Source organism: Styela clava, chromosome 9, assembly GCF_964204865.1.
Source record: "Styela clava chromosome 9, kaStyClav1.hap1.2, whole genome shotgun sequence".
Lineage (NCBI taxonomy): Eukaryota > Metazoa > Chordata > Ascidiacea > Stolidobranchia > Styelidae > Styela > Styela clava.
The window spans coordinates 8,113,930-8,402,287 of NC_135258.1; the positions used below are offsets into that span (position 1 = coordinate 8,113,930).

The 288,358-nt window shown below is 34.4% G+C and overlaps 20 protein-coding genes, 2 long non-coding RNA genes and 2 pseudogenes across 26 annotated transcripts; 14 read left to right on the forward strand and 10 right to left on the reverse strand.

The window, feature by feature from the left end:
• The first annotated feature begins 438 nt into the window (after positions 1-438).
• LOC120338815 (uncharacterized) lies at positions 439-3,726 on the forward strand. The gene is made up of 3 exons (XM_039406774.2): positions 439-634; positions 1,308-1,466; positions 2,286-3,726. The coding sequence occupies exons 1-3, from the start codon at positions 535-537 to the stop codon at positions 2,942-2,944; spliced, it is 918 nt and encodes a 305-aa protein (XP_039262708.2). The 5' UTR covers positions 439-534; the 3' UTR covers positions 2,945-3,726.
• Positions 3,727-3,769: 43 nt separating this feature from the next.
• LOC120338816 (uncharacterized) lies at positions 3,770-7,288 on the forward strand. The gene is made up of 3 exons (XM_039406775.2): positions 3,770-3,906; positions 4,296-4,454; positions 4,996-7,288. The coding sequence occupies exons 1-3, from the start codon at positions 3,807-3,809 to the stop codon at positions 5,640-5,642; spliced, it is 906 nt and encodes a 301-aa protein (XP_039262709.2). The 5' UTR covers positions 3,770-3,806; the 3' UTR covers positions 5,643-7,288.
• Positions 7,289-10,368: 3,080 nt separating this feature from the next.
• On the reverse strand, positions 10,369-17,221 carry LOC120339032 (uncharacterized). 2 transcript variants are annotated; one of them, XM_039407074.2, is made up of 6 exons: positions 15,194-17,221; positions 13,599-13,718; positions 13,170-13,362; positions 12,790-12,978; positions 11,628-11,738; positions 10,369-11,130 (listed from the first exon to the last, which is right to left on the reverse strand). In XM_039407074.2, the coding sequence occupies exons 1-6, from the start codon at positions 15,337-15,339 to the stop codon at positions 10,906-10,908; spliced, it is 984 nt and encodes a 327-aa protein (XP_039263008.2). In that variant the 5' UTR covers positions 15,340-17,221; the 3' UTR covers positions 10,369-10,905. The 2 variants fall into 2 exon arrangements, with proteins under 2 accessions (XP_039263008.2, XP_039263009.2); XM_039407075.2 differs by lacking the exon at positions 15,194-17,221 and adding an exon at positions 14,349-14,832.
• A 979-nt stretch (positions 17,222-18,200) lies between these two features.
• On the reverse strand, positions 18,201-22,969 carry LOC120339034 (uncharacterized). The gene is made up of 6 exons (XM_039407077.2): positions 22,779-22,969; positions 22,006-22,125; positions 21,200-21,380; positions 20,612-20,800; positions 20,124-20,234; positions 18,201-19,709 (listed from the first exon to the last, which is right to left on the reverse strand). Exons 1-6 carry the CDS (start codon positions 22,925-22,927, stop codon positions 19,491-19,493), a joined length of 969 nt encoding a protein of 322 aa, XP_039263011.2. The 5' UTR covers positions 22,928-22,969; the 3' UTR covers positions 18,201-19,490.
• Positions 22,970-28,912: 5,943 nt separating this feature from the next.
• On the reverse strand, positions 28,913-32,555 carry LOC120339035 (uncharacterized). The gene is made up of 5 exons (XM_078116155.1): positions 32,352-32,555; positions 31,989-32,108; positions 31,040-31,196; positions 30,420-30,530; positions 28,913-29,200 (listed from the first exon to the last, which is right to left on the reverse strand). The coding sequence occupies exons 1-5, from the start codon at positions 32,498-32,500 to the stop codon at positions 28,913-28,915; spliced, it is 825 nt and encodes a 274-aa protein (XP_077972281.1). The 5' UTR covers positions 32,501-32,555.
• Positions 32,556-35,696: 3,141 nt separating this feature from the next.
• Positions 35,697-40,880, reverse strand: LOC120339033 (uncharacterized). Its single transcript, XM_039407076.2, has 6 exons — positions 40,656-40,880; positions 40,085-40,204; positions 38,350-38,530; positions 37,704-37,892; positions 37,137-37,247; positions 35,697-36,842 (listed from the first exon to the last, which is right to left on the reverse strand). Exons 1-6 carry the CDS (start codon positions 40,802-40,804, stop codon positions 36,624-36,626), a joined length of 969 nt encoding a protein of 322 aa, XP_039263010.2. The 5' UTR covers positions 40,805-40,880; the 3' UTR covers positions 35,697-36,623.
• Positions 40,881-42,626: 1,746 nt separating this feature from the next.
• On the reverse strand, positions 42,627-47,642 carry LOC120339257 (uncharacterized). Its single transcript, XR_013477843.1, has 4 exons — positions 47,513-47,642; positions 47,125-47,296; positions 45,862-45,923; positions 42,627-44,970 (listed from the first exon to the last, which is right to left on the reverse strand). It is a non-coding gene; the product is annotated as an uncharacterized LOC120339257 (long non-coding RNA).
• A 13,541-nt stretch (positions 47,643-61,183) lies between these two features.
• On the forward strand, positions 61,184-65,477 carry LOC144427266 (G-protein coupled receptor GRL101-like). The gene is made up of 8 exons (XM_078116156.1): positions 61,184-61,270; positions 61,827-61,962; positions 62,179-62,192; positions 62,875-63,056; positions 63,132-63,257; positions 63,702-63,803; positions 64,933-65,154; positions 65,324-65,477. The coding sequence occupies exons 1-8, from the start codon at positions 61,184-61,186 to the stop codon at positions 65,475-65,477; spliced, it is 1,023 nt and encodes a 340-aa protein (XP_077972282.1).
• Positions 65,478-72,129: 6,652 nt separating this feature from the next.
• On the forward strand, positions 72,130-73,014 carry LOC144427181 (uncharacterized). Its single transcript, XM_078115976.1, has 3 exons — positions 72,130-72,256; positions 72,609-72,671; positions 72,839-73,014. Exons 1-3 carry the CDS (start codon positions 72,175-72,177, stop codon positions 73,012-73,014), a joined length of 321 nt encoding a protein of 106 aa, XP_077972102.1. The 5' UTR covers positions 72,130-72,174.
• Positions 73,015-83,064: 10,050 nt separating this feature from the next.
• On the forward strand, positions 83,065-85,344 carry LOC120339869 (uncharacterized). Its single transcript, XM_039408095.2, has 4 exons — positions 83,065-83,316; positions 84,011-84,161; positions 84,541-84,656; positions 85,033-85,344. The coding sequence occupies exons 1-4, from the start codon at positions 83,065-83,067 to the stop codon at positions 85,288-85,290; spliced, it is 777 nt and encodes a 258-aa protein (XP_039264029.2). The 3' UTR covers positions 85,291-85,344.
• Positions 85,345-93,535: 8,191 nt separating this feature from the next.
• Positions 93,536-94,859, reverse strand: LOC120338669 (uncharacterized). Its single transcript, XR_005569131.2, has 3 exons — positions 94,709-94,859; positions 93,998-94,167; positions 93,536-93,635 (listed from the first exon to the last, which is right to left on the reverse strand). It is a non-coding gene; the product is annotated as an uncharacterized LOC120338669 (long non-coding RNA).
• A 7,743-nt stretch (positions 94,860-102,602) lies between these two features.
• On the reverse strand, positions 102,603-122,528 carry LOC120340238 (protein tyrosine phosphatase type IVA 1-like). 2 transcript variants are annotated; one of them, XM_039408539.2, is made up of 8 exons: positions 122,429-122,528; positions 121,860-121,963; positions 121,329-121,470; positions 119,444-119,564; positions 115,701-115,793; positions 109,165-109,295; positions 106,574-106,648; positions 102,603-106,095 (listed from the first exon to the last, which is right to left on the reverse strand). In XM_039408539.2, exons 4-8 carry the CDS (start codon positions 119,546-119,548, stop codon positions 105,984-105,986), a joined length of 516 nt encoding a protein of 171 aa, XP_039264473.1. In that variant the 5' UTR covers positions 119,549-119,564; positions 121,329-121,470; positions 121,860-121,963; positions 122,429-122,528; the 3' UTR covers positions 102,603-105,983. The 2 variants fall into 2 exon arrangements, with proteins under 2 accessions (XP_039264473.1, XP_039264476.1); XM_039408542.2 differs by lacking the exons at positions 121,329-121,470; positions 121,860-121,963; positions 122,429-122,528 and adding an exon at positions 119,941-120,085.
• A 2,036-nt stretch (positions 122,529-124,564) lies between these two features.
• Positions 124,565-138,608, reverse strand: LOC120338983 (DEP domain-containing protein 7-like). 2 transcript variants are annotated; one of them, XM_078116047.1, is made up of 13 exons: positions 138,466-138,608; positions 134,710-134,809; positions 134,298-134,411; positions 133,011-133,704; positions 132,461-132,714; positions 131,439-131,564; positions 131,067-131,130; positions 130,620-130,728; positions 129,108-129,204; positions 128,434-128,576; positions 127,699-127,924; positions 127,256-127,453; positions 124,565-126,610 (listed from the first exon to the last, which is right to left on the reverse strand). In XM_078116047.1, the coding sequence occupies exons 2-13, from the start codon at positions 134,762-134,764 to the stop codon at positions 126,333-126,335; spliced, it is 2,358 nt and encodes a 785-aa protein (XP_077972173.1). In that variant the 5' UTR covers positions 134,765-134,809; positions 138,466-138,608; the 3' UTR covers positions 124,565-126,332. The 2 variants fall into 2 exon arrangements, with proteins under 2 accessions (XP_077972173.1, XP_077972172.1); XM_078116046.1 differs by lacking the exon at positions 138,466-138,608 and adding an exon at positions 135,448-135,518.
• A 1,410-nt stretch (positions 138,609-140,018) lies between these two features.
• Positions 140,019-161,923, reverse strand: LOC120338677 (protein numb homolog). 2 transcript variants are annotated; one of them, XM_039406580.2, is made up of 9 exons: positions 161,634-161,923; positions 160,160-160,234; positions 156,639-156,677; positions 152,785-153,000; positions 149,799-149,994; positions 148,983-149,073; positions 144,463-144,584; positions 143,710-143,832; positions 140,019-143,314 (listed from the first exon to the last, which is right to left on the reverse strand). In XM_039406580.2, the coding sequence occupies exons 1-9, from the start codon at positions 161,760-161,762 to the stop codon at positions 142,884-142,886; spliced, it is 1,422 nt and encodes a 473-aa protein (XP_039262514.2). In that variant the 5' UTR covers positions 161,763-161,923; the 3' UTR covers positions 140,019-142,883. The 2 variants fall into 2 exon arrangements, with proteins under 2 accessions (XP_039262514.2, XP_039262515.2); XM_039406581.2 differs by lacking the exon at positions 156,639-156,677 and having other exon boundaries at positions 161,634-161,922.
• Positions 161,924-179,302: 17,379 nt separating this feature from the next.
• On the forward strand, positions 179,303-185,118 carry LOC120340009 (catechol O-methyltransferase-like). The gene is made up of 5 exons (XM_078116565.1): positions 179,303-179,375; positions 179,987-180,151; positions 180,347-180,540; positions 181,095-181,284; positions 184,216-185,118. The coding sequence occupies exons 1-5, from the start codon at positions 179,342-179,344 to the stop codon at positions 184,338-184,340; spliced, it is 708 nt and encodes a 235-aa protein (XP_077972691.1). The 5' UTR covers positions 179,303-179,341; the 3' UTR covers positions 184,341-185,118.
• A 6,323-nt stretch (positions 185,119-191,441) lies between these two features.
• LOC120338675 (low-density lipoprotein receptor-related protein 11-like) lies at positions 191,442-196,419 on the forward strand. The gene has a single exon (XM_039406579.2). It carries the CDS (start codon positions 191,500-191,502, stop codon positions 193,051-193,053), a length of 1,554 nt encoding a protein of 517 aa, XP_039262513.2. The 5' UTR covers positions 191,442-191,499; the 3' UTR covers positions 193,054-196,419.
• On the forward strand, positions 196,416-203,656 carry LOC120338674 (uncharacterized). Its single transcript, XM_039406578.2, has 7 exons — positions 196,416-197,774; positions 198,276-198,379; positions 199,441-199,635; positions 200,116-200,213; positions 200,664-201,093; positions 201,578-201,852; positions 203,082-203,656. Exons 1-7 carry the CDS (start codon positions 196,519-196,521, stop codon positions 203,214-203,216), a joined length of 2,493 nt encoding a protein of 830 aa, XP_039262512.2. The 5' UTR covers positions 196,416-196,518; the 3' UTR covers positions 203,217-203,656.
• An 831-nt stretch (positions 203,657-204,487) lies between these two features.
• LOC120339234 (protein regulator of cytokinesis 1-like) lies at positions 204,488-207,666 on the forward strand. Its single transcript, XM_039407320.2, has 6 exons — positions 204,488-204,566; positions 204,670-204,937; positions 205,453-205,662; positions 205,739-205,962; positions 206,662-207,251; positions 207,408-207,666. The coding sequence occupies exons 2-6, from the start codon at positions 204,755-204,757 to the stop codon at positions 207,551-207,553; spliced, it is 1,353 nt and encodes a 450-aa protein (XP_039263254.2). The 5' UTR covers positions 204,488-204,566; positions 204,670-204,754; the 3' UTR covers positions 207,554-207,666.
• A 1,678-nt stretch (positions 207,667-209,344) lies between these two features.
• On the forward strand, positions 209,345-212,428 carry LOC120338974 (CDP-diacylglycerol--inositol 3-phosphatidyltransferase pseudogene; annotated as a pseudogene).
• A 588-nt stretch (positions 212,429-213,016) lies between these two features.
• Positions 213,017-228,521, forward strand: LOC120338971 (cilia- and flagella-associated protein 61-like). The gene is made up of 22 exons (XM_078116417.1): positions 213,017-213,240; positions 213,577-213,729; positions 214,366-214,493; positions 215,290-215,471; positions 215,969-216,096; positions 216,561-216,695; positions 217,303-217,464; positions 218,354-218,500; positions 219,116-219,222; positions 219,853-220,045; positions 220,218-220,346; positions 220,854-221,000; positions 221,593-221,707; positions 221,888-222,039; positions 222,511-222,724; positions 223,172-223,275; positions 224,182-224,339; positions 224,949-225,159; positions 225,781-226,224; positions 226,721-226,919; positions 227,425-227,606; positions 228,190-228,521. Exons 1-22 carry the CDS (start codon positions 213,205-213,207, stop codon positions 228,421-228,423), a joined length of 3,660 nt encoding a protein of 1,219 aa, XP_077972543.1. The 5' UTR covers positions 213,017-213,204; the 3' UTR covers positions 228,424-228,521.
• A 1,539-nt stretch (positions 228,522-230,060) lies between these two features.
• On the reverse strand, positions 230,061-263,098 carry LOC120338972 (RNA-binding protein 5-like). The gene is made up of 21 exons (XM_039406996.2): positions 262,931-263,098; positions 258,187-258,256; positions 248,122-248,423; positions 247,671-247,803; positions 247,419-247,482; positions 246,768-246,850; positions 245,938-246,282; positions 245,626-245,668; positions 245,024-245,181; positions 244,303-244,476; positions 243,821-243,842; positions 243,245-243,294; positions 242,723-242,950; positions 241,586-241,747; positions 241,158-241,266; positions 240,807-240,910; positions 240,021-240,208; positions 239,499-239,579; positions 238,140-238,280; positions 233,361-233,490; positions 230,061-231,384 (listed from the first exon to the last, which is right to left on the reverse strand). Exons 1-21 carry the CDS (start codon positions 262,939-262,941, stop codon positions 231,256-231,258), a joined length of 2,727 nt encoding a protein of 908 aa, XP_039262930.2. The 5' UTR covers positions 262,942-263,098; the 3' UTR covers positions 230,061-231,255.
• LOC144427214 (E3 SUMO-protein ligase ZBED1-like) lies at positions 235,504-237,437 on the forward strand (annotated as a pseudogene).
• On the forward strand, positions 253,160-256,133 carry LOC120338973 (uncharacterized). The gene is made up of 3 exons (XM_039406997.2): positions 253,160-253,490; positions 253,830-253,976; positions 255,365-256,133. Exons 1-3 carry the CDS (start codon positions 253,340-253,342, stop codon positions 255,859-255,861), a joined length of 795 nt encoding a protein of 264 aa, XP_039262931.2. The 5' UTR covers positions 253,160-253,339; the 3' UTR covers positions 255,862-256,133.
• Positions 263,099-263,346: 248 nt separating the features above from the next.
• LOC120338970 (uncharacterized) lies at positions 263,347-273,358 on the forward strand. Its single transcript, XM_039406993.2, has 3 exons — positions 263,347-263,677; positions 268,336-271,366; positions 271,753-273,358. The coding sequence occupies exons 1-3, from the start codon at positions 263,558-263,560 to the stop codon at positions 272,958-272,960; spliced, it is 4,359 nt and encodes a 1,452-aa protein (XP_039262927.2). The 5' UTR covers positions 263,347-263,557; the 3' UTR covers positions 272,961-273,358.
• The last annotated feature ends 15,000 nt before the right edge of the window (positions 273,359-288,358 follow it).

Below are 288,358 nucleotides of genomic sequence, written 5' to 3' on the forward strand. Positions count from 1 at the left end.
TATGACGTCACATGACTGCGTCATAAAAATTAACTTAAATCCGGCTACGATCAAAAAGTTGAACTATGGCAAATTAATGACTCTCAATGGCATAGCAATATCATTAGAAAGTTTTTCACGTTTTTCTCAAAACAGCTAAAAATGACTTACGCAATTCGGTTATTAGCGTGACGATATATAATTTGTTTTTACATATACAATTAAATGCAATAGAAAACATGATTAAACGTGGGGGTCGGGGCGCCAATTTTATATTTTGCCCCGGGCGCAAAATATGCTGGCTACGCCTCTGCGTCAATACGATATGATAGTCGTTGGTTCAAACAATACGATTATTTTAGCCTGTAGGATTTTAGTGCCACCTAGTGGAAAAAACTTTGTTACATAACATCCATTTTTTCTGGGTTTTTTTTCAGCATTTTTGTTTTCTTCACTTTTGACGATCAGTTGATTACTATTTGGCGTACGTGTCGGATCTTGATCTTTGTCTATAACAAGACTGTTTATTCTGAGTTTTAAGTTTCTCGCGGCACCATGTCTTCCAACTTGGGCGTGCTGATATTCTTCACGATACTTTCAACCGTTGGATTTATTATAAGTTTGGTTGTACCTTCACTTTCTAACATTCCAAACAGTAAGTTGTTTATGCTGTCAGAGTGCGGCATTGTTTAAGTGTTATTTACCGTACGGGTACCGTATCACTGTCAGACTATGCAGAAATTTAGCATAATAATGTTATTAATCGAATTTGTATTGTGCCCAATTTTATCGTTATCTGTCTGACTGTATCAAAATATTGCAATGCCGGTACTGCTGTACTGGCTTAATATATCATAGGCTATTTAAGATACGGTAGGTACGGTACCGGTACCGGGTACTAGTACGGTACCGTACTGTATGCGAGATGTCTGAATGTAGAAACCCATACTACTGTCTGACTGTACTAAGTGTTTGAGTCGTCTGATGGAGTCCCTGTGCCCAGTAGGTAGTTTGTGCCGTATTGCTGTATTGAAATGGACTGATGGAGCTAGATTCTAATTTGGTAGCTCCTCTGCCATGGTTTTTCTATGAATAAGATTAGATTAAGGTAATCGGTTTCATATCACAGTGTCAATGGTATTCTGGAGGAGTTGAATGATGTATATAACAATATATTTTTCATGATTTTCATTTTTCACTTCACTTACAGACTGAGTGAAAAAGCATGTGTGATCTAATTCTATTATACTCACATTGGTGCATTATTTAGAATCTGTTTTTATACTATAATTTACATTATTTATCTTGGTTACTATTTCTGTATTTAGATGGCTTTTTCAACAATACGATTGGATCTGTTTCTGCCAAGTATCCAACCGATGTTACACCAGCAGACTACGCATTCTCTATCTGGGGTTTGATCTACCTATTCCAGATAGCTTGGCTCAGTTATGCTTACAGTTGCATGTGCAGATCTAACAAAAGTGGTAAGACTTAATATATATTTTGTTTATTTTGAGTTGTTCACCTAAAGTAATGGTTCCCAATCTCTTTGTGAAACTCCTCCCTTTGCATATTTTAGAACACCTTTTTTCTCCCTCCCTATGAATAAGTAGTTTATTATCTGTATATGAATGAATAAGCATTGTAGTGAATAACTAGTGATATTGAAAAACTAAAGAATATCGGTAATACTACAACGAATACAAGGCAAAATTTCTCTCCTGTTGGGAAACGTTGACCTGAAGCAATAACACGAGAGCACAAATTATCAGTAGAAAATTGGGAATAGACTGGCCTAATCTTCATATTTATTAAAACTGCTATAACTAAATATAACCATATTAAATATCCGGTTTCCATATATCCGATTCCTAAATTAAAAATAAAATTATTAATTGTTTGGTAACACTCATTTTTTCATTGAGCATTCTCTCATATCCGATTTTAAAATTAAAAGTGAAATTATTAATTTTTCAATTAGAATCATTTTTCCATCCGGCTTCGGTGTATAGGTTTTTAAAGCATAGGTCAGATTTGAAGTCAGAGTACAAATAAATTATAGGTTTGATCCATCTGCAAAGATTAAGAGTAGGCGAGTAGCAATTAAAAAATTTGCGTCTTATAAATTATAATCTACTAATATCATGTCTTACATAATCTATATAAGATTGATTTGACGATTTATATGTTTGTGATGCTTTTGGATCAAATTAGTAATACTTATATTTTATAAGCCTATCTTTATTTTATGTAACCTATCTGGTACTACAGTTGTTAATATTTGATTTTTTTTTATATTTTAGGAGTCGTATTGGCAAATCCAGTTGTTCTGCCAATCAAGTTCCATGTTGCTTGGCTCGGAACTTGCGTTTTTGTGGTATTGTGGACCTTCTATTTCTTGGCTGAACAAATTCTGATCTCTGCTGTGTGTCTCCTCATGACAACACTCTTCGGCTACGCTTGCTCTGCAATAAACGCGATTGCTACCACAGATAATGAGAAGCAACTTGAAACAGAATCGCCTGCAGATTTGATTTGCATTCGTGTGCTGATTCAAAATGGTCTTGACTTGTTTTTCTCCTGGACAACTGTTGCAACATTGATTGGCCTGGCTATGACTTTGACCTACGACCCTAATGTTCCGAAAAACTACTCTCAAGAAGACGCTGGCTCAATCTGCTTATACATACTTGGAAGTCTTGTCATTTTGTGGTCAGTACTGGAAAATACCAAGTTTTTCAGCTTGTTCAAATACGTCTATGCATGGTATTTTGTTCTCATTTGGGCTTTGAGTGCACTGATTGTCAAGAATCCAGATGTAAGCCAGAAGAACACCATTATTACCATCGTGATTTTGTGTGTTGCTGTTGTCTGCCTTGCTGCGAAGATTACAGTGTTTTGTCTCAGGCCAAGTGTTGCATACAAGAAAGTGGAGAAGTACCAGATGTTTGATACTAAATGAATTTTTGTTGACTGATACTTATTGACGTTGGGAACATGGACAGTGGACACGATTGAGTTTTTTTTCTTCCTTTTCATAATTTTTGTCATTGGTAATGCAAATTGATTCTCAAGTTTAAATATAGATACAAATCTTTATAGCCAGTGGACTGTTTTTCTTTGTTATTGAATGCAATTCAAACTCATATTTTTTGCCTTATTCCTATAAAAGATATACCTAGTATAGTAATCATAATGATGCAATGCAAGTTAAAGATCATTTTTGTTTTTCTTTATTCATGGTTTATTTAGTTATTGATCATTGTGGGATGTAAATTTAAGGGTCTTTGAAACAGATGGAATATTCAATGTAATGAATTGGTCTCTTGGAAGGCAATAACTCTATATTTTTATAACCTTAAAATGCTTATTACAGTTCTTAGTTTTTTGATAGTAAATATCAACCATAAAAGTAAATACGGTTTAAAATCATTCTTACAACATGCCTTGATTTGAGATGCATTGAATATTCCAGATTTAAAAATTGTTTTTCTGTATTATATTTAGTTTTAGTCACCCTTATATCAGCAATCCATCTTAATTGAGGAAAATTTCTCAGCGTTACATTTGGCACAATTACTCCAATTGTGATGTCAGTCTTGAGATTTAAGTTTACCATTTTTTGAATTTATTAGAATTGATTTTGTCATAACTGTGGTATTATACTTATCAATGCAACTACAGTATTTTTGTTTTTGATTGATTTTTCTGTAACTGTAACTATGTTTATTCATTCAATTTAGATTTCTAATATAGCCTAATCCTTAGGTGCTAAGTTTTGGTTCTGTTTGATTTTTGTTCCGGTGTTGAGTCGAGAAAATACAATGGCAGCAAATACTGTAGCTGTTGTGGGTTTTACTATTCTGTCTGTCCTGGCGTTCATTGTTTCTACTGGAATTTCAATCCTTACAACAATACCAAATAGTGAGTGCTAAATTTTTGAGTCTAACGCTTGTTTGTTGACATATTTTGGCCTATTTTTTAGTTATCAAAACTACATATGCAGTTAAACCTAATGAAATAATTGTAGTTCAGTTTTTGGAAAAGTAATATTGATGAAGAGGTATCACATCACCGTCCACCGATAGTAATCTAGATTAGACTCCTATATATAATCTACAATCTGATAATTTTCTTTTTGTTATAATTGTTAATTGTATGTAATTGTGGTATAATTATTGGCCCGCCTGTTTGTGCACATCTAGTCATTTACCCTTTTAGTTCAGCTTTGTCTAAAATATTGACAAAGATTTTTCAAATCATTTTTTATTGGTTTAGGCTGGCTCCAATTAAATTTTCCACAAATTTTTCAGATGGGGTTTTCAACAACAGCATGGAAAATCTGTCTCTCAAATATACAACTGACATAACCCCTGAAAAATATGCTTTCTCCATCTGGGGTTTGATCTTTCTCTTTCAGTTGGCCTGGATTGGTTATGCATTGAGTTGCATGTGCAGGAGAAATAAAGATGGTGAGTATTGTAGTTATACCATCATCTTGAGTTGAAATATTGGTCTCAATTTGAAGTATGTATTAAAGTTTATCGGATGATTCTTACGTTGATTACCCTGCGTGGGTTCGCACGTTCGAATCCTATGCGGGATGGTTATGTGAGAGAGGATTGCTGGACTTCTCATTGCTGTAGGATAGTTCACATATTCGCTGGTCAGTTATGGTTTCCTCCACCATGAAGTCCATGCTTCCGAAAACAGTCCGTGGTTCATCATAGGATTAAGACGGTTTATCCACTTTCCTCCCACCGGGATGAATATGAAAATTCGATCCATTGTATGTCTGTGATAGCAAAGATATGGTTTATCAAAGAAGAGCTTGTCTTTCCCTAAGGTTGACTATTTCCTTTGAAAGTGTAAATGTAGTTATTAAATTCCTATTGTTATTAGATTGAAAACTCTGAACTGATTATGTGGGTTCTTGTTTGAGCTGCATTGATAGCATTCAAAAGATCATTTCACTTTTAAAGTTTCTAATTTCTATTTCATAATTTTTTACAGGAATGGTGCTTACAAATCCATCGGTATTGCCAGTTTCATTTCACATCTGTTGGATAATATCAAGCGCTGCAATTAGTTTGTGGAATTTTTATTTCTTTGATGAACAAATGCTGTTTGCTGCTTTGTGTTTGGTCGTGACAACAGTTTTTGGATTCTCTGCTCTGGGTATCAATGTCTGTGCCACCGCTAGTAATGAAAGGCGCATCCCGAGAAGTGATCTGATTTGCATTCGTGTGCTTATCCAAAACGGCATTGACCTGTATTTCTCCTGGTGCACTTTTGCTACTCTTATAAGCATATCTGTTGCCTTGACCTATGACCCTAAAGTGCCACGTAATTACTCTCAAGAAGATTCTGGAACAATCTGTTTGTACGCTCTTGGAATAGTCATAATTGCCTGGTCAATCCTGGAGAATACAAAGCTGTATCGATATTGCAGATATGTTTACGCATGGTACTTCGTTCTCCTGTGGGCCTTAAGTGGAATCATCGTTCGAAATCATGATGTTAGTAAGAAGAATACCATAATCACCATCACTCTTCTTTGTCTCTCGGTTGTTGCTCTTATCGCCAAAATCACTGTTTACTGTTTGTCGGCTCCAACATCTTACAAAAGGGTGAAGAAATATCAACTTTTGGAAGAGTAGTATCACTAAATATGAACCGATTTGATCTCTGGAAGTTTATGGAAAAAGGAAATATACTTTGTTAATAATGCAGTATAGATTTGTATATCATAATTAAGCTATTTACGTTCAAAAAATAATCAGATGTAAAATTAGATCAATGTACTTTGTTAATTATGCAGTGAAGCTTTGTAAATCATAATTGTAGCTACTTAAATTGTAGATTTAAAATGTATTTAGAGTTCTAAAAAAAAATCAAATGTAACAATGAATTTTATGAAGTACCGTACCAGATATTCCAATATTGTACTTTTAAAACAAAGGGAATTAGAAATATAAATGTTTTTGCATAAATTCGACTTCAATCTTTGTTTGGTATAATGAGAAAATTGAAAATTAATTGGAAGAGATTTGTCTGTGTGTGATACCAACTGCTTATCTTTATCACTGATGCAGAATTGATTATAATCCTTATTTATATTACCAAAGATATCTGTTATGATGGATGCCATATTTATTCAGAATCTCAACATTCCAAATTTCAACATTGTTTTGTCAACTTTTTCTTGTACCGCAGTCTTGCATTTCTATTTATGTGGATTTTCGTTAATTTGATGTTTGTTATGATGGGTATGTCCACTCATACACAATGCAGAAAAAACATTTAGCTAAATAGAATACTAGAGGTCTTATTATTAAAGTTATGTAAAAAAAGTCTGCCATTCCTAGTATTTTTATTTCTGCTATACTATTTCATCCATTTTTTCAGCGGATTTCAATATGTAACAAATTTTATATAGTATGGTATGGCTAAAAATAAAATCTGTAGAAACAACAAATTTTTTATTGTTTGAACTCATGTTACTACATTGCATGTTGATAGTTTAGAGTTCTAATTTCAAAAATGACTATTTCTGGAATATATAGGTATCATAATTTTTTTATTTCATATTAGTTCTTCAATGTATTTCTCTACTAAACCGGATGTTAATAACAGGACACAAATTTTACTGCCATTTTTATGTACTTCTGAATACACACAAAGTATCGTAGTCATATAATTTTGAAGTCTGAATCTTCCAGTCTTATTCATTCTTTCTTTCATGGTCAATGGAGCATAGTTAGTACCCAGGATATTAATTCATGTGTATCGCCATACGCCCTTGTTGGTTTATGGTTGATCAATTTTTCAAAGAGTAAAAGTTGAATATAATGTTTTATTATCAAGAGCAAAAGATTCATTCTGGTACATACCGGTAGTAGTTATCATGTTTAGAAATGAAAGTTTTTTTTGCACATTCAGACTTCAATGCACACTGTTTTTCTTCTATTTATATTTTGTGAGTATTTCAAATGGTACTATTTTGGTAGTCATTAACACAACTTTATCAGCGCCCTTTCCCTTTTTGGGTTTCGATTGAAACAAGTGTGTATTAAATATGCGTCTTATTCTGCAATTTCAAAATGCACCCACTTTATCCATGGTTCGTTACCATTGGCCTCTTCAAAAACTTTCCATCAATTCAGCAATGTAGTATATTCTATTGCCCTGCTATGGTTGGCTTTCAAATTTCACCTTTTCTTCAGTTTTTGTTATTAGTTCAGTTCATTGTGTCTGTTCTTTCTTTTTGTGAAGTAGTATAGTATAATATATATGTTGCAGCAGATACAGCATTGTTTTGTTAAATAGGAAATAATTGGGATGAGGAAAAGACAATGATGTTGCAAAATTTATATCAGTTATCCGTAATTTATTTTATATGTTAATTTAAATTATATGTGGAAAAATATCATTCCAGGTTGGAGGGACATACGAGAAACCAAAAAAAAACATCATATACAGTTGCATGAAATATTACCACAGACATGGTATCACGCTAGGGTGTTTTGCAAGGTGATCTTTGCCTCGCAATCGCTACCAGCAAAATATTATTGTATGGTAAATGCAGCAAACTATATATTATTATAGAACTTGTTTGTCTGGTATAAATGGGCGCCATGCGAAAACAATGACTGATGCATCCTTCCGCCATGTGACTTCAAAACTATTGATTCCTTGGTTGTTTGAAGGATTATGCAATTGTTGACACATTTAGGATTCGTGGTATTTAGTCGCGTCATATACGCTATGGCAAGCTGGCCGTTTGTCGCTCGGTTTAAGCATGGAAATATTATCTATGCGGAACGATGATAGTTTTGCTTTGCTAAGTATATTTTGTGCAATAGCTAAATTCAAATTATGCAAGAAAAATATTTTCAAGGCAACATTACAGTTTAACTCACCAAAACAAACTGCGTTTTTCATAAACTAAAACATTTTCAATATTATGTAAGTTATTATTTCAGTTGGTTGAAATTGGAAATTGGCCGCGCAGTTTTAGAATTACATAATATTACGTAATTGGTATTAAGTTGCGTAACTTTTTTTTATAGTTTATATAATATCTATCCCGAGGCGCGTGTTCTGCCAGTTTGTAATTCCTATGTTACGTAATTTAATTGCCATAGGTCACACGCACACCGCTGTTTCAAAATTATGTCCGCAAAGCGTTCTAATCTTCCAAAACAATAACAGTTTATGTCAAGTACGTGATCAGGCCATAACATTTTGTCTAACGTACGCTAGAGATTGGCCAAGCATCCCCATTGTCAATTTCTTCAGTATAGCCCGTAGGAAGTCGCATACTCTCGAAAATTTCAGGCCGTAACTAAATTTTTCCCAAAATACAAAATACCTAGCATATGTTCCCGTGATTATAAAATATTAATTTCGCAATTAACTCGAATTTAGTGACAGCCGGGGGTCGTCAGTTGGTGAGCGCGTATAAAATTATCACTCAATGCATCTAATCAATTTAATATTGCCATATTGAAATGAAATACTGGAGTTGGGAAATAATATATATACACCTATTTTAAAGCAGTGTTTATATATATTTAGTATTTACAAACTTCAGACACTATACTTGAAGGGTTCTTAATTTATATGGATCTTGTATGCATATGTCGGATTTTGGGGTCGGGTTTGTTGTACCAAAATATTTTATGAAACAAAACAAATATGAAATAAAGTTGAGAGTGATGTCCGAGTCACACATCAGATGTTTTCAGAAAATGGAGCATATCGCCGGATGAGAACAGAACAGGCCTAAGTCACAATTTTGAGTTTTGAGAAAAACACAAAAAACAATTTTGAATTTTGTTGTTTTTGAATTTCTGGATATTCACACTTAGTAAAGACCTGAGCTTTGGTTGTTTTAATGTGGATGAGAATATTTTTGTAACAAATATTTTTTAGCACTTCCTTTCTGTTTTTTTTACCCCCATAAAGGACTTTGGCCCATTCTGTTTTCAACAACTTCTGAATTTTTTTGTATGGGATGCAAGGAAAAAAAAGGTGACTTAGGCCTAAGTTGCACTGAACTTATTCTTAGTGATGTAAGTTTCGGACATTTTATTTCGGATGTCCATGTCCATCATATTGGAACCTAGGCCTATTCTGTTCTTAACTTAACGAAATATACTCCAAACTATTCAAAAAAGTGAAATTTTAAAAAATGTGACTCAGGGCCATTCTGTTCTCACCCGGCGAGATATTCCTTCTTTCTTTAATTGTTTAATGAAAAATAATCGTTTTATTAAAATATAGTTGCCGATCATCGGAAATTATTGACATCACTTTCAAAACAGACAAATATTTACCTCTGATGGCGTAATATGCGATTTTGATCAAGAGTTTAGTTTCCAAACATTTGCTGAGTAAATATTTTTATCGTTCGGTCTACGCCACCGTGTTGTAGAATCGTTAGCGAGTTCAACCAAGTCTAGCGACATCGAATCGTAGCGTGATAGTGTATCAATTCACTAAAATAATCATATTATTAGGGCCACTGAAAGACGTCTATTTGCTCAACGCCGTGGAAAATTGTAGATTTTTCAACTAACTCTAGTTAGTAATTAAGCATTAAACGCGCATGTTGACTTATACAACGAGTTCTAATTTGAGCCAAAACCTACAGTAAAATACGAAACGAGAGCTATAAAACAGGCAATTAGATGACCTATCATTCTGGGTACAATGCGTTAATTATGGAACCATTGTTTTAAAATGACTTTTGATTGGGATCGAGAAATTTGTAGATCCGGTATCTACAACTAGGCGAAATGTAACTTGGATTTCGTCTATAACTGTGGGCCTTAATTTGGAACTGTAGATCTGTGGGCGGAAAAACTTTCTGTAAAAACCTATTCAGGAAGCCGTCTATTCCGTGTCATCCCCATTACTGGTGGACTGGTAGGAACATATCAATACTTCTCAACCTAACAAACAGTACAGAAAAAATCAATTACCATACAGCTCACTGAATGCAATCGGTTGCTACTGATAGCATCCGTACGTATTATCTGGTTGCAATGAAATTACTCTCGTCGATTCCGCCGGCTTTGGTTTTGGGACAGCCTCAGTGAAAATATGACTTGCATTCAAATGTAAAAAAGTAAAAGCGTTAACTTGCGTCTTTATTTCTGGTTGGCATGGGATTTTTAACTACCAGTTGATATGTTGTGCCAAAAATTGCCAAGACTGTGTATTTCAAAAAACACTATATATATATATATATATATGTCTATTTTATGGACAATATAAGCCTGCAAGAGGTAACATTTAATTTTAGGGCTTCCTCGACCTAAACGACTGTGCGTTAAATTGAAAAATCCTGGTCTGTTTCATACTAAAATAGAATTGTCATCCAATTTCCATTCCATTTATTCCAGGCAACAGAAGTGCCGACATTTTCCAAAGCAAATTAGGGTATCTTCTCCGATTTGAAAATCCCAGATCGGGTTATAAAATTACATTCCAATCCATCGTTCCCGAATGCGGCAATGAAAACACAAAGGTATTCATAAAGGGTAGCACAACACACCAAGCCTATTTGCTTTATAAAGGCTCATTTCTAGCAAAGCTTAGACTTAGACAATTGCACTCAAAATAATAAAAGACACAAAACTTCGCAATACCTCAGGATGTAACGCCTTGACCCAAGTTTGCATTATTGGTAAATTGTTAAAAAAAAACATAAAATTAGCGATCCCTCCTCATTTATTTATGATAAAAACTTCCGTACTCGCATCCGGGAAGCTGAAACATATTGTTAAAATTCCCCCTGCCTCTTATTATTCATAGATATTTCCATAAAATGAAATATGCAATGGCCATAGGTCTCCAATAGCCATGAATAAAAGGGATACCATTGTCATTTTGGGATACCATAGCTTTCGTCAGTTAGCGATACGTATTTTTGTAACGAGCTTCAGTATACTCTACGGTTGTAACGTTGCGATCATAGTCTGATGTGAAATTTTTTGAATAATTCCTACACTGTAATCCTGGAGCTTCGTACTCAATTTCATTCAGCTTGACTTCATAATTTGGATGAACGAAATAAGCTAACGATTGTCGATGCCTTTTGCGTTTCGATTCTTCAGTGGGTATCATGATCCGATGTTTCTGAAATTTATGTAAAAATATTTGTCGTCAATCATGGAGATGTAAGACACCAAATCAGAGAGATCTAGATCATATAATATAGGCGACAATAATCGCCTCAAAATTATAAGTTCGACCGGCCTTATTTATACAGACTTTCCGATTAATCAATCATCAAAGTCCATTCCTAATTATCTGTCTTTCCAACTAGTCAAAATGAATCGTATATGAATTTCAAAAAAAAAAAGATAATCACGACAGTTTTACTGGAGAAGGGAAGTTGTGGGTAACAAAAATTGGTAGGCGATAATTACAAAAGGTCAACATAGTAAAGCTATTGTAATTGTGGGCTTTTTTCAAAGCTGTTTGATTTGACTCGTGTTTTAGGATTTGAGCCAGATTTCCCCAAGAAATTACGCTAGATCAAAACTTTAAAGTTCCTTAAGAGAGTAGAGTTTCAATGCACCTTGGCTCAATATTAAAAACTCAATGATAATTATCTATAAAAATAACCAAACCGTTGACTTCAATCTTCCATTTGTCCAAAACTGCAGCAAATCGCCTATGTTTACAAGAACTGTTCCTGGAATTGGTTTTGCCTCAATGTATTCTCCGTCGTATGTTTCGACCTTGGAAAAATTCATATGTTGAAAATGTCTTTTCTCTAGAATTTTTTTGTCTTGAATTTGAAGAAAATGTTTAATTTTCGGTTGAATATTTTGTGGCATATTTTTTACAATATTTTTTTATTTTATTTTCTTTCACCCCAAGAAATAGCAGATATGTGTTGTACACGTATCGTACGAGGAGTAGGGTGGATAAGAAGATTAAGTCAACAAATATGCCAACGTTTGAAGGAACCATAGGCAAAATTACACTCTACCTCAAGCGTTTCAAATTACTTCGTACCGGTTTCGGGTTGGTTCATGGATTTGAAAACGGTGAAAATGGTGGATTTTAGAATACGATCCGATCCCGGGTCACTAGTTTTATCAAACGAAAAACACACCTATGATAAACTGTTTATCACATTGGCTAATTCAGTAATCAGAATATCCGCTTACAATTCTGAAACAACTTAGTCAAGAGTGAGAGTAAGTTTCTTAACACATATATGGCTTTAAACCCATAATCATAGCCCTAACGCAAGTAGAAAGAGTAACAAAATACATTGTTTAGTTTAAGAAGTTTCTAAGAAGTATATATTTATAACAAAATCTGATACAATACATTGTATTTTTGATACACTGCACTTGTGATGTACTACAAAGTTGTAATAAGAAAGAATAATTTTCATGCTTTCATGAATCTGGACCGATGCTATAGATCCGGACAATATCAACAATCCATATTTTTTGAGTCATAAAATAACACTTAATCTTAATATATAAAAACTGGAAATATAAAACATATGTAATGCAACTTCTTCACTATGGGTAAGAACTAGTTCATTTATTCAGTCTGTAATGGATCCTTAGCCAGTGTTATGGGAAAAACAAACTTCCGCTTTTGTGCAGTTTAAGTAGGTTATATTGTGTGCATAATTAAGTATTACAGTAATAATAAAAACACGGAAAAAAATACAAAAAAAATATCCCTCCCCAAGAACGACCATATTCCTCCCTGGAGAGAAATTCCTCTCGGGTTAAAACTATTTCACAACGAAAACTATTTTCCAACCTCTAGTCCTCCAATATCGTCTTGAAATAGCAATGTCATTGTTCCAAAATCCGAATGTTCTCCAAGACGAATCTGGTTTGATTTTACATCTGCATTCTCAGGAACTGATGGATAATATAATGATCTTAATGTTGTGTAGTTGCGTTCTTTTCCTATTCGTGAATGGCATTGGAGAAAGTATTCTTTGTCCTAAAAGGTAAATGCAGTGACTTTATACGGGTCGCAAAAAACATGTTAAAGATTTAACATACATTGAAATGGTTAAAACGATTGAAAGATTGAAACGGAAAGACGAATACTTCAGCTTCAAATCATCGACGGATTCATGGCTAGTTTAGTTTCTAAATCTAAAATTACCAACATTCGTAAATTTGACTTACTTTAATTTTCATTCCTGTTGCGAGAACCTCGAGTATTCGCATTGAAAGTTTCTTGCATTCCTCAAACAATTTCATCAAATTAGTGGAGAATCCTGGCACTTCGACATCTGGCCATGATATTTGTCCGGAATCGAGCGCCATTCCACCAACCTGATAAGATTCTTTGATATCCTTTGGTCGTTGCGGATTTGTTCTAGTTTTAAAATAAGTTTCAATAAATGGATTCTGTGTTTGCTACACTCTATTATTAACATTAATTTAATCATCGATAAAATGTCATTTATCGCACCAGCTCTCTGTGAGACTAGACAAATTCTAAAATTGGGGCGCGGCCCAAGTTTAATAACCACTGATATCGAATTGTGCGTACAGTGCTTGTAACAACATGTTCATGCAGTCATTGTAATTCACAATTCTATCTAAGCTTACCCTTCTTTCAAAAATTCATGATATCCGCTATAATTTTCATCGAATTTATATTTTCGTTTTGCATCAGAACTCATTAGAAAAAAATGATTTGATACTTTCATGACGTCATCTACCAATTCACTGAAACAAAAATGAGTGAATCAGAGATTCTCGTAAGATTACTTGCATCCATCAGTTTGATCATTCAAATCAAAATGGAATACTTCCTCTATCTGTAGTCTGATGGCTCTTTGAAATGTCTAAAAAATATCTATCCCTGGCAAGAGATGTTAGTTAGATAATCGGCAATACCTTACGGTACTCACAGAAGTAACAGTAGTTCAGTGAAGAAAATTCCCTATCTTTTTAATCTGATAATAGGACCTTAGGCGTCGCTGCTTGATAATCATCTTTGGTTTCCCGCGGCTTCCCTTTCCCAGTAGAATTGCATGATTATATTTTTCCTCGAATAGTGTATGACGTATGTGATTGAATTTTTACTTCGATAAAATAAACTTGACTTGACATTTTAAAAATTCAACAGCAGGATTTATAAAGAAAGATCCATATGTACAGCGATTTAATTCGCTAAAAATGACTCTCATCCCTAAACAGTAAGTACAATTAAAATCGTTTTATATTTGATGGTAATATTTTAAAAACTTTTTATTTCGAATGACTGTTATTTTGTCTTGAAAATATTGCAAAAATATAGGACATCGAAAAAAAAAATTAAAAATCGTCATCTTTGAAGTTCAGGTCTTTACTTACCTTTTGAAAATCAAAATCAACCAAAAAAACTATTCTGGGCTATTCACAACGTACCGTGTTTCCCGAAAATAAGACAGGATCTTAATTCAATTCGAAAAATAACACCAGGGATTATTTGGGGGGGGGGGGCTGGTCTTTTCTTATCATTTATCAAAATTACAAAGTGGAGGATTACAAGATTTTCAAATATACAAAATATGAAAACCAATATTCATTTACCTATAACACGTTTTTGAGGGGGTTACAGTAAGATCATTTTCAAAATTCAGGCTAGGTCCTATTTTGGGGAAAATACGGTAGCGACTAGAAAATCCTATCTCGCATATGATAGAGTGCGGGGGAGTTTATCTAAACGGAAACACAATACACGCACGGTACATGTATATAAAATAAAAATAAATTTTCAGTAAATGACCGGATGTTATATATATATACGACCGGCAGTGGTCATTAGAGTCTGTTACCACTCGATACAATAACATAAGAATTCGTCGAAATCGGTCAACGTGTCCTAAAACAGTCAATCAGCAAACCATAACTTTACAATACTATATACACTGCTCATATTCACCCGAAATTCTTATTAAAAATGATGAATTTAGGTTAAAGTTATTTTAACTATGATGACAATGATATCATGGTGTACCATATAAGTTACTGAAGAAAATTATACAGAAACTATAATTGTATTCACCGCACAAAATTATATAAAAATTGAAATATTAGAACCCAAATAGGTTGCAAGCAGACGTACATATATATACATATATACCAATAGTTCAGATATTGACAACTATATTAAACTGTAAAATGCTTCACCGAAGGACCAGAATAGTTTTTCTCACCTTGGTACGCCACACTGCACGAGATAAACAAATCCAACTTCGGAAAATGCTTTGTATATTTCGTTTCCAACTGATTCCATCATCTCCTTTGAAACAAGATCAACTTCTAAACCACATCCGCTGAAATCTACCAATGGTATTTCCATATCAAATTTTTACTGAGCGAAGCTTCAACTGTGTGTTTTTTGATTCGGCCTACATACGTACAAAACTCTAATACCTCCGTTGATGTTTAAAAATGATTCATACCCTTACTCGGAAAAATAAAAGAGAAATTATAGTTACTATGTATAACGTTTACTTAACCCACTTGCGATCATCATTCGGACAGAAAACAAAGAAACGAGTTACATGATTGTATCGGGTTTCCACGTTTGTAACGGTCATTACGTAATTACTAAATTTTTTCATATAGCATGGTATTTGCGGACATGCAGCAGCTGGCAAATCACAATATTGTGAAGTCATATGAAGGAGATCAATGATGTGTCGAAGTTATAGTGACCGCAATGAACTCAACACACACGCAAGACAAGACGCATCACCATCAAGTAAACCACCAACTTCAACTTCTTAATTAATAAAGCTCTAGACCTAACATGGGCCAAATCCGACCCGTCGGGTAATTTAATCTGGCCCGGCCGATGCTGCCACCACCAAACGAAAACCAAATTTTGATGTTTTAGCTAATTCAGGTATCTCACGGAATTTGTAAAAATATAAATAGGAGGTGGAGGTGTATATATTGTTCATAAAATGTAAACTTTTCACGTCACACAATTTTATGGGCCATGTGGCCCGCCAGTCTAGGCGAGCAAAATTGTTGGCCCCTGTTTCAAAAACCTTGCCAGCCCCTGCTCTTAACTGTCGGCGTAAATATACTTTTAATTATTGAATAACTCATTTTAAACTCAATTTATCAACTCATGATACAAAAAAATAAGAATACACTAGACTAGTGATTTTCAACAAGTGTTCCGTGAAAGCCCTTTATGTATTCTGCTCTAAATTGATGTTATTTTCTTAAAGGGACAAAGGAACCATAATTTAATGAGCAGGTGATTGGTGTTAGAAATATTCTAGATTTCGATGCATGTTTTCCCGGGAATAGGCTTTCTAATGGATGAACTAACTACAAGACCGGGGGCGGCCCGCCAAAGCATTTTAATAGTCATACCAACTATTTGACAAAAATATAAATCTTCTAACAAGAGTCAGCATAGAATACCAAAAAGTTATATATATCCATTCGGGATATGTAAATTTATCACACAAAACGGTAATTAATGCGGAGATGTAAGAAGAAAAACCTGATCGGATTGTACGGATATAAACGTATAGAGTTAAATTACTATATTTAGACTATACAGCCGAGGCTTTTGGAACATTTTCTTTTTAAAATGGGAAGCAGGATCAACGTGCACTTTGTCTTAAAATTAGCCAATGTAACAGATTCAAAATATATTAAGTTAAATTTCACAAAATATTGTTAACAAATGAGATTTTTGAAGCCAGCGGTTTCTTCAGAATAAGTGCATGCCTGAGCAGCCCATCAATGCGATCATTTACGCACGATGAAGCATATATCACAGTCTGACACTTGTGGCAAGATATTTTATTACAAATTATTTCTAAGTCGCTGTTAAAGTCTGTTCATATCAAGTTTCACAGTTGACGCGTTGATAGTCGGGCCAAGAGTCTTAAAATCAGTCAGAAACAGCACTGATCACAGTTTCTAAAATTTTCAGAGTGTTGGAATTAGACCTTATAAGAGTCTAATCAGTTTTTGCAAGTTCTACAGTTTCTGGAGTACGAGATCACAATTAAATATGCAGCGGAGAACCGTATTTCGACTGTGACAGTTATTCTGATGCCCGGTGAAAAGTCGATCTGTAAAAAATAATTACATTGGTTCCAAGGAGGTCCCAAGTTACCTAACAATACCTAATAATATACAAGATCAAATATTAAGTGTCTGAGTTTTTTTACCACGTGGAAAGCAAGTGAAAATGTTCTAGACATAATACTCACAAACCATTATTATTCCTCTGTGTTTCGAATTAGATAAACAACGTACGAGGTAAGGCTAAAAAGAAACGGGTCTGACGTCACAGATTGCGCAACACGATTAACCATCGGTAATCAACACTTTTGTAGTGTGGCGTAATATGTGTTCTTTGTTTAACAGCAGTTTTGACACAGAATCGCAATTATTTTTGCTTTTCAGGATCCATAAGTGAATGTGATAAATTTCTTGTTGAAAAAAAATGCTGTGCGAGGTCTGATTGAGTTTTTCGGCGATAGGGGGTTCAATTAAAGAATGACGACTGAGCAAAGAATTACCATTGAATATTGTGTCAAACTTGGAAAAACGGCGACTGAGACTGATGTTTATGGAGATTCTTTCATGTCCAGAACAAGAGTTTTTGAATGGCACAAGCGATTTGTGGAAGGCAGGGAGGATGTGGAGGATGATCCGAGGTCAGGGAGGCCTTGCACTTTCACTACTGATACCAACATCGAAAAGGTTTGGCAGTTGGTTCGCAGTGACTGTCGCTTAACAATTCGCGTCATTGCCAACGAAATTGGGATGCACAAAGAAACGGTCCGCACCATTTTGGTTGACACTTTGGGAATGCGAAAGGTGTGTGCCAAAATGATGCCAAAGGCTCTTAAGTTGACTGAGGAGCAGAAAACTCAACGATTGAATGCATGCCGAGTTGACATGCATTTTTCCAAGTTTGACACAAAATTTAACGTTAATTCTTTGCTCAGTCGTCATTCTTTAATTGAACCCCAAAAAACTCAATCAGACCTCGCACAGCATTTTTTTTCAACAAGAAATTTATCACATTCACTTATGGATCCTGAAAAGCAAAAATAATTGCGATTCTGTGTCAAAACTGCTGTTAAACAAAGAACACATATTACGCCACACTGCAAAAGTGTTGATTACCGATGGTTAATCGTGTTGCGCAATCTGTGACGTCAGTCCCGTTTCATTTTAGCCGCACCTCGTAATTACTATAATTTTTTCTGATTTAGTTTTTGACAAACGACAATATGTAGATTTGAGTTTGACAATAGTTTCACAACGCTTCTGCCATCACTGTATGAATTGAAGGGCAATATAGTGCAAATCTATACGAAGAAAAATAATTATAAATCGATTCAACTTGTAGCGTGCAGTCAAAATAATTAGTTACTTGCTGAAATTTAACTTGAAACACATCAAAATAACATAACAAAGATATACTCATCCGGATTCTTTCTCTTTATTCTGTTATTGCAAAAAATAAAAATGGCAATAGATGATGGCTAATGATTTAACAGTCAAATTGCACATTAAACAATATTCAGCAACGTAGCAGGCAATATATAAGTGTGATAAATAGTTTCTACCAGAGCTGGAGAGCTGGTTCAAAATCATGGTGGTTCCAGTTACAGAGCCGCAGGAAATTTTAACTGTAGCTTTATCTGAGGAGCTTCATTTTTTTATGTCGAAATAAGGCTCCAGCTCTGACTCCACAACCATCGAAGTGTTTAAGCTTGAACACAAAAATGAAACAGTCACAAACACCTTTTTCAAAAGTGAAACAACGATTTCATATTTGGAAATTAGACTGTAAATATAACTCGAAACTTCTTTATTAATATTAGAATTGAAAATGAAAATATTGGCTTGGCAAAATTTATTTTATTTTTATTCTCTTTAGGTGTCAGAAGATAATAAATATTAAAAAATATTCAGATGGTTAGGAACTATAGCCACTGAAATTTCTGGTCGCTTAAGCTCCCTTCCCAGCCTTGGTTTCTACATTACGAAACACTGATATAAAAATGCCATAGACAGAACAACAAATAAATCAAAAATCTCACCAAAGGGCAAAGAAGGCAAGAAAATAAAACTATACAATCATTCAAATGACGAGGACATACTCACAGACATTAAAATTCAACTCTCAAGAAATTTGTAAAATCTAATGACCTGGCTCTATTAAACAAGGACCTAGACCAATTTCTGAAAATACTGGACCCAAATAATTTTGAAGTTTTGTATGCAGACCTTAGATAAAAATAGTTGAGTAGCCCTGACCTAGACCCCAACTGGAAGCAGGTAAGTATTACTCTAATGATTTAAAAAATAGATCAACCCTAGTCACAAACAGAAAAGGCCTTAAGACTTCAAATTAGTTGGAGAATCTGCAATCTTCAAATTATTTAATATCTTGATTAGATGTAATAGAATTGTCTGAGAGCACTTTCATCACTTCAGTTTGCAAATGATAAAAGGTTCTCAATTGATGTAACTGCTTTGAAATCTATTATTAGTATGTCCAAATGCTGTAACAGGCTCTTCATATTCAGGTTCAATTCTTTCATGATGATCCAGACATGAAGCTCCATATTCAATTCCTGATAAAACAACTTCATGATCTGGATGAACAAAATATCCAAAAGATTTTCTCTGTACATTCCTGGCAGACTGGATATCTGGTACCATCACTCTGTGTTTCTGACATTTACAGAAAAGAAAAGGGGGAAAGAAGACAGCTTTTTAAAACAATTTTTGTCTCTGTTCAACTATTTCGGACCTATTCCTATACAGAGTCAAGTAAAATATCAGAAGTAATTGATCAAAAATCATAATTAAATATTCAAGAAAGATCCCAATTTAAACAAGTTGTAAACATAATTTTTAAAGTAATAATTACCAGGTCTATGGAATATCAATAATAAAAATATTCGCAGTTACGACACAAATACCAATTTCAGCAATATATTGAGCAAAATGCAGTTTTTGAATTACACGAATAGGAATAAATAACATATGATAATCGGAAAAGAAAATTAACATTTAAATACGGTAATTTTTGTTGAGATTTGAGAATGATTTTAAATCAAAAAAGCATCGGCCATCAGAACTCACGGTTGATTTGAGTCTTCCTTCTGTCCAAAATTGCAAAACATCCCCGATATTAACAAGAACTGTGTCTGGAATTGGAACCGCTTCTATAAACTTCCCGTCATAACCTTCAACCTATAATAAGACATGTTTCATACACTCATCACAGCTAGTCTGTATGGGTTGATCTGACATTTGCATCCGCCCACATTAATAATTACAACAAGGGTTGGGTTGGAACATGGACTGATATTTTAACTGCCAAAGATCAATTATAAGTATCTGGAAATTTAGGATCTCATTGAAACGATAATATTGCATTGTAAATCTTTTTCATGAATCCTGTTTCAGCTCGAAGTTTTATTGCAAATGAGCCATAGCTACTTTTTCAATTGTCTTGTTGGTCAATAGTCACTCGGGTACTACTGACAAATCCTATATTTCCATAAGTAGATATCTGACAATATATATTTTTCATACTATGATTGATCACCTATATTTATTATTCGAACCTGCAAGCCTCCCACATTATCTTGAAATAAGAGCGTAAATGATCCATAATCACAATGTTCACCGAGTCGTAATTGTCCAGGCTTCAGTGTAACATTATCAGGAATGGGAGGATAATGAAGAAATCTCAATGTTGTGAAATTATCTTTTCCATTCATCCTGGAATGACATTTCATCAGATAGTCAGAGTCCTAAAAACAATGACAGAATAAGTGAAAGTATGAATGAATGGAATGGGTACATTATAACAGCTAAGGCCAAAATAGCTGGAATCCTGAAGTAGGCGAAAAGTAATTTAATATCCCATAAAAGTATGTTTTTATAAAGTATACACAATCACACTGAAGACACAACTTGTCATCTATCCAGGAATTGATTCAACCAACCAAGATCAAATAATTCAAACGTTGGATGTCACAATGACAATTCTCTGGTCATGGGAACAAGATGAAAACTACAATTATGCCAAGGGTGACACTGATACCTAAATTATTTTGCTCATCATTTAAGACACTAGCTTTACTATTCACTGCCCCAACCTAAATGAATTGTAAGCTATATTAATAATGACTAAAAAAATAAGAGCATACTTTTATTTTCATTCCTTTGGTTAAAACTTTAATAATTCTCAGAGATAATTTTCGACATAGCTCGCAAAATTTCCTCATTTTGGAAGCAAACTTTGGGACGTGTTCGTCAGGCCATTTCCTATCAGTGGTATAATATACATTGAATGCTTCTTTGTAATCTCCTGGTCTCTTTGGGTTCAGGCTGTAAATCGAGTTTAGGGAAATATCTAATTATGAACAGAAATGTCAGATTCAAATAGATTAAAATAATATAACGCATGCGATGGGATTCATACAAATTAAACCATTGTCAATTTAAATTTTGATCGTCATTTGGTGTTTTTAGTTCCTACGTCAATTATGTCAAAACCTTTTTATGAATGTACTTTTATTTTGCTGATATTGGATTTTATCAAAGTCTAGAACTGACATGTGCACACTGTGGCACTAGGGCCAAATCGGGCCAGCCGGGTAAATCAATCTGGCCTGCCTGATGCTGCCATAACCAAACTAAAACTAAATTTTGATGTTTGAGCTAAACAATAACTCAAAGAATTTGTTAGGATTACGATTACATTTAGTTTGGGCACGAGGCTTATTGTTTTCCAGTTTATTTTTGTAACACTTTAAATATTGTTCATGAAATGTTTTTACGTCAAACTTACATGGCCCGCCAGTCTAGGTGGTCACAATTTTTGACCCCTGGTCCAAAAACCTTGACCACAACTGGTCTATAAGGCCGGTAGCACAGCAAAAAACAATATCCCATGCATTTGTGTCGATTTGGCAAATAGCCTTTTCGTCAAATTCTATAAGCTTCAACAAACCTCTCTACATTAAAATCAATATATCCAAAATTGCTTTCATCTCTTGCATATATTTTCTTAGTTGATGCATCCAGTTTATAGAATTCATCCATTGTAGAATCAACCTCATCAATTTGTTCCCTGCCAATTATAATTATATGATATTGAAAAATCTGCAATTTGGTAGTTCTGCAAGAAAATCAAAAATGGAATCGGAAATTTTCATGTGACGGCGTTTAAAACGGTCGCCGCAATTGTGCGTTCGTTAAAAATAGTTCGACATTTCTGTCGCGTAATATTCAATCCATGACTATTTCCTTCTATTTAAATTTAATTGTGTTCAACGTAACTCGCGGTTGCGACGACTTACGACGAAACAAGAACATGGCCAATCTGAAATACCGCGACAATCTGCGGACATAAGATGTGAGACTGCCCGATTGTATTCAATTTTGATATATATTTTTATAAACATATAAAGTATATTAGTGTATATATATGTCAAGTATATCTTCATCGCCTCGAAATCTCCGCCACTTGTTAAAAGAGCAGACTTTTCGGCTATGCAATGATTTTTCAGAAAATATTCAATCCATGACTGGGCATATTTAAATTTGGTTGTTTTATTAAATTGGTTGCGATCAATTAAATCTTCGATTGCGTAAATAAAATGCAAGCATTACTTCCCAGAATATACCACAGCAAACCGTGGACATAAAGTGTGGTAAAGTGCTCTCTTATATCTTGATTTGATTCGTATTTTTGTAAATTAGCAAACTGAAATGACATATTACCTTGTTATTCCAGTATTCTTCAAATACACAAATCCAATTTTTGCAAATGCCTGGTAAATTGCCTCGCCTGTTTTCGTGCAGTTTTCATCACTAATCTCTTCAACATCAAGTCCACAATTCCAAAAATCGACTATTGGAATTTCACCCATGTCAGCAAAGACCGATAAAATTGAATTGGCAGAATAAGGCAAAGTAACTACTAGCTAAAAATTGAATGAGCAAATAGCAAAAATGTTAGAATGTTCTGAAATTGAAATCGCTGTTAATGATGTCTGAACGTCTGAGAATTATTGTTTTGCATTTGTAGGCTATCTATCCATGGGCTATTACATATGTACATAAGTAGCCTAGCTTTACTCGCCTTCACTCGCCTCGCAGTTTGCTTGTTGAATTAACTTCGATATCAGTTACAGAAGGCTGAGATCACGTCAATATGCTATCTTTTTACTCACAATATTTCTCAAACCGTATAGGCGGCATGGAAAAATGGTGCAACATTTGGCCTCCGTGGGAATGATAGAATTATTAAATTCCCGTTTGTAACTCGTGCTTCCGCTACTTCTCTGTCAGTCTGTTCTTCCAGATAACTCTGAATTTTGTTTGTCCATTCGGTATCGTTAGATTTCAAACGAACGCGCTGCTCAGTCGTGTAAATATTTGGCTCTTTCATCAGAATTCAGCAATGCGAATTGATTCCCCATATATACTGCGGGTACGCTCTCTTATGTATTAAATTTTACATTTTGACATAGACTGGCTATTAAAAAAGTTGACTGATGGCGTTGCTGACAAGATAGATTTGCATTTGGTGGGCGATGAATATGCAATAAAGAGCAACTACCTGATCGTCGCAATAGCAGATTTACATGACTGCTTCCTCCATCACTTGAATTTCAGATTCAAAATCTTGATCGATCGAAGTCTTATAAAACGTTGTTTCCGCTGTAATATTCTTCGTGTCATTCTTGAAAGATTACAAGCACGTTTCAAAATGCTTTGTTTCTTTATTTTAACTTGCTCTCTACATATAGACATAGGTCTACGAATTTCAAACTCTCTCTATTGAAAAAATACCGCAACATTTGTCCTCCGTGGTAATGATAGAATTATTAAATTCCCGTTTGTAACTCGTGCTCCCGCTATTTCTCTGTCAGTCTGTTCTTAGTTAAGCTCGTCTTCCAGGTAACTTTGAATTTTGTTTGTCCGTTTGGTATCTTTACACTTCAAACGAACGTGCGAATTTGCGCTGCTCAGTCGTGTGGATGTTTAGCCCTTTCTCAGAATTTAGCGATGCAAATTGATTCCTTATATCTGTTGCGGGTATACGCTCTCTTATATATTATAAAAAAAATTCGTTTTGATATACACTGGCTATTAAAAAATTCACTGATGGTGTTTCTGACAAGGCAGGTTCGCATCTCACGATCGATGAAATTGTGAGAAAGAGCAACTACTTGGTAGTTGCAATGGCGGATTTATATGACTGCTTCCTCCATAACCCGAATTTCGTATTTGAATTCCTGATCAATCGAAGTCTCATAAAACGTTTGCTTCGAAGTAATATTCTTCGTGTCATTCTTGAAAGTTTACAAGCACATTTCAAAATGCTTTGTTTCTTTCCTTTATCTTGAAAATCTGTTAACATAAACATACGTTTAAAAAACTACATACGTTCTGAACCCCATTCTCATAGTTTCATGTTGCATATTGAATCACATCTACAACATATATCTTTTAAATATTTCGTATTCTTGTTATTCATTTTCTTATAGAAATATTCATTGATAGAATGTAGGCTTGCACGTAATTTAGGGATTTACGTAATTACGTAATTATTTTGAGTTACGGAAGGGAAGTTACGAATTACGTAAAGTCGTAATTATTGCATTGAAACGAGCTTTCTTCAAAGCAGTCAATTTCGTCGATTGCGAAAAATGAAAGCTCAACAAGTAGAAGTTAGAGTTCCGGTATTCGCAGCCGTTTTTCTCTCTTTTACCTTTCTTGCTACGTAGGTGAAGGAGGGCATGACGCGTTGCCATTCACTAACCTATTATCAACTTCTCTGGCATGGCCAATGTAAATTATTAACGTAGTTAAGGGGGAAGAACTGAGTAGGGCCGTTTGACGCCAACACACCTGGTTTTAACTTCTCCCGTAACTTAACCGTAGATAAGGGATAGAATTGCGTTGAGACCGATTGACGCCAACACACCTGGTTCAACTTCTCTCGCATCTTATCTAGCTTGGCCATGGCCAATGTACATAATAACCGTAGATAGGGGGAAGAATTGTGTTAAGACCGATGGACGCTAACACGCCCGGTTTCAACTTCTTCGGGTGAAATGACTAATGAACGCAGGAGATCAATCTTTCAAACATGGTCTATCAAACATTTGTATCCATTTTACTTTTATTTATTATTTACTTGTTCCAGTTTTCCGTTACTTATGGTATATATGTTCCGTTTCTATTTTATTCTATTTTATAGTCACGCGTTTAAATAGTGGGAATTCCCCACCAAGTGTGAATTAGCAATGCTTAACCATTCTTTATTGTTAATATCAACACTTGATATATGAACATGGAATATCATACTGTTTTTGGCTGTTTTATTTCAGACTTGGGGTATAAACAGGAAAATATCCATAACCTTTCAACACGACGATCTTGTGAAATTTAACGAAGAGCTTTCGCGACGAATTGGAACCAAATAAGCGAAAAGAGCGATTGATCACTCGCGCCAATACCTTGATAATTAATGTCGCGCTTATCAAATAGCAATATGACGACAAAAGAGAGATTGCGTAATGAACCAACGCAACTTCGTCTTCTCGGCATCGGTAAAGCGATTGAGACAGCAGAGAAACAGCGAAACGACGGATTCCTCGCGGACCGCAAAAAATTTAACTGCTATCATATAGAATCAAATATGAGCCAGTGTGTTTATTCTGTGCGAGATTCATTTTCTATTACAAAATCTTGATGTTCTGTTAACGGTTTTATCGTTATATATCAGTCCGGATGATGTTATATATCAGTCCGCATGATGTTTTTCACAATTCCTCTCAATATTTCGGCCATATATGATTAACTGTCTTACCAAATGCGCCAACTTATTTTGATTTATCGTCGACTTGAATACCACCGGCACTCGACCGAACTTGTGTCAATCTTGGCCGATAGGATCGCCGACTTGAGTTAGCAAATAAATGTCGTGAGTGTAAAATAAATGTCACAAAATGCATTGTTTTGCGATATAACTTTTGTATTTTCGGAGAAGGCATATCATATAAGTTCGATAATTAAATTATACTCAAATAAATAATATTTGATCTAAATTTATCGCAAATAATGTTATAAACATTCAGTCCGCCAGATGATTAAATGTAAAATGAAGCATGGTAATCGGAATATCGTCAATAAGTCGACATCAATAATTATTATTATAAAATGCTTAACAAGGCAGTAATGTCGGATAATGCAGAAGACGCTGCAAAAACAAGTCTTCGTCGCGAGGAAATCGCAAGTATAATCAAACGAGTGAATACGCTCGTCGTTGGTTAATAAATTAGAAACCCGTAATTTTTATTCAGTATTAAGGTGGTTTTAAAAAACTATCGTTTCCATAAATATCCGTATACCAGTGTCGGTAATGATAAAATAAAATTGATCGCATAAAAATGGGACGGTTAATTTGCGAAGGTGATAAAGGAAAACCAAAGCTAACACAAAAGATAAAAATCAGAATAAAATTTATTTGAATTCACTCCTTGATATTAGTCTTTAACATCTGTCGACGGCGTGTAGTACTGCCAAGAATATGAAAACCCAACTTCAATGTCCCATTCGGAAAAGAAGTGGATTCAATTGGTTGTTATGATAGGTTTAAATGCGTGGAAAAATATCGCAATTACGGGGTCATTACGTAATTGATTTTGCCATAATTACGGAATTGATTTTTGTCAATTACGTGCAAGCCTAATAGAATGTCTAATAGCAATAACGTTCAATATTGCTACCATTTAACAATAGAAAACAGAATAAAACTAAACAAATGGTATACCCTAACTATAAAGAACGCAAAACTGAGTAACGACTATGACTACAACCAACAAACTTGCGATAAACAAAACTCGGTGCTTCTGAGGTATGCGCACCAAGATGTCGCATAACCTGAACCCCAATCTGATACACAACCTGAGTTCAGGTTGTGCGCCATCTTGGTGTGCATACTTCAGGAGGTCCCAAAATTTTTTTCAGGCACATTTTGTCATGTTGATGAAAAATAGTCAGCATGACCAATTGGGAATCAAATTTTATGAAAAATACCAAAACCTGATGATCTCATTAGCCTGTTTGAAGTTTTGTAAAGAGACAGTTGGTTAAAACTGTCGTTTTACCACATCGATGACATACCAATATAATGAATCGTGTGTCGCGACTTGCGTTGTTAGAGTATTTTGTGTGTGTGTGTTGGGGGGACCAAAGCAGCAGAGTGTTTTGGGGAGTATGCGAGACTAACTGCTACTTTGTAGTTCATTCTTTTTTCGCATACAATAGCATTTGGGAAACAAAATTTTACGAACTTAAATTTATGACCACAGAAATCCGAAAAGCAATGGTACAACATGACAGCGCGGTTAAAAGCCGATCAAAATATATAATTCTCTTGGAGTGGAATTTCATTCTTCTGAACCCATAAAAAATTGCCGAGGCAATATAAAGGTGTTTCGATAATTCATATGCATGCGAATCACCGGTGTCCCTGCATGAATTTCATAAGATCGAGTACTAAAAATCTCAGGCATGATGATATATCAACCAATAATTATAAGTCTTGCTGAACGATACGAAAACTAGTTTCCCATCGATGCAGCTATGAATTACATGTCTATGACCCATTTATTTTCAATAAAATAAAAATAGAATTTTTGACCCATTCAATAAAAAATGTTCACCATCCCTGCAATATATTATAGTATTATTACTTATTTACGATATAGTATTTCACTTATTGCTGGTTTTATTATCATTTGTTATAAGTGGAGCGTTAGCATGTTTATGCATTATTTCGTTACCTAGCGGATCACCACGGCGTAATCGGCTCAAAGTTCCCATAAACCTGCAAAGCCGTGATAAGAGAGTTATCAAGTCCAAAAAATGTACCTATAAATATTCCTAAGCGGCACAAGTAACCTCATCTTCTCACGCTCAAATCTTTTGCAAAAATGACTATCAATATGAAAACGCAACTAGGGAATCCCCAACGTTGGAGACAAAAATAAAACAATGCACCTCAAACAAGTTAGAAATCACCACACACGATAGTTGCCTTGGCAACCATATAATTTTTTCTTCGCAATTATCTAATTCTAGAATGCTAGCCCCAACACTTTATATTGAACTTGTGCAGTCAACCAACCAACAAAGATATACCCATCTGAATTCTTTCTCTTCATTGCAGAAAAATAAAAATTGCAATAGGTAATGGCTTATGATTGCACAATACATAATATTCAGCAATAGCAGGCAATATTTGAAAAATGATTTCTACACTTTACAAAACACTGGTATAAAAATGTCATACAGAGAACAAAGAATAAAGTGAAAGTCTCAGAAAATAAAAAGGCAAGAAATAGAACTACATGTTCACTTAAAGGGTGAGGATATTTCTCTTAGACATTAGATCCCTACTAAATTTTTCGAATCTGAGGAATAAGGGGAAATTATTTTATTAAACAAGGGACTACAGACCACAAGTCGAAGCAGGCAAGTATCACAAAATGGCTCTCCAGAAGATTGTAAAATACATCAACTCCTGTCACAAACAGAAACGAAATGGACTTGTTTCTTTAAACTAGTTGGGAAATACAGATACAGACAAAACAACAGCACAACTCATGGAGATGATGATTCAATCTAAACTCCGTTGTAATCTAGCATGGCTTGAATCTTCAAACCCCATAATTGATCTACTACATGCGATAGAATTGCTCAAAAGCCCCAGATTAATTGCAATTGTCACTCGCCATGATTTTTCTCACAAAATCGTAAAGATCATCCGAAATGCTGGACATTTTAGATAGTAAGTATTGATATGAAGAAGCTGTTTTAGATTCAGCAGTTTAATTTATTTAGCAATCACAGGAGAATTCAGTTGCGTGCATTTTGTTTAGTTCTGCAAATGATAAAAGATTCTTAATTGATGTAACTGTTTTTAAACCTATTATTATATTAACATGTTCAAATGCTGTAACAGGTTCTTCATATTCAGGTTCAATTCTTTCATGATGATCCAGACATGAAGCTCCATATTCAATTCCCGATAAAACAACTTCATGATCTGGATGAACAAAATACGCAAGAGATTTTCTGTCGACATTCCTGGCTGATTGAATGTCCGGAATCATCACTCTGTGTTTCTAAAATTTACACAAAAAAAGGATGCAAAAAGGCCTCAATCTGCTATCAATACAAATTTATATTCAATCGACTTCCAATAAACTAAACAAATTCGAATCTTTTTCAATACATATAGAGATTAAGGCCTTAGAATAATTAATCAGAAATCCTAGCCATATGTTCAACAAAATCACTCCATTTAAATAAGGAGTTTATAATGTGTTAATGAATAAGTAATATAGTAATATTAAAATACTGAAGAATATTAGTAATACTACAGTGAATACAAGGAATAATTTTCTCCCCAAAGCGACATAACCAGTATTGGACAAGTTGCTCTAAAGCAGGGGCCGGCTTGAATCATAATTTTTTCCCACAAATCAGAAATCGCAATTTGAAATTTTAAGAAGCGCGCGAAGACTGTTCTTGATACGTTTTCGATGTTTATTCCGAATGGGAAACATTCTCTGAAAGGGACACTGAATGAGGCCAATATTAAAACATTTTATAAATGGGCATCACTAATCCGAGTTCCAGCTTGTATATAGTTATGCCCATTTTCGAAAACAATTATTTCCATGCATATGTACTTCCAAACATCGATGTGATTTTTTTCGCATGGTTTGTCAAATTTGGATCAAGTTCTCCTTCAAATAGATACTCTTTATAAAAACCAAGCAGTGATCTCTCGAATAGAATATAGATTTTATTTATTTATATCAGAAAATTACATTTGAATATTTTCTGCGCCATTGAACCCTTCGCACTTAGCATCAACTTTTTCTGCGTTCTGTTGCCATTTGTATAATTATAATTAAACTATAGGCCCATTAAACGAATAATTGTAAATTATAAACTTTTCAGGTTTGATATAATTTAGTCTACACGTGTCTCACAATAAATTCTGATACGTAAAGAATCGTCAAAACAGCCGTTTTGTTACTATAATTCGTTGAAGCGTCGTGGGTCAGATAAGTGTACTCCGTGGGGCTTAAGTTGCCGACCCCTGCTCTAAAGTATGGTAATACAAATTGCAATGAAAAATCAATAACAAAAAAGTATTTGCAGTGACAACAAACGTGACAATTACAGTTTTATCAAAATTCTGTTTTTCAATTATATAAACGAGAATATATTCTTTACATACTCATCGAAAAAAGCAACACTTAATAATTATGCTATATTTTATTAGGATATGTTTAATTTAAAGAAGAATCTGTGAATAGGAACATAACTCACAGTTGATTTGAGCCTTCCGTCTGTCCAGAATTGCAAAATATCTCCGATATTAACAAGAACTGTGTCCGGAATCAGTACAGCTTCCATAAACTTTCCATCATAACTTTCAACCTGCAATAACCCATATTATATAATGTTTTCAATCATTCAGCACAGGCTGTCCGAATAATGATTGGCTTGATTCTGCATTTGCACCTGCTTGAACCGTTCCTTACACCTTGAGGAAGATGTTAATCATAGACGACTATGTGGAGCTCAAGTTGCTGACTTTCAAACACGTCTGAATAACTATCAACTGATAGAAACCAAAAAAAATTACATATCACATTTGACGACAAAGTTTATAGAACAACAAAATGTAGTTAAGTGAATGAGACATGCTATTGTAGAAAAATCGTGTACCAGAAAAACAAATACTCAATTATTGTTGTTATTTAGCAAATTCCACTTCTCGATACAAATATGATGAAAAAATAAAATTTATGAATCTTGGAAAATATTTATATAGCAAGTATATGAAATTTTTAATAAAGATTGATGGATTTCTGGTAATATATTAGTATATAATGTAAAGTTATATCAACAATCAATATTTAGACCACTATATTTATTATTTGCACCTGTAAACCTCCTACGTTATCTTGAAATATTAGTGTGAATGATCCATAATCACAATGTTCACCGAGTCGTAATTGTCCAGGCTTCAGTGCAACATTATTAGGAATAGGAGGATAATGAAGAGATCTTAATGTCGTGAAATTAGCTTTTCCATTCATCCTGGAATGACATTTCATCAGATAGTCAGAGTCCTAAAAACCATGAAGCAATTATATCCACACTGCAGACAGGAAGACTTTCATTTACACAGGCATTGATTCAGCTGAAGCCATAATATCCATAACAAACCGTTCAAACGCTTAAATCCTTAATAACACGTATGATATTTGTTATCAGTGACTAGTCTCAATATTTTTTATCAACTCTTTAAAAATGTTAATTCAACAAAAATTTGCCAAGTGAACCCACAATGCTATTTCAACCTTACACTCATTTTAGTATTCATTGTCACAACCTAGATGGATTGGCAACTTGGCAATACAATTTCTCAAAGAAAGATTGAAAAACAACCAGCATACTTTTATTTTCATTCCTTTAGTTAAAACTTCAATAATTCTTCGAGATAATTTCCGACATAGCTCACAAAATTTCTTCATTTTATAAGAAAACATTGGTACGTGCTCATCAGGCCATTTCCCATTGTTGGTATAATTTACATTAAACGCTTCTTTATAATCCCCTGGTCTCTTTGGATTGGTTCTGCATATCCAAGTTCGAGAAAATAAATAATTATCAACACAGATTTTGAGTGGTATTTAATTTTGATATAAGTTTGGCAAAACGTCCCTTTATGTATTTTAAGGATGCATAAACAATTTGTATTTGTTGCTGCTTTTGCAATAGTTCAAAACTTAGAAGCGGATAGCACATATTTGTAACAAAAACAAAATCATATAACATTTATGCTGACTTATCTAATATCCTTTTTGTCAAATTTAAAGCTCCACCAACCTTTCCACATTGATACCAATATATCCAAAACTGTTTTCATCTCTTGCGTATATTTCTTTAGTTGGTGTATCGAGTTCATAGAATTTATCCATAGTAGAATCAATCTCATCAACATGTTCCCTGTCAAGTATAATCATATGATATGAAAACTCTGCAATTTGGTAGTTCTACAAGTAAATCCAAATATTTCATGAACTATAAATACCAATTAAAATAACTCACTTAAATCGTCCCAAACATTAATGTAAGAATGCTGGAAAGTAGGCTATGTAGGTTTATATCTCTCAATGAAACAATAGTATAAGTAAAGATCATATGGGTTGTATTGAGAATAAGAAAACAAATACGGAAATGTCATGTTACCTTGTTATTCCAGTATTCTTTAAATACACAAATCCAATATTCGCAAATGCCTGGTAAATTGCCTGGCCTGTTGTTGTGCAGTTTTCATCACTAATCTCTTCAACATTGAGTCCGCAATTCCAAAAATCAACTATTGGAATTTCATCCATAGCTGCACAGGTAAAAAAGATTTAGCAAAGCATGGCAACGAGGCTAGCTAAAATATGAATAAACAAATAGATGATGTTAGAATGTTGTTAGAAGTGGGTGAAATCAAAATCGCTCTATGTGTTGTCTGAACTCTAAACATCTGAGCATTTTTGTCCTGCATTAGTATTTATTACCTATATGTATCGTTACATACGATAGGTCATGTAGGTAGCCCAGTTTTACCCAGGTATGCTGTTTGCTTGTTGAATAAACTTTAATTCAGGTGCGGAAAGCTAAGATTACGTCAATATGCCACTTGCACTCACAAAAAGTTTTCTAACCTTTTAGCAGTATAGATTGAATGCCATATTTTTGGCAGTGTATCAATCAACGCTGCTCTATTATGTCTAGCGATATGAATCCTTAAATAATGCCAAATATAACTGTAAAGCAAAATTTTTGCAATTTAAAAAATATCTGTCTGGCGCAAAATAAAATTCTCGACAGACTTGTTCAGTTGAAATCAACCCACTACATTTTCAACTAAGCAGGTATGTCCTATGCTAAATAGAATGTATCGATGCGCAGGAGACCGACTTTTATTTGATAATAAAATGAAAATTGGGCAGTATTTTTACATCACATTTGTTTGGCGTCATTTATGCAGTTACAGAATTTATTCTCAGCTTACATTTGCGTTTGGCGCTGTTTACGACGTACCTTCATATACAGGTTCTACAAATGTCAAACGTTCTCTATTAATACAAATCTTTACTCAGTTGACTTTCAAGAAATCAGGATTCAACTAGTTTAAACCTATTCTAATAGGCTAGTCAGGTAAATTATTAACAGAAATCCTAGACAGTTGTTCAACAAAATCACACAATCTAAACATGTTAGGTAGTTTATAATGTGTACACTGTACTTGAATAAGTTTTATAATAGTAATAAAAAAAGTAGAGAATATTCGTAATACAATAGAGAGGGTATAAAGAAACATTTCTCCTCCAAAACGGCAATATTCCTCCCCGTTAGAACAAAGTTGCTCAAATGCAGTAATGCAGGGGTTCGCAATTACTTTTTGTCGCGACCAAAAAAAAAATATTTCTAATTTCTCGCGACCCAAGCATTTGGTAAGCACGTGATTAGTTATCGATTTTAGGACTCTTATTGACATTAGCAATTTTCTTGCTCAAAATTATATGAAACTTAGCACAACAAATTTCATTACCTGTCTCATCGAGCAACTCCACACAGATACTGCTTATCTCACATTGCTACGAAACAATACAATTGACAACATTGAGAACCGGCAGACACAGAGAATGATTGGGTTGAACCATGAATTTGCATCTGTCTCACCATTAATTACACCACAAGAAAGGTGGGTAATCATACATGACTATGAAGAGCCCAAACTTCCGACATTTAAATAAAACTAGCGGAACAAAAACTCAATTGCTGAACTCATTTAACATATCCCACTTTCAAACGACTACCAACTAAAAAAAAACAAGATAAATTTATATATCACGATTCACGACAAAGTTTATAGAGCAAGAACATGTAGTTAAGTGAATGAGACATGACATTGTAGAAAACTCACGTACCAGTAAAACAAGTCAATTAATGCAGTTATTTACCAAATTACAAATAAGTTCATATATATATCTTATTGGATTCAAATATCACAAAAGGAAATTTATATATTCTGGCAACTACATACATAGCAAGTATATGAAATTGTTTAATGAATCAAGAATGAAAGAAGTTGTTAAAAGTTCACTACGCTCAATTACCTACTTAATTTTTGCTGTTTTATGTGAAATTGCGTTTGAAGTATTGCCCGATTCAAAATCGCGTTTTGTGTGCTTGTTTTATTTTTTTGGTGGGTGGGCACGTGCTTGTACGCCTTTTAACTTTATTTTAAGTTATGCCCGCCTTGTGTTCATGCCCGCCATATCAACAATCAATATACTTCTTCCACCATTTGAACCACTATATCTAGTATTGGCACCTGTAGACCTCCCACCTTATCTTGCAATAGAAGTGTAAATAATCCAGAGTCACAATGTTCACCGAGTCGTATTTGCTCAGGCCTCAGTGCGACAGCATCAGGAATAGGAGGATAATGAAGAGATCTTAATGTCGTGAAATTATCTTTTTCTTTTCCATTCATGACATTTCATCAGATTGGTAGTTGCAATGACCGATTTACCTAACTACTTCCTCCAACACCTAAATTTCAGATTTAAAATTCTAAGTTTCATAAAACGTTCTCTCCGAAGTAACATTCTTTGTATCATTCTTGAAAGATTACAATATGTTTCAAAATGTTTTCTCATCGACGCAGACACTGATTACATGTCTGTGCCCCACCGACTTCTTGGCCTCAATAAAAATGCAATTTGATTCATCCAATAAAAAGATTCGGCATCCCTGAGATATACTATAGTATATATTATTATTTATCCACGGTATATTAGTTCACTTATTGTTGTACTAAACAAAGGCCGGTTTTATTATAAATTTTTATCATTGAGGTGTCGGCATGTCTGTGCATATAATTTCAGTGTTTTATTCTACAATAATGCAGCTATTTTCCCGCCACCAAATGACATATGAGAAACCTTCATCCTTTCATATCCTCTTAATTTCACATTTCTATTAACTCTCGTAAAATATTTGGTGGATAGGACCCAAAAAATGGGATGCCGAGTCGCGCAATTAAGACAAGTTTTCGAAAGTAATATTTGGGGACAAGAAACATTACACGGATCATGGGCCGGGTAGAGAATGGAAATATGTGTGGACTTGGACCGTTCACCAAGGCGTAACCGACTGGAGTTCACTTGAACCTGCAACGCCGTGATATGGAAGTTGGCATGTCCGAAATTATCTTTCTAACTGGCACAAGTAACCCCAACTTAACATCGCCGATCGTCACGCTCAAATAATTTGCGGAAATGACTACCAATATAAAAAAACTCAATTTGAGACTAGATTTTCTCCGTCCATATTTAGTTACACCGAAATCTCCAACGTTACAGATAAAAAGCAACAATGCACCTCAAACAAGAGGAAAAGCACCACGCCCGATAGTTGACCTTACAACCAAATAATTATACACAGTTATCTAATTCTAGAATGCTAGCGCCATCACTTTATGTTAAATTAAGTGCAGTACAAATGCACTCAACCAACCAACAAAGATATATATTCATCTGGATTATTTCTCTTTATTGCAGAAAAATAAAAATTTCAACAGGTAAATAATGACTTATGATTTTACTGTTGTGTGTATGATTTTATTCTAGAATGCTAGCCCCAATACTTTATATTGAACTTGTGCTGTGCTAATGCAGTCAACCAACCGACAAAGATATACTCATCTAGATTTTTTCTCTTTATTGCGGAAAATAAAAGTTGCAATAGGTGATGTCTTATGATTGATTGTCTTATGATTCAGCAGTAGCAGGCAATATTAGATGAACAATTTCTACACTCCAGAAAACACTGATTTAAAAAATGCCAAACACAGAACAAAGAAAAAATTGAAAATCTCGGCAAATGACAAAGAAGGCAAGAAATAGATTTACAAATTCACTCAAAAGCTTAAAAATACCTCAATTGGTCATTAAATTAGACTAAATTTGTCAGATCTGAAGAATAAGGTAAATTAAATTAAACAAGGACCAAATTAAACAAGGACCAACAGATCACAACTAGAAGCAAGTATCACATAATGGCTCTCCAGAAGATTGTAAAATGAGTCAACTTCTGTCACACACAAAACGGATGGACTTGTTACTTCAAACTAGTTGGAAAATACAGATACAGACAAAAACATAACACAACTCATGGATTCAATATAACTCCGATGTAATCTATGCATGTCTTGAATCTTTGAACCCCGTAATTGATTGACTACCTGTGATAAATTTGATCAAAAGCCCTAGATTAATTACAATTGTCACTTGCCATGACTTTTCTCACAAAATTGTAAAGATGATCCGAATTGGTAGACATGTTACATAGTAAATATTGAAATTAAGAAGCTATTTTAGAGGCAGCAGTTTGATTTATTCAGCAATCACAGGGGTTGCGCACATTTTGTTTAGTTCGGCAAGTGATAAAATATTCTCAATTGATGTAACTGTTTTGAAACCTACGATTAACATGTTCGAAAGCTGTAACAGGTTCTTTATATTCAGGTTCAATTCTTTCATGGTGATCCAGACATGAAGCTCCATATTCAATTCCTGATAAAACAACTTCGTGATCTGGATGAACAAAATACGCAAGAGATTTTCTGTCGACATTCCTGGCTGATTGAATGTCCGGAATCATCACCCTGTGTTTCTGAAATTTACACAAAAAAAAGGATGCAGGAAAGGTCTCAAGCAGCTATCAATACAAATCTGCACTTAATAATTATGCCATGCTTCAACTCCATGCTTCGAAAACAAGTAACTGGTTAACTAATCCCATACCCGGCACGGACTGGTAACCTGACGAGGGGCCGTGCGTGGTACGCCATATGATCAAGCCGTCTTATCGACTGGAATAAATATGTAAATTCTATCCTTTGCTAATTTTTATTAAGATATGTTTAATGGAACCAAAGAAGAATTGATGAATAAAAACATAACTCACGGTTGATTTGAGCCTTCCATCTGTCCAGAATTGCAAAATATCTCCGATATTAACGAGAACTGTGTCTGGGATTGGAACTGCTTCCATAAACTTCCCATCATATCCTTCAACCTGCAATAAGACCTATTAGTTAATGTTTCAAACATTAAGCACATGCAGACACAAAGAATGATTGGGTTGAACCATAAATTTGCACCTGTCTCACCATTAATTACACCATGAGCAAGTTGTATATCATACATGACTATGAAGAGTCCAAACTGACGACTTTCAAATAAAACTAGTAAAACAAAAACTCAGTTGCTGAACTTATTTAACAAATCCCATTTTCAAATGACTACCAACTAATAGGATTCGAAAGAAACTAATATATATGGACAAAGTAGGGCAAGAACAAAAGAAAATTGATATATCCTGGCAAATACTTATATAGAAATAATAGGAAATTGTTTAATACAGATTGATAGATTTCTGGTAATATAATATTATATAATTGTCATTATAATGATATATCATTAATCAAGATACTTCTTCCAACATGTAAACCACTATATTTATTATTGGCACCTGTAAACCTCCCACATTATCTTGAAATAAGAGTGTGAATGATCCATAATCACAATGTTCACCGAGTCGTATTTGCCCAGGTTTCAGTGTAACATCATCAGGGATAGGAGGATAATGAAGAGCTCTCAATGTTGTGAAATTATCCTTCCCATTCATCCTGGAATGACATTTCATCAGATAGTCAGAGTCCTAAAAATATGAAGCAATCACAACCACACTACAGACTTTTTTTTATCTATCTCTTATACAGGCATTCGATTCATTAGCACAGCTAAAGCAGCTAAAATAGCCTTAGCAAACCAGTTGAACGCTTAAATCCTGAATTACATTGGTATTAGCCACGACCGTGGTATCATTTGCCACTTAATCTACAAGGTGGTAAAAAAGTTACGCAAAATTAAGGTAAAATTTTTCGTAATGGCATAGTAAAAATCAAAACTTAAGATTGTAAAAACTTGCTATCATCATTTTTGTTATTTTACTGTCAACATTTAACATAAAATGTTATGTAACAAAAATTTGCGAATTAAAACATAATCCTGCTTCAACCTACAACACTCGTTTTAGTATTCATTATCACAACTTAACTGGATTAGCAGCCTGTAATACAAACTTTTATAGAAAGGTTAAAATACCACAAGCATACTTTTATTTTCATTCCTTTGGTTAAAACTTCAATTATTCTCAGAGATAATTTCCGACATAGCTCACAGAATGTCTCCATTTTAGAAGAAAAATTTGGTACATGTTCATCAGGCCATTTCCCATCGGTGTTATAAGATATATTGAAGGCTTCTTTGTAATCGCCAGGTCTCTTTGGGTTAATGCTGCATATTCAAGTTTAAGAAAATACCTAATTATCAACGATAGTATCACACTCAAATACCGCTAAATTAACATGATAAAACACATGCAATCGGATCCATAAAAATAAAACTATTGTCAATGAAGACAATTTAAACTTGTGATAGATTTAAATTTAAACGTCTCCCATTTATTTTAATGTTGCAGAAACAATTTGTATTTGTTGCTGCTATTGCATTTTATCAAACCATAGAAGCTGATAGCACATATTTATTACCCTACGTAAATTGAATTCAGAATACCGAATCCAATTTTATTTTTATCGATATTCAAATATGGGATTCTCCCACCATATTTATGGATTAAAATTTTAAAAAAAATGTTACCTCTGTACTTGATTGAAAATATCCTGATTTTATCCGTTACCAAACAGGACAATGAAATATAGGAATTTTAACAAATTACTTTTTGCTTTGAATTGTTCAAATTTTAAGTGATCCCTAAATACTTATATGTAAAAATAAATAGCGCAATATACACTTTAATACTAAATTGTGGAATACTAAAATAGTTATGAAAAAACATTGAAATATTATTAATGTGAGAGCGCCGAAAACACACAGTTCAGGCCGAGGTCACTGCAATTTATGCGGCCGAAACGGGTGCCGCGTTAATTAACGGTGTAAAATAAATATGATGACTATCAATTATAATCAAGTATGTCAGCGTGTTTATTTTCTGCGAGCAAGACTCGTAAAATAACATCTTGAGACAAATTCATTTCTATTATATTTTTAATTTATCGCCTATTGAAATACCGCCCGATACTCGACCAAAAGTGTGTCGAGCTTGAACGAAAAGAACGAATTCATCGGCGACTTGAATTCCGAAAAATATGTCCATTGGGAGTGCAAAATAAATGTAACAAAATGCATTGTTTTGCGATATAACTTTGTTTTTCGGAAACGGGGTTTCGTGAACAGTAAAATTTGATCTACATTAATCACAAATAATGTTTTATCATATAATGTCTGGTACACATCATTTTCGGAGAGAACTCGGGGCCGCGAAAAGTCATTTAGTTTAAAATAAAAAATGTTTCACGTATTACAAAAATTTAAGATTGTTGCAATCGGAAAATCGCCAGTAACTCGGCAGTGGGCACCAATAATAATTATTATTAAAGGGGGAACTAGATAGTAAGATTGAATAAGATTGAACCCAAAAATGGTGCAATAACGCCGTTTTTCGGTTTTCGCGTCTGAATATGCGCGTTGGAACTACGGTGTTTGATGTATGCCGCCTTTGCGGGATCTTCGCTGCCAGAAAAACACAAGTATAATCAAACGAGAGAGATATCGCAGCGAGAGAAAAAGCTCGTTACTGATAAATAAATTATAAATCCGAAAAACAAAAATTGACGCACGGCGCCGAAGAGGCGGAAACGGAATCCTGCTACCGCATCCTTTTGGATTCGCATCCTCCGGATTCAGTATTCTATATTGCCCATCTCTAATCATATACATTTATGCTGGTTTGGAGAATATCCTTTATGTCAATTTTGAAGCTCTACAAACCTTTCCACATTGATACCAATATATCCAAAATTGCTTTCATCTCTTGCATATATTTTCTTGGTGAATGTATCGAGTTTATAGAATTTATCCATAGTAGAATCAACCTCATCAACATGTTCCCTGTCAAGTATAATCATATTATATGAAAACTCTGCAATTTGGCAGTTCTACAAGTAAATCCAAATATTTCCTGAACTACAAATACCAATTTAAGTAACTCGCTTAAGGAATCACCCCAGACAAACTACTGATTGAACGTCATAATGTTGGTACATATGTATGTTTATTCCTCTCAATAGATGCAATAATAGGAGAGGGCACGTGCACATGGTTGTAAAACCCCGTTTGTATGTTAACCTCTGCAGTTCCTGCATAGCTACTAAAAGCATCGTATTACATTATTACTGCATCACGATTCCTGGTACAGTGGTATGACAAGACCGAGATTCAAATTTCCGAAAACTAGGCCAATATCGAAATCTTCAGATTTTGCTTTCATTCTTGTATTTAATAGCATCTGATAGGGTATGTTTAAGATTCATTTAAAGAAATTACAGAAATGTCATGTTACCTTGTTATTCCAGTATTCTTTAAATACACAAATCCAATTTTCGCAAATGCCTGGTAAATTGCTTCGCCTGTTTTTGTGCAGTTTACATCACTAATCTCTTCAACATTGAGTCCACAATCCCAAAAATCGACTATTGGAATTTCACCCATGGCAGCAAAGGTAGAGATTTTGAATTAGCAGAATAATGGAAACATATAACTACTAGCTTAAATCTGAATTAACAAATAGCTGATGTCAGAATGTTCTAAAGAGGGTGAAATTAAAATCGCAGTTTGTGATGCTTAAACATTTGAACCTTTATGTCCTATACTGATATATGTAAGCCTAGCTGTACTCGCTTCCATGCCAGTATGTCTGTATGTTATATGCTTGATGACCAAACTTGAATATCAGGTACAGAAAGATCAATATGCTTGCAAAACTCCTCAACCCTTATAGTCTATTATAGTCACAGATTGCATGTCATATTTTTGACAATGTATCTATCTACTCTACATACAGACTGATTAATGCTTGCTACTTCCGTTCAAACGAACGCACGAATATTCGCGTGTTCTGTGTGGCCTGTAATCATACGATACGGTCGGCCTACTTGGTCGCTGCAAAGCCGGATTTACACGGATTGGAAATCCTGTTCGATCGATCTACTCACAAACGATTCAGTTTTCGGACTCAAACCAGGTAATCATTAGTAACAACGTAAATGACATGACAAGCTTGCAACAACTCGAGCGCTTTATGAACGGTTCACGGAAATGAAGCCCCCCATTGTTCGTGGTCATCTCAAGACTCGTTTTTTCCTGGAAATATTCAACTTCTGGAAGTAATAGACTGTAACAACCACAACACATCTTCGTCTTATTTAGGCTTTCCGAGAAAGCTTTTCTGGGTTACAAGTCGCATAGAATATTATTCCACGAACTCTCAGTCTTCCGAACGCTGTTACATAAATTTATATCTTTCAAACGGCACATTCTTCTTCTCATATGGCTATCTACACTTCGTTTCACTCCCTGGAATTTAAACCATGTTTTCGGTCGCTTACCAAGCAATGCCACCGAGAAGAACTATGCAATTTAGGTATCAGTGGCTGTGGTTGTGCGCTTTGGGCAAATTACATTGTGTCGCGGTACAGTATCGGATGGCACGTACACACATGCAAAATATAAATACTGCATAAAGTGTAAGCAAACAGAAAGCAGACATATCAAATATACGATTTTATCCCCCCTTTTCAGCTGTTTTGCTGCATATGATGTGAAACACTGAATCAAAACAAACCAGAAGTCGAAACAAAATCGCTAATCTCAAAGCAGTTTAGCAATCTATAACGATCTTCCAGCTGTTGCCTCATCGTTCTGCTTTGCTGCACCGGAATTTTGCAGTACGAAGCGTCGCCTGAAATAAAGTTGGAGTGAACAACAAATGCAAAAATAATTAAATGCCTCGCTACGGAAAACGTGAAGCGCGATTTAGAAAACGGAACATTAGAACGTGGAGTGCAATTTAGCAAACATTGGTAGCAATTGCAAAACGATTTATTGTAATTTTAGGAAAATTATTAAAGTGAAGTTAGAGTCATGAAAAAATTTGTTTTGTCACCTTATTAAATTATAAGTAAACTAATTGGTTAGAGTTGAACGGCGCTACTCTACGATCCCGAACGTTTTCACAGAGATTTGAATTCAAGAACGTTCAAATTATTAAAGAAATGTAGTAAAGTGAAAATAAAAACTTTTTCATTCTAGTTACATTTTACTATGTTGATGACAGCCAGCATGAGCAAATTTAGATTGAATTCCACAATAAATCTGCCACTTCGTTCAACGCGAACAGATTAAATTGATTTAAAGACTACATTTGATATACTTTTGACGGAATATTCTCCATTTAACATCAGTATATTCATCTAGAAAAATGACCCATCGAATATTTGCTTATTTCAAATATTAGAAATAAAACATTCCCACCTACGATGATTTATAATTTACCGTTATAAAATACAGAGAGAATAATATACTATTAATCTACACAAGTAATGAAGAAGTTCTTAAATTCAACCAAATTAGGTAATAGTCAAACTAGAATATCGGTTAGAAACCGAAGACTTATCGATCGAAGGTTAGGGGATTCCCCAAAACAGTGGTCTTACTCCATAGTGACACCGTGTGTCCCGTCAATAATTAATTAATAACTCGCTAATTAAAAGACATAATCCATCCAAAATCAATAGGCTTCTGATCTGAGCTATGATGAATGCACATGCAAAATTTGGAGCAGATTCAACCTCGCTTTCGTGAGATATCGCGTGCATCTAACACACAGACAAACATACATACAGACAGACAAATACCTATCAACATACTCACCGATCTAAAGATCGATAAGTAATAAGAAACTATGTAGCAATTTTGATAGATTACTGTTACTTTCCTATTTGTTTACTAATGCAAATTTATATTTTTTGCAAATTTGTTACACTTCGGCCTTAGACGGCGAAGTTAGCTTGCATTGAAGTTGCAACGTAAGCGAAAATAAAAGCTTTTGTTGACATAACTATCGGTGTACTTTCGCGTGTATTTATGCCTAATTAAAATAAAATAAAAAACTTTTTAATTTAGTTGACTGCACATGAGCGACTTCTCGCTCCATTGGTGCGGACTTTCATTCCCCTGAAATGTTATGAATCTAATCAATGTTTCTGACAATACAGGTTTGCTTGTGGTGGGTGGTGAATATATATCATGAATCTCCGCCGATGCTTCAGGCCCGCGTTATTTCAGGGTTCCTAAAAGACCTGCCAGTTAATTTGGGAGCTGTGCGCCGCGTCGGTATCCTTGCGCAAACGATATGCTGTTGCTAATAATTGAAACATCTTCACTAAAATTCCTAAGGCGGGCCCAGTTCATGGACTATTGAAATGAAAGACGATTCCTTCGAAAGCGTATTTTCGTCCGCGGAAGGTAGCGTTCGAAATTTAATATTCGACCTAGATCACCAGAAAATGGAGAAAAATTAGGAGAAAATGTAAACATTTTTACTGATCGGCGCGTTTTTCGTTGCTGCTATGGAAACGAAACATCAATTTGTACTTTTGGTGCAACGCACACTACTAGGGTGACAGAGGATAACCCCACGTGAGAAATATCATCCAAATCGGCCTAACCGTTTAGACGTTACAGCTTCGACACACAGACAGAACGACTGAGAATAATGGCCATATAATTCCTCCACCACCTCTACCTGAATGTCAAATTCTGCTCAATCTATCTACTTGCAAACGGTACAAACCACGAGACCTCCATCTTTGTCGCAGAGGCTTTCCAAGCTTCTGGGTAACAAAATGCATGAATTCTTATTACACTAACTCTCAGCGCCGTGATTGCTGTTTCTAAATTTCTACCTCTTTTCAATGAAACGGCACATCCCTTTTGGATCTCTGCTCTAAGTTCTAGGACATGATTACACTCAGTAGTTCTGCGTGTCGAAGCTTTAGCGTCCAAACCACAAGGCCGGTTCGAATCATATTTCTCACGTGGGTTAGTTATCCTGCCACCCTAGAAGTGTGTGTTTTATCAAAAGTACGGATTGATTAATGTTTCGTTCTATGGCAGTAGCGAAAAACCGTGCCAATCAGTAACAAATTTCCCATTTTCTCACAATACTTTACCATTTTCTAGTGAACTAAGTCAAATATTGAAAATCCGATAACGCTACTACCTTCAGAGGACAAAAATTCGCTTTCGAACGAACAGTCTTTCACCCCGATAGTACATAACCTGGTGAAGCCTTAAAAATTTCAGTGAACATGTCAATTTTTATCTATTCCATATCGTTTGCGCAAGAGATGACAAGGCGCATTGTGCTCAAAATTAGCCGGTAATTCTTTTGCCGTTAGACACCCTGACATGACGCGAGTCGGAGGCATTGGCGGAAATCCGTACTGGGCGCCTACCCGATAATTCTAATATTGCTATCTCTCCTTCCTATTAATCCCGGGGATTTTGACCATGTTGGAGGTCGTTTACCAAGTAATGTCACCGTGGACAACTGCGTGATTCGGGATTCAGCGGTTGTGTTTGTGAGCTTTGGGCAAATGACATTGGGCCGCGGTACAGTATCGGATGGCACATACACATATCGAACGACACAAGCAAAATAAAAATACAACACGAAATATAAACAAACAGAAAAGACATGCATAAATTCCAAAATCGCAAATGTAAAAATCAGTCGAGCATTCCATAACGATCTTCCTGCTGTTTCCTCATCGTTCTGCTTTGCTGGAACGAAACTTTGCGGTATGAAGCGTCGCCTGAAATGAAGTTAGAGTTAACAACAAATGCAAGAATAATTGAATCCCTCGTTACGGGAAAAGTGGAGAGCAATTTCGCAAACGCTATTTATTGTAATTTTGAGGAAATGAATAAAGTAATAAAGTAGAACATTTATAAGCATGATAGAATCGTGAAAAATTTGTTTCGTCAGTCGTCACCTTATTAAATTTAAAGTTATTAAATTTGTAAGACGGCACAACTATATATATATATATATGATCCCGAACGGTTTCAACGAGATAGTCGCATTCGAAATTCAATGACGTTCAAAGTTAATGAAAAAATGCAGCAAAGCAAATATAAAAATATTTTTTATTTTAGTTTTATTTCACTATGTTGATGATGGCAGTCATCATGAGCAAATTTAGACTGAATTCACCATACACCTGCCACTTCGTTCAACGCGAATAGATTACATTGTTTCAATTTTACATTTAATATACTTTTGAAAGAATACTCTCCAGCGTTAAGCCAGTATATTCATCGACGGAAACAACCCCATCAAATATTGGCTTAAATAGCTGTACATATTCCAAAAGTTATAAATAAAACTTTCTCATCTACAAATTTACCGCTATAAAATACAAAAAGAGGAATTTACACGAGTAATGAGAGAGTTATTTAAATTCAGCCAAATCAGATAATAGTCAAACAAGAAACTATATAGCAATTTTGGTAGATTATTGTCACTTTTCTATTTGTTCACTAATCGCAAACTTTTCCCTTAGAATCTGAGGCTTAGATGGCGAAGTTAGGTTGCGTTAAAGTTGCAACATTAGCCAAAATGAGAGCTAGTGTTGACATAACTGTCGGTGCAATTTAGCGTTTATTTATGCCTAATTGAAGACAGGAAAACAAATTTTACATACCAATTAGGTGACTGCACATGAGTAACTTCTTGCTTCATTGGTGTGGACTTTTAGACATTTCACTGAAATGTTATGAATCATATAACATAATACGGTACTCCCGTAGTGAGCGTACCAGAATATGGCCATAATTCTATTACGATTTTCCTTATTTTAGTTTATCACGAGTTCAGCGACTGTCTGCGTTAGCCAAGTGAATATACCCATAGGCTTTACACAACTTGATGTAAAATAGGCGAACAAGATTAGTTCCTGTACACAAAATTAGGTAAAATATTTCTAAATATTAAAAGAACGTATTAGGTTAACCATGGAAAATGTTCAAATTATCATAATTTCATTCAGAAAAAATCCGATACAAATGTAATAATTGAGCGCCGTGAATACAATAAAATGTTAGATTCCATGATAATGATTAATTTGATGTCGGCGGATATGCCTTTTCATTAATTTATATAGTCTTGTTTATTCATCAATACTTATTTGTACCATTTATCCCCGAGAATAAGACCTAGCCTGAATTTTAAAATTGAATTCAATATAAGCTCTCCCTCCTAAACTAAACATTAGCACAAAATTTTTGCGTCCAGTTACTTGCAAAACTACCCAAAGGATGACGTTTTTGATAAATGAAAATAAAAGACTTCAGCCAAAATAAGCCCTAGTGTTATTTTTCGAAAGAAAATTGAAATAATAACCCGTCTTGCGGTAGTAAGAGTGTATTTTACTCCAAAAAAATGAGCTCTTTATTTGTAGAAAATGTTGAAGTGTAAGAGTGTATATCTTATTTAAGCAAAAGAAAATAAATGTCACATTAATACACAAAAATCATGATGAAAATGAATGAAACCAAATTACGTACGACTGACCACCATCTTAATGATTAGCATTTTACGTGAGTATGCTAGTGTAGGATCAGAGCCGGATTTAGATGATGAGAGACGCTAGGTCCAGGGCCGTCTCCTTAGAGAGAGACCATGCCACTTGTGAGGCCTCCTATTTAGCAATGACGTCATAAAATGTCATTTATTTGTATTATGGCGTAATAATAAATGTTGAAGTTTTGTGAAGAATGCGTTATGACGTAATAAAAAAAGGGAATACAAAGGCTTATCACCAAGCGGATTGGATAGTAGAATTTATTTAACTGCATGGCGAGGCGCTAAGCTTCAGCCTACCTTGCCTAATGGTAGCATAGTATCTACTCAACTCTACGACGAAGTTGACAAAAATGCATTACTGTTATTGTATTAAAATCATTACCTTGTTATAACGATCACCTGGATGATGTTCTTCGTGGATGAGTCTTTTTTGCTCTCTAATATCTTCTTCTTGAATTGAATATATATATATATAAGCTGCATACAGTACATACGAACTCTGGGAAGTTTTTGATTCCATCTGTTTCTTGTTTTTGGGCATCGAAGCCATTTCACTACAAATTTAAAAAATGCATAAGACATACTCCTTATAACGATTACATGAAGCATTCTAACTCTTATCCCGATACATATATACTGTTATTTGTACGGCTCGAGTATATGGCCGCAAAACGTTTTATCGCTTGAAAAGCCTCAATTCGTCCTGTGTGTACAATTATTAAAAACGACGAAATATATCTCAATCAAATTAAAAAGCTTTATTTGCTTACCTGGGCGTTGTGCTTGAGTCTTGTCCATTCCTTGCGATGAACAATAAATCATTGACTGTACTGAGTTGTGCCAAAATAAACAGGGTTATTCTTGAAAACACCGGAAAACTAAACAAGTCTGATGTCAGCAGTTAACTCTCCGAATGGCGAGAGAAGCGAAACGCTGTTTTAGCTTCCCGCCCAAACTAATTGGCTCCGCCAGATAATAGTAATTAATAATAATGTAGTTGTAATCAACGAGCGATCGGCGACGAACGACCTTTCAGGGGTTACTTCCGGTCATACCTGCTGCATCGTGATAACATCGTGATGCGATTCCTTCAATCTGTTGGGACTGTAGCTTACATTGTTTGCGCTATGGACAGTCAATTCTCTACATTAAAACAAAAATGCATACCAAACGGTTACCTAAAGTCATTTGACTTGGAGAAGATGCGAACAAGACCCGCGCTCATTATTGTGTCCAGTTTGGTATGAAATTCGGGCAACTAACTATGCGCATTTATATGCAAACTAAATACAAGAGATCGATGCTCAAATAGGTGGAAACGAATTGGTACGGGTGGGCAATCTGTCACAGTAGCCCACCGATATCTCATCGCATCTGAGCTGCAGAATTGAACTTACGCGAAAGCGGAACCGCCACGAGGAGCGCAATTTTAATGACGTCATCGCACACATTAAATGAATCACATAGAGCAGGGGTGTGCAACCTGCGGCCCCCAAGGAAATTGCGGCCCGCGGAGAAGTGTCAACTTTGAATGGTGTGCGGTTCACGAAACGAGTTTTTACTTTAGTTCAATCTGGTACGTGCGAGTAGAACCAATCTCTTTGCATTGCAAAGCCTTTACTGTACTCCAATTTATTATCTATGCCTATGACGTTACAATTCATGTCATAAGATCGAAACCCAAAATGTTTGTGCCTGCAAATACTATGAAGCCTATGTTAGATAAAGGTTCGGCCCGCGATTTCAGCCAAATATTTGTATCTGGTCCTTCTGTATTAAAAGCTGCACACCCATGCCACAGAGGCCACATTAACTTTTGAAAAGTATAAAAGTAATAGCTATATGAATATATAATCGCTTTTAACGAAAAATACAATCTGTAACCATTGACAATTTCAAAGTAATTGGTTCAGTAGTCAATCAGAAAAACGATTTTTTCACAAGAAGAAGAAAATTAGAAATACTAACGCGATAATCAACAACAATAAAATAACAAACGACTCATAGGTCCATTTCGTGCCCAATGAAACTAATAAAGTATTTTATGAGATCCGCGAAAGCAGGATGTTTTCGATGCGCACGAGAAATAGATGCTGCCCTGCAACTTAGTTACCAATTTTCACCCCATAAATTTATTTTCAAATTCTCTTGGAAAGCACTTTTATCGGTACCGAGTCGAATTCCAGTAACCGATTTCATAAAACTCATTTGAGAAAACCCAAGACATAACCAAATATACGATATTGTCACTGTTTCACTCATTCAGCTGTTTCGTTGCATAAGAGGTGGACGAGTGGATCGAAAATAAAAAGAGAACAAAATATCATTTCTAATATTTATCCTATTACCCACGAAAATTGCGGTTAAGAATAAACAAAATTGCTAAATAGAATTTAGAATAACTCAGATAAATGCAGTTCGCAAACCAAAAATTTTTTCACTAGTTGAATAATCTTTCTGAATGAACTGCTGAAAAAGGATTTTGCTATTCGAAGCGTTTGTTGATTAAATGAAAAATTTACAGTGAATACCACATGCATGAAGTCGAAATAAGAAAGCCCTGAGGATTTATACACGATGAAATCAATGTCATGCTTATAGATAAGTGAAGTGCATTTAAGCAAATATTGGTAGAAACAAAAAACGTGATTTATTGTACTTTTTAGTAAATCCAGAACAGAAATCACACAAGCACATTTGGGAGATAGTTATAATCATGAGAAAAAAAATTGTTTCACCCCGTTAAACAAATTTGGAATTTTTTTGGTTAGACCGCTCAAATATAAACTCCCAACAACAGCTACAATTAATTTTATTCCTAGTGTATTTAATAATACTTTTAAGCAGACAATGGTAAATTTATGTATATGTCTGGCAATATGTTATGCTTCAACATAATAACACGTTCCACAGGTCAGAAGAATCATACTGAACAAATTAGAAATTATTTGGTTGAATGGCTTGTAATTCCGAGTAATAACATTTCAAAGCATTTTTGCGTCCAATGAACGCATCATTTAGCTTTGATTTTTATGCTTGGTTGGCACTGGACACAATACGAATAACTTTTAACATCAAAGATTGTAAAATAAAACTAGTAGATCATTAGTTTTATTTATATTTTATATATCCGCTGAAAATTGGCAAGAAATTCATATAATGGTCGTGACTTGCAAAAAATTCTGAGATGGAAGATTCATTCATTCAATCATGGAATAGAAAAAAAATGGTATTCTGTAGAACCTTCAACATTAATTCAGTGTTTGACAGTAGTCAAAGTACGACTAGATTACGCTGTAATAGTTGCGCGAGACTAACTCCCAATTCTTTCTCAATGCCTTTGCCCTAGTGGATCCGTATGCATGTAATGCAAGGATGCTGCAGCAGGAATAAAAATACCATAATATGCAATTTAAGAGTCCTGCTGTGAACTAACACAAATTTATTTCTGTATCGTTTCGTCTGAGCAAAATCATACTTCACCAGACGAGCAGTTTACAACAGTTTAACTGCTTGTCTGAGGAAGTCTGATTTTGGTCAGACGAAACGTTACAGAAATATATTTGTGTTGGTATGCAGCAGGACTCTTAAATTGCATATTATAGTTTATTATTTTTTGAACTTTCAGTATGTATGGTTAGTGTAACATTCAATTTCTGTATTTGTTTAGTAAATACAAACTATTTCTACTTTGTTTTTGCTGTTCAATTTCAAATGCCGTTTGTCGGAAAAAGATGATTGAAATGGACATTATCCATATGATTTTTTGCATTCTGATAATTGAACAATCTGGTATGTATTGTTAATATCAACTTGTAGTTGTCGCAGACTTATGCTCACCATTTCTGGTCCTTCGCGACTTCCTGTCAATTGCTATGAAATCTATTACTGTAATCGTGTGATGCATAAAAAAAATTGTTTTGAATTTGTGTTGTGATTTCTTGTACGACGAAATAAACGTATTGTCTATTGTAGCTGAAATGAAATTATCATTTATAATTATAAACTAATGTTTATCAATTTGAAAATATTTTCTTTCAATAATACACTACCACCTTAGGATTCATGGGAAACTCGTAGCTATCAATATGTTTCCTATTTTTTCGGCAATGTACTAATAACTGTATGACGCAAATGATGGTTTTATTTTTTGACAAATTTACGAAAATATGACTTGGTCATCATGGCCTAATATCTTAGCTAATTCATTAATAAATGTACTGACATTACATTCTTTATGTTCAGTCACATACCAGCAAAAATATAGAAAAAATGCTCAGCAGAACATACACATTATTCGGCGTCCAGAAGTATGTGTACCAATATGGAGGTAACTAATTTTGTTCGCCTACTTTACATCAAGTTGTGTAAAGGGACGGAAGCCTATATAGGCAAGGGGTATATTCATTTGGCTAACACGAACAGTCCTCGAACTCGTGATAGAACTAAAATAAGAAAAATCGGAATAAAATTATGGTCTAACCCTAACAAGGTACACATACTACGGGACCCACTATTGAAATATAGTGTCGCATATAATAAAATTTAGTAACTAATAATAAATAATTGAATAAAGAAAAATATCTATCATCCTCTAACTCAGATTCTCTGTGCCCGGAAGATAGATTCGAATGTGTTGACGGCAGCAGGTGCTTAAGATCATATCAATTTTGCGACGGTCGCTACAGTAGTTGCAGGTGCATTTTTTAAATTTTTCATAATGATAAATTATAATTTTCTAAATTTTGACGCAAAATTGTTTCGTAATCTTTTATTTTGTTCGAGACCAGATTTTATCCCTCGAAATTGGCAAATTTTTTAACGAACAACTTCCGAACCCAAGAATATTTTGTCAGCATGAAACGTTCTACCGAATTTGTTCTTCCTTATCATGAAATAGAGACTCAGGTTAAAAATAAATTTCAATATTGAGTGAGGGTTTATCCTCCATGCCCAACAGTATACCGGTGTGTTATACCAGCCCAAAATAAAAATATGCATGAGGTTGTGGTTGGCTTAACAAATTTTAGAACAAAATTTATTTAAAAAGACATCTACATTTATATGAATCATAGTAATCGGGTATTTCTGCCTCTTTTTAAATTACGTTGATTCGCTTCAACTTGTATTCGCCCGATAGGCAATAAATACCTAATTTATCTTGGTTCAAATATATGGAAACCAGAATTTTTATACGTTAAAATATGTTATAGAGATGGAAGTGACGAAATACGCCAAGACTATAATTTGAATCAGTCAGGCATTCCATGTCGAAGAGGAAGGTACATCTGCATGTTACCAGCAGAAACAAAAGTCATGCCATCGTTTTGTGAAGGTAACGATGGTTTAAAACAGTAGTTATTTTATCCGTCACGAACTGTGCATATCCATCGTTTTGTTAAATTCTTGTTGCTGTTGGGGTTTTTTTGTTGCTATTTAAAAAAAACATTTTTCTCCGCAGCCGTTTTGTAATCGATTTTAAATTTTCATTACCCAAATTTGGAAGTCGGTAAAGTTGTTATTTTTTCAAATTTCTTTTTTTTGTGACAAGATGTTTTAACAACCATTCTGCCATCGTTACACATTTTGCTGCTTTATACTATAAGTGGCGATGCTTGATTTTCGTGTCCATATTTGAGCTTGCTCTTTAATCAAGTGCTCAACAAAACGTTCTGAAATTGGGTGTTATTTTGCGACATTCGGGTTGAACATAACTCTGAATAACATAACATAATTTTGAAAACATAAAATTCATCACTCAGTTTGCTGAGCGTTCACACACTATAACAAATACGTTTCATCGTAAACTCACTAGAGAGAAAAAAGTCACATGTCAGAATTGCGTTGTAATAATAGGGCTTCGGTGAAAAAATGGACGAATTCACCTCGATTTTCGACGGCCAAAAAAAAATGGTCTAGATTTGAAATTTTTGTCTGAACTGATTCATATAATTTGATATTCGATTTGTAATGCACAATCTTATTTCTTATTTAATTAGAAAATGCAAGTTGCGGAAAAGATGAATTTGAATGTCGCGATGGATCTGCATGTATCAACGCAATTGGATTCTGCACTTACACTTATAATAATTGCAAGTATGAGTAACTATCGATTAATGGAGAATATTATTCGAGCGTTAAAAAACTTGAACCCCTTATTGCATGAAATTCAATTAACTCCGAAAGTTGAGCAGAATTGTGATACATTGCTTTAGTGTATAGTGAAAGGCATTCGAAGTTTGAGGTTCCAAGTTTGACCACAATTTCCAAATTTACAAACAAAGCTTTGAATCAAACTCTTTTTCAGGCCCATTTCTTTGACTGTATAGCTTTTGACAAAACATGGAATAAAAAATCCCCAACCAAGATTTTTGGGTGCTTCAGAAGTATGCGCACCAAGATGGCGCACAATCTGAACATGTATGTGTACCTTGCTAGGGTCATCAGGTTGTGCGCCATCTTGGTGCGCATATTTCTGGAGCGTCGATTTTTGTAAGATAAAGAAACTCCTATCAAACCTACCCATTTATCATTCCTTCTTGATATGATTAAATTATTGTTCTGAAAATAAAAGCAGAGTTTATATTTAAAATGATCCAAAAAGTTGGAATAAGATCGAAAAGTTTCTGCCGGTTTGCATGGTGACAGTGTACAATGATAATGTCTATAGTAACTTACCTAACCAGGAAAAAGTACCTCCACAAAGAAGTATTTTGCCGTTTTTTGGGGGGGGAGGCGTGCTTCGGGTACTCCAGAAGTATGTGCACCAAGATGGCGGTCACCGAATTCGTAAAAGAACTGAAATAAAAAAAATCGGAATAAAATTATGGCCTAACCCTAACCTGGTACACATACTACGTCCCGGAGTCCGCCATCTTGGTGCACATACTTCTGGAGCGCCGTGCTTTGTATTCGCTGAAATATCACTATTATTCCTCAGTTTTTCATTAACACCCATTCATGAAAACATAATAACTTAACACGTAAACGAATAATAACTTGGCACGTAAAACACAACTTACATTGCAACAACGGGTGTGTGACTTTCACATATCATTAACAAAAGATCCATAGTTTTACGCATAGGATGGGAGGAAAAAAGAGTTCGAAAATAGGCAACGGGATGAATTTCGCAAAAAAGGTTAGAAAATCGCTGGTCCATAGGAATGATGGATACTAATCAGGGACAAAGTAAATCTTATATATATTTATTCTTCTGGTGCTCCCGAAGTATTTGTACCAAGATGGCGCACAACCTGAACATAGTATGTGTACCAGGTTAAGGATCAGGTTGTGTGTCATGTTGGTACACATACTTACGAAGCGCCATTGTTTTTATATAAACTACTGATACACATACTTTTTAAAAGTTTAAGTGTTTATTTTAGAGATGACAGTGACGAAGTAAGACGCGTTGTTGGTTCCAATCAAACAGGAATTCCATGTCGTCACGGCGCTTATATTTGTATGCTGCCCCCAGATACGAAAGTCGTTCCGTCATTTTGTAGAAGTAAGTGACAAATATGAATTGTCTAAACCAGTGGTTCTCAAACGATAGGGCGCGCCTCATAATTGGGCATAGACATTTTTTTGATAAAATACTTGTTAGATTTGATCTTGCCCGCCCTATTTTGAACATTTGCATTGTTTTGCATTTTTTATTGTTTAATTATTGCAATTCCATCCACGCATTTTCAACGTGTTTTTCGATTGAAAAACATATTTTCGCCTTACCATATGTCATGTATAGCTTATTGTTAGCTAGTTATTTTTGAGGTGGGGCGCGAGACTAAAAATTTGACTAAATGTTTGGTCTAAACTACTTCAAATTCAACTGAACAAACATTTCAACAATCGATTTTTCTTCCAAAGATGCAACATGTAGTGATAACGAATTCGAATGTTTTGACGGTTCAGGATGCATTGACTTTGAATCATTCTGCGATACAAATGATGATTGCGTGTGAGTGTTCTGTAAAATAGTTTATTTTACCAAATCATTATTTTATTTTTTCACCATACTTAAAACACTTTATGAATAAACAACACAAAAAAAAAGTAAATCGATACTTTAGGCTGGAGAGAGGCGTGAGACACCATCCAAAGAAAACGGATAACGACTTCGAGCTTATTCTAAACTAAAGTTTTGTTGTTAGTTTTTATCAAATGGTTATTAATAAATATATTCCCCAGCAGGGGTTCCCAAACCTTTCGTTCAATGTTATGTATCCTTTAGAAAATTTGTAGATAGACAAAATAAGGCGTGTGTGTAAACTGCGAAACGAGAACTGGTCGTTACTGTAATTCTAGTTAAACTTTCAAATTGCAAACATCAGGCGATAAATATATTTTAGAGCAGATTAGCAGTTATGGAAAGAATAGCCTTATACTTATTCTAAATAATATACCCCATGGAAAGTCAAAATGTACCCAGATTTACATATATTAGGAAAAATGTGAGAGAAAAACGCATGCCAGATAACAGTGGATCCATTGAAATGTTTTATTGCATCCTTATTCAAGCCGTCGTTGAATCAATTTAGTTGATTTTTTGTTTATTCAGCGATAAAAGTGATGAAAGAATAAGTTTGGATCTACACAATGATGAAGATATATTCTGTGATGGTTTGATGAATGATGAATATGAATCGCAATGCATGCTTCCTAAAAATCACGTGGGAGATGGAATCGTACAATGTGTTGGAGGTCAATCGAATAAAAGCAAATTTCTTCGAAATTCATCGTTTTTTTATGATGAAATTTATATTTTACGTTATCTGAAACAGGATAATTATATTCTTTTCTCTTTAGAATCGGCCTATCCATAAATGGCTAATCTGTGTCATAATTTGGGATTATGGCTAAATTAAATGTATTTTGGGGGGTTCATAGTATTTCACAGTGGTCTGCATGCGAACAAAACCAATTTCAAAACTCAAAATGTTTGGGTTTAAATTATCCATGCTTGATCCGAGTGTTCTTAACCACGGTGACGTCATCATATTTTTTTATGTATAATTTTTATTTTACTACAAGGTCAATTTTATTTGTATGAGTATTTCAAAGATCAAAAATAAACAAAGAATCTGTTGTTATTTGAAAACGGAGTATTTTGAACGCGCGAGCAACGTTCTCCAGCTCATAATAAACAAACAAAGATACCAGACAGCACGCGATCAACTACTCACTTATCTTAATATCACTCCACTTCAAAAGCCCACTTTTGGTTTGAAGGAGACGTAAAGCTCGCCCAAAAGAGAACTCTTTCTCTCGCATATCGATCACGTGTTGATCACAGCGTTAAAAGTGAGAAACTTTTTCTCAAAAATTTTTGAAATTTCGCTCTTTTTACGAGCGTATTGTCGGACGCGTTTGCGCTACGTAATGTGGGCGCGTTTTAGTGGGAAGCGACGAAAATAAGCTTTTTAAAGAGATATAGGGAAATGTACTAGCGTGTTTGGTTAACTATTTATGTCATATTATAAAAGGGGTATAAAAAGTCGATTTGAACCAGCGTATATTAATGGTTTGTGAAGCTGACGTAAATATTATTCTAAAATAAGTTTTGGAGCTGAAAATCTGCTTCAGTTTTTATTACCGTATATGCGCGCTCCACGAGTCGCACCGAGTTACATTGCGCATCGTCAATAAATTGATTAGATTGTGGCATCGGACTATAAGGCGCAACCGGTATTGGTACTGGTTTTGAGTGCGGGCTATAAAGTATAAAGCCAATTTATACTTTAAGCTCACGATCGATTTTTGAGTAAAGCAAATGGTTGAAGGTGTGTGTTGTGGTTCGTAAAGTGCGGTAAACTACTGAGCTCGTGTAAAAGTATCAAAATATATTTTTGTATATACCGTCACATAACAAGGCGCTCGGGAAGTATTTGTACCAAGATTACGCACAACTTGAACAATCCTAATCTGGTACACATACTATTTTCAGGTTGTGCGCCATCCCGGTACACATATCTCGAGAGCACCCATAATAACATACTGTGATTAAAACTTCACATTTGTATTTAGGGATTGATGAATGTCTGTTGGAGAAAGATCCATCATTATCCAATCCTCGTAGGTAGCTCTAAAATATTATAAGTCGTTACGATATTATCAAAGTAAAATATAACAATCATGTATATTTTTAGGTTACATTGACCAGAAGTGCTTTCGTTGTTTTACTAATCATGCAGTTGTATTAAACCGTGAAAAGGTTTGTGACGGAGTATTTGATTGCGAAGATATGTCTGATGAATGTATTTGTCGAAAACGAGAAATTCCTGCCTTGTGTGAAAGAGTAGAATTTTTAAGCGGTAAGTGTCTTGTAACCTTATATGGCGCTCCCGAAGTATGTGCACCAAGATGGCGCACAACCTGAACCCTAACCTGGTACACATACTATGTTCAAGTTTTGCGCCATCTTGGTACACATACTTCTGGAGCTCCCCTTATATTGTATTCACGTTCCACCAATAAAAAGCATAACCATTTTTTTTGCTCTCCCGTAAAGAATATATCCCACTTGGATCGCTAACTACGTTTTAAAAAAGGACCTGACCATATGATTACCTCGAATTATTTGAAATAAATAAATTTCTAAACATAACTTATTTACCACCTAATTAATTTATTATAGTAAAATAAAATCTTGGATAAAATTTACCTATGCTTTTTGATTGCACGGTCTGTCTAGTTATACACGAGTTTTGTGAGATGTTGTAATACCATTATGTTTTTTTACTGTGTCTATTTTCGAACTCAAAATTGGGAATCAGTAACTGTTTCAAATTGAAGTACATTATAGTCGGAGGAAGGCTTATTAAAGATATATAGTAATGAAAGTCGTTAATTTATTAGACATTCTCGTAAACTTTTACTAATATATCCCAGATTGCTTTTTATATTGATGGAGTAATGTTCAGGGAACTTCATACGGACTTGTTGTTAATTATATTCATTTGTTTTAGGTTTGGGCAATGTGACAACACCAACTCCAACCTGCACTAATTCTACATATGGTTTAAGAATTGTTCCAAAATTATGCGACGGAAAGTGAGTTCAAACATATACTTGAAAATACATTTAGGATAGGATTTACACATTTACCTCGGGGAAAAGAAAACCTATTAGACGAAATACTCCGGTCTCTCGTCCGGTTACCAATCCATGTCTGGGTGTCAAATTAGTTAGTCAGTTATTTGCTTAGTTGCATGAATTTGTTGGTGGGACAAGTCCTAACCGACGAGCGCTTACTTTAACCACCCTATGACGGTGAGGACCCCAGCAATTCCCTCGCACATAATTATCCCCCATGGAATACGAACCCGCAAAGGTATTTGCGATGGCAAGCGTATTTCTAGTGTCCGGCACGATGTACCACACCACCGACAATAAATATGAATAAATTAATATTCCTTTATAGGATTGACTGCAACGATTCAAGCGACGAAGAGCATTGTTCAATACGAAATACTTGTCCAGGTCTTGTTACAGTTATAATCTGTTCTTCGTTAATAAAACAAAAAAATTCAATTTGACGTGACATTAATTAAAGTGAAAAACTAACAAACTATTTTAATAGTCGAATAGTAAATATTGTGATGAAAAAAATATTCACAGTTTAATATAGTTAAGGTCCAGAATCATTATTTATTTAGTAATAAAAGTACCATGAGAAGTAATTAAATTGATTGGTGGATTTACTGAGGTTTGAAGTTTTAGAAAGACATGCGATTAGTAAATTTAACATAAATATGTTAATGCTAATATTTTGAACATTATTGGGTGCTCCCGAAGTATGCGAACCAAGATGGCGGACATCGGAACGTAACATGGTTAACACTTAACAGGTTAGGGTTAGGCGATAATTTTTTTCCAATTTTCCTTATTTTAGTCCTATTATCAGTTCGAAGACTAGCCAAGAGCCTCCCGTAGTATTTATACCTAAAATTATGGCCTAATCCTAACCTAGTACACATATTACATTCCGATGTCCGCCATCTTGGTTCGCATACTTCGGGAGCCCCCATTATTGGAATAGACTCGATATATATTTACATAAAAGATGTAACTGAATTGAAAATTTGAGGGATTCCTTCGCGTGAGAATCTGTAATTCTTTGAAAACACAATTAAAATAATAGTACTGCCAGACCACGAATATAATCAAGAAATCAAAATGTCGTATTCATTAATGGTTTATATATATATATATGAGCGAATTCAATATTAACAGATACCGATTTTGCTTTAACTTCTATAGATAATCCAGAGGGGCTAACGGAAGATGATTTCTGCGGTTATAAATGTCCTTTTACCGAAGGTAAGTTAAAGAGTTGACTACTTTCGAATTACATAAAAATAACGAAAGAGCGATAAACTAATATATGGACACGAAGACCAAAACAAAGTAGTACGGGTATTCAATCTGTCGTAGTAGACTTCCGGTAAAGCAGTCTACATGACTTCGCGCCCAGCCACCAAGTCACAAGGTAATTTCTGGATGACGTCATTGGACACACAAAAAAAAATTCCTCAAGATAAATTTCTGAAATAAATAAAAGTATTAGCCTTCTAGCGAAAAATACAATCTTCAACTACTGATCATTTCAGAGAAATTTGTCCAGTAACCAATGAGAAAAAGGTTTTTTTTTCATAAAAAATATAAAAAGAATTTTAACAACATTATAAAAAAACGATCCATATGTCCACACTGTGCCCAATAAATTTGTCGTAGTCAAGTGACAACATATATATCGTTTTTAAGCATGACTTGTTAAATTAAAACAATAAACAATTACAAAGTATCTGGTTTATTTCGGAGCGGACAGTTTTAGGGATTTTCAATAAAATTTTCCTTTTCGATTTTCTTCAATTAACATCTTTGTTTTACGTAAATTAAGGTCGGGGGAATTGGGCTACAAGATGTGATGGCGTTATAGAATGTGAGAATCCTTTGATAGAAGAATGTACAGGGTGTGAAGAACCACCATTGTTCTGTAAATATTTATTGGACTTCCGCGAGTAAGTTATTTTCACCCTAAAAAGATTTTTCATAAGGTTATTATGTACATTTTGTGTTCAATGTCTGCCATAAATATCATAAAACATAGATCTAGTCACTAATGTAGATGCTTACAGACTAACTTTGGAAAAAGCAGACGTGCTTGCTTGTAATTTTTATCTTAAGTGCACCCATAGAATAGTTAGTTACTCTTGGTCTCGACATGATAAAATGGCTCATCGAAATGCACCTTGAATTCCATGAGCTATTTCGTCACGCAGTGGCAATTAATCGACACTGAACTATACATTTTATGGATGTTGGTTATATGCTGAGTCAAATCACTTATCTGAATGTTCAGATGTTACTATAGCCTATATCGCGATCACGATGCATTTATACTGTTACAGAGAACATTACTATGATTGCCTGATATTTGCTCCTACTGTAAATACATGGTTTAACATCTTTCTTTGTGATGGAAAGGAAGATTGTATCGAACCTCCAGATGAAGTTAACTGCACAAAAAAGTTTGTTGTGAAAACACAAAAATTGACTATTTTCTAACTTTTATTCAAATAGTGAATTCATTTTCGTGACCGTTTGCTCCAGACAATGTCATAATTAAAACAAAATATTTGCACTGTGCGCAGAGTTTACATAGTCATGTTGAATCCAAACAAATGCTCATAAAATTACTATCAGAAATACATTTGAACCAGTAGAACGGTTTTCCGGAATCAAAGATTTTTCAGCACAACTTTCATTTCGGACACTGTTAAATTAAATATTTGGATATATGTTCGAATCCTCTTATATTGATGCACCACTCGTGAAATAGTCGACCTGCAGAATGTTCTTAAAATCGTAATCTAATAAAATTCTGATTTGAAAGATTCTACTGTGTTGGAAAATCACCGATCAACATTCCGGAAAACAAAAGATGCGATCGTGTTCAGGTGAAAATTACAGCTCAAAAGAGAGTGACGTTTATGTAGTGAAATTGTTGTCAATATAAAAAAGAGAACCATGCGCACATAAATGGAGAGGAGATGGCACTGTAGTCCTCTAATCAGCGATAAGTCATGATGTAACAATTGAGAATTTTACAGCCGCTCGGACACGCCTTTCGTTTAGACAAATTTTTCAACCATGGCCGCTAGCATATCCTAGTTTTAATGGTTTTTCGTGATACTTGTTAGTTTTTAATTGTATTCCCATAAAAATAAGTCATGAGTTCATGTTATTTTGTACAGAAACCCGTGTTTCTAGTCTTGTGAAAAGGTAACTAGTATATATGATCCAACTTTCTCAACGCTGTAACTAAGTGCACAATAGTATTTGATACTCTAACCCTTGGTAAAAAATACTAACAAAAAAATACAATTCAAAACAAACTTCATATATTTTCATATTCTGATAAGGACTGTGATGATATGAGCGATGAAGTCAACTGTAGCGCAAAAACCCATTTCTACTGCAAAAATGAGAACAGCGACTTGAAATTTATTGATATTTCACAGGTAAACAGATATATATGGTACCATCAAAGTAAGCAAGCAATGAAACCTAACTTGTAAAATATATCTTTTTCTCAATTTTGACCCATGAATTGACTTTATTCGATTTTTGCTGCTCTGTCTCCCGATACTTCTACATGAGGGAACATTGACATATTTGCTATGTGTTAATTCAAAACGGTTAATCCATCACTGCTTGAATAACACTAGATTTAAATATTTATTTTCATCGTTCAACAATCAATGTAAATCAATAAACAAGCATAATGAAAAAAAAAACTAACAAACGGAAAACATTGATTGACTCATTGCATTTGATGAGGGGACGCGATACTTTTTTGATACATTTTTGAATTCAAGCAGAATGTAAAGCGCAGAAACAGTTTTTTTCGATTAACTAAAATTACATATTCATAAAAAGAACAGCAGATTAACAAGAACCCAAAGAATATGACGAAACACCATTATTTATTTCGTATAGATGGAGAATTAGCGATATCGATGAAGACTATTTCATTATGAAAACTCCTTATATTTTAATGAGTGTGTACTATTTTAGACTTGTGATGGGTTTGATGATTGCTACGGAGGGGTGGACGAAATAGCATGTCGTAGTGAATGTACCGACAGTGTGTTCGCTAGTGAATTCAACATGATAAAAGAAAATGCTTTTGTAGTAGCAGCCGGTCTAATAAGTAAGTTTTTTATGCATTCAGTTCACTCATATAAAAATGGGAAAATCTTTTATTATAGCATTTGATTTTCAGGCGTTGCAGCTATATTTGGAAATAGCTTTGTCATGTTCAAATCCTTGCGTACCATATTTAACTGGAACAATCGCAAAAAAAAGGCAAATCTCAGTGGAAACACAAGGATCAATCGAATACTTATTTTAAACCTTTCTTTGTCAGATCTACTCGTTGGGGTGAGTAATTCGCTTATGATTGATGTAAATTGAACAAGGTATTGCAAAATTAAAGATGAAATATTGAACTTCGTAAGACTCGTAGATTAAATTGAAAAAAAACTTTAAAGTCCGCGAGAAACTTCTTTGTTTTGTTGTTTTTCTCCGTCTCAATCGTTCTGCCGAAGTTGAAGTTGCGTTTGTTTATTATGCAATTTCTATTCCGCCGTCATATTGCTATTTGATGTCATATTCCGCCTATCATATTGCTAAGTGTGGTATTAATCTCCCGGCGACATCTTGGCGACGAGTAATCACACTTTTCGCTTTTTTTCGGTCTTGATTCATCGCGAAAGCGCTCCGTCGAATCTCGCAAGATTACAACTATGTAGCAATTTGGAACGAGAGAACAATGTTCAAATATATGGACACGAAACATTGCCGGTTTCAAATCTTTCGCAGTAGCGGTAGTCTTGTAGATAGATGATTGTTGTAGAGATTTCGTAATGCCATCTTCCGATATCAGTGATAGCATTTTTAATAAAACCTCGCCTTTTAGATCGCGGTGCCGATGACACTAAAATTTGAGTTATAATGTCATCAGTGTTAAGTTTACGATAAATGAAAAAAAAGTAATAAATAGTAAACAAACAATAACGAAAATAAGAAATATATATATTATTATGTTTTTCACATTCCATAGATTTACACAACCGCTATTTTTGTTCAAAATTTTCAAATGAGTGGTCGCTATTGCCTTGAAGATCAAGAATGGAGAAGTGGTTCAACTTGTTCGCTTCTCGGAGCAATTTTGGTGATTGGATCTCAAGCTTCCGTCTTCACACTGACAATTCTCACGGGATTCCGAGTTGTATCCATTGTGAAGTACGCTTTTACTTTCTGCAAACTGCGAAACAAACATATTTGATCAAATCGCAACAAACTTTACCTTTTTTTCAGAACATTTTACGATATTTCTGTGAAGATGATTTTATCACTTATTTTATTTTCATGGACAGCTGCCATAACTCTTGCCTGCATTCCACTTGTTCCATACTTTGAAGATTACTTCATTGAGAGTGTGACGTGAGTTTGTTAGTTTATATTTGAATTCAGAAATGACTCTACGACTCTAATGATTCCGAAAGCAGCACAAAAATTTGCGTTACAGAAGTATGTGAACCAATATGGGGGAACTAATTTTGTTCGCCTACTCTACATCAAGTTGTATAAAGGGACTGAAACCTATGGGCAGGGGGTATATTCACTTGGCTAACACAGAAAATCCAGAACTCGTAATAGAACGAAAATAAGGAAAATCGGAATAAAATTACGACCTAACCCTAACCTCCTAAACTAGTACACACTCTACGAGAGTACCCAATAATTGACTTTGAATTCACAGTCAAGGGAGGCTTGTGCAGACTTCCTAAACGACTTTCGACTACAAATTTCTGCAAAGCTGGCACGTGAAAATAAAATGGAAAAGTCAAACAAAGAAATGAAAGTAATGAAATTCTTTTTTTTTAGGTTCGATACAAACCCCCTCTTTGCGACCGTGAGGAGAGGAGATGTCGAAACTTTAAATAAATGGTTATTGACAGCAATGGTCGATGATGGAAATGACACACTGTAAGATTGGTTAAGGATATATTTCCAACTTATCTCACTGCTATTTCTTCATCATTTATTTTGGTTCACTTTATCCAAATAACATATCTTTTTTCAAAAATTAGTTATTACACATCTAAACAACAAAACATGGTATGGATATTATTTCACTCGGTAGTGGGATTTCCATATTTTAAAAACAGGTTTACTTTTATAACATCACTACGTGAACTACATTAACATGAGCGGCTTTACATAAATCGGTACTCCCGTAGTATGTGAACCTAGATGGTGGCCACCGGAACGTAGTATGTCTACCAGGTTAGAGTTATACCATAACTTCAGGTACAAATACTACGAGAGTCACCTGGCTAATCCCCGAACACGTAATATAACTAAAATAAGGAAAATTGAAATAAAAAAATGGCTTAACCCTAACCTGGTTCACATACTATATTCAAGTGTCCGCCATCTTCGTTCACGTACTACGGGAGCGCCCATGAATCTAATACATAACCTTTGAAACCCTAGTCGTCAGATGCAAAACAAGTTACCTACTAGCTACATTTGTTTAAGTCTAAAACAAATGACTATAGAACGGATTCTTTCACGTTTTCTATTTTTCATAGTTTCACAGCTGACGGACCATTAACAAAAATATTTGATTTAATTTTATTAATTTTTACGAACCTTTAGACAAATTTTATTTTTAGGCATTTATTTTGGTTTTTAGTAAATCGTGAATGCTGAAACTAATCAATAATTCTTAGTGTATTTGAATATACTCAATAAAACTCATTTTGCACTGAAAGTTCTGAGTACCGTCGATCTTTCTCGTCATCAATATAAAAAGCTATATGCTATCATCAAAAATCTGGATAACATGTTAATTTTATAGAAGAAAATTTAATTTAAATTTACCAGGTGTTGAAAAAAGGATAAACCACTGCTGATGTGACAATTTTATAGAGAATGATCAAAAAAACATATATATACCCGTTGCAGCTTCATAACAGTTCAAAATATTATAATAGTAATGCGTTAAATAGAATGGATGGAAACCATATGCTATCACCAAAAATCTGCGTAACGTGTCAATTTTAGAGGAAGAAATTGTCTAGTGATTCTTTAAAAATTCATTTTACTACAGTGACATCAAATCATGGAAAACGCTTGAATTACTGACTTCAAAATTAGATAGAAACTTCACTATTATTGAAAAGTTTGGATATTACTCGACCCACAGCGTTTGTCTGCCAAAATTTTTTCCGGATCGTTTTGCAGACAGTTCCTGGGGATATTCTCTTCTTTTTCTGCTGCTAAACTTCTGCAGTTTTTTTCTCATTGTTCCTGCCTACATCTTGATATACAGGTATAAACTCTGACTGTTGAATATGATACACGTATTTAGAATATTAAAAAATTATCGTTATAGGATGAAAAAGTTCATTCAATTTAATTATTATGATTCTGATTTATTCACGTAAATTTAAATTCATTCACAATTGAAAAAAATAAAACATTCCAAAATTACATCACAGAAAAAGTAATAAACAGACCATGGCTGTTGATGAAGAGAATCGTTCAAAAAGAGCTAAATCCATGCAGAAGAAGATAAGTTTCATTGTTGGAACGGATTTTTGTTGTTGGATGCCAGTTTGCATAATGGGATTTTTACAAGTAGCAGGTTTGTGATGCTATATCTAATTAGCAAGTCAGTAATAATGGAAGAGGTTCACAAAACTTCGAAGTGCCCACAGATATTTTTGAAATAAATAAAAGAAATAGCCTTATAGCGACAACATTAAGCTTTAACCAGTGAACGTTTCAAAGCAATTGGTCCAATAGTAGAAGAGAAAAGCGATTTTGCACAACAACAACAACATAATAACAAAACGATCTAATGTGTCCAATAAATAATACTGGATCAATCTGCATAATATAAAAATGTCATTTACTCATTGCATGACATGTCGTTTATGAAAGTTCGAATGCTTGCATGAGTGGACATTATGCAATTCACTTAATATTGGGCCCTTGGCCCTAATGGTCCCCATAATTTAACAAGAGATCGATGTTCAAATATATGGATACGAAAATAAAAGCGAAGCAGTACCGGTACGGTTAAAAAACTTCAGACTTTCTCACGTGAGAGTTCTAAAATCCGCTACAAATAGTTTGTTCATTTTTCAAGAGGTCATCATACAAATTTTCGAATTAAACAAACAAATCACATAGATCCCACGAAAAGTAATAGCTTTCCAGCGAAAAATACAAGCTTAAGCAATTTGTCCAATAGATAAAAGGAAAGCGATTTAAAAAAAATACTAACAAGACGATCAACAACGACATAATAACAACATTTTGTGTCCTGAAACGATCCATAGGTCCAGTTCGTGTCCAATAATTTACTAAAAAAATTACATGTCATTTCATGCCTTATTTTCGTATCTGTATAGTGCTTGTGTTATATAATAAGTTATGCATAAATTAAATTTTAATTGTAAATAATATAATTCCTGTTTTATAGTGGGCATTGACATTCCAAACGACGCCTATCTTCCTGTAGCACTCATCTTGATTCCAATAAACAGTGCATTTAACCCGATTATCTACGCGTTTTCACCAGAAATAATTTGGCACAATTTGCAGAGATTTATTGGATGGATGTATTGGAAAGGTAGAATTATTTAATGAGGGACGTTATTAAGCATGCACCTTGCTCGTAATATATTTTATGCAAAGATAAAAGTTAGACTAGTTTCGATTTAGCGGCTTGTCCATGCGATTGGATGAGACAGCACAAATTTGGTTGCTCCGGAAGAATCTGAACCAAGATGGCGGACACCGGAACGTAGTATGAGTACCAGGTTAGGATTGGGCCATAATTTCAGGTCTAAATACTACGGGAGTCACTTGGCTAGTACCCGAACTCGTAATAGAACTAAAATAAGAGAAATTGGAATGAAATTATCGCTTAACCGTAACATGGTACACATACTATGTTTAGGTGCACACCATCTTGGTTCACATACTACGGGAGCGCCCAAATTTGAATTTTCTAGCTAACCATAGTCTTTATTCTTTTTTACCTTTCAAATGTTTTTATTAACCTATTTATATACTTGTATATTATATATCTATTATTTATTTCGTGGTGGGACACCGGCTTGTTGTCCATGTGAACGGGATTCCATGGAAAACGTTTCATGGGAGGTTACGAGACTTAAATTGGTATGAGGTAGGACGGGACATAAAAATATTTTTCATGGATAAGCCTGAAGATATACAATTAAATACAATGCATTAAAATTTATTAACGGAACGTATTTTTTACTTCAGTGTTCAAAGTCGTGGAAACGAGAGACAATGAAAACGTAGAAAAAGATGAACCGGAACAGATAGTTGAAGATGCTATGTGAACACTGGAATATTATAGTATATATAAGATAAAATTACGACAGATCATGACAAATCAATAAATAAACATAATAGTAAACTTCGAACACAAAGGATAACTGACTAACACGACCATACCAATGTCAGCCAAATTCTGAAATAATGATGCCCAAGTCTTTTGTCAAATGTCATTTGAAGATGTGTCCACGAACTGTAAAAACCACAAAATTTGAGATAAAATATCGGGCGTAAGAGACGGAGAACTTCTAAAAAAATTAAATAAAATTACTATCCGGCTAACTCCTTTCTTTTTTAAATTTTGAAATCGATTGGTTCATTAGTTGAGAAGAATATTTGGTACTCCCGAAGTATGTGAAGCAAGATGGCGGACATCGGAACGTAGTATGTGTACCAGGTTAGGGTTATGTCACAACTTTTAGATACAAATACTACGGGGTCACTTGTCTAGTCCCCGATCTCCTAATAGAACTAAAATAGGAAAAAAAAAAAAAAAATTATGGCCTAACCCTAACCTGGTACACATACTACGTTCCGGTGTTGCGCCATCTTGGTTCACATACTTCGGGAGTGCCGAATTTTTTTTAGAAACCTATACATTGTCAGTTTCAACCTCCAGTTTCTGGATTTTCAACGCTCAACATGCTGACCATATTGTATCTTTGCCTTTACTTTTATTTTTTAATTGATGATGCTCTGTTCTTTTCATCACACAAAGAATTGCATATTTATGCAAAAATATCTGTGTCATATAGGCTGAATATGAGCATTATATATATTGTTATTCATAGCTTGTTATATTAGGGACAGGTCTGGTTATAAATTGTCGAGTTGTTTCATTTTTTTGGACCGAAAATGGTGGAAATCATATTTTCTATGTGAATAAAACTATGGCATATATTGAATAGTAGCATTGTGATGTTCGTGTTATATGTCATGTTATATTGCAGAACAAGCTTTGGAAGTATTTTCCACGTTGATGAATATGTCTGAGTCGTAAAATAGTAAAAATCATATATATAGATATATTTATAAATTTGATAACTTCTCAAACTAGTTTGTCCCAGACAAACTAAAAGTATGTACGATAGGTTACAAGTCTTATTTTCTTTTAAACGCAATCTATATATATGCTAACAGCTCCAATATCGACTTTCTGGAGAGTTGATGTTACACTGTACATTCGGTGTTTTTGGGGTGGGCGGTGAAGTGCACGTGGTGAGCGGTATCTAGTTTGCGTTCTAGAACTCTCTTAATTGAGTATCTGTCTTCAATAGCTAATCCATTCTTGCGATATTCATACTATAAGGATGTTTTTTAACAGAATTTGTTTTGTCACAGAGACCATTATCCACCCGATAGCGTTGGGCAAGCAGATCGCAAAGTTTGATGTGCTCTAGAGATAGAAATAGGCGGCGCTGCTTAGTTGCATAGATGTTTACTGTCAAAGCTTAACCCCCACTCTGGCTCAAACCGCCCAATTGTTGCTAAAGCAGCAAATATGCTTTCTGACCGAACAGACACGACTAAGTTTGCGGATTCTCTCGCAGTCGTTGAGCAGACCGCAAGGTTTGTTATACAGAGTGTCTGCGGATTTTGAACAAGAGTTTCTTCTAAATAATTATCTTAGTAGCAGGATGAGAATTGATCTGACGATTAATTAATTTCGAGTACTATTCTTCACGAAACCTCGAGAATGCACATCCGCACGAAACAGTCGTATAAAAATTACAAATTTTTGATTACAGAATCATTATTGCACACGAAGTGGACATATAGGGTCGTTTTGGTATTAGGTTGCTGTTATGATTCTTTTTTTGTTATGAAAAAAATCGGTTTTTCTTTAATTACTAGATTAATTGCTTTGAAATTATCAATAGTTAAACATTGTTCTTGTCGCTAGAAGGCTATTACTTTTATTCATTCAAAAATTACTGTTAGGTGATTTATTTTTTTTTTTTGTGTGTGGTGACGTTATTTTTACAAGATTCATATTTTGAGGCCATTTAGCAAACAATAATCTTAAATACAGAAATAATAACTTCTTTAAAATGTCATATAATAATATGAAAATTTTTCAACAAATGGAGTGAGTAAATGTAGAAAATTATGACTATCTAGATATAGGTAACCCAACGTATTGCGTCACATGGTAGTTGAGGCGGTTTATTTTGTTAAAAATAATTCAAACTTCAAATCAGTGTATGAAAATATTCATATATTGTATAATAAAAAACTCTCGTTATCAATCGTCTTATCTATTGTGATGGTGAACCTATTATACCTTATTGGATTTAATAAATGTGGTTTCAACACATTAAACAATATTCAAGATGAGAAACGGATTAAAAATTTTAAGCAAGTTCATTTCAAAGATGCGACAAGATAAGCATAAAAGGTTATTGAAATTTAATAAATATAAAATATTTACATTGATTGTCAATCTAACGTTTGTTTGCACGTCATTATACCACGGTTCTATACTCGCGGTCGTCTAAAAGCTTGAACTTTCAATTTCATAAATATCTTTATAGATGTCACAATATCACATTGTCTTGAAACTTTGAGTGGAATTATTAAAAAATATTTTTTGTGATAGGAGTACGGCCAAGTGCAAACGATATTATCACACGTAACTATATGTACGGTTAAATAACGTGACAGGTACACTAGCGTAAAGTAGGTGTGGTATTTAGAAATTTTCATGTTTATTAAAAACTCGACGTTTTAATAAAAACTGATAAGTATCCACAAAATTTTCAATTATCATATCTTTAGCAATTACCGAGCATCATTGACGACACAAGTGTAGCGAGGATTAATAATCTTCCTGGTTGTCATTTTAATGACGCGTAGATTATTTTAATGTATAATTAATTTCTGTGTATTACTGTTACGTTGAATTAATCGTATCAACTAAAATAATAAGTAAGGGCCCAAGAAGGATTAAAAAATAAGGCATAGAAATAAAAGGAAGTTCGGGAATAATGAATAGAACCCATTCCACGGGGAAAACTAAAGTGGCATAGACAAAACAATTTTAAAATTATCCCTTATGACTTTATGAGTAATGTGATCACAAACGCATTTTCATTTTTGTAGTATTCGGGTTATCGTTTATTGTCAACGGGCATTTTTTATGAACAGAATTTATTTTGGTAATCTATAACATTTTCAACATAATGACGAACAAGTTTTTGACGCAAGTTCTTTAAATTCTTAATGGATTTGGTGTTTCCTATTGAAACACTATCCCTAGAGTATAGGGCCTGCACCACCGATTCTCAGCCAGTGGATCATTGCTAATTGCTGGATCAGAGAAACATTCCTAGACCTATTAATAAATTAGTTAACTTTGATTGTATTATAAATTAATTATGATGCTGTTTTTTTGCTGCTGTTTTTTAATTTTATTTATAAAAATGGAAATTCATATTTTTGCGGAAAGAATTTTTCTTTTTGTAGTTAAGCTCTTGCATGAGAAAGTTAATAAGACACAGAATTTACTTTGCAACGAAAGTGGGCCACGAAAAAAAAGGGTTGATAACCGCCAGCCTAGACAATGTTATTCTATCAACCAGCTATCTATCCCCTGTAAAAGCTGTGCGTCATCCGCGCTGTTCATCTCGCCTTGAATTTGAAATATAATTTGATATTTCAGTGAAAAATGTATTTGGTGACAGTCTGTACCATTTTATTCACATTTGTTTATTTGTTGCGCATTTAATACAGCGTATAACCTTTCGCAGAAGGCGTGCTGACGCGTTTCCCAAGTACCGTTACTTGAGATTGTTGAACCGGTATTACAGGAAATTACAGACGATATGACATGATCAACGCAGCAATCAGCGAACCTCTTTCACATTCCACGGCGCGTTGGTAGAATGTCTTGATTTGGCGAGAAACCCAATGAAATCCGCAACACTGAATAAAGTCTCAAAACACGCGTATGATATGATTTTAGGTAAAATATTTCGTTTCGACTTTCGTGTCCATATAATTGAGCATTGTCCTCTTGTTCATAACTTGAGTACTTTGAATATATACTTGTTTAAGCATTCTTGTGGCAACGGACACATACGAATCCGAAGTATATTATAGACAATGAGACAGGACCTGCTGTTCAATAAACAATATCCTAGTACTTCGAACATTGAAGATAACAGTAACAAGAATTTAGCAAAATGACCCATTAACATATTTTCCATAAAAACATTATTTTTATTCTTAGCTTTCTATGTGACAACTTGTAGAATTCAAACAATGCTAGTTTGAATATGCGATTTGATTAATCCAGACGTTCTCGTTGGGCGTGTATAGTTTGCAGCAGAATATAATTTTTCCTAAAATGAGAAAAAAATGGCTCTCATAAACTGCCCTGCGGGATACAAAATGAAATATGCTTCCCGCGATGGCCTATTAAAGACGCCGAAACGAAGATATTGTTCAATACAGAACCTGGTGACAGCAGAGGCATCCTTGCGACCATCACAAATAGATGGTTGGCAAATTAACTACAGAATCTTATTTTTGCTTGTATAAAACTCGTAATTGGGTGCGAAGTAATTTGGAATAGAAATATTGTAGATGTTCGGATGAAAAAGCCATTTTTTTCAAATATTGAGCTATATGCGTTTAATTTTAAAAATACCCGATGTTCATGTGAAAATATAGGTTTTCGTGCTCGCTTGCCAAATAAAACAGAAGCTCGAATATATATAAAAAATATTTTGAAAAAAATTAACGTAGCCATTAAAATAAGTACAGTTATTTTCATGTATGGAATATTTGTTTTGTGATTTGTAATTTAAGCCGCAACTGGAAAACCCGACTCCATTCGTATTTCTGTGGTTGTATAACAGGCAATTTTTTTATTTTGTGTTCAATTTAGTTGATACGATCAATTTAACGTAACCGTAATACACTAAAATAATTTCTACATTCAAAGATCTACGCCTCATAAACAATCTTCGTCATGAAGATCATAATTCTACTTGCACTCGTGTCGGCAATGATGCTTAGTACTTGCGAAGGAAAGAGATTCAATAATTGCAACTGTGAGTGATGCTTTTACTTTTTAAATAATACTCTTACATTACTAAATACTACTTTTTCTTTGGGATCTTTTGTATGTTTTTGAGGGGATGTTTTTGAGAGCGTGTTTTCTACAATAGATTGCTTTATTTTTGTCAAGAGATCTGCGCGCTTAGGTTAATGTGCAACTGAAAAATATTTTTAAATGACAAATACGCTCATAAGCAGACTACACTGGTAGTACTTATTGGAAAGCAATGCAGATTAACAAAAGTAAATTATTAGGGAAGTACAGTCGATCAGAAATTAATCTTCGAGAAGTGTAAATGGTTCCAAGAATAAATAAACTTTGTCGTGGCATATTTTTTGTTTCAGGGTGCTCCGAGAAAATATCAAAAAAAAAGTGCTCTCCTGGTTGTCAAAAAAAATGCCCTCCTGGTGAGTTAGTTACGGCACAACTTTTATGATTTATTAATAAATTTTGAAAACTTGATTCAAAGTATAAATATAAACCGACTTTCAGATGAATGCTACTTTAGGTTAAATATTTTTATAATAAAATTGAATTATTGTTCTTATATAATTTATGTTTAAACTATATTTAGAACATTGCTACATAAAGCGACCATCTTGCGTGTTCGGATGCCATATCAAAGCGTGGTATTTCAACGGAAAACACTGCAGGTGCGATCCGATATGGATCAATAAAATCCAATACTTTTCAATACCGTTCAATAACTTGTTCAAAAAATCAGATAAGTGTTACGAGGCTTGTGGCTAACAGGTGAAGAACCATTTTAGTTTGTCGTGACAAATACAAACTACGTGATATAAGCGTCAATTTGTGAATGAGTTGTATCATTATGTACGATTGGTACTTGGAAATAATTTTTTTAATATTTATTGTCTTATCTGAACATCACTTTTTAGCACGAGCCATTGATGTAGTGAGTTCTCTGCCGAGAAAAAACGAATGTGTCTGATATAGGTCTAGCTGTGAGCCAAGTTTATTTCAGTATTCGATTATAACTGTCAACTATGAGATCTGTAAATTCAATCACATTTCAATTGAGAAGTCGGACTGCAAGTAAAGCAATAAATAAATAAATCAGTGAAGTACAGAGTTTAAAAAATGAAAAATCAAAAAAGAAATACATTTCATTAAGTTCATCAATCAGACATATTTTAAAATTTAAGATTTCAATTGTAATAAATAAAAAATTGTACTTATCGCTAATTATCATTTCATTTTTCAGGATCACCTGTTGGAAGTTTATCGGATGCCTTTACATGTTTCAATTCTGTATATTATTTTTTGAGTATATATCTAAAAAAAATAAAATGAAACGTAACATGTATGTTATACTTTGAATTATTTTTGTCCTATTTTAAATGGGTGAGAAATAGAAGAAAATTCTCGACGAAATTAGCCAATTACTGAATACCTGAACTGATATGTTATCTGAGCAGAATAAATTGAGATTATTAAAAGCGAAATGAAAAACTTTCATTTGTTCCACAAACTCAAAAATAGCCGACGAAATTGATTCATGAATCCGAGCGAGTTTCATGTTAAGCTGCGGCTAGAAACATTGTAGCGGCAGATTATAGGCAAGGCTATGTTTATAAAGGTCTTTTTGTCTTATAACATTGAAACGAAAAGAGCAAGAATTCCATCTGTCGACGTTAATATTCTTTGTATTTTTTCCATGCCATAATTCTATGTCACCGGGTGAAAATACTATAATTTCAGTCTGTCTGTATAATGGGATGGGCGTGGGTATGACTCTCAAATTTACCATTTTTTAGTTTGAAATCTCTACTCTCCGAAACATTAAAAATTGCAATTTATGATTGCACCCGAAGCGCTAATTGCACTGCGGTACCGTGATATCGTGCCGCATTTTTGAGGAAAACTTGATAACATAAAATATAATGAGTTTATAATAATTTTATAAAGTATATATAATAAATTTATGATTAATCACGATAAAAATGTCTAAAACGGGAGTTTACAATTCACGATGTTATGTATATTTTATACAGCGATAAAATCAATAAAAATATACAAAAAACACAGCATGTTTACTGCAATCGCACGAACGCAAAGTCATGTCGATTTTTAGTTTGTTTTGTAAGGTAACAGATCTTATCTTGTTAACGAGAAAGACAAAAAATACATTAAGTGAACTTGAGTAGCCCAACTCATATACACGGTATTGCAAATTTTATGGTTGCAATGAATTATCAAACCGGGTTACAGAAATGGTGACGTGTGCAATTACGAACTAAGTCATCAGAAATACTGTAGCCCAAAGTATACCCACTTGATCTTTTGTACAAAGCGCCCACCAAAATGAAACAACCCCGCCAACGCACAATGTAAGAAATTTTGTAATTGTCCAGTTAAGGTTAGGGTTGGGAATGCGGATTGCCATAGAAATTTAAAATTTCAAATCACCCCTTATCCTAACTGGAATTACTAATTTTTTATTTAAAAAAATGGCGGGTGTGTTTTTCCAAACTATCAAACTTTTGTATTAGTGGCGGGGGCTTTGTACAAAAGATTCAAACAACTCACGTTAGAGCAGGCCTGTCTAAGGAATCGTTATTCATACAAAAAGACGTGCTTAGTGGCCAAAAAAAGCATTGGGCCTGACTATCTTTATGTGGCAAATAAATTTGACAGACAATGCCGGACCGGTCTTCTTTTGGTTGCTTTGTCGGATTTCGAAATGATATTAATCAAGTCGTCGTATTGTGAGAAAGTCATGTTTTTATGAAACTATTTTTAAGGTTGAAAATTACAATATTGCTCTGATTTCAACCCAAATGCGTTTTGCACAACTTCACATACTCGATTGCACTTGTACGACATATAACGTTAAGATATAGGCTAGTGCCTAATAGCAGCTTAACCTGTTAACCCTATACAGCAAAAAATAATTTCAGTCATCAGCATTCGTGTACTAACTTATCCTCCAGAATATTCTGGATCAGATCAAACAGCCGCATACATCCGAATATTGGTCTCTTTTCAGCCGATACTGATACAAAAAATTTCCGATATTGGCAACTCATATAAATGCACCAAATGCCGATGCCATAGGCAGCCAACGCGTGTGCATATACAACCAACTCATATGCATATACAGCCAAACCATATACATTTAGCAGAATATTGAGTTGGCTGTATATGGAACCCAATATTTGAATTTGGAGGAGACTTCTAATTTGGAGATTTGATATTTTTGGAATCAATGTTCAATCAAAATATTTCAAATATATATATTTTCAAAAAAATCCGTAAACAAATTAAATTATTTTCTTTTTCGAATCTGAATCTGAAAATATGAATGTGATTCTTGAATATATTCCATAACGGGCCATGGGCCGAAATATACCATAATATTACAAAACATAACGCATCTCTAGGCCTCTAAGTACTTATTGTATCAAACACTTCCGAATAGGGCCCAGTGGAGCATGTCCTACTGAACCCATAAGGAACGAATATTTCCATACTGTCCCACGCCGAGATTAGGAAGGAAGGTTCTTTCTGCCATTTGGATAAAATTGCAATGTTTGGAAACCAACACTCAATATATTAGAATCCTGCCGATTTATGAAAGGTGCATTCATAATTAAGCAACCCTCATATCGCCGGATGAGAACAGAAGGGGCCTAAGTCACATTTTTGGAAAAGTGACTTTTTTCAATATTTTGAGCCATGCCGCATGCGGCTCTCAACAACCTTTCCTGTGGCTCTTGTGGATGCTTTAAAAATTAATTACTTTCAAAAAAAAAATTTTATTGAAAACTAATCCTTGAGTTGAAATTAAAATGCGGAAGTCTACTAGTTAGTTGAATGAATTCCCCCGTGTTTATTTGTGTAGCGTTGACTAATCTACAAGATGCAATAGTGACGCAACAGTAAGCGTTTTCGCGGCCACTCGGACACTTTTCGCTTGGAAAGATTTTAGGCATAGCTGTAATCATTGGCTTGCTTTCGTGGATTTTCAGTTTTTGTCGCATTTCCGAAATTATGTATAAATCAAATATATATATTTATTTTATAGATAATCCTAGCAAACTTACGATTGCGTGAATCCTGAATGTTGATTTAAAATAGTGATAAAAAAAATTGGCAATAAAGGCCTTGTGCTTAATAGAGGGTCAGACGCTAATTATAACTAATTTCTTCAAATTTTAACGTTATTTTTTTAACAAAACAACACCCCGATGGTTATTATAGCTGAAATACTTACTGAGTAACGCTCAATTTTCTTTACGGAATTTGCGAATTCAGCACTCAATGATTTTGATCATGTCATGTTTTAAGGCTTAATTCTTACTGCCCAAATGCTTCAAAATTTGACAATTGTAATCATTTTCCATGATAATAGACGCAACAATTCGTGAACACGAGTTAGTGTACATTGTTACAACGCAATTCACGACTGATTTCACATTCTACTCTTGGCTCAACGGCCATGCATGGTTAAGTAAAACGTTTACACATTCGAAACATTACTTGGCCAAGGATGGAAGGGATTACTGAAGAGATAATACAAAGTGCTTTAAAGGGAGTAGGGCATGACATTTCTTATCTGGTTACAACTTAATTGGTGTTTTTCATACAAGTGACTCACTCATACCAGCTTTTGGAAAAACTTTTGGTTATTTTTAAATCCATGCGATTTAAATAACTAGAGTTTTCTAACGACCTAAAATCGCCTTTTTCACAATGAAACACCTAAAAGTCATTTTAACATTTAATTTTAAATATCTTTATGTTCGGTAATGCAAGAAATGGCTAATGATATGTCACCAATCAGGATGAGTTCAAAATCTGGGAAATTTATTTTAAATACCTAATCTGGTTTGACGTTTCTAAATTTACGGAACGGTCGGTACGTTTTTTGCAAAATATGGAATTGAAACGATACGTTAAGTGCAGAGATAAGCATACAACACCATAACGCAAAGATAACTTTTCAAATTTTCCTTCTTTATTCTGATAGCGAGCGCCGTTGGGAAATCTCGCACAAATCACGATTGAGTCGGAGACGCGCGAGTTCGGTGTCCAAGCAGAGTGGCGCAGGTCACGTGGTACCGGATATTCGAATAATAAAATGCCATTCGAATATTTTACTATTCGAATATTTTGCTCAGCCCTAATTGTTACGTGTGTTGTTGTTACGATGACTTGGTATTTCAAATATGCGCTTAAGGTTTGTTGCCATTTTACCTTGTGTTGTTTGTGTGCGGCTCTTGATAACTTTGAGGTTTAAAATGCGGCTCTGGGACTAAAAAAGTTTGAGAACCACTGATCTATATGATCGCCATTATGCTGCTGCTGTCGCCGGATTCTATATTGAACAATATCTTCTTTACGGCGTCTTTAATAGACAATTGCGTGAAGCATATTTCATTAAATCCCGCAGGGCAGTTTATGAAAGCAATTTTTTCTTCTTCTTTTACGAAAGATTATATTTTGCTATAAATTATACACGCTCCACGAGGACGTCGCGAATCTGAAGTCAACCGAATCGCATATTCAAACTAACAGTGTTTCAATTCTACAATTTGTCGCATGAAAAGTTAAGAATGAAAATAATGTTTTTAGGAATCATTTGCTAAGTTCCTCTTACTGTTATTACTTATCGATCTTGATCGGTAAGTATGTTGATAGGGATTTGTAGGTCTGTATGTCTGTGTGTATGATGCACGCGATATCTCACGTAAGCGAGGTTCAATCTGCTCCAAATTTTGCATGTGCATTCATCTTAGCTCGGATCAGAAGCCTATTGATTTTGGATGGATTATGTCGTATAATAAGCGAGTTATTATTGAATTAGTGATGGGACACACGGTGTCACTATGGAGTAAGACCACTGTTTTGGGGGATCCCCTAACCTTCGATCGATAAGTCTTCGGTTTTCAACCGAATTCTAGTTTTCAATGTTGGGAGTACTAAGATATTGTTCATTGAACGGCAGGTCATTTCTCCTTGTCTATAATATACTTCTGATCCGTATGTGATCGTTTCCACAAAACTGCTTGAACAAGATAGTATTCAATTATGAACAGTTGTCACAGTGCGTGACCGGTATCGAAAAATTTCAGACTTTCGCAATGCCAGATTTCGTAAAATCAAAAAGTAAAAAGACAGCGGTCACGCTGTGAGGCCTAAAAACCGTGTTCCTATTGGATTGGTTTCTTTTGAATAAAATATTTTTATAGGAAATTTAAGAGTAAAAAAAAGTAAAATTGCCAAATAGCGAAATAATACAATCTTCAACCACTGAAAATTTCAAAGGAATTGGTCGATACCAATGACAAAGGAGAATATGACAAAGAATTTTAACAATAGCATTAAAGAAAAGGCTTTTTTTATAACAACGTGAACATGACAAATAATACGATCTTAAGATCGTTTCTGTCTTTTTTTGATTTTACGAAATCTTGCTTCTCGAAAATCTGAAGTTTTCCAGTACCGATTACGCACTGTGGATTAGGTACGGCAAGTTACTTCTGCCCTCACAAATAATAGACAAACCGATTCCAAATTTTCGGGCCGAAGCCGCTGTAAAGATGTTACTTTTATTGTTTTGTAATTTCACCACGTTAAGCGATATTTATCTTTATAATCAAGTCGTCAATTTTTTTATACGACTGTTTTGAAAAAATTTTCGTGCTGTGGATTTCATTGGGTCTCTCACGGAATCAAGACATTCTTCCAACGCGCCCTGGAATGTGAAAGATGTGCGTTGATCATGTCATATCGTCTCCAAATTTTAAGCTGATTTTCCTGTAATACCGGTTCAACAATCTTAAATAACGATATTTGGGAAACGCGTCAGCAAGGCGTCTGCGAAAGGTCATTTGCTGTTTGAAATGCGCAAACCAATAAAAAAACGTGAATAAAATGGTACAGACTGTCACCAGATGCATTCTTTACTGAAATACCAAATTATATTCCCGGCCAGCTGTCTGGCTCATCGTGCTTAACGTTAGGAATGCGCTCGCCACCACATCTCTGATTAGTCTGCGTGGGTTTGCAGGTTTGAATCCCATGCGGGGATAGTTTTGTGCGGGAGGATTACTGGACTCATCGCCGCCGTAGGGTGCTTGATTGTATTAGAATTAAGTATGATGGCTTTTTTTTGCTATACCGATTGGTAATTTAAATTATAAAAAAGGGAATTCCTGTTTTTGCGGAAGGAATTTTTTTTTTCGTTGTTTAGCCATTGCGAAGGAAAGTTTATGGGACACAGAATTTATTTTGCAACGAACGTGGGCCACCATGGAATGGTAACTGGACGAGAGACCGTGGTTCGCCATAGGGTTAATCCGTCTTATCGACTTTCCTCTTCTTCGGGATAAATATGTGAATCATATCCTATTCAAGGCGAGGTAAACTGCGCAGATGACGCACAGCTATTACATGTTAAAGCTTTTTGATAGAATAATATTGTCTAGGCCAGTGGTTCGGAACCTTTTTTTCGTGGACAACTTTCGTTGCAAAAAAATCTGTGTTCCTCTAATTTTCATATGCAAGGGCTAAACTATAAGATTGAACGAAAATTCTTTCCGCAAATATAGGAATTTCTATTTTTATAATTAAAATTATACCGATTGGTAGCAAAAAAACAGCATCGTAATTAATTCTGATACAATCAAATGTAACTAATTTATCAATAGATCTTGTAATGTTCGATAGATTTATGAAATACAATACTTCTCAGTTTTTATGGAAACGTCGAGTTTTTAATAAAAATAAAAAAATGTAAATACTACTCCCACATTACGTTTGTGTACCTGCCATATTATATAAAAGTACATTTCGTTACTTGAGTTAAATATCGTTTGCGCTTTGTCTTACTTCTATCACAAAAAAAAATTTTTTTTAATTCCACTCAAAGCCTCAAAAGCAAGGTGATACCGAGATATCTATTAAGATAAAAGTTCAAGGTTGGCAACCGCAAGTATTTCACCGTGGCATATTGACGCACAAGCAAACGTTAGATTGACGTTCAATATAAATTTTGCGAATATATATTTATTAAATTTCAGTTAAATCAAATGCTTTCACCGCATCTTTGTAATGAACTTGCTTAGAATATTTTTCCTAAATACTGTTTGATGTGTTTAAAATCACATTTTTTAATGCAAGATGGTACAATGGGTTCACCATCACACTAAATAAAACGCTTGATAACGCAAGTTCACAATAAACAATGGTATGAATATTTGTATACACTGATAATAAAATATATACAATATGAAGACATAAAGCCTCATTTATCGCGAGTTTGAACTATTTTTAACATAATGGCAGGCCACACATGTTAGTACGCGGTACGTTGGGTTACCCATAACCAGATAAGTCAACCTTGACATCAATCAATGTTTTGAAAGATGATAAGCAGATTTTTAAAGCCAGATAGATGGATGTACATTTATATAGGTTGCTTTATGCAATCAATCTGTATGAGAACTTTTGTTCTGAACGTAAAATAAATTAATAAAAGAAAAATGTTTTTCATCACCGTCATATTTTTTATTGAAATTTGCAAAGTCATCACTGACAAATATATTTTCAGCCAGTTGTTTGATTCTATTTTTTGAAAATAACTCTTATAAATGTAGAACATGACTTGTTTCAATATTGTTGAAATGTGTTTGCGGTCAATTTACATCTATTTCATGTAATTGGCATGATTACCTAAGAAAGGCTATATGCATGAAACAGTTTGATAACTCTTTTTTTCTAAATAACGTTTTAATATTTCTTCCAATAGTTCTGAAAAAACAATCAAATCATTAGAGGGAGATAAGATTTTTCTTTTAAGTGTTAATGTAGTTCGACAAAGTGAAAGTACCTTTTTCCCAGATAAACTGTTCTTTGTCACCGGCATATATACATAACTAGTTGGTAAGAAATATATTTCATTGAACATTTGTTATAACTTACCAGTAGATATTATTGAAACAAATTTGATGAAGCACATTTTACTGAAATTACATTTTTGTCCAACCTGATTGAAACATGCACAATTTTCTACATTTATTCACTATGTTTATTAAAATATTCCAAATTATTATATAAGAGTTTGGAAGAGTTGTCAGTTCTGTATTTAGGATTATTGTTTGGTAAAATTGTCTTAAAATTTGAAGTGAAGTGATTTGTAGTCAAGTATAGTGCTCAGATTTAATCGTCATATTAAGGTACTCCAACCCAGGGGTTCTCAACCTGGGGTTCGCGAACCTCCAAGAGTTCACGAGAAGATTTCCAGGGGTACTTAAATGGCAGTTGAGTTTTCTTGTGTTGCTATTTTTTCAATGTCCTTTACTATCACAGGAAAATGCGTACCAATTGAAACTCAGCGTGGATTTTCGCAGTTGTGACTTGACAATGTAAAATCCACAGTTTTGCCCCAAACTGGGAAATCTCAAAAAACAATGTGATGTTTGCTCTTCGCATTGAGAAACGTATTTGCAATAAACAGGGACATCCTGAATACTGAAAAGACTACTTTTGTTTAAAATCATTTAAAACAGTGGTTCTCAACCTTTCTGGCGGACCGGTACAATTAAATAAAATGTACTCGCGGACCGGCAAAAAATTGAAATGAGTGGAATAGAAAATATTAACATATTTTTGCAAAATGTAATGCAAAGTCGGGCACTCACTATGCTTTCAGATAAAAAAAGGCACACTTGAAAGCATTTCACATGAATAAAAACAACTAATGCACCGGCCCAAAATTGAAATAAGAAGATCAAACTTTGTCCAGAAGAAGACCTATTCTCCTCGTTCATGTTAAAAAATATCAAAATGCTTTATTGGTTATCTGATCTCATATCAATCCTTCTGCAGTTATTCAAACAAAATGAATTTACAAAAATGTCAGAATGTCGTATGTAAGTCAGGTTCACAATCCTGATGTGCATCCCCTGGAAACGAAGCTTTTGTTGCGCGTCTTGTGACCACTTGCAGGGTTGCAACAAGCTCAAAAATTTTACTGGATGTAATGGCGAAGACCTGGAATATTATACTGTCCATGACTGTTTTCTAGTTTGAACAAAGAAATATTCATAACCTTTTAGTTGGAAGCTCATATTATGCAGGAATGGAATGCAGGAAAGGCAGAAAAGACATGTGCCGATCTTTGGCTTTCTGAATCTCGCGAGATTTCACAGACGCTTCGCGATGAATCGGAACCGAAAAAGCAAAAAGTGTGATTACCTTGCGCCAAGAGGTCGTCGGGCCATTAATACCGCATACAGCAATATGTAGACGAATAAAAAATTGCGTATTAAACAAACACAATGTCGTTATTTCAGGATCGGTAAATTGTTTGACACGACTGAAAAACAACAAAAATTTTCACAGACCGACAAAAAAGCTTCCGGTGCCGATGTCGGTCCGCGGATCAGTGGTTGGGAACCATTGCTTTAAAACACAGTTTGGAAATTATTAGTTATTATATTACAACTTTGTTTTGTGTCTGATTACTGGGGGTTCGTGTTGATAATTTTATGACCCCCATGGGTAATTAACAGGGAAAAGGTTGAAACCCCCCGATTAAAATAATATACATACATATCATACATACTGAATTAATTCAATATACAGCTATCAGCTATGTATATATGATTTGGCTGTATATGCATATGCTTGAATATGAAAGGATACTAAACTTAACATTTTTTTCTTTGCATTGACCTAAATTAGTTAATGTTTAACTCAGTATTTGCTGGTGCGACGACTATATAGGTTATGACTTAGTAAGAATGAAACAATACTTACACGAGCAGCAATATGAAGGTGATATCAGCGGGCTATCCAAAAACTGGAACCAAAACTATGACTGTTGCTTTAAAAACATTGGGGTTCAATGTTTACGATTTCATGGAAAATACTACAATTTTAGGCAGAGATTGGGAAAAAATATTTAAAGATGGATGGATCACTGAGGATTTTAAAAGAATGTACGAAAATGTTGAGGCAGTGTCTGACGCGCCACCAAATTTTTTCTGGGAAGAAATTCATAAAGCTTTCCCGGACGCAAAGGTAACATGACATCTAATTCGTCATACGACAGAATTTTATGAAGGTTTGCCAAATTATGAAGTGAAAGAATTATAGATACAGTTGGAAATTCGAGCAGTACTGGTTGCAGAATCATCTATTCTAGATTCTAGAACAACGATTCTCAGCCAGCCAAACCTATTAAAAAATTATTTGATAAATTGATTTAACTTTGTTTGTAGGAGCAAATGAATGAGGATGCTATTTTTGCTATTAAGTAGTAAATCTCGTTTTAATTATTAAAGTGGAAGCACCTATTTTTGCGAGAATTTTTTGTTTTTTTTGTATTTTTTCCTTTGCATGGGAAATTTAATTGCCGCAGAATTTTTTGTGCAACGAAAGTGGGTCACAAAATAAAAAAAGGCTGAGAAACACTGATCTAGATCGACTGCACGGGTTTCAATTGAGAGTGGTGACATATGATATGGGTATAACCAGACATGCCATGCTATTCATTCGATATAGTATTGAGTATAAAATATACTTACAGAACATAACACATTCTGACTAACCGCGATACCGATAACAAATAAGATTATGCATCGACAAGACTTGGAATAAAAGATGCTTGAACAAAATTTGTTTGGAATATTTTGACTGTCACCCCATTTTTTCGTGGCGCAAATTTAACTCAATTGTACAATTCATCAAGTTTGTTAACTTTTATCATTTGCAGATTATTTTGACTACGAGGGACGAAGAGTCATGGCTTAAGAGTTTGGTAGCGCAGTTGCGAGCGGTTGAATCGAGCTGGACTTTGAAATTAATGTCACTCCTGACACCAACTGGGCGTTTGACATTTAAGATTCTTTTGGATTATTATATTGGTGATGAATACATATATATATACATTACATTATTTAGTTTAACGTGTTTTAGTTGTTGCTAATATTGGACTACCTATTTATACAACAACTTTAAGTAATTAAAAAAAATATATGCAACGGTTTTGTTTGAAGAATTCGTAATATTGGATCAATTAAAGCACATTCTATTATGTTTGAAGAGTGACCAAAGTCATTACTGCCCTAAAAGAAGGACACTGGAAAAATAACGCTTATGAGTGTAAATTTGATGAACCCTTAAAAGCTTTAAATATAGGAATGAGTATATAAATTTAAAATATTTGGATAAGTTCTGTGATTTACATTGTTTTTTGTTTTTTAGGATGCAATAATTTTCCTTAAGAATTTAATATTTGTTTAGGCCAAGAAATATATGGTCTTAAAGATTCGATGCTATGGAAGCCATTTAGACGAATGGTCATTAATGAGCAAATTCTAAAATTAAAATTTAGAAAGCACAACTCACACGTACTGCAGGTAAAATAGAACTGTTTACTTGAGTTTGATAAAGGTTTCATTCGGGGTAAATAGTAACATTGGCTGCTAATATGTGTTTAATTATGCATACTATGCAAACACTAGCAAATCGTAAGGTGACATGCGGTAGATAAAAGACTCGGAAGTCTACGACAACACCGTTCTCATGGTGTGTGTGTGTGTTGTATATGACGCTTTTTACAATTAAAATCTTTTACGCCATACAATTAAAAAAAACTTTTAAATGCCGATACTATTTTTCCTAGTCGACTTTACAAAATCAAGTAATAAAGGGTATATATATGAGTATGTATAGAGAATGTCGTGCTGAGTGTGCTGTCCTATATCAGCATAAACCCTTTTTTTATTTTTACAGACAGCACCTCCTGAAAAACTCCTAGTTTACAATTATCGCCAGGGATGGAAACCTCTATGCAAATTTTTGGGTGTCCCTGTACCTAGCGTACCATTTCCACACGAGAATAAAGGCGCAAATATTATGGACGAATGGCTTGCCACGGATCCAATCATGATCAACATTGAAAAAGAATTGATGTTGTCACTGGCTGCCATATTTATTTTTTGTTGCATTGGTGGATACTATTTATTCAACTGGCTGCCAACGAATATATAGAGCTTCTAGCCACAGATTCTCACAAAGTGCTCCGTATGGAGCCCCAGGGCCCAGTGTGAGCAACCTAGGGACTCCGCTATCGATTAGTTTACTTATTATAATACTGACTTCGTTATTTTTTAACTATATCTTTGATAATCATATTGTAATGACTATTAATTATAAATACTCAAATATATTGAGTGTTGATTTACTAACGTTGTAATTTCATCCAAATGTTGAAAAGAATTTTTATTCAAATATGTTTTCTTCCTTGTTAGCACATAATCTTGTAAATATCTGAATGGAGTTGGTAAAGTGATATGCTTATGCAGCCAACTCATGTACACATAACGCCAATGTCATATGCATATATAATATGGCCAACTAAATATTCCGCTAAATATATACTATATATAGGAAATATATACGGAAAGGTAGGACGAGGGAGTATGAGACTTATTTAATAAGACTTATTCTTATTTCTTAATTGGCTTCATTGATTTTGTTTTGTCAATTATTTTTATGTTTATTGTGCTGATTGTCGAGTCGAAATAAACTTATACATAAAAGTAATAAACCTTGAGAATTTGTTCATGGCAATAGATTGCGATATTAAATCCGTTACGCAGTTCTAATAATATATAGAATCATATTGATAGAACGAACAAATAAAATCTTTCAAAATATGTAACACGACAATTATTTTAAATTCTGATTCACGTTAAAACTAATCTGAAAAAAAAATGCAAAATTGAAAGAATATTAGATTACAGACGCTTCTCTTTTTAAACATATTCTGTGTATGTCATAAAAAGTATGTATTGCTCTTATTTATCCTCTGCAAATGTAGAAAAAATGCTTGATTATTTCGCTTATGCCACAGATTGCGATGGAGATTGAAATTTTCAGATTATTCAATTTTCATTTTATGCAAGAAGCGAGAGCTGAATTGCATCAATGAATAAAAACTGTAACTGAATATTGACCACCGGTATTTTTTTTATTGTGAGCGGTGACGGGAGTATTTTTAGCGGGGCCTTTCTACAAAAGATTCTAGCAATCTAGTGACGTTGGGACTACATGGATCCCCCACCCCCCTCCTAATAATAAGGCAGTGAGTTATTTATTCACCAGAACCATGTTTAATCACTCTGTATAATGTGATGATTTGTATATACTAGTGTAGCAAGACTTTTACGTGTTATTTACGACGAAATAAACGATGTGCGTATTAATCTGAAAACTTATTTGCTCCAAGAACAATTTATTTTTCAAATTCATAAGATTTAAGGAATATTTTCATCACTTAAATATAACTTTATCTGTCTATCTATTCCAGTAATTATAAATATTATGCTTGTACGCCAACCGCTAAGTTTATTCTTTATTTATTCCACAAACAAACCGTTGGGTTTGGACTTTAGGAATATTTGCTGTTAATTTTCAATTAGCTGAATGTATTCCTCACCGCATCCATCCAATTTAGTTTTATTTTTGTTGTTTGGAAGGTTGAAATATTTTATCTTTTCACGCATCTTGAAAGTTTAACGCAGTGTTCAAATTACATTTATTTTAATTGGAGAAATTGTATATTGAGTTTATGATAATCTGGGATTAAAAAATACCTTAAAAAGAAAGTTTACTACACAATGTTGTGTAACTTTGAAACGCGACGAAAACCGATAAATCTAAATACAAAAATCAAAACACTTGTTTGATACAATCGTACAAATCTTAGCGTCGTGATGCTTCCTCGGTTCATGCTGAGAACTGGAATCATTTTCTGTCGCTGTTTGTCAAAGGACCGAGGATTTCGACATAATTTTCTAGTTCAGGTCTCGAGATTAATTGTCCTAGAATTAAAAAAAAAATTTTTGGCCTCTAATTCAGTAGGCTTCCTCATGTTCAACCTACACTGCGTGTTTGTTTGTAAGACTTCGATCACATCCGATTCTTCTCCGATCCACTCCTCGCGCAATTTTGCAAAGAATTATATTGGTCGTATTTTTTGCGTTATAGTTCACTACTATTGGCCAGTATCAGAATCATTCTTGCCAGAGATGGATTCTGGGGCCAAATCACATCGTTTGTGCAATGTAAATTTGAAATGATCTCGCATATTTATATTACTTAACGGCAAGACCGGTCAACGGAACTTTGATTTAACAACACCAAGCGAATTGCCGTGCTAGATATTTTCAAAATTTCTTTTCTATCATTATGATTCTATATTTTTGGACACGTTTAGTGGCCATAACGATCGTTTCAAAATTTTGTTGTTATTGTTATTGTTATTTGTCTCCGTCTCCATTTTTAAAAAATCGCTTTTCTCTTCGAATACTGGACCAATTACTTTGATATTTTCAGTGGTTAAAGATAAAATTTTTCTCCAGAAGGCTATTACTTTTTTTTCTCGCTATGACGTCATCAAAATTATTGCCACTGGGTGGCGCTACGTGTCCATATATTTGAGCATAGCTCTCTTGTTTATTATTACGATTTAGTAAAAGCTTTGAGTATTCACAGTCTATTGCTCTATGGACAATTTTTCGAAAATATCTAGCACGACAATTAGCTTGAATTCTAATCTATGTTATACCTAGTTTGTTACGTAAAATTTTAAAACTGCCGACGTAAACGCAAAATTATACACGCATTCCTCTTCAAGCAGATTAAATGTGTGTCTAGAAAAGTAAATAAAAAAAAATTATTCCTCTCGTTTGTTCTCTGGAAATATAGAAAAAATGTGTGATTGTTTCGCTTATAAAGCGCGTGGTAATAAGTTAGGATGTTAAACAATGCGAATCGGTGACAGAATACTTCTCTAAGGAGGTTTGAAAAAGAATTTTGGAGCATTTTTACGCACTCGTTTTAAAAGTCCATTGTTTATTTTCTATTGCGCTTGTATAAAACTTACGTTGGCTCTTTCGTATCAATACTAGCTCTTCTGCAACTGTAAAATTAGCGTTTCTAATAACGAGACACGTGGTTCAATTTTTAAATAGATTTGAATTCAAATCATACGACCCAATATAAAGGAAATGTGTTTTATATTTTGCAGTTAGTGGGTGAAATAATATATTTAAATCAAATATAGGGAGGGTAATTGAGTGACTTATTTCTATTATGAGATCATTTTTTCAAATTAGATAATTTCGTATAAAATATAATACTTTTGGTACTAGTATGTGAACCAAGATGGCGGACACCGGAACGTAGTATGTGTACCAAGTTAGGGTTAGGCCATAATTGCAAGTTCATATACTACGAGAGTCACTTGGCCAGTCGCCGAACTCGTAATAGAACTAGAATAAGGCAAATTGAAATAAAATTATGGCCTAACCCTAACCTGGTACACACACTACGTTCCGGTGTCCGCCATCTTGGTTCACATACTACGGGAGTATGATACATTTTATACTTTCTCATTGCTTTAAACTTAAGTAATATCTAGGACAAAGCTACGTTCGAGGAAAAAAAACATTGTAATGAAAGTCTTATTTGTAGTTGTCCTTGTGTCGGCCGTGATGTTATTTGTCTGCGAGGGATATAATTTTTGCAAGTATAGTGAGTATTTCTTTTTACAACTTTTCAGAAACAATTTGTATAACCAATAAACTCAAGCGGTTTGAGATATATATAAAAATTCAGGCGCTCCGGTAGTATGTGAGCCAAGATGGCGGACACTGGAACGTAGTATGTGTACCAGGTTAGGTTTAGGCCATATTTTTATTTCAATTTTTCTTATTTTGGAGTTTGGGGATTAGCCAAATGACTCCCGGAGTATTCGTACCGTCAAATATGGCCTAACCGTAAACTGGTACACATACTACGTTCCGGTGTCCGCCATCTTGGTTCGCACACAACGGTAGTACCAGAATTTTTCTATATATACCATCCTGAAATTCATATTCTTACTCTACAACATCTGGCCGATTGTGTTGATGTATTTATATAACTGAAATATTTGTAAGGTGAAGCAAATCTGGATCAAAACTATTTTTGAAAAATAATGCGGGTCCTGTTATATCATGGAGTATAAGTCAACCAAGGACTCCCTCAGTGCTTTATGATAGCAACAGTCAAAACTTTTGTATGAGCGATTCACATTCATAATATTTGCTACTCCAAAAGATTCGTCAAAAGTTCTGTGGATTTCGGAAAAATACTGGAAGGAGCCTCCATCTGGTATCAAAATTTTTCTTGATTGATTTTGTCCGGGAACTATTGAATTGATAAACAATTAATTACCGGTAGTCAACAATTCGACAATTAAAAGTTTTACTATTGGGAAAACAATATTTTTGAGATAATATTCACCAATAACTTTTTTTCATTCAGCGAAATGCAGGAAATCGCCGCCAAACTGTACTAGGTACTGCTATGTCAAAGCATGGTATTTTGATCGGGAGACTTGCGCCTGCAGAAAGATAAAAGCCAACAAGTACAGTATAAGACCAAAGAATGGGCTCTTCTATTCAAAAAGCCAATGTCAGAAAGTTTGTGGAGTTTAGGTAATTCTCATTTATTTATTTGCTGCCACGATACATTTACCTGATAAATCATATCTTGAGATGAAAATTATATATAATTATGCGTGGTTAGAACTTAGTAATTAATTATTCTTGAGATTCCTGTAAGATTTCGATCCAATAAAAAACAAACTTCAATCTGACTATTAGTATTTCAAGTTCCATAATTTGCAAGAATTTCCAGCCAATGTATTTCTGCTTATTATTTATACTTACTTCCCATAATTGAATACTTATCTCTTTTATTTTAAATATCTCGTCAATACCTCGTAAAAATTGTGCAATACCAGATATATTATTCATCTTCAGAATCAAGTTGGAAGATTCTTGGATCCCATCGTTTTTTGTACTGAATTTTGTTCTATATGTGCAAAATCGTGACTCGAATCTCAATACTGTGAATTATTTTTTGTCTAATTCAAAGCAGGTGCAAATTAGAAACAGATGCCCGATGCTACTGTTGATTACTTACTTATACAGGAGCTATGGTTGAATGTTAGAGTTACGGTATCTTTACTGCTATAATGGAAAGTAAAATTGAGGCGTGACACAACCCAGATTGCGTTATCTTAGCAAAGTTCAAATCTCGTAATGGAAGTTAAATAATCTATCACTCATTGAGATCAAATCGAGTTGAAATCTATAGTTGGTGTTGCTAAAATAGCTCGCGTTTTGTAAAGAAACAGTGATATATATATATATATAATGAAAAATATGTTAACAAAAATAGACCATTTTGATCGTTCTTCAAACTTCAATACAAACAGAATCCGTTGTTTCATCGAAACATTCAAAAGTTAGTAGTTTTGTTTCAGGAACTTATCTTATAATCTGAATAAATTTATTGATTTGCAAATATAGGATATCACGGAAACGATTACAAACTCAATTAAGATGTATACATAATATTGTTTGCGTAACTTTCTCTGTATCATAGTACAACAATAACAAGAGAGCTACGCCCAAATATGTGGAAACGTCTGTTCGCAGTACAGGACGGTTTACCGTACCGTCAGATCACAGTCTACAAATATATTAACACCAAGCGAAGCAGTACAGTCGGACACAAAACGACGTCCGATGTCGGCAGAACGTTCGATGACGTCATAGCAAACAAACACGAATCTCACAGAGCTAACAGAAATATTTGAAATAAATAAAAAGAATAGCCTTCTGAAGAAAAGTGTTATCTGTAACCACTGAAACTTTCAGAGCAATTGGTCCAGTAATCAAAGAGGAAAGCGACTTTTCAGATTTTCCACTGGGTATCTAAAAAGTGTCAAAAAACAAGAACAACAACAACAAAATATTGAAACGATCGCTATGTCCACTACGTGTCCAATAACAGTACAGACTGACATCACTGTATGAACCTAATTAAAGCTGGGCAGTTCGATTCGAATAGCAAATTATTCAAAGCGGTTCAGACACAAATTTCGAATCGTCGCCATTTTGTTTTTTATTTGGCCGCCAAAGGCCGAGATGGATTCCTCATTTTTTTATTTAAATTTTTTTATTTTTTAAAATGCAATTGTCACATATGCTCGTTTTCTTCTTAAAGATTTATTGATTAAATATGTTTCTTATTGGATGTGAACGATCAGTACACAGTGATGGGTTTTATGTTTTTAGTAATTTATGTGCCTGCGGAAGACCGATCCATCACTATAAAAAGTCACATGCCCTTGAATATATTCCTAGTATTAGAGATTTGAATAAAAAAAAAATATTCGATTCGAGTGTGAAATTATCAGGTGATCGAAAATGACCAGCCCTGAACCTAATCGAGTCCGGTCTATTTGGCGACCACTCAGATCCCAACTTACAGCATTACAACAGCAGGCCCACTGAAAGTTTATTTTACGTTAGTTTACACACATCAATGAGGCTTGAGGAATATTGACAGCACTTTGATACAGCTTTATCTGTCTATATATTTTCCAGTAATTATAAATATTAGGTTTGTACGACTACCGCTAAGTTTATTCTTTATTTATTCCACAAACAAACCGCTGGGTTCACATCTTTTTCACGCATCTTGAAAGTTACACGCAGTGTTCAAAATTACATTCTTTTTAATTGGAGAAATTGTATATTGAGTTTATGACAATCCGAGATCAACAAATACCTCAGAAATAAAGTTTACAACACAATGTTATGTAAATTCGAAACGCGACGAAAACCGATAAATGTAAAAACAAAAATACAAAACTCTTGTTTGTTACAATCGCACAAATCTCGGAGTCGTAATGCTTCTTTGGTTCATGCTGAGAAATGGAATCATTTTCTATCGCTGTTTGTCCACGTCAGGGCCGGTCAACGGAATTTTATTTCAACAACACGGTTCACAGATGGTATTTATTTTTGTCTGTATTTTGGTACCGTAGCGAATGTGGATTGTAACTATGGATAATATTGTTATTAACACATTCATATTAATAGCATGTTACATTCTCTGAAATAGGTCACTTTATAATTCGCGACAGCGATATATTGTGCTTGTGATTATTATTCTGTTAAATGTATTTTCAATTTATCAGTATTCGGATTGGATTGTGCATCTTTACAATATACGAACATTTGAAATTCAATACATTGTGTGCTCATTGACCTCTGAAGGAGTACAGATAGGGGTTACACTCCATAACGTGCGTTCAATAACACGGGAATTCGATCATTTCCCTATAGTACCACATCAGACAAAATCTTATGGAATCTCGTGCTATTTTATTATTAAAACGCGTAAACCGACATAGTAGCTGAAAACTAATACGAAATTCATTACCAGGGAGATACTTTCTCGATAGAATACACTGTACAAGTCTGCCTTGAAGACCTGATTACCCTACGCAGGTTCAAATACCCTAATCTAGAGAATATTATATGGCGAACCACGGCCTCCCGTCCGATTACCAGCCCCTGTCAAATATGGAATTAGGTAGGCCAGTTGTATGTCTCAGATGCACGGAATGTGACGGTGGAGGAAGCCGAAATCGACAACGGGTCAAACACCTACGGTAGCGACTAGCGAGGCGTCCAGCATTCTTTCACCATTGGATTCGAAGCTGCGAACATATTCAGGGTAATCGAGTGGTGCGAGAGCATGGTATATGGCAGAGGTGGCCAACACGTCGATCGCGATCGACCGGTCGATCGTCACGTCTCGAGCAGTCGATCGCGTCAGATGTTGAGTGTATTTTATTGAAATACCACAAAAAATTGCCTCGAACCAGTTGTGTGTTTTACAACAGAAAGAATACAGTACTTTACATGCGCAAAATACAATATACTCATCGGTTTTTGAGGCTGGACAAGCCCGAAAGCATATTATTACTTGACAAATGCAAGTTTTTCCGCTGCCAAGGTTTAAAAATGCATTGCCGAATATCGCGTGTCTAGACTGACAAACGATCTTACAATAACTTCCGCAGTATGCGAAAATTATTGTCTCACTCCAAGAGTAGTGTGATAAATTTTATTCGCAATGGTAGCAGTGGCATCAAAATTTCCAATTTGTTCTAATTATAAGCAAGCGAAGAATCGCGTTTGGAGAAAATTGTAAATTAAATAGGCTACTGAAGTTTGAGCAGTTATGTAACATTCATTCAGTATTTATTTTTCGATGCTTGGATAATACTTGACAAGGTTTCTTGAAGAATTTTCAACAAATCAAAATTAGCACGCAATCGTTTCTAATTTGCACCCGCTTTGAATTAGACACAAACTCACAGTATTGAGATTCGAGTCACGATTTTTCGTTTATTTTGCACATATAGAACAAAATTCAGTACACAACACTGTAACAAGCGATGGGATGCTTCCAACTTGATTCTGAAGATGAATAATATACCTCGTATTACACAATTTTCAGTTTGCACACAGTTATTTACAAGGTCTTTAATTAAAATAAAAGATATACATAACTATTTATTCACGGAAGTAAATATAGATAATAAGTACAAATATATATATTAGCTGCAAATTACCAAATTTGACATTTGGAATTCGAAACCACCTTCAACCGATATTATTACTAATAGTCAGATTGGAGTTTTTCATTTGATACAGAAATCTCAAGTATAATTAATTACTAAGTTCTAATCACGCATAATTAAATATATATATAATTTTCATCTCAAGCTATGATTTATTATGTAATGTATCGTGGCAGCAAATAAATAAATAAGAATTACCTAAACTCCACAAACTTTCTGACATTGGCTTTTCGTAAAGAAGAGCTTATTCTCTGGTTTTATATCGTACTTGCTGGTTTTTATCGTTCCGCATCCGCAGATCTCATGATCATAATACCATGCTGTGGCTTGACAGTTTCTGGTACAGGCTGGCGGCGACCCGCATTTCGCTGAATATAAAATAATGTAATTTGCGATTATCTCAAAAATATTACTTTTTGAGTAGATCTCCACGCAAGAAAACTCTCAATTGTCAAAATATTCAGTTCTCGGTAGTTCACAGTCAAAATCAACCAAAAAAAATTGATACGAGACGGGAAGAACTTCCATTATTTTTTATGCTCGTGGAACAATGAGCGAATATCTAACTTGCAGTAGCACCCAATACCAGTGACAAGGATATTACTTGTGAATGTGAATCGCTCATATAAAAGTTTCGACTGTTACAATCATAAAGCACCGGCAGGATCCGCGATTGACGTTTGCTTAAATGATATAATAGAAGTCGCGTTACTTTTCAAAAATAGTCTAGTTTTAGTTCTCGCTTCACCTTGCAAATATTTCAGTTGTATATCTACACAAACGGTCAAAGGTTGCAACACGAGAATATGATTTTTAAGGTGGTATAGAAGAAATTATATATCTTATCAAACCACTTGTGATTATTGTTCGTAGAGAAGTACGTCAAAAGGTTGTGCAAGAAATACCCACTTCTGCAAGAATATCCTTCGCAGGCACAGACCATTGCGGCCGTCACAAGGACAACAACAAAAATGGATTTCATGGCAATGCTTCTTTTCCACAAGCGTCGCTTTGTATTAGATATTCTCTGTTTTAATTTTTTGTTTGAAACCAACAAAAAGCTTTTAATAAGTGTTATAAATTATACGAAATGATATAGTTTGTAGGAAACATTTCGCAGTAGGATATTTTGCAGAAATGCGCTGCCACTAATGCAAAAATGTGTGATTTGAGAAAAACACCTTTGCCTCGTTTTAAGTAGGCTACTGCAGATTGGTCTCGCCACGTTTAAAGTAATTGCGCTTTCGCCACGTTTTGGCGGTAGCGGGGCGTTTTTATGCGGCGGCTTTTTACATGAGATTCCTCATATTGCACTCACAATTCATGTAAGTCACTTGATTGATACTTCGTATTTAATAGATATCATATTTTACCTTCTAGCTCATCTATAAGGAATAAAACATAATTGGACACGTTTAGTGGCCATAACGATCGTTTCAAAATTTTGTTGTTATTGTTATTTGACTCTGTCTCCATTTTTAAAAAATCGCTTTTCTCTTCGAATACTGGACCAATTGCTTTGATATTTTCAGTGGTTAAAGATAAAATTTTTCTCCAGAAGGCTATTACTTTTTTTTTCGCTATGACGTCATCAAAAGTATTGCCACTGGTTGGCGCTACGTGTCCATATATTTGAGCATAGCTCTCTTCTCTTCTCTTTTTATATTGGAGCCTATAACTCGTAACTTCAAAACGAGTTTAAATAGGGAACAATGTTTCAACTTATCGGAGATACTCTTGAAAATCAATTTTACATTAACATAAGAGCAGTAGTAGCGCAATAAAAAAAAATTACGCTTTAAAAACGAATGCGTGAAAATGCAAACCTATATTTTGTTCTCGAAATTCTTAATGCGATGAACTCAGAGATACGTATTCTGCCGCTGATTCGCATTGTTTAACATCCGATCTATTTCCAAACGTGCTTTATAAGCGAAATAATCAAGCATTTTTTCTTTATTTCCAGGCGACAAATGAGAGCAATAAATATTTTTCATCATAAAAAAGAAGTACTTTTCAAGACACACATTTAAACTGATTAAATAGAAATGCGTCTGTAATTTTGCGTCTGATCCTGTAGTTTAAAAATGTTATATAACAAATTAGCTATTAAAAAAATAAGAATATAGATAAATAAATTATCGAAAAATAACATAGATTGAATCCAAGCGAATTGCCGTGCTAGTTATTTTCAAAGTTTCTTTTTTATCAGTTTGGTTCTATATGCCATATTACGATGTAGTAACAGCTTTTTATGTTCATAGTCTATTGCTCCATGGACAATTTCTCGAAGTCAAATATTACACGTATGTATACTATACCGCGAGATGGATTCGATCGGATTCTAAATAAGTAGTATTAAGTTTATTTTGAATTCCATAATCAGCGTAATAGACGATAAAATAATTGATGAAACAATGAATAAACTGATTTTAAAATAACAATGGGTCTTAATAAATAAATCTCCTATACCCCTCCGTCCTACCTTTCCGCCAACTCTTTTTCCAGCTTTTGTGTTTATGTTGTCTAAACTTGACATAACAGCACTATATTGAAAATTATTTACAATTACTTTTATGATATTTGGATTATAATATTGCTCAGGTTTCAACTTAAATTTGGAAATCATCGTTTGGCTATTATATCTGTAGGAACCCTCCGCCACTAATGCAAAATTTGAGATTTGGGGAAAACAGGACAGTCACGTTTTAAGTAATTGCGAGTTTTGAGTGCAGTAGGTCTACAGCAGATTGCGCTTCTATTAATGAAAACAAAATTGTAACCGGATAACTACCATTTTTTTATTGTTAGCGATGACGGGAGTATTCTATTGTTGTGACCTTTCTGCGAAAGATCCTGGTCATCTAGTGAGGTTGGGAGTTCATGCATTTCCCTGCCTCGTAATAACAAGGCAGTGAGTGAATTATCAAACAGCACCATGTTTTAATCGTACGGTAAAATGTGATGATTCGTATATAACAGGGCTGGCCAACACGTCGATCGCCACGTCTCGAGCAGTCGATCGCGTCTGATGTTGAGTGTATCGAAAATTGCCTCGAACCAGTTGTTTTTTTACAACAAGAAGAACACAGTACTTTACATGCACAAAATACAATATACACATACAGTATTTGAGTCTGGGCAAGTCCGAAAAGCATATTATTACGTGACAAATGCAAGTTTTTCCGCTCGAAAATGCAGTGCCGAATATCGCGTGTCTAGACTGACAAACGATCCTACAATAACTTCCGCAGTATGCGAAAGTATTCCGCAGTATGCAAAAGTTATTGTCTCACTCCAAGAGTAGTGTGATAAATTTTTATTGCAATGGTAGCAGTGGCATCAAAATGCCCAATTTGTTCCAATACTAAGCAAGCGAAGAATCGTGTTCGAAGAAAATTGTAAAATCGATAGGCTACTGTAGTTTGAGCAGTCAATCAATCAATCAATCAATCAATCAATTTTATTTGGTCACTCTGATACTAACAAAACACAAAACAACAACAAAGGGACAAACAAAATACAGAGGACCTGGAGGACGGGCATAACTTAATAATAAAGTTAAATACTTACAAGAACGTGCCCGTCCCCCAAAAACAGTCAGAACACAATAAAAAAAACAAAAACACGATGTGACATCGGGCAATATCTTATAAATTCAAATTAAAATGTGAGACGTGTATGTGCTTTTCCTATAGATATATGGATTAAAGAACACTCGCTGCCGAAAAATGGTGCTGTTGTGGGCCTAGTTCAATTATATTGCAAAAGTAACACAGTGACAAATTTTTTTTACTAGAAAACAAGCTCGGTAAATGGATTGGATGTTCCATAGCAGTTTATGCACAAGTGTAATCATGTAACATTTATTCAATATCTATATTTCGCTGTTTGGATAATACTTGGCAAGGTTTCTTGAAGAATTTTCAACGCTTACGAATGAAAATTAGGCACGTCCTTTATCTGAATTGTATGATTAAAATAATTAATGAAACAAAATAATAATGCTACAATTAAATATTTAAATCAACAACTTAAATGGAACACAAAAAAATACAAATTTTTTGTCAATTTTAATAATAATGTGCCCGAAAAGCCTTTTTATTAGCAGCGGTGAAATTTTTTGTATGGGTGTGTGCAGTTATCTGCACCATCAATGCCCATTCGTTTTGTGCAGGACCTTACTACCGATCAGTCGATCGCGATCTATTTTGAAGATTTTAGTCGATCACGATCGAAAGCAGGTTAGCCACCCCTGGTGTATGGCAACGGTGGGCAAACCGCGGCTCGCGAGAGTTTTTATGCGGCTCTTCTCACTAGCATTAAATACTATTCAAATTTAACTAATAGAAACCGTGGTGTAACAGTTTTTTTTAAATCATTAAGCGGCATAAGAAGTTTTCATCAATGATTAAGAAAATTAATTTGCCGACTTTTTGAATTTCTATTCAAAAAAACGTTATCAGGGCATAATATGAAGGGTATAGTATACTATCGTACATATACAGAGTAGAAAAATAAAAGGTAAAAATGGCGTGGAAAAAATGAAAAAGGGACAATATAATTTTGCTATACGCTGGTTGTGCTTCACTACTCTTTGACATGAATATACCTGGTGGCATTCGTGCGCTAATGGTCAAATGTATGTTGCTGCGTTGGCGGCACTGCTGCTTGATTGCGGTGTCTCAGTTACAGTGCGATATGTCCTCAGGTAAAAAGCGAAAATACGAAGATGAGAACAGAGCTGTCAAGCTGGAATGTGAAGAAGAATACGCATTCACTATTCAAGAAAATAAACCGTTGTGCCTAATCTCCCATAAGCTGCTAAGTCAGCAATGTTGAACGGCACCATGTGACGAATCACAAAAACTTCGTACGAGACTACCCTTGTAAATCAGCTGTAATGAAACACAGATTAAATGAAATTAATATATTACTAAAAACACAGCAGAAATTTATGATATTATTTGGCAGGAAATCCGATGCATCAACTGAAGTTTTCTTAGACCCTTAGATGTTATATCATGGAATATTGTTGTTCTGTGATTTTGTGAAAAAAATATTGCTGATGTTGTCGCAGTCAACAGCTTATACGCCGGTTTCGCGTTGCACTACATAAACTACACGCATCTCCCATATTTCTATCAATGTAACAGTTACAATGCAAAATGATTTAATGAGCTCTAATATTAATAATCTCAAAAATTATGCGGCTCTCACATAGGCCTGACTTGCTGCATGCGGCTCCTATACTAAAAAAATTTGGCCACCCCTGGTATATGGTGTCGGTACCTAAGGCTTAGTCTCAGCACGATGATCAGAATGGGACATGTTGATTCCGCGGTAAAGATTCTCTAGACATCATAGTATTTTAAAATACATTTTTAAGTCAATATGCCGAATTAAAATGTGCTAAATTATCCACTGCGACACTGCTGTTTATAAAATCTGCTCCTCGGAACAGAACAGTCTATCAATCTGCAATTGCAACACTGGGCTCTAGAAAGAGTACAACACGAACCTCTAACGTCCACTAGAATAAAATATACGAGAATTCAATACACAACAAAATTACACATTTAATGTGGAAATAGTTGAAATTCAGAATTACACAATAAAGAAAACATACCCATTAACATAAGCAAATAGCAATTATTATTGATACTGGTGTGAAATAATTTAATACCTTTTTTGGCAACACCTTTTGATCTAAATTATGTTTTGTGTTAAACCTAACTTGAGGTTTTGTTCGCTCTCCTGATTCTGTAATCAGTTCTATTTATTTTGTTTTTATCAATTACTCTATTACAGTGGTTCTCAACCTGTGGTACGCGTACCACTAGTGGGAGCTTTTTAAGTAATACGCGAGCAGATTTGAATTATTGCAACAATTAACCTTTCAGTTGGGTGAAATATGGCGGCAACGCTTTATCTTCCTTACTGTATGTATTCGCTGAACAGCGTTTATGGATGTTTCCCTAAGCATCAGTTTCCTTGTTTATTTCCGTAACTATAACCAATCAGCAATAAGTCAATAATGTCAGCTTTCAGTTGTGTTTCAAGAAAATAATAGTGAATTAATTAACTCAATTGTCATTATGTCTTCCGCGGAGCTTTACTTTATTTGCAGTGATCGAAATTGAAACTCGCAAATGCTGCGATGGACAAGGCTAAACTTAGTTAGCTATATCAGTAGGCTACCTGCAAACGACACATGGTTGATTAATTTTAATAAAAATTATGGTTTCAAACACGTAAACCAGTTTATATGCGTCAACACAGCAAACCATTCTCACAATAAGCATAAAGTTTGCAATAGAAAAGTATAAGAGTAATTTTTCGGGAGTTAATGGTCGGGGAAACGTCGCTGGTAGGGTCTTACTACTTACTGAATACAGCGCGAAACACCGCAAAGAGCGCAAAACAGCGCTGTTTCGCGCTCTTTTGCGCTGGTACGCTATCGGTCCTTGTCTTTAGAGATCGCCCTCGCCCGCTATTGCCCACCTTAAATGAAGCGATATGGGCATGTTTTTGTTCGTTTTGCGTGTTACGCCACAAAGGATGTAGTGCCACATTATAAAATACACTAGGGCTGGGAATGGTTAACCGATTTCAGATGATTAACGGTTACGATTTATTTTAACCGTTAACTGACATCTCAGGTACAAATCATCTTCATACCGTACAATACTCAATAATTGTGAAAAAATGGAAGTACCAAGATTGCTGATTATGGAAATTTGACAATGATGAATTCAGAATCAGTTTTCGGTCGATTTCGAAATGTATTGTTCACGATTTCATTGCAAAATTGGATATTCAATGTCAGACAAGTGCGCAGTTGATGTTGTTTTTCTTTATATGATATATATCTCGAAGTAAAATTTGCACATCGAACACTGATAATTTGCCACATAAATGACGTTTAACAACGGAATCAGGTTTTCTAAAATACTTCCACACGCCCGAACCACGTTGCCTATCTCTTGCAGCAGAGCAATCATGAAACTATCTCGATTCGTGAATAATTTTAATAAGCGATACCGGGATAAGAACACGCTTCATAAGCATTGTGACGTAACAAGCTGAAATTATGAATTATTACGTCAAACGTCACGCGGCGGTTAATCGGTTAATTTTACCCGGTTAAAGTGTTTTCCCTGGACTTCCCAGCCCTAAAATACACACATAGCATGTTTCTTGTGTCTTTTTCCCCACGCGCTTGGTCGGTTGTACGCGGCCATAGTAAAAAACAGTAAAGTGGTACGCGGTCAGTAAAAATATTCCCAAATTGTTGATTTTCCGCATATTATTGTAATTAATTTAGTCTTGCATTTCGAATCATTTGCTAAAACCGTATTCTGATTATTTTGTATGCAACACCATTGCCAAAAATCTATAGTCCACTCACACTCTAAAAATAAATGACATACAGTTTTCTCAATATTATCTTCACACATTACACATATACCTGGCTCATTAATGGTTTGATTGGTCAGAAATGCACTGTTTTTCTTTCTTTGCAAAAGCCAATAAATTTGTTTAGTGGATTTGTGTAGTTTCGACCCATTGTACCTGTTGATAAGTAATCTCTTTGGACTATTTTTTCTATTTCTTGATAGGATTTCCCTCCATTCTATCGGAAGAGCTTCCCATACTTTCCTCACAGATTTTCAGGCGTGGTCGTAAACATTACCTCGTTTTCGCACTCTATTCGTTAGTTTTCAGTTGTGTTTCGGAAAGTAAGTTTCGGAGTTGTAATTTAAATGCAGTAATAAAATATTAGTGTAGAAATAGCTGTGATAGACTGGGCTAAAATTCTTTACCGATGCTTTTGAAAAACAGATTGTTGTATGCGATGAATCATAATGATAGAATGGAGATAATGTAATGACAGAAGGGGGAAGACGAGAAATAAATACACCCGCTATCACAACCAAAGAAATTATTGAAAATCTTTGTAAGAATCTGTCAAGGTCTGGATGTCGAAATTGTTTTGATGAATCCACCGGAAGTTGTACTATTACTGAGCGGACATCTTGAATTGTGCTCTGATTTTGCAAGGAGTATGGAGAGATGGGAAAAAAGGTTTGCAAGTGCAATTTCGAGCCTAAATAATTTGTTTTCAGTACTGTTATACTGGAAACGACTATATTTATGAAGATTATAACATATCTCTAGACCAGCTTTTATACTTTTTATAAAAAGTCACTTTTCTAGAATAATTAAGAGTTTCATTCGAACCAAAATCAATTTGAATTAAATTTGTTTCAAAAAAGAAGTCTAAATTAGTTAGTTTTCGTTGTAGTCCCAGTCATAAACTCTCGGGAGTCGAAATTTTGTTCAGTTGTATTATCGCAATTTTTCATGATGAATTATTTTGCAGGAACTCAGAAAAGATTGACGAAAAACTTTGGACCTCCAGGAGTATGTGCACCAAGATGGCGCACAACCTGAACATAGTAATTGTACCAGGTTAGGGTTCAGGTTGTGTGCCATCTTGGTGCACAACTTCGGAAGCGCCAAAACTTTTAATCTGCACCATGTAGGATAATGTTTGGTCTAGGATCGCCCGCTAACCGATGACCAACATCAACTTTACAAATGATTTCCATCATAATTTAATTGGTTATTGGAGGTTGGGAGAAAGGGAAGAAATTTTTGCCTCATTTCTATATACCTATATATGTAGTTCTGAGAGGTCTTGCAATCTTGCAGTCTTGTACTCGAATGAAAAATACAGATATCGAAATCTATTCAACTTTACCATCCAAATCATAGATATAAATGAGACAATGTACAATGGAAGTTTTCATCAAAATTTTTATTTCAAGACGCAAAAAATATTCATCAAATAAAACATAGTAAATCATGTGTTCAAAGCAAAATTCATCCATTAATCAATTTGAGTTTGGCTATAATATTCGTGCAAGGTAGCAGGAAGTAAATTCAACAAAACAAATTCTACATGTTCATTTAATACGCTTAATAGAACAGACTCAGAGATGAAAATTTATTGACCGGCAAGGTTTCATTTATGGATAATAAATATATTATCCAATTTACAAGAAATGCTGTTGGGAACAAAACTTCTCATTCATAATAAAATTCATTTAGCCACGTCATATTTTCATTTCACACATATTAAGCCTGAGGAAAACTTTATCAAATTGAGAATTTTGAACAATTGACTTGAGCATCAAATGCATGTATTATTCCTATTTTCGTCTTTTGAAGATAAATTGCCAAATCTAATTATCGAGCCTTGAAGCAGGAGTTCTTAACCTGGGATCCATGAACTCCAGGGGGAATGCGATATTAATTGGGGGTTTTACAGAATAAAATTGTAGGCAGTCAACTGAATTTTATAGCTTATAGGAATTTTGAAGTTTATAACTCTTCATCTGTGATCGGTTGGACATGTATTTCTTGACTTGGATTATATATGTTAATGTGTTAGTAGGTTATTCTTTTACTAATGCCCTCATATTTTATAAATTCATTGATTTATTGATACATTCAAACTTTTCTGCGTACTTCTTAACAATTCATTTAAAGTACATAAAATTATTATTCAACTTTTTATTATCAAATTATTAGGAGTTGATTATTTTATGGGTGCGATAAGGTATGAAGGCTTGTCAAGAAATTTTGAGTGAACAAAAAAGTCTATTTACGATGCGCTAAAGAATGTCAGTAATGCATGTTCATAACTACAATTCCAGGAAATGCATTACATAATATTCTGTAAGAGGTTTTCCTCTGAAGAGTAAATGTTAATTGTAACAATGACAAAAAAAAAAAATAACAACAATGAATTCATTAGAACAAAAGCAAATAGTTGTGAATCAAATATAACATATATACCAGTTAGCATCAGAATTACCAGTCCACAGTATCAGTAAATTAATTTGCTATTATTTACTCTCTCTCAAAGATGTGCACCACTAAGCAAATGAAGACGGAAAATGCACAGCGTACAAAATCAAGGTGATATTGAGTCCAGGCCAATGGTTTTCAATCTCTTTGGTGGAGAGGAACCTAAATAAAACATTCCAGAGAAACACATGTGGAATTGATTATAGGTATATTTGATATCAGAAACTAAAATGCGAACAACAATTTGACTGGAAACACCTCTAGGACTTTCATATGATACTGGTGAAGCACACTTATTTTATGATTATATTATACCTTATAATGTAATGAACTCCCAGATTTAAATAGAAACTTGTGGCTATAACTGTACTGGCAGAACACTAGGTCGCCAGGGAACCATGGTTGAAAAACACTGGTCAAAACATTTCTCATTATAAGACAATCATCAGATGCAAAATGTCAACAACAAAAAAACTCCTGGATATACTGTGATCTTATGTTTTATGTTGCCATTTATTTTATAAATAAAATCAGGGAGTCTGGAATAACAAGCTTTTTAACCTGGTGTATCAGAAATAAAACTTGAGTGATTGAAACACAATTTAACATTCTCAATACTTTTTGGGAAGCATTTTATGCCTGCAAGCTCATACATTTTTTTTATTGGGAAGTGCTTAATTTCTACAATGTAAATTCAAGACACAAGTCCTGAATAATGTCCAATTGAAAACAACACTTTTGCCAATATAAAACCCAAGTATTACTATTTAACATTATCACAAACAGATGCATACCATAAATCAAAGCCACTGGTAACGTAGTTAAAAAAACTCTTAACATTCAAAACAAAGACCATCTGCATTAATATGTCAACAAAAACATTCATTTCTCTAATAATCTGTTCCTAGTATTGAAGTGCAATGAATGTGTGATGTTGAAGTGCGACCAGAAACTAATACAGTGTTGTTAATTTGATTATGACAACCTATCAGATTAGAACGATCAGAACCATGAAAACGCTACCAATACTGAATTTTGATAAGGTTAGCATTTTACCATTTCTATATTATGACTAGACAATATCAAAACTATGACATCATAATAGATATCATGATGACAATATCTTTCTCACAACAAGGAAGTAATTGATAATAAAGGCAATTTACGTATTCAAATTCTTCAATGCAAAACAAAAGTCAGGCCAGCGACAATGCCTGGCAATATTTAAAATAAAGCAATAACACAGGAGTAGAATAATTAAAAAGTAATTCATTACTCATTAGTGAAAAACTGAAGCATTCTACACAATTGATGATTCAAAAACATGAAATAGTGTACATCAAACCTAAGTCTTTCTAATCAACATTTCAATCGAAAACAAACAGGTAAGCTTAGCTGTGTTGAAGCTTCCGTTATTCACAATTAAATAATAACGATAAGGCAACGCATGTAAAATCATAAACTAGTGGACAATGCAGTTTGACAAGAGAGAGGAGATCGTGAAATGGCAAAAAGATTTGAATACTGCGAGTTGGAAGGTACAAGATATGTAAAGCAACAGGGAACACAAAAGAAAGGGACTATTTTAATAATATCGAGAGATAAAAAGTACCAAAGCAGCACAAGAATAATCTGAGCTGTTGAGGTATAGAAAATAAAACCGAAACAATCCCAGAACAAAATACTAGAAAGGTATGTAACAACATTTCAGAAGCCTAAACATACATTGGCAATTCAATTGAAATCAAACCAACTGTTAATAAAATAAGTGAACTTATTCATATAGCCGCAAGTCAGACCTAGCTTTTATCCACCATAAATGAGAATTTTTATATTTTTGCTCTCAGATTTGCACGTCCACAAAAATGATAACGTTCGCCACAAATATGATATAATCAATAAATTCAAAAGCACACACGAAAAAATACGATATAAATAAAGCAGTTCAAAATTTGTTATTGTTGGGCACGCATGGTTTGAATCAGACTAAACATGGAAGTACGAAGTTAAAAGTTGACACAAAATCAAATTTTGAACTGGATCATGTGACAATGGCCAGGCAAACAAAAAGATAGTTGAATAAATGCAAAAAAAATGCAAAGTACACAAAAATCGATCCAAAATTCTGGAAGATACCAAAGTTGATAGTTTTATTACTCCTGAAAATTCATTATCATCGGATCTATCTTGTTCATGTGTGGTGCTGAAATGATCATCCATACCCACTCATAACAAAAGTTAATGCAATGATAAAATGAAAATATATTAGAGTAGATTTTGTTTGTTTGTTTTATTTCAGCAGCTTCTACTGAATGCAACAAGATTGCTTGCCATTGTCTTTTATTTTGAGGCAATACTTTGGCCTGTATTTCTCCAAATACTGGAGTTGCTTTGCATTTATAGCTCCCTTTCGCCTCCTGGAAAAGAAGAGAATGAGTGTAAATATCATTCTTTTAGGAATACACAATAGGGAGAAATTGGGGCTGCTAAAAATCTAAATCTTTTAAGTTCGGCCAAATCCCTTACACTATCAGGCTGTTGTAAATTGCAAAATACATGCACAGGACTGGAAATGTAGTAGTGAAATAAACAGGTATTTTTTGGTTAAGAAAAACTGGGATATGATGAACATAACGTTTCAATTAAAAAAACATTTTCGTACAAAATACATGGTATCAAGAAATGTGTGGTGCAAACTAGAATTTCGCCAACAAGGATATCCAAAATTTAATATTTTTAAATAAATTTTACAATTTTTATATTTAATTTTGCTACAGTAGGTTATGTAACAGATAGAATTCCGAATTAAAAATAAAAATTTGCGGGGAGCAATCTTAGGTAAACAAGTCTGTCATCCATAATCAACGATACTGAAAGAATTTGAAGCAAACTTACTGTCTTATGAAGTCAACTGCATCTTCATATTTCATTCCTCCTTCCATAAGAGCAACGGCAACCAAAACTGGAGCCCTGAGAAGATATCAAATTTATCATTAAGGTTTTTATTACTTTACCAATTCTTATAAAGGAATAGCCCAGTTACATTGTAAATGAGCTGCTTTAAAAAATTGTGAATATAATAAAATAACTGTAAGAAGTCAACACATCTGTAGTTAGTTGAAGCACAAAACTGAGGCACAGATCAGCAGCAGCAACAAGTTATTGATAGAGAAATTCCCTATGACATAAGTCAATATTATTTTATATCGTTCCTGTTTCAGGAAAGTCAATTCTAGTAATAGAATTTTGTGGAACGACAGGAATCAATTTAAGCGAATTATTATGCAAAATGCACTGGGAAGTGCTGAGTGTACCGTACATAAAAATTAAATTGTAAGTAAAAAATTAAATTAAAAAAATAGTTTTTATTGAAATTAACATTCTTCTTTGTCAGCACTTGACATACCATTACAATTTATATAGATGGAAAGGCATAAATTTAAATGAGTTTAGACATAATGCTTATTAATATATGCAGAGGCTTACATTATTCGTTATTAGAAAGATGCCCATACTAAGATATAGTAAACAAATACAGTAGTAAAACTAAACTTTGCTGGATAAACTCGTGTGCTACAAGCTCTTAATTAGGAGTCGACCATCAAATTAATCACCATGAAAGTGTCACACTAATCCTTTAACAAGGTTAACTCGAATTAAGCCACAAACACTTGCTGTAAATTAGCTACTCAAAGTTATTGAATTCCTAATTTTATAGGGTAATAGGAGCTTTTGAATTGACAAGAGGTTTATTTCAATTGAGAGACACGAAAGGGAACTTGGCATTACTACTTTATGAAATTCAAATTTCTATGATATTGATTGGCACATTTTTTCTATTTAAATTGGACAGAGCATTAATAATAAGTAATATTTTGGGATCAAATTTCACAGAAACTATCCAGGATGCTAATATAATGTTCTGAAGAATTTCATATAAATTGGTGAAAATCTTTTTTGGAATATTCAAATTTATGACAAGAAATATTCGTTTAAGCTATACATGAGTTATCTCAGTCTTTATTAATTATAGACAAATAACTCGAAATTTATTAATTTCAAAACATTTCAATAAAGGTTAGAGCCAATACACCCTGATCATTTGTAAACAAGTTGACCTGAAGTAATTAAACTTCTTCGATAATAGTTTGTTATTGCCATACAATCAATGTTATAATTAGAGTTGAACTGGAGAGAGTTCGTGTTCGATATCAAACAAGGACAATACTGTGTTGTGTGAGTTTACGAACTGCTTGAAATGATCAAAAATAAATTTATTGAATTATGTGCCTGGGCCCTGGGGATTTAGAAAACATTTTAATTTGAACTTGAGTAAAATAAATTTGGTTGCTTTGTTTAAAATCCAAATAATAAAAGCATTTAGTGTAGTCTGTAAAAGTGTACTTTGTCCCATTTTCGAATGATACAAATACTCCAGAAATTGAATTCCCCCTTATTCATATCATTTGCAAGGCCTTGCACAATCTGCCATTGAGTAAGAAGATACTTATTTTTGGAAACACTGTAACGTGGTAACATATATTCAAAAAAATCCAAAATTCTGATTCAGTTATTTTCAAAGAATGTTTAGCATTAGTGATTTAGTTGACCCACTTGCCATACAAGACTATTGAAATTGCTGAATTAAATAGATCTTATACAGGCCTATTCTATACACCTGCAAATAAATAAGATTTGATCCAATCACAATGGGATATATCATCAACATAAGATGAAAAATAGAGAATTAAAAGAACTGTCATCCTATTCCTTCAGATAGTAAAAAGTCTTGTGTGGTCTACATATGTCATCAGTAAATTATGATGAATAGGAGGAATTCAGGTCATATTCCAGAAGCTTTGGTTACCACAGATATGCTTCAGTGATAAATTTATATATTATATAACTTGAGAAATATTGCGTTTCAAATAGGTAGCAGACATAATTCATTTGTTAGTTATTAAAGTGTCTTATTATATATAATGAGTGATAATGTATAAATTATAATAATAAATTTAACTGTCTGTGGGACCGATAAACGTGTCAAATAAAAGCTAATATCATGTTCATCTAAAACGAAACTGAAAATCACGACAGTCTATAAAAAAAAAATACGTAAGTTAGTCTACTATATTACTCATTGGGTGAACTGATTTTATGAAAAGACATAATAAAGTTGAAATACTAAATAAAACTGGTTGAAATGACAAATGAAATACTTCATTAAATTCCTCCAAACGAAAAATTTCACTAAGTGATTCAGCTTAATTTTTTTCATGGGGTTATGCTAATTCAGTAATGCTACTATATAAATCTCTATTTACCTAAACCCAAACCCTTGTGGAAATAAATAGGGTAGGCAATGTTGATCCAGAAGGATTCAGGTCCGTTCAAAAATTGTAGTTCCTTACGTAAAAGTGGCCATGGATGTATTAAGGGTTATACAACGTTCAATAAAAATCGTAGAAATAGAAAAATATTCTCACCTTCCCAATCCAGCTACGCAGTGAACTGCAATGCAATTGTTGGGGTTTTGTTTCACATGAATCTTGAGTAAGGCCAACCAGTCTTCAATTATTTTTGTAGGTGGAGGAGCACCATCATCATATGCCCAGTCCTGAAAAAGAAAAAGAGTTTTTTTTTCAAATCGAACTAGAACAGACATATTAACTCATAAACACTCGCTCCATCTTATTAGGCCTTAGAAAATCCTTATGAAAACCTTTTTCCGAAAACCTAAACTTTTTTGGAAATCACTAACAGCAGCTGATCCCCAAACAAGTTGACCCGACCTAAATCGAAGTTTGCATTATTGAATATTTGATAGCTATTAGTAAGGCATATCAATTACCTTCTGCCATATCTATATTCGAATGCATTTTTATATCGAATATATTTTTATTTTTTCATAGTTAGAAATACACAAGAAAACTTATATTTCATAAAAAATGAGATGCAATTTCTTTTTGAAAATGAAATGAAATGAAGAAACAACCCAAAACATGCATTTTTATTTTAATAATCATCATACTATATTCCCTTTATTATTACGGTATATGAGAGTATATTGAAATATGTCAGTAATTAGACTACTTCAGTTTCAAGCCTACTTGAGTACGAACAATATGAATTTAAAAGCAAATAGATAAAGCTTAAGAAAATTGATTTTTAGCTTGTGGAAAATAAAAATGAGCATTTCATTTCTATAAATAAATATATTTTGATTTCGAATAATCTGTGTGAACCCATTACAATAAAAATTACATTCGAAATTATTATTCTCGAATATGAATATCGAATACATCCGAAAATAAAATCAGGTAAAAGAAGCTTATCATAGTGTATGAAGGAATTTATATACAATAAACAATGGAATAACTGTTATCTACAACCTACCAGGCCTATTTACCAGGCATTTTATGTCCACAGATTGCTGTGATATTTTGGAGTAATAATGCTTTTATTTTTTCGCAAGGCAACAGACATTAAAAATCTGATTTTCATAGTTTACAACAATTATGATTTCCCTACAAAAACCCCATTTGCTGAAAATTAAAAAAAAAACTATCAAAAATACCTACTTCCCTGGTCACCACTTATGAAAATTGTTTTATTCCGACAATGTTTTCACTAAATTTGTGCGTATTACCATATCTATTTCTCACAATTTTATTCTCTTCCTACAAGTACTGACAATTTATAAAATTACAGAAGGAAAGTATATTATTAGAAAAGATAGAAATCATTACAATAACATAACTATCCCATTTTTGACTGTTTCAGGAAATGAAGACCATTATTAAAATATGATATAATCAGATTAAGATCGCGAAACCTTCAGACTTCAGATAGGCATTTTTTATCGGGATTATGTAAATTTCCACAATGTAAAATCTGCATATATATAATTATTTTATTGCATAATGGACCAATTTAAAATCAATATTTCGAATAATAATTATGGGATACAAAATTTTTTCGACACTCAAATAGCAGAAATCACCCACCTAAAAATGGTAGCACTCTGTGCCAAATACGACTATGCTACTCAGATAATAAGTATGATTCGAAGATGATATGTGACTGGCGGTGTTACTTTACAGACAACATGACTACCATACTGTGTATACATGACCACACAGATACAAACATGTGATAACAGGAAACAGCTGGTTTCTATGTATAAACTCAAGACAAGATATTCAGGTTACAACCATCAACACTTTCAAGTCAACCGTACATCCCGTGTGAATGACAATTCTAAGATAGCTGTGGGAAATTGTACAAGAATAACTTATATAAAAAATATTTTACTTAGGGTATGTTTATAAGGTTATAACCGTATATATAAAAAGCTTGCATATTGGTTTATTATATGTACAAATATTCATGAAACATAATTCGTATAATGGTAATCAGTTGGTTCGGAAATTTGAAGATTTATATATATTCTGATAAATTAAAATATTCACATAAAAATAACAATTTGAGGTTTCATAATGGCACATATTAAACCAAATTAGTTTACCAAAGCATGACCAAAACTGCATAATTCAATTACTATTCTGAATATTTTTGAATATAAAATATTGAATATACCCTAAAATGAGCCATGCTTAACAATAAACATATTTCAGTTTTCGTAAATATAGGCTCGATTTGTCATACTGTAAGAACATAACTAGAATGAGTATTCAGAAATATTCCTAAAAGCATTAAATAAAGATATTGAGCAAATCTGTAATAAATTTTGAATTGATCTGATATTGGGTTTGCTTTAGACATCTTTCATATTACCAATAACAGAAAAACATTTATCTTCAGCAATGTTATCCTGAAAGTCAAAATATCAATTTTGTTTTACACTAAACTTTTCTCATTTAAAAAGCTAATATGTGTTGTATAATCATATATAGAGTGTCCATGTCTCAAAAAAATTTTAAATTCCAAAAGGAATTATTGATACCATATATTGTTTTTCCCCTAACAGATGTATCAAATGAAGTAAAAATACTTGAACAATTACTGATTAAAAAACAACAGACCTGGTTAAGATATATTGAGAACTGACAAAATTGAAATTGTAAAGGGACTTTATGGAAATCCTGTATTTACCATTTTCTACTAATTCAATTTGTTAATCAATTTTATTTGATCAATCTATACTTTCCTAATAACTACCTTACAAAATGACATGAGGAAATGTTTAACATGTAAGATATTATCAAGGCATGAAATTCTAAATTTATCTCTGATAACATCAACATGATGATGGTGGGTACTATTTCAAAAAAACTGCCAGAATTCTCTACATAATTAGAATTCTTGTTGGTATTACTATCATGTTTGACATTTTCCAAAATTTTACATTTATAAATAATTTGGAAATCCCTTCTCATTACCATGATATAAAGTACTTTGTTACAGCCAATGAAGATATTTCTTTGTCTATTATTGGGAATATGCCAAAAGGATTAACACTAAAGGATGAGCAAAAATTTCCAAATTAAATAAGTACTGAAATGGGTAGAATTTTCGGTATTCCCGTGGTGTGTGTACTAGGTTAGGGTTAGGCCATTATTTTATTCTGATTTTCCTCACTTTAGTTCTATTACGAGATCGGGGACTGTCTGTGTAAGCCAAGCGAATATAACCTCTGCTCATAGGTTTCAGTCCCTTTACACAACTTGATGTAAAGTAGGCGAACAAAATTAGTAACCTCCATATTGGTACACACACTTCTGGAGCGCTTTTCCACAAAAATTATTCTGTGTTAACATCTGCTGTTCAAATTGAACTCCTATACTATTTGTTTGAAGAATGTGATGTACGCTAAATACATGGCATGTGTTATATCACTCGGACAAAATTCTAGTGACAATTATTCTTGTGGAATAAAATATTCATGTTCAAGACAGCAAGGCAAACAAGCTTTGGAAATCTCCAGACTTGTAATATTTTGAACAGGTGAATTTTGGAGCCAACAGCATCCTAAATGTTCTAATTTAAAATATTTTACCAAATTGAAGTCCGGCCTTTCTATTTCTATTACCTATGTAGTTGTATTCGAAAAAATCAGCATGCAAACAATTCTAAAATCAATTCTGATTATAAAATTTAATTAGTATGAATCAAGCACTCCCATTTCTAGCCAAGCATAAAATGATTTGAATACATATAGACACAAAATGATGATACAATACTCTGTATCCTCATATATATTATATTGTGATGTTTATACCCAGCCTACATTCGAATGTAATCTGAATAGAACTCAATAAATAGAAATACAGGATCAATATGACTCAGACAATCAAAATAAGAGAATTAAACCGAATCAAAACCAGATTTCTTCCAATTGTACAGAGAAGCATTATGCGCATAAATCTAAAACATTAAAACTCGATAAAAAAATTTGGAAAACAATTTTTAAACCCATCATTAATTCGATATTATGCAAAGTTGACACAGTGCACGGATCAATGATTCTGTGACTTGATTTAGGAAACAATAAATGAAATTATGATGTCACAGTCTGGAAAAGGGAAGACAAATCAATGCGTCTGGGCAAAGATCATGAGAGCAGAGAAGATAGATGATGAAAATTTGATATATTTATCGCATTGTTAATAAAGAGAAAACGACATCAAATTGATGAGCAAACAAATAATAACAGAAAATATATTTAAGGAAACATTTATTAAAATTCATATCATTCATAACACAGGGTCATAATGAATTTCTGAGTGCAATATCGCTTTCTAGAAATTTATTAAACAAACAGTGCTGTAATGACCTTTAGCAAATGAGGGAAATGCTGCACAAGTCTCCTATGGGATTAAGTGACATTTAGCAATGGAATAAACGTCAGACTGTTGTTCCGTAGTGTGAGATATTATCAAATGAGCTAATGGGTGCATATTGCTAGGTGTTCCATGGGTTGGGACGTCAAAACGATCCAATCAAAAGAGATCTTCATTCGTACAAGAGAAATGATTCAAGAATCATTATTTAACTAATGACAATTGATTTATTGTTATTATGTGATAGGCTGAGAAGGCAAATACCGAACCAAAATGATTCTCTTTTGCTTGTTCACGGCCTTGTTAACGGCAAACTGAAAATTGAGCATTGTATGAAAAATCAATGGATACAGTTTTCTTTGAATAGGAATAATCTAGTTTGTGCATTTCTGTGTAATTTTAAGAAGAAAACCGTTCACAAATTTCAATTTCAAACCTTACACTCCATTATTAACTGCCGATTGCCACCAGATATGCGAGCAATAAAGATGCTTACAAAATCCCAGGTTTGTTCAAACCAATTACCAGGAGAAAATAAACAAGTTAACAATAAGGGAGTTTAAGTGGTACATACAGCAATACTCTTACTATTTATAGTTATAGAATCTAATTGTGCAAAATGAAAAAATTTGCATGTATGTTTCCACAAAACATTTCAGGAAATGTCATACAAAATGTCACAATTCCCAGTGCAGTTAAAGTGCACAAAATACCCAAATTCTAAAACATGAGAATTAACATAAACTCCCTTTTTTATTTATGAATTTCAATGATAAGATGAAAAATACATGGAAGTTTATTCAACCTTCCTAATAACAACCCCAGGACAACATACTTAAGTGTGTCTTCTTATTTGACATAACTCGTACGAATTTATGACAATTTGGAATCAATAAATAACTAATAATACATTGTGAAAAATTTTTGTGAATATGAGGTTGAACATATTACGTGACGTGACGTTTTAGATTGGGTATGTTATTATAAGATGGAACTTTTTGTAATACAGAAAAACCAAAATAAAACAATGTTTTCAATTGTTTTCTATCATACAGAATTTTTGTTCAAAAATTCAAATCGAGCAGCCTTTTTGTATTACTGTGAGATCCCAGATGTTAATTGGTCCAAGCAACAATTTCCCAAGCAAGAATAATTAAGTTATCCCCAAATAGTCAATTCACTACATTGAATATAACCAATTTCAAATGTATTTGAATATCCAATTGATTTCGGACATTGATTTCTTATATAATAGCTTATTAAATACTGTGCACTGACGTAATTCTTTACGCCTACTACAGTACTACATCCATTTACCTGACATAAATTTGAAAAAGTACAATTCTCATTTTGAACCTGTTGTTACCGGTAGTTATTTACATTGCATGTGAAAAGGAGCAAATTTAGCGCGAGATAAATGTATAGTAGACTTAGAAAAATAATTTTGAATAAAGTTTGAATAAATTCAGATGCTCACCAGTATATATTATAATATATGATTCACACCAAACCAATTATACAAGAATATAAAATAATTATCAAATAGATGAGCGGTAAAACAGACACACAGCACTAATTTAATAGCCAGGAAAAGTAGTTCTCTTTTAGTCGACCATTCTTAATGAAGTAAACATTTGAATTCCAGGTAATTTATAGGCCTTCTGGTTCGTAGAATTTACATAAAACAAATATTATTAACACACAATTTGAATTACAATAAGTTATGACTCAACAAATTGGTATTATCACCAATATGTAATGTTTACAATCATGTGATTCATAATAATAATAAGTATGACTAAGAGAATATCATTGGGTTACCCACTGAAGGGTAAAAAGGTGACGGCTCATGACTGGTTTCTGCCTTCTGGCTCAGTTACTAACACATGAATTTTATTGAAAGAGTCATCATTTGCTTAAAATTGATAAATAAACATTGTTTACAAGCTATAAGATATATCATAAAGGATGACCCCCAAAAAATAGAACTCATAAATTTCTTAATTACTTCCAGAAAAATTAAGGAATTTATTTAACAAATGAACTTCTATTTATGTATGATTGTATCCATTAGGTATCTAAGATGCTTTGCACAAATGTTCTCTCTAAAATATGTTCCAAATGACCTGGGTTATGTTTTTTGAAGGATCACTCTGAATTTAAGTAAAATTTACAATCCTTTTTATTTGATTGACTGTTAATGTGGAAGGTTAACTCACCATAACCTGAATTCCCTTGCTTGTTAAATTTTCTTTATCATAAGTTGATTCACAAACCCTGACTACAGTGTCGGCTTCGTACCTTTTCAGCATCTGAAATTGGAAAAAATATTCTGTTTAGAGATGATAAATTACAGAAACTTAGAAGATTATTTTTGAGTGATGCTTATTTGTGCATTTTTCCCTAAACAAGGATCTGTACCAGCATATACCAGAGTATTGAAACACTCTCTCAAAATTTTATTCTGCCATGTTTTATCTGAGAATTAATGAAATATCAAAGTGTGGTGCAAGACTTTCATTTCAAATATTTCAATATTTACATTTCAATGTGTTTTTTGAATGAAATATACTTTCGCTTTCTGTTAGAATATGCAGCTCATTGTCAGCTAATTATTTTCGAGGTTGGGCGCGAGACTTGACAAATTCTAAAAAGGGGATGTGGCTTAAAAAATTTGAGAACTGTTCCTGATGCAGTATTTTTGCAGTGGACACCATAATGACCCAATAATAAAAGGCCAGATTGAAATGGAGAAGTACTGAGGCACATGCTCCAGGCCAACCAGGGAAATATATAATGTTAGAAGCAAAAATTCCTGAAATTATCTGTAATATATAGAAGACAGCCAGAAGCTGAACTTTTTAAATTTAAAATATCTTTGGGCCCATATTATAACAAATATTACCAGACTAAATAGCAATAACTATAATTACTGAGAAATGATATAATTTTTACCATTTCTCTTCAAATATTTTCACAATTTTGGATGGTTATATTTAAAATATAAAACAAAGAAATCGGTTTGAACCGAAACTTGAGTGACATTTTACAATATTATAAGTCGGGCTAAACATGATACGATAGTTAATTGCAGCATGACAATACTGTCATGGTATGACAGAAAAGAGCAGTAATTGTATGCAGCAAACGACGTGGGCAGGGATATGCATGCGTCAGAAAAGGTATTATGCATAAGCATAACATTTAATGATATGCCAGTTTTAGAATGGCTCTGAATATCCAAACAATGCACATAACTGAAAGTCCATAATCAGCAAAAAAATAGTTATATTAAAATATTTGAAAATTCTAGATAAAGTGCTTAATAACTAATTTCGATATCTATTCAAATGTATATTTTGAATGCAAAATCATTCTGTATGCTAAATTATAGCCTTGATGACATTTGATTACACACTAAAAATGACAAATTTAACGTAATTATAGTTTTTTCGGTGCAATTTAGTTACAAAAAACATTCTAGTTTGGTCAATTAGATTTGACTTTAAATTTTGTTAATTAGAAAAAATTCTCAGAGCCTTAGGGGATCCCTAAATTAAACAACAGTGTACAAATTAATGAGCGAAGCATTTGTTGTCAAGTTTAGTATATTATATTATGCCTTAACCAAAATATACATGTAAAATATATTATCGAGTATCACAGAATCAACTCAACACAATTTTTGATGATCACGCCACACTACATAGAAATTTTCCAATATTTGAGAAGCTCATCAAAAAACCGCATTCATATTTATAAACCGAATATTTTAAATTCTTGAAATACCGACATTTCATTGTGAGCGTTGAGACGTCACATAAAGAAGGATCGTCTGGCGGGCACTTCAAATATTATACAACAAACCAGCTTGGTGTGACCGCCCATAAAACTTCTATTGTGTTATAAAGGTTGAACTAAGTCTAGGATTGCTCAAGTAGCGTGCTATTGAGTTCACACGAAGTCTACGCAGTGTTTCGGTATATAAATATGAAACAACAAGGAAAGAATAAAAAAGAATCATTGAAACAGCATCACAAATAGCTAATTCAATATCAAGCACGGCATAATGCTTAAAATAGTTCACATTTATTAACCATTTTGAAGATAACATTAATCTGAACTTATTATGTATATTATGCCAACATTATGTAAACTGAATATTCTGTGATCTCTATTTATAATCAACATATGAATGGCATTTAGTTATTTCTGAATCAATTCAAAATATGTAGTTACAATATTAACATTTTTCAAAACAAAAGTGCTAACAACATTAACGCAAATGACGGTAATAACAAATAAAATTGTTTGCCTTTTATTTGATTACATGAATCAATGCTGTTTTGACAGACGAATCTATTACTTAGATCACACCTATAATTAGACTACATATTACTCATCATATTCAAATATCGAGCCCCTATGTAGTTATTGTACTGTTGTAAAAAGCTAATAAAAATCATAATATGTATTGATTTCCTTGTGTGGTGCAATACAACCTTTGAAAGCAAAGGATATGAATTACATTAATGTAAGTAGAGACGTCAATACATGTGACGTAATGCTTCATTATTGATTCTGAATTATTTAAGGTTCTTTCATGCTTCGCGTGGATAAATCTTGGCCTAAGCTAAAGTTCTTAATTATGGTCCAGTACATTTGGAAATCTATGATGCTTCAGTATTCTCATGTTTTAACCTTTGAAAAATACAATTGTTCAACTTATCAGCAGGTGATATAATATTCTGATATTTGAACATTTCTTTTTTAAAAGTAATATGATTGTTATATCAATTCATGATATAAATTTGAAACAGATTGCTTTATCGGAAATATATACTCGCTTTCTTATTAATATTTAAAATGTATATAAAGATGTTCTTCTGAAATAGCTAGTAGAAGTAAATGCTAGCCTATAGCATCTTATTTATGGTATTCAAGTTCCGTCACATAGAACAAAAATATTTGCTTTGCATAGATAGATATACTGCAGTCTACAAATATTATGAAATTGTGAAAGACTGTCAATAAATATATTATCTAATTTATCTCCAAATTGAACTACCGTAATTTCCAATAATAAAATTATATTATTTAAAAGAGATTCAAGAATATGAATTGTTCATGTAGTAGCAATAAGGAATGTATAACACAAACACACATTTCCTAAGTATGAACCTCATTCTAGGTGGAAAAACAAACAGTATCAGGAACACTTAAAATCCACTCACGTCAATGACTCAAACAACATTCAAAAACAGAAATAGTTAAAAGCTAGTTGAGACCGGTTACTAAGCTACCATAACAAGGTGGTTTCATGATATAAATATTCATGCAGTAATTGAATTAGTTAGTAAACAGCCCATAGTAGAAGCTTGAAAACAAAAATAACAACCAAAATAAGGTTTATCAGGCTTAGTACCAATACAAGACATGATTAACTTCTTTCTAAATAACCAAAGCTCGAATTTAATAGGCTGATATAGGAATTTTATCATGTTATTTGTTGTCTGTGAAAATCAAAGTCTACAAGAAAAAAAATAGCTACAAAGAACAAAGATTAGAAACACAATAGGAAAACTATTGCTTCAGTGTCACTTATGGTGAATAATCTGCTAAGCATTACAAAATTCTGATGCAACATGGTTGAAAATCGCACTTCCTGGCTTTGTGAATTTATACTTTGAAATGAGCCCCAAATTCAGGAATTGTTCCTGAAAGTGATCCATTATTGTATATGTACAACAAACAGCCTTCAGGGAAAGCCGTAAAACTAAATTAGGTAAAATAACTTTTATTTGCTTCATGTAATTTATGGCGTATAAAGCCATAAAAAAAGCTTGAAAACCTGGTTACATCAAGTCATCAAATAGGGTTCATTTCTGCCATGCAACTATATACAACAATTTTGGGGGAATTATCTTCCTAGAAAAATCGTATTATAGAAAATAGAATTTACTTCGATAAATTTTTCCATGGTGGCATTGGTTGGGTTGTGAGTGATCAGAAACCTCATGTTCTTGTATTGAACTTCTACTGGTGCTGGTCTGTTCATTCTTGCCATTCTTTGTCACAGCTTTCTAGAAACAACAGTTCCTTTTAGTTATTAAAAAATTATCAATCCAAAAATATGGTTACTTTAAGTAGGTGATATTGAATAATGAATCAATAATACAAAGCTATTTTTACTATAATTACAAAAATTATAAAATCAATCTCTATGAATATATAATGATGTGTAAAATATTTGTTCAAGTTTGATTCAAATATATATTGCTCATTAAAACACTATTTTTAGACTGTATTTAGATTAACAAATTATCCGATTTCAATTCTCCCAGATTGAGATAATATGGCTCTATGAATATTCAAATAGTTTCTTATACAAAGGCAATTTCGAACAGTTGCAAAAAAGCCTTGAGGCAATTTCCTGTCACAACCAAATTATTAAATCACCTGAGTTCAATAAATCTCTTCAATGTTAGTCAGAGAGCTGACAGCAACACAGTTAAAATAGGTTTTACTACATGATATAATATTAGCACATGCACTAACACAAAACCTATAGGCTTTCTAAAACAATCTATTAGAAGAAACAGTAAAATTTTTACACACTGTCTGCTTCCGATGCTAAATTTTTTGTTTGATTATCAAAATCCTACTTGTCAGTAGATTCGATACAACTCACAATGCAGTGGGAAACAACCTGGCCAAATGGTAGAGGGATCTAAGACCTTTTGAACATATTTTGCTTTTGAGCATGGAAAATTGTACCGTAGTTATGAAATTATGCTGATAATCAATGATTACAAATGATGGTGGAGTTTTAATAATGGGTTGCATAATGATTTCATAATATTACTCCAATAAAATATCAATCTGAATATTCTAAAAATATTCAGTCTTCCTAACTATAACAAATTTATTCCATTTAATAAGGTTATATATATTTTTTTAAATTCGTGGAATTAAACCTCCTTAATAGTGGTTAGGTGTCATTTATATTTAGTAATATAGCAAGCTTAAATAAAAAGCTGTTTGACAAATTTTCTCCTTTTCTAGTGACCACCCTGTATATTGCCCAGCTTATGATCTGACTTATTAATCCCAAAATCAATTCAAACATAGACACTTTCAAGCAATTACCAAATACATTTTCTTGGCCATACCTCTAATATACAAGGAAGACTGAACGTTATCTAACTATTGCTCATCAACTAATAAAATGAAGCAACTAAAATATAACCCTAGCACAAGAGTGTCAACTATCATCACATTTCAAATGAAGTGAGAGGTGTAAAACTGTATGTTTGTTATTGGTAACACTGTCATACAGATGTCAACAGAGACATATATAAAGACCTGAATCTTGAAATTTCAATATTTTCTTGAGTTGAAGATATATCAATAACAATAACTGCCATAATAAATAGCAAGAAGATTGATAAAAATTATGGACAATTTCAAATTTAAGAGGCTCAAATTATGGTCAATTTGTACAATTCACATATTCTAATTTTGTTTGTCATATCCATCAATGTATGAGCATATATATGTATATATATTTTTTTTTTGCTGCTTTGTATTCTTTATTTTGAAATACAAACTTTAAACAAAGAGATTTGTGTTAGTGTGCAAGGTTCCTGAATCACTTGAATTATATGCATACAGTGTAGGCAGTTAGTCTTATCTGACCCCAACTAATATTTCTATCATAATATTCATTTTTATTCAAGCAAAATCACTTCCATTCACGACATTAACAATTTTGATTCAACTGTAATTATAATCTAGTTTTATAGCACAATGTATGAGATACAAACTTGAAAAGTATCGTAACTTACATTCAAAAACTCTTGGCAAATGTTGACAGAGGCTACTAGGGTTTTAATAATGAAGTCGAGGTAGTTGTATGTCGCCTTCAACGTCGCAGTGATGACCCCTCAATGACTTCGTTTAAACAAAAACTTCACCCCATTCGATTACCTAAAAGAATTGAATTCATGACATTTCAATGCCTATGAAGACTTGAAAAGATATAAAAAAAAATCGAATTGTGAAATAAATAAAGCAAGGTCAAGAGTCAGTAAAATAATAGGAAACTTTCAAGACTTTATCAGACAAAGATAGTACAAACTATGTTCGGAATATTTCGAAACTTCAAGAAGCATTTACATTTGCCTTTAACCTTGTAAATTGATAAAGTGCTGCGTGACAATAAAACATTGTAAAAAGATTTGCTCCATTGCTTGTTCAGTTTGAAAATAACCAATATAATGTCATGAAACTGATGATTTGATAAATAATCATTTCCTAACATCCGGTTTTTTAGGGAAAATTACACAAAAGTGGGAAATTGTGGTAAAGGTAATTACCTGAATAAAAAATGAATTATCTTTCGTTTCTAAATTTTGCTGATAGCAATCTCTTCCGTTATTATTTCTGGTATTTCCAAATACCAGAAACTGTGTAGATTCACCTGAATAATAAATAAATTAAACCAGATTTGACATAGCTTGCTCATAACTCAAAAAAATGTGATAATTTGCGAAATATATTTGAATGAATGTGCATCTATATTACAATGTTCTCCAATTGAATTTCAGCTACTCATTTAGAGATTTGAATGGGAATATACTTGACAAAGTAAAAATGGAAATATGATTGAAAATATACCAAACTCATTCAGAGATGGAACTCTAGTTATATCAAGTATCTAAAAATTTGAATTTTACACTTGTTAACGATAAAAACTAAGACTGAAGAGATATAGAGATTAATTATACATCTACCCAGTACAGTGGAAACTAATATTAAACATAATTTTTACATTGGTAAATATTAATTAAATTGAATTTAAAATACAGCTACCAGATAAATTTAGCAATATACAAGTAAAGATAATTCCAATTCACAATTACTTTGCAATTCAAAAACATTTTACCTTGTATGTTGTGCGTGGCAAAGGGCACAGTGGCTTTCTGAAAATGATTCCAGAGACAACATTGACAGTCAATCAATTACAGGTTTTAATATGGCTGGTTGAAAAGTAATGAAGAATATTCATTGAAATTATGATCTCATGTCAAAAAGCTCAGGAAGTTTTCATGTATAATTCTAGCACACAATTTCATGTGTATTATTCCAAGTCATTTTTATGCACTAGTTCCAACTTTATTTCATCTCTCGCCAATAGAGTATATTTCGATATTAGCAAATTTTCAACAATTTCAAAAATATCAAACTTCAATTTGAAACTTTGATATCGATTCAAACTATTACATGTACATTTTAAATCAAAAGTTTTGCCACTCCAGCACTCAAAGCTTTTTAAAGTGAACATTTAAAATCACTATTTCCTGTCTTTAGAGACTAGCTAAATTGGTACCGTACCTATTTCAATATTTCAAATATTCTGAGCAAGAGGCATGCCCTCTGCTATGCTCTGAACATATACGGTACCGTACCATTTTTGCATTTAGTTTTCATTACATATTGATCCCACAACTCTCCGACTTGTATGTTACTATAGTCAGATGGTGCTTAATAAGTTGGATACAAGTGCACACATCTGATACCGAAGTCTATTGGCGTTATTCTAAATTGAAAATGTATTTCTGTGAAACGAGCCTCATTCTACAGTTCTAGCTTCGCATAACTACCGGTACGCAATATCAGAATATCAACCCGCGCAAGCTACTACCTTGTCTTTCAATTCAAGGCCTGTCCCTGGTCATCGTAACAATCAGACAATACTGCAATAGGTGGATAGCGCAACTGCCACTACCCGCACCGGTACCGTACGCAGAAATACATACAGACACAAGCGTATAAAAGTATAAGTAGATCAGCATCTGTTAGCGTCATAACTTCGTCACGATTGTTTTCGAGTTTCAACAAAGAAAAAGGTGAAAAATTCCCTTCGTAAACACACAATTTTTATTCCAGGGTTTATATTTCTAGAAAAGTTTCGGTAAATCACCCACGGTGGTCCTCAGAGCTATTGCACAAAAATGATCCACGCCGACTAAACAAGCAAACTATTGCGACACTCCCGCCAGTAACCGGATGATACCGGTCCAGCGTAATTCGCAATCGCTTACCATATACGTACCTAGATATCGAAGAAAGAACACCGTTGTTACCCAGGAGAAGCTGCCTTTTCTACCATAATACTATTATGGTAAATAAAAGACTCATAAAATACCCTTAATGATTTCTGGTACATTATTATTAGTCTATTTTTCGAAAAAAAATGACAAAGGCAGAGCCCACAATGCAAACCGCCTACATACCACAACTGAACGCGAATGCGTTGCCACCGAAACTATCAAGAAAGGAGATATTCGGTATGTCTCACCTATATTTCATTGTGTATAACTGCCTAGGCCCTAGGGCGTTCATTTATAAGTTACACATTATCAGGCCATGACTGCTAGTTTGAATTTTTAGAATAAGTTCTGAAAAAAAACGGCCACATTCCTGCTTCTGTTCAAATTTCATCGGAAACACTTGGCGACAGTGTACACGCCAATGCTTTGTCGCGATGTCCATGCCCAATCCCCTCCCAAAATAGGAAATAGAGCGTGAAGAGTTTCCAACGTACTTTTTCTAGAATAAAAAATTACTTCAACCTGTTCCCTAGTGAGTGTAATGTATCCATCTCCTCAGTGGCTATAGATAGATTTAGGTCATATAAAAAATGAATTCAATTTGCGTTCATGAGTGCGTTTACGGACGGATCAATGTTTGTGGTAAACTCAGTCATCAATTGAACATTAAGTCATTACTTTCTGTCCATTCAAGTTTCAAAATTGAACAACAATTATGAAATCCTTAAAAGTGAATGCTCTTATTTATACAGATTCTGTTTAACAAACTGCCTAAAAAACTGTCATAACACTTTTGTAGCATATTTGATGGCAACATAAGGGTGTCACAGTTTGAAAACCTTCAGTTTTCTGTGGCTCCACTCATCTGTGGCAACTATTTTGTGCAAATGATTTTGTTTACTGTCGATTTTAGTGTAGTACTATTCTTACTACTAACAGATGAAACTTTCTGCAGCTACAGAAAAAACTAGTCATACAATAAATTTTTATTTCAAAATACAGAAACTGAATAAATATAGGCATCATCATAGCACAATGAGAAGCTGAGACTACAGCTTGACAATAATATTTCATAAGAAAACTTTGTAATAAGCAAAACAATTTCATCAGAAGAAATAAACACAGCACAATGTTCTACACAGGCAATATACCTAAATCTATTTCGAGGAAATTCACTCTAGGAAATGAAAAAGTACTTCAAACAGTAACAAATAACGTAAATACAATTATTCACACAAAAAACATTTTGAAAATTTACCAAACTGAAAAAGTGTTAGGTCTATTTTTAAATGACTACACTAAAATATTAGTGACGATAGCCATAAATAGAAACAAAGGATAAGGAAAAGAACCAAATGCACTGATTATTTGGTCATCATTCAAGGCTGAAAAAAAGTTTAAAAATATCTTACATATCAAAATCTGTGTGTAGAGCACTTGTACTCAAAATATACCAACAGTAACAAGAAGAGCAAAAAAAGCAAACACATGTGGCACTCCGGTCTTTGCATCGCTTGTTCAGCGCCGTTTGCGGCTCCCAACACTGCAGTGAAGGTTCGCTAGGGTAATCAATATATCAGTTTCCAAATATTATATGATAAGCATGAAATCGGTAATTCATATAAAAATAATAGCATATACTTACATTCAAGCCGCGTATTATCAGTAAAAACTGGAGGCACAGATTTATGAACATATTTGTTTTGAAAGCTTCATATTAATCGGAATGTTGAAAATTTTATCTAGCAAGACAAAATGTGAGGTATGGTAATCATGATTCTAAGACTGCAAAATATGATAATAAATATTGCTAGTTACATAGTGTTGCAATGTGCAAAACAAAATCGAAAACATGATTGATTCAGTCATGAAACATTGATAATAATTACAATGTTGCAGCCAATCTTTCATCATAATTGTCAGTTTTACACAACATCATTTAAGATATCTATGCTGTAAGTAGATACCCCGAAATGTGAAAAGTATGTTACATCAGATTTCTGTCGTATGATCAAGTTAAATAGAAATAAGTCGCCTATATAAAATTTGACGAAAAAAATGTTTTCCCTGCAAAAATGACAAAACTACAGAGAAAGCAGCAATTAGGCTTATTCTTCTGGATTATTTAGAATTCTAAAATACATCTTTTGCACATCTTATAGATACAAGGTGAAATATTTCTCAGCAACAAAATGAACAGAGATTGTATACAGAGTATTATAGAAAAATGGCAAGATCCATATTCAGTAATATAATATAGAAGATATGAATAAAAAATATCAAATGCTAGTCATGATGCAATAGGCAACTGTCGTGGGCAGGTCCTCATTCCTGCATATTTCAGCATAAGCTAGATCAGGAAAGTCCAGAAGGCAACAAATATTTGAATGCATTCGACAAAAGGAATGATAACCTTAGGGATAATGTAGGTTACCTAATTTGCAAATACATTTATTTCGATCTATTGACATCCTGACAATCGTCTTATTTGACTTAGAAAAACTAATGAAACAATGTTTTTGGCAACTATGTCGCTGTAAATTTATGGTGATTTATGCAAGTATATACTCGTCTCAATATGATATTATTTCGGAATGTGTATTCAGCAAAGTGTAGACTATTCAGTTCTGGACATCAGCGAATATTTTTAACACCATATCTATATTGCAAAACATATTGTCTCTAAAGCCTTCCTACGTTTCATACAAACTCAGCTACATAGACATAAAAAGACATTCAGATAAAAACCTCAGCTCTTGTGCTGTTTCTCCGTTTCCGCGTCAAGGGGTCAGAATTCGGAGCTGTAAATCTCATAGATCGTGTGGATATGGGCAATGTCCTAAGTTGATTACCATTAGTGCTACTTTTAGACGTTCCACTTGCTGATAAATCTCTGTGAGATCCAGATGTTCCCAATCCTCTTTCTTGCTTCCCTCGAGTTAAAGTTAAAAATGAACGAGCAGGATGCCCTAGTTTTCTCTCTGGTTCTTTAGTAGACTGAGAGCCTATCTTATCTAAAAAAATTAATTTTATTACTGAAAATTTAAACCTACAATTTACTATAAATGACATCACAAATCATGTCATTTTCTAAATTTCTTTCTGATTGGAAGAAGTATTGAATATATAATATACCAAACTACATTTTTAAATTTTAATACAACTATAACTTAGCATGCATCAGTTCTTCAATACACAATCTCGATAGTATTGGCCTCAACGCATCTCTCTTCACCCTCAAAATGCCATTTTTGTGTTCATTTTTACATTCACAGTGTGTATTTCCAGTATGAACACGAAGGCCGAAACCAAGTAATACCGAATCTTTTACAGTACCGGTAGACAGTAGGCAACCTTTTGAAAAAACTCTGAACCTCGCTGACCACAAGATTGCCGAAATGCGATTGCGGAACTGGATTTTTTCAAATTTTAATGACGTCATCACACAAAACTTTAAAATGAAAAACGAATTCCATAGAACCCAGAAATTGTTTCTAGCGACAACAACAATCTTTTACCACTGAAAATTTCAGAGCAATCGGTCCAGCAGTTAGAGAGAAAAACAATTTTTTCATATCAACCACAAGAAAAAGAATAATAACAGCAACAATTTAACAATACGATCCGTAAGTCTGATCTCATTTAAATCAATATGTCACCTGCGTCATTGTTATTATTGACTCCAAACACATCAGGATGTTGTCTTTGAAGTTTCTTTATCAAATCTTTTTTCTTCCTTGGAGCGATAGATGTACTGGATTGGATAGTGGAGTATAATTCTCTGACTCGAGAGTGAGTGTATGTAACTCTTTGTTCTTGATACTCTGATTCAGATATCATTGTGCAATATGCTGTATCTGAACAATAACATGAGAAAATTTTTTTAACTTTTATTTATGTTTTGGAATCTTTCATCCCAAATTCATCTTTTTGATGCTATAATTCAGTCGAAGGATACAAACTTTAAAATTGACAAAACCAATAAACAGTGGTATTTTTTAAACTATACTTGCAAAAATATTGGCATTTATGGAAGCCATGTCTTGCAAAATACGAATAATTGCATCTAATTTTTTTATTAACATCAATATCAAAACTCAACCTGTGACAAGTGAGGGACTCTCAATCTCTCCTTGTTCCAACAGATCAACTTTTCTTTGAACAATCATTTCAACAGATGCAGGAAGCATAAATACTCTCAGATGGTGTTGAACCATGAATCGAACTAAACCTTTACAACCATTGATTCCATTCTCACAAGCAATACTGTTTGGCATTCGTAATATTGCAGGAGTGAATGTTTCAATAACAAGTGCTTGGTTGTTACCCTGAAATAAAAGGAAATACTAAATTTCTGAGGAACCATAACCATTTTAATTGGAGTTCCATGTTTGGTAAGTTTCTATTCAAGACTGTCTGAAGAGTAATCAGCTGCTATCAAAGCTGATCAAGCATTCTCAACAAAAAATAAAAGCTTGCATATGCCGAAACTTTTGCTATTGAAATTTCTTATTCTCCTAGAACATAGATAGAAATAGAGTATCAATTCGTTGACATAGTGTTAGGAGCCACAGACAAACGTTTTGTCAGTCTTGAGTCAGAGCTAAATTTTTTGTCAATCGAGAGTCAGAGTGGAGTATTTCAAGCAATTCTTGAAAAAGAGAACAATGGCTCTTTGCAGTATCAAGATGCTCGGTGAAAATTAATGCAGTACTGTAAAACACTATTACTATATACTGTTTGGACCAGCATTCCAATCATATTGGTCCTCACACTGTGATCCTCGCAATATAATAAATATCTATGAATATATTTGGAGTTATAGAAGCTACATTACCTTATGTACAAGTCTGACTTCGTTCTGTGTACAAACAACATGTAAAAACATACAAAGATGTCGCAATTCTGTCAGTCTTGCATCTGCCAGAAGATGGACAAACAATTGTGTTGCTTCCATGATTTTATCAACAGGTCGAGACACTGAAAATGATTCAATAAAAGTTTAAAATTAAATAAACAAATACTTATATTATTATAGAATTACATGCTTGTAGATTAAGAGATGAAATTCCTGAAAAGTAAAATGTTGCAGTAAAGCAGTAAAAATTTTGCACCCTCAGTCAAATTTTCAGACTTTTCATGATGAAAATTGACAGAAACTCAAAGAGAATCGAGTTAACTAAGAATTTTGAACAGATAATTTATAGAGGCATACAACTGAGTTTTTGTAATCAGAATCCGTTTTTTTTTTCAGAGTTTGGAGTTGGATTTTAATTCAAAATTCTTCACAATCGAGTCGCGAGCCAGGGTCAAAATTTTGGAGTCAAGAATGTCACAACCCAAGACTTTTTTATGGCTGCACAGCGACTAAAACTGAACTACTGAAAATACATGCAGGCATATCACAACTACATTAGAGAAGGTTGATTTCGAATTTAAGTAATTGTTTTGTTCAAATTATTTCTACATAATGCTCCAATCATAAATACAAAACAAAAATAATAATCATACCAAGTAATGAAATGATAGCTTGAGCAATCCCATTGTAGTTTTCATCAATTAATGGCCGGGTTAATGCATTGTAGTGATTGGCAATCGCAAAATAAAGCTGGAAATATAAGGATAATAAGATGTTTAAAATCAGTCTTCACATAAACAACGAATGCATTATGAATTGGTCTAATACACCTACCTAATGGGATTTATCTAAACAACAGATTTTTTTTTAATTTCGAATAAGTTCTTAATAAAGTAGAGCGTATATGACAAACTACAGCTCCCAAATACTTTCAATCTTTGTGTAACTACATTCACAAATATAATTAACAAAACTAGTATTCTCAGCGCAAGAATATCATATTCTCACTCATCTAAATGAAGGTTTCCTTGCAAAGAAAATTTTCTGCTTATTCTTCAGACATAACAATTTCTGACTTGAAAAGCATGGACATAGTAACAAAGGATTTTTTTCAGTTTATTTTTCATAACAAAAATCATAATTAAAAAAAAACGATTTCTCAATTCTGTTTTTATCCAGCGCTCCGGAGAGAATTCCAATTCATATACAAAAACACTTGAAAAGAATCGTTCATTTTTGTACAAAAATAAACAAAACCTGGCTCACACTCTATTGAATAAATCAGACAATGGAGATTATTTCAATTAATCTCGACTTAATCCACTTGACCTCATATTACAGGTTAAACCAGCAACAAGCCTCTCATTGGTCAATACGATTTGAATCACTGTTAAGATTGGGATAATCTACCTTCATTCATTGCAATGTTAATATTGATTACATGCCTGACTGCATGAATTCATGGTATTTACACCAATGCATTGATTACCTTGATTCATACAATATTAGGTGAATGGTTTATGACTTATTGTATAACTGTATTTATTTAATTCAAAGTCAACATAATATGCCCGATATTGAACGTACATACACTAATTTCCAAGACTACCATAATATTTAATGGAGATTATTTCTTTCAAAACTTTTATTAAAGTGTAGTTAGTAAAAGAATATAACAGTGGTTCTCAAACTTTTTAAGCCGTCCCATTTTTGAATTTGTCAAGTCTCGCACCACTCCTCAAAAATAACTAGCTAACGATGGGCTGCAAAACGGATAGTACGGCGAAAGTATGTTTTATTCAAAAAACATGCGTGAATGGAACATAAATACCCAAAATAAGGCGGGGAAGATCAAATCTAACAAATATTTTTACTTTTAATTAGCTTCACCCCCCTCAAAAAATTTTCTACGCCCCTCTTGTGGGGTACGCCCCACCGTTTGAGAACCACTGGACTATAACCATAAGGAGATCTGAAGTCAAAAATATACCTGATAAGAAGAATGTGTATATATACATTGTTACTGAAGCTAATGACGCCTTCCATGAAGGTGAGATTATTTCAAAAGACAATAGCATACATAGCATTTATATGTGGGAGCTTGAAGAAGTACCGAATCTTTTGAATAGATAGGATGAAAAAATAATAAATGCTTTAGATACTACCTCTGTTTTCTTTCTGTTATCAATCGATCTTGCATGTTTTCTTAAAATGTTATAACTATCCGGTATATGTTGTAGAACAGTCAGTGAGTTGAATATCCATGGATCATCACTGTGTTGAATATTAAAATAATGAAGCCATCAATTGGCAAATTGAACTTATAAGTTTCTCTGGATGTATAACATTCACAATTTATATTATGGATTATATTAGCACTCTGAACAAGACTCTAGAAAAGTAGTCACTAATACCTTGAGCCACTATACATTTTCAAGGCCGTACTTCAAGGATTCAAAATAGTCTCTGGAATTTATATATTTAAAAAAAGCAAATTGTTAGTAGGCCATCAGGTAGACTTTCATTTTCAAGTAGAACCTCTGGAATTTCAAACATTTACATGATCTTAATATTTTGACACGATATAGGGATGAAATGAATAAATTTCTCACTTGTTATATGATGCAACAACTTCACTGTAATGAACTCCAGTATATCCACATGATTGCTTGTTTTCTACAACAAAAAATGAGAAAAAGGATAAAAGCTTTAATTATAGATGCTCACATGAGGATCCAAACAAAATAGGCAAAATTTAAAGGTCATTGTAAACAAGAAAAACTAGAAACTCGGAAGAGACTTTGAAAGTGATTATTCTAGCTAGTAATTGAGGGAAAGGTGATTACAATAAGACAATGATATAAAAACAATGTGTGGTGGAAAAAGATTTGAATAATAAACGCCTTTTCAATCCTGATAAAATAAGAAATTTAGGCTTATTGAACGTAAGAATGTGTGTTCAGTGTTCACCATTATAAACCAACCTGCTTGTGAGATTCCTAATACTTTTTTATCAAACGTAGGAGATATAATCAAACTTTCAACAAAAGGTAAGTCCAGTATTTGTAGAAGTCGAACCCGAACACTTTCTCTTTTAACATGAGATGTTTCTAAAGAAAAAAAAACATCACCATCAGACAACAAAAAACAATAGACTAATTATAATAAACCTTATCAAAGTTACATAATCGTACTATTTTTGTAAAGTAAATTCGCTCAAAGCAAGGTTACAAGCACTAACTAGGAAGTAAAGGAGATTAATCTCTGAGCAAAGTTACAAGCACTAACTAGGAAATAAAGGAGATTAAAATCTGAGCAAGAGCTACTGAGACAAAATAAAAATTACTGCATAGAATTGTACGATAGTAAATACCGATCTACATGTGACTTGAAGTAGTCATATCAATATAATCACAAAAACAGTTATGAGGTCAATTGCACTTGAATACTTTTTGTCTTCTGGGTGGGTAACTGACAGTAAACAAGTGAGGGCTCACAACCAGTCAGTTCGGCATCTGATTTTATTATAACAAATACTTTTATATTTTGCAAGTTTCATGATTGCACTACTCGGGAGGTAGCTTATGCTTCCTTGGATCAAATACGGTATATTCTCGCATATAAGTCGAGCCCGTAAAAACGGCCCTAAAACTGTGAATCTATAAAAATTCATATACAAGCCGACCCTACAAATCGTAATTTGCCGTATGCACCTATCACAACAAATGGTTGCAGTAGAGAATTAATGAAAATGATAATTATTGTTATGTTTACTTTTATTAATAACGGTAAGAAGTGTCGAACCCTTCAGTGCGATCAGAGTTATGTACGTATAAGCCAACCCCTCAGTTTGGCAACTTTTTTTTTGAGTTTCAAACTCTGTTTATATGCGAGGATATGGGGCAAATGCTATATTATCACACAAAGTAAAATCCTTTATAACATATCCAGAAACTCAAAGTTTGCCAAAAATAACTGCATTCATTATCAAACAAATACTTTGAACCTTGTGGAGTAAGCTTTCTTTGTCTAGGTTTACTGCTGACAACTTTCACTTTACTACAATGGGTATCAGCAACAACTGAATTTGAGTGCATTCGACGTTGACTTCTACGTTTCAAATCTTTGTGAGTAAATAAGTTAGAAGACATTGCTGCATCATTGGCAGTATCTTCCTGATCTGTTAATCTTTCTTTCCCAGCTGCAGGATTTTGAATTACGCAGGGTTGTTGTAAATGGTATGAGGAGTGTCCAGAACGCCTAGAAAAAAGTTGAAAAGATTATATATATCCGAACGGCAATGAATATTACTATTATATTATATACTATTATTATCACGAAAATAACCAAAGACAGTATCAGACAATCCTTATTTTTGGAGAAGAATCCAATTTTTTTATGATACATGGTACAGAAGTTAAAGAATAACAATGAACTATTCATTTCCGACAATCTGGTTCAAAAAATTTTTTGAAATTAAACCCAAGAGCGTAATTTGAAAGTAATTTATCGGTGAATATTTAATCAGAAAATTGATAATAAATCATATTATATACCTCAAAGACTTTTTCCGAAATGATAATCTTTGACTCAACCTCAATCTTCCTCTTGTTAAAGGATCACCAGGACTCCGATGCTTTGAACTTGAATCAGATTCAGTAGAAGATGAAGATTCTTTGCGTAAATTTGAATCCGATGATGATCTTTTCAGGACGACTCTCACGAAACTACCGCTTCTTTTTAATCTGGATGGTGTTTTCTTTTGTGGCCTATTCTCACAATCAGAATCGCTAGTTTGTGATCCAGAAGCACGACGCTGCTCACTTGATGATCGTTTACCGACAGCATGTAATGCATTTCCGAACGGTGAAAACATGGTTTTATGTCTTGCAACTGGTTCGACCGAACGTGGTACTGTCAATAAATTACTGAATTTCGCTGGCAAATGCTCAACATCATTTGCAAATGACTGACAGTTTTGGTCACTGAGTGACGGTGATGATTTACACATATTACTCTTAAAAAATTCTCGTTTGTTTTTCAAATCAAACCTATAAAGTCTTGATGATGAATCCTCAAATTTCGATCTTTTTTCTGAATCATCTCCAGCATTAACACATTCAAATACATCGGCATCGATAAAACTTTGACAAAGTCTGACAATATTTTCTCGAGTTACCATTGTCGTGTTTGGAAATCTATCCGCATTACCTTGAACGTAACTCAGAAGGGTATCAACAGCATTTCCTCCTGTAAATGAAATTGAAGATAAAAAATATATACATGCATGTAAAAAAAAGCTTACTGCTGAAACATCTGTAGCATCGAAATTGTACAAACATTCATTTCAATGGTATATAGTTGGAATATTTGAAATACTCATCATATAGATCGTATAGACACACTAGATATCATTCAGACGCCGAGTCGAGGGCAAATAAGAGAAACAACAATTTTATTTAGGTAAAGAGTGGTAAGAATATCCTGAAGATATTATAAAAAATAAAACATTTTTTCCTTAAGTAATTTGAAGTGAATAAATATAGCAAGTTAGTCTGTATCTCTTTAAGCAAGTTGTAACACATCTGAACAAAACTTGTGTTTCATTCAAACTGCATCTAATTGCCATCAGGTAGGCCTACATGAAATTAAAATAGGAAATTTCACATCATGCTATCAAAATAAAAATTCGTCAAATGAACTAATATTTCGGTATGATTCATGAAATATATATACCGGTAAGTACTCAGTTCTAGCTCTATGACATACTTATTTCATTCTGGCGACTTCTGACAGCACAAAAGTACCAGAATACATCTGTATATTGACAAAAAAATATTCACCACTAAAACAATCATCATGAGATTTCATCATAACTCTTCTTTTCTTCACATTTGCATTTTCATAAAGATGATTGACAAGATCTTTCCAAATTTTTGTTGCTTTGAACTGACCACCTGCATTGGCAAAAATATCTTCAATCAGTGAAAAATTAAAAAAATTCCAAGATATTCGAGATATTATAGAGTGCATACAATCGACAAAAAAATTCTCTTCAGATGAAGCGGTCTTTTTTTATTTTTTTATTTGAGCAATTTCTTGAAATGCTGAAAAGCAATAATGACAAACAGACAAATAGCGCAGAAGCCAATAAGTCAAAATTAAGATACGGATCAAATTTGACCAGTACAGCAGTAGATAGGTAAGATAACAAAACCTGAAAAAATTAACTACCTACAGTACAGCAATTCTAACCTGGTGCAATTGGGCTCTTCAAAGAATTATGGTTGGAGAAGCCTTTTGAACACATTCCGCAGCTTTCGTAGCCTCAAAAATTTGAAAAAATTGGCAACCTCTATATACAGAAATAAAAACAAAATGATGAATTCAGAAACTAGGTACGAACAGAATTAACAATTTGGTTGCTGTACAGATGTGCAAGTGCAGAAGTGGTGAATGCTAACTACAAAACTAGGCTACTCTGAGCATATGGCAGTATGGTAGACTACAGTACCAGTACTGTGGTATGAAGTAGGCTAATAAACTACAGGTACCGTAGCGATACAGCCATAAGACTACCAGAACAGCGGTGTGGTACCGATACCAAAGTACAAAAGTATGACAAAGTAGAAATCAACATTTATCAGTCTCCTGACCGACTGATGTTGAATAGGATTTACATATTTATCCCGGAGGAGGGGGAAAGCCGATAAGACGACTTAACCATATAGCGAACCACGGCCTCTCGTCCGGTTACCGGTCCATCCAGACTGGATTCCATGGCAGGTGCACTGTGCACACCCGAGGGCGCTAGCGCTCCGCAAAAATGCACGCGAGGGAATTCAATTTCGCATGCCGAAAATTTGTAACATGGTTCAACACACGGCCTCTTGTCTAGTTACCAGTCTGTGTCGTAAATAGGATTAGCAAGTTCTGAAGTTATTTGTCTCAGATTCATGGACTGTTCAGGTATGGTACGATAATTGTTCAAACCTGGTTTGTTGCTGTTATTCAGTTTTTGCGCTTTTACCTCCTCTGAAATTTCCAATCCTGGAGCATGTAAATCGGTTTAAATGGTCTTTAAATCAATAATCAATGTAAATCGGTTTAAATGGTCTTTAACCTGTTCGACACTCTTTATCGAGCCCAATTTTGTATACCAATTTTTATTCATGTCAAACGACCCCCAAAATTTACCCAATATACAATAATTATATACCATTGGAAAGGTCTTTTAGAGTACTATACGCTAGATGTCACTGGAGGACCTCTTTCAAGAGGTCTCTCGTAACGTCAAAAAATAACAAAAATATTTACACTCTCTCATTCTATCATCTGTTGGACGTGTATAGCTATTGAAAAGCGCAAATGTGACTATACAGTTGACTGCACATTGGTTTTCTCTTTCATATGATACTAAACGCTTTTCGTTAGCGCGTGTCGTTCAAACGTTTTGGAAATTTTCCGTTTGAGAAGTCACCACATCGAATCAGGCCAGGCTAAGCTTGATAGATCGATCGGTTGTTTGTTTGTGCTTTATCGCGTTGAAAGCTTTTGTGAGTCATAATAAAACATTTATTATGAATCATAAAAGCTTATAATCGTGAGACAAGGAGAATTTGCGAGATAAAACGCCTATGTGGAATAACTTTTTTTCGGTGAGGCAGCTGCGATCAAACGACTCGATATTTTTTTATCTTCCTGACGTTGTGAGATGTCCACTCTCCTATGTTATGTAGCATATAAAAGGACCTTCAAAATAAGACCTTATCATACTAGCTTTTGTTATTGGTTAGCGCGCAACGCCAAGGTTTATTGAATTATTTTCTTGCTGTGCGACGTTTTTCTATCGCAGCGGGAAGTACACTCGTGAAATGTAAGCGATATATTTTATTACTTCCAAATGTCATATAACGTTCATTCTTATATTGCTGGGTAGGAAATGAGCTATTCTTCCAAACAAGACCATAACAAACATTCCAGACCTCATGGTTTACACACAGCGTCTGAAATTGCGCTAATGCACCGATTCGCACAGAACAGGTTAAATCAATAATCCAGTAATATAAAGATGCCAAAAAGTTATAACTGCACAATTGTCGACTAATACTAGCTTGCAGGATTAGGCCTGATCGAAAAATGCAAAGCAAAAAAGACCATATCGTGAATGATAGGAATCCTGTGAGAACAGTTATGGGCGAAAAGATCGCCTCCTCACCGACACTGGCCAGTTATGGCTCCGATTCAGCGTATTTTTTAGCAATAATTTTACACGGATGTAGTGAACAGTACTGGTATCTAAAGTCGCACAAACACTCTCAAAATTAGTGACAAAGTATAGACATAATGTTTGTGGTCAAAAGTCAAACGACCATTTTTGCTCTGATTTGACATATTTTTCATTTGTTAATTCTACGTGAAAACACGGGTCTTACTACTTACTGAATACAGCGCGAAACACCGCAAAGAGCGCAAAACAGCGCGAAACAGCGCAAAAGAGCGCGAAACAGCGCAAAATAGCGCGAAACAGCGCAAAACAGAGGAAACCAGCGCGAAACAGAAGGAAACCAGCGCAAAACAGAGGGGAACAGCGCAAAACAGAAGACGCAGTCATTACCACCTCCTGCCACGAAAGAACCACGGCGCCTCTCGCCATGGTTTTATGGCGCTATTTACAAGGTTATGTACCGGAGTATAGGTCATCACGCGAAATTTTATCTACCTTTTTGGTGCCCCAGAAGTATGTGCAGCAAAATGTCGCACAACCTGAATCCGCTACACACACACACACACACATACTATTTTTAGGTTGTGCGCCATCTTGGTGCACATACTTCTGGAGGTCCCTTTTTACCTAACCCTAACCCTAAAGCCAACCATATCCATGTGGAAAATGTTCTAAATTATGGTACCCAAAATGTGTCACCAACAGGGGCAGACCTGCCATTACAGCATTACTGGCTACATCCGTTGGTTTGTGTTTTTAATTTGCTGCCGTGGTACTCCAACTCAAATCAAGGTGCCCCGAACTCATTGCAAAATTTTTTTCTGCTTCACACTGTTTCCCTCTGTTTTGCGCCCTTTCGCGCTGTTTTGCGCTGTTTCCACACTGTTTTGCGCTGTTTCCCTCTGTTTTGCGCTGTTTCGCGCTGTTTTGCGCTGTTTCGCGCTGTTTTGCGCTCTTTGCGGTGTTTCGCGCTGTATTCAGTAAGTAGTAAGACCGTGAAAACACTCCCAAAATTAATGACAAAATATGTCCATTTTGCTCTGTTTCAACATATTATTTTTTCCAATAATTAAAGTTATCCAAAGTCGCACAAACACTCAAAATTAGCTACAAACTGTAGAAATAATGTTTGGGGGTTGAAGGTCAAACGTCCATTTATGCTATGATTCAACGTATTTTTATCCAATACCGGTAATTTTACGCGGATGTATTGCGCAAAGTGACTATAAAGTGTTATGGTCACTTTGGTATTGAGAGGTATCTAATGTCGAAGTAAGTTGCACGCGAGCGCAGTTGTTTTGCACGCCGTGAGCTATAATTGCACGCCAGGAATTATTATTTGCACGTGGGAATTTCTGATTGCCCGCCCGATTTCTCGTTCGAAAAGGCCATGAAATCCAGACTGGCAGTCCAGGCCAGTTACCAGATTTGTTTTGGAAAAGCCTGGACTTGATGGTGGAGAAAGCCGTAACGACCAGCGGTTACGTGAACCACCCTACGGTGGCGAGGAGTCCAGCAATCCTTTCGCACATGATCATCCCCGCATGGGATTCGAACCTGCGATCCCACGAAGGGTACCGGTAATCAGAGATACGGTGGCAAGCGTATTCCAGTATTCCTAACGCTTAGCACAACGCCACACCGCCAAGCTAAGACAGGAATTATGGGTAAACACGGCCTCTTGTCTAGTTACCAGTCTGTGTCGTAAATAGGATTAGCAAGTTCTGAAGTTATTTGTCTCAGATTCATGGACTGTTCAGGTACGGTACGATAATTGTTCAAACCTGGTTTGTTGCTGTTATTCAGTTTTTGCGCTTTTACCTCCTCTGAAATTTCCAATCCTGGAGCATGTAAAGTCCAATAACCGCACTCAAAATAAACAAACCACACACAACACTACAACGACACGTCGACACCTCTGTAACCTGCAGACCAGTAGCCAAAGTACGGAAAATACTACAAGACAGACAGACAGAGGAACAGATCAATGACAGACAAGAAGAAACTAAAATCAAATGTCCCGCGGTGATTGTGGTGAATGGAGTCTAAGATACACATTATGATGTTTTTAATATTCATTTCATTCTAACATACTGGGTAGTTAAAGAGAAGGAACTAAATCTTTTAAATTGGAAGATATACAAAATTACGCTATTAATTGATACAAAAATATATATGACCTAGTCACAAAGTACGGGAAAAATATTTCTCTAACCACCGCAAATATCGATGGTGATCACGGCTCAAGAATGAATTATATTGATCTCTGTTTTGATTCCATATAAAAATCTTGAACGCAGTAACATCGTTTATTTCAAAATATTTTAATATTTTATAAGCAATCGTTGACTTGTTAATTTTGTTATCGTGATTATTGATATCCACCAAAGTAAAAATTTTAACCTGTTTGTTGCTTCTATTCTCCGACAGTTAGTGCACGTAAACAATTTATTATTGGCAACAACAAAAAAAGAAGGGCCACGAATTTTTGTTTGAGCACCCAATATTACAAACAACACAATGTGCTAATGAACATTTGACGTACATCAACATCAAGAGGACAATTTCTCGATGTGCTGCCCGAGAAGCATACATTCTCAGATACAGAAAATAGAATAATGTTTCCGATAAAAAAAAAATTATAATTATCCTTACCGAAAATTGTTGTGATTTCCTCATCTACATTTCATATTGTTTTGGATTACTAAATACAGGTACCACCAGATGACCAAACAGTGAAGAAAATATTGACTGAGGTCATACTAGTGAGTAGACGAACCGGGTATGCTACATTTAATCACTCTTTGCGTCAAAGAAGTTTCAGAAGTTGGACAAAGACGATATTTCAGATTTATCCTGACATTAAGGAAAGTCAATGAAAAGGTTGAACTTGAAAATATCTATGATCTCTTGTTCCAAAATAAGTTCAATTAGCAAAAAATTTATAAAAAGAGTCAACGCTTCAAATAAATACACGGGTGTGAGAGCGGATGTAGCCGCCCAATGGGCACATAAATCGACATGTGGTCCTATTTATCATTTATATAGTTGAGATGACACCCAGTGAAGTCGATATAAATTGTGAAGTATTGTACAAATTTCTATATCGTGTCACCAGTTGACTCTCTGTGGATATATTCGAACTGATTTTCATGTTAAGTTCATAATACCAATAACGGTAAGACCAGCTCTTCAGTGTCAAGCTAAGCTGTCCTCTTGCATCTGGAGTATTCAACTATTCCTATATAAAACGTTAACTGAAATTCAAGGTCACCGCACTTCTATCCCGAGACGCCTAACATCCACTGTTCCAGCTACTACAGGAAAACGTCGTATATACAATAATTAATCGTTTTATTGCCATTCTAATCAGGTTACTTTCTGACCTATGAACAGAAATCAACACTTGATGGGCGACAAGGAAACTTTACAGTGGTGACGCTGAAGCATGCACCGACTAAAACATATTTGAAAATGATATGCACTCAATATTAAAAATCAAATAAAATTAATAAACGTAATAAACAAAGACGGTTTTTCTTACATTTATTTACCTTGTATGAAAGTGAACAAAATATACATGGATTGGATTTACATTTTCAAAAAAAAGCTAAAGTTATCAAGATAATTAAATTATCATTCAGCTACACCAATTGATTTTTTTGTTCCAGATAAGAGTATCACCATTAGCTGGTTGAAGGCAATCAAAACTATGAGAAAATAAACCTTCAGTTGGGATACCTTCAAAACTACATAACAGAGACTGTAGCAGACATGATAAGTTGGACAGTTTTCATACTAGGCCTATTGAAACAAAACATTCAGTGAGAATATTTGAAAAAAATTGGCGTAAAAACATTCTAAACAATACTTTGTCAAACAGGGAAAGCAATCCAGCTTTGGGCACTACTATTTATCACCAAATTTATCAACTATGTGTAAAAAGTCATTCAAACCTTTCTGTTAAACCCAGTATGCTTCTATCAGTTAGTTATAAATTATTGTATGAGCAGGAGGGCCATGTTAAGATATGATAACCACTGAACATCAGCGATAAATATTTTTCTAAGTTACAATTTGATAATTGAAAGTAAACGAATAAAATTAGACAAATATAGAAAGCAGCATGTGAGTATATAAACTGTTAGTACCACTACAATTGAAACATGTAAAATACAAAGGATTTTTTATTTTCATCTACTTGAAACTGGTACAACCAGTTTCTAAGAGTGTTTAGACACTTAGCCCTGATTGAACCACTGATAGATTTTCCTTTCGGAAACATGAAATCCTATTGTATGTGAACATCCAACAAATATTTTTTTATTACCTAAACCATTGAAGAAAGTGCAAAATTAGTTCAAGTACACGATATACCTAATTATTGTTGAGAAAAGTGCAGAAAAAAAATATCCAATGTGCTGAAAATTACTGTGATATTATAGCATAACACGAACAAGATTTCATTGTACCGCGCTCGATGTAGATCATACCAGTACTTACTACCTGTTGACATTTAATATAAGTGCTATGTAAAGTTTGGTCCATTTCACACGACTACTTATAAGATGCCGATTATGTCTAAAATCCAAAATTCATCATTTAGCTCAACAGATATTGAGTTGATGAAAAAATTCACATCTTGGCAATAGAAGAAAGAAAAATATTAGATGTATACAGATTTTAAAAGATAGTTCATAATAATATGGTACAGAGGAAAAATCAAAAACAAACAGCAGAAAAATTGTAATAGCAATGCACCTGTTTCGCAGAATTTATATTTATAAACACTTCTCAAAGCACGAAAATAACAATTTAACAATTTTATCCCAGATTTTGATGTTTTGCTCACAAACTGAATACGCACGCAAACATATCTTATATTTATGTTCAAAAATTAAAATTTTTCTAGTTGTCTTGACAATTAACCCAATTATGGCTTCCCCAAAATCATCTAAGCTATGATTATATTATAAACTAAAACACTGGCAGATTATGGTTAATATTATATAATGAAACTGATTATCAAAAAGTTGGGAAGGAATTGATTGGGAAGGAGTATTTTATAGAAATGATTCAAAAACATGACATCTACCAGAGATATCTGTACCAATTGGCGTTATGTAATAGGCACAATTACTAGAAATAACAATGATTGAGAAACCCCTAAAAGACATTTGCGGGAAACGCTCGACTGAAAGAACGACCAAGCTCAAAATGAAAAAGATTAGGCAGAGATACAAATTATTTTAGCAAGATTCTCTGGAATGAAAAGTGACAACGTTGATGGCGCAATGAAAATTAAATAGGCTGAATGGCATGATTATTTTTGTAAAGACGGCATGATTATTTTTGTAAAGACAGTTGAGCCACTGTTTTTAGTAGGCATGACACAAGCAACTCAGAATTACAGAATTGAATTTTTCTCAAAATAAAACGCTTTGTTTTTAAAGCACTTCTGACTTTCACACAGATACACTGATAAAAATCCATTAGGATTAATATCGTTACTGGTTCTGGTTCACCAAAGATTAAAAAGTTCTCAAAATTGTGTTTCCAAGGATCAAAATTTAAACCCATCCGAAGCCATTTGACTGAAAACTAAGAGAAATCAGCAACAAACATATATATATTGTAGTCAGTCACAAATCGAACCAACCTTTAATTACTCAAATATAAAACTCAGCATGAGAAGTTCGCAACACGCCAAACCCGAGTTAAAGAGTTTAGGGAGTACTCGTCACACTACTTGCCAAAATAACTCACATCTCTGGGTAATTGAGAAAAAAATGCGCACCAGCATTCGTGTACAATGGATAAACAAAATTAAGAAAAGAGCTTCTGAAAAATTAGATTTAACATTAAAATCAAAAGAAATAATGAAAATTACATACACATAATACTCAGAAATAATAATAAAAAAACTCATTGGAAATCGGAGCAATAAAAGCATATAGACAGATTATTATCAGCCTTATGTAGGGCAGGCATCATTTCATTTTTTACAGATTTCACAGGACTGGTAAATATGCTTGTATTCCATGTAGCAAGTGGTTTAGTTATTCTATTGCACTTGCGTCGATAAGTCGTGAAAATTCCAAAATGCATTAGGCAAGAATTTTGGAATATGTCATCATGGAATTATATTCAAAATTACGCTGTACAGAGCACATTTCCCAGTCCTGTAGTTTATAATAAAACCTCACATATTCACCATAAATGCATTCTGTTGTTGGTACATAGGCTGAACGGTAGGCATTGTAAATGTCTGTTGCTGTGTTGAAAACTGGGTATAACCGGTACCGACAGTCATTGGTTGCTGGAAAGGTTGTGGCTGAAAAACGCTAGGTTGTTGTTGCATCATCATAGGGTTGTACATAGGTTGTGGCGTAATAAATGGTTGCTGATTTTTGGCCTGGCTTTCCAGTCCTGAAAGCCATTGATCTGCTTGCGATGGTGTACGTTTATGAGCAACGTTTTGTTGTTGTTGAGTGACTTCGCTTGCCCAAGGATTTGTTTCCCTTACTGGAGATTGCGTTGTCGTTGTCATATTCATTGCCTTAAGATCATTATTTATTCCGCTGGTGAACAAACCTCCATTTGTGGTTGGATGTTCTCCGAAACCATTGAGATCTGTAAATTATAAAATAAATTATATTTTTTCATACAGCCTTGCAATGAATTTGAAAATCTTTTTTCATTTGGCAATTGAGTCATCAGTTAACAAAAAAATTCAAAAATCTAATGGACTAATGATAACAAGGAGCCAGTGTATTCACAGTGTTGCAAAAGTGGAAAACAATAAGCCTTGTGTTGTGCCAAAACTAAATTTAATCGCAATCTCAACGAATTCCCTAATTAAGCTATTTTTTAGCTCAAACATCAAAATTTGGTTTTAGTTTGGTTGTGGCAGCACCAGGCGGGCAAAATTGACTTACCTAATAGACCATGTTTGCCCATGTCATAACTAGCTAGTGACTAACTATTAATTACAATTTTATTCTTCAAACAATGAAAAAATATTTTACTTGTTGGTCTAACAGCAGGTTTTGACATCGGAGGAGCTTTTGTGAACGGATCATCACCATTACTAAATGTATTTGCATGAGGAAGATGAGCTTCAATATCCATTTCAGTCTCGACTTCTGGCACTAAAACAAAATTTGCAGGCTAAATAAGAGATATTATGAAAAAAAAACTCCATACCTTACCCATACCAGAAATTCAATGAATAAAGAGGCTTTAATAACGGAGTTAGGAAATTAGGTTGAAAACTAATGCACTGGACCAGGGCTACTCAACTGACAAACCGCCTTCCGAATTCGGACCGAATTCGAGTAGTAAAATTGGACTGCAGCTTCTTCTTAACTTCGAATGCATCATTTAATTTTTTGCTAAACCACCAAGGATAAATTGTCATTGCAACATCAGGTTTTCAGAGCTCACTTGTTTGCTCCCCTAGAATTAGTTATGCAGCAAGATGTCACAACTGAAGTTTTAACGACTGCTTGGATACATTTCGACAGATTTTTAGACATGGTTGTAAATATTAGCTTGGTTTTATGGCTTTGCGTGCTATTTGTCAGTTTTTAGTTGTGATTTCGAAATTTAAAAATAGATCAAATATGGATGACCAGACCCCGCTAATTTTGAATTTTGTGTACGAACCTCTGGTGAAAATAGTTGATTAACCCTGCGCTGGCTAGAGTGTTAGACCATTGCTCCCCACTTAGATTTAGAAATTTTTCAACAGATGAGTTGTTGAGCTGTAGAAAAGTTACCTGGATTCATAACTTGTTGTCGATTTATGGTGGAAGGAAGTTCATTCACTCTCAATGAAAGATTTCTTTTAAATGGTGAATTCAAATCTCCATCCATAAATTTCTTCTTGTTACTAAAATTTCTGAAAAAAACACAAAAGATCTGATGTAACATTCAACGTAGATAGCTGGAGACATCTAAAAAGTTTGCAATATATAAAATTTTGTTCTGCATGAGATTTACCTAATGAGCAAGTATTGCACATTTTGATCTGAACAAGGGTATGCAATGTACAAGTACCCATTATTAAGGTATTGCAAACTATTGAATTTGGAAGGATATTGCAACCAGTGAAATTAGATATGGCCTAAGTATTTTCTGAAACCCTGAATGGAGGCATGGGATAGCTTGAATAATGGGATATCCATATATCTTTGTGTGACGTTAATTCATTTTAGCCAATGCGCCACTATAGATAACAACAGTGATATCCAACTAGACTTCAAGAATCAACAAATTTAAATTCATACAGGTTTATTACCCATTATTTACAGACAGTAAAAACATTCATTTTCGTATAATCAAAATTGGTAATTTATCTAATGACATGCTTTTGTTATTGAACATTGATAAGACCATGAAATCAGCCATCATAATAAAAGATAGCTATCAATAAAATTCTATTTAATAGACTAAAACAGTCTAGCGATGTATTGATAATAATTATGATATCCTATCATCACCGGCCTACTTGCCTGAGGGTATTATTGGTAATCAATAACAAATAAAACAACCCTTGAATGACCTTGACCTAGGGATGGTCAAAACCGAACTATTCTAAATACATTCAATAATAATATTTGATATGAAATATATAGAGTCCATTGAGTCTTAAAACTCCTTCAAATTGCAAACGGAATTTATCGATACCATATATTGTTTTTGTTCTCACAGATGTATTAAATCAGGGGTCGGCAACCTACGGCCCGCGGAGTAACGCAATCCGGCCCGCGACGCTTCACCAAAATTTAGAGACAAAACGACGAATTTGTGAATTTTGCAAAAAGGTGAATTTTCACCATTTAATTTAATAATCTACCCTCGAGGAGCAGATTATTAGACACGGAGCTATGGATCGTTTTGTTATTATGTGGTCTTCATTAATTAAACGGTATTTTATTCATTTCAATTATTTCTGTGAGCTCTATGGGATTCGTTTTTTGTGTGCTACGACTCGTCTCCAAAATTTGCCGCCTTGTGGCGTTTGCGCGAACGCGTATCTGCCGATTTCGTGCTCAGCGAACGTCGGTGTATCTCGTGATTAGCGAAAGTGGGCGAAAGTTTTTATGGGGAACGTTAGACTGTGGGGCCTGAACTGGTGATACAGAAATGACTCGGATCAGTTCGCATTTCAGATTCATGTTAAAATTTAATAAAATGAATGTGTAATCGCCACGGGGCCTGGAAAAGCATGACAGTCCTTGTACCGTAACCGGACTGGTAAGTTAACGCAGATGATTTATGGAAATGATTTTATGGGTAATGGTAGGCTGTGGTACTTGATCTGGAAATATAGAGGTGACTCAGATCACTTGGTATTTCAATTCACATTAAAACTGAATTATGAAGAATAGATCATTGTCACAGGACCTGGAAAAGCTGTGACAATATCCCGATACCGGTAAGTTGCCTCATATGATTCTTGGGGAATTGGTGATAAAATATCTCGCTTAGAAGAGGATATTTGAGCATAGCTGTTTTGTTTATGTAACAGAATTTATTGTGAAGTGGACTAAATTTTAATATAACCTAGTAATATAGTGAACAGGTTTATTGAGCCAGCAATATAATTATAATTAGGCGAATGGCAACAAAGCGCAGGAAAGTTGATGCTGAGGGAAGAGGGTTCAATAGCACGTGGACGACAAAGTATTTCTTTGTAGAACACTTGGGCAAACCCACCTGCTTGATTTGCTACGCATCTATAGCTGTCAATAAGGAATGTAACATTAGACGCCACTATGTGACAAAGCATCCCAAATTTTCAGAACTAGATAGCCAAAGGAGGAAGGACAAGATTAAACAGTTAAAATACAGTTTAGAAAAGCAAAGTTCTTTCTTCCACAAACAACACAACGAAACCGAACAAAATATTGTTGCTAGTTACGAGGTGGCTAAATTAATTGCAGAACACATGAAGCCCTTTGTAGATGGTGAATTTGTGAAAGAATGCTTGATGACCGTCGTTGTTATTGTATGTCCTGATAAGGAAAAGTTATTCTCAAATATCAGCCTTTCTGCTAGAACCGTGACTCGGCGAATAGAAGAAATGTCAAGGGATGTGAAGCGTCGTCAAAGGGATATCATCAATAACTTACAATTCTTCTCAATTGCAATTGACGAGAGTACAGATGCGGCAGACACCGCTCAGCTTTCAGTTTTCGTGCGTGGAGTAAGTGAAGCTTTTGACGTTGTTGAGGAGTTTGTCCAACTAGTTCCCATGAAGGAAACTACAACAGGTGCTGACATTCTGAGCGCATTGCTGCTATGCATTGGAGACATGGACCTTGATCTATCAAAGATGGTATCAATAATCACCGATGGAGCCCCGGCAATGACAGGTAAGAATCGAGGCGTCTCAGCTCTACTTCAAAAACACATAAGTGACCTCGGAATTGACAACGACATCGTCAAAATACACTGTCTGATTCACCAAGAAGCCCTGTGCGCCAAAGCTTTGAGTTTGAAGGGTGTTATGAATACAGTAGTGAATGCTGTCAACATTGTGTTATCTCAAGGCTTGAACCATCGCCAGTTTCGTCAGTTGCTTTCAGATGCAGAAAACGAATACGGCGATTTAAATTACTTCTGCGACGTTCGCTGGCTTAGTCGGGGTACAATGCTAGAGAGAGTGTATATACTGAGGAATGAAATAGCGTCATTCCTTGAAAGCAAAAATAAGAATTTTCCTGAATTTCGCGATCCAAAATGGCTCTCTGAACTGGCATTTCTAGTTGATTTAACGTCCCATCTAAACAAACTGAATTTGCAGCTCCAGGGGAAAAATCAGCTCGTACATCAGATGTGGAGACATATACTCGCATTCGAAAGGAAGTTATGCCTCTGGGAGAGCCAACTGGGAAAAGCAAATTACGCTCACTTTAACACACTTAAAGAAAGAAACCCCACAAGCAACTTTGAGTTTGTTTCTGTAATACGGGAGTTACGAAGCGATTTTTCCTCCCGCTTTGCTGACTTTCGTTCTCTTGAAAACGAATTCAGGCTGTTTAGTACTCCGTTTGATGTCAACGTAGAAACAGTTGCAGAAAATATTCAAATGGAGCTTCTTGAGATGCAATGCAATGAGGAAATTAAATCCATTTTTTATTCGAGAGATGTGTCACTGGTTGATTTTTATAAAAAGTATTTTCTCGAGGGAAATATCTATCCGAATTTGATAAACCATGCGAAAAAATTCACATCGATGTTTGGAAGCACATATGCGTGCGAACAATTATTTTCAAAAATGAACATTACAAAGAACAGGCGGACAACTAGTATTAGTGATGCCCATTTAGAAAATGTTCTGATGTTGGCTTCATCCAGTGTGTCACCTGACGTCGAAAAGCTATCAAGCGTAATGCAACAACAAGTGTCACATTAAATATCCTTTCTAATTTGTTTGCCTGTACGGCGACTTGAGTTCACGAGTCGTCACAGAGCTCGCTATTTACAATCTAAAATTTCAATTTTTGATCTGTGTAAAAATGTGATTAATAAACAACCCATTCGGTTTATAACTTTCTTAAAAAAATATGGCTGCTCCTGAAGTATGTGTACAAACGTGGCGCACAACCTTCAACATAGTATGTGTACCAGCTTTGAGTTCAGGTTGTGCGTCATCGCCAAAATATGTCCGGCCCGCCAGTAATTGCAGCCTTCAATTTTGGCCCGCGAGTGCCAAAAGGTTGCCGACCCCTGTATTAAATGAAGTAGAAAATACTTGAACATTTACTGATTAAAAAACAATAAACTTGGCCATGATATATTGGGAACTGACTTCATTACAAAATTGAAATTGTAAAGAGACTTCATGGTATATTCAATAGTATACTCCATTGTGAGTTCAAGAAGTTCAATTCACAGAAATTACAGAAAGTTTGGATAAACAGTGATTTGATTGTTTTTTTATGTTTTTTTACAGTTTTCAAAATTGAATGGAGATTCTTTTGTTCATACCGGGAGACTTCAGTTTCTCAAATCATGAAATGATAAATTTAATAAAATAAAATTGATGTCAAGTCGATTCGTTTTTGAAAACTCAGACTAAATATAGAACACGACATGTCCTCAGCTAGACACAGAATAAACACTTAATTAAACATCCACACAAGGTCATTTTAGTAATAGTATTTGTATATCCTCGATGCAATACATTACCAAGTGCTATACCGGGAGAACATTTCCAGGAAGTAAGACATGAAAATGTGTGAGCATCGTGTAGGTGCAAACCACAGAGTACAAGATCAACAATACTAACCTTAACGATGCTTGTCTGACGAGATGCAATGGAGCATGTGGTCTAGGAACTGCAGCTGACGTGTGAACATCGGCTGGTACTTCAGTGGTAGCTGGATCATATGAAAAATAACATCAATATTGATTTCATCTACAGTGCACTTCATATTTGAATGGTGAAGATCTTTGAAGTCAAGTGGAAAGCTCAAAATAATAATGAAGCTAATATTCAGACCATCAATAACAAATTATATGATAGTGAATCATGATAACATAAACAATATGATTTTGCAAGGTGTCACAGAAATTTGCTCAGAAGTGTGAAATGTTTTACGCTTTCAGAATAAACTAAGTTTTGTAGATCCATTCAGACAAAGGAAGCTATGAGGTATGGTCAGTCATCATTATTAAATCTTGCCAACATGGTAAAAAAATCATCCCTGCATTACAATAACATTCTTCAAATAATCTATAATACATGTACAGTGACTACCGAGGTATCTTGTTACATATTATACTAAATAAACTGAATTATTTATCTGATTCACCCCTATTGGATTTCACTATACAGATAACTACCAATAATATACAGTTCACCATTCATTCATTATACCTTCAAATCATTAGACATAAAATAGCAGAATTTGTTTAAGCCAATGACTAATGAAAAAACATTATTTCATAGCATTATAGACAATTAGTTGACTTACAAAATGCTAAATAGTATTGAATATCATCGAGTTCAAGGAAGAATTTGGAGGATTCAAATATGCATTTCAGTCTTATCAATCATTATGGTAATATTAAAAATGGAATGCAACAACACAACTTATCTCACATTTTATAATTGCCAAGGTCTTGTTTTCCTGATCAATATCAGTTTGCATTTTGGGTCTGAATGAACCCTCCCTTGTAAACATGGTTCTGTTGTTATCGTATCTTGCTGTTACACCAATTGTCTCCCTCTCTCTCTTTTGTTTCTTTTCCAAACATGCAGCAAACGCACAGCCGACAGCGTGGCTGAGCCGTTCACCCTGGATAAGTAAAAATAATATTTTTATCGAGGCTGATTAAAATATCCAAACAAATGTATAGGACAACAGCTAGAAATGGCTGTTATTTATGTTGGCTGTGAGCTTATACTCGTATACTGTCATCTACCAGGTAAAAAAATTTGTTTCCAACGACTTCAGGTATTTGGAGTTCATTACCTTATAGCTCCGTGGTTCTCAAACTTTTTAAGCCGTGCCGCCTTTTCTGGAACTTGTCAAGTCCCGTGCCCCACCTCAAAAATAACTACCGGTAGCTAATTATAAACTACAAATAACATATCGTAGAGCAAAAGTATGTTTCATTCAAAAAACATGTAAATACGCGGATGGAACAAATATCCCAAATAAAAAATGGAAATATCTAAAATAAGGTGGGTACGATCAATTTTAACGAATATTTTCATTTTTAATTAGCTTCACGCCCCCTCAAAAATGTGTCCTTGTGGTATAGCTGTTTTCCTGATTGTATTTACATAAACTGACCAAGTCTTGTGTAAATCGGTATTCACTAATGGCACTATTCTATGCTATCTAATGATTCCTTTTAACCTCAGAAGTGTCCAAATCTAAATAGTTTATGATAAAAGAATTCTGATATGCGGTCAATTTTGATTTTAAAGAATCATTTTTTTATGATTACATTATAAAATGACAAACAGAAATAGAAGAATACCTAGTCAGTTTTATTATCTTAGTATCTCTAACGAATGGATAGAATTTAGAATTGAACCCCAAAGGGGCGGACAGTATTTCACATGATGGTTTCAACGATTTAAAAAATGACTAAAATTGCTTTCAAACATGATCGTGAGCTAATATTTAGAAATTTTGTGGTGATGAATTCTTATAAGACAGTGATTCTCAAACTTTTTAAGCCTCCTTTTTAGAATTTGTCAAGTCTCGCGCCTCACCTCAAACTAGCTAACGATAAGCTACATATAACAAATAGCAAGGCAAAAGTAATGGAAATACATGAATGGGACGTAAATACCTAAAATAAAGAAATGTAAATATCCAAAATTAGGCAGGCAAGATCAAACCTAAATAAAATTTATATTTTTAATTAGCTTCACGCCCCCTCAAAAAATTGTCTATGCTCCCCCCCCCTTGTGGGGCGCGACCCACCTTTTGAAAACTCTTGTTCGAAGTTATACAATCATAATGATCTAAAATCATATGTCTTAATATTGTCTGTAGATATCAAAATCAACACATAGAAACATGGCACTGTCTAACTCATATCCCGACTCAGACGTAGAAACTACTATTCCAATACCAGAAACTAAGGACAGTCATTCGAAACTAATGGTTCAAGTTTCCTTTGTCATAGTTTCTACTTTATAATATAAATATCTAACTTCCTACTATGAATTCAAAGCAGGAAATGGTTACAGAAATCCCAATAACAATGTTGCTAGTAGGCTAGCAATGATAAATCCCCAAACAGCTCAATCATTCAATCAAGAAATTTGTTCATTTAGAGAAAAAAATTTTTGCTTATCTTGTTTTTAGGTATTTTTCAATAAAACTTAAAGTATAGTTTGATGACAATATTTGATGATTCACTGTGATCTGTTAGATGCTAAGTACTAAAAATAAAATTAATTTGAAAAATTATTCATAATCAGAATACAGAATACAGTGAATCATAATAAAATATGGATAAATCTGATTATGTATAAATATATCATTCATTGTAAAGATCAGTAGAACTTATTTTCTATTTCTTGCCCCAATGGAATAAAAAAATAGTTGATTCATAGTATTGAGTTCAAAAAAAAACGTTCAATATTTGCATATTATGAGTTTATCAAAGTCCAAATCGAACACCTAATACCACCAATTTACTACCCCGAATACAGTATAATATTATTGAAGTATCAAATATAATTAAATATATATTTGAGTTGGGTCGTATTCGACAAAGAATGTATTTGTGTACAATAAGTTTGATTTTGAAAACTACAAAGAAACATTTACTTAGTTTTCCATATTTTATAGTTTTCCAGGAATTCCATCAACCTTTTCTGTCATATATGCAAGGTCACAGTTAGAGCTCGACCGATATATCGGCCAACCGATATATCGGGCCGATATTGCGTGTTTGCAGATATATCATATCGGCCCAACCGGCCGATATATCTGGCCGATATATATCAGTGTTAGTCGCTTTTCCACGTTCTAATAAATGAGTATTTTTCCCCGGGAAATATCTGCGGCCGAGCGTTTTCTTTTTTTCGCTTCTCTCATTTTGCCTTTCAGTGAACAGAGTTCTCTTTCATATTTCTGCGGTAAAATTCGTTTCATGTCTGTTTCACGGAGAGAAAGAAAAATACGCTTTCCGGAATTACAATCAACTATCACACATTCTTATTTATCATCATCAGCGCCGAATAGAAAAGATACCAGATCGTGAAGACAAAAAAGACTGTCGGTGTTAATTGCGTTACGGTGATAACGCTTATAATAATATCGTTTTGACCGTGAAACCAAACGCTCAAACGGGGTGGCAACGCGTCATGCCGGCTCAAAACGGCTGCAAATACCGGAACTCTAACTTCTTGTTGTAAATTATAATTTTACAAATCAAAATATTCTAAATCATTCTTAATAAAATCGAAAATTAAAAATATCAAATACTAGCCTAATATATTGGAATCAATTTTGACTATTTGATTCACTTGCAGATTATTTCTATACATGACACATATTCTGAATCTAGAACAAAATCCAATACTATAAGATGAAAAACTATAAAATTACATCACTTACCGAATCTTTTATTGCAAAAAACGAATGGCAGATCCATCTTCTTGTTGTACCATCTCGACAAATATATGAAAAAGCATGATTATAGTTACGATCCGGAGCACAAAATGATACTTTTTCAATTGTCTGATCAAGTAACAATGCCTTGCTGGAATCTTCAACAACTCTTAATGCTTCAGGCGAGACATATAATATTGCCTTGATCTTTTTCTTTTTACCCTGAAACAACAAACTTAAATTGAAAAATCAAAAATAGTATGAATAATCAATTTGAAAAAAGCAACAAACACCAATAAATAGGGCAGAATATAAGATTGAAATATTGGGATTGAATATTTCATATATTACTACTAAAGAAGAATTAAACAAAACCAGCCATATACCAGAATTTTTAATCTATTTTTAATCATGGTGTCTTCATGCATTGTTTCCTAACGATAGAAGAAGGAAAATAGTGTTACAGAAATAAAAATAAAAAGTTGGTTTTTGTGAGACCAATTATCTATCTTTCTTCAATGCTTTTGAGCTGGTGGATTTATAAATAGTGTATAATGCAGGGAAGGCGTAGCAAGAGTGAAGATAACTATTCTAAGTAATTAATGAGGTTGCTGTATGATGTCGATAACACAAATTTATTTCATTAACATTTGTTTGGCCAGAGCTTCTCAAACAAATGCCGTTGAATACCGAAACACATTAGTGTTAGTATGCAGAAGGACTCTTGAATTACTTGGCATGAAGAAAAAATTTGAATTAAGCTATATTCCAAGTATACTGGCCGCATGCTGAAGAATATCTATCTAAAAGCATAGGCATACTTTAGTTGAAAGTTTCCAACTTCAACCCGAAAGCTATAACTTGAAAAAGAATATGGCTATGGGGTTACGTCATCTAGAAGCCATTTTGATTATTTTGTATTAATAAAGCTGTGTCAGCAAAGCCTCGGCTTGGAGAAAAACATTTGAAAAAAGTTTCCAAGTGTTGGGCCTTTCCTCACATGCCCCCAACTTTGAAGATGAATGTATTCGGTCGGTAGATTCATTTTAGGCATTGACATAACAAATCAGTGCGTCACAACGTTAGATTAGTATCCCACCGGGATTATATAACATACCGGTACTGACATTATAATAGGAAAAGGGGATAAGGGCTGGAACTGATTGTAAGGGATTAAATGCAAATCTTTTTATAATTGTATTAATGTCATGGTGGGTTATGCTAATGACATCACGTATCTGATTGATTCACGTTGTCACTGGTATTTATATTCTCAATTAGAAGATGTTTATAATTGGGTCTCATGTCCAAAACGACATGAATATTGAATACTTTTAAAATTAATTATATTCGATATAGTAAATTTTTGAATTCAAATATAATTTAGAATATTTTTATTCAAAAATTATGGATTTGGAGCCGATAGACAAGTAGATCAAAAAACGTACGATATCTCAACCGGTATGGGAAATGACACAGAGAGAGCATTGACGTTTTATATTTATATTGTTTTAGATGTGATCAATATGAAGATATAGTGATTTATGTAATTTTCCACATGAGCGTTGTTCCTCCAATTTAGAATGGATTCAATATTTCATATTCAAAAAAAAATTTTCAGAATGTATTTGAAATAATAAAATATTCGGTTTTGGCCATCCTAGTTATACACAAGTCTGAAGTGGTGCTTACTTGATACAAGTTGTATATTCAACAGAGGAATTCTACCAAGTGGTTTAATCCCAAATTCTAGCTTTTCGGGAAAGATGTTGGGTAAATAAAAACTACAATTTCCATTTTTTAATCTGTCATTTAGATTTCTTAAACTTAAAAATTAATTGCATATTGTGAATTCAAAATTCCATACTGTTTAGATTTGGATATTCATTCTTACAAACAATTCATATTTCAGAAAATAGGTACTAAACTGATATAATATGAAATATACATTGCATTTACTCATTTTTTCAGGAAGTTCCAACAGGAAACTATAGTATTTAAATATGTGAAAATACCTTGTGTTATGTCATATAATATGAGAATATTATGTTGATGTTGACACAAACCCAGAATATCATTCATATTGCAGTTCGTGATAAACTCAAACATGACCAAATCCAAGCATGTATCATATATTTAACATTTGAAGTTCAAATGTAAAGCGCAACCTCATAACCTGATTAATTGAGGGTGTTCACATGAGAATAGGGAATGAATTTTAGAATGCTGCTCTGTAATTTATGTTTAGTTTAATCAAATTAGATTCAATGCAACAATTTTAATTAATTAACAATTTTAACAATTTCTATTAATTAGAATAAAATTACAAAAACTTTTCGTTTGTGCAAGATCAACTTCTTATTTTTTTGCATCCATAGACCTGTCTGCGCATAATGAAAGGATGCCATGGCAAGAATAAAGATAACTATTCAATTTATCACTACTGATAAAAATTTTTGAATGTGATGCTATCTTAAAATTTAATGTAAAATTTTTCAACCTTCCTTATATCAGTCTCTGAGAACATTTCAGTAATTTGAATTACGTATAGTGTAATATGGGGGCAGCCAACGTATATAAGTTATCAGCCACACAGTAGGCAGCAGAAACCACTCAATGTCATCCTATCTTATTGAAATCAATACCAGCAGTGAAAAACACAGCAAAGAAGATTAAAAACACCTGCGTTTAAATACATATTCTAATTTGTTTTTAAATATCAATGTTGTTGCTGGATGGGGGTCAGAAATATATTTATAATGTGATTAGGTGCATTATGCATTATTCATAACTGGGCCAGATTTATATCTTTGTTTCATGTGTGGCCATGTATTACCATATTGTGAATAAAATATGAATATTTTGCTCGGCCCAAGTATGATTTAGTAATGTGAATTCATATCCAAAATCCCTTCTCCATTTTACATAATGAAATATTCATCAAGGGAGTGTGCGCAAAACGTCATCTGCCCTTGTATGTGATTAGTTAATAGTCAAAAGTCAATGGAACCTTGAAGGCAAAAAAAAAAACATTACATACACTGTTATTATTATGTTTGATTAAATGTATGACCAACACTATAAAGTCGAAGTGTCATGAAAGTTAGACAATTAAGTTATTAAGTGATTTGTTTTGAATGACTTGTTAAAATAAATATATCTTATTCCTAACCAGTAAAATACAACTACCGGTAAATAAAACATGAACTCTGTTATTAATAATCCAATGTTTTTGATTTACTGAAATATATTTAAATAAATTGTCCATTGATATTTTAAGTTCAGTGGCAGCGTTCAATGAGCATAATTATGCACACATTGTACATTTACCGTATATATTTTCAGAACTACTTTGTGAAAATATATCTGCATAAGCAATATACATGCATATGATGCATATAAAAAAATTTAAAAGAGATTTAGTGACCCATGATTACACACATTTAAAAAAAAGAAAAAGCAAAACATCACCACCAATATTTATTTACTCATGTGGCTATACAGGGTGTTATTAAATAAAAGTATAAGTCTTGAAAAAAAAAAAAATTTCGAAGAAAAATATCAATACCTTATGATATGGTTTGTTGGTCTCTAAATACCATAAAAATTGGTTGAGATATATTAAGAACAGACTTCTTAATGAAATTGAAACTGTAGTGTAACTGTAACCGGACTTTATGAAAACACTATAACTACATGAACTAATTAATGGTAGTTTAACGATCCCAAATAAAGCAATAAAATGCCATCATGCACCAAGAAAGAAACATGCAATTTCAAATGAAATGAAGAGATGCAGTGAACATGCATGTGAGACATTCTTTTGTTAAAATGGTTTAGAATTATTCTATTTAGTTTACCCGTCCGAACATTCTTGCTGTACGGTGTTTTCTCAGATCCTGTTTCGTTGAAATTAATAAAAAAAATGAATCAAAACAAAGATTTTCACAACAATTCGACAAATACAAACAATATTATGAATTGAAATAACAATAAAAGTTGATTGCAAAGTTATGATCATATGAAACAAAAGTGAATCAAATGATTACAATAAAGAACATATTACCGTACATAACTAACAAAAGTGACAAATGACAAATCTATTCATTGTGATTTCAACAATGTTTACTTACAATTAGGCAAGTCCAGAAATTTTCTTAAAAACAAGGTCAGAGCCTGCTTAAATGATCAACTTTATTTCGTCGATTCGTATTATGCCAACTCGAACGTAAAAAAATGATTTTGAAAATTTATATTTATCTAAATATTAAAAAATTAAATCCAAATTTCTTTCAAAAAGAATTATGTAAGGACATTCCTAGTTATACAGAAGATGATCGAGCACATCACACAAACACATAAACACTCAAAAAAATCACAACATTTTCACAAAAAAATGTATTCAAATATTATAGTCAACCGCAATTTCTGTCATATTTTTTATTCTGATACGGGTGATAATACATCATACCGACGGCATTACGATTCATAAAAAGTTTTTTTTTACTTTGGAATAATAGATATTTCTTTAGCAGTTCTAACGCATCTTATTATTTAATAAATTAAATAACTTTCAAAATCCAACTGGAATTTGAATTACAATCATGAAAGCTAACTTTATAATTATATTGTATAACTTTGCAAGTAGCATTAATTTCGTATCTTCGGTATAAAAGCCTTTTAAGCCTTGAATTGTTTTACCACCCATACTTCAAACAACTCAAATTGATGTCAGAAGCAGCGGAGCTTTGTTTACTTTTTGATTAATGTTCTTTAATCCATGTCCCCGTTGGCATTCAACCATGAAAACGAAACTGTATTGAACTAATCAAGTAAATAACCACAAAATAGGCTTTAAAAGCTGTCAAGTGGATCGAGTAATACTTTATAACTTTTCACAAATTGAAATTGAAATGTCAAGTTGGTTTTATACCAAATATACTAATATACCAAACGTTTCTATTAACAGTAACAATTATCAATATTAAAATTCAGCATATAAATTTTATTTAAAGTTTTTTCCATATAAAAATTCTACAGCAAATACAAAATGGTTAGTTTAGGTTTTATTTCTGGGAAATTAGCCTAAAATTGTTGAAATGCTTGGAGCATACTTTTGGTGGTTTCAGTTCTCAAAAGACTGCTATTATAAAATAAATTACAATCAATTTCTGTAATTTAAAACCACAGAAAAGAGAAGTCGATAATTATAAATAGGTAGAAATTTCACACACGTTCACCTCATTCATAAAAACGTGTATACTGTAGTATGAAATGACTATCTCATTAAGAACAGTAAAAGCAACAATCTACCGGTATATTATTTTATCTCGGAAGTTGATAAAAATATGAAATTTGAATAAATAAAAAGAAGTTTTTTTGGGCAGACAGCATGGAATACTATTCAGTATCATCAGTCATCACATTATTAAAAGACAATTTAAATTAAAAATGTTTAATCTTTTTCATATAGTGCCTATTACCTATAAATGTTTTTTCCTGAATTTCATTATATTATTATAATGATGGCAATGGTACATGTATTACTTTAATAAAGTCAAAAAATGTCTAAATCAGATGTTTTAATTCTGATTAAAGCTAAAAAAAAATTAGCTTGCTGTCTGCATAAAGATACAATTTGGATATGCAGGCAGTAGTTTGTGACATATTAACTTTATAACACGATGCTAAATTATATCATAAAACAAGAATGCTTAAATCAATAAATGATGTGACATCATTCCCCTGGCAAATTTACTCAGTGTAAATCAAAGAGGCAACTAGGGTTGAATTTGTGTAACCCTACATATAGTATTAGTCCAATAAATTAGAATAATATTTCTTACAATCTGATCAAAAAGATATTCGACGAAAAGTAAATTTTTACGAAATGCTACATAGTGAAGATACAAAATAAAATTTGGCGTATATCGATTATCATGTGTTTCTATTTGAAATATGCTGATTTGGGATACATGTAATATGATGAACAGTGGTAAAAAGGTAAAGAATATTACAGATTCTGAAATGTACATTTACATATCCTTCCAAAAACACCAAGTAAATTAAAATTCATAAATGGCACACACAGGTGGCCAAAACCAAATGATCTACTATTCAAATCCATTTATTAAAATAATATTTTTACATATTAGCATACCGAATACATTTTAAATATTCAACCAATAAACAAAAAAGTCAATACATGCATACTTAATGAGTTTGTTTTGGAAATACAGGGGAATAGTAGATAAACAGTAATTTGAATTTGTTTGATTTGAATTATTAAAAATCATAATATGCAGGCCTTTTTGGTCCATCTGTGAGACCCCTATTACGTCGAAATGAATTAACGATTTTAAATTACTGGACATTACTGGGTACATTTGAAAATTAAAAATTTATATGTTTCATTAACTTAATCATACTTATATTAAGTCACCAACACTTGGATGGGGAATAGTCGATAATACACATAATTCCATCAGTCAAGGGAATAATTATTTACAAACTTAAGAGCTTTAATAAGTTCGTGCACTGGGGAATCTTATCCTGAACATAGCTTCATTATCAATCAATAGGAGAGCTCATTTGTATGTAAAGCACGGTTTAATTATGCTTTTTCCAGTGGGATATGTTTGAAACTAAGCCAAAGGTCACAAAACAGATTTTCTATGTTATGCTTGTTATAATGTCGTAAAAATATTATGCATGAACCCACAATATCATGATTGCTTTGATTACGCCAGAAGCATTCAATTGCCCGAGGAAAAATTCTTATCGCATCCTGAATCTATAGGAAAACGTCTTTGAATTAGAAAGGAAAAATAAACAAACAATAAAGAATTAACGTCATAAGGATGATACATTAGCACCACAATGTTAAAACACAGGATAACCGCACTTCCGACTGTCTATATTTAATCCCGATATGAACCATTGTTTGAAGCACACTAAAATTTCATATTTGACATTGATAAATTGATATATACAGCTTGATTTGCCAACTAACATAAATTAACTGTCAGTTGTGTAACAAAAATACACAACCTAATTTGCAATAGACTCGTGATCTAATAAGCAATAATTGTATTATAAGTGCACAGGTAGGTATTTTGATGTTTAACCAGACAAACGGCATATGAATATGCTACACTCATTATATTGCAAAAATATCAATTTTTCATTATAATGATATTTGATAAAAAAAAAATCCAATTTTTTACTGAAGCTAATTGCAAACCTTCATTTGCCGTACAGAACTAACAACAAACATAAAAGAAACACAATTTATACTGATATATATCATAGCCACAAAATTTTTAACATGTACATGAACACTGATACAAAAATTAGCAAATGAAATTAAATAAAGTCTCACCGCTTTTAGACTTTTCACTGCTTGTTCACAAACTTGCATTCCTCTTGAGTCTTGAACCTCAATACATCCAAGATACTGAAGAGAGAAAAAAAAAAAAAAATAACCAGATGATGCAGATTTAGGAATTTTCGCTATTCATCTTTCATTTTCTATTTACTGCCCACTTTTCAATACATAACACTAAATAAATTATTATGCATCACTGTCCGGTAAAGTGTCTATAATCATCAGTTTCTTCCAATAAATCTTCTATTAAAAACCATCCACAATTTTAAATCACTGATTTGTTGATATTAAATATGCTGCTAGATAAATTTAACACAACTGATTAAAACAATTATGTGTGAATATAGATTTTGTATTTATGAGTAATTGACTGATATCAAGTATTACCAATTTGTCCCTAATAAAAAAAAGCTCATGCTGTTGTTTGATACAGACTAATTACAGATTTGAATAAAGGGACAAAACAAGTTTTTACCAAATAAAGTTGGAATATAGGTATAAAATAGAACAATTTTTCCTGTGTTGTTATTGTTTTTGTTTCGCATAATTTTAATCTTACAACAAATCACTGTCATATATTTTGTGCTGATCGAACTGTTTGGTGATGCTACAAGAGTGGTAGACCAAATTGTGGTAGAATACAATAGAGGCTGAAGTATCTCGATGACAATCGATGTTCGCATCATTGTGTAGACGTTATATATAGCTGATTTGGCATAGGTTCACACATTTTCATCTGGAAACAATTTGTTCGGTTGTTTGTTTACACACCATCTCACACATCGCACACATATCCACTATTCAGTTCACTATTTTGTTTGTAAATAATTTCAGGTAATTTGATTATGAAGTTAGAAGCCTGAATATTGACCAATCATTTGTATTGATGTTTATTTGTTTGTGTTTGTTGTGATTTGTTTTCTTTCTTCTTCGGTGAGTGAACGAACTCGTTTAATATGTTATAAATTTATTTTTAGGTTTTGTTCAATTTCCAGATTCTTCGCCTTTCTCTTTTTTGTGTATTGTTTTATTTTTTTGCGAATGAATCAAAATAAAATCTATCTATCTATAAAACTTGAAAATTTACCGTAGTTGTAATAAAATTTGAATGCAGTATATCAACAATGAAACGAACATCTATCAGTGTTACAATAAGCTATAAAATATATTATTTCAGGCTGACAAATCTACTAGGCAAGAGCTTCAACCCGAAAATAAAAAATTTGAAAAAAAAAGGTCATTAGAAAATGAAGAAAACATTCATTTTTTAATTTCAAACTCCTCTTTTCATTAAATACCTTTTTCTTTGAACTTTGATTAGAGCCAGCTTGAAACAGTAAAAAGCATTCACATTATTTCTTAGAATTTTTTTTAAAAAAATGTTTTTTTCTCTATTTTAACATTTGACGTTGTTTTCTTGAAACCCTTATATTAATACACACACATTCAGAAAGTTTATATTATCTACCTTAACATGAAATTTACAAGTTCCAGTCTGTACAGATTTTTCATCCTGTTGCCATTCAGGTGGTTGAGTACTTTCTGGAACTTTTGGTTTCTTCTTCCTTCGAAAACTATTCCGAATTGACCGCATCATAGTGATTTTTATAGTGTTTAAATAATTCCAATAGTACTGTAGTATAAGATATTTCCCTTACACGTTCAGCCTTTTTCAGACAATGGAGTCTTATTATCTATTTTTTATTTGGAAAACATGATAGGCTAGTTGAGCGACCAATGCTACAAAAATATAACATCAAAAATTTTAATCTACGAAGCATGAAATAAACTGACATTCAGACATTATACTGTTATAAGGATGGAAAATGAGTTGAATTCATGTATTTGATCATGTAATACAGTAATCCAACTTACTGACTTACGCTGGTTTATCTTTCTACAAAATTTACTCAAAGCATAAAAATGTTTATCTAGCTATCCAAATCACTAACTTCAGGACTTCATTTTTCAAAAGCAGACCAGAAGACAAATAGCCTAATGCAGAAATTTGCTGAAAATCAACTGTCAGATTGCTGGACTGTCGAAGCTGTCACTTTTACATTAAAACAACAACAAGAACAATATTATTCTGATTAGACTACTGGCTGACTGGTAGGGCTTAAGTCAGTAAGTTAATTCAGTAATTGTGCTCCCAGCTTTGCAACTTCAGTCTGAGTCTGTTAATGCAACATACGGTACCACCGTCAGACCGTACCGGTACCTGACTGTCAGAATATTGTCAGTTACGGTAGTATCCTACCGGTACCGGTACCGTACCGGGACCCCCTTTTTCGCCAAATAAATTCCAATGCCAAACGGAATTTTCGTATTAATATTTTGAATCAAATCATTTTATTTTAAATACATAGTTTTTGAGAGTTTCGGTACCGTACTGTAGTAATTTCAGAATCTTTTTCCATACGCGACCGCAGGGAGAACGAAGTGACGTCATTCCCATTTGTAGTTTGGATTTTTAGAATGCAAATTGCTGTCACATTGTGACGCCAGAGAGTAAAAAGTTTGGATAGAATTTCATATTTGTTTCGGCGGTCATGTATACTCTTTGGGGAAGTAAGCCAACTAGAAAGCTTAATCATATGACGAACCTTGAACCCTCGTCCGGTTACCAGCCAACTCCGAGTATTGGAATAGTTAGCCAGCGATTCGTTCCAGGCGCATGGACGATTGTCGAATACATTTTAGATTGCGAGGCACCATAATTGGTAGCATAAAATATAAATGACCGTTTATAATTTTATATTATATTCCTCCTTCCTCCACTTAACCAAATAGCTATCACGTCCCCCCCGCGACAGCTAAGCATCAAGCAACCTTTTCATGAATTTCTCATTTCTAATCCCATACAAAATCTCCACTCGAATTATACGTGCCAAATCCCACCTCCCAATCCTACGTGATCGTTCCCGGCATTTATAAACTTAAATCACCTCATATTACCAGTCTTAACTCTTCTGAACTTCTTATCTTCGACACTTTTTACAAAACTATCAAGACGACTGTCATTTTATTGGCGAACGTTTTACATACAACCTTTCGTGATTTATATGCGCAAAAGTAGGCTATTATAAACCAACAAATTTCGAGGGTTTTAACGTTAGAGAAACATCCAAGTTGGTTTAAAAAAGTGGAGCCATTATTGGACACGTAGTGGACATAACGATCGTTTCAATATTATGTTGTTGTTGTTCTTGTTATCCTTGTTGTTGTTCTTGTTCTTTGACACGTTTTTAAAAAGTCGCTTTTCTCTTCGAATACTGGACCAATTGCTTTGAAATTTTCAGTGGTTGAAGATAAAATTTTTCTCCAGAAGGCTATTACTTTTTTTTTCGCTATGACGTCATCAAAATTATTGCCATTGGGTGCCTACGTGTCCATATATTTGAGCATAGCTCTCTTGTTTCCCTTCACATCAGAAAGTATATATTTACAGGATGCCCATGAAGTGATAATTTCTTTTTAAATTGAAAGAGGAATTTATCGATATATCATATATTGTTTTGGCCCTCACAGATGTATTAAATCGTAAATATACACTATTAAATGAAGTAACTGATGAATAAAAAATAACAAACCTGGTTAAGATATATAGATATGTATTAAGAACTGAGTTCACAACAAAATTGAAATTGTAAAGTAACTTTATTTACACCCTGTATGCGGCTTTAAAAGTATTGATAACGTTGTGAGAAAATTCGAAATAAATTAACGTTTAAGCCAGGGGTAGGGAAGGTTTTTGGACTGGTGTCAAAAATTTCCCCACCTATACTAGCGGGCTAGTAAGTGTGACGTAGAAAGTTACATTCTATGCACAATATTCAAAAGCAAAAGTGGAAAACAATAAGCTTCGCGCAAATGTAATCACAATCTCAGCAAATTCCTTGCGCTATTTTGTAGCTAAAACATCAAAATTTGGTTTTAGTTTGGTTGTGGCAGCATCAGGCGGGCCAGATTGGATTACCCAACGGGCCGGATTTGGCCCGCGGGCTGTAGTATGCCCATTACTGTTATGCAAGAGTGACTTTCACCAATACACAAAACTTCGCGAGAAAACTGCGCGCAAAAATGCGATGGATGATGTAGTGGCCGTTCGCACATAGTTGGATCTCAGTTAGATATCGGGTCGAAGGACATGAGGCGTCGAATAGAAAATGGGATCTACTTGTATGTATAGATAATCTGCTCAAGAACACGCAGTGTGACTTTTTTAACCCAAATAAATAGCAATAAATAATTTTTCCTATCCACAATAATCTTTTCTGTGGAACCCAAGTTGGAGGCCACTGCCCAGGGCTGACACATTGAATTTGCAGTATAAGAATGACTTTATTATTATTCATTTCATCATTTTATTTCTTTTCGTAATATTGATGTTGTAAGTATATACGTATAAGGAAGCATAAGTGTGAATTTGTCCAAGAAGAAAGTGACTAGAATCTGAATGTAAAAAGGGATTTCATTTTTTTTTTTTACATAAATATATTTATTGGCAACTGACAAGCATTGTTGAGCTGTAATTATTAGTTTATTTATACATGAAATACACTTCGAGAGTACAGAATGTAAAAAGAAACAAAACTGTTATTTCAGGAGAGCGCAAGAAACCAATACTGGTTATCGAGCAGCGACACCCGTGATTGAGTCTAACAGAAACGAAAGTAAATTTACCTGAAATTTCTGAACTTCTGCTTCTAATATGTAAAAATGAATATGGATATGGAAAATGGATAATTTATTTCTTCATCATGCTGAAAATACGAACTTATTATTTCGTTACCGTCGTTTCATTCGGAATGGGGTGTTTCAAAAATGTCGTGTCCCACTTGTCCCAGAGCAAAGTGGGACACGACATTTACGACACACCGTGCGAGTAGATAATAGATTTGCGAGCCATATATTATTATTAGACATAGCATATTATTAGCTTATAATGTCAAAGTCAATTATTATAAATTCAAATTGATAGATATTTTCTAGGTAATATTTCTGTTCTTTTCTTTCTAAAGTTTGAACATTAATTAATAATCAAACATATTTGTTAAAATCGATCTAAATCCAATTGGTAAAATCGATTCAAATCTTCATGTAGAACATCACACTATTAAAAGCACAGGTGATCTGTAAATCAGTTCGAAAAGCAAAATGTTGATCATGATCATATTATTTAATGTTGAAAACAATTACATTCATTTTACGATAAGCGAAATGTGAGATTCTTTTGCAGTTTACGATTTCATCGAATAATGTGGAAGAATAAATGCAAGCATTCAAATATTTTAAAATCCGTCTCTCCGGATTTTCATTCTGTCTGTTCATTCTATCACCAAAATGAAGGTATAAAGATTGCTGTTCGAGGTACACACACAGCCTACCTAGACGCCAATGTAAGAAAGTGCAATTGTTTTTTATTTCCGTTTTATTGCTTATCAATTACCTCTATAACAAATGTAATATAATTTCATGCTTGCATTTAATATCTAGTTCCTAGTATACCCTAAAAACAGTATTCCTCTTTTATTTATATTTAAAATGAAGGTAGACTATATTCAATTAGACATAACGTGTGTATAGTAACTACTATTGACATAAGTGTTCGTGTCAGCTAAAGTTGGGAAACATGCCCTCCATGTCGCATCTGGGAGGTTTATTCCAATTCTAGAATTCAATTGGATCGTTTTCTGCTCGTGGGTCGTAATATGCTCCGGGATAAGCCTAGCCTCAAGTTTAGGCTATAACAGTAATTTTATAGTTATAATATATGCAAATTGCAGAAATATGCCAAAAGATAATCGAGGCTCGAAAACTTCAGGGAATATTGTCAACTTGGAACTTTGTTTTGCGGTTCATTGCGATCATTTTTTATACTCGATTTAAACAAGGATTATGATTTTATACAAAATATAACAAGGCCAGTGTTTGAATTTCAATAAGTGATGAAACAACCGAACAACAGAAAGCACCTGCTTCCCCTATTGAATCAATAGGTGAAAATATGTTCGTCGTTTGGTGTTGGCGCCTTGATGTTGCGCAAATCAAAGCAGTAGTTTTGTCTTTCAATGGAAATTAGATTACCGGCATCATAGTTCGTAATAACAGTAATATTCCGCCATAAACAATATCGTCAGAAGAAAAACGGTTTCATAATTTCACATGGGAGATGGACTTTTGCATATTACACTTACTCAAGCCTCTCGCTCCGAAAACTATGCAAACACCTACTGTTTCGCTGTGTTGTCAATATTTAGTACTGATTTGATAGAAACAGTGAAATCGCAAGCATAATCATGTATTTTACATACATATATGTGTGTTCATATATTTGATTTATGCTTCATTGTAGGATTTCAGTTCAAAATATTGCGTCTCTGGGAGTGAGACAGATTCCTGGGCTTGACTGTGCAAATGGAAGCGATTTTACGAGTTCACGGTGAGGTATTGCATCTTCTATCGCGCAAAGAGTTCATCCGTCTAAAAAGTCTTTTAGGCCGTCACAGGGGTACGCGGACTCGCTAGGTGAGTGGTAAGAATTTAATTCGAACCAGTCATCGCTTAACTGGGCTTGTAAGCTAGTGAGCTAAACATCATAAATTCCATAAAGTGGCTCGTGCCGTAACCAAACAGTGTTTGCGCGTGAAGTCATCATAAATTAGTCTATCTATAATCGTGGGTTGTTAATAAAATCGACTTTACGATTAAAGGATATTTCGGTTATTGCTGTAGTAAAGTGAAATTACAAAAGATTGCTTGGCAAGATTATTATGTAGCCTACTATTATGTCATTCGTAAATAATAATATTGTCAAGCAATCTTTTGTAATTCCACTTTACGTTCGAGACATGAATTCGACTTTTACTTTAGAATGTGGGGCGTGGTTTGAATATATTGCTCTACCTATTGTACGTTGAAACCTGGTAGCTGTTTTTACTCGTTGGAGATCGACCCAACCTGTGCGAAGTTGACAGAACGATTTGTTGAACACGCTGGGTTAGTCAAAGGGTTATTTTACATGACTATAACCACCTGATCATTTACTTATATTCAGAAATAAGATGGAATTTGAAATTTTTACGAACATTTCAAAAACCATGCGAAACATTGAATCCTGAAATTCATGATCACGTTTGCTGGTTGTCACGAAATCCCCAAATCCCCCACAGTTTACGTTACTACCAGGCTGTGTTGTCGGCGTCCGGTAGCTTTAATTTTCCAAACACACTAAGGCACTGTGAATAAGGCAATTCTCTTGAATCGTTCAAGTTTTTTCTAAACCCGAAGGGGTATATTGTAGGACTTGTATAAGACTTATTCCTTCCTTGTAAGTTGTATTGGGAGACGCTCATGAAGTTATTCCACAGCTATGAGAAAATTTTGGGATTAAATTGAAATTAAATAAAATTGACTTAGCGTTGCTCGATAACGGCTGTAAACACTACAAAGGCAATTTGATTAAAATGCTTGATTCTGGTTTATTACAGAAAGGCAGCGTCGTTCTTTCAGACAACGTTTCATAACCAGGTAACTGAGCGATTGCGGGGGTGTTTTGTTTTGGAAGGGATTCCCATTGCTCCTTAATGCTATTGTGAAGTCTGTGGAGGTGCCTTGTCATTCGTACATAATTCTCTACAAGCAATATATATTTTGTAATTCCACTCTGCTACAGCAATACCTAAAATATTTTTTAATCGGGAAGTCGATTAACAACCCATGATTTCCGTGCTTCCCCGAAAATAAGACTGGGTCTTATTTCAATATCTTCCGAAAAACAACACTAGGGCTTTTTCGTTTCGGCGAATATCTTATATTTTAAATTATCAAAAACAAAATTACAAAGTAGGCAATTACGAGATTTTCAAATCTACAAAATAGAAAAACTGATATTTATTTACGTTTTTATTCAAAATAGCTGCAAAACGTAGATTATCAATCATTCAAAACGTGTTGGAGAGATTTCTTGTTATGGACTATCTTGCTATCCACCAAAAAAAAATCCGCGTTATTGACTAGGTCTTATTTTACGGTGAGGGCTTATATTAAAATCATTTTAAAATTCAGGCTAGTTCTTATTTTCGAGGTAGGTCTTATTTTCGGGGAAACTCGGTATACAGGGATAGACTAATTTATGATGACATCACTGTCAAATAAAAATTATTTGAAGTAGTAGATTTTCGAGGGTAATTTCCAGTTTAATAAAATAGAAAATCTTCTCGACATCACAGCAGCAAGCGATTACAGAGAGTTTTTCCGGTCGCATAAAAGATTTGAAAGTACTTTGTTTGACACACACCTGCAATACACACCTAATGTAAGAGACGGAATGGAGAAATCTACGTATTTAGGACAAATATTGTTTTTGTTATTTGGTAAAATACATGGGATTGATATATATTCATGCTTATCATTGATATATACACAATTGATGAATAGTTTTTGACATTGGTGATGTTACCGTTGCCTCATTATATACAGCCATCAGTTGGGAACAAGATCTTCATTTCACAGAATCACTATGAAAGGTTTGCAGGGTAATGAATATGTCCAAAATACATATGGAATATTAGCAGGACGGAACACGGAAACATTGCTACGACTTGAGTTACTTCTTAGATTTTGAGTTCCAGTGAATGTACCGCGCTAATTTGCCCTTAGCGAGGATTTGAAATCGTGGCGTGGTTTTACTTAAACAAAACAGAACTTGTCTAAAGCCTGAATTGTACTGGCGGCACTCAAGGTACCATTTCAACAGAGAGATTTTTTGCTTATTTCAATGAAATTGAAATACGGAAAATAAATCAAGATTACCAGGCTTGTCCATGGGACGTAATTTTCTGTCCCATCCCATAGCAATGATGCCCGTCTCATCCCATCCCATGGGATTCCCATTGGAATAAAATTCCATAAAAAATGTTAAATTTAAGTTCAGCGTCTACTAAATAGGACTACTTGTACGAAGAGACATGCAACACAACAAAATTTACGTACTTTGTTAACTTTATATTTATAACTTTTATGCATGTGTCCATCAGCTCCTTCACGAAGTATATTGTTGAGGCTGAATATATTTTGCTCTTTATAACTAACAAGAGATCTATGCTGAAATGTATGGAAACGAAGTTAATAACGATTTTTTCCCCATCATTTCCCTGAAAATCATACAGTTTTCGTGTCCCATGGGAAATACAAATGTGTGCTGTCCCATCCCATGGGACGTTTCGATTTGAATGTTCATGTGGAACATCACACTATTCTGATCAAGTACAGATAATCTGTAAATCAGTTCGAAAAGCAAAATGTTGCCGAATTGATGAGTTTCATTTGCAGTTTACAATTCCATCAAATAATGTGGAAGAATAAATGCAAGCATTCAAATATTATAAAATCCGTTTTTCCGAATTTACATTCTGTCTGTTCATTCTATCATCAAGATAGAACACGGCCTACTTGGACACTAGTATGAAAAAGAGCAACCGTTTTAATAAAATAAATCAATAAAAACAGGAAAATCGCTAGCATAATCAGGTATTTTACATACATATGTGTGTGTTTATCTGAATTTTTTAACAATTATCCCAGTGACCATTTACTAAATATGATTCTATCGTGATAATTATACCCCGACATTACTGTACTACTTATGAAGTGAAACATTTATGACTAGGCTTACCATTACAGTCCCTTAGGCTTACCATTACAGTCCCGGATTTAGCATGTTTTTTCTGCCGTCCCGGCGATAGACTCAAATATCCCGGTTTTGCAGTATGATGGTCATAAATAATTTTTCTATTTGATACTATTACAAAATTGTTTTTAATTTTGACGGAGGTAGCCGATTTACCACTGATTTGCGTTTCACTTCACTGGTTCAGATAGAGAGAAAAATTGTTATGTCATAGTTATGATATGAAGTATGAACCATGCTTTAATTTAACACCACCTGTACTGTGAATTACCAAAATGCTGGAAACAAAGTGCAAGTTCTGAAGTTTTCTAATGAGTTGAACGATTTCCATTATTTGAAGCAAAAACCGATAGAGGATATTTTAATGGGATTTAGAGCTAGTTTTGGTGCCCGTAATCACCCATAAGAGTATGGAAAACGTTTAAACTACTACTAAGCCCCTGGAATCGAACCAAGGTTGGCTTGTCCGATCCGCGCCGTCCCGGTTTTTTGCTTCAGAAATATGGTAAGCCTATTTATGACGGCTTCATTGTACGTTTTCAGTTAAAAAAATGCGCCTCTGGGAGTGAGACAAATTCCTGTGCTTGACTGTGCAAATAGATGTGCGATTTTCACGAATTTGCAGGGAGGTATTGCATCTTCTATTAGGCGCAGTTCTTACCACTCCATGGCAGCCCCTGTCACGAACGAACCTATGGCAGCTCTTGCCGTGGTTATGGCGCTATTACAGTTATATTCACAAAGTCATGCACCAGATTGAACCTGAAACCTAATCCCAAATCCATCAAAACTGTATCCGTACGAAAAATGTTCCAACTCACCCAACACTTACCACTATCAGGGGCAGCCCTGACATTATAGCCGGTTTTCAATTTGGTTCGCCATTGGTTTGTGGCAGCTAAAAATTCAGTCGCCATGTGTTGATGGGTTTGGCCATAGCGGCCTTGGTTTGGAAATCCCGCACTGGTTCTGCGGCAGCTTCAGTCTCTACAAAATACTTGAAACTGCACTTGTGTTCTATCGAGCAAATACTTCAATCCGTCTAAAAAAGTCTTTTTGATCACAAGACTACGCTAACTCGTTAGCTGAGTGGGAAATTCGTTTATAGGATGCATCAATCATAATTCGAACCAATCATCGCTTAACTGGGCTTGTAAGCTAGTCCATAAATGAACGGCTCGAACTTGTAAACAACCAAAAAATAAGTACCTTAAAAATTAATTCAAATAAAAATCAACTTATTGGGGCCTTCCTCAGTAGCATCATGATTCTTGAAAAAAAATCATCTTGGGATGAAAATGAATTGCAGTTCTCACAAATACTTTAGTTGTTATTAACTGAAAAGGACATGAAATAATATCGGATTATCTATACTCAATTAGGTATATATAAAAAGAAGTAGAATGCATTATAAATATGTACAATGGCAGAAACCATCATGGTGTATATTTTTCATTTATGTTTAAATCCGAGGTCCGGGCGCATTCCTAACTAAGATTTATGAAGTAGAAATTGTATAGTAGTTCACCCTTTAACAGAATCCAGTCTCCGATCGGTATTTTATTTATATTGCTTTTGAACTATCTATTTACCTCGTTCTGTTAGATAGAAATTTCCGAATCAAAACACAAATTCCAAAAATTGAAATACATTTCTTTACGTTGTCAACTTAAGATTCACACTTTTTGACACAAAAATAATGAGAAGCAGTCTGGCCAAAGTAGACTCTTTGCTGTTCAAGATTAGTTGGGCAAAATATTTACAGGTTGCTTGTCATAAATAAATAAATAAATATATGCAACAGTTTCTTTATCTTGGTTGTATCTTGCATAGAAAGTAAGAATTTGGCTGTTGTTGTACAATATTTCTTATTTCTTTTGACACAAAAAGAATACTCGTATCCGCTTGGTAAACACCCGGGCAGTGGCGTAGCAAGACTCTCGTGGCCCCCCCCCCCCTCAAAAATATTTCGTGGAAATGACCCTAAAAACTCTCGAACATATGCTGAAACAACGCTCTTTTTTATTTCGTCAAAAAACATAACATTTCGCTAAAGGCAATGGTAACCAAAAATTTGCCGTTTATATTGGTTACTTTAATTTTTTTTCATACGTGCTTCCTCTCCTGTCCTTTTTCTGCGATTCTGTGCGCCACTGAGAGGTTTTGCTTTCGACATCTTTCTGACAGCCTTCGTAAATTTGCCGGTGCGATTAAACCAAAAGACGCCGAAAATCGACGACTCCCTGGCATTGTTACGTAACAAACCGATTTGGGCAGAACTAACATTAACGTTATAAGATGTGCATAACTGGTTTTGCAATGCAGCTTTCGGTTTTGCGGCTTAAATTTCTAAATTCTAACCGCTTGGGCCCCTTTGCGCTGTGGACCCTCCCGCGACAGCGGGGGTTGCGGGGGTGCATTCTACGCCACTGCACCTGGGCATAGTACAATGTGTGATGGTCATTTCTATTTATATTGAGAACGGTACGGTAGCAATCAACGTACTAATCTGAAATTTTAAAAATTATGATATCACTATCCTGCTATCATGGTATGGGACTGCCAAAAACGCTAGTAAACTCTGAAACCAGACTATTTTGGGGTATAATTCATGATAGGGTATCTAGATACAGCATCCTAAAATAGTATCGGAACCGTATGCCATCAGCCTGTCAGTAGATGCATACCAAAATGAAGTGAAATGTAACAACTCTGCAACTCAAAAACTCATTTTTTGTGAAAACAGATTATATGCATTTGAAACACTCCTTTACTGTATGTGCCTACACCTGTAAACTTGAAGTCATGTTAATCGTGCTAATATGGTATCTCGTTTCGAACTGGTTACCATTCTTCATCGGCCGATGGCTGGATGAGGGACTGGACTGCACACTGTAACAGCCGTTCCTTGTGACCTGGACGACACCGACTGCACACTACATATTTATTAACAGTTCAATAACGCGGTCTTTCAAGCCCCGAGTTTGTATCCCCAAATCCAGAAAATCACACAACTCGAAGTATACAGTTTACACGGTTATCTTAATACAAACGTAAAAACAAATCAATACAAAATACTTGCAATAAATAAATAATCATACACAATTCGGCTTCTAGAAAGCCTACTCAAATTTATGAACACATTTATCAAACATAGTTACCGGTAATTAGAAATTCGAACCAAATTACTATTAAATAACTTGCAGCCTTCAAATCAGAAAGAATTACAAAGTATGTTATACCGAATTTGTCTGCTATTCCAGGCTTAAATTATAATCATAAGTTAAACATGAAATCCAATCAAATAAATTAAATAAACTATAACTGTAAAAACAATCACAAAGGCAATCTAATGCTCATAAAAACATCCCTAAACTAGGCCTATGTGGAACAGCCATAATCTACATTATTTAATCGTCCTACTGTCAAAACAGAAAGCCAAGGTGGCTAAACCAATCTCAACTTATTTACAAATCACAACGAAACGAGCGCCATTCTCTGCAAAAGTAAAGCGCTATCGAAAGCAAATTATCGAAACTATCCCTGTCTAAGCGAGACATGTCTGGGCCATTGAGGTGTATATAACTAGAGAGCGCATAGGAGCAAAAATTTTGTGCCGAATTGAAGGTCGCGGCGGCCATCTTGGTACGCGCGATTTTCTACTTGCGGATGCAGTGAGTAGGTTGGATTTGCTGTGTCAGTGGTGCAAAATGTAAGATAATTTGAGGAAATTCATCATTCTGCGCGTTGTAGTAGATTTTCACGCTATTGTTGGTGGTTTAGCCATTAACTTGGAAACGGATAACACAAAACGTGTATGCACATGAGTTGAAGAATCAAGTTTTGAAAGTCAGGTGGTGCCGTACCGGTAGTATTTATAAATGTGATTCGGTATAGATACCGGTAGTAATACCATGACAACTAATATACGGAAGCATGTTTTGTAAATTGGGTCGGCTGAAATGCACGGTTTTGTCAGATTGCTGGCATACCGTTACAGGTACCGTATTATTCACTAACTAAGTTGTGCTTGATTCTGATGTGTTTATACATAATGCAATGGCAGTCTAGGTCTGATTCAATGAACAAGCTCAAATTGGAATCTGTTGAATAGACATTATTTGTTATGACTAATCTTGCTTTTCATTTAAAAATAAATTTTACCAGAAAAACAACATTCACCCATGTAAAAGTGAAATACCAGTAAGTCATCTAGCAAGCAATCTGAACCTAATAAGCCATTTCCCTCCAAATTTGAATTATTAGATGGCTCTTGTTGTGTAGTAATCGCTCTTCTGTTTATCAAGCCTACAGTATCAAATGATTCAAAATTTTCAGAGGAAAAGATTGTTATTGTCGCTAGAAGGCTATTACTTTTACTTGAACAGAGAAAATACGACAAAGACTTATCCCAATTTAGGCTTTCCGTATCAAAATATGTTGATAACAAGAATTCAGTTTTGATATCATATTCATGATTATATCGCATAAAACAAGTAGTTGTGAGCATAACGCCACTGCTTTAAAAATCATTATCCCTTTCGTCTCTGCTTACATATGTGGACATTGGTTTTCTACACATGTTCAAATTAATACGAAAACAAGGAACAAACTTGGTGTGCAAGATCACATGAGATAAATAAGTACATGTACGCTATTTTTGTTGAGTGGCAGTGTATACACCTCAATGGTCTGGGCAAGCAAATGCCCACATAGACTCTCTCAATTGTTCCGTAAGAAAGTGTGTAGAAGCACACCGCCAATCAAGGGAACTTACGACGTCAACAATAACAAATAAATTACTACACAAGTTAAACGGACGCAATGTTCAAGTCAATACAAAAATCAAGTAAATGCAATTCTCGATGTAACACACACAGCACAAAATCGCGTTGAAAGAATACCGTACAGTCCCACTCAAGCGAAGAAACAGAGTAACATAAATCAACAAGGACGAAAAACGCGTGAGCAAACTATATTCAGTTAATTATGGTTTAGTATTGCAGGTTTTAGAATTTATGTGTCACTTCCTCTCTTCTTCATGGGGCACGAGTTCAGCCAGTTAGTGTTGTCCCTGTGCGTAGTCCCGATTCGGCATGGCTAGATTAATGTTATTTTAATGCCGAATTTGTTGTTTTGAAAGGATATTTAGAATATGAGGTTAGAATAGGTACTGGTATTGAATTTAGTTGTATATTGTTTTGATGAAAATGTGATCAATTGCGATGTTGCAATTTAAGATAATAGTTTACATATCGTTATGTTTTTATTAATTTCTTGAACTTGACCAGTGTATACTTGGTATTTCCCGCGTACTGGATTTCTTCATGTTATTAAACGTTTCGAAACAGCAGTACTAACTGCATGAAATTGAGACAGAGTATCATATGAGTCTAAACGGCATTCATATAAAAATGGGAGTTGCAGTTGCATGCCTGCAGCAGCATCGAATATCATTGAAACCTCAATGCTACTCTACGTCGAATTATTGTCAGCACCACTGACGTTACCTGGGTTAGATTAGAACGTTGTCACAAAGAGCGACGATCGACGGCTTTTGTATCCAACAGCCTGCTGATTGATTCGCAGTCTTTGGTATTGTTAATAGGCAAATTTGCGTAATTGCGCCATGCTATCGAAACTGTGGATAGTAAGAATCGTTCGAAGTTGATATTGAAGAGTTGAGCATCATTACAGTTCACTTTAGGTAATCTTCAAGACGTAGCAAAAGCCTTGGTTTCTGTATTCTGATCAGTGTGCTTGGGCGAACGAATATTTTCGCACATGATGTTCGTCTTGAGCTCTCATCGCAATCGCCTCGCGGCTGATAATTTCTAAACTTGTCTTGTGTTCAGCTAAAAGCCAAAAATTACAATCCAATTATTGAAACCTTGAGTGAGAACAGCGAGGACAGGAATGGACCTTTCCCCGAGCATAGACTTCCTTGTTTACTTCGTGACATTGGCCAATCAGCAAGATGCAAAAAGTGACGTAACAATGCTCCCTTTTCGCATCCGCTCAGACACTTTTCTCACTCAGACAGATTTTCAAGCGTGGTCGTAAACATTACCTCGTTTTCGCTTTTTTAAACTCTATTCGTTAGTTTTCAGTTGTGCTTAGGAAACCTAAATATAAATCAGATAATTCAATGATCACTCTAGTCTTTCTAGGAGTTTTAATTTAATTGCAGTAATAAAAAGGTAGTGTAGAAATAGCTGTGATATACTAGGCTAAAATTCTTTACCGTTACTTTTAAAAAACATATTATTGTATGCGATGAATCATGATGATGGTTTGAAACACATATATACCACATTTTACAGGCGCAAAAGCACTCTTAAAATAGCCCCGAAAATTTTGCAATGGTAAAGTATAGGAAGAATTGTTCGGGGGTCAAAGGTCGGGGAAAGATCCATTGCATTGAAATGGAATGTAATTTTGAATATTTTTGTGTATATATGATAAAAGTAACTTTAATTATTCGCTGTGAAATTTAAATAAGTAGATTTAAACTAATAACTTTAGGTAGTTCAAGCTATCGAAACGACTGTACACCAATTTGCTTTCTCTTCAGGTCTTATTATATAATGCAATTTTTCACCCACACGTAAGAGTAGGCTTGCACGTAATTGACAAAAATCAATTCCGTAAATACGGCCAAATCGATTACGTAATGACCCCGTAATTGCGATATTTTTTTCGCACATTTAAACCTATCATAACAACCAATTTAATCCACTCCTATTCCGAATGGGACATCGAAGTTTGGTTTTTATATTCCCGGCAGTACTACACGCCGGCGACAGATGTTAAAGACAAATATTAAGGAGTGAATTCAAAATAATTTTATTCTGATTTTTATCTTTTGTATTAGCTTTAATTTTTTTTTTAACCACTTTATCACCAAATTTTATGCGATCAAATTTATCATTACCAACACTGGTAATATATTTAAGAAACGATAGTTCACTTTTTTAAAATCGTATTAACGTATTAATACGACTTTCGTGTTAAATAAAAACTTATAAATAAAATAAAAACGACTTATTGACGATATTCCGAATTCCATGCTTAATTTTACATTAAATCATTTCGCGGCCTAAAGGTTATAACATTATTTGCGATAAATTTAAATCAAATATTACTTATATGACATGCCTTCTCCGAAAATACAAAGTTACATCACAAAACAATGCATTTTGTGACATTTATTTTGCACTTATGAAAATATTAATTTATTTTTCTAACTCAAGTCGACAATCCTATTTGCCAAGATTGACACAAGTTTGGCTGAGTGCCGGTGGTATTCGAGTCGACGATAAATCAAAATAAGTTGCCGCATTTGGTAAAGACAGGTAATCATATTTGGCCGACATATTGCGAGGCATTGTGAAAAACATATTGAGCAAGGCCAAGTCCGGACAGATATATGACGATAAAATCGGTAACAGAACATCAAGATTTTGTAATAGAAAATGGATCTCGCGCAGAATAAACACGGGAAATCCCGTCGTATTGTTGTTTCTCTGCCGTCTCAATCGCTTCTCCGATGCCGAAAATACTAAGTTGTGTTGGTTCATTACGCAATTTCTCTTCCGTCTTTAAATTGCTGTTTGATAAGCGCGACATTAATTATCACGGCATTTACAAATAGACCATGTTTTATAAGTTGATCTCTTACATTCTTTAGTCATTTCACCCGAAGAAGTTGAAACCAGGTGTGTTGACGTCCATGGGTCTCAACACAATTATCTTCCTTATCTACGGTTAATATGTACATTGGCCATCCTAGATAAGGTGATAATAGGTTAGTAAATGACGCGTTATGCCTTCCCACCTGCCTAACAAGAGAGAGAGAAACGGCTGCGAATATCGGAACTCCAACTTCTTTTACTTAAACTTTAATTTTTTACAATCGACGGAATTGACTGCTCTGAAGAGAGCTCGTTTCAATCGCGAAAGCGCTCGACCAATAATTACGACTTTACGTAATTCGTAACTTCGCTTCCGTAACTCGAAATAATTCCGTAATTTCGTAAATTACGTGCAAGCCTACGTAAGAGTTTTACAAATTGGCACACTGGGAAGAAAACGTTGCCGACCCGTTATAATATGCTGTTGCCAGTACAATTGCGACCGTGATAAACAAAGTTGTGAGCAAAACCTGTGTGATGGTTGCACATTATTCATCAAATCAATCATAGAAGTTTGTTGGTGACACCTCGTGATGTAACAAGGCTTTTTCGCAACTATGCTGGCCCAAACACTTAGTCCAGTGGTGGATGGGTGTGTTTGAGGTATTTGTTGCTCGTTTTGCACATTATATTTCATTAAACTATAGTCGTAATTTCAGCAGGCATAATTGGGACAAATGAAATAGTTAGGTGGACTGGTTTCGGTCCGCGGGTCGTAATTTCTGCATCTTAATCCGCCGACCGTGTTATTGCGAATAAGAAACATTTGGCAAGTTATTACATCAATCTATTTAGTTTTACCTTATTTATTATATTAATTTTAAATTATTATATCTAATATTAAAATCAAGTGATACAATCATTTTAAACAAGACCACAAAAAAAAATATATTTGAAACAATTGATTCAAAACAATTCTCTTTGAACAAATCCCTAGGCCTAAACAAAACCACAGTGTCGTTCAACCATGGCGGCGGCACCACCATCTGCAGCATATATATATTTTATTTATTCGAGTATATTTCGTATGGATCAGCCAGGGTTGTCCAACCTTTATGGCCGAAGAGCCACATTTAGTTTACGAATGAGCATCACTCTTATATATACTCGAAACCACATATACAATTGCTCTTTAAAAACAGGAGCTTATAATAGTTTTCCACTTTTTATGTTGACTACACTGACTACAGGTAATGAAAAAACAAACAAAACCCTCGCACCAAAATTATAAATACAATAAAAATACGAAGATATAGTAAGGTCAAAAGTTTTTACCCATATGGATATTTCAATGGGAAGTAGACTATGGCACTGCTTCTATTCAACAAGTTCGTCAGTATTCGCTTTTTAGATGGACGATGTAGCCAATTTTTCATTTGACTCTCAGAAATTAGTGATCTCACGGGGTATTTGACATGGTAAATTCGTGTAAAGACATGCTCGTACAAGCAAGGAATGTCAAATATTGAAGTCATGAAAACTGCCTCTTGTAGCTTGATAGAAAAAGTCAGGCAAACAGATTGAAATAAATGGCAGACGATAAAAATAAATTTAAATATCTCTCTCTCTCTCCAGCAATGACGCCGCAAAGAGACTTAAAAATACTTTCAAAGACTTAGAAAAGCTGGGCGGTAATTCATGTGCGTTTGAACGACGAGAAATAATTTTTTATTAGAGGTTTCGATAGTGGCTCAGATTTGTGAAGGTCATCGGGTTTCGAATATTACTTTTGCTGTCATTTTTGTTTATAGCTCAAACTAGTTTAGGAATACATTATTTCAAGAAAGCATGGCAAATGCAGAAAAACAGAACGCCGAATTGAGTAAATATCTCATTTTATTGCACTGTTTGCAAATCAAGCTTTGCTTTGAGGCAATTGGCTTCGAAACTTTATTAATTTTGACAAAATCTGGGTAGATATCAAATAGTTGAAAGTTACTTTGCCTTTTTGCAAAGTAATAGTATTCTTGTACTCAAATCATTTGCTATTCCAATACGGGCTTACTTTCATTGAAGTCTTCTTATTTTGTTACTGAAATTCTACTCAAAATTCCCCACATTCCATGCTTTTGATGTAAAATATTATAAATATAATTGAATTTCAAGATATAATTCTACAATAATAAATTATTTTGTCATGAATTTTTGCTATAAAAAAATTTGTATTGTAAAACACTGTAATTGCAACTGAAGCATGTTCGTATATCTTATGCCGAATCTTCCAAGGTTTGCCGCCCTTTTTCGGATTGATTTTAGGTGGCTAGCAAAATTTTTGTAGCTCCTCAAGTTTACAGTGTTTTAAAGTAAGTAATCATCAACCAAGCCTTTATCGGCGTAGCATGGTTGGGCGTTAATAAGATTTTCCCGCCATGCTTTTTTTTATGTTTCCGAAAGTAATATAGCATTCACGAACTCGATACATACTGCTTCTAGTTTGGCCACCACCGGACGAGCGTGAATTTGAAAACCCCAGCCTTATCGTGGAATATGCAGAGAAAAATGCAAAGAAAGGTGATCCAAATGACGTACTGAAAGCTGCTGATTATTATGGTTGGAATTTAGGAAAACTCAGATCTATTGCGATAGGAGATGTTAAAGGTAGTATGGTCATCAAACCACGTTTTCTATTGTGCCTTATTTTATACTGTACAAAAACGCTAGTAGGCCTACTATGATTACAAATACGATGAAGTTCAAAGATTCTACATAAACCATAACTGATCCAATCTCCATAACTGATCGGAGGGCAACGCGCTTTTATGACAACTTATTGAGGTTGTTGTCATTCTTTAGGTAAATTCGTGGATGAGGTCGTTCAAGACGTAAATCCGACTGTTGCTTTAGAATGTGGGGCGTGGTTCGGATATAGTGCGGTACGGATTGCACGTTTAATGAAACCTGGTAGCTGTTTTTACTCGTTAGAGATCGATCCTATCTGTGCGAAGTTGACAGAACGACTTGTTAAACACGCTGGGTTAAGTGACAAGGTTGGTCAAACGGTGACTTTACATGACTATAACCTACCTGATCACTTACTTATTTTCATAAATAATATGGAATTTGAAATTTTGAGAAAGTTTTTTTGGACCTCCTGAAGTTTGCGCACCAAGATGGCGCACACCCTGAACCCAGGTCGGGTACCAGGTTAGGGTTCTGGTTGTACGACATCTTGGTGCGCATACTTCAGAAGTACCGTTTTTTTTTTTGTATTGAGTTCACGAACAAGATATACTAATTCACGAACATTTTAAAAACCATACCCAACATTAAGTCCTAAAATTCATGATCACGTTTGCTGATTATAACAAAATCCCCGAATTCCCCCACTGTTTATGTTACTACCAGGCTGTGTTGTCGGGGTCCGGTAGCTTTAATTTTCCAAACACACAAAGCCATTGTCAACAAGGCCTTTCGAGTCGTTCAAGTTGTGACTCTGATCATTTTGTCTGTTATTGACGTGACTAAAATTTGTTTCGATTTTTTCCAAACCCGAATAAGTATTTTGTAAGCCTAGTATAAGACTTATTCTTTACTACTTCAGGTGAAAGTTGTATTAAGTGACGCTCATGAAGTTATTCCACAGCTAAGAGACAAATATAAAATTGAAAAAATTGACTTAGCGTTGCTCGATAACGGCTGTAAACACTACAAAGGCAATCTGATTGAAATGCTTGATGCTGGTTTATTACAGAAAGGCAGCGTCGTTCTTTCAGACAACGTTCTATACCCAGGTAACGGCAGTCATGCTGGCAATAATTTGACGTGAAGTAGCATTAATGTCAATGATATTCGTCTTTTGCAGAAAGCCCTCGCCGCCACTGCAAAAATGGGAGATTTAGGAATAACACCCCCGCCACGTTTTAAGTAGGCTAGTACCAATTGAGCTCGCCGCCACGTTTTAAGTAATTGTGCGTTGGCTTCCCATGACACCGCTGATTTCCACCAGTGAATAAAAATTGTAAATGAATAATTTCTTAATTTAATCAATTGCGGGGTGTTTTTTCGGGGGACTTGCTTTGTTCCCACATGCCATTGTAACAATCTGTATAGGAGCCTTGTTATTCGTACATAATATTCTTTGCAAGTAATATTTTGCAATTCCACTCTGCTACATCAACAACTAAAATATCTTTCAATCGGGAAGTCGATTGTATTAACAACCCACGATTATACAGGGATATACTAATTTATGGTGACTTTAGTTCAATGTAAAATAAAAATTATTCGAAGTAGTAGATTTATAGCAACTAACCCCCAAATGTACCCCATTTCATGTTGAAATCACCAAAACAAAGTTAATTTTTCCCAAAATTCGAACAAAGACTTTCGTAGGAATCAAATTACACCAGTTTTAAGAACATTACATGTTCCACCCAGTCATTATCAAATTAAAATTGATATTCCTAAGACCTTTGGCACTGATTGAAATAATTATATCTAAGTTCCCATCCGTACGATGTACCTAATTACCCTTGTTGAGATAATAGGAATTTCTGTTTATAACGTGAATCACGAGCTCACGTTTACAGCATTTAATTGGATTTATGATCAACGTATAAATACGACTCCGATATCTTTCGATAGGGAGATAGGGGACGATGAAAACCATTCTAAGCGAGTGTGGATAAATGTTTTAAGATTTGTATTCTGTGTATCGTGGAAATCTGAGAATAAAATCAAACAGAATTTACCCATTATTTATGTTATAAATGGTGACAAAACCGACTTGAATTAACCTTCTGAAAACGGACCAGATCAACGGACAACAATCAGGACAGGCAACAATTGGAAGGAATCAACCAAAAAACAGACCAAGCGAAAGCTTTCCACAATTGCCGAGAAACCATCTATACAAAACGTGCGAAAATCAAATTCGACCAACTTACGAACGTCGGGGAGATTCAAATTGCCTGGAACAACGATTGAAGTAGCAAATTGCTGACAAGTCGAAAAATGAAGAACATTATGAAAAGACAATAATCTAAATTGAAAACAGTTGAACTATGGTAACGGACTCTGGAAACGTTAAAATCATGAATATGGACTGTATTGAACATCGATCGAAATGAACTCTTTTAGAACATGGTATATGTTCGAGATGAAAAACCTAATCAAAAACAAACTGTTGAAAACAATGAACTCTATGGACTGTTTTACGGTAAATTACGCGCTCTATTCCAAACAATAGAGATATTTTCGCGCATACATAATGGATATACAGATCAGGAGCATGTCATTCTACAATTTGTTTCATGATTTGCAGGTTTTTCTCCTCATTGAGACAGATATTTTTCATTCTTCCACTAATACTAAGGTAAAGTACTTCTTTTTCTTCTTATATATACATGGCGTTTCATTCGACTTTCAATTTTTATAAATTAATTAATGGTAAAACTTTGAATATTCTAATTTCAAATACCTTTAAAGAGATTTATATTATTGAATATTTGTGGTTAGCATTCCTTTTCGATTAAATAGATTTCGTAATTATTAAAATGCTTTCTAAAAGTAGATTCGAGCGAGTCATACTTTTAATTATTTACAAAGCCGTCACATAGAACGGTGAAATAATAAGCTCGTTAAACAAAAATTGTATCCAAAAGCGTTATTTTTTCAAATAAGCCCTGAGATGGCATAAACTTAAAAATGCGTTTTTTCTTCCCGACATGGGACAAGCATATATTGACCAACTAGGTCTACAAAATCGTAACAATGCGATAAAGCGAGTATAAGTATTTTAACTTAGCGAAATACATTAAATTGAAAATATGTTTTAACCATCCAAACCAAAATTTTTCAAATAAAAATACGCCATCCTTCTGTAATTCTACTTTACAATCTTTACTCTTTCTATAAACTCTTCCTCATTTCAATGTCGTGTCTCATTGTAGATCATATACATGTAAATATTTTTTTTGACTTGTATCATTAATTTTAGCATTGTGTATTGTATTTTTCTATATATTTTCACTTTATTAGAGGGTGCCAAATCTTTAAACTTCCAGTTAGTAAGATGGGGAGATAATATAGCAACTAACCCCCAAATGTACCCCATTTCATGTTGAAATCACCAAAACAAAGTTAATTTTTCCCAAAATTCGAACAAAGACTTTCGTAGGAATCAAATTACACCAGTTTTAAGAACATTACATGTTCCACCCAGTCATTATCAAATTAAAATTGATATTCCTAAGACCTTTGGCACTGATTGAAATAATTATATCTAAGTTCCCATCCGTACGATGTACCTAATTACCCTTGTTGAGATAATAGGAATTTCTGTTTATAACGTGAATCACGAGCTCACGTTTACAGCATTTAATTGGATTTATGATCAACGTATAAATACGACTCCGATATCTTTCGATAGGGAGATAGGGGACGATGAAAACCATTCTAAGCGAGTGTGGATAAATGTTTTAAGATTTGTATTCTGTGTTTTGTGGAAATTTACGAATAAAAACATATAGAGATTTTTAACGTATCATCATTCACGTGGGCGTTGAAGCTGAAGGGTGAACGGGTGACTTGCAAGTCAGAGACAATCTACGAAATAGCAATATATGGTAACATCACATTCATCTACCAATCATTTATGCTATAGATTTTCCTGCTTAATTTCCTTCCGTTCGATAAAATTGAAAATCTTCTCGACTTTACAGCAGCAAACGATTACAGAGAGTTTGTCCAGTCGCATAAAAGATTTGAAAGTACTTTGTTCGACACACACCTGCAATACACACCTAACGTAAGGGACGGAATGGAGAAATCTACTTACTTGGGATGAATATTGTTTTTGTTCTTTGGTAAAATACACAGGATTGATAAAGATTCATGCTTTTCATTGATGTATATATACCAGGTCGATCGCCAGGTCTCGAGTAGTCGATCGCGTCTTATATTGGGTGAATTTAATAACATACCCCTAAATATTGCCTCGAATCATTTTCAGGCAACATCTGTTATAAAATATTTCAGCAGTAATAACAGTGATTGATTATTGCTGTGTGCGGGTCAGTGTACAAGACCGATTAAAGTCATCTAGGCTCCCGACTCTTGTGTATATGCTGTATATAAGACTATCATGGCATAAAATAGTACCATATAGGTTGATGGAAACGAGAATAAATATAAATATATAACATATAAATAAGATAAAGAAATGAGTCGACAATTTAATGGTATTATGGAAGTTATTATTATTAAGGGCAATTTATAATTTTGAGAGGTCATGTATTGGTTGAAGCCGGATATGTCCAATGGGAAGATTTTCGCAAAAAGCACTGACTGGGATCAAAATGAAGTAATAGGGACGAGAAATAATGTCATCACAGATTCAGCAATATAGCGAGCGCATGATGTAAAAGTATCATTTGACACCTTAATTAGTTCACGAGAGGAATACAGGGAAAAAGATTGTAATAATCACTGCATATTGTATAGTTGCTACCAACACTCATAAGTATCTATACATACTTGAAAAAGAACTGGAATATTAATACTGTATAAAGTGTATATGATTCAAAATCATAAGTATTCACATTCATAAGTATTGATACATACTTGAAAAATGAAGTATTAATACATGATTCACAATTAAATAAGCAGTTAACAAAGCAGTTCATCACTTTTTACACAATGATTTTTAACAATGAAAAAAGGTTATTGAATTAATTTACGACATTCATAAGTATTGATACATACTTGAAAAAGAACTGGAATATTACTGTATGATCCATAATTAAGTGTACATTTCATCGCTTATTACACAATGAATTTTAACGATATAAAGAAGTTATCAAATTAATTTACGAAATGGAAGCATGGAAAAAACAGTGACAATCACTGAATACTTTATAGTGGCTACTGGCTACCAACCTTCATAAGTATCAATACATACTTGAGAAATGGAATACTAATTAATGTATAATCCACAGTTAAATATGAACAATTAAAAATGCAATTATTAATGCATTTAATCACTTTTTTACACAGATGATTTTTTTTAACAATATAAAAGGCTTATTAAATTTATTTACAGAGAGGCTACCAACATTTATAAGGAATTTATGCATACTTGAAAAAGAACTGGAATATTAATATATGATCCACAATTAAATATGCAGTTCATCAGTTATGACACAATAACTTTTGATGACATAAAAAGGTAATTACAGTAAATTAAGCAGTACTATACGAATCAAGAGAGAGATTTTTATACTCAATTACATGGAGAAATAATATAACAATGAAGCAATCATATTATTAAAGTTTAGCAATAATTCAAAAGATAGAAATATCATTAACAATGGCTTTTGAAGTTGAACATAATTATCATCACATTGATGCCAGAGCAGAAATTTGTGTAAAAAAAAAGAAAGAGAGAAAAACAGCAACTTTGAATTATACATATACAGGAGTTGGAAAAAGGCCTATGACCCTCAATGTGCAGTGTTTATATGAAACAGTTAAATTTATAGTAATAAAATACAGTTTTCAACACAGTTATATAGGCATATTAAACTACAGATGTTAGGACAAAGTAGAATATTTCAGTAGGAAATACTTTTTCAGTTTCTTACTGACAACATGCTCAGAACTTTTCTTAGTTTCAGGTGGAACATTGCCCCAGACCTGTACACCCATATTTATACTTCAGAGGTGTTTTGTCCACCTCAGTGGACACTTGGGGATTAAAGAAAACCTTGTTTCTTTGGGACCTGGTGCAGTAATTGTGTACTTTTTTTAATGGGGTGATATAATGTATAAAAACAGGAGGCACAATGTCATTTTCATATCGATGCATGAACTTTGCAATTTCTAGCGTATGCATATCAGACAGCTGTAGAATTTCATACTGGTATTAGAGCTGCAAATTAGTTACACGAACTTTCTCTGCAAATGCCATGCATCGTAAGACTTTATTTTGCAGAACTTGGACTGGCTGTAAGGAAGACCTTGTTGCTGAGCCCCAACTTAGCAGGCCATATTACAGTCGCGAGTGAAATAGACTAAAATATACTAATTTAAGTGTTTTAGAGTTCAAAATGTGCCTTAATTAACCTGTAAAATATTTCAAGAGTTTGCGATAATTTCTTGGATAACTGGGCAATATGTGGTTTCCAACTCAGTTCGTCATCAATTGTAATTTCCAAATATTTAATGGATTTTGTTTGTTCTAATGTTGCTGCCAATGCCAACTCTAAATGTGGAAATAGCGTGCTTTTTATTACAGAACAACATAAATTTTGTTTCAGAATAGCTCAGGGATAATTTGTTCGCTTTAAGCCAATTATCAATCTTCTGGAGTTCATGATTCACCACGGTTTGGAGTTCTGAACCACAAGATGCTGATTTTAGCAAAGAAGTATCATCGGCAAACAATGTCGAAAAAATGCAGATGCCAAAGGTAGATCGTTTATGTAGCATAAAAATAACAGCTGGCCAATCGTGGAACCCTGGGGGACACCACATTCGTTAAGGCCTATTTCAGAAATACAATCCCCATATTGGACATATTGTTTGCGGCCACTTAAATATGATCCGATGAGATGATATGCCTTTTCTCTAATACCATAATGATATAACTTATCTAGTAAAATTTGGTGGTTAACAGTATCAAAAGCTTTCGCAAGATCCAAAAAAATGGCACATGTGATCTTGCTATTTGACTTATTCTCTATTATCATTTCTTTGAGCCGCGCTATGGCTAGCTCGGTTGAATAGTTGTTTCGGAAACCAAACTGGGAAAGGCTCAAAGTGTCGTGTTTATCGAAATAATGTTTGAGACGATGACATGATGAAAAGCGCGACTCATCTCATCGACCGGGCCCTGTCAGACCATCTGATTGCCGTGTCTTGCCACGGACCGGTAACGGCCTCTCGATACGAAATTTCTACTTAAAAATCAGATAAGAGCCTATCATTGGATAACTGCCTGGGTAAAATAATAGGCGATAACTGTAGTGAGTAAAACGGTTTATACATGCATTAATAGGAGAGGACTGGCGATCTTGATAATTCGTCATGATAAATAATCTATCATCTAATCTAGTCGCGAATTATTTCATTTAACAACAATGCAATAGCCATAAAGGCATACTTTGCCAAAGTATATTAAATTCAATTGAGCTTCAAATGACACTAAATACAGATCGCATTGATCAAAAATTCAACAAGGACACAACGAAGTCGAATCTTGAATATCACATGAAAAGCTTCCATTCGCCATGAAAGATACCGTAACTATATTAAATCGTAAATCTATACTACTACGATTTAATACATGGAAGTAACAGTGATACATCTCGATTCCAAAGGCAGTTGAGGATAAGTAGAACACGGCCGGTGTTGGCAATATATATATATATGTGACTCAAACATAACTTTCTATCAATAACAAACGAACAGAGGCAATAACACTCATTTAACATTCAAACTTGGATAATAATCTCTGTGGAAAAGTAGAAGGAAGCAGGACTGGACAATAGAATCGGCAAAAGTTGTAAATTTGGATGATGTCCAAAATCATAGGCTCAGATTTAGGAGTCATGACCCATCTCCACTAACTTACAAAACGAGAGGTATGAAAATACACAATTTGATTTATATCAGAAGAGATGCGATACAAATTGCATATATTTTCGTTTCATTTAGGCACGTTTTTCATCATGCGTCACGGAACCATTGTTATGTCACAACTTTGCTTCTAGTGCAATAAAAATTCTGTATTTGAAGAACATCCTGAGGGTCGCGAGAAAATTTGGGCGTGCCAACGTTTCGAATTACGTTGGATACAAAAAAACTTTATTAGGATATGGTAAAGACACTAGTCTATGGGTATATACCTACATTTATAGTTATAGCAAAAAAAAATTATCACAGGATACCGTTGATGTACGGTTCGGTATAATCGAAAAATACGATTAATCAGTATCCGATTTCTAGTTGACTCTAATCAGCACTGTCAATTTTATGTCGTTCGGGGTGTTTTCAGAGAAATAGGCCTAAAAGGAAGGGGATATTTACTGAGTTATGGACATGAAGTAGGCTATTGCCGGTAGGTATATATGTGCAGGTTGTATTTTATCTTATTCATGTACCGTATAGTCTACCAGTACGTTCTCATGAAATTGTGGAGCCGTAAGACTGTTAGGTAAAGCTCCAAATTCATGTCCGGTAGACTGAATGCTGGAATGTGCCGGAACTCCGGACCTAATGTAAGGGAGTTTTATTTCGAATGTAGAAAGTATCCTAGATTCCTATCCTATACCCTAATTTCCTACAGTCTAACTTGAAAGTTCTAACCTACCGAGACAATAAAACTTCTGTTCATCAGACACTTAAAACTTACTTCAAAAAACATGTCACTTTTCACGGCCATAAACTCCATGCTTCAATTATGGTCAACCCATTTCTCGTTTTATATGTCTCCTTTGGTTGTTATCCATACATCAATATGTTTGGTTTAACTTTATTAAATTTCAGAAACAGAAAGTGAAGAATCAGTGTCTCCAGCAGTGATTGCGAATCAGCAAAAGGCGGGACGGACTAAAAGTAGGCACTTGCAAATTAGGCACTTTTTTAGGCACATTGGAAAAAAAGTAAAAAGGGCGTAATACCTTTTAAAAACATAATTAATTAGTTAAAAATGGTCAAATTAAATGTTGAAAACGCAAATTGCAACGGGCAAACTCAATAACAAATTTAAAACGTAGTATTAAAGGCAGTCGCACGCGCTTGGTCACCACATATGCTAGGCACATATTTAGGCACTGCGAAAAATAAAGAAAATGGCAATTATCACTAATAAAAGACAGAGACATAAACATATTACCCACACTGATTAGCCTGGGTAAATATCCAATAGATGCACTTGAGTCTAGTACTGGAATTTAGAAATAATAAATTGTTACCAGTAGGCACTTATTTAGGCACTTCGGAAAAAAGGTGAAATGGACGTAGTAACTCCTAAAAAGGTAATGGATTAGTTCAAAATATTTAAATTAAATGTTGAACGCAAAAATTGCAACAGTTAAATCTAATAACGATTTTTAAAACGTAGTATTAAAGGGAGACGCACGCGCTCTGTCACCACGTATGCTAGGCACATATTTGGGCACTTCGAAAAATGAGGAAAATGGCAATTATCACTAATAAAAGACAGAGAAATAAAAATATTACCCACACTGATTAGCCTGGGTAAATATCCAATAGATGCACTTGAGTCTAGTACTGGAATTTAGAAATAATAAATTGTTACCGGTAGGCACTTTTTTAGGCACTTATTTAGGCACATCGAAAAAAAGGTGAAATGGGCGTAATAACTTTTAAAATGATAATTAATTAGTTGAAAATTGTCAAATTAAATATTGAACACGCAAATTGCAATGGGTGAACCGAATAACGATTTTTAAAACGGTAGTATTAAAAGGAGTCACACGCGCTCGGTCACCACATATGCTAGGCACATATTTAGGCACTTTGAAAAAAGAAGAAAATCGGAATTATCACCAGTAAAAGACAGAGTATTAAAAATTTTACCCACACTGATTAGCCTGGGCAAATATCCAATAGATGCACTTGAGTCTATTACTGGAATTTAGAAATAATAAATTGTTACCGGTAGGCACTTCGAAAAAAAGGTGGAATGGACGTGGTAACTCCTAAAAAGATAATGAATTAGTTCAAAATATTTAAATTAAATGTTGAACGCAAAAATTGCAACAGTTAAACCCAATAATGATTATTAAAACTTAGTACTAACTTTTAAAATGATAAGTAATTGGCTAAAAATGGTCAAATTAAATGTTGAAAACGCAAATTGCAACGGGCAAACTCAATAACAATATTTAAAACGTAGTATTAAAGTCAGTCGCACGCGCTCTGTCACCACATATGCTAATATGAACATATGCACATATTTGGGCACATCGAAAAAAAAAAAATGGGAATAATCACCAATAAAAAAAATAAAATAAAAATATTAGTCAAAATGATTAGCCTGGGACTTATTTTCGTGATAAATCGTTAGTGGGTTTACCTGTTGCAATTTCCGCGTTCAACATTTAATTTAAATATTTTGAACTAATTCATTATCTTTCTAGGAGTTACTACGTCCATTTCACCTTTTTTTCGTTGTGCCTAAGTAAGTGCCTAAAAAAGTGCCTACCGGTAACAATTTATTATTTCTAAATTCCAGTACTAGACTCAAGTGCATCTCTTAGATATTTACTCAAGCTAATCAGTGTGGGTAATATGTTTATTTCTCTGTCTTTTATTAGTGAATATGCCATTTTATTTATTTTTCGAAGTGCCTAAATATGTGCCTAGCATATGTGGTGACCAAGCGCGTGCGACTGCCTTTAATACTGCGTTTTAAATATTGCTATTGAGTTTGCCCGTTGCAATTTGCGTTTTCAACATTTAATTTGACCATTTTTAACTAATTAATTATGTTTTTAAAAGGTATTACGCCCTTTTTACTTTTTTTCCAAAGTGCCTAAAAAAGTGCCTAATTTGCAAGTGCCTACTTTTAGTCCGTCCCGCAAAAGGCAGAAAGGCAACAACTGTGTGTTTGCAAATTCGAGAACTTAAGTTGTGTATTATCAACTATGACCCATATAACAGATTTCTTTCGCAGCCCCTCCGAATAACTTTGGGAACCACTGCTTCAACTCCTTTTATTTTGGCAAAATACGATAAGCCGGTGCACATATTTCCGTAATGTATGGATCAGATATTGCTTTATTCAGTTATTAGGTTATTGCCTGTTGCCTACAGTCTGACAGTCAAAACCAGTACCGGCACTATTGTTTTATATAAAAACATCCGTATTTTAACTCCTCTAAAACCTTCGCGTACGTAAAAAAAAGAGATATATTTTGTTTAACAAGGATTATATATTTCAGGTTGCATATTTATATCTGATTTAGATTACTTATAGAATGCAAAAACCAATATTCTTGTTCACTGGTGTTCTCATTTTTGGCATCTGTATAAATTCATTCGTGATTGCAGATAATACCAAAAGGAAAATTAATTCTGATGATTTAACAAAGGAAGATCTTGATGTGTTTCTGGAAAGTATTCTATCTCGGAGAGAAAAAGATGCTACCGTGGAAAACTGCGATTTTGAAGAAGTATCTGGAGTTATTCTAAGAACTCATGATTCACTTGCGAATGGAGCTAAGTTCATTTCTGCCCCTGATTATATTAATACAGAACCTGAATGCAAAAAGGCATGTTGTAATAATCGAGAAAAGAACGGAACTCTTCATTGTGATCTAGCGGTGTTTCAGAAACAAGATGATGACCCATCTGATGATCAACCGAGATGTTTCCTATTCTCATGTTTTTTGGAAAATAGGACAGATATATGTGTGTTGTCACCAAATTCAGATTACAAAGTACTTAAAAGAAAATATGAAGTGGCTGAAAAACAGCTCATCGATGTCGCTGCGGAGAAAAAAGAATCCAGTAATAAAGAAACAGAATCAGAAAATAAACAATGTGCGAAGCAATTTAAAAAGACAACTGGCAAAATAATTAGGACTCAAGATTCTATCACAAATGGTGCTGAATTCTTGATGTTACCAAAAAATATAGAAACAGTGGAACAGTGTGAGGAAGAGTGTTGTTCAACTGTTTCTGACAAGACGTCACGTCATTGTGATTTTGCCGTCTTTCAGCAGAAAAAGGATGAATCTCAGAGTGATAAGCCAAGATGCTACTTGTTTTCATGTACTGATCATGATGGGAAATTCAAATGTCTCACATCGTTAAATGCGGACTATGTTACTCTACAAAGAACGCTTGATGTTGAAGAAAATCAGCTTATAGATATGGCTACCAGTTTAGCATCTAAGACTGAAACAATATCAACTACATCAACTCTGCCTATTAAAACACTCATGTCCACAACAACTACCACTACTAGTACTACTGTATCATCGGCTTCAATTTTGGAGAATGAATTGTCTTCTACTGTTCATGTTGATAAATCTTGTGGACGGTTAGATTGGAAATGTGATGATGGTAGCTGCGTTAAAGTTACTGATGTCTGCAATGGAAAATATGATTGTCTTGATCATAGCGATGAAGGTAGTTGCGAAGGACTAGGTCGCCCTGATACTAAAGATGCAAAAACAATCGAAGAAGAACCGGAATTTTCAACGAGTGAAGCTTTGCATGTGACTTCTGTTAGTGTACAAGAATCAACAGTCGCCACTACAACGATACCAAAGATTTTGCCATCAAAAATTACTTCAAACAGCGAAATAGAAATTATCGAAAACGAACTAGAATTCGAAAGTGTTGGTGAAAGAACAGCCCCGCAGAAGGGTGCTGTGTTACCTCTTGCTCTTGGGTTATCTGTTACTGCATGTGTACTGCTTATGGTAGGTTGCAGATTGCACATCATGAAGAAAAAATTGAGAAGGCGTGGTAAGCCACTGTCAATGGAAGAGTCAGACTATTTAATCAATGGAATGTATTTATAAAATTAGATTAATGTTCTTATATTAGTTACTGTGATACTTTCATAATATACTGAGTTAAAGCGATCTAGTATTGTAGTCTATAACTATTCATTTTATGTTCTGTACACTGGCGTCTTCAATGAGATCATTCTTGCGCAGTCTTTTTAAACTTATTATTTCACTCACAAACTCGCTTTAACTTACCGGGTAACAGTTTTTCAAGAATGAAAGTGTAAATTTTGGTAGTATTGGACTATCGTTATTAGACCATACATAATATGTTTTGTAAATTGGAAACTAAATTAATTTTATTTCTTCTCATAGTTCTCCAAATTTAAAATGAAAGTTCGTTTTTATAATATTTATGGTTTTTCAGTCAGTTTTAGTATTTTTTCTAGTCCGTTGATGGAACAATATCCATGACGAAGTAATGTATAATTAGATACAACTTATTGCTCAATTGGATTATTAATAGTGCTTATTTATAATGTATTTGGTAAGAATAGTTTGTATTTAGTTTTATGGATCGAATTGAGATTTTAGTGGCAAATGACAAGCCTCAGTATTTTCATACAACTTTCAACCATAGCCTACCGGTTTTTCTGTTTAAAGTGTTTTTACAGTATATACATTTTAATAGGTTGTTATAAACTTAATGCAGTATATTTTTATACCATTTTCAATGTGTCTGTCATATCCAATGCAGCATTTTCTATTCTTTTTTGTTTTTTATGATTTCAATTTCCAGTCACCATGAATTGTATACTACCATCTCATTTGAAGCATACCAACATTTAACTATAGACAAGCAAGTATTTCAGCATTTAAATATTTAAGTTCTAGGTCAGTATATCTGGTATATACAGTCCAAATAGCAATTTGGTAAAGTTGCCTTAATTAAAAATTCCATTGATTTTTTTCACTTCACAAATTTGTTGTCTAGGTTTTGAATTAAATGACTAATATCTTATAATGAATAGGGCAAATATGACAATATTGTATTCAATTCATGATCCAACCATCCTCCCATTACAGGTTTAGTTTCCTGTCTTGAATAATCAATTATCTTTGTTCACAAATAATATATACCGATACTTAAATAATGTGCAGTGCTGTATCTATCATATACACAATGAATCTAATATTTTATTAAGAATAATGTAAATTTGATCACTTGGCATAGTTTGCTTATAGATCGACTACAGTTAACTTCTGATAACTGTAGAAAACCCTAAAATAAATAGCAATCTAAGCAGAGATTAACTTCCATGTATTATTACAGTATATTTTAATTTTTAACATCTTCAAATAAAATCTGATTTATGTTCTGTTCTCTGTTCAATATTTTTCAATGAAAATATTTTCAGAATGGTGAAATTATATTTATTTTATAACATTCAAGTCGCCTTCTTCTCGTTAGCATTGTTAACGAATCCAGTAATTGGAGCTTCAAAAGGTTCATTTTAAATAATAATGATTATACGAAATGAATAATTTAAATGATCCATCTGTAGGCATGGGATGTTAAGAGGGTTGTTAAGTTCCATTCTTAAGTCATATGACAATTTCACTATGGCCAATATAAAATTTTTGTTTTTATACTTCAATTTAATTTTTAAATGACACAAATGGGCCAATATTACTTACAGTAAATGTTAATACACTTTGATAATCTTTCAATAGTTGTCAAATGATATTGTTTATATATTTGACTTTTTTTAGATTGTTTTATTATAATTAATTCTGCATGAACAGACTATTGGTAAAATTACTTTCAGTTTGAGATTTTGACTTTACGTTGAGAATTTATTTTGAACAAAATTTAAAAGAAAAGAATTTGTTTTTATAAAAATTCAGATATTCAAATTTATTTTTTTCTCATATTGTGATGTCATAATTCAAGTCAAAAACTTTTTAATATTCCCCCTTGAACTTTGTATTTGTTATTGATGGTTTGTTAGTCCACAAATTTTTAAGATAAATATAAGATTATATCCTGATTACTTTAGCATCTGTTGTTCTATTTGTTTGTTCTATTTTTTTAACTCCGTAAGTATGTCAACCAAGATGGCGGACACCAGAGCGTAGTATGTGTACCAGGTTAGGGTAGTCTCCGAACTCGTAATAGAACTAAATTAAGGAAAATTGAAATAAAATTATGGCCTAACCCTAACCCGGTACACATACTACGTTTCGGTGTCCGCCATCTTGGTTCACATACTTTGGGAGTACCCTATTTTCTGTTTAATTATGCATATCTAGATTCAATTTACTACCACAGATTAATATTCAAATTGGTGCTCTACTTAGGTAGTTACCAACGGCCTTCATTAGACTGCCTATAAGTATAATTTTCAGAAATAACCTTCCAGTATGGTTGGTTCATGTGCTGAATCCCACTTTCAAGTGTGTGCAATATATTGTTAATCGTTCATTATTGATTTATAGACTGGTGTTTAGAATATGCTGTTGGACTATTGACTTTCTGTTGGGGATGTCTAAATATTTTTTTAATAAAATTTAAGAATAATGATATCGAACATTTTTTTCAAACATTTGCTACATTTTGATTATATGTTGGTGTTTTGCTGTCCAATTTTAGGCAGCCCAAAATATATTCTTAAATTCCATTTCAGTTAATCTTATGAGTCTGACTTTATTCACTTTTTGAGTTAGTTCAAGTACTGAACTTCATTAAAACAGCACAATGTGTGTCTGATGATTACCGTATATGCTCGTTTTATCGCCCAATTTTGATTAAGGGCCCGTTTGAATAGCCGCCCGTGTGAACAGAACATAAAATAAATAAGGGCCGGTGCTTGAATACCCGCCAGATGTAAAAGGTGATTTTTCAGTGGTAGAGAACAATAGGAAATAAGAAGTGCTTTTGTCACAACGCTGTTGAATTTAAAGCGCCTGTAGATAACACTCAGCTTTAGGCGTCCAAGTACATAACAGATAGCATTGATTACATAACATCATGGTTCTCAAACTGGGCGTTGAACGCCCAAGTGCGTCGTTTCAATATTGATATTGTGTCGCAAAACTTATCTTCTTTTGCGGATTTGTACCTGCGGTGCGTAGAAAAAATCAAATTTTCGTTATTCTCGTTTGAATCATACTTGAACTGGAAATAACAATATATTAATTATTGTAACGATCGAAAATAACAAGCGCCTGTGCTCGAATAAGGGCCGGTTTGAATAGGGGCCCGGTTAGTGAGTTGGTTGAAAAAAATATGGGCCCGGGCTACAAAACGAGCAAATACGGTATGCTATATTATATTTTACTGTTACTTGTTAAATCTAATTTTAAATAATAAGGCAATGGCAAATCTTTAACTTGTATTATTCATGTGTCTCTTTATGTTTTTTAAACTTAATTTAGCTTAGGCATAAAGTATGTTTATTCTAAAACAATGAAATTTCATGGGACCACTAAACTTGAGCCAAAATAACAATTTCCTGATGTGGACTTGACAGGCCTATGATTATGGACTCTCACAATAATAATGCAATCATGATGAACTGTGATATAACTGTGACTGATGAAAATATGAGTGACAAGAGAGATATGAGTGTAATCCTTGTCCCTGAAAATGTCCTAAAGGTACTCAGTGACTCGACATCATCTTATGTTTCTCCAAAAATTACAAATAAAAATACATTGGAAATACATGGAGCCACTTTCGAAGAGAATACCTTTGTTGATTCAATTGATGGGAACTTGAACACCAAGAACGTTCTGATAATAGGCAATGGGGACACCAATTTTGAGGACAATACTGAAAATGGTGTGTTGAAATCATCCGATTTACTAGTCTTGGACCCAAATAATATATGTGTTGTTGGTTTGAGTGAACTGAACACGGAAAACCAAGCAGTCACACTCATCGAAAATGGAACTTCTCAAGAAACAACAAACTCTCTTCCCAGGCCTATCAGACCACATCCATCGTCTAAAACAAATGAAACATCGTCTCAAACTCGTACTTTATTAATACAAGAACATTCCAACAAAAGCAACGAGGAAGAAGCCACAAGAGAAATTCTCAATTGTATGGATGGTTTTATTGAAAGTTGGGCTACAAAGCACAATAACAGTGAGAAGAAAACGATCAAGTATAAATGCAAAATATTCAACTGCAATAAAACGTTCAAGACGCAAAAAGAACTTGAAGAACATAATGTTAAACATCAAAAATGTGAGAGATATCCATGTTTGTATCCGTCGTGTCCGTGGTCATTTTCAACTCCGTATAAACTTAAGCGACATTTAAAATCTCACGATCAAATAAAGCAATATAAATGCACTTATGAGGGATGTAACACAATTTGTTCAACTAAATATAATCTCCAAACTCATATGAATATGCATAATAAATGTGGAGCATTTCGTGTTTGCCCTGAATGCAATGAAACATTTACTCATTTTGCTCAACTCATGAAACATAGACGAACAATCCATAACGTAGCTCCCATGTTCGAGTGTGACGAATGTGGCAAAAAGTTTCATACGACCAGTGGTCGCAACACCCATGCCAAAAGCCATATCGTACGAGAATTTATTTGTGGAGTAGAAGGATGCGGAAAACGTTTTAAACGTCGTGCAATTTTTAAAATACATGTAATGGAACACTCAAATATAAAGCCATTCAAGTGTGAATATCCAGAATGCCGTTGGGCTTTCACAACAAGAGGAAAATTAAGGAGGCATATAATGTCGCATACAAACACTAAAAGGTATAGCAAATAAAGTTTATCTGTAGTGGCAAGTTACACCTTGCTAATTGATTCAACTAGTTTTTTAAGTACTAATTATTACTTATTGAATGTTTTTGATAAGTGAGCCATTTGGCTCTACTTTCTGGAAGCTTTATCTTGAAGAAGCTAATCTAAAGTGAAATGAACTAATAAAGCCATTCTATTATTTTTTTGAAAACTTTTTGCAAACTCTGAAAAGGGAAGCAAACGAAGTTTATATGTTGCTGCAGCCACATGATTGTTGATGGATTTACATGACTAGTTTTTATTTTATTAAGTCAGACCATTTTGGATTCATTTTGTGAATATTTATCTTTAATTTTATCTTTAATTACCCCAATACACTAGAGTCATTAGTCATAATAGTCTTGTCTCAAACTTTTTCTAAAATCAAATATTTTACCTTAATAAAATATAAGATGCTCTTTCTCATTATTATTGAATACTTCGCTCCAAAAACTTGATCAAATGTTTTCTCAGATATCAATGTCCTGTTGAAAACTGTGCCAGTCAATTTTCAAGATTAGAACATTTGAAATCACATTTGAAGGTTCACACATTGAAAAGCAGAAATGATGATGAAGGTTTGTGTTAGTTTATTCTGTCATTTGGTTGATTTATCAATAATAGTATTAGTCAGTGGATGGTTATTGGGCACGAAGTGGACTTATGGATTGATTTGTTGTTGTTGGTGCTTAGACATGGTACTATTGTTGTTGCGGACCAATTGCTTTGAAATTTTCACTTGGTTAGAGATTGTATTTGTCGCTAGAAGGGTATCTGTTTCTTTGGGGGTTCCCCTAGTATTCACTTAAGACAAGGGTTCTCAACCTTTTTTTTGTCAAGTACCCCCCGAGTCACAAAACAATCAACGCGAACCCCCGGTAATCAGACACCGAACAAACTTTGTGTTACAGTCCATGAACGCACAGTTGAACCCCATGAGGGCGCTATCGCTTGTATTATTACTCCTTGATATGTTGTGATTTTGTTTTTCTGTTAATTTTGATTCATGTCGCTGACCTGATGACTGTCACAGTCTTTCGCGACCCCTTATCTATTGCTATGAATCTCTCACTTGTATCAATTCTTATGTGTATATATAATTACATTTGTTACGATTGTCATTATACACGTTTGTCAATTTCCTTGCTTTTGTGTTGATTCTTGCATGATAGAAATAAATCATCTGAATATGTGATATATTGACTAACGATTTTTTGAAACAGCAATTTATTGACCAGATGTAACTAAATTAAATCTTCGTGTTGATATTATTGCCCTTGTCCTCCGCCCAACTAATGATTTCTTAAAATCTTTCCCAAGTTTTAATAGGCATATTCACTTTCTCCAATGCTCGCAGTACGCTGTCGTATAATTTTTCACAGTTCGGTTGCAAAGCCGTGAATTTCACATTGTTGCGTTATAATCACAACAACGCAACATCAGGAAAAATGTACATTTCAATTGGCATTTAGTTTCAATCGACACGCATTTCCCTCGAGAGTAATAAAGGATGTTAAAAACAGCAACACACGGAAACTCGACTGCCGTCCAAGTACCCCTGGAAATCTTCTCGTGAACCCCAGGTTGAGAACCCCTGACTTAAGACTTGACTCTTCATCTTGCATTTTATTTTGAACAGGTTCAAATGACTTTGAGGCTCCGGTAGAATCGAACGAAGACAATTTACTTTATTATCTTTGTCCTTATGATGAATGTGGATTATTATTCACGACACTAATTGGAGCTAAACAACATATACAAAAAGTTCATACTCAAAATGCAAATGTGACATCTCAAGAGATATCATGTTCAAAAGAAACGGACAATATATTAGGTCAGATTGATACAATTTTTGTTTGCCTCACATTGATTCTCTCTTATCGAGCTTTCAATGTACAATATTGTTGATGATATATAATAGAAAATTGTTATTTTTGAAAAGAATCTCTTCTTTCACTGTTGTTAATTGGGCGCTCCAGAAGTATGTGTACCAATATTGGGGTACGGTAACTAATTTTGTTCGCTTGCTTTACATCAAGTTGTGTAAAAGGACGAAAGCCTATGAGCAGGGGGTATATTTACTTGGCTAACACAGACAGTCTAGAACTAAAATAAGGAAAATCGGAATAAAATTATGGCCTAACTCTAACCTGGTACACATACTACGGGAGTAGCATTAACTGGGCCTCCAAGGGTTATTTATTGGTGAAATTGAAAACAATTGTGATGAAGGGACTCCTTATAGTATATCCAAAACTTGCTAAACTTGTTTAGAGAACCAACAGAAGAAAAATTGTAATATTTTTAAACTTAGATACTCAACCTGTTTCTATTACATTGGAAGCAATGAAGACGAATGATGAAATACTTGATGATAATAATATTTCTGATGACATAAGTAGCAATGAAAAGGTTCACTTTTATATATTATTAGAAATTTCCTAGTTTTTTACTATTTTTTGAATATTGGAATGAGCAAAGGCTTCCCTTTTTGCAAGTAAGATATGTGAAAGTAAACAAGAACTTGAACTGATTTAAAATATGTTTAATTTTTCAATTAGGAAACGACTCCATTTCTCAAATTTGATAAAGCGTTGCCTCTGTAATATTGGAGATGCTTCACCGATTAGTTGGATCTGATATATAAAAGTGCGTTTCACTGTCACAGAGACCATTTTCTAGTGTTTAGGCTTAGATATCTGTATGAAGGTATTACCACCTGCTGTTGTAACATTTTGCTTCAATATTTGTTCTAATCAGGTCTTAGCAACTGACTTAAAAACCTAGATATTTTTGGTCAAAATTACTATTTACAGTTTAAACATTTGATATAATCAGGAATATTTTGAAACTATTTTTCAGATTATCACTGATCAACAAAGCACAGAATCATTACTGAAAACCATGTTGCGAGAAAATCCTGATATACCGGAATCTAATGATATTTTGATCACCAGCGTGACATCTCTAGCAGAAGGGTCTGGATCTGAAAACATGGTCTATATTAATACTGTACCTGATGCTAAAGTGTCAAATGGACAAACTCTTGAGCTGGCAGGCAGTGTTATATTCCCACCAACACAAGGATTATCTACTTCACCTACGTCTACGATAGATCCATCGCAGTTTTTGTTAGGCGGAACTACAGATGAGTTTTCTGCAAATTCTGAAGCCATGAAGTACATCAATATACCACAATATCCACCATCAAGTTCGACAGATAGATTTCTTAATTTTAATGAATGTGATCAGACTGTTGATCCAAACATGGTCATGTCGATCCCTGTTTCATGTAAGTTACCTTTAATAATAATTCTTTTTTTCTTTTGCTATAAACGAGGGATGAAAGGATGTGGAGTAATGGAAACTTTCACTCGGCTCCAGGAAAAATTTGGTACTAGGTTAGGGTTAGGCCATAATTTTATTCCGATTTTCCTTATTTTAGTTGTATTATGAGTTCAGGGACTGTTTGTGTTAGCCAAGTGAATATACTCCCTGGCACAAAAGATGCTTTCCCTTTACGCAACTTGATATAAAGTAAAGTAGGCAAACAAAATTACGGTAGTTACCTCTATATTGGTACACATACTTCTGGAGCGCCAAAAAATTTTGAATGTTTTTTGACTTCCTGTTAAAAAAAAATTCATTTTGAACTGCAATTGCAGTTCCCAACTCTACATTGAATCCTTTTTGGGAAAATCTGTGATCATAAACAAAAAGATAGTTTTTGATCCGTTTGAGTTAAAATAATATGATGATTTACCTTTTGATTTCAGTGTTTCAGGGATCGAACAGCACTGTTTCTTCATCTTATGAAACATCTGATGATGATGATTCATCTATTTGTGATTCTAATAATAATCTGGCAAGAAGCAGCGGATCTGCTCGTACTGATGTTTTCATACATCGGAAACATACATTCGGGTCATCATTAAAGCAGGATGCAACTTCTTCTCATAGTGAAATTTCACCTGAATCTCGAGATTCTGTCTCTGAGTTTGATACTGATATCCAATCATTTATCTTTAATAATGGAGTCGATGGGAAACAAGTGAGTATGCATTACATGTACTTGGAGAATTTGGTGATGTTCTTCCTTCTAATGAATATTATACCCCTGTAATGGTGTACGTGTAAATTTTTTGGGTACTCTGATGTCTGATTTTCCTTATTTTGGTTTTATCTTAAGTGAATATACCCCATAGGTTTCAGTCCCTTTATACAACTTAATGTAAAGTAAGCGAACAAAGTTAGTTACCTCCATATTGGTACACTAACTTCTGGAGCACCAAATCGCTTTTCTCATTATCTACAGAACCAATTGCTTTGAAATTTTCAGTGGTTAAAAATTGTGTTTATCACTAGAAGGCTATTACTTTTATTTATTTCAAAAATTGAGATGAATGGGATTCGTTTTCTTGTATGTGTTGACGCCATCAAATATTGCGCGTCTTGTGACGGTTCGGCGTTTGCGTTAGTCGTGAAGCATGAGGTCAATAATATAAAATGAATAATCGTAAAATTTAATCGATAAAATTGGAAGCGACGATTGTCAAAACCCGCTTCCATAAAAAAGTGTTGTTTCATGTGGAAGGTTAAAATACCGAAAGCATTCATCGAAAATAGACAATAACGTTGATTATCAAAAAAAAAACGGATTACCATTTCAAACACTCAGATATACCGCAGCTAATTTCATTAATTTTTTGTACTGACCATGCTGTGTATTACAGTCGCGACCTGGTCTTCACGCAATTCGACTTGGTGTTTTATGTATATTCACCCAGCGAGGACTTCATAAGCTGTTAAATATATTATACTATTGGTCACGCGTCCGCTAAACTTTTATTAGCAGTCTTGGTCATCTGGCGTCCGACTCGCACAATCACGTTTCACGCTTATTAAAATATTTAGTGATAAAATGATCATTCATTATGAAGACCTATCGCGGCGTAGTGCTTTGTTGTCGGTTTATGTCGATTATGACGTTATCATTGGATCATAAACTTAATCTAAAGCCGATACAAATATTACTTTGGGGTTTGCGAGTCTTATACTAGCCAGGGCGCAGCGTTATACAGGCGTGAAATAAAATAAGCACCATGTGAAGCAACAGCATTCTTGATTACTCACCCAAAAATTTTACAATTTATATCTGTTGTGTTATGCTATACCAGTTAACGTTAATGAAATTCTATCCTAGATAGCAATTATATTATTTCTCAGTTTCGAACGAGCATCGCAAAATTCCGTTTGCTAACTTTTTTTTTTCATTTTCAGGACATTGCATCCATAAATGACAGGTCTTTCTTGAGAAAAAGAAGTCGTATTCCTGACGACCAGTTCATCAAAGAATCACATGACTTGCGAGGAGATTTCACTGGATCTACAATTAATCTTAACGATTTAGCGTAATTGATCTCTTTGCTATACTGATAAAGCCTATTAAGATATAATTTATCTGCCGTGCGTCAGAGATAAACCATGTTTCGAAGACATTCACACTGGTCGGTCCATTTTCGGTAGTACGTTTTAAACATGCCCTGACTGGCTATTAATTTTCGTTCTATGTTTCTGTGTTTTGGTTCGTGCAAATAACGGATTTGAGTACATATCATGTATGGCTTAATTTAGGTGTATTATATTTTGAGTTACTCAAACATGATCTACACATAGATGATAGCATATGAATCCAAACACGAGAATCTTGTTGATTAATCTTGATCAATTTGACATTTATTTATTTTATGATATTTTATTTGTTGTTGATTTTTTAATATGAACATGATCAACTCAACTTTGCTTCTATTAATTTTTGCGTTATTTAATAAATTTGAATCTGGGATGATCTCAAAGTTTTGTGTGAAAAATGACAAGTGCACAGTATGTTGCCCAGCTTTTTAAATAAATCGCTGCGAGTGCACGAATGAGCTTGAGGGAAAATGAGTTGACCACATGCACTTAAACGGGGAGAGAACTGACAGTGACTGAGGAATTTTCTCATTCCTAAATTATTCCCAACTCGTGCTACAAATTATGTTCTGGCCGACGCCAGCTCATCTTGACTGTCCCCGAACCGGTTTTTATATACGGCGGCATCACCATCGGGTTCACCACGTGTCGATGATTTCTTATTATGTTCGCTCCCAAAATGGTTTTGGAAGGTTTTTTGGACCCACTTTGAGCAACCCTACAAAACGAGTCGTGGCCAACGTTATTTATCATTGTAAAGTTACTTTTTATTTATTTATGATGGTGTGCTGAGCAAACTCAGGATGTCTTATTAAAATCGATAAATTGGCCTGTCTTTTGGGGCTGTGCATCGACTTGAGTGAGAATTTCAGTCGGCGGAATTCACGGTTCGCTTTGTCATCGGTAATATGAAAAGCGAGATATCGGGAAACAGGAAATCGAACAAAGTAAGAATTCTAAATATTTTAATTTCTAAAATAAATTAGAATTATACACTGAGTATTTGGGTACAGAATTAGGCTCGACAAGAGCTGCCAACATTTTTTCGTATCCTTGGAATTTGATTTCAATGTGATGTCATAATGATAAAAGCAGTACATAGCTCCCATAAACTGGGTCAGCCTGTGCTTGGGCTTGCGTCTCGTTATTCGTGAGTTGTATGATATATTATCAATTTGTTTATACATATACTTCAGGTGATAACCTATTTGCTTAGTGCTAATCACTGAGTCGCTGTATTTGTTATTTTTTTTAGATCATCCGGTATTTTGACGGCACGCGTAATCAATACCGGTAAGTTATCTTTCGCTAGTATTCGGTGAACTCGTGCTCTATCACCGATTAAATAATTGCCCCTTCAGAGAAGTATTAACAATAATCCATTTGTAACAAAAAGCTCTGTTTGAAGCCTTGTTTCCGGATCTGTATGCGCTGCTATCGGTGTTGAGACTGGAACAGATTGTATCAGCGAGAGTTATAAAATGCGGGATGAAATCGACGAACCTCATTTACAATTGGACAGCGAACAAAGCGTTACCAGTAATATGACAATGGGCGAAAAACTGCATTCTGGTAGTAAAAAGTCAGAACTTGCTGAAACAGTAGAGAGTAGAATTCTTATGTTGGAAAGGATCTGGAATGAACTTGGGATCCCGGAGGAACAGGTAATGTGTCTTATTCTTTGTTTTTGTGTTAAGTAATAATAACACCCATTTCTCAAACGTTTCCGATCTGTCGTACATATGACGTAAATCAAACAATTGTAAAATAAAATCAATGCTCATTAGACGTCACCGCGGTTATTGATTTTAACAACAAACATTCATAACAACAGACGTCGAATACTGCTTTACGTTGTCATTCTATTTTTACCGCCATTTTGTTTCTACCTTTTTGCTATCGTTCAAGTAATGCTGTTTATGGAAAAGATCCCAATACTGTAGGCTGTAGAGTGTAGGGTGTAATCGATTTCAGACATTATAAATTTCCATTGCCTCATGGTATGAAGCATTTGGTGTTTCAATGAAATCAACTTTCGTTATTCATTTTATTAGTAATAGTCAAGCGCGCATCTAAGGAAATGTTTCGAAACTGTAGTTGTAATTGCGAATCCAACGTTTGCTTACTGCTGGTATAATATATTACTTACCTTAACCCTCATCTAACCTTGACATCGCAGGTTCAAGCTAGATATCAAACAGTTTGCAAGCATGTGAAAAATTTACTACAACGTATGGTAAACGAAGAGAACAAATTGTTACAAAGCACAAAAAGGAAGCTTTCGGATTATGAAAATAAAATTGCGGATCTCACGGCAATCCTCGGCGCAACCCCCAGAGTAAACAGGCATGCCTCACGAATTCAAGAACCGAAATCCTTAATTTTAAAAGTTAGTATTCAGATGAATTTTATACAAAAAAATGAGAACTATTTGTTCAATAAATGCCTGATTATTTCCTTTAAAGAAACACCAGTTGGAATGTGCATTGGATCAACTTCAGTGCATGTCAGAAAAGAGAAAACTGAAGATGGCAACATTGGTTAAGAAAGCAGAAAAGTTATCATCGAATCTCTCAGAACCTCCACACGACCTCGTTACAAACTTTAAACAGAGCGACATTCCATCTCAAAGCGATATCGATTCGCTGAAGCGTTACATCTATAATCTTCAACAAAAAGAATGTATGAGGTAAGGTTTAGGTCCACCATAATTTTCTGTATGCATATCAGACATATTACCGTGTTTCCCCGAAAATACGACAGGGTCTTAGTTCAATTTACCTTTGAAAAATAACAATAGGGCTTATTTTGGGAGGATGTCTTTTATTTTCTTCTATTAAAAACAAAATTACAAAGTAGAGATATCCATTTACTCACTAGGTTAAAAACAACTTGCACTGTCTACTAGGTCTTATTTTAAGGGGAGGGCATTAATCTCATTTTTAAACTTTAGTCTAGGACTTATTTTCGGGAAAACACGGTATTTTATCACGAGATGGAACACTTTCAATATCTGTTGCTTAAAATCTAAAGATTGTTGAAAATGTATATGCTCTTATGTAGTTCAGACGCTCGTGTTGAAACTAAGACCATATTATTTCAATATGATTAATATTTTAAAAATATCTTTGGTGAATTTCTTTTAAAAATACAAAATTTTTTAGGTCCCACTTTGTGATATCGTTATAATTTTATCAGTATTTCAAGCGATAATAAGCAAATATCCAATGTAATTTGCCGAAGGAGTTATAGGATAACGCTTGATATAATTGCCGGTTTGATTTAAAACAATTTGTAGATTATCAGTGATATCAATAACCACCATCTGGCTCATTTATGTTCAACGAAATTCGAGATACTAGACTTTAATTAAATCTGTATTGTTTAGGAGACAAAGGCTTTCTGAGCAACGTCGTCGCCTTCTGAATTTAATGGAGGAAATGGAAATTGAGCCATCGACTGATCTTGAACTGGAAATAGTTATTACTGACGATTCACAGTTTAGATTGGATGCTGAAACCAGAAAACAACATTCCTCTTTAGAAGAAAGGCTTTTAAAAACGAAAGAAGAAAGAATGAAACTTGCAACTTACCTACGAGATGAATTTATCGCAATCTGCAAGAAAGATCAAATTGAAATTGATGAAGAGATCGAACATTTGTTTTCGAGTATTAAAACTTCACACCTAGATTTGTTAAAGACAAAATTTGAAAGATTATCGTTGAATCAAACATGCCGGAAAACTGATAATAAAGCTTCGAATGATAAATCATTGCACTCAAAAACTACCAGTACAACCAAAAATAATCATATTGCCAACAATTCTGCTGCATCTGTCCCCAAATGCTTCGATACTCCAGTTGACGTACAAAAAGACAGACAACCAAATTTAGGAACCCCATTTTGTCGTAAACTCAAACGTCGTTCAATATCAGATACAACTCTTGGAGGAAGCGATTTCAAATCCAAGCAACAAGGTAGACAAACAAAGCATAGTTGAATTTAATTTAAATCTCATCTTTGAATTTGTGAACAGGCCATATTATTATTGTATCTGTTTTTCAACATGCTTAAAGACGTCTTTTTCGATGCTCAGTTATTTCTACTTATTTAACTTTTGATTTTTTTTATAGGTTCTCACACTCACAAACACCTCTCTCCTTTTCGATTCGGAATGGCAAGAAATGGCACCGCTTGGCAAACAGCAGGGACAGCGACACCCAATACCAAATCCGTACCACGCCAAAACAAAATTCACCAGCGAACCATTTCAGTTTGACTTTACTCAGCGTGTGTATTTTTAATTTTTTCAATGTATTCTGTATTGTTTTTCGTTCCATTTTAATAAAATCTTTTAGAATATGGACACGAGGTCACGTATCGCGTCGTTGTCCGCAGTATTCGTCATATCGTTTTGTGCTCTGAGGCTGCTTGAAGTAGGGATCAACATCAACCGAATGTAAACACATGGTATGCAGATATCAATGAACGATCTTTTAGCCAAATAATGCATCAGGAACTCACGGACTACAGTAATGTAACATTATTTCTAACAAAGGGTTTGATTGGCACAGTTTGTGAATTGCGGGACAAAGGGTTTTCAAAATTACCTGACAGGCCACTCAAAGTATACAAAATGAAAAAATACAGTTTAAGAATAGAAGAACGTTTTTTTGAACTTAACGGCCGCGCGTTTCCGATCGCGGTGGCAATTAGATTAGTTAGCTACGCAAAAGGTGTGGTTTGTTTTTGCTTGACTAATCATATCGGGTGACAAACAAATGCAAACTCACGAAATATGGACCAATCATACATAGCAACAATCGTGGAACTGCATAAAAACATAAATATATCACAACTGATCGGATTTGGCCCATGTATATACAGATACAAACTTAAATAAATCTCATATAATTCAAAATGCGTAAAAAGTTACTTGCGCCTGAGGCCATCAATTGATTTCCCCTTCCGCCGCAATACGCGGGTCACACAATCCTAGTTTAGACTTACACATACACTTAGTTTAGAGACGTTGTGCTCTGTGTTGCAGCTTGCCAAGATATGGGGAACGAAAGTTGGATCTCACTTATTAACTCGAAGTTGACTAAATTGAAATTTGACAATTTGCTATATATACAGCACATCGTCAGGCTAATAACCGAATTGCGTAAGTCATTTTTGACGGTTTTGAGTTCTTTATAAAATAGGTATTTATGTAATGCTGCGCACCTGTCTGTTAACTCAGATTTTATTTTAAGAATTCCAAAACCCATAAAAATTGAGATTTTGCATGACATGCAAATTTGTTCAATTGTTTCGTCATAATGAATTATCATTGTTAACGCAGAACTATTGTGACGTCACGAAGGCAAAATAACCTCAGCGAAGGATTTTCGAGTTTTTGCATCTCAGATTCTTGTTTAACACTTATAAATTTGAATTTATACTGCAGTATAGGAAGGCGTCAACTTGTGATATTCACTGTCGAGTCCAATTCACCTTGGTTGGCTACTATATAAGGATACATTGCTGTTTTATTCTTTATATTTAATCTTAGTCTGATTTCGGTGGGTGTGCAGAGCGTGTTATAGTGATGAAATATATATTTTTAAACATAAAAAATAATGTAATTGTAACAGATTAGCTATTTTGGGGATTAGACATTCGTTTTTGGATTGTTTGGTTTTCAGGACTGGTGCATATAGTCAAATTGCAAAAATGCGTATGTCCCCAAGTCATAGACACATTTCTGCGTAAGTCACAGTGCGCCACTATGACGTCACATGACTGCGTCTTACAAATTAACTTAAATCCGGCTACGATCAAAAAATGAACTATGGCAAATTATTGACTCTCAATGGCATAGCAATAACATTAGGAAGTTTTTTACGTTTTTCTCAAAACTGCTAAAAATGACTTACGCAAATCGGTTATTAGCGTGACGACATGAAATGGAGAAGATATAAGCGAGCACAGCGGCTGTTATATATATATATAATATGTATGATTACTAAAATGTTAAACACGCGAGATATAGAGTCAAGGGAATTCATGCTACCAATTAATCTTTTGTCTTATTTGCAGCATTTGAATAATATTATGCAGTTATTGTGTACTTCAACAAAGCTTAGTTTGAAATGTCTAGAAAAGAAGTTACTGCTCGTGATGTTATGTCGTTTGCACCGAACCTTGTTAGCTACGCAAGAATCATAGTTACATTCACTGCTTTCTATTTTATCAAGACAAATTATATTATCGCCTTTTCTTGTCTTATCCTGAGTATATTTCTTGACGAAGTTGATGGACGAGTGGCCCGTTTTCTCAATCAATGCACAAGATTCGGCGAAGCGGTGGACATGATATCAGATCGAGTAATATCAGCTTGTGTTTATGTCGCTCTTGTCAATTTTTATCCGGAATATACGACTTGGTTTCAAATGAATTTAGCTATTGATGTTGCTGGCCACTGGATGCATTTTCACGTGTCGCACATCGGAGAAAACAGCCACAAAAACATCGATGTTAAAGGAAATTTTCTCTTGCGATTGTACTACACGTCTCCGCTAATATTCTTCGTTCTGTCTATCGGCCATGAAGTGGTCTTTGCTCTTTTGTATCTACTCCATTTTACACACGGCCCAATGATCGACGTCGCTGGATTCAATGTTGGGCTCATTGACATACTTTTTTACATCGGCATCCCGATAATATTCACCAAAAGTATTCTTAATTTGGTTCATTTGAGCGATGCATCCCAACGACTTGCAGCCATAGATGCGAAAGAACGATCTAAGATCGAATAATTAATCAGTGAGGTGCGATATAAAAATAAATTACATTATTTCCCAATCAAGCATTTTTAACTTTCTATTCCATTTATAAAGCCAATTATTAGCATTATGACTAGGACTCGTATTATTATTGCATTTTGTGTAACATGTTATTTTTATTCCCATATTTAACCTATTTATATCGCAAAGCTTCAAAACATAGTATTGGAGTCTTTGAAAGCATGCTCAATCTCAGGGAAGAGTTGGAACTTCCAATCTTTCTATCGGACAAATTAGAGTGCACAAAAAGTAAAACTTTGTTAACTTATATTTTTTGTGTAAAGCTATAATCTAAATATCTGTTTCGGAATTATTATTAATATATAATATTATAGTTTAATGTAAAATTGTATCTGTAAAGCTATAGACACAAATGCCCCTGATGGCCAGATCCAAATAAATAATCAAACAGGCTCGGGGGCTGGCGCATATGATGTTATTGACATATTCTTTTTGAATAATTTTCAACAGCTAATATTACGTTCTGAATTACGAGCAGGGAATTGGTGGAAAGACTCACAACCAATTTCAGAGCTCAGAAACGGTTGAATGGTTGAATTTTCTCTGTGAAATGTGTCGAGTATTTTTCAACCATTTATTACACGTTGAGCTATTTTTGTCCTATCAGTATTAGAAATATTGAACTTTCGGAGTATGGTTAGTAAAAAATTTAGCCTGGCTGAGGCATTAATTTTGTATTAAACTCTGATCACAGTGAAGATGATTCGCGTGTCGCGGGTTTTCAGGCGCGGTAACATTGAGGATAATCAGCTACTTGGGGGGTTGCGTTTTGTGTTTAAATTGCTTACAATAAGTAACTCGCAAACTTGAAGCCAGATTTAAAACCCCAATGAGTCGGATTCGTCCCAAGAATAAACAGATACATTTACGGATGTAAATCACATATAATTCGAAAAGCAAGAATATATTGAAGTGTTGCAGCTGATCAATTGATTTCCGCCACATTACAAAGGTCACATTCTAATTAGATCAAGAAGGCTGTGCTATGTGTTGCAGTCTGTGGATAACAGGAAACGCAAGATGGACCTCATTTATAAACCTGAAATTGACCGAATTATAATTTGATACTTTGCTATCATACAAGACACGGGAAATGAAAGAAATATTTTTGAGAAGCTGTAAGCGAGCACTTCGGTGGGCATGAGAGTATTAAATTTGGCAACACACAAGACGACAAAAGCTGAAAACTTCCATATAAATTTGTTTGTTGTTTCCTATAGTATATATTAGTGTTTCAAATCCTAAATTATCTGTTCATAATTTTGTTACTTTGCATTGGAAAATACGAATTTTTCGAAATCAAACGAAATTATTAAAATTGGGTAATATCGCATTTGTGAACAAATGTGCGCACCGGAAATTTTTGGTGCGCTGTCAATTACTTTTAAGATCAATGACAAGAGTTCTGCGCGTGTTGAAATCGTGAGATATTAAACCAAACTAATCCTATCTTTGTTTGCAGCATTTGAAAAATATTTTTGCAGTTATTGTGCACTTCAAAGCTGAGTATAGAATAACGGGGAAAGAAGTTACTGCTCGTGATGTTATGTTGTTCGGCCGAACGTTGTTAGCTACGCAAGAATCATAGTTACGTAAACGTTCACTGCATTCTATTTCAGCAAGACAAATTATATTATCGCCCTTTCCTGTCTCATCCTCAGTATAATTTTTGACGAAGTTGGTGGACGAGTGGCCCGCTTTTATAATCAATTCACGCAATTTGGCGAAATGGTGGACCAGATATCAAATCGAGCGATACCAGCTTTACTTCACGGCGCTGTTGTCAATTTTTACCCGGATTATACACAGTGGTTTCCAATAAATTTAGCTCTCGATATTGCTGGCCACTGGATGCATTTTCACGTGTCTCACCTCGGAGGAAACAGCCACAAAAACATTAATACTGAAGGAAATTTTTTCTTAAGATGTTTTCTCCGACAATGTTCTTCGTCCTATCTGTCGGCATACTCGGCAATGAAGTGTTCTTTGCTATTTTGTATTTTCTTCACTTCACAAACGGTTCAATGATCGAATTTGCTGGATTCAATGTTGGAATAGTTAGCCTGCTTGTTTACACTGGCATTCCATTAATATTCATTAAAGGTATTCTTGATTTGATTCATTTGATTGATGCATCCCAACGACTTGCATTCATAGATGCGAAAGCAAGATCTAAGCTCGAATAATTAAAAAAAGGATTTCAGACTGCGTGAAATCCTCGGTCGGTGAAATCCTCGGTTTATTACCTATAATATATTACAGTATATGTGCATGTTGAAATGTATCTATATATGGTGAATTAAAAAATGTCCTTCATGGCAAATGACGAAATTCGATTGTTTCAATAAATAAATTATACGTTTAATAAAAAACTTGATGAAAAAGTGCATGGGAAAGAAATCTTTTGAATGTGAGGCCACGAAAGTTGGTATTGGTACAGGCGAGACCTTAGATGAGCAGTAAGAAAGAGATTACTGTCGGGAATTGAAATGAAAGAGCAAATCTTTGGTCAAAATATAGGGTCCGGGGGACCTGAGAAAGTTGTTTTACTTGGACCTTTCTCCAGGCATCGACTTCCGTGTTTACATCGCGACATTGGCCAATCAGCAAGTGACGTAACAATGCCCCCTTTTCGCTTCCGCTCAGACACTTTTCTAACTCAGATAGATTTTCAGGCGTGGTCGTAAACGTTACCTCCTTTTCGCGTTTTTGATCAGTTGTGTTTTGGAAATTTAAGTATAAATCAGATAATTCAATGATCACTCTGTATTCCTAGGAGTTTTAATTTAATTGCAGTAATAAAAAATTAGTGTGAAAATATCAGATATATTTTAATTCGCCACTCGTAGCGCAAGAGAGTGGTTAATCGGTCACCATTGACAACAACATTGCAAATGCTGAAAAAGAATCTAGATTTTGTTGGAGTTGTTATTCATTGGAAGCGTTTCGGGGATTCCGTTTGTTCATAGCTGATATTCTTTTATGTATAAGTTATGATACGATATTCCAGTTAGTAAATTAGGTGTGGTTATTAACCTCTTAGATTCAAGATTAGGAGAGGGTGTGATATTGAAACAAAATGACGACAATAGCGTCTTCCCATGGACCGACTGAGGTAAGATAACCGTATAATAAATCATACATTACTACAGGTTCCAAAAAATATATATGACTATGAAAACCTTGGTTTTTGTGAAGAAATTTTTGAAATGGACATCCTTGAAAATGCAAGTTGTTGAAAGCAAAGATCATAAGTTTTGCTTACAATTCTTCTTAATGCTGTGGTGAAATTGAAATATATATGTTTATTTCAAATAGAGCCTCAGCTTTTTACAGAAATAATGTAAAAGAATTAATATTTATTATAGGTACGTGTATATTACTGTATTAGTATGAGAACATGATTTTTTGGGGTTAATTAAAATGACAGTCATTTATCTCCTAATTCCAGGTAATAAATGCCAGGAGAACAGAATCATTGGATGCTCCAGCAATTTTAGATTTAGTTTCAAATCACACAGTTGAACAGTTTGGTCATGTCAATGTTGTCCATTTGATAGAAAAAGCAAACCTTGCTGTTACATTGATAAATGAAGAAAATGAGGTTTGTTGAATGAATTTTATTGTTATGAGTTGAATTTTTGTTTCAGGCTTAAGATTTTCTAGTTGTTGGCATATATTTTCTGATTTTGATGGTTTATGATTAAGATGATGAAAATGGGTTTGATTCTGTCAATATAGTAGCTATGCTGATCTAATTCATGCTTTAATAGCCAAAATATGCAATGTGCTAAACTAAACTAAACAAAACTTGATTATCATAGTTTTCAATTCTGACAAACAAAATAGTATGATTAGGATAACGGAAATAGAACAATGGTTAGAACTGCTTACACTGAAGTTTCCCAACCGATTGATTTTTTTTTCTCTCAGCATAGCACGATGAATCAAAATAGGAAACATTATTAAACGCTAGTCGGGTCGTTTTAAATAATATAGGAAAATAAAAACTTCTTCTTAAAAAAATGCTGTTTCTGCCTTATCTTCTCACTCGTGATTTTGTATGAATCACATTGAAACTTTTAGTTGTTTTTTGAGCTGATGACATCATTCTGATGTTTTACTTCTCATGTTCATCCTAAGTCTAAACAGAATGGGCATTTAATGTAATGCAATTTCCAATTACTAAACTATAAATACACTATATATTTACATCTGTGCAATTGGATTTCTTGTTCAGGTTCTTGGATTCGCTGGATTTCTTGATTATCCTCCTCTTCCTCAAGATGTTTGTGATTCTGCAAAATGGGAGGAATGGATGAAAGATGCAAAATATCCTGTTATTGAGAAATGCACAGCGTTGAATAGGTTGAGTGAAAATTAGTTTGCAATCTTTTGCACTATCATTGATAATCTGTCACTAGTTCAGTAGCATTAATAAGTTTTAATGTTTATTTTAATTCAGCTGCATACTTGTTTCACTCAGTTAATGGAAGATTTGAATCTTCTGTAAAATTAAGATTTGACAATATTGTCAATAAATTTTGAAGTAAATAAAGTTGAAATTGACTCAAATAAAAATATTTATCCTAAGTGATTCAAGAGTCTTGCTGCACACTAACTCAAATATATTTCTGTATTTCATCTGACCAAGGTTGTAGTTGAACTATGTATGTCTGAGGAAAGCTGACCTTGGTCAGACGAAACGTTACAGAAATATATTTGAGTTAGTGTGCAGCAAGACTCTTGAATCACTTAGGATATTTATCTTTACTCTTGCTACAGCATCCTTGCATCCTACGGATCTACTGGCACAAAAGCATAGAAGACGGAGAAGTAGTTATTCTCGTAGAAACCCAATCAATAGAAATATTTATCATGGCGTTTCCTTTTTTGATTGGGAACTAGAGATATTTGATGAATATGTCTTGCAAATACATTTTTCCATTGTTGTTACTGAGATGACTTGGTTAGGCAAACGGGATAAAAACTTTTATCCATCTTGTTTTTAGCTAACATATCATTTGTCAATTTAACTCCAATTAGAAGCCCAAACACAGCATCCAGTGAAGTCCAATGTATAATATTTAAAAGACATGTAATTGTGAATGTCACTAATTGCCAATGTGTTTATTTATAAATAATTCTTTTTTTCCTTTGTCAGCTTGTTTCTTCATTATTTTGTGGCCAAGTCCGATTACACAATAGGATGTGCGACTGAGATTGTAAGAACTGTGTTCAATGCAGTTCCAGATCTTCATTTTCTATTCCTTGTGCTACGAAATAATGTCAAACCAGAACAAGCTCTCGGACAAATATTTCATCAGATAGAAGGAAAGGATGGAGGTGAGTTTGAATCATTATGTCTCACATTTTTACTCTGACAGTACTCTGGACAAGCAACTACTGAAAAGTAGGCTTTCACTTCGTTTGGAATAGCCTGCACCTCTTTGATTGAACGATAGTCATGGGGTCAAGACTATAGGTCCAAATTATTGTTGAACAATTCGATTAATGGGTTTCTCAATTTATTATATTTTGTTGTAAATTTCCGTGGGTTAGCATTATTTACTGATAATGATTTATGTTTGCGCTGGAGCCTATCTTCCAGCTGTGTTTACTTCGAAAGTCATCACAATATAACCCTGAATGTGCTCGGTTGGGTTGTCTTCTTAGATATTCTCAATCGAATAAACTGTGTGTATAAATGTGCCTTGTATGAAACCTACTTCAGAATAAATATATGAGTGTACTATTTTTAGAAATAAAGTCAAGACAACTCTCTTAAAGTATCCATGTAATAATTGAGTTCAATGGATCTATAAATAATATTTTTTATTTAGAACGTTTCAACCTGTATGGATGTTATCGTCATTCTCATGTTCCAGTACTTCATATAAGAAGAGCTGTTGTTGAAGATAATGATGATTTGTTACCGATATTTCTAAGACTGAATGATAATCTGACCCAGGTAATTTTTTCATTGTCTTTTTATCATGTATTATGATATTGCTTATTTTCATTTATTATGTTTTTGTTGAATTAGATGTTTTGTATTGAAATAGCACCGTTACTGGAGATTTCTCAGCATACCGACTATGTTAGTTCAGGTTCAATAATCTAAATTATGTCTTGTTTTGTTGAAATTGCTCATTTTAAGCTATCTCACCGTGAAAGTTTGGTGACGTTTTAGCTTTGTATATATTATTGCTAAATTAAAATGAATTAAAAAAAAAAAATTCTGTGATATAAAGCTGTGCAATACCGACGTTCAAATCTGGCCAAATTAGATGTTTCTGTATTGAATTGAAGAAATATTAACTCATAACATCATTTTTTGAATTACAGAAAATATATTATTCAACTAAATCCCATTATTCTAATGATTGTGGTAATTTTGTTTCAACTTTCACTTTAATATTCTTTTGCTCTCAGACATATGGTGATCATTTTCTTGCTGAATTAATTGAAGCACAAGATGAAGATAATCATGCATTGGTTGCTGAAGTTGGTGGAAAAGCAATTGGATTTATCAGCATGTGTAGCCACGTTAACATTGATTTACTGCAGGTATAATACCTTAGAAAGTCATCAAAAATTACCCTAAGATAGTGATTTGTATCCAGGGTTTTATCTAGAGTTCTGCCAGCACAGACCAGGAGTTCCAAAAGTTTTTATCCAATTCCAGGGCCATATATTAATATATGTATATTGTTAAGTATAATCAAATACCTATTAGGTTTGCCACTATTATTAAGCTTGCGACACTTAAAGATCGTCTTTTTTGTGAGTATTATGTTTGCTTTCATGTATATTTATAGTTTATACAATGCAGACAATTAAACAATTGCACATGGGTTTCTCTGGAATGTTTCATTGGATTCTGCTCCACCAAAAAGTTTGAAAACCACTGCCCTAAGAAATTATACATAGTCTCGCTGTATTCATTTGGATTCAGTATATTTTTTTATAAGCTGAAAATGAAAACGGTCACAAAGAGCTACCTCAAGATTGGGTAAATACAAACAGGTGGTTCCAAACTTGGACTGCACTGGTAACCAGATGCGTGTTGATATGCAAATCCTAATCTTCATTTATATTTATTAATCATTAATTTACATAAAAATAAAATTTGTGACGATACCTTGTCAATCACCATCATTGCATCTATTTACAGAAAGAATACGAACTTGCGTCGTTTCATGGATTAAGAAAACCTCATCCTGATGATAAATTGAAAGATGATTCTCCTCCAACACCTCCTCCTGAAGACCCAACAGTAACAGAAGCAGCAAAACCTGAAGAACAACCTGCAGAAGAAGAAAGCAGGGCAGTACTGGTGGGAAACATATTATTATTATTATTATTGTGTTTCTACTTTTATCATGTAATTCAATTTTACTTATCGTAAGTCCGTGAGTAAAGGAGGAGACAAGGGTGAGCAATTACTTTCCCAAGTAAGCCCTCTTACAGATAATAAAATTGGTTACTTGGCCGGACGTTCAAAACTCAATATGGAATTATAAATGAAGAACAGTCTATTTAAAATTAACTAGCTCGATAAACAATTGCTGCCTGCTCGTTTCACTGATGTAATGCAATAGGTATTTGCTGCAGGAGATGTAGTAATTACCATTGGAAGGTTAGTGACGTGAGTATAAACAAAATAATTGAATTTAAGTGTTGAAATTAATGTACGAGCAAGAGGAAAAAATGTGCTGCAGCAATTACGGTCGCACAAAAAAGTCCTAAAAAACCTAAATACCATAGTCGTAATTTCAGCTGGAACAAATGGGCTGGATGAAACACTTCAACGAAGCGTAGTTTGCCCACCCCTGGGATAAGATATAAATTTCCCATATTTTTCTCGGAAAGAGGGAAGACAATAAGATGGTTCTAGTATATGCCACATCACGGCCTCCCATTCTGTTACCAATATCAGATATAGATAGCTGGTATTTGTACAAGACATGGACTTGATGATGGAGGGAGTCCTAAAGTGGTTATCCGAAGAACACTATATTGGTGAAAAGTCCAGCAATTCTCTCATTGATTTCATCATTTCGAAGTTCATTTTTGGCTTATCACCGCCAAAATATTCGAAATAAAAATTCATATTATTTAAAAAAAAAACAGTTTGAAACCAGAAAAATATGCAATAAGTACTCATTGATTGTGAAATGAGGATTTGCAGAATTCATAGAATATTATCTGTTTGAATTCATTAGGAAAAAAGTTCATCACAAGAAACTGATGATGCTGAGGATGGCGAGGATCCAACTGAAGAAGCCCCATCACCTTCATCTGGAATTGAAAATGTGGAACGACAACAAACACCATTCGAAGATGTTCCAACTCCTGTTCAAAAACCACCAGTGAGATTGAAGATAGTTGTTGCAAAGATAGTCATGATTCATAAATAAAACAAGCCATATTAGGATTTTATTTGTAACATTAATTTTTGATACTTTGTTTCATTTTGAATATTTCAAATATATATATAATGTAGCATGTAAATTGTGCAAATTAGAATTTTTGAAAGCACTTAAAAACATAATACGTAGATCGGAAATAGTTGTTTTCTGACAGTTTGTATGTGAGCTAGGTCACGAAGGATGCTGAAGCAAGTTTATGGTTTATAACCAAGTATTTCATTCTGTTTAATCCACCATTTGTTCCTATGTATTTGTCCTTGTCCGTTTTGCAAGTTTGAATCGTGTGAAATATAATTATGTGCCAATGAGATGTTGGACCCCTTGCTCCTTCGCTCATGTAACTGGACAGTTCTGACTGGACTGAATTTTAGTCCATACATTCATAATGATTAATTGGTCAGATTTTCTCATATCTGGCTTCCCTGACTGGTAAATGGACAAGAGGCCATGGTGCACCATGGTGCATATGATTAAGCCATCTTATTTATTTTCTGCCTTCCTGGCATATATGTGATTTTCAATACCTAACATTCTTTATATTTATATTTCTTTCAGTTTGAGCCTCAATATTTTGGAGAATCGAACTGTTTTTCACTTCAGTTATTTTGCATTGATGAATTGTATGAGATGAGATCTGCGGACTTCTTACCTCAAGTCTTCAAGTATGATTACAATTAAAAAACATTTTCTTAGATTTTTATTTAATAAATTGTAATTTTGTTTGAATTATTCAAGTAGATTTACAGTAACTCAACAGATAATATGATTAAGCTCGAAATGTTAATGTGGCTCAGTCTTTTTCATCTAAGGTACATCCCTCGTAAATTTACTCTAATTACAATTTTGATGATATTTGAAGAAGTGTAGTCGTATCAAGTGTAGTGTTATACTGCTTGATTACTACCTAAGATTTATATTACTTGTGCTATGCAAGCAGCACGGCAGTTGGTGAATCATGTTGAGGGTCGGAATACGAGTCACTCGTCTGATTACCATGTGTTGTTTCACAGGTTTAAATCCCACGAAGCGAAATTAGGTACGATAGGATTGCGGGACTCCTTGCTGTTGTATTGTGGTTCGCTTTACCATTGGTCAGTTACAGCTTCCTCCACCATCAAGTCCAAACATCTGAAACAAATAACTGGCTAACTAATCCCATACTTGACATGGGGATAACTGGACCAGAGGCAGTGATACGTCATATGATTAGGACTTCTTGTCTGCTTTCCTTTAATTATCAAATTCCTATTCTAAGGTCAAATAAATTTAAAACTGCATTTTTTATACATCAGGTTGTTTCCTGGTAAAGAGTTTGCTGTTATCACTGTTCCTCATTTCGTTCAAGAATTTCCTCTGTTGCAACATTTTGTTCGAGTCACTCCAAAAAATTCAATGCTTGTCAGTCAAGAACTCTATATATTTCATAGAGGAGGTCTTCTTCATGATTTTGTTGTGAGACCTGTCGTAACAAAAGATACAAAACAGGTGAGTAATATATATTTACATATTATTTCAAACACTCTATTACACTTACACACACACTATAATTAAAAAATAATGGAGTCTAATGGAGAGTCAGTTTAAACAAAATTGCAATACAAATTCTCAATGTTTGGCAAATTGTAGATAGTAATATTTTAATTCATTTTGTTTTCAGATTACAGATCTTGTGACTGCATTATCAGCCACTCAGGATATTTTAAATGATGTTGAGATTTTCAACTCATCAAGACGAGATGATGATGGCACAGAAGTTCAAGCTTTCGTAGCAGAATGCTTGGGGCAGGTGATTGCTGTTTTTCATGTCTGCTATTTTACAATTTAGTAAAATTATGGTATATTTCGAATTGAATTTGATGGATTACAGGCATGCTTTCCAAATGTTTTGCATATGATCGAATGGTGGACAAATCATTATACTTATTTACCTTGGTATCAAAGATTGAAGAGCTTAGGTCTAAACCCTGTGCATGCCACCTCACCAAAAGTGTAAATGGTTAGGCAGGCAACGCTGAACCTGGCAGTTTTCCATCCTTCCAGCAGTAGAAGCCGGATGCTTGTCTATAGCCTTATGCAAAAAATAATTCATTTGAGAAAATTATATAGTTGATAATATAGTAAACACAAAAAATTATAATCTTTTTTATAAAATTTTGGTGTCATTATTTTCTGCAATTTCTTTTTGTTCTTTTGCATTTCATTCAACCGCAATATCCTCCAGTCACAGTCTTTCTACAACATGAAAGTTTCCTGAAAAATCTCCTTTTTGTAAAGTTTCAATGCCCAATTCCAGATAGTTGGTGTCGCCATTGTGAGAAGAGAAGAAAACATTGAATACATTCGATCACATTACAATATTGAAGATTTCATTTATTTCAACCATCATAGAAGAGATGAACATGGTCACTTACATCACTTCAGTCTCAATCCTGTTTTCCAGGTAAATTAATAATTTTGATGTATTGAACTGACAATAGAGAATTAGTGAATCAATCAGTTGCCAAGGGAGAGGTCAGGAATTACGGTATTATACTTATTTCGGTTAGAACACAGTTAACGTTATGATAGAAAACAATTATTCTGTGACTAGTCCAGATGTTCCAAATATGAGTGCATTGTGAAACCTTCAACTTGCCTACGGTTAATCAAATATCTTCTTGCACAGAATTGAAGCAATCTAGATAATCAGCAGTGTTATCTCAAGCTTGTTGGGGGGAGATTGCAAAAGTAAAATCATCTGAAACAAATACCTAACTGGTTCCTCATTCCCACTCAACATGGTAACCAAATAAAAGAAAGTGGTTCAACATATGATTGGGTCATCATATTGGCTTTCCCTTCTTCTGGGCTAAATATTCTATTGCCTATTCTTCCTATCCTATGTACTGTGATTGATTATGCATGTGCGAGCATACTCAAGAAAACTACAGCAACTGAAATTTTTGTTGAACCTAGGATAGAATTTCTCTCATTTCTTACTATTTGAATAGTATTAAGTCTCAGAAATTGCATCTTCAATTCAATATTTTTAGCATTACACCAAACAATTCTTCAAAGAAATACTTCGACAAGGACACAAGTCTTGTTTGTTTTATCCAGTTGAAAAAGATTGTGAAGACAATTCCAAGAAACATTCACTTATTACAGGTAATATTAGTTAAATTTGTCTTGGATGTGATGGCTCAGTCAGTGGTCAAAGTGTGGGCCTAACTATGTTGGCAGCACTTACCCTGTGTCACATCTTGTATTCATTGCCTTACCTTCAAATTAAAAATGATCCAAATTCCAAATATTATCTAAGGATGATGTTTTATTTTTAAATTCCAGGCATCAACTATTTGGTACCTGTGAGAGCAAGACGTCAGATTGTATATCCACTTGATGAATTGAATGAAAATGCTCCTTCAGAAAGAATAGTTGATAACATGCCTCCTTATGCTCTCTATCATATCAATAGAAAATTGACCCTTGAACCAAAGGTGAATTTGAAAATTTTTATATATTATTATGTAGTCTTGTAGATTTTGAATTGGATGATTATTAACTTTAATGTACGTACTTGATGGCATAATGGCCATGGCTTTTTATGAAGTTTTTTTCATCTTTCCGCTTAACAAGCAACTGTTTATTTGTAAGGTGCTATTATTTTTAGAAAGACGAAAACTTTCTGCTTTGGCATTGTTTACCAGTGGAGTTTGAACCCAAGATATTTTACCTGCAATGTTAATGTAGTTTTGTCCAATACTCTAACCATTATGCCACTGTGTCCACTAATAACCTGTTTGTCTTATTACATAAATGCTAATTAAAGATTCTACTATGGGGAAATTTTGTGGGAAAGTGAAAACTGGATATTTCCTGAGAATATTGATATTACTTTGCTGTATTGGATGTATTTGGGCAAATCTAATCAATGAATCAGGGAATAATATATTTCCTTTTATAACCAGGTTACAATCAATGCTCGCATTATTGTTGTTGGAGCATCAAGTGTCGGAATCTCATTTCTTGAAACTTTGAGTTTTTGTCCCCACCTTCGATTTAATAATTTAACGCTGATAGCAAAGGATGGACTTCCAGATAAAATTCATTCTGCAGATTATAGTTACACTACAGAACAACTTGCTTGCATGTCGCTTGCGACATGGGTGAATGTCGTACAAGGTAAGAATGTTTTCTCAATAACTCATGAATTCAAATTTCTTTTCATTTTTCTTATTTTACTGCAAGCGAGGCTCCTCACAAGTAGCCACTGTTAGATAAGGAGCTTCTTTTAGTTTGGAAGGACCAGAACCACATTATGTGCTTGCTATCATACCACCGATCACCCTGTCCGATTTTGCGGAATCGAATCCCCTGAGGGATAATTATGTGCTAGGAGATTACTAAACTCTCCTTTTTTGGTTGGCTCACATAAGCACTGGTGATCTGTAGCTTCCTGCAACATTCGAGTCAATGCATCTGGAATAATGCATTGGTAAAACTGACCATTTTATTTATTCAATCAAGACTAGATATCGGACTATATGTTGTGGTTTTGCTATACGATTGAGCAATCTTATCTGCTTTCTTCCATCCTATTTCGCCATTCATACAATTTTCTTTTATCAGGGAACATGGTGGCCATTGATCGTTCACACAAGTATGTTATATTAGAAGGCGGAGAGAAAGTTTCATATGATTACTTGATGTTATGTACTGGACAACAGTATCAGGTAATATAGTCATGTCTAACATATTAATAAATGGTTATCCTTGACGAGCATGAGAGTGTAAGGCATGAGTTCTTAAACTCATGACTCGATTACTTTCTGAAATATAAATTGTGACGCATTTGAAAGAAAATTTGAATTTTGTGAAATTTTATTATGACATGCCAAAAATTTTTGATATATACACACTCAATCAAAGCAATATGTGAGCTTACTTTTTTCCAAATAAAGACTGGTAATGTGGCTGAATATTCGATATTGGAAGTTGCACTTCTATCTCAATGCTAATTTCAACAGATTCGAAGATTTTAAATCAAGTTCCAAACTTGGACAAATAAGCATTAATATTTTTTGAAATGATAATTGGCAACGCACTGGAAACCATGACACAAAATTTAAGAATCACTTGTAAGAAATAAGAACATACAAATATTATCTTGGTGAATGTGACAACATAAAAGCCAATCTTCTGAATAAACTCGGATCATAGATGTTGATACTATATTTATCAAGTAATATCCTGGTAAATTTGCCAACATCAAGAACATGCTCGACTATATATTTCCTTATTATTTTGCTTCATAGACCAAGAGATGCAGGCACCAATTATTGTACAGCTATAGTCAACCTCTTTTTTTTCATCTGTGATCACTGTGATCGTATTTGATGAATATGAGATTCAGTTTAGTATTGAGGAATGCTGTCTGCTTCATAATTAAGATTTCAATTCATCATCTACTTCTTTTAACAACACCTTTCAATTGAAAATCTGTACGTTTCAAACCTTATTTAAGGTTTTGTTCACTTTCCTAATTCTATAATCAGTTTTATTTATTTCGTTTTTGTCAGTTATTTAACGTCTATTATGCTGATTATGGAGTCAAAATGAAGTTATATTTATGTTCCCAGGTACCAAAACCAACCAAGGTTGACATAGAAGAAGGTGCAACCAATCACATAATATCACCTCGTGCTATTGAATCACCTTATCCATACGAACCACCTGTCAATGTCATGACAATAAATAAATCAATGGATGAAAAACAAATGATGAAATGGATAACCGGGTAAGAAACTTCACTTGTAAAGTTCAAATGCAAATGATAAATAACTTGTGCCACTAAAAACTTTAAATTTTAAACAAGTTTTTTTTTTACCCTGGATAAGTTGTTGGATGCAGGAATTGAGCCTCTGAGGATCTTGAACCTGTGACAGTTGGGTCCAGCGTTTTAATCACATTGCGCCCAATAATGATCAAATTATCTGTAGGTAAAGTTGTGAGCAGTGGATCTTTAAGTTTTATATCGCAATTAATATTACCAATATTAACTAATCAAACTAGTGTACGTTAATACTTTCTTTGGCACTTTTTTATTTAAACTCTGTACATTTTAAACTTTTGTAAGTTTTATTTGCTCTTGGGATTTCATAATCATTTTTTGTTCACTTATACTTTCGATTTCATCATCTGTTACGTGAATTGATTATTGAGGCTGTATATTATTTTTGCTTAGGTTTTTCTTAAAATACAATGTGTGTTGAGAAAGGTATTGGGCCATTTTATTTAAAGACTCACCACCAGAATTTGTTTGTGCACCAGTTCTTAATTTAAAAATTTTCTATTTCAAATTATTTATATGTTATGTTTATTTATATATATGCACTTTTTTTACCAGAGTGAAGGAATTTCAAGGCAAAGTTGTCATTTATGGAAATTCATTGGATGCATATTTCACTTTGCAATCGTTACTTTCATGTGGAGTTCCTGGGCAAAATCTTGCTCTTATTCAGCCACCTTCATCTCATAAATTTAGTGAACCTGACACGTTTCAAGAACATGGGCTCGTTAAAGCTGTGATGAAAGCCATTGAAGATGCTGGGGTGGAGGTATGCTGCTTAATATGATATATAAGTTATTTGAAATCAATGGGATCAATGCTTTACATTTTAGTTTTCAGAAGTAAATTTCCAAATATAAATATTTCATAAATCTTTGTTATCGATTCAACCTCATTTAACCTTTGATGATTAGTAATGATTCTTATTGTGCAGAGAAACCAACTTTTTGAATTGATGTCATGTATTAGCGTGTCTTCTCTCACATAAAATATAACAGAGAATATTTGAATAATAATGATTCACAATATTTGAATATTACTTTTGTTAGGTAGCGCAATGTTTGATGATTACCCTGAGAACTCATACCTTACCTCATACCTGTTCTATGGTTAAGCTTTTCTTATTGCCTTTCTTCAGTCTAAAGATAAAAAATCTTTAGTTAAAAGTGCCTTCTATATATCCTATTATAAATACTGACACTGGTCAATGGTCTCTGTTGTCCGATTTTCATTACATTTTTGTGGATAATTATTTTCTCAAACTGTAAAATGATTGTTGATTGTGTATGCACTAAATATCAGCAACTAATATTCTACCATATTCTCCAATATCTTTTTATTGTTAATATTAAATAATTATTTCATATATAATCGTATTTTTTTCTTCCAGTATCACATAGATTGTGTTTTTGCGGATTGGCAAATGAGTGATGTTGCACCGAACAAAATATCAGAAGTCTCATTCACCACTCCAACTAAACCTGTCATCATCGAGTGCCATGCATTCCTTTCTTTCTATCCAAAATGTATCGACGCTTGGACATTCAAATCAGTAAATGATGCTTGTCTCGTTTTTGATGGACGTCTCGTGATTGACACCAACTTTTGTACAAATGATCCTGTAATTCGAGCAGCTGGTCCACTGACGAAATACGCTCGACGTTACCATGCTGAAGACTGGTCCAACCACGATGGATATAATTCATGTGAAATTGGATTTCGTCTTGCAATGTCTGTTTTGCCACTTTTTGATCCTACATTGGAGTCAATGATTGAAGAAAATGATCCGAATGATCCATACTCCAAACTGACACCGATTTTCAGTGATTGCAAGGTATGATTTACCAAGCTGCTAAAAATAAGTTATGTATTGGGCTTGGCGACTGCGGGCATACTTTGGGTTTAGGAGTATTGGTACATTAATTGAAAAAGATCTGTGCTTTAATCGTTAAGATTATTACTATTACATTAGTAGTTATAATAGAGTCGTCCCTCTTAATGTTTGATCAAATATCATTTAAAGATTGTTATTCACTGTAGTATTCCACAATCCCCACTTCCGACATAACTATTTATTATTGTCTCTTTTTAATTAAAAATTTGTAATACATCACTTTTATATACGACATTTTTAGGGATGCATACCCAACAAGGCTAGTTTTATTGGAAATGATGGAATTTGAAGTAACAATTTATCACTGAGAATTAGATAAAATTTGGACATCCTATTTTTCGACATCCACTAATTTATTCTGTATTGAAATTTTGAAAATCTAATCAAAAACTATAAGTAAACAATTTTCTAATATTTATCAAATTAAATACTTCAGGTGTTTCATGGTTATCTACCTGGTAATTTTGAATACCTTCATGTGAGAAAACCTGGAGCAACTCAAGCATATGAGTCTCAACTTGCAAATCCAAACCATGGGCATGAGATTGAAACAGGAAGCGTGAAAAATGGAAATTATTTCAGATTACATATCAACCAAATGAACTGTGTGGAAACTATTACTTGTGTCGTGAAAGGTAATCATTACTAACTCTTGCATTTGTAACAGTGAAAGTGGGGACCTCCTGACATATGCGCACCAAGATGGCGCACAACCTGAACTCAGGTTGTGTACCAGGTTAGGGTTCAGGTTATGCGACATCTTGGTGCACATACTTAAGGAGTACCAAAAGTGTTATCTTATTATATATTCAACTGGTGTATGAACTACGACCTCTGGTTTGGCTTTATTACGTTGATAACGGGGAATGTCCATGGGATTAGTTAGATATTCCGTTATTCGTTTCAGATGCATGCTGGTAATTGTTGAGCCGTCTTTTGGACTCTCGTTCTTTTGAAAAAAAAATCTTTTTCAAACATAGTCGGCCTGCTCACTGTTAATTTTGGCAGCTTACTCAGGGCTCCTGCTTAGGTCCATTTTGTTCCTAATGTATATTAATGATCAAACTGCCCAAACCCATTAACAAAATTAAGGCCGTGTTTGAGTAATCATATATCACATCTTTTTCATTCATTGCTAAGCTGGTGAAGGCCTTCCTATCCCCGTCTGGAACATCACTCAACTGTACAACATCCATGAAAGATATTTGAACAATCTTCTTGCAAGGGTAGAGGAAGGTCTGATCGCAGATTTGTTCGAGTTTTTCCGTGAACCGTGGTGCATGGCAATCTTCCACGACAGGTTCAGAGACCTCAGACAAGAGGTAAGTTGGCTGGTTTTGTTACAATGCTTCACAATGTTGCTTTGAAGAAGGGCGTGGAAAACCAACCACTGATCTGTAGAGTTACAGGGTCAGGATAATTTCATTGCGGCATTGCCAACTAATTTGTTGGGTCCTGGGTTTGATGGTAACAGGGCTGTGAAAACGGGGAATTTACATCCGACTGAGACTCCAAAATTTGAGCCAATTAAACAACGACTCCATGCGGTAGGAAATGTTGACTCCAGCCTCCAAACAAATATCGCATGAAAGAGCTTTTTTCATTGTCTGTTGAGAATGCACAGTTAACCTAATGATTTCAAAGTTTCCACCAAAAATTGGACACTCTGACTCCAAAACACGTATCCACTAAGTTTGCTCCCACTGCATCCTTGGAAATGTGAACACATACCGCAGTATGGAACAGACAGTATACACGATTCATTATTGTATCTTATTCTGTTTATGGTGAATATTTATTTTTTCAACAATTTCAAAGTGTCACGTTGGCACTTCAATGGTATGACCAATATACTACAAGAAGATATTCCTAGATCAGATATATATCTGTTTCTATTACTTGTAGGTTCGGGAATTACTCAGTATGCCGCCATCAGGTGGAGGAAGCTTATCATCACTCGAAGCTGAAGTCCAACAGCTCGTTAAAGAAGATCTAAATATTTCATCAGAACAGAAAGCAAACTTACGAGAATTCTATCAAAGTATCGGCTTGAAAAAAGCTGTCGAAAATCGTCTTCTCAGCTTCTTGAGTTACAATTACTACCATCTGCCGATGTATGCGAAACCAGGAATGGTGTGATAAATGTGTATAATGCTAAATTGTAAATATTTTTATAAAACAATATTTGTGTCATGAAATATATAGATCTGTATAAAAAAATGTGTTACTTTAAAGTTAAAAAATTAGGTGTAGATCTAAGTTTCTGGAACAAGTGTTGCTGTGATTCAGTTTCGGTCCTTTTTAAACATCCCATAAGCTAAACAAATGGAAATGCCCACATGAAAGGCTATTTATCTAATTGTTTCCTGGAATAACATTGCAGGCAATTCTGATTTGCAAGCTTATTTTACATATAAATCTGTGAGTCCTATAGGTCAGTGGTTCCCAACCGCCGGTCCGCGAGAAATTTCATTGTTTTTATTCCGTCCCAATCGCTTTAACGAAGACGAGGTTGCGTTGGTTTATTACGAAATTTCTCATCCATCGTCATATTGCGACGTATTTCGCGACATCTCGGCGCCGACTTTTCACACTTTTTGCTTTTTCGGCTCCGATTCATCGCGAATGCACTCCATCAAATCCGGCAAAATTGAAAAATCGGCACGCGTGCTTTCTCTGCTCTGCGTCGCGCAAAAAAACATGGGCCGAGATCTTTTAGAATATTTTGAGCAGACATAGTAGAATTTTGATCCTGGTGCCAACTTGCCAAGTCACCGACGACTTTGTCATTGTAATGTAAATTCATTTCGTTTGAGGCGTCGATCAACTGCAGAGGGTCTAATATGATGAAACCGATGAAAAAGAAAAATCTTGATTAAAAGTGTGATTCTACTTTACAGTCCAGATTTAAGAAAGAATAACTGTCACAATTTTGAATATCTCTTGATGGCAAATACCGTATTTTCAATCAGTTACTGCGTTATGTGAAAAAAACATTTTCATCACTAGCTTCAATTAAAACGAAGCAAAGAAATCGGGCAGCACGCCTCTGCAGAGCTACATGTTGCAAAAACTTCTTTGAGGCCTCGTTTGCAATCCAATATTGGAAACGAAACAGCAGCAAAATTCTCACTAGAGTTAATTGTGTTTATACATTATTCGGCATGTACATGTTTTTTTATGTGAGATGTTTTATGCGTGCCTTTCTTACGCATATTGGGTGCACAGTACTGCATTTTATTACGAAAATAGATGGTATTACATTATGTTTCACCCATTTCAATTTTTGGCCGGCACATTATTTGATAGTTTTTCTTCGTGTGGAATGTTTTTAAGTGTGCATTTTTGTCTAGAAGCATATCGAGCGCCCGGCATTGCATTATATTATATGTTGCGGTCATTTCAATTTTTTGCTGGTCCGCGAGTACATTTAATTTGATTTTACCGGTCCGCCAGGATAGAAAGGTTGGGAACCACTGCTATAGGTTATGCACAAAAGGACTGATTACAATCAATCAACTTGGCAAGCTGACAACCATTGGCAAAATGACAATCATTGCAATCAACAAGAATCATTTGAAGAGTCTATTTGCCAACCTGATGGATGTAGCCACATCGCATATAAGATTTTGGACCAATTTCTCTACGCAATTGTTTGCTTCTGAGTTCATGTAAACTTACAAACCTTAGTATATCATATGTACTGATATGCCTATACCATCCAAAATGAGCCTATATATTCAAAAGTACCAGCAGATAGATACAGTCAAACAAAATATGAAGATGTCTTAAGTTTATTTTACAGAAGAATAAAAAAATTGAAATAAAAAGCGTGATTAGGAAGGTACACTGCGTTAGGTAGACATTTTGAACCAACTTTTTATGCAATTGGTGTCTCACATCACAATGCTGCATGAATTCAACAATATAACAGATCCTACTACTTCATCTAATTCCGCAAGAAACTATTATGGGACACAAAATAAAAGCTTTTAGTGAATGGGCAATCACAAGAACAAAACTTGCTACTTCTAAAAATATCAGTAATGATCTTTTTAGATTTCAAATAGGTTGAGTAAATTTCGAAATTAGTTAAAGAGGAAAAATATTCAAAAAATTTACATTCAAATTAGTTTTCTCAGTAGAAGTTCCATTTATGAACCAAAATAGGTTTCATTTTGTCACTTGTTGGAATATGGGCACCACTAGTCATGACATATGCCAAACTCTTAAATTGAATATATAACAATTCGAAACTGAGTGAAACAACATAATCTAGTAGAGGCGAAATCACAAGACTCGCTCATTAGCGGAAAGCAAAATAATATTTTGAAACTGGAGTAGAGTTTGGGATAAATCACTGCGGCAAGAATTTTTAGTTGGTTAGAAAAGTATGAACAAAAAATCAGGCAAACACAAAAATTAGTGACAACCTTTATTTATAAGTGAATCCTAGACGTACAAGGCAAAATTAAATTGGATAAAAAATATTGAATTTAGGTGAATCCAATGGTGAGCATTATACAAAATAAATATTACATGCCACGGCTCTGGTATTTGATGAGTATGAGAAATGATATAGACAATGAATATCATTTCTGCATGTTTTGCAACAAACCATTACAAATTGTCAACTACACTGCAGAAATAGGAAGTGAATTCACAACTTTTAACAACATAAAAATACAACTGTGAGTGTGGAATGCCTCAAAATATATATCATACGCAATAACTTGTCCATTTGTGTTAGGTGCAGCGAAGAACAGACCAAATTAGAATGCAAAAAAATGTATTCTTGAAATATATTGCGGCAGCATATATAAGCATTAGTTCCATTAGTTCATTTTCAAATTGGTTTGCATTCAGTAACCAATAAGAAACAATCCCCTGGATAAGCAGACATGCTGTATTAAACTATCCAGACATGCTGTATTAAACTATCAACATCAGAATTATGGAATAGTTCAGCACTCATTCAGTTTCCCTGTATCGCGCCATGATACGTTGCCTTGCCGCATCTTTATAGCTATCACTGCCTGTGCTTGGTCCAAGCCGAGAACCCCTTACTCCAAGTCCTGAACCCATGGTTCTTTGTTCAGCCTAGAATAGAAATCACAAACATTTTGAAATCAAGATATCTTATTACCTTTACGTTAAATAAAATATTTCGATGTTTCATTCTGTGCTATAGCATATTGTGTGTAAATAAAGAATAAGTAGCATTGGTCAATTCCAATGATAACACATTCATAACGACATCTTGAAACACCTAGAAAACACAAGATTCGGCTAAATAATGGATAAATAAAGTATTGTCACTAGCTTACCATAAGAGGTGGACAAAATCGAATACTTTTTTGGAATCGAATAATTCGAATAATGAATATATTTTTATACACAAGAGACCAGAACCTCGGTCGATAATCCTTTTGAAAATAAATGAAAAAATTGAAAAATCAGCAGCGAAGCGTTTTTTTATGATGGTTAATTTCATCATAATCGCTGATTGTTTTTGTCACCGTGATCGTTTCGCTGGCGATATATTGAAGTTGGTAATAATTTCCGTTCTTTGTCTTTTTTGCAAGTATTAATTCTTGAGGGTCTACAGATATCGAAGTTTTATAGTTCGGCATAACCGTGCGTTCACGCCGGCAACAGCCAACAGCTGTGAAAGACACCACAGACTGATTTCAAAACCCAAATTAATTTTATTCTAATTTTTATCTTTTGCGTTGGCTTTGATCTTACTGATCAACGTGTGTAAATTTACCGTCCCATTTTTAAGCGGTTGGTAATATTATTATCAATACCGGGTTGGAGATATTTATTAAGGCGATAATTAACTTCAAATGCTTTTCTATGGTATGGGTATCTATGTTATTATACAGATAAACCTACCAAAGCTGCAATTGCGCAATTCAGAATATTGATTTAAAATTGTGATTGAATAATTTGACAATAGAGGCTTTTCTACGTGGCCATAAGACGAGATGACGTTAAACAGCACTTCTTGAATGATATTTAACATATGCTAAAAATAGTTTGCGCCCGAGTGCTTTTGTGCATAATAGAGTGTCAGACAGCGCCAATTATAACTAATTCATTCAAAGTTTCAACGTTTTATTTTTAACAAAACAATACCCCGGCAATCATTAAAGCTAAAATCATTAACGAGTGATTCACAAATTTATTTATGGATCCTAAGTGATTCAAGAGTCTTGCTGCACACTAACACAAATATATTTCTGTAACGTTTCGTCTGACCAAGGTCAGACTTCTTCAGACATACATAATTCAACTACAACACGAAAAGCAGTTACATGCATATTTTATTTATGGAGTTTGCAAATTCACTTGACGATTTTGATAATGTCACGCCATAATTATTAGTGCAAAAATGCTTACAATATTACGAATGTAATCATTTCCGACGATAACAGGCGCAACAATTCACAAACGGACCAGTGTGCGTTATTACATCGAAATTCACGATTAATTTTACGATCTACTCTTGTTTGCGATTTTAACAGTCCACCCGCCATACCCGGTCGAGTAAAATGTTCAAATTTTTGAAACATTACTTGGTCAAGAATGGAAGGGTTCATGAACGAGCTAATAAGAAGTTTAAAAAGAGTATGGCCTGTCATTTTTTTCTGGTTACAGTTTATAGGGGTGATATACCCTGTATGGTCTCTCGAACACGTCATTTCAACTTTTAATTTTCAATATTCAATCTTATGATGGGTTCATGCATGAAACGGCTTATCATGCCGCCAGGCATACAGAGTTTAATGTCGGCGCGTTATTTTGCAAAACAGGAAATTGAAACGATACATTATGCGCAGAAAGGAGGCAAATAATACCATGACGCAAAGACAACGATTTCTCAAATTTGTCGCTTTTGTTTGTTAGTGAGCGATGTAGGTGAATTCTCGCGCAATCCACGAACGATTTAAAGACGTGCGAGTTCTGTGTTTGAGCAAAGCGGTGCAGGTCAGATATGCGAATAGTAAAATGCCATTCGAATAATTCAATATTCGATTCGCTATTCAAATATTTTGCCCAGCCCTACTTACCATTATCGGTACAGTGATTCCGGATTGTGATTTTCCAAGACCAGATCCACTTTTCCATCCCATTTTTTGCAACATTTTATTTCCAATATTAGAATCACCAATTCCATCTTTTGTTGGTTGTTCATATGGACTAGAAACAAATAAAAAGTATATTGTATCATAACGCAAGTATCAGAGACACTAACCCTTGGTAATTTAAAACTCTGCTGGTAATTTAAAACTCTGCACTGAAATAAACTACCCGCCCCATACGATGATAAACCAGGATTGGAAGATGAATGATTGATTTGCCATAACTAGTGGCGACATGACTTCCCCCATTGAATTCTTCTACAGAGAGGATTAGATAACTCTATTTGGGCAATGCGTTGGAGTTAACTACATCACAGGCAGGAATGGCCAATTCGAATAACTCGTCATCGGAAGATCGGAATTATCGTTCATAAGAATATCGGATTGTTGTGTGACGTCACACATCTTCGACGCCGCTTCCAAGACGTTTTCTCGATAGAAACTTGCGCATCGTACGCACACTCACCACATGCGCGCTCTTGTCGCAAAAATGAGGTCAGGTTGGGTCAAGGTTGTCGACTTCGCGGGCCACAAAAATATTTTTGCATTGTTCGCGGGCCACACTAGTGCCAAGTATAGGTAAACAGCGCAATACAAAACAAACACTTTTATTGTGCAAACACATAGTTATCAGGCATTGCCAACAGACTAATAGATTCCGCATTCGATTTTTAGTTTTCTATGATTCATATATTGTTAACATTATATTTCCGACCAAAGAGATAGAAAGCCAGATAACAATTTAGACTGCCAAGCACATCATTCAACTTCGCTAGTTTCCTCAGCTAGCCATAACACTACTCAATTCAGTGACTTTAGTGATGTAACAATATGTCAAATGATTTTTCTGATTAATTTTATGACGAAACAACCCGGAATGCGATTTTTCGATTACTCTCCGAATGTGACGCGGGCCACAGATAATGGAGTGGCGGGCCACATTTGGCCCGCGGGCCTGGGTTGGACCACCCTGATTTAGGTCATACAGGTTCTCTCGCTTTGCAAAAACCTAAATCTTGCAGAGTAGGCTGGATATAATTGTTTCTCGGCCTACATTGTATTGTCGCCCCAGCGTGCTTTTTCACTCGCTCGCTCGCTGTGATAATCTTGGTCAAAATATAATATATTTTTCTCTGTCACCGTATTATCACGCGCTCGCCGCAACAATCTAGATCAAAATATATTATTTCTTTCTCTTTGTCCATTTTATTGCCGTCCTCTGCGTGTTTTCTATTTCTACTCTGCATAAACACAGCCGCGAGTTTATATGTTTGTGCAGATCGTTGTTGTCAGCTATCGCAGTAACTCGTACCGTACGTTGTTAGCAAAGTGACTTTGGTTGTTAGCAACCAATGAGTATATAAAATTTGGGTCTCGTGTAGTTTCGTACCTAACGTACTTCTAGTTGGCTTGGCTCAACAATTTTTGCATATGTCAATCCTAACCCCCACCTGACTACGTCACCGAAAAACGTCATTTCGTCGTCACAGTGGCGTAACGAGGCCCACCAAAGTATGCGGATGGTCGTCCAAAACGCGCAGACGATCACCCGAAAACGAGCAAGCTATTTCTCTCGTTTTCTTGTCACAACGATCACGATTGGAGAAAGATAGCAACTCGTTATCGGCGGCGCAGATTCCATTTCGGGCGATTGTAATTATACTTTTGCAAGCCTATGACGTGATGGCATAGTCAGGTTGGGGTTAGGAATAACATATGCAAAATTCGTTATGCTACGCCCACTGGAAGTACTTGTGGTACTAGACCCAAAATTTGCGTATTGTAGATTTGTAAGGGTAAGTTTGTCAGCTGATTTATTGCTTATTTCAGGCAAACAAACTGCCGATACATGGTAAACTTAAATTAATATACCGGTACTGGTAGTAGGATACTTCAGGCTTAAATATTATAATTTGGGAATGCATACCGGTACCGGTAATTGATATTGTTGATTGTTATGGCTTGATTCAATTGCTTGTATTGCTAATGAATTTTATTACTTTCAGAAAATATACAAATTCATCTGAATACAAATAGCTCATTTGCCAATAGACTATTATTATAATTCATGATGCCAAGAGGCCGAAGAAAAACTTCTGGTGTTTGGGATTTTTTCTCATCGCCTTATTCAGATGGTGGACAGAAGAAATTTGTAACATGCTCAGTATGCCAGGAAAAACTCAGCTATTGTTAATCAACTAGCAACTTACAAAGTCATCTGAGATCAAAGCATTCAACTGTGTGGAACCCTTCAGAATCACCCTCTACAAGCTCTTATTCTGGCGCAACCGTTACACAGAAACGAGTGTCTCAAAAAACCATGGATCAGTACAGCAAAGTTCCATTGAACCAAAAGCGAGCTGAAAAGATTACTGGCTTAATCTCAAATTTTATTGTGGGTGACCTAAGGCCAATTTCCATTGTAGACGGAACGCACTTCCAAGATTTAATGAAATATGTCGAGCCCAATTATGTAATGCCAAGTCGTCAAACATTCACAAGAATGCTTGAAAACAAATATGCTCTTATGAAGAATAAATTAACTTCGGAACTTGAAAATATATCTTCGACGGCACTGACAGCTGACATTTGGAGCAGTTGCAGAATGGAGAGTTTTTTAGGAATAACTTGCCACTACATCAAAGAGCAGGAAGAAACTGTTACACTAGAAAGGCGTGTTTGCAGAATGGAGAGTTTTTTAGGAATAACCTGCCACTACATCAAAGAGCAGGAAGAAACTGTTACACTAGAAAGGCGTGTACTTGCAATCCGCCAAGTCACACAATCAAACACAGCTGATAATATTGTTCATGGATTGAACTTATACTCTCAGAGTATGGGATCTCGCCATCTCAAGTTTCTTCCATTGTCACAGACAATGGCGCTAATGTTGTGGCTGCTATGCGACAATGCACTGCTAATCATGGTTGGCAACACATCAGGTGTGTTGCGCATATGTTGCAATTGTGTGTGCACGATTGTGTGAAAGTGAACCCAGTAAAGCGGGCTCTTGCTGCTGCACGTCACCTTGTTCAACACATGAAACAATCGTCCCGTGCATTAAATGAACTAAGAACAGCATACGCGGACACACGCCCCAGTGATGAACCAGCCACTTTCAATTTAATAATGGATTGTCCTACTCGATGGGACTCCACGTACGACATGATACAAAGACTGTGTTCATATCAATGGTCAATCAGACAATATCTGTCAACCCTTCACCGTGATCGGGCAGCCAGACTGGAACTTTGTGACAGTCATTGGCTGATAATTCAAAAGCTTGTCGACTTATTAGCTCCTATAAAAACCTCAACAAAGTTTCTCCAAGGCGAAAAATATTTTTTTCTATCATCAGTCTACCCAATAGTCAAGAGTTTATGCGTTAAATATGAAGAAATGAACGATAGTGACGAAGCCTTTGAGCGGAATTTCAAATTCAATATGACATCATCATTAGGAGAAAGGTTCTCCTATGTGCTCAATTTCTCCTTGACCCCAAATGTGTTTTATAAAGCTGCGTATCTGGATCCCCAATACAAGGAAAAGTATTTTTCCCAGAGAGAAAAATCTTTAGTTCGAGAAGCCATATTGGAAGAAATGTCGGAATCTCCACGTCCGGAACAACGCCCCACGGAAAGACCAGTTTTACCAGACTCACCAACCCCATCAAATTTGGACCTCATTCTGGCCTATGGCCAGTCTAATGAAAGGGATTCCTCACCCACAGGTAGCATCAAAGATGAGACACAGACTGACGAACTAGCGTGGTACCAACAACAGAAAGCGTCAGAGAACTCCTTGGCATGGTGGAAGAATAACAAGATTACTGCGCCTCGTCTTTATAAACAAGCAAGGAAATATCTCGTTATCCCAGCTACATCAGCTTCTGCTGAGCGTTCATTTTCCAGTGCTGGCCTCACTGCATCCGAGCTACGTTCTCGGCTAACTGGTTCACATGTTGAACAACTGACATTTCTCCACTGCAACAATGCAATGCTCTAGTTGTTTGTACTTACAGTTTTAGTTGTTTTATTTCTGTTTTGTTTCTGATGGTCTTGATTGCACAATTCGATTAAAATTACTGTGTCACAAGTTGCTATTATTTTTATTGATAGCTATAAATATCAATTACTTTTTGTAAATATACTGTGGATCTGTGGTTTTACTGTGGTATTTCCATCGAAGCCTATTTTCTATTTTACTGTGTCACAAGTTGCTATTATTTTTATTGATAGCTATAAAATATCAATTACTTCTTGTATTTACACTGTGGATCTGTGGTTTAAGTGTGGTATTTCTAGTAAAGCCTATTTTCTGTTTCACTGGGTTATAATAAACTAAAACAAAATTGTGTTGTCTAATTTTAGAATGTACTAGGAATAGTTCAATATTCGGAAATGGCCATCCCTGATCACAGGTTATAAATCTCTCACAGTTATACCACCTCTCCCAGTGATAATAAATTGGGTAAACAATGCCAACGCGTCGTTTCAATATAATAACAAAAACTGTAGATGCTTTTGAGAGCCTTGCATAAAGGCGTGTAAATGTGTTTTATAAAATATAATCTTAATAATTTTGCAACAAAATCTTCATATGTCCAATTTCACAATACATCTTGATTTTCATTCTTTTGCACAATGTTGACAACCAGATACACAAACTAACTGTATTACAATAGTTTATATTGCAAAACCAACTTACACAGGTGCTGCTTTATGATATCTAGCTTTCTTCAAAGGTGGATCAGCAATACCGTACTTGCTTCTTCTTTCCGCAGCTCTGTCTCGGTATTTAGGTTGTTCCAACATTTGACCTTGTGAAGAGGCAGATTTGTTTTTTGATCTGAAAACGCAATAGAGCAATTTTTTACACCAGTGGTTGCTAAACATTTTTGGTAAATTCCTCCTGTTGCCTATTTTGGATGAAACTCTTTATTTCTTCCCCTATGCATGATACTACTTTATTTATTCAATTTTTGAAGGATCCTTTGCTAGTGTTTGTTCATGTCTCACTCCCGTTTTGTACAGTTTAGGGAGTTTGTTATATAAATATGTTCAAGAATAAGCAATATAGTAATAATATTATTACAGAGAATACAAAGCAAAAATCCCCCATTTGGAGACGATGCTTTAGATCATAGGTTCTCAAAGTGCTCCGTACGGAGCCCCAGGGCTCCGCGATAGAAACCCAGGGGCTCCGCGAGCTATTCGATTACTTTTCAAAATACTGACTAATTTTATAACTGTTCAAAGAAGCAATAACAGCTTTGATGAAATCTGACAACAATATAGCCTCGAAATATGGCAAAGAGGCGGAATTAAAAAATGACATTATTTATAAGCAGGAGCGCAGCCAGGGTTCTTAAGAGAGAAGGGGTTCAAAATTGGAATTGGAAATTTTCGCGCAACATTCTTCGCGATTAAAAAAAACGGATAACGAGAATTCTGTTGCGTAAAATATTCAATCCATGACCGATGCGAGCATTTAACGTGTCTCGTCAGTATAATGTAATTGTGCTCATCGTTACTCACGTTTGATTCGAGATTACTATTAGGATTACTGAAATGAAAGAATACCATTCTAAAATAACATGAAATATGTGATAAACTGCCAACTATAAATAAATTGGAATCATATTTCTGCGATCTTAGGATTCGTCGTACTTGATTTGTTCTTTCGCACTTAAGATTCGTTTTTAAGATAGCGCCGTTTAAAAAATCACAATATCTGGGCAAAATACGAAAAATTGAAATTTATTTTATTGCATTCGGCTCCGTCGGTAGTTTCAGATTCATGACTTGTAATAACCCTATTAAAAAGCTCCAGCATTTAAATTAAGTAAAGTACTTTTAACTTGCTCAGGAATATTAATCTGAAAGTAACAATTATAACATTTCTTTTGGGGCTCCGTGAATAGTAGTCAACCTTTTGAGGGCTCCGCAACACCAAAAGTTTGGGAACCCCTGCTTTAGATCAAAGGATAAAATCAAGATAAAATTGGTGTATAGTTGCGTTTTATAAATATGATGACATTCAATAATTCAAACATTTTTCAATTACCTGAAAGTCTCGACGTTTTGCCTGTGAAGGTCAGACTGCTTTTGATGTTTTTCTAATCCCTCTTTTGATAAAAAAGCTCGTCTATAAGAATAAATAAGTAAAACTAATAAAAAACTGCCAATCATAATTTAAATACAGGTAATAAACACCATATGAAATACAGAAAAGGTGTAGAACCTGCGAACCGGGAGAGGGCAAACAGATGTGTGATGGCAAGCATGTTCTTATCAATTAGTATGATGTCCGAAGCACTAAGACACAACTTTAGAGATAATAAAATATGGAGAACATAATCTCTTTCTGCAGAGTAGCAAGTGTATTTGTTAGCTTTCGTAAGATCACAGTTCCACTTCTTCAGGCAAAATAATCTATATCTTTGTGGAAAGATCATTTTGATACTATCTTGTTTAAGTATCCTTGTGACTACAAACACATACGGATCCAAGTAGAAAGTAAACAAGGAGAAAGAACCTGCAGTTCAATATACAATATCCTAGTACTTTCGTAATAAAATTAGTTCACCTGCATAACAGACAAGCCATTTTATTCCAATCTGTCATTTGTTTGATTTGTTCTTCAATACTTAATTGTTGTTGTGGTTCTTCATCATCACTGTCACTACCGGCACCATATGATGATAAACCAGGAATAGAAGATGATGAATGATTTGCCATAACGAGAGGTGACATGACTTCACCCATTGAATTCTTCTACAGAAAGAATTATATCATGGGTTATGAACAGTTTGAAAGCTTGGGTTAAACATATTCTATACTATTATGAGGCTTTTTTTCGATCATACTGAAAAGTTTATTAATCAGAGCCAGAGTCCTATTTTCTTTTGAGTCAAAAACAAAATTCAAAATTTTTCAGTGTCAGCAGTCGGAACTTTAAATGTTTAGTGACAATAATCAAAACTTATGACAGAAACACAAATAATATTGGAGCAACTAAGTATCGACAACAACAATTATTAAAGCCTAGCAAACGCCAACATTCATTGTTACCAACTGAAACTTGGTTTTCTCAGATTTGAAGTCAGAGTCATGTTTGAAAAATTAGAAGTCAAGAATTACTGGGGTTTGGATTGTGTTAAACCAATATGGTCTCAATCAACTCTAACTAATTTCTTACATCCTGTATAAGACAGTAGGCAAGAGATGAGAAAAAATTAAACAGATTGGCTTGTTTACATCATGATTTTAAAACATATAACTACATTATGGTGAGCGTGAAGAAATCCATTATCCAATATTAATCATTAAATTTGAGGCTCATTTAACAACTCTTGTCATAATGCTACATTACCATTCCAGGTGACTTGAACATATCGTTGGAGAAAGTATCCTTTATCGTAGCTCGTCGTTCTTCCTCGCTCACTCTCTTCTCAAGCAATGAAAATCCAATATCACCTGGAAACAATATTTACGTTATCATTATGGATGAGTTTCAATTGAAAAATTATGACAGGTTTGTAGTGTTTATTTTTTATTCATAAATAATCGTAGCACACAAATCATACAAGCTAACAGAAAAGTCTTATAGAGTTTGTCCACGACCAGCTTCACTTTTCGTTCAAAAATTTCGTAGGGCAACATAGCTCTTGATCAACGAATATCGATAATCCATTAAAACAACAAAGTTGAATAAAGTACTCACCCGTTGATGATTCTTTCTTAGACGCATTTGTGTTTTCCTCCAATAACTTCTTAGTTTCTTCTTTCTTTTTATTTTGAGCTTTCGCCCATCGCTCCATGTCTTTTGCAATCTGTAATATCAATGTTTTTAATAACATATTTCAGATTTATTATCGAAGAAATAAATAACCTAAATCTATTATAGTAGAAACAATATTTGAAACATTTTAAATCAAACACTTGCTTATGGATACGAATGATCACATCCAAGAAGTTCAATATGCCAGAATTCTGATTAATTCAAATTTTGTTTAATTTTAATTCTTCGAGCATCTCTACTACCTATGGATACCAAGAAATGTTAAATCATTGACTTGTAATTTGGAAAATAATTTCACAAAGCAAGTTACAAATATTGAAGTAGACTTTCTAAACTTTCATTTCCCATACCTTTTTTGCTGTTTTTGATTTCGCTTCTTTGTTGATATTTTCTTTCTTTTTTTCATCGGCAGCTTTTGTCTGTGCTGCCTGCATTTCACTCGATACTGGAATATATGTGTGAGACTTCTGATCCCAGTATAAATATATACCAGAAAAACTGTTGTAGTAATACTGAAAATAGGGTAGAAATGTGATAAATTTGAAGAAGGCTTATGCTGGTATGACATGGCCTAAAGCAGGGGACGGCAACCTTTTGTCGCCCGCTAGCCAAAATTCATGGTTGCGACTTGCGAGTTATTGGCGGGCAGCATTTTTAGAAAGTTGAAAACTGAACGAATGATACTTTTTATAATGAAAATCAAGAAATGATACATCTCTCAAATAGAATATAGATTTATTTCTTCATTGAACTGCATCTCAAAAAATTCCATTGGAATATTTTCGGCGCCATTGAACCCTTTGCACTTAGCATTAACTTTTCTGCGTTTTGTTGCCATTGGTCTAATTATAACTAAATTATAGGCTCCATAAACGAGTAATTGCGAATTTTCTATTAGTTAGATTATAATATAATTTAGTCTACCGTGTCTCACAATAAATTTTGTTACGTAAAGAATATAATCGTCAAAATAGCAGTTTTGTTACTATAATTCAGTGGAACGTCGCGGGCCAGATTATATTACTCCGCGGGCCGTAGGTTGACGACCCCTGGCCTAAAGCCTCAAAGGGTTAAAACATTGGAGAAACAAGTTAGCATCCAGATCTCGAGTTTAAATCCAATTCAAACACTACCACCCAGTGTATAATGAATTAGGTGGGTGATGTGGAAAAAAATTCTGGTCAATTTAATTTATTACAGCTTCTTTCATATTAGTGAATGCTTACACAGAGACTCATTAAAAAATAAAATATATTTGCCAAAGTTTTCGATACGGGAATAAAGTCATGGTCATGGTAACAATCGATAGGCTGAACAATTTTATATTTCATGAGTTGGTAAAAAAAGTGAAAACTATCCAAAAAATCGAATTGTAGTTGTACAAAATATATAAAAATAGAAAGAAATATTCTCTTATATTGTCTAAAATCTATTCTGCGCTCTGTTAATTTTATAACAAAAAAATGAGTATAACAATAACAACTTACCCTTGTGTTTGCATTGTAGTATAGTCCTGTTGAGGTATCATAATGATATCCTGATTTTTCCTCGTAGACATATTTTGAAATATCCGGAGTCGGATATCTCTGTGGTCGCTGCATCTGAGCTTGCATATTGGCCATTGCTTGCCATACCATATTTTGCTGCCACATTTGCCCTGGCATGCCAGGCATAGGCAGTTGTGTTGGTGTCGTGGATTTTTTAGGGGGAGCAGCCTGTGAAATTAATGAATATTTTTTGAAGTAAAATCAAATATTATAATAATTTATATAAAAAAAATAAAATAAAAACTTTCTCCTTTTTCCAACTCTAATTGAATCTAACATTAATCAAAAAGATGAAATTGGTGAAATAAGTGATATATGAGAATAATAGAAATATTTTGCAGAAAGAGTTTTTTTAACCACCGCAAGTCACAAAAATTTCATAAATACAACAACTACCCAATCTAAACTACTGTTATTTGCAAAATTCTTAATTTATTTTAAAATCATGAAAACTGAACTCACTTCTTTCTGAGCCTTGGCAACTTGAACCATTGCAGTTTCAGATTTGTTACCTGAAAATATTGAGAAATAATTAATTTGGTGACAAATACCGGAGAAATAGGGCATGCATAAGTAAGAAGACTTCAGAAAAGAAAAAATGTTACAGCAACAACATTGCTATTTCAACAGCGAAAAAGAAAAATTATTTAATTATGAATTCAAAGAAGAGTTTTTTTTTTTTTTTAAATCAAATATGAAGTATGTCTTCATTATTATTATTACTTATCGATCTTAAGATCGGTAAGTATATTGATAGGTATTTGTCTGTTTGTTTGTCTGTTAGATACACGTGATATCTTACGAAAGCGAGGTTGAATCTGCTTCAGATTTGCATGTGCATTCATCATAGTTCGGAACAGAAGCCCATCGATTTTCGATGAGTTATGTCGTGTAATTAGCGAGTTATTAATTAATTAGTGATGGGACACACGGTGTCACTATGGAGTAAGAGCGCTGTTTTGGGGATCCCCTAACCTCCGACCGATATTCTCGTTATTATTCTTTGATAAAAATTCAAGGATAATACTCATTACTCACCATTTGTGTCTGGCTTCGCGCCCTGAAAATTAAAAGAAAACAATCATCAATTACAACGAGAGAGCTGTTTTCATATAAAAATAATCATATCACACAACAGATCTGATAGTACTTATCAACATTTATGACTGTGACAAAACCATGGCCACATCAAACTCACAAAACCGATAGGCTTTATCAAATAGGAACCTCTTTATGCTACAAAACGGTAGCTAATAATATGTAAACACTATGCGGTTTGACACCAACTCTTATATAGGTGTTATTATTACAACAAATATAACAAAATAGCAATTTAACGTTTATTTTGACAGATAGGACTGACTTTAAATCATACCTCAATCAAATACCTAATTAGGGAATTAATGTGTTAATCAGCTCCTAAAGGAGAGTGTGGCAAACTAAAAATTTATATAAATAAGTAAAGTATTTGGCCTGCTTTTGCTATCTATCGTCCGAAGTAATATGTTTCAGTAACTCACCCCAACTCTCGACCATTTAGCAGCTTCAATAGCGGCAGCAGCTGCGTTAGCTGATGTTGATGATGCTTGTGGTTCAGGTTGGCGCGGTTGACTGTAGTCAAGTACAACTTGTTTGCCATCTATATTAAACTTCGGTGTTGCAGTTTTCAGATATTCAAGCACTTGTGAACATTCCTGAATAAATAGAGTAAAATATACAATATCAACTGTAAGCAATACCAAAGTATAGTTTCAAAGATCCTAAAACCTGAACACCAGAATAATACAAAGCAAGAATACAATTAAAAACAGTGAGATATGTATGCAATCTTTAGCAAAACCAATCTCACATACCATAACCATCATTTATTTTTACAAATACTTTTTTTTCCAAATTGAAATTTTACACAAATCATGATTCAAATATCATGATTCAAATTCAGCATAGTTAAATATACTAACAATCAACTATTTCAAATACATTCTAAAATTTTCGCATATGAAATAATAAGAGGGTGCTACCGAAGTATGTGCACCAAGATGGCGCACAACCTGAACATATTATTGTACCAGGTTAGGGCTCAGCTTGTGCGCCATCTTGGTGCACATGCTTCTGGAGCGCAAATAAGAGATTAGATAAAGGCCTTGTAGGTCATGTTATGAGTATTCATTGCCCAATATAATAATTTTTAAAATGGAAGATCCTCAATCATTCATAAAATCAAAAATAAGATGCGCATACATCTACAGTTTCCCATTGAACGAAGCAAAATCCTCTAGGAACTCCAAATTTATCTTTAACAAGTCGAATGTCGACAATTTTAAAATGTGTAATATATTCAAATGAAGCTCTGATAGTTGGCACAGTCGTATTCCGATCCAGTCCCATCACAATCATAGCTGAAAAATTATAGAAAACATTTCAATTATATTATGTCTAATTTAGTCTGTGCTTCCCAACCAAGAAAGAAATGCTCTGGTTGTTTATGGGGGTTAAATACAGAAACATAACTTTGTATTCGGTGTAGTTTTACCAATATTGTTTAGTTATTTGTATTACTGTAATACATAATCACATTATAAACTTGTCAGAGATTGTGGATATCACAAGATAAATGATTAACCAACTGAGAGAAACATAGTTTTTAGGCATACTGAAATGGTAGGTGTAATATAGGCAAAGTGAGCAATGTATAAAAAAAGGATTAGTACGACCATGGTACACCAATATGAAATATCAAAAAACCTAGTTATCACTGAAGATTAAACATGACTCTAAATCTTTACTGTATCAGTCTCTACATTTATATTACTATATATTACTTTGTATTGCAAGTGACTTACTGTCTGTCTTTTTGTTTGTTCTTGCCGGATGCCGAAATCTGTCCTGTAAAAAGAACGATCATGTAAACTACCAAGTAATTTTTGTTGATTTTCGATTTCTTACCATTAAGTCTCAAATTCTTAACAAACTGCAGGGTATTCAAAGCTACAACTTGACTCCAGGAAGATTGGAAAAAGGACATTGCATTCTACTCCACTTCCTTGCTCACTTCATATCAGTATCTGGTTGTTTACAGCTTTATGGGAGGGAGTAGGTGATAGCATAAAACAACTTGAAATTTCAAAAATTGAGTTCGATTTAATTCATCTTACCCTCTCTCCGTCTCGTCTGTCAAATGAATCTCTTCTTCGATCATGATCGTCACGTTTATCACGGTCTCGTCTACCTCTCTCCGAACTGTGATCATGTCGATCCCGTTTTGTTCGATCATAGTAATCCTTTCTATCTCTGTCATGGTCACGTCGTTCCCGACTACCTCCCCTTCTATCGCGATCATAATCACGACGGTCTCGACTATCGCTTCGTTTCTCCCTACTTCCGCTTCTTCGTCTATCGTAACGGTCCCGATCATGGCGTCTCTCTCCTCTCGGAACATTTTGCGGTTGACGGTCAGAGTACGAAAGTAAGAGAGGAGCTCCATTTATGTATAGCACTCCCTGTATCGCCATTGAAGCAATAATAGAAAAATTAAGAAAATATTGTTAGTAAAATTCGATAACGATAAAAGCATAGACAACTCGATTTTCAAGAAAGGAAAATAAAATGACGCAGCCAATACAAATTGTAGGATCCTGTTTTCGACTTCTTGATTTGACACCACTTTCTGAAGTGCTAAATTTGTGAATGAAAGAGTCTTTATTGCAAGACTTTACTTCCAACTTCATCAATTCTGCATGCTATGTTTCTTGTACTAAAACTGTATATTCTCTTCCTCTGCCGTAGACTCGTATTTTTTCATTATATATCTGCAAACGCTGCTTTGCTAGTTTCTTTGTACAGTATAAGCAATCCTTAATTCATGCCATTCATCTGAAAATATCCACTTCGACTGAGTTCTATGTGACTCTCTTTACCTGTGCATAACTGCCATAATATTTGAAATAAAGACAAAGACATTGAAATAAGATGAAAAACAAACAACCTTCTGCTGTTGCATCCACCTGATGGCATCATCGAGTTCAGAAAATTCCACGAAACAGACTTTTTCTCTCGGATCCTCGGGACCTGTGAGATTTCCAATGCAAAAAGAATGAAACAACTGATAGGACTCAAAGCAAGATGAATTTCGTGACGACTCTCCGCGAGGATGAATATATTTTCCCAGATTCCTTTCAAAACTTACCTTATTTAGAACAAGTAACTTCTTAAGCCTAGTTGTTGATCCAAAGTCAGTGGCAAAAATTTCGGCCACTGCGAAAGGCTCAAAGCCTCGTATTACATAACATAGGACTATTTTCATGCTAAAATAGTCATGATAATTCCTGTATCATTTTATATGACCGTGATACTAATCGTTATTAGGAAAAGTGGACTGGGGTAAGAATAATACACGAACATGGTAACAAAAATCTACACATAGACAATGGTTATAGATTTCCAAGAATGGTCTCCAAATCAATGAATGTTGCTTGTTGCCTTCTACTAAAGAAGCCATGAACTTCTTTGATAGAAAAATAGGTGGAATTTCCAACAACAGTGGCCAACTAAAAGCACAATCATGAAACCACGTTCGCATATGATCAGTGGATAAACAACTTCCATGAATTCACAATTATACCATAAATTTCATCACCTGGAGGCGTTTCCAATTCAACACTGATAACAGGAGCCCCGAACACTTGCAGTTCATATCGTATCTGAATAATCATTTAATTATTAAAAACCTGACAAAGTGTACGTAAATAGTTCTCGTAAGCCGTTCCACGTTTCCCAACAAAACCTAAGATCTTTAAAACATTAATACTGAATTCAATATTTTTTCATATTTCTTCAATTTTCCACAAACAAATTTAGATTTATCTAAACATTTTAAATGCCTCAATACTTCAGTTTCGGTGATGTCATGTGGAATTCGAGCGATTGAAATGACAGATGATTCCTGTACGTAACCGTCTTCGCCAGGAGGTGGTGGCGACCTTGATGATCTACGTCTATCATTGTAACGATCCCTTGGAGAACTGAATAGAAAATTTAACAAAACAACATCAATTATCAGAATTTGCCTGAAAAATAGGTAACAATCGACTCAAAATTTCCAATGTTCTCATAAAATTTTTCGGATTTATCAAAGAATTCGAAAAATTATGCTAGAACTTGCAAAATGAAAAAAAATGCACCAATTAATTTGATTCATACATCTGTATAATTGATAATAAATTACAATTGGCAATTTCCACTGTTTTAAAACTTTATAGCAAAATTTGGTTGTAAGTGTAGTCAGTCCTATATGAAAATAATATATTTTACCCCAAAATTATTTTCTGAATGCAACTTACTCTTTATAATCATTCTTTCTTCGATCTGGTGGTGATAAAGATCGCCTTCTGTCAGGTGAATACCTTTCCAAGGATCTACGATAATCTGGTGAATTTCTGTATCTTTCTGGTGAGGGTTCGCGGCGAGGTGGAGACCTTTCTATTATAACATGACGATCAGGAGATCTTTCGATTGGACTTCTTCTCTCTCTCCAATCCCTATCATCATTTCGTGGTTGGGCCGATGGTTGTTCTCCAGGCATATCATAGACATAAACACCTTGATCTGGTGACCTACGTTCGTATCTGTCATACATTTCTCTCTGAAAATAAAATGGGAAAATAAAAAATTATAAATCAAACTATATTTCAGAAATAAAAAAAATAAAAAACTCAACTAAATCTCAAGCCAGAAAAACAAAAACATGGATACTAAAATTAATAGTCATTTTTGTATCGATTTTTAACTAAAACAAATAAGTTAGTAATAATTTTTATTATATGTCTCATCAAACAATGACATGTTCAAACATTGACAACAAAATCTTATAGAAGCAGCCACTGATATCGAAAGTTTCATGAAAAGATATTAATATTAGGAAGGACCCAAAGCTTTTCGTTTAGACATTGAATACCCACATTGCCACACCCTGGGTAGAGTGGGGAACAAGAGATTTGACCCGAGATGATATGTAATAGCTTACCGCTTACAAATATAAAAAATATCTGCATTTTTATTTCCATCTAAAAATATCCATAGTATTTAACATAAGACGTAAAACTCTTTCATGACAGATTAACTATAAAACCATGTCAAATATTGAATTTTATAAAAGAAACTACACCTCAGTCTTGAATAAAGACAAGAACAAATCCTTTTATGCCTCAGTTTTACCAATTATGAATAGTGACGTTTGAACATGAATTATGCATGAGAACTTTGTCACAATATGATTCAAAACAATTTCTAATATAATTGATGTATGTATCACAAATAGCTAAAGATCAAAACATTTCAATTAGATTGATAGTTGCCTATTACAAATTGAACCCATTTTTCAACTTCAAGATATATAGCACTGCAGCCATTTGAATTTCCTACCCCACAATTTGTCAATTGATTCAGTAATTAATATATGTTTACTTTTAAAAACATTAAATTTATCCTAAATTCCATTTATGGTATACATACAAGTTAAATAAGTCTGTAATAAGGTTACATATACTACAATGAATGTCATTAAATTTTTTTTATACAATATCAACGACTCCCAAAAAAAAAATATATTTATCTGGGGAGACAGAAAGACGAAGCCATCCCATATGGTATTACTGGTATAGAAACAGTTTACGAGTTATTGGTTTCAGATATATGGACTAGATATGCAGAAACATGTTTCTCACATTCACCCAATTAACCAGAAACAAATGTTGTTTTCAACCAATACTCCAATATCCAATACAACCAATATCCCTAAAAGACAGCTGTTTCTATGGTAACGGCGAATTACGTATTTCCGATGGTCAGTGATTTAATTCCAGATGAGCGTCACGCCCTCAATCAGCCCCTTATAGATGAATGGAAATTCAACTAAACTTGTTTTGTTTTCGTTGTGAATATTGATAAATAGAACAGACTTGGTCGCACTAAATGTTATGAAAACCTATCACACGCAGACGAAAACATGCGCTTGCTATTATGTATAAATCCCGTCACTTGCCGTCAATTATTCATGCCAAAGGGCGGATATGTTATTCAGAAAAACCTCTTTATGGTTTACGATTTCCAAGGTTAAAACACGGGGACACGGGGTTAAATAATTTCTATACCGCTAATAAATTTTTTATACTTTTATTTCGCTAACTGGTAAAATTTTATTCCCGTTTTTTTTTTCTTTCAGATAGCACAATACACGTTTCCATGCGTTCCCTAAATTGCACCGTGATAATGAGAATTTGATATTTACGTCTTGATAGACGGCCGCATAAAAGTATCAAAATACCGTTCTCCCGAATGAACACGGGGCCTAAAGTGCCATAGACATCCCACGCTAAGAAAATTACAAAAATGGGGTAGAAACTCTTAATTGTTTTAGGCACCATAAAACAGCGTCCATATAAATGCTAGAAGCCTTATGCTATAAACCTCAGACTTATTTATTCGCCAGGTGATATCTATCGTTCATATTATAACGCTACTATTTATAATTGTTCGTTATTCGCGCCTTTGTGTGAAGACAACTTTTTTCATAACTCATAAGAGCGAGAGCAAAGTGCGACAACACAGGCATGATATGATAAAAAACTCTTCACATTTTCGGCGTCCATATTTTTTTTAGGTGTGAACAATAATCAGCCTATGAACTAAAATCCAAACGCGACTCTCGGCAAAAGAACGAGAGGCTCCGACAAGCCGACAGCAAATAAATATTTAAAAAAATGCAATACACTAACCTACGACGATAATAGTCGAGGTTTTGAACACTTAAAAAATTAAAATGTCGATACATTTGCTAGAGGTCACGAAAATTAAAACAAAATATGCAAATTTTTGGCAGCTAACTCTTACTAAGTAAGATCGCTTTGAAACCGTATTAAGTGTTTTTACTATATCCTCTTTATTGCAAGTTAGTTAAAAGAGAAAGTCGCTGACTAAAATATCATCTTTAGGGTAAAACAAACGCAATAAGGGGCAATTAGGAATCATTATCCTGTCGCTTGGTAAAAAGCCATTCATTATTCACGAGCAAGGAGACTTCGTTGCCAACGGAATCAATGTAAAAGAAAACGCGAATGCAATCCTACTCCATACGGTAATCAAATTGAATATTTCACGAATGAAAAGTCGGTGTTTGAGCAGATGGCGGCATTGGCTTTCTCGGAACGGCTCTTAGTGCATATTCAAAGTTATATTAGTCAGCAGTATGGGAGAAAACAGAGTTTGCATAAGTAGAAAGTGAAATATAAGAAATAGATAGTCCGCAAGGAATAGTCACTGATAGGAATTTTTAAACAATGCCAATTTGCATATCTTTTTAAAGTCATATTCAGACAAGGTATATTTATTTAGTTCGGTAGGATTTACTTGGAACGAAACTTTGAAAAATAAGTCTGTTTCAATAGCAAACTGACAAGTCGTATAGCAAAAACAGCACGCGATAACGATAATAAAACTAATGAATTGCAAATTCGAAATATGCGTTTTCAGATCTAAACATGTGAACATTGTGAACATTAAAATACGATTGGTATGCGAGCGATCCGCTCCCTCGGAGCATAATATGACACCTAGTAAATAATATACGCTGGTATATATTGCCTATCGCTAGCATATAAATGAATCAGTAAAATTTTCGAATGAGATATCCGTATGCTTAGTTTCAGAAAAAGTCAACAACAGATGGTGAAAATAGAATTCTCAATTAAAACGGAATCAATTTCAAATTAAAAAAAACGGAATTCTAAGGACACATTTAATTATCCAGATTTGGTCGTAGCCCGATACAAACAAAATCATAATAACACTTTGCAACACAGATTGGGGAATTCGGATGTCCCAATCATCGTTGGACATCGGTACGTCAAACCAATTTACATTAAGAGATCACCATCTGACGCACGCTTGACAAGCATGTCACCCATAAATCTAAGCGGCTTAACAAAGTCTGATCTCGCCAATTTCGACCGTCTGGCCCATGCGAAACAACGCCAACTGCAAAACGAATATAAGCAACTTAAAATAACCCACTCGGATATGTTTAAACAATCACGTATCATAGTTGAATATTTCATTCATTCTAAACCACATAAAGCTCGTATCCAAGGTAAAAGTTCGTTTTAATTTAAACATTCAAATATCCACTTGGGAATCGGATATCGATCCGCACACGATCTCCTCAATTTTTCAAATTATTTTTCCAGCTTTGGAACCCTAACACGCTTTCAATTCGTTTTAGCAAGGTGATGGATGTATGGGTTGAGATCGACGATATCACGCTAATTGCAAACGGGTTGGGCCGAAATAGAGCGAGAGATTTATTTTCCGTCAACCAGAAAAAAACGAGAATTGCAACAATAATATACAACAACATACTCAAAAGTTTTCGGTGTAGACAGGGGAGCGATACGACCACACATACGATCACCAGAGTCATCTCCCCTGGCATAAGCTTGCTGTTGTCAGTAATCAGTTCAGATACAATTATAGTTTTGCAATTATTTCTTGCATATTTATAGACGTAGTTTATGGTATTGTGTGGAAGACAGATATGCGAGCAATATAATTTATTTATAGACAGTCGATGGACTTCAACACACATGAAAGAAAATTGGATACTTGTGAACACAACCTGATTATATATTTTTAAACAAATAATGCATATTTCACGAAGACAAGGTTATAAGTGAAAAGTGTCATTCATTATCTTTAAATTCCTGTCAAGACTCTGTTATCAATGTTATGCCTATTAGAATTTTTATTCTAGGTTTTGTGTGCTGGCGGAAGGTAGTAGCCATTGCTGTCTGATAAAACGAACGTTGCTGGTTTGAAAAGAGAGAGTTGCACATCGATAGCGCATAGTGCGTACCGCGGAAACCGGCTGAAATCTTGTCAAAGACGGTAATTTTTTCTGATATCTCAGATTTCGCAGGCGATGGCCAGCAATTTCTTCTTCCTCGGCGGTGTGGCTTATCGTGCAAGTTTCACGAATACGCTCGCCACCGCACCTCTGATTACTCTGCGTGGGTTCGCAGGTTCGAGTCTGTAAAAACGGACGTTGGTTTGGAAAGTGAGAGCTGAGAGAGTCGGCAGCGCGGAAACCGGCTGAAATATTGTCAGCGACGGTATTATATTCTGTTATCTCAAATTTCGCAGGTGATGGCCTGCAATTATTTCTTCCAACTTTCATATTTGCTAAGGTTCGACTCTTGAATGGCCAATTATATATACTTGGTGTAATTCAGATGGCCAACAAAACAAAAGCAAATAAATTTGATTCTTTGAGACATTGCGTACTTGGGGTGCGGGTCTTATTTATTATCATTAATCATTCACATTTAACTTCAATAAAAAAATGAGTCTGTATCCAACGATAATCCCAATTACGATAGGCTTAAGGCTTCAAAGGGCCCTAAGATCGTGAGCATTCACCTTTTCCCTCATTCTTTGCAGATTTATATAAACTTATAATTGGAAATAATCAACAGACTTTAATAATCAGTAACAATAGAAATTGATAATATGAATGTAGTTATTGGAACATGCACAACAAATCCAAGATTAAGTTCATCATCAAGACCTAGTCTTTCAAGTCATCGTCCTCCTCGGTCAGGAAGCACAAGCCCCCGACATGACAGAAGATTCGGAACGAAGAAAAAACATCATGACCAAAGTAAGAATATCTTAAAGTACTTAGTCAATGTGAACTTAGTTGAAATTGATGCAAGCAATTCCAATAAATCATCTGGTTGTGTGGGGGAACTGGCAAATCAGAAAATTTCCTTTTCCACATAGTAAGTATATACATTCGTAACAAATTTCCCAAAAAGAAAATATTCAAAAGAAACATTTCTTTGGAGAATAACATTCATGACTTTTGCTGTTTTAAACCTTTGGTTATCTTGATATTTTTCATACACGCTAGTGATAAGCCTATTAATGTAGACGACACCATGTAAGAGCTGGAGAGCTTTAATAATCGTCAACCTAACAACCAATTGCTTCTTTACAGATATGTCAAAATCCATGGAATGCAGTCCACGGCAGTTGTCACCAAACTGTGATTGCCACCCTTGTCAGACAGGAATAGGATTTCTCGGTGTATCAGAACTCAGAAGTAATCCAATCATACCTCCGACCACATCTCATAGGAAAAAACGTTCGTTTAAAATTATTTGTTGAATATAGATAGTAAAACAAATGTTATAGACTATTGAAAATATAAGTGCAATTACGGGTAACTATGCAATTTTATTGAATATAATGAAAATCTGTACGAATAAAAATATGATTGATTTTGTTAACCTTTTTTCTTAAATACTATATGTACAGTATTCAAGAGAAAAATTTATATAGAAATAAAAAAACTGCAAATATTTATTATTGTATGAAATTCGATTTAAAGTATCTAAAAGTTTGACATTTTTATTCTCTCCAAATCCTTTCAATTTTTGAATATTCCATTTGATCATACTGTAACAAAACATTCTATATTACATTGTATTCTCCAATTATTCAAGTTAAATAAGATCGCCTATAAATGGTTTTGTGTATAAATAGCATTCTTGCAGCCAGATTCAAATACTATAATAATGTATGGTTCATGTGTGTATGCATTTAAATCCAAAGATTATTACTGCAAGTAAAAGTACCAAACTTATCGTAATTAGTAAAACAATAAATTTGACGTTGGGCAAATCCTTAATTTTTGAATTTCAATCTTGTCCAAAATATATTTCAATAATAACACTTTTCATAATGTATTTTGATGATTATCAAGTTATGTCCATCAATTTCCCATAATATTCATATTTCAATTATCCAAAAATTAAAAACTTTTATTCACCATAAAATTACTATAATCAATGAATGTCAAGTACTGAAAAAGAAAAATCCGTTCAAATAAATTTAACAACACGTGAAGATTTTAAAAATTTGAAATGACCACACACTAGAGAAAGCAAAATTATGTAATCTCTTTTGGGACTGCCTGTACCTGTCAATCAACTACCATATAATATAATTTGCTATGCTTTGGTAAAAGGCAAATAAATTGAATTAATTATGGAAAGAAAATCACAACATTTTGACCTTAGGAAACCACATATAAAGCACATACATATCAATTAGTGCCGCACCAAGAAATTATTTTCAATCACTAGTAACAGGCCATAGCACAGAGTACTTTTGTATTTTATTCCAATGAATATAAAATTATCAACTTCAAATTAGTCAAATAACTAACCAAACTGAAATATTTTTTAATGTACATTGAAAGAATAATTAGATTAATAAACTTTAAACTGAAATGTAAAGCAAACAATGCATCACTTTGTTATAGAAAAAATCCAAAAGACTCTTCCGATTAAAAGTAGCAACAATTATTATTTGAAAATGTGTTTTCTTATTTTGAATAAAATGGGCATAATTAAGTGGACTGTTCGAGTCAGACATGGTGCAATATATCACGTAAATTAAAAAGTTAAGAAGTTAGCTTTGTTTAATGACTGAGATTAATCACTCCAGAATTTAATTTTACATTTTCAGATGCTCAACACAACTCCACCTTATCTGTAGACGATAGTAACCTCAGTAAAAGTCCAAGTGCACCAAACCTTCACACAACAGCAACATCTATGCTGGCTTTTCAAGGAAGTATGACAGCGTTCACAGCTATCGTAGCAGGAAAACAACAGGTTTCACAGGAGAATAAAGCCCCCAAGCGTGGGGGGTCTTCATCACAACAACGACACACAGTGACAGGATCAAAAGATGTCAATCAAAAAACTCAACAGAATAATGAAACCAATGGACCACCTAAAATTACTGTTCATGAACAACCACAATGCACGTGTCGACAAAATGCCCTGTCACCGACACCACGTCTCACTCTTCACACACATGTGCCAGACAGTGTCGAGTCTGAATCACAAGATCCAGAGGCCTGGCAAAAGCGGCGATCAAACCCAAAAGAAACTGCTACACAACCTAAAACTACTTCTGTATCCAGTAAAAACCTGGTATTCAAAGAAACCAGTGTTTAAAATTGTTGAGACAGAGATTTCAGTACAAATGAGTGAAAAATTTCCGATTGTGTAAATTTGTAACAATATTAAATGTTGGAAGTCAAAACTGAAATTTATACTTTACAGTGAAAATCTAAAAAAAATTTTCAAACAAAAAATTTCAACTTGTGTAATAAAAAAACTCTTCATACGACTGTGAGAACATTGCCTGAGAGAATGTTCTATATAACCATATATCCCAGTTACGCCATACGCATGGTGACAATAATTATAAGGTGATAAAATTTTTATGTTTGCATTCATTTTACAATGGTGAGAAATACTGCTTTAGCCATGAGAAATATGGCTTGCTAGGCAGAGCTAGGATAGGAGAAGCAAGGAAATTGAGTTAATTTTGAAAATCAAGCTCTTAACAAAGATCTATTGAAGGTAGAAATTGTGGCGCATCATGGGACCCCAGTATATTTGTCAGTCTTCAGCTGATGAGAAGATTATTTGAACCTCTCACTATCTTAATTCACATTTCAACTAATATTATAGGCTTTCTTGTAAAAAAAATTGACATATATGGGCTATTCCAAGTGACACTACAGGACAATTCCAGAAATTTTGCATGTTGTTAAATTCAATATATTTTCACATTTTCAGCTACATGTTTTGTTTCATTGTCCAATCAGTTGCTTTATTGAATATGTAAAAAATTGCACAAAAGTTACACCCAACCTTACTTAGTAGATAAAAAAAATATAGTAAAATATAGCGTGACACTACAGGACGGCAAATCCACCATGCACTAACAGTACGTTGTGTTGTGCTGTAAATTTTTGTGATGGTACGGTAGGAGGCGGCACTAGGAGCCCATAATATTTTCTGGTGCAGTAGCTGAACTACCCCTCTATGTGTTGCTCAAGTTACTTAATGTAACACTGTAAATCCATGTCAATAATGTGCATATTGTATGTGACACTACAGGACGTGACACTACGGACATTTTTCCACTTCGGAATAGCGGCATCTATCATCTCTTGAAATTCTGGTAATAAATCGTTAAATGGGTGAAGAAATGTTCTACAGCACTGCAAACATTCAAACTTTATTAACTTAAATCCAGTGCGTCAATTCCATATGAAATAACTGTACCACACAATCAAACACTTTGTATCAGGAATCATCACAAAATATGTCAATTATACTAAAATTTCTGCATTTCAGGCCATTTTTTATAAACCATGAAAAACCTGGGTGAAATTTTAAATTGTTCGATGAAATGAATGCAGTCCAATAAAATTCCAATGTCTTTTGATATCAAAAATAAAAAAAATTACTTTCACTACACTTTTTAAAAATTGATGGAATTCAACTTTTGCTTGGAATGGCCCATATTATAATTTTTCGCTTAAATGGACTACTTCAGAACATTCAAATACATGGTAGAGGTGGAGACTAAACCAGTAACCCAACGAACTGCTTTATGAGATGACTTAACCTTAGAAAAGCAGTTCAAACTTAACAATAGAGTAATGGATTAATATCAAGTACATAAAACATTCAGAAAAATTAGTGTTTAGTTTACTGTTTTAAAATCATATCCACCATAGGACACAATAGTCAAGGTAATTATTCACAGCAAGTAAAAAAATCGCAGCAAAATTAAGGGAGTAAAATGAACACATAGTTTTAATGAGAAAAGGAAGTCACAGAGCACAAATCTGGGTTATAGACAACCAAGGTTCTTGTATCTATTTTAGATTTATGACTCGGGAGTTGAGTTATCCCAATATTGTTATTATTGAAGAGTATAGTTTTTTCGAAATTACCCAAATGCCTAGACTACAAGAGCATATTATATTTTCAAAGCCTCTCTGCCCCACCACCTGGCCTGAAATGATAACTGATAGATGAACTAAATTTGCTCTGAGTGAAATGTACAAAACAGATTTCATATTCACAGCAGTAATGCCACCAGGGAAATAGTATGTACCATAAGTTCCCAGTCCCAGAGTAAGCGTTATTTGAGTGATAACAAAAAATAATACCAAGTAAACGATATATAGGAATAACTATTACCGAATGAATGTCAGAATAATTTTTTAATGAAATGTCAAGAAATGAAGAAGCATTTTTTTTATCATACATAGTGATTTTTCGTAGATTGAAACCCTCAAGATACTTGAAAACTTCGTTTTTTTGGCCTCTAGCCAGAACCGCCAGCTGTTTTGATTTAATTTGGCCATTAAAAATTCCAGAACACCGCCTTTGAAAATTCCTAGCCACGCCCTTGATATTCTTATACAAATATACCGGTATGTGTATATAAGCTATATATTATGATAAATAACTCACATTTCTTCCTCCTGGAGGGCTTCGATTTCCTCTGAACCTGTCCCAATCAGGATCAGATCGATATTCATATCTGAATTGAAAAAGAATGAAATCATTTTCACAGTTTTGCTGAAGTTAAAAAAACTAAACTGTAAATATAATAAGGGAAAAAAATTCCTAAAGATGTTCACAGACACATTAGAACAGACTTGTAATTTGACAAAACATTGAATTTGATGTATTTTTTGCTAGAAGCCAAAAAACGTGGTTTTCAAGGATCTTGAAAGTGTTTCAAGCTAAGAAAAATCGCTATGTATGATAGAAAAAATGCTTCTTCGGAGACATGCTAATTCTTGACACTCAAATCTCCATCCTACCCATGTTATACAGCTACACTTGCATCTTTTCATGCATCAACCAGATAGCAGTTGTTTGAGTGATGTCAAAAAAAAAACACGCAAATTTTCTGTGATGGAGCTGGCTGACAAGAAAATTGAATCCTACCACTGACGGGTACCAGCTTAGTTAAAAATTGAGTAGGTTTGATTTTACCTAAACGTGTTCATCAAGGATTTCATTTTGCACCAGAAGAAATTTAAAAAAAAACATAATAATTTCGCATCATAGTTTTGTTTGATGTTATTTGAATAGTTACATGGCATTTACTTCGCTTGACCCAGTAGTTCAACATTAGTACAGTATTACCCTAACCAGGGTTGTCCAAAACGAATCGAATATTCGAATGTATTCGAATATCAAGGTATTCGAATACCTTTTCGGCTGATTTTCGAATAATTCCGAATAGTAGCCACTTTTCGCCGTAAACGTGGTGTTTCGTTTTACGGGAATCTTTAAACGACTTTTTAAATCGGCACTTTGATTGTTTATATTCTGTGCGACCGTACGTCGCATAGTGTTGCGACACATTTGCACGTTTGCGTGGGTGGACATTGCCGACATTCGTGTACGAGGCTTTTAATTTACAAATTCATTTCCATTACGTCGAAAAATTGAGAAAGTATGTTTCTTTTATTTCTATGTGGCCTGCTTTTTATTCGCATGAGTCTTCTCAAGCATGATTTGTGTAACCTTATATTTGGGTCTTAGGGTCTGCCAATCATGATATTTAATCGCAGGCTGGTTATCGTTACTTTAAAGAGAAACACGGCCACCGAGATAAAGTGATTTGTGACCCTTTCGTTTTGCCGATTCAGCAAAACACGACATGGACAGGAAAACACAGCTGTGAAATAACCCGTGGACGTACAGTGTAGTACTTATCACATTCCAAAATTATTTCAACATTCGGGTTAATAGGTTGTCCAAAATGATTGGCGCTTTACAACTTAAATTTACCGCTCAATTGTTAAAAATAGTTAATTCTGTGAGTATGATTCTACCAAACTAACATGATCTGGTTCTAAACATATAAAATTATTAGCGAATTTTTCTACCCGTCTTATTGGAGGCCTATAGGGGAAAACCCCTTTTTTGAGTGCTAAAAATAGACATCGTCCTATTTGCCATGTGGACTCTTTAGCCGGGAAATACGGTATTTATAGCCGTAATTGTTACGATATCCAATAAATTGTCACAAGTTGGAAAAACAAGTCGATTTATTAGAAAATAATTTTAGGCAAATAATTCTGATAACGATAGTTAAAAGTATCGATCCTTTCCAGGATGATTTTTTGTTGCGCAAAATAATCCAATCCATGACTGGTACCAGCATTTAAAATGTCATGCCGTATTAATTTAATTCTGTTCAACGTAACTCATGGTTGTATCGACAATCTGTGGACATAAAATGTGTAGTAAACTGACCGATATTATTAAATATTGATTCCTATTTTCATATTGATAAAATAATGAAAGTATTAATGCCAAATACAACGGGTATTTGTGGACATGAAATACGTGGTAAACTGCCCAATTATAACTAATTTCGGATTCGTGTTTACAAAATAATAAAACTAATAATTCTAAAATGCAACGGCGATCTGTGGCCTTCAAATGTGTGGTAAACTGTCCGATTTACCAACATTTGAGTTATGATAATAGAATTAAATTAACACGGTAAGGCATTTTAAGTAGTGGTATCGGTCATGGATTCGAATATTTTGCGCAGCACAAAATCATCCTAGTAAAAAGTCCATACTTTTAAATACAAACCAATGGCAACCATTATACAAATTAGTTCCCAAGAGCGGGATAAAATATAAATTCTTTTTCCGACTTGTGACAATTTTTCGTGAGTTCGAAAATAAGAATCAAAACTAATTATATTCGGCACAATATCACGGCAATCTGTGGACATAAATTGTGTGGCAAACTCGTGATTAATATTAATTTTTGATTCCTATTTTCGTATTTACAAAATACAACGGCGATCTGTGGACTTACAATGTGTGGTAAACTACCCGATTATAAATAGTTTTTGATTCCTATTTTCAAATTTATGAAATAATAAAAGTATTATTACTCAAACATACAACGGCGATCTGCGGACTTAAAATGTGTGGTAAAGTTCCCAAATATAATTAATTTTTGATTCGTATTTTTGTACTCACGAAAAAATTGTCACAAGTCGGAAAAATACCTCATACTTTATCCCGCTTTTCACAAATAATTTGGATAATGGTTGGTATTTAAAAGTATGGCCGTTTTACTAGGGTGATTTTGTGTTGCGCAAATATTCAAATCCATCATCGATACCACTATTGTCGTATTAATTTAATTCTGTTAACATGACTCATGGTATATAAAATATATGCTGCAATAATCTGCAAATATGAAATGCCTGGTAATATAGCTAGGTTGTAACTTGTAGATAGCAGTTATTCCATTGCTTATTGTATGGAAATTCCTACATACATTTAGATAAGCTTCAATTAGTGGATTTTATTTTCGAAGTATTCAAAATTTCATATTCGAAAAAAATAATTTCGAATGTATTCGAAATAGTGAACTATTCGGTATTGGCCATCCCTGACCCTAACATGACTGTATGATCTGGATTAGTTCAGTAGTTTCAGCAATAAAAATTTCCTAATTTAACATTGTGCTAATCAGGATAAAAAACATAGGTCTGTCAGGTCTCATGTAGTTTCGTACCTCAAGTACGTCTAGTGGGCGTAGCGTAACAATTACATTCATATGTCAATCCTAACTCCCTCCTGACTACGCCATCCAAAAACTACCTCACTACCGTACGATGTCAAAATCCCGTCATAGAGCTCGCCAAAGTACTGAAGTATACTGTACCTACAATCGCCCGAAATGGCATCTGCTGATGATAAAAAACTGACTAACGGCAGTGATAGGATGGGATTTACATATTTATCCTGGGGGAGAGGAAAGTCGATAAGACGGCTTAATCATATGGCGAACCACGGCCTCTCGTCCGGTTACCAGACCAGGTCGGGTATGGGATCAGTTAGCCAGTTATCCGTTTTCGGAAGCATGGACTTGATGGTGGAGGAAGCCGTAACCGACCAGCGGTTACGTGAACCACCCTACGGCCAGACTGGATTCCATAGCAGGTGCACGCCCGAGAGCGCTAGCGCTCCGCAAAAATGCACGCGAGCGAATTCAATTTTGCACGCGGACAATTTGCAATTGCTCACCAATGTAAATCGGTTTAAATGGCTTTAAAATCAATAATCCAGTAATATGAAGATGCCAAAATATTATAACTCCACAATTGTCGACAAATACTAGCTTGCAAGATTTGGTCTAATCGAAAAATTGCGAAGCAAAAAAGACCATATCGTGTTGAATGATAGGAATCCTGTGAGAATAGTTATGGACGAAAAGATCGCCTTTGCACCAACGCTGGTCAGGTACGGCTCTGATTCAGCGTATTTTTCATGCAATAATTTTACACGAATGTACTGAACAGTACCGGTATCTAAAGTCGCACAAACACTCTCAAAATTAGCGACAAATTGTAGAAATAATGTTTGGGGTCAAAGGTCAAACGTCCATTTTTGGTCTGATTCATCGTATTTTTTATGCGATACCAGTAATTTTACGCGGATGTATTGAGAGGTATCAAATGTCAAAGTCAGTTGCACGCGGGCGCAGTTGTCTTGCAGCCGTGAGTTATAATTGCACGCCAGGAATTCTTATTTGCACGCAGGAATTTCTGATTGCACGCCCGATTTCTCGTTCAAAAAGGCCATGAAATCCAGACTGGCCCTACGGCGGCGAAGAGTCCAGCAATCCTCTCGCACATGATCCTCCCCGCATGGGATTCGAACCTGCGATCCCACGAAGGGTAATCAGAGATGTGGTGGCGAGCGTATTCTTAACGCTTAGCACGATGCGCCACACCGCCTGATCTCTCTCATATCGGAATCGTTGCGTGGAGAAATCGACTGCGCGTCTTGGATTACAATTTGAATAGTCTGAAGGGCCTTATTACACCACTGTGATGTCGTAGTGAAGTAATTTCTGAATGACGCAGTCAGGTGGGGGTTAGGATTTAACATATGAAAAAATTGTTACGGTATGCTACGACCACTAGAAGTACCGAACTTGAGGTTAAAATTACACTAGACCCGGTCTGTCTGTACTGAAAATATATCCACGATTTCGAGATTGCTTGAAACACAAGCCTAATTTAAGTGGTAATGAGCAGATATTCATATCAATGAGCAGAATGCAAGTATGACTGAATTTATGCTGAAATAAATGTGATACTGGTACCGGTACCGTAGCCTACCTGTAATGATCGCAAAAACTTTTGTATTAGTCTACTCACCCACGATCCATTATAATGCGAAATATAAATTCTCTTGTTGAATTCGTTTGAAGGTCTATGATCTGGCTTATATTAGAAATAAACAACACGATGAATAAAATGATCAATTCCGAGAAGCCTGGAACAGGTTTACTAACAAGCGATCAGGCTGAACGACCGAGATACAAGCAAACGATCTATTGACCATGACGCCATCTAACGCTTTTAGCAATCCCTGTTGCTATAATTAAATTTGAGGAGGAGAAACATGCCAAACAGTTTATCTATAAGTTTGCGAACATCAATATTTTTGTTTTTGTTAGATTGTTGAAACACCTATAAAACAGGCGATGATTTTGTTATAAAAAGTCCAAAAGAATTTTCGCTGCGATGATTGCAAAGTTTTGCACCTTTCTCCTAACATCATGACAGGCGGCAAAAAGGAAACGTGGTACAGACCGCCAGGCTTTCGACCTTTTGCTGATGGAGAGACAGCGCAGACGTGATTTTTCAAACGTTTTTGTCCGCTATCTGCAAAAGCTCGAGTTTGGGAAAGTTATTAGTAATAGTAGAAGTGGTTATATAGGCCTATATGAGGTACCGGTACCGTAGCTCTATAGATTTGTGTACTGAAGAAATAAAGCGGCAATGGAATTGAGCATTGTCGACGTTCTTGAACCTGGTCGAGCAGAGGAGATTCAGAGTAAAATCCAATATGCAACGTTGGTAAAATGCTACCAGAATCTTACAAAGTCTAAAGTTGATCTAGTAAGTTACCAGCTCACATTATTGCATTCTTCCAAATCTTATACATTGCACAGTACTGCAGTAGGTGATCTGAAGTTATCATATTTCAAATATTATACTTTTTTTTGGTATATCAGTAATCTATTTTCTGTAATTTTCATTGGAGCATTTTAACAACCATTCCTAATGCAGACAATGAATATATAAATACAAACATACTTTCATACATCATTGAACTCATTCAATATCAAACAAGGCTTATTATGCAGTTATGGATTGATCGAAAATAGATAGTTTATTTTGGAACAATACGATGGTCATCGCAAGCAGGTTTTGGTGGATTCTGTGCATTGTTGTGGACAATGGAATATTGCATGAACCACTCCTATAATCCCCTTTTTTTAATATCCATTAATAATTTCACTACATCTTCCAATATTTGCATTAGTTTGACAAAACAAAATGTCCATCAATCTGTCAATGACCAATATGACATCAAAAACTCAATTTTTGCAAATTTTCACCCCTATAAATATGCGACCACTACATTTTTTCTGCGGCCATTTTTATCTTACGTCTTAATAAACAATTCTAAAGTCAGAGCTCAGGCTACTAAACATTTCTATTATTTTACCACATATATAATTTCATAATACATTACACCAAAAATAAAATTGATACTCTTTGAGCTTTAATATGTTGAATCTGTAAAATTAAAAGTTCCTATTTTAAGTTTGAACTCTGTGTATCGTTGCTTTGAATCACACCATGACGAAACAGGATTTCATGGTACTGCTCATACAAAAAAAAATCTTTAGTTGTGGTTCCCGACTTGGGTTCAGTAGCTGGAAAAACAGTTTGAATACAGGCATATTGTCTTTAAACTAACTCCACGGCTCTGATATTTATGGTAACCCAGTACTTCGCCTGCTCAGTTTAATTTGATTACCTGATCAAAACTGTTTAATACGAATTGAATGTTTGAACTCTATTGTAAATTTTCATACCTCATTCAAAAACTATCATTTTGTGGAATTGTGATATTCAGCTAGACATAAGCTCATTTATCTCTCTTTAAGTGTAGGAAGTTGAAAAAATATTAAAAAAAGTGATGGGAATTGTATTGGATGTTGGCAAGTGGCAACTGACAAATAATGTAATGTGATAAATATTGATTTCCAGTTTTAACACCTATTAAAAAAAATATAAATTATTTTAGGTCACCCCCAATGTTCCCTCTAATTTTTTGTAGTATGTGTGCGCAGAAATTTTGGTGTGTGCGCACTTTTTTGGAAATGACTAATATTTGTGCAAAAACCAGTGAAGAAATTTTGGCGTTCTAACCGGGTAATAAGTGGGCCAACAACAAACTTTCTCCACCTGCCAACCGAGCACATTGTTACATTACATCGAAATACGTCTGTGCGCAGTAAATCTATGCGTGTGCGCAGCCTCTGAAAGCTGTGTGCGCGCGCACACCTTAGGGGGAACACTGGTCACCCCTCAGTTTGATAGTTATTCACTTGGTATAATTATTTACTCGAAGTTCAAAACCTATGAAATTATTAGTCTTTTTATATAGAATCGTACAATAATTTAATTCTACATTATTGACAGATTGCTTGGGTTTTTGATCATCCATGATGCTCTTTTCTGTATGCCAAGTATTTAAACTATGTATATGTATGTATACTAATATTGGTGATTATATGAATTAATACCCTACTGGGAAGTACAGGTTTCTATTATGTTTGGGTTATTATGTGTGAGAGAAATTCTATGCTACTTGCCATTACTTCAGGGTTGTTCATGTAACCATGGAAGGATTATTCGGAAGTTTGTTGCCCAAAGAATATAGTTGCAATTTGAAATATGTAGTTTATCCCAAGGGATATTGTTCAAAACATAATTTTTATGAATTGTTACCCTTTGAAACTGGGTTGTAAATTGATTGGCATTTTGGAACACTATGGAATACTCATGGAATGGAATAAATATACTCACTATAGAATAAATATATTTTAGCAGAAAAATAATCCCCACCTAATATAATTTCATCCTATTAAATAAATACTAGCCTACAATGTTCATAATGAGATGGCATTGTCTGAGTGCTTTTACTTCCAAGATCGAGTTCCAGCCAATCTAAGGCTCACTCAGGGCCATGAAATATTATTTTAGTAGATTTCACATGGAAATTTGCGAAAAAGTATTTATTGGATTTAGAAAGCAATAGATTCAAAATCTTTTTATACATTTTTGCATAAAGCTACAAGTCTTTTTTTAATCTTGTGCAGCAAAATTGTGTCCCACATAATACTGTATTACAGTATCAGTAATATTATCTGATAACATAAAATATGTAATGTGAAGATGACTAACATTTTTGCTTGTGCATGTACAAATGTGCTTGTATACATGTTTTGTAACACAATATTATGTGTGACTGTCGTTCAAAATGATTTTTCATTTAAAGATACATAGAACTCTCCAAAAACAAGGGTATAAAACCTGTCATGGCCACTAATATTATTAAATAAAAATGTATAATATACTATAATAATTTTTGGATAATAGTTATTTTTGTACTAATATGTAAATCGTGTTTAAAATTATAATTTTATAATGTCCTGAGACCAAGAACGTGTGACGGAACCAGGGGTGGCTAAACACAAATGTTGCACTATTCCGAATACATTTTGAAAAAAATATTTTCGAATATAGAATATCCAATTCCTTAGTGGGGGCGAGTTCATGTGGAAAATTACATAAATCACTATTTCTTCACCTTGATCACATCTAAAACAACATACTATAAAGTTCATGGTCTTTCAGTGTTGTTTGTTATCAGTTGAAATATCGCACGCTTTGATTTGCTTGTCTGACGACTCAATCTCTAATTTTCAAACAAAATTATTCCTAAAATCAAATTTTTTTCATACCGGATATAATGAAATTTGTTTTGGAGTTCCCTGAATGGAACACGTATGTCACGCATACCCGATGGCACACAATTATAACATGAACCATAAAACACAGTATAAATCATCGATGTTATCTTATGCTTAATGTTGTAGGATTCATTACTATCAAGAACTTTGACATTTCACGCAAGGACAAATTTTTCGAAACCAAAATAAACCTTCTATTCAACATAAATTTTCCGAAAACTCGTCTGATTTTAGTTCGTATTCATCATTTCGATAAAAACGACTCCCAAGAGAGATCGGAACCATTTTGGGAGCATCGCCAGCCTTTGATTTATAGGTGTATAATAACAAACTGAAAAAATTCACCAACTCAATGAACTCCACCCTGCAGTGCGTATTGTGGTTTACAAAAGTTATTATTATTGCTAATTCAGCAACTTCCAAATCGAGTGTTTAAATTTGCTCGCTGGTAGTTTTCTCAGAATAACCGGTCAACGTAAGCGCTGGCATACAAAAATACTCCTTAAAATTTGGAACTTGGAAGTACCGCAGACATTGAAATATTTTCAATAAGGATTCTAGTATATCTTTTATTTGATCAAGTATGGCGGGTAACCCCGTGAGGATTCGATTGTAAATTTCTAACTCCGCAAAAGAAACCGATGATTAATTTTACATCAACATTTGAATATATAACTTATCACTTTCAGTAAACTAAGAGCATTTTTCCTGTAAATTATATGCATAAATTTTTTGCTGAATACACGATAAATAGTATGAGGAAATGGACCTGGGATGCCATGACACATTTGGTAATTACGACGCCTTGTTTATCCACACTCCACAGCATTTTCATTTGATTATGGAAAAAATTATTAATTAAGGTTTTTAGGTATGGCGAATAGGAAACGTATTCCACTCTTAGCCGATTTAAATTGAAATATGCTGTTGGATTAAGATTCAAATTTACATGTGACCTGTCCGAAAAGACTTTCTTGTGATGACGCTTGCTTAGTGTTTGTTATATGAATATCGCCCAGCTAACAAATATCGAGGTTAGCATATAAGTCCAAATATTATTTTATGAGACAAATATGTAGATAAAATACAATAGGAAAGATCTCGATGGTGTAGAATTAAATACTCCGGTTTTAGACGAACAACGAAAATATTCAGTTTGAAATCTATTGTCGCGGACTTTACAATCCGCTTTTAATTATAGGGTAAAGTAAAACCACAGCGCTAATTATCGTATTTTACGGATCATAAGGCACTGCCATTAAATTACTTGATTTGGTTTTAATTCCTTGCGTAGGACGGCCGTTTGTTTTAAAACAAAAGTGAACCATACACCAGGCGCACTGCACTGGCTTATAACGCACACGAACGATTAAAAAAATGGATTTGAAGTGCACCATATGGTACGTGAAATAATGTACTCAAAAGTATATGGGCACGTGCGTTCCCACGCGCAAGAAATAACCGCTACACTGATGGCAGTATAACTGTAGACAACGCAAGTCTTAACTGTTTGGAAATGTAAATTTTAGTGTTAGGACATTTCGGAAAACTACCAAATGCAATATTACACTTTATGCACAAGACTTTGCATACATAGCTGATAGACGTGGGAACGCTTATTTTTGTAAGCGGTTGTGTTGTTATCTTCCTTGATACAATACTTCGAAGTGGGCAAAATATCCTTAATCTTTATGTGCTGACAGCCTAATTCAAAATTTTCAATTTCAGATCTCACGAAGCGGAAAAACGTATATTGAACTTCTCTTGGCGGCTTGTTCTCGAGACATCAGTTTCTTCAATTGGACGAAAATATCACCGTCAGAATTACGCGCCAAACTTTACGATGCAATTAGGCAAAAGATTGCCGTCGGACTCATAGCTGTGAGTAAAATACCCCTGAAGAAAATATCATTCGAGATATTTCGGGCTGGTCGATATTTCATATCAGACAATGTTGTTAAAGAAATTTGCTGCGATAGTTCAAATATATTTGAAGTGAAACAAGTTGGGAATGAAATGGTAGTACAATTTGCAGCATCGCCAGTCAAAGAAAACCAGAAATCAGAACCGGCTGGGGCATCAAAAATGACAGATCGAAAAGCTATTCAGTTGAAGCATTTGTTCAAAACCAATCCTGAGGTAATTGCGGCTCTGCGTCACACTGCATCCTATAAAAATATTTTACAAGTCTTTTCATATTGGCTAAAGTACTGTGGTCAATTCCGGACGGAATTTTTAACATGGCTGCTGGAGATAAGTAAACTGAATGCTCCGAATGATGCTGATTTGTACGAAACCAATTTGAATGGCATATTCCTTAATATTATTAAGAAATTTCTTACGCCATCTGGGCGAACCATTTCGCAAATTACAGATCATCTTTGCATTGACAAGCCAAGTTTCATTACGAAAGAGAAGGTTTTGCAGCTCATTATGGACGACCCGTTGCAGATGTTCATAGCTGATTCAACCAAGTACCTACCGACGGGCCAACGGTATGTGGAATTGACCAAAGAAGGTCGATCATCGTTACTTCCAGCGGATTTCGATTTGCCTGAAAATCTGAGAAGTCGGATATTTCCACTGCTAACTACTCGCGTCGTGTTGAATGCGTTGCAAAGTGTATATAAGATTGTGATAAAAACCATCCAAGTTCAAAAGCTGATGACTAAATACGGCTGTTTTTGCAAGTATCTCATTGAAATGGTTAAAGCTGTTAAGCCAAAGCTAGACACCGAAAGTTATAATGTACACCTCCAAAGCCTGATGAAGCCTCTCATAATGAATACTCTGGATAAGCGCTCCAGTCAAGGAAAACATATCAACGCCGTATTGCAAGAGGCTTCACTTTCTGGAGTGGCTGACTGTTCATTTGTGCGCGAGGTGGTAGAGTATTACAGCCACGAGTTTGTGTTTGTTGGAACCAATAAACTTGCTTTTCGCGAGAACTGCGCTATCGAGTTTAACGAAGAAGGCGATGCCCACGAAGAGAATTATGATCCTGTACCGAAGGAAGTTGACCCGCTGGCCGATCTGGAATCACCCCGAGTTTTACACCTTCTTACTAAGCAACCTAGGTTTATTGACATATTTGACGTATTCATGACTGTCCCAGAGGCATCACGAGCCGTTCTTGCTAATAATTCAATGAGTTTCTTTGAATGGTTGATCAGCTTGTCTAAACGTTTGATGCCGCACGATGCGCCGATATTTGAAGCTCATTTGCAGAATGTAATTCAAAAAGAAGTGGTTCAGCTTCATTCTCGACAGCATTGCCAGATGACTATACATCATGTGCACAGTCAGTTATGCATGCAATATGCAATGCTTCTCAGTCCTAACTTTTTGAGTTGGTGTTTGGAACAATCAAAATCTCCATTTACAGTTCATCAGTCATGGATATATTTGAAAAACTCGATTGACAAAAGGCGATCATCCCACGAACCGGAGTCATCGAAGACTGTTTTTCAACAACGTGACGTTCGCAAAAGAACCCCATCACCTGAAGCACTGCTCAACGTAGTGTACTCATGCAAACATTTATGCGATGTTATCAAGGCAATAAAGGAAATTCCATTAGAAGATGTAGGATACATAATTCAGAACAATTTATACTGGTTCGACTATATCGAGAACAACATCAAAGATCGTAAAAACAGATTGAAGCTTACCAGCCTCATCATAGAACAAGCGATTTATTGTTTAGAAGAACGAATTCTAAAAATACATGACTTAACCTCGCTTTTATCCAAGGGGGTTCCAAATTTCATTTCAACTGAAACACTTGAACACATTTTGCAACAGAGAAGAGACATTTTTGCTTTGGCAGGAAACGTTGTTGTGGATTGCCACGTTGGTGTTGTACGACAAATGGAAGGAGACAATGTGATTTGTAGCAATGAGTATGAAGAAAATTTAATGCGGCAGGTGTTGTTGTATTTCCCTTCAGCTGGGTCTTGCGATATTTCAACTCTACTTGGAATTATTTGCAAAGAAGATAGTTATCTCTACAAAGACAACAGTTCCCCGAACCCTGACTATATGAAATGTTTTTTCATGATGTTTCCCATGCTCTTTTATGCGCGTGGAGATGTGATTGTTTTAACCTGCATGGCGCTCGACAAAAGAGGGAAATACAGAAGTGGTTTTCACCCAACAAGTACGACAGAAAACGACGTCAATGACAAGAAATCAGAAAAACAAAATATAAAGTCCCATAAATCACGAAAACGCCGTTCCCGACCAAGACGCCATCGCCATGGAAAAGACTCTAAACGTAAACGACGCAGTATTTCTTCTGATCGTCGGTCACTGTCTCATAGCGACGAAGACATCGAAATAAATACAACAAATGACGTCGGAGTAAACGGCAACGATCATTCTGATAAAATGTTCATGTACACTGACAATTTAGTTGTGGACGAAGACTGTGAGGAATTGACCATGCAAAATTTGATTGATGACTTGCCTGCGTGTCTTTTAGTAGATATTGCGACTAGTTTACTTCTGAATAACAATGGGAAATCAAGGGCTAAGGAATTCTTGAACGAAGTACTACGAATGACCGTAGCGTCGGAGGAATGTCGTCAGATACTCAGCTCGACAAAAATGTTTTCTATTTTTCGTGAGAAAACGTTTGATGCGCTTAAAAATAGCATGAAGTTTGATCTTCTACGTGGACAAGGAGAACACGTACAAGAAGTGAAGCTAAAACACGACTTCGAATCTGGTTCGAGAACGCTTATTAACAAAGGCGAAGGTAGGCACTTAAAAAAATCTAAATTTCTTTCATCTAATATGATCAATACTAGGCGGTATTCATTAAGTCAACGCATCTGGGTATATATAGAAACAATTCTGTCGGGAAGGGCTGGGTCTTACATTTCATGATCCTGGTTAATAAAAATTTAAAGTTTGTCCGTGCACATATGCACTTTTTTAGTTTTCGTTACCATTTCGAACATTTTATCAAATACTTACCTCCAGTTGTTGTGAAAATAATATCAGCACGTACATAAAGTTTAATAAAGCAAAAGCGCTACCTTGTTCGTATTGAAACAAAGTACCCAGATCAGACAGAATATGAAACCAAGCTTACTGAGACTTCAGTAAGTCACAAAATAATCATGATGATTTATATTACAGATAAAGAGGACGATTCACAAATCGAAGAAATCACAAGTACTACGAGCCGAACTCCCGAAAGAGCAGCAGATACCGTTGAACCTACGTTAAGTAAAATCTCCGAAGCTAATGTGATAATTGATTCGCCCCAGAATTTGGTCAGTGATGACGAAATTATTAAACTTTCACACACGGAACAAGCTTCTATCGATTCTGATATTTCTCCGGTATCGCGGGAATCTGACAGGAAAATATCAGATGACCGTTCATCACTCAACGATACCGAGATTCCGAAGATGCCAAATTACTCCGTGACCGCGTCAGACAATTACGTGAAACCGAAAGTTCGTAGCCATAAGCGAAAACGATATTCATCAGCCAGTCGCGAGGGTCAATTACTTGAGTTTTTCAAAAATTACCTGGAAATCAACGCAGGATCGTGTTCAACTGATCTGCTCGTTTCAAGCGCACACAGACGCTTTCATGATGAAAGATTTGCTCGCAGTCGTTTGGCTTTCGAAGCGTATGTTTATGATCTGGCATTCCAAAATCACGACTTATTTATTTTGAGTGGAAGTACTTGTGAATTTGGTGTTACCAAAATATCTCAAAGCGGTGGCTCCCCGAGCTCTTCACCCCAAGTTGCCGAACCAGCTAACCTATTCTTTCTTAAATTTATTCCGGAGGTTTGCAAAGAGTGTTGTTCTTTTCTCTGTACTAAACCAAACAAGCGAAGCCTTTTGATTGAGGTTTGCGAGGCTGTCAACTCGCGGTTGCACGACCATCTTGGAATCTTTTCTGACAAGGAAATTACTGCAGTTGTTCATTGCCTAGTCTTAGTCGCACTCATACGTAATCTTCGCCTGTTTTGTTTTTCCGTAAACGAGCCAGTTGTATATATTCGCGATCACAAGGAGTCACATACAAAGCCTACGTCTCCACAATATAAGTACAGGCGTGAGGTAGAGAACATTCTGCAAAATCCTACTTTGACCGACGCCATCCTGCTGATGGCGGACATTGTAAGAACGTGCCGCCCTACATCTCAAACTTTGTTGCGGAATATGTGGCAAACTCGAGCACCTCCTACTCTTAGGAAAGTTTTTGGGACTGGTATTTCTTTTACACTCTCACTTAGAAAATATGGCTTCGTTTTTCCATCATCCGACGAGGGAAAAATATCAGTTGACGAAGACGTTATGAGTCATATAGTCCGTCCTATTGAGTGACTGACAGATCGGTAAATGTTGCCTCTTCAATGTTTATACACACAGCAAATGTTAAATTATTTTCTGTATCACCATGCAGTTTTAATAACTGCCAATTTCTTATTTATTTTCTTTCATTTCGTTCCACTACATTTTTTTACCCACTGCCCATGGTTCGACATGTAAACTTTCTTTTTATGGTGCTTTTTCAGCTTGCAATTTCTTGGTCTGCTATTCTATCTTACTATATTGTTAAGAACAAATGTTAATGAAGGTTACTCAACCAATGCATTGTACCTTAATATAAGTTTCATTGGTCATTATCGGCATAACTTATCCAGACCGCGAAGGGATACGCATATAAATATCCACCATTTCCTGTTCAAATAGTTTTTATCAATTAAAAATCCAATATTATATATTACGCGTATTTTTCAGTCTTGTCTGGAAGACAGGTGATATTATATTAGTGTATGCCAGGGCTTCCCAAACTAGGGGCCGCGAAACGAATTTTAGGGGCCGCAAAGAGCACCAATTTTACACAAAGTACCATATCAATTGTACTTTTTCAGACTCTTGATGCGAAATACAGTTATTAAAAATAGTGTAAATCAAACATTTCACGATTCCGAGTGAATACATCATCATAATACCGTGTTTCCCCAAAAATAAGACAGTGTCTTCAATTTTCTTTTGAAAACAACACTAGGGCTTTTTTGGGATAGAGAATACCGAGATTTTTTATTATACAAAATATGTATACCGATTTGCTTATAAATAGTACGTTTATAGTTTTTATTTAAAATAACTACTACGTATAGATTATTAACCATTTGAAAAGTAGAAACGATTTCTTGCTATCGACTGGGACTCAGTGATTCTCGAACTTCATTGTATTGTGAAGCCCTCCAAAAATATGCTCAAGTTGCGACTCCCCGTGAAAATACGTATTGATCATATAAACGAACAAAAACTTAACGACAGTCAGTAAAATCGCATTTGATGACCCTGATAGAAAGACTGCTTTATATAAATACGAAACGAAATTTTCTGTAAAAGTAGAAGATATGGTTTGGTTGAAACGTTCACGAATCACGAAATTTTGCGACGTCCTAGCAAAATTGAAACGACTTACTTCCACGGGATTAAGTAAAAAACAATAGAGCGCTATTAACTGAGTAAGTTTTGGTCTTATCCTCGGGGAAACACGGTAGAATCATCGCGCTTGCATAACAATGCATATTCTGATTGTAAAACCCGATTTGCGGGTGCTTGCATAACAATGACGGCTTTAATCCTTAAGATAGCGGTTTTCGAGGACGATTTGCTGAGTGGGCCTCGAAACATATTATATTTATTCTAAATGTTTCATTGTTGCAAATGATGTGTATATGAATCAAATTCATTTTACCATTTTATTTTGTTTACTTTCTTTTACGTAGGGTCTCTTGTTACGTAAGATAAGAGGTAAACCCTACATGCTGCAATCTCATAGACTGTAGTTTATTCATTTGCTTAACCGAGATTATCAAACATGAGTTTTTTTTAGGATTTTAAAGAAAAACTGGCAGAGATAAGAAAGAAACTTTAACTTTTTTCCTTAGACCTACATGTTTAAAAACATCAAAAGACGTAAAGCACATATTAACAATGACAAAATTGTGTTTTGTTTTGAGGCAGCTTATTTTTCGTGTAGGTCCGCCATGAGTTTTTTCCCTGATAATTTGGCGTCGCACAAACCGCTGCGTTATGCTAAGTTTGATCTATAAGAGTGAACAATTCGAGATGAGGACCATGTCGTCGGTGGCCAGACATCATAATTCATCATTTAGGCCCACATAAACAAACATTGAACAACGGCTGGACTTGCTATGCAGCAAAAGCATTCGCACCCATTACACTGAATAATTGAGAAACGTTAATCTGAATAAATATGTGCTTGTTTTTTTGTTTGGTAAGGATATAATAATAGTTGATAATTAGCTGTGCCAATAAGACACCAAAAATGCATATTTCGAACTGTTTAGCATTATTAACGTGAACAAGGGCCGCGAAAAATTTTAATATATTAAAAGGGGCCGCGAACTCAAAAGTTTGGGAAGCCCTGGTCTATGCAAATAAGTTGGATGTTGCATTCAAGACTAGGGATGGCGGAATCGAGTCCGGATTCGATTACAGAATCGATTCTTCGCGGAATCGTTTTTGTAACATATATATATATATATGTATAAACTGCTTCACTAATATGTTGAGTTGCTTCGACGCCACAAACTTCACTGTATATGATATATATATATTTCGCTGAAAGGCTCTAACGTTTATTTATTTTGAAAATCTCTGTGGGTTCTGAAGGATTTTTTTGCGATTTTGTCTCCTGTGACAGATTGGATACCCATACTACTTAGTTTCGGCCTTCTTGTCCGTCCAGAATTTGAACATCGTGCTCTTGTTTGATTTCATATGGTGTTGCTTAGGTGGGTATAGGTTTATTCGGTAAGATATGTCGAGGAATCGAGAATCGGAATCGAAAATTTAATTTCGAATTTCGCAACTGCTACGTCACAATCACGTAATAGAGCTTCACCTAATTTAGATGGCGTAATTGCACACAAAAAAAAACAAATTCCGTTGATTGGCACATAGAATTTTTGAAATAAAATGTAATAGTTTCCAATCACAACTGAAAGTTTCTTAGCAATTGGTCCTGTAATTAATGAGATTTGATAACAACAACAAGAAATAGAATTCCAACAGCAACATAATAACTAAACGATCCACAAGGTCCATTTCGTGTCCAATAATAATGACAAAACTATCTATAGCAGGGGTCGGCAACCTACGGCCCGCTGGGTAATATAATTCGGCCTGCAACGCTCCACTGAATTATACTATCAAAAGAGCTGTTTTGACGATTGTATTCTTTTCGTAACAGAATTTATTGCGAGACACGTGTAGACTAAAGTATATTATAACCTAACAAGTATATAATTCACAATTACTCGTTTAATGAGCTCTTAATTCAATTATAATTAGACAAATGGGAACAAAACACAGAAAAGTTGATGCTAAGTGCAAAGGGTTCAATGGCGCAGAAAATATTCAAATGAAATTTTTTGAGATGTACAATGAAGAAATAAATCTTTATTATATTCGAGAGATGTATCACTTTTATTATAGAAAGTATCTTCTTTATAGAAAATTTGACAAACCATGCGAAAAAAATTCACATTGATGTTTTGAAGAAGTACGTGGGCATTGGGCATGCGAACAATTATTTTCGAAAATGAACATTAGAGAGAACAGCTGAGAACCTGGATTAGTGATTCCAAATTTGTGAAATGTTTTAATCTTGGCTTCATTCAGTGTCCAATTCAGAAAAGCGTGATGAAACAAAAAGTGTCACATTTAATGTCATTTGTAAAATTGTTTCTTTAAGTAAGTCGGCCAAGTTGAGTTCACGAGTTGGCGCAGTCTTCGCGCGTTGCTTAAAATTCAACTTATGATCTGTGTGAAAAAAATGTGATTCATCGGCCATCCGTTCGGATTTCAACTTTCTAAAAATATTTGCGGCCCGCCAATGACTTGCAACCCTTTATTTTGGCCGGCGAGCGACAAAAGGTTGCCGACCCCTGATCTATAGGTACAACTCGTCGCGACTGAGAGTTCGGTGTCGATATAAATACTTTCCTTGTATGCCACCAAAGAATTTTACGCGAAGAAGTTTTTTTTATATTTGACATCTTAATTCAAAACATGTGTTTAGTCTAGGTAGCATTAGCTTATATTCGACCAAATCATTTTTCGTTGTCTCCCTCGCCGCTCATTCAAAATTCATAGCGAACGTAACTTGGGTAATTACAGATAACTTTGCAAAGGTTATCGAGTTGGTCAACAGAAAAGAAAGAAAGAAATTGCTAAAGAATTTGCTCGTTTCACGGGTGATAATTTAGATATCTTAGAAATAGAAAAAAAGGTGACAACATTCTGCACTCTCCCAAGGTACTTGCAACGATATTTTAGTTGAAGATACTGGGTTACTATACAAGCTTGAAAGATTCACGCGCCGACAAGACTACATGGTCTACTACTCATTCCAGCGCCATATTCAATACGGTATTATTGCATTGGGCTCAGCTGATAAAACCTTGTTACGGCGCATTGAAAGTACACAAAACCGAGCAATCCCTGCGATATGTGTTGTCGATCATCGTTCACGACTCCGTCCTATTTCAAAATAATAATGGCAGATATTTATGAAATCTGAGTGTTGAAATTAATGCACCACCATCACTACAAAAAACATCCCGTATTCACAAACTAGTTTTGGAAACAGGGTAATTACGTGGTCCTCAGACAGGCGCTTTTATTATGTAAATCGCTTTTCCACCAAACTCACCATAAACGATCAAATTAGTTGGTGTTAGATCAGTGCTCTTCAACAGGGGTTCCGCGGCAACACATACAGTGGGGTTCCGTGAGTTTATATAGGGTTCCTTAGGGGTTCCGCGTTTTTCTTTTTGTTTTTTAAGGGGAAATCATTTCTTGGTTCAGCATGTTGATGCGTCATTATAAATATTCTTAGACCACCGTGTCTCATTCAAACTACAAGTAGGCCAATTCGTTAAATAGGAGGTTTAGTCACAGTGCAGAGAAATATTTTCGGTTGTTGCGTCACTTTAGTCATTGTTATGCAACTAACAAAAAAAACGCCATTGTCGCACCATAGTTACATGTTGTTCAGCTTTTGTTGGAATATAGTAAAAATAGTGTGCAACCCGACTTTTTAATACCTTAAAAAACATGGAAAGAATTTTTTTTAATTTCTCTTCACAAAGAGGTTACAGCAATTGCAAACGAAGCATTAAAACTTCTGTGTCAATTTCATAATACCTATTTGTGTGAATCAGCATTCTCTGCTTTAACAACTATTAAAAACGAAAAAAAGAATTTGTGCAAAGAGTGTAGACATGAGGATGGGAATTGCATTGAGCGCCGTGGAGCCACGATTCAAGAAGATTGCAAAGGAAATGCAAGAACAACCTAGTCATTGAATTTCACGCTTATTATCTTCTTTCTGTTTCGTTGGTGAAATAGAAATATTTGAATTACAATTATTTCGTGTTAGAGTATTCCGTGTTTTTTTTTTTCCAATTTTGTTAATTGGGGGTTCCATAAAAAACGAAAAATTATATCAGGGGTTCCGCAATTACCAAAAAGTTGAAGAGCACTGTATTAGATCATGGAATAAGCTTCTTAATTAATAGCATTCGGATATGTAATTATAATTCTTACAAACATGCACTGAAAACCCCTACGCTGAGAGCTGGAAATGTTAATAGAAAAAATTTGTCTCTTGCAGCCATACTCGTAGTTTATTTCGATTTTTTTTTGTTCTTTTTTTTCATTGTGTTTAATTTAGTAAATGTTTAATAGTAAGTTGTTCCGTCCTTATATTTGTTGCTCAATTCAGCTACAATATGTTTCTGACTAGCTAGAATTAGATCATTGTGGTCCAAACCCAGACCCGCGAACCACATGTGGCCCGCAGCTTCATTATCTGTGACCCGCTTCGCATTCGGAGAGTAATCAAAAATCGCATTTGGTGTTGTTTCGTCATAAAAAAATTTGGACATATTGTTACTTCCCCAATGTCACTGGATTGATTAGTGTTATGACCAGCGAAGTTGAATAATGTGCTTGGCAGTCTAAATTGTCATCTGGCTTTCTATCCTTCTGGTCGAGAATATATGCTAACAATTTTGGCATCATAGACAACTAAAAATCTAATGTGGATTATATTAGCCTTGGTTTGATATGCCCGATAACTAAATATTAATGTTATCGTCTAACAAAATACTTATATATATATATACTTCATGCCGTTTTTTTTTTGCAATCAGCCTAAACATTATTACAAAAAATGCTGCCTATATAGCAGATAGTTCAGTAATTATGCCCTCCCCCCCCCAATGCTTGCTTGATATGTCGGTAACAATAGAATATAATTGAAAAAGGTATTTTAAAATCTTGATGAAAGTGTTTGTTTTGTATTGCACTGTTTACCTATTCTTGGCACTATTGTGACCCGCGGACAATGCAAAAATAATTTTGTGGCCCCCGAAGCCCACAACCTTGGACCACCTTGATGATCTAGAATAGATGATCAATTGAGTCAATGTTAGCGACCCCTTGTTAAGTGCAATAAACGGATATCCGTTTTGTAGTTTTTTGGCATGTATTTCATTTATTGCTTATTTCATATCGCATATTGAATGAAAATAAATATCTGAATCTTAGAACTCCCTAGCACAGCTAAACTCGGCTCATCAAAAAATTACTATTTGGTTAATTTCTTTATTTTACAAATTAGTGATTCTAAGGAGCTAAAAACATGCTGTCAATGCTTCCCTGTCATGATAAGAATAAGGAATAAAACCGGCACCTTGAGTCCCACACTAGGTACCTTGTCCAATTACATGCATTAGTTCGTAGGGACGGACTCTGACGACCTTTTGGTCGTATCGCTCCCCTCAGTCTATACCGAATTACTTTTGTATATTTTTTTATTGTATCAATGCTTGTTTTCTGGTCACGGAACAATACATCCCTCTCTCTCTCTCTTTCTTAGTTAAAAATATCACGGAAAGGTTATTACGGAGCGTGATTTTGATGGGCTTCTGGCTTTCTTATAAAAATTGACGATATCTATAAGCCCCGAAACCTGCCAAAAAAGACGGTAGTGCTACATATGTGATATAATATTAATACAAAGCTCAATACTCAAGCAAATATGTGTTTATTAAGTGTGACGGTATACAATGCAGTGGTGCTTAATTAAACTGGCCCAACTGGCCGGAAATAGTGCCTCACAATTATGGTTCTTCCATTTACACTAGACCAGTTGAGATATTTATAACAAGAACTTATTACAAGTTTAAAAAAAATAAATGGAATGAAAAATATATATTATCGTTTAAACGTGATCCAATCGTCAGATTAAATAAATTGTTAAAAACACACATTTCGTCCCCAAAATAAGTGTCTTTTTACTAGGGTCTCTCCAAATGCACAAAACAAGTAGAAATGAATAGCATACCAAGGAAAATGCAAGCTTAGAAAGCAGCACAAAATTTTTTTCAAATGGCAAATCATGAACAGTAGAAAAATTTAATGTAACGAAAAAATGAAAAAAAATGAACTAGGGAATTATTAGAATTACATGGTGATACAGAGTTTTTTTTTTTTTACTGATATTGTTTCTTCGTCGGATGATGGAAAAACGAACCCATTTTTTCTAAAAGAGAGTGTGAAAGAAATACCAGTCCCAAAAACGTTTTTAGAGTAGGGGTGTTCGAGTTTTCCACATATTCTGCAACAAAGTTTGAGATGTAGGGTGGCACGTTCTGACAATGTCCGCCATCAGCAGAATGGCGTCGGTCAAGGAAGAATTTTGCCGAATGTTCTCTACCTCACATCTGTACTTATATTGAGGAAAAGTATAGGCTTTGTATGTCACTATTTGTGATCGCGAAGATATACAACTGGCTCGTTCACGGAAAAACAAAACAGGTGAAGATTACGTATGAGTGCAACCAAGACTAGGCAACGAACAACTGCTGCAACTTCTTTGTCAGAAAAGATTTCAAGACGGTCGTGAAACCTCGACCGACAGCTTCGCAAACTTCACAGCGTTGACAGCTTCGCAAACTTCACTCAAAAGGCATCGCTTGTTTGATTTAGTACTGAGAAAAGCAAAACAAATGCTGCAAACTCTCGAAACAATTTTAGGACAGAATAGGTTAGCTTGCTGCGAAGAGTTGGGAGGACTAGTGCTTCGAGATATTCTTGTGACGCCCAATTCACTAGCACTTCCATTCAAAATAAATAAGCGCGGATTTTGGAGTGCCAGATCGTAAACATAGGCTTCGACCTCCACACGACTGCTAGTGAATCTATCACGAAAGCGTCCGTTGGCACTTCTGATGAGCAAATCAGTTGAACACGATCCTGCATTGACCTCCAGGTAATTTTTGGAAAACTCCAGTAATTGACTTTTTCGACAGACTGTCGAATATCGTTTTTGTGTATGGCTACGAACTTTCAGTTTCAAGTCATTTTCTAATGAGTTTGAAGAGTAGTTTAGCTCCATTGTCCTCTCGATATCGCTGGAACTAAATGATGATCGGTCCTCCGATATATTCCTGTCTGAATCCCCCGATATTGGAGAAATATCAGAATCGACGGAAGCTTGTTTCGTGTGTGAAAGTTTTATAGCTTCGTCATCATTGGTCAAATTCTGGTACTCACGTATGTGTTTATATTGTAGATAAGTAGGCTTAACATGTGACTTCTTGTGATCGCAAAGACATACAAATGGCTCGTTTCTGGAAAAATCAAACAGGTTGATATTACGTAATACTGAAACCAAGACTAGGCAACGAACAACTGCAGTAACTTCCTCGCCCGAAAAGATTTCGAGATGGTCGTGCAACCGCGAGTTGACAGCCTTGCAAACTTCTGTCAAAGTGCTTAGCTTGTTCGGTTTAGTACAGAGAAAAGAACAACACTCTTTGCAAACTTCCGGATTAAATTTCAGAAAGAATAGGTTAGCTGGCTCCGCGACTTGCGACGAGGAGTAGAGTGAGGCACTGCTTCGAGAGATTTTGGTAACACCAAATTCACAAGTACTTCCACTCAAAATAATTATGTCGTAATTTTGGAATGCCAAATCATAAAGATAAGCTTCGAAAGCCAAACGACTGCGAGCAAATCTTTCACCACGGAAGCTTTCGTGCGCCCATGTAATGAGAAGATCAGTTGGACACGTTCCTTCGTTGAACTCCAGGTAAATGTTGAAAAACTCGAATAATTTTCCTACGGGACTGGCTGACGAATATCGTTTTTGTGTGTGGCTACTAAATTTCGGTTTCACGTAATTGTCTGAGTCCGTTAAGGTGTAATCTGTTATCTTCGTCTTCCCGGTATCGCTGATTGATGATCGATCCTCTAATATATTACTTTCAGATTCCCGCGATATTGGAGAAAGAGAAGTTTGTTCCGTGTGTGAGAGTTTTATAACTTTGTCATCACTGATTAAATCCTTGGGCGAACGAACGTGCGGAAATATTTTCATCACTTTGTCTTCGGAGATGTTGCTTGACGTAGGTTCAACGGTATCTGCTGCTAATTCGGGAGTTTTGCTCGTAGTACATGTGATTTCTTCGACTTGTGAATTGTCTTCGGTATCTTTAACATAATTTCATAAAGCTGAACGCCTCAATTAGTTGGGTTCGAATATTACATAAAAACATCGTTATTTCCCAATAGCTACGAGCTAGCTCTCTTATGAATATATTCATAGTTTTTGAATATCCGGAAAAAGGTTATCACTCAATAAAGCAGGGTTTTTATTAGATAAAAATACTAAAATGTTAATTGAAGATTTTTATGCGCCCCAGGCATTGAAATATATATCAACAAACTAGAGTAGCAACTTTGATCCCAGCAAGGAAAATAACCATACCTACATAATTCAAGTATCCTTTTTACATCCAGATGCATGGGATGGGCATGGGAAATTTACATTTGCCCTACCTTCATCTTGTTTCAGCTTCACTTCTTGCGCGTGTTCTCCTTGACCGCGTAGAAGTTCAAACTTCATGCTATTTCTCAACGCTTCAAAAGTTTTTTCTTTAAAATTTGAAAACAGTTTCGTCGAGCTGAGTATTTGACGATAATTATCAGACGTTACAGCCATACGGAGAACTTCGTTCAATAATTTCTTGGCTTCTAATTTCCTATTGTTATTCAGAAGTAAACCAATCGCAATGTTTACTAAAGCACATGCAGGAAAGTAATCGATCAAATTCTCTATGGGCGATTTCTTACAGTCTTCGTCCACAACTATAATGTCAGTGTTTTTGTACATTTTATCAAAATCTTTGCCGCCAATAACCTTACCGTCATTTGATGTATTTATTGTGATGTCTTCGTTGCTATGAAACAAACGATCAGCAGGAGAAATGCTTAGTCTCGTGCTTTTAGAGTTTTTTTCGTGACAATCTAGTCGGGGAGGAGAACACCGCTTTTGAGATTCATGGGACTTTATATTTTGTTTTTCTGATTTCTTGTCATTGACGTCGTTTTCTGTTGTACATGTTGGGTAAATTCCACTTCTGTACTTCTCTTGTTTGTTGAGCGCCATGCAGGTTAAAACAATCACATCTCCACGCGCACAAAATAGCATGGGAAACATCAGGAAAAAACATTTCATATAGTCAGGGTTCGGGGAACTGTTGTCTTTGTGAAAAATTCCAAGAAGAGTTGAAATATCGCATCTTCCAGATGAAGGGAAATATACCAACACATGCCGCATTAAATTTTCCTCATACTCATTGCTACAATTCGCATCGTCTCCTCCTCTTTGCCGTACAACACCAACGTAACAATCCGCAATTACGTCTCCAGCCAAAGCAAAAATGTCTCTTTTCTGTTGCAAAATGTTTTCAAGTGTTTCAGTTGAAATGAAATTTGAAACCCCCTCAGATAAGAGCGAAGTTAATTCGTGTATTTTCAGAATTCTTTCTTCTAAACAAGTAATCGCTTGTTCTATGATGTGGTTGGTAAGCTTCAATCTGTTTTTACGATCTCTAATGTTGTTCTCGATATAGTCGAACCAGTAGGAATTGTTCTGAATTATGTATCCTACATCTTCTAATGAAATTTCCTTTATTGCCTTGATAACATCGCATAAATGTTTGCATGAGTAGACTACGTTAAGCAGTGCTTCAGTTGATGCGATTACTTTGCGAACGTCGCATTGTTGAATAACAGTATTCGATGACTCTGGTTCGTGAGGAGACTGACTCCGGTCATTCGAGTTCTTCAAGTATATCCAAGACTGATGAACTGTGAATGGAGATTTTTGTTGTTCCAAACACCAATTCAAAATTTAGGACTGAGAAGCATCGCATATTGCATGCATAACTGACTGTGTACATGATGTATAGTCTGGCAATGCTGTCGAGAATGAAGCTGAACCACTTCTTCTTGAATTACATTCTGCAAATGAGCTTCAAATATTGGAGCATCGTGTGCCATCAAACGTTTGGACAAGCTGATCAACCATTCAAAGAAACTCATTGAATTATTAGCAAGAACTGCTCGAGATACCTCTGGTACAGCCTTGAATACGTCAAAGATGTCAATAAACGTAGGCTGCTTAGTAAGAAGGTGTAAAATTGCGGGTGATTTTAGATCTGTCATCGGGTCAACTTTTTTTGGTCCAGAATCACAATTCTCTTCGTGGACATCGCCTCCTTCGTTAAACTCCATAGCACAGTTTTCGCGAAGAGCAAGTATGTTGGGCGCAACGAACACAAATTCGTAGCTGTAATATTCTGCCACTTCGCGCACGAATGAGCTGTCAGCCAATCCAGCGAGTGAAGCCTCTTGCAGCAAAACGTTGATATGTTTCCCTTGAATCGGGTGTTTATCCAGAGTATTCAATATGAGTGGCTTTAACAGGCTTTGAAGGTGTGTGCTATAACTCCCGGCGTCCAAATTTGGCTCAACAGTTTTAACGGTTTCAATGAGATACTTGCAAAAACAACCATATCTTCTCATCAGATTTTGAACTTGGATAGTTTTTATCACAATTTTATATACACTTTGTAACTCATTCCACATCACGCGCGTAGTCAGCAGTGGAAAAATCGTATTTCTCAGATTTTCAGGCAAATCGAAATTCGCTGAAAATATCGATGATCGGGCCTCTTTGGTCAATTCCACATAACGTTGACCCGTCGGTAAGTACTTGGTTGAATCAGCTATGATCATCTGCAACGGGTCATCTATAACGAGCTGCAAAACCTTCGCTTGGGTAATGAAACCTGGCTTTTCTATGCAAAGATGATCTGTAATTTGCGAAATCGTTCGTCCAGATGTCATAAGAAATCTCTTTGTGATATCAAGGATTATATCATTCAAGTGGGTTTCGTACAAATCAGCATCATCCGGAGAGTTTAGTTTCATTAGCTCCAGAAGCCAAGTTGAAAATTCCGTCCGGGGTTGACCACAGTCGTTTATCCAATACGGGAAGGCTTGTAGAATGTTTTTATAGAATTCATTGTGTCGCATACTCGCTGTCATATCAGGATTGATTTTGAACAAATGCTTCAACTGAGTAGCTTCATGATCTGTCATTTTTGATGTGCCGGCTCTCCCCGATTTCTAGTTTTCTTTGACCGGTGATGCTGCAACTCGTGCCATCAATTAATTCCCAGTTCACTTCAAATATATTCGAACTATCGAAGCAAATTTTTTACCAATATAGGCTAATGTTAAAAAATATTGGCCAACCCGAAATATCTAAGATGACATTTTTTTTTTTTAAAAATTTACTTACAGCTATGAGTCCGACGGCAATCTTCCGCCTAATTGCATCGTAAAGTTTGGCGCGTAATTCTGACGGTGATATTTCCGTTCAATTGAAAAAACTGATGTCTCCAGAACAAGCCGCTAAGAGAAGTTCAATGTACTTTTTCCACTTCGTGAGATCTGAAAATTATGAATTAGGCAGTCAGTTCAGCACATAAGGATTGTTTATCTTGACAACTTGAGAAAAAATGAAATTTGTATTCTAGCGCCGATTGGTTTAAAAAAATGAGACCCGATAGCCGCACCCCTGCATTCTTTCTGACCAACGGTACTCGAATAAACTTCTACTATATATACTGACACACGCTGCAATGATTCTTTTTTTTTTTTGCTAATGTTGTAAGCAGGAAAGCAATGTCTGCACGAAAGGCGGCTTGATGAGAGAGATCTATGCTGCTCAAAGTTAGACAATGTGGAATTAGCTGATAGACATCAACAAATGTTTTGACAACACGATAAAACAATTTAACTCAATTTAATTTCGATGTTACTCTATACCAGGGCTTCACAACGTGGTCCAAGATTCCAACAAGATTACAGATAAAGTGCTGATTATATCAAATAAGTACATCGCATTAATAATGAGGTTGTTGCTTTCTTTTCATATGTTGTTGGATAAAATGAAATAAAGAGCACACGTTAGATTAGTTACTCGGATTAGTGATGAGCATGTATTTGAACGATAATGCTGAAATGCGGCTTCGCATTAGTGACTTGTCCTCATGGATCTCTATGCTTGTGAATAACAAGCAGCCACATGGTTCTCCCAGAAATTTTTGTTAGTCTTTCTACCAATAAATTTTGTTATAAAATTAAAAACTCAAATTACATTTTGGGTACTGGTATTAAGAAACCGGGCAGCATGGTGACAAAACCGCCGCGATTTATGCGAGTTGTCATGGGCTTTCGAATTCAAAAGGTAAATATCTAAATAAACATATCACAGCTGAAGTGTTTTGATCGATGTTTTGATTTGAACGAACAAATCAGGAAATGTGTTCGCTTATAGGCGGACCTATGGATCGTTTTGTTATTCCCTTTTTTCTATTTTTCGTGCTGTTGTCAAAAAAATCGCCTTCCTCTTACTGCTGAACCAGGTACTTCTAAACTTTCAACTAGTTCAACTAATTTGACCATTTTCGCTGCCAAATTTTTATATTGACTTTTTTAATATTACATGGTAATTATGAAAAAAGATCGGTATCAATATGTCATTATCGGAATATCGGTATCGTCGTTTTAAGTTGGTATCAGATCGGTATTGGCGACAAAAGTTGTATCTGTACATCTCTAGTCGCTAGAAAGCTATTACTTTTATTTTAAAAAGTTTTGTGGGATATATATATGTGTTTCGTTTTCCACTTTGAAGTTTTGTGTGATGACGGCATTAAAATCAGTAGTGGACGACATTAAAAATACACCGTGTGACGATTCCGCGGTTACATTTCAACTAGCATGTGACGAAGTCCGAATTCTTCAGACAGAAAGTCAAGACTCCAGATACTGTAGAAAATTTATATTACTTTGTTTTAGTCTTCGTTTTGCTTTATTTAGAAAATTAATCCTATTTTCAAGGGTACATTCGCCATGTATAATTCATAAAATTTTGTAAGATATACTCGCAGAAGTAAGTACTTGGGACTCAAAATTTTAAGAAAAGTTTCTCATTTAAATCGAACTCACTAATAACGAGTTTTTTCGTTTTAGAAAGTCATGCCGGAAATATAACAATAAAAAACAAGAACGGTTCGCTACTTATTGTGATTGAAGAGTTTTGAAAATTGTTTTGCCAATGTTCTATGCTAAGTTATCTATGTCAATAACAATTAATGTTATACTTTATCTTATAAAATTTTAAGCGTTAAATTTAAATGTTTTTTTCTTTGGCGTTACAAAGTTAAGAAGGTATTGGTATTTTTGAAGGCCGTGTTTAGTAGAATTCGAGATATCGAGATATTCTCATGGGAAACAGCTGTTGGTAACCGCAAATAACTCCCAAGACGTTTGATTAGAAGTTGTTGAAAGACGCTTGAAACAATATATATAACCGCACACAGATGTTTATCTGATAACGATTTATAACTAACATGTATGCAGTTGTTGATAAAACTACAAGCCGGTAGGCGCCCAGGATCTCCGCTGATAATTTAGGTTAGGCCCTCACTCAAACAACCGGTTGTCATCAATTGAAACTTGAGGATCTCTCACGGCGGCGCGATTCAGTCAGTGAGCGGGTTGTCAAAAAGGCCAGTTCATTTCAAGCGCTGCGCGTTTTGTAGACATACTCGCGTTTCTGATATAAGTGATTGAAAAAAATAATGTTCACTAAAATTCCTAAGGCTTCTCCAGTTTATGAAGTATCGATACAAAAGACGACTTGTTGGAAAGAGTAATTTTCCGTGCGGAAAGTGGCATTCTTTGAATTAGGAGCGAACATTTAATACATTTTTTGCAAGGCCACGAGATTCTAAATTCGTGGTAAAAAGTATTTTGACTTGAATCCGGATACTTTGAAAAAATCGGGGTTTAAAATTCGAACGTGTTATTGCGCAAAGGGCCCATACCAATACCGGGGAAGTTAATTTTTAAAATGTCGTAGCAGAACCGCCACGCTCAATCCTTAGTTTTAGTGACGTTTCACACAGAACTTCAAACTGAAAAACGAATTCCATAGAACCCAAGAAAATAAAACAAAAACAACTATGAAAAAGAAGAATACTAACAACAACATGATAACAAAACGAACTATAAGTCCACTTTATGTCGATTTTTGAAATAAAAAGAGTAGTTTTCTTCTAACGACTACAACAATTTTTATTCACTGAAATTTCAGAGCAATTGGTACAGCAATTAATTAGAAAAGCGATTTTTCAAAACAATAACAATAAAAAGAAAAATACAACTTAACAAAATGATGCATAGGTGTTTAATTAATAACATTCGCCTAAAAGCATGAACGTTCCCCAAACAGAGGCCAAAGA

Excerpts from the sequence above, each read along its gene's own strand:
- LOC120339234 (XM_039407320.2), top strand. The coding sequence starts at position 204,755 with ATGCGGGATGAAATCGACGAACCTCATTTACAATTGGACAGCGAACAA. Across the intron at positions 204,938-205,452 it reads TTGGGATCCCGGAGGAACAG|GTTCAAGCTAGATATCAAAC; the intron begins GTAATGTGTCTT and ends TTGACATCGCAG. Across the intron at positions 205,663-205,738 it reads CGAAATCCTTAATTTTAAAA|AAACACCAGTTGGAATGTGC; the intron begins GTTAGTATTCAG and ends TTTCCTTTAAAG.
- LOC120338972 (XM_039406996.2), bottom strand. Across the intron at positions 244,477-245,023 it reads TTCAATGGGAAACTGTAGAT|GAATGTTCACAAGTGCTTGA; the intron begins GTATGCGCATCT and ends CTATTTATTCAG. Across the intron at positions 240,209-240,806 it reads TGTTCAAGTCACCTGGAATG|AAGAATTCAATGGGTGAAGT; the intron begins GTAATGTAGCAT and ends TTCTTTCTGTAG.
- LOC120338815 (XM_039406774.2), top strand. The coding sequence starts at position 535 with ATGTCTTCCAACTTGGGCGTGCTGATATTCTTCACGATACTTTCAACC. Across the intron at positions 635-1,307 it reads ACTTTCTAACATTCCAAACA|ATGGCTTTTTCAACAATACG; the intron begins GTAAGTTGTTTA and ends TTCTGTATTTAG. Across the intron at positions 1,467-2,285 it reads GTGCAGATCTAACAAAAGTG|GAGTCGTATTGGCAAATCCA; the intron begins GTAAGACTTAAT and ends TTTATATTTTAG.
- LOC120339034 (XM_039407077.2), bottom strand. The coding sequence starts at position 22,927 with ATGGGTGAAATTCCAATAGTCGATTTTTGGAATTGTGGACTTGATGTT. Across the intron at positions 20,801-21,199 it reads CCAAAGGAATGAAAATAAAA|GACTCTGACTATCTGATGAA; the intron begins GTATGCTCTTAT and ends CATTGTTTTTAG. Across the intron at positions 20,235-20,611 it reads ATAATGTGGGAGGCTTGCAG|GTTGAAGGTTATGACGGGAA; the intron begins GTTCGAATAATA and ends GTCTTATTATAG.
- LOC120338970 (XM_039406993.2), top strand. The coding sequence starts at position 263,558 with ATGGAATTGAGCATTGTCGACGTTCTTGAACCTGGTCGAGCAGAGGAG. Across the intron at positions 263,678-268,335 it reads CAAAGTCTAAAGTTGATCTA|ATCTCACGAAGCGGAAAAAC; the intron begins GTAAGTTACCAG and ends TTTCAATTTCAG. Across the intron at positions 271,367-271,752 it reads GCTTATTAACAAAGGCGAAG|ATAAAGAGGACGATTCACAA; the intron begins GTAGGCACTTAA and ends TTTATATTACAG.
- LOC120338675 (XM_039406579.2), top strand. The coding sequence starts at position 191,500 with ATGCAAAAACCAATATTCTTGTTCACTGGTGTTCTCATTTTTGGCATC.
- LOC120338983 (XM_078116047.1), bottom strand. The coding sequence starts at position 134,764 with ATGTGTTCAAAAGGCTTCTCCAACCATAATTCTTTGAAGAGCCCAATT. Across the intron at positions 133,705-134,297 it reads TCATGATGATTGTTTTAGTG|GAGGAAATGCTGTTGATACC; the intron begins GTGAATATTTTT and ends TTTCATTTACAG. Across the intron at positions 127,454-127,698 it reads GAGTCCCTCACTTGTCACAG|ATACAGCATATTGCACAATG; the intron begins GTTGAGTTTTGA and ends GTTATTGTTCAG.
- LOC144427181 (XM_078115976.1), top strand. The coding sequence starts at position 72,175 with ATGAAGATCATAATTCTACTTGCACTCGTGTCGGCAATGATGCTTAGT. Across the intron at positions 72,257-72,608 it reads GAGATTCAATAATTGCAACT|GGTGCTCCGAGAAAATATCA; the intron begins GTGAGTGATGCT and ends TTTTTGTTTCAG. Across the intron at positions 72,672-72,838 it reads TCAAAAAAAATGCCCTCCTG|AACATTGCTACATAAAGCGA; the intron begins GTGAGTTAGTTA and ends AACTATATTTAG.
- LOC120339035 (XM_078116155.1), bottom strand. The coding sequence starts at position 32,500 with ATGGATGAAATTCCAATAGTTGATTTTTGGAATTGCGGACTCAATGTT. Across the intron at positions 32,109-32,351 it reads AAGAATACTGGAATAACAAG|GGAACATGTTGATGAGATTG; the intron begins GTAACATGACAT and ends TATACTTGACAG. Across the intron at positions 31,197-31,988 it reads ATTGGTATCAATGTGGAAAG|GATGAATGGAAAAGCTAATT; the intron begins GTTGGTGGAGCT and ends ATGTCATTCCAG.
- LOC120340238 (XM_039408539.2), bottom strand. The coding sequence starts at position 119,548 with ATGGCAAGAATGAACAGACCAGCACCAGTAGAAGTTCAATACAAGAAC. Across the intron at positions 115,794-119,443 it reads CCATGGAAAAATTTATCGAA|ATGCTGAAAAGGTACGAAGC; the intron begins GTAAATTCTATT and ends TTCCAATTTCAG. Across the intron at positions 109,296-115,700 it reads GCAAGGGAATTCAGGTTATG|GACTGGGCATATGATGATGG; the intron begins GTGAGTTAACCT and ends TTTCTTTTTCAG.
- LOC120338816 (XM_039406775.2), top strand. The coding sequence starts at position 3,807 with ATGGCAGCAAATACTGTAGCTGTTGTGGGTTTTACTATTCTGTCTGTC. Across the intron at positions 3,907-4,295 it reads CCTTACAACAATACCAAATA|ATGGGGTTTTCAACAACAGC; the intron begins GTGAGTGCTAAA and ends CAAATTTTTCAG. Across the intron at positions 4,455-4,995 it reads GTGCAGGAGAAATAAAGATG|GAATGGTGCTTACAAATCCA; the intron begins GTGAGTATTGTA and ends AATTTTTTACAG.
- LOC120338971 (XM_078116417.1), top strand. The coding sequence starts at position 213,205 with ATGACGACAATAGCGTCTTCCCATGGACCGACTGAG. Across the intron at positions 224,340-224,948 it reads ATGATGAAATGGATAACCGG|AGTGAAGGAATTTCAAGGCA; the intron begins GTAAGAAACTTC and ends TTTTTTTACCAG. Across the intron at positions 226,225-226,720 it reads CGATTTTCAGTGATTGCAAG|GTGTTTCATGGTTATCTACC; the intron begins GTATGATTTACC and ends TAAATACTTCAG.
- LOC120339869 (XM_039408095.2), top strand. The coding sequence starts at position 83,065 with ATGAAGGTGATATCAGCGGGCTATCCAAAAACTGGAACCAAAACTATG. Across the intron at positions 84,162-84,540 it reads TCTTTTGGATTATTATATTG|GCCAAGAAATATATGGTCTT; the intron begins GTGATGAATACA and ends ATATTTGTTTAG. Across the intron at positions 84,657-85,032 it reads ACAACTCACACGTACTGCAG|ACAGCACCTCCTGAAAAACT; the intron begins GTAAAATAGAAC and ends TTATTTTTACAG.
- LOC120339032 (XM_039407074.2), bottom strand. The coding sequence starts at position 15,339 with ATGGAAATACCATTGGTAGATTTCAGCGGATGTGGTTTAGAAGTTGAT. Across the intron at positions 13,363-13,598 it reads CATGAATTTTTGAAAGAAGG|AACAAATCCGCAACGACCAA; the intron begins GTAAGCTTAGAT and ends TTTTAAAACTAG. Across the intron at positions 12,979-13,169 it reads CAACAGGAATGAAAATTAAA|GACAAAGAATACTTTCTCCA; the intron begins GTAAGTCAAATT and ends TTTACCTTTTAG.
- LOC120338674 (XM_039406578.2), top strand. The coding sequence starts at position 196,519 with ATGATTATGGACTCTCACAATAATAATGCAATCATGATGAACTGTGAT. Across the intron at positions 198,380-199,440 it reads AAGCAGAAATGATGATGAAG|GTTCAAATGACTTTGAGGCT; the intron begins GTTTGTGTTAGT and ends TATTTTGAACAG. Across the intron at positions 201,094-201,577 it reads CATGTCGATCCCTGTTTCAT|TGTTTCAGGGATCGAACAGC; the intron begins GTAAGTTACCTT and ends TTTTGATTTCAG.
- LOC144427266 (XM_078116156.1), top strand. The coding sequence starts at position 61,184 with ATGAGCGATGAAGTCAACTGTAGCGCAAAAACCCATTTCTACTGCAAA. Across the intron at positions 63,057-63,131 it reads CGAGTTGTATCCATTGTGAA|AACATTTTACGATATTTCTG; the intron begins GTACGCTTTTAC and ends CCTTTTTTTCAG. Across the intron at positions 65,155-65,323 it reads GCCTACATCTTGATATACAG|AAAAAGTAATAAACAGACCA; the intron begins GTATAAACTCTG and ends ATTACATCACAG.
- LOC120338677 (XM_039406580.2), bottom strand. The coding sequence starts at position 161,762 with ATGATGCGGTCAATTCGGAATAGTTTTCGAAGGAAGAAGAAACCAAAA. Across the intron at positions 149,995-152,784 it reads TTTTTGCAATAAAAGATTCG|GGTGAACGGCTCAGCCACGC; the intron begins GTAAGTGATGTA and ends TTACTTATCCAG. Across the intron at positions 149,074-149,798 it reads GACCTTGGCAATTATAAAAT|CTACCACTGAAGTACCAGCC; the intron begins GTGAGATAAGTT and ends CATATGATCCAG.
- LOC120340009 (XM_078116565.1), top strand. The coding sequence starts at position 179,342 with ATGGCAAATGCAGAAAAACAGAACGCCGAATTGA. Across the intron at positions 180,541-181,094 it reads ACGCTGGGTTAAGTGACAAG|GTGAAAGTTGTATTAAGTGA; the intron begins GTTGGTCAAACG and ends TTACTACTTCAG. Across the intron at positions 181,285-184,215 it reads AGACAACGTTCTATACCCAG|CAGCAAACGATTACAGAGAG; the intron begins GTAACGGCAGTC and ends TCGACTTTACAG.
- LOC120339033 (XM_039407076.2), bottom strand. The coding sequence starts at position 40,804 with ATGGGTGAAATTCCAATAGTCGATTTTTGGGATTGTGGACTCAATGTT. Across the intron at positions 40,205-40,655 it reads AAGAATACTGGAATAACAAG|GGAACATGTTGATGAGGTTG; the intron begins GTAACATGACAT and ends TATACTTGACAG. Across the intron at positions 37,893-38,349 it reads CCAAAGGAATGAAAATAAAA|GACTCTGACTATCTGATGAA; the intron begins GTATGCTTGTGG and ends TCATATTTTTAG.
- LOC120338973 (XM_039406997.2), top strand. The coding sequence starts at position 253,340 with ATGAATGTAGTTATTGGAACATGCACAACAAATCCAAGATTAAGTTCA. Across the intron at positions 253,491-253,829 it reads GAAAAAACATCATGACCAAA|ATATGTCAAAATCCATGGAA; the intron begins GTAAGAATATCT and ends GCTTCTTTACAG. Across the intron at positions 253,977-255,364 it reads CACATCTCATAGGAAAAAAC|ATGCTCAACACAACTCCACC; the intron begins GTTCGTTTAAAA and ends TTACATTTTCAG.